Source organism: Taurulus bubalis (genome assembly GCF_910589615.1).
Source record: "Taurulus bubalis genome assembly, chromosome: 4".
In the NCBI taxonomy this organism is placed as follows: Eukaryota; Metazoa; Chordata; class Actinopteri; order Perciformes; family Cottidae; genus Taurulus; species Taurulus bubalis.
In genome coordinates this window covers 20275987-20559929 of record NC_136592.1, presented here as the reverse complement: position 1 = coordinate 20559929, position 283943 = coordinate 20275987, and the positions used below count along the sequence as shown (strand labels likewise).

The following is a 283943-nucleotide window of genomic DNA, read 5'->3' as shown; positions in this document are numbered from 1 at the left end:
TCCAAGTACAACTTGGTCACGCACATCCTGGGCCACAACGGCATCAAGCCACACGCCTGTACACATTGCGGGAAACTGTTCAAGCAGCCCAGTCATCTTCAAACCCACCTGCTGACCCACCAAGGCACGCGACCCCACAAGTGCACCGTCTGCAAGAAGGGCTTCACCCAGACCAGCCACCTGAAGCGGCACATGCTCCAACACACTGATGTGAAGCCCTACAGCTGCCGCTTCTGCCGCCGCGGCTTTGCCTATCCCAGCGAGCTACGAGCTCACGAGGTGAAGCACGAGCGCGGGCGTTGCCATGTCTGCTCGCAGTGCGGCATGGAGTTCCCCACCTATGCGCACCTCAAACGCCACCAGACCAGCCACCAGGGCCCCCACACCTTCCAGTGCACCGAGTGCAACAAGTCGTTCGCCTACCGCAGCCAGCTCCAAAACCACCTGCTGAAGCACCAGAGCCCAAGGCCTTACACCTGCTCCCAGTGCGGTCTGGAATTCGTGCAGCTCCACCACCTGCGTCAGCACTCGCTCACTCATAAGGTACTGACACTTCCGCTCCCACCCTGGACTTCCTGAATGCACTAGTTACAAACACACTATTGATATTTCCTGCATAAATTAGACCGTTAAGGGTTTTTCTTAGAGAGCAAAAGCAAATGCTATCGGCTCACCAGAGGGAAGCTTACCAGACCTCTGCTCATCTTCTGTCCTTCACCCACTGAGATCTGGTAGACGGGCAAGAGCACTTACCCTGGCAGGCATCCACACTCTGTACTCTTACTTTCCTTTTGTGGCTTTGTCTGACTTGACTTTGTGACTAAAACTTCTTTGGAACTTCTGAGGTCAGAATAGAAGCCAGTAGAAACAGAAAAATGGTTTTGAGACTTGAAAAGGCGATGTGCATGCAGTCACCCTGCGTACAGTTAATCAGCCATCTTCTATTCAATAGAGCTCGCTCCAGGACGTGTGTTCTCCAGAGAATTATGTTTCCCGCTTTGAAAACTTATTATTTATCATAACAACAAAAAGAGAGGACAGATCTGTAGCAGGATAATTATCCTATAAGTAAAATAAATCCCTTTCACTTAAAAATATGTTTTAATCAAGGAATTGAGAAGTAGAATAGATATGTCTCTCACACAGATTTAATTCTGAATATCCACAATACTGAGCGTCATCATGTAGTCCTCATTATAGTCTCCATCTAAATCAAATGTGTGTAATTGCTCAGTATGCACACACGCACGCACGCACACACACGCGGGGACACAGACAGATCACAATTAATTTGATATTACCACAAGACCGTCGTCTTCTCAATTCTCCCACCGCTTGAGGCCTTGATTATTAGTTGTTGTTCTAAAATACACCACATGTGAAACTAAAACTGCACTGTTTGCAAATTGCCAGACGTATACTTCATACATATAGCTGTAGCAGTGGATAGAGTTGAAATGCTGAATTCATGAGGATTTACCTACATTTTATTACTCTCAGGGGAACAATAACCCAAAGCCACACTCATGGAAATGAGAGACCAGTAGGTATTCTCAGTGGAGAGAATGTTCTCTTTTGTATTTGAGCCTGCTGTCTGTTCACTGCTCCCCCTGGTGGACAACACATGCATGACACATTTGTTGTGCAGACAGTGACAGCAGTGTTCCCTCTAAGCTGCGCGCGTGCGCGGCCGCGCAGGCCAGTCGGAGTGGCCGCGCAATAGATTTTTCAGACCGCACACATTTTTCTGTCTGCACATTTTTTTTTTTCAGGGGTTAAAAATCTTTTTTGCACCAGTGTTTCTGAGATAGGAGTGAGCCATCTGCGCAATAATACGATCTTTGATGTGACGTATCGAGTCTTCTTGGCCAATCAGCGTCCCGTTTCCCGACATGCGCTCTCTGTACCTCTGCTAGCGCTCTGCCTCCGTTAGCACCCCCCACCCCCCGCTGTCCTCCTCCGGGCGCCAGGAGTGAAGCTCGCCCAGAGCGCCGCATGAGCTCGGGCCGGTGCTGTTTAGGCTCCTCTTGGCGGGTCCTGCTCCAGCAGCTATAGGCTACCATGGCGAAAAGAAAGGCAGAGCAGGTGCCCCAGAAAAAGGTCTGCCTAACGTTCAAACATGAGGGGCTAGATGAAATAGTCCAAACTGACACAGGTAGGATGAAACTTTCAGACGTATTTAAATATCAAGAATATGAAGTTATTAAATTGTGTATATAGGCTATCTTTAGGAAAAATGACACCATGTCAATTTAATAGGCCTATACTTATTCTTACGCACTGCATTAGCATTTCTTTCAATGAAGTTCCACTTAAATGTTGTACCTGCTGAGAAATGACTAAACACCTTTGATACTTTTATTTTTTATATATATCATTATCAGTCATAACCAGTCATAACCTCCCCTTATAGAAGCAACAAAGATCCTTTAAGTTCAACTAAACTGACTGGTAAAACACCATCATTAAAATGTTCCCAATGTCCAGCCATTATAAAGGATATTGAATAAATATCAACCTTGTACACATATTGATGCATTTGCTGTCATCTCTTTGAATCCCCTATGGCTAACGCAGGCATGTGGTCATTTTTCGGCAGGTCCCGTGGTTGCGAATTGCTCACACTGCTAAAATGTGCGCTTATAAAAAAAAATTTTTGTTCAGTGCTGAAAAAAATTAGAGGAAACATTGAGTGACAGTCTGCCATATTTGTCTGCTTATACAAACACAGTCTCTCGAGCCGCTGGCAACCTTTATTACATATTAGTTCTTTTCAATAAACCAGAACACAGTGATTCAGGCCCACTTGTTTCTCTGCGGACATCGACTGCAGAGTGAAGTGTGTAATGCAGCAGCACATTCATCTAGACAAGCCTCAAGGCCTCGGGTGCTGTGAATTGTCTGCTCTTGTGACCTGCTTCTCGATGACTACACATTTCCTGTCGCATGTGGTTGAGAATATTACTGGAAAAGAAGAAAGACGGGCAGCAAGGGCTTTTCTCCCCCGTACTGTAGTAATCTCTTTTGGTACACCCAAAATGGCTGCCGAGGATTTTTATATGGTCAAACTAATGAGCAACATCTCACAGGCAGGACGTGGATGTCATTACGTTACCAAACTGACGTCCTAGACAAACCATCAGAGCCCTTTGCTCATACACCTCCCCTGCTATTTTGTGGATGACAGTATATATTAAGTTACAATAGCACAAATTAGTTTTGAAAGTTTGACATTGTGGGCTCCCCAACATTAAATAATATATACCCAAATTAGATAGATGAGTGTCATTGTTCCAGGTATATAAAAACCATGTTGATATGGATATTTTTAATCGTGTCAAGAAAAATCTATATCAGTGATACAATAGGGTTAGGATAATCATCTCTCCAATGTTTCGAACTACAGCTCCCATAATGCTGTGGGGGATGTAAAAAGGAACTACAATGCCATGAATTCAGCAAGTGACGCAGTAGGCTACAAATATTTGAGCCTACATTTGTTTACATTTTGGCAATTTGGCTCCATTAAACATTTGCTGAATCAGCCATCAGCAGTTCTTGTTTGCAAAAGGCTCATGGAGGCACAGAAGATTGATAATGAAAAACATGCTGGTTCTCAGGCAGGTTCTGGAGTTGTAATGAGCATACTTTTATGATTTGCAAGCGGATTAATCAGAGACAGAGATATTTTTGGAAAGTGTAAACTGCACTGAATCTGAAAATATGTATCATGTCTGTGTGTTCAGATTTGACTTTTGACTCAAACAAGGGGTGTGCTTTTTGACACTTATTGTGGTACTCTGCTCCTGAGGGTTTAAAAGTACCTAAAGTGAATGGCCTCCATGAGCTGGGGCAATGCTGCAGCTCCATGATGATCAACTGGCCAAATCGGCAGCCAACTAGCACCCCGTTGTTCTCCGACGACACCAGAAGGCACTTCTCCCTCTCACCTACGTTGCTTCAGTCTCTCGCTTAGCTTCCTCCTCTCAACTCTCTCGCACCTCCCGCTCACAGTATGAAATTCTTAAAAAGTGAATCCACTTCTGTCTCACTTTTTAAGTGATTAACCCATTCCTTCTGTTTGGACTCCGAAGGGAATGAAAGGCCACAAGTGTGAAGTGTGTTCGCGGGAGTTTACCCTGTCGGCCAACCTGAAGCGGCACATGCTCATCCACAACAGTGTCCGGCCCTTCCAGTGTCACGTCTGCTTCAAGAGCTTCATCCAGAAGCAGACCCTCAAGACCCACATGATCGTCCACTTGCCTGTAAAGCCATTCAAATGCAAGGCGAGTATTTTGAACTTGATTAATTTTATTCATAAAAAATATATATCCTGGGTGAAAGCAGCAAGTGGAAGATTTTTCTAATTAATTTCGGTGTGAAATGAGATTTGATGATGCATTTGAAGTTCAATTTAATGGGCAGGATTATATGAGGAGAAGAAATTTTCTTAAGGATAATACGCTTTGATATCACCGGGTTTGCTCCGATGAAATTCACATTCTTAGAAAAGCCCACGAAGCTTTGAGACAACCGTGGTCAGGCTCAGGATGTTGTCATCACTAACTTCCATGTACAAGTAGCTGCCTAGACGCAGAACCTTTAAATGAATTGTGTTAATCAATGTCTATTTTGTTGTGTTTTTGTTTCCAGGTATGTGGCAAGTCTTTCAACAGAATGTACAACCTGCTGGGCCACATGCATCTCCATGCAGGCAGTAAACCCTTCAAGTGTCCTTACTGCACCAGCAAGTTCAACCTGAAGGGAAACCTCAGCAGGCACATGAAGGTCAAGCATGGAATGGAAGTCTCACCAGAAGGACAAGGTGAAGCCACACATGTTGTCACACGTTTCCTTTAACTGGTATTTATCCACTGAAGGGTGATCGTATGCATGCGCTCTTCTTCAGTTCACAATTCTCAGTAGTGACCCTCTGAATATAAACCTGCTATCGACCTGGTCTGACACAATTTACACACATGCTCACAAATATAAGTAATTAACATTGTCTGTGATATGTATGTTTAATAGTAATGTTTGTTTTGCTTCAATAGTAACAGAATATTCAATATCCTTGGACCCTGTCATGCACATTATTTTTCCCAGATATAAACTAATTTCTATAAAAATGGTATTTGGCGGATAAATCACGGATTTTCTTGCTTTTTAATACAGGCAACACTAAGCTAGGCTCTTAATGTTGTTGTATTGTGTTGTCCACATCAGGCAAAGTTTCATTTATGGATGTAATAATATTTACATTTACTGCGACATTAAGTCTTAAAGGCCATGAAATCCTTGTTTTATTGATTGGCTTCTCATTTGTGCGATGTTATCCTACATGATCGCACATGATTCTACATGATTCTGCCAGACATGAGAGATTTCTGTATTCTGTATTTATTTTGTCATTTCACTAGTTTGAGGTGGAAGAAAGGGTGACTTATCAACTTTTGAATCAGAATCTGATGACAGTTTTGGGATTGCCTTCTTATGGTGCCAGGCCACTGTCAATCAAATCTGATCAATTCTCAGCCGCGCAGTTCTATTGAAGCAGGTTAGCTGAGTTTTTAAGTGTTAGACTAAGTTTATATGGCTAAGAATGACATGAGATTGTTGCTTTTGTTTCACATATACATATCATACATATCTAATGGTAAAGAGAATGGCTTAGGATATGAGATGACAATTTTAGAGGCTTTTTAAGTTGATGGGGAAAAAACATATTTAAAAGGCGAAGGTTTTTGTTTTGTAGTATAACAAGGAAATTAATATTTCCTTAATGTTTTTAATTCAGTGCAATTCAATCCATATATTTTAACAGTACAGTAATAGAACAGTGTGTAACCCTAATGAACAATGTTGTCCCAGGAATTTCTTCAGCATGGGGACACTGACTGTAGCTTTGGAAATGCACTTTATAATACTTTTGTTTTTTTCCAGATGTTCATCCAGAAATGAATAGCCAGGGGGAGTATGAAGGACAGAACTTCAGCTTTACATCACAAGACAATATGGACAATGGTGGCTCCCAAAACCTCACCAAACTCACTACAGCAAACATGGACGACATGGAGGAGTATTACAATTTCGGGAAGGATACAAGCAGCTACACTACACCTTGAGTGGTGATGAACCTGAGAACATGCTTTGTTTTTTGTTTTTTTTTAAAGCAGAAGTAAATTACAAAGTTGTTTTCAAAGCTTTGGGAGACACTGGGGACGGGGTTTTCTTTTAGGTTTTGGCCTCCTTCCAGAAGAGCCAGAACTGAACGGCCTCTGATGGGAGGCCAGGAAGGAGACGCACTTCAAAGGAGACGTTTCAACTCTGTTGCTAATCGCAGAGACGCTGAAACTGTGGACGCTGGTCTAGAGCTCCTTTTTTGGGATTACTACGCGAAGCGACTCAAAGACTCTCACTGGCGGACAGTCGAATCTGTATGTTGTGTGTATGTATCAGTTATTTGAAGAGGGGGGAAAAAAGAAAAAAAAAAGTTGCAGAGCCATCAGTTACATTTGATGTGATAGAAATCTGTTTACCATTTTGCCATTTTGGTCATTTACAACCAATGTATGCCCTTATATTTTTGTCTGAAAGTGCCAGCCAGATACATTTGCAACTAAGCTTCCACCGTGTCAGCTATTTACTCACTGTATATCGAACTTTTGATACATAGTCACAACTTATTCATAGGTTTGAATGCTCTTACTAAACGGTTCCTAATTGTAGTTACCCATTCCTTCCCTGGCCCTCAGTTTAAACAGATTGCTCTTTCAATGCGTGTGTATGTGCTTTTTGCACAGGACGTCTCAGCTTTTCTCTTCCGGGGCACTTCTTACTACCAAAGTTGCTACTGTCCCATGCAAGCTGATACCAGAAAAAACAATGTTAGCGACATGTAAAGCCCCGTCACTGTACAGATGATTCAATTCTGCAACAGACAGTGTGTTTACCCACCGTTTTTGTCTCACATGGTTTAGCTTAACATTAATAATCTATCCCGTGTAGTGAATATACTGCTCAAAGTTTTACTGAGTGAACAATACAAAGCACTTTTTCATTGAGACCTGTCATTTTTCTGTGAAGGCTTTTCTTCAGTATGCTCATTTGCCTTCAGGAGAAAGCTGGGGGAAATAAGATCGTAGAATCTTCCAAACCCCCATAGTGGCAATATTGTTAAACACAAACAGATATGCTTTCTCAGTAGTTTTTTTATTATTATTGTAAACTGCAGTTTCCTTGATATGGATATTTCACAGTTGTCAGTTTAAATGCGAATTGAAGAATGAGCAGTTTGGATGGAGAATCAGCAGTAAGGGTTTTGTGTTGTTCGTAGTATCAGCACTCTTTAATTCCGGGCTGTTTTCACTTCACTTTCAATTCACAAAGATATTTCTCCACTCAATGGGGAACAAAACACTGAGTGGATATCAAATCCAATCTGTAGATTTAAAAGAAGAAAAGAAAGATCTTTCAGATTACATTTTGTGGGATTGAATTGAAAGTGGATTGACGCTAGTTCTGTTATTCATAATTCTGTTTTGGGGAAGACGGTTAGCTCCCCCTGTCCTGCCATGCAGGTCAGCCTTGATATGCACACTAAACCAGAGCAACGGTCTGCAGCACTAGTTCTTCTTTGAGATGAGGAATATCAAACTGAGACCTCATGGAACTTGACCATGAATTATTTAATAAAGGTTCTCTAGTTTAAATGATGGAGACTGGTGTTTTAATCTGTCACTGTTTGGGGAGGTAATCCTCAGTCTGCTATATTTAGCCATGCTAGGGGCTCTCGGGATGGCAATTGGCCCAGGCTGAAATATCTCTATTAAAATATACTATTGAATGGATTGTCATACAATTTAGTACAGTCACTTTTTGTCACCTACTGTCTTTCGTGATCTTCTGACTTCCTTTAGCGCCACCATGAGGCTCGTATTTCTGGTTTTAGGTGATGTGCCTCAACAACTATTGGATGGATTGTCATACAATTTAGTACAGTCACTTTTTGTCACCTACTGTCTTTCGTGATCTTCTGACTTCCTTTAGCGCCACCATGAGGCTCGTATTTCTGGTTTTAGGTGATGTGCCTCAACAACTATTGGATGGATTGTCCAAACATTTGGTTCATACATTCGTGTTTCCCTTTGATCTCTTTGGGGATCCCCTGACTTTTCATCTAAAGCCATCATCAGAAAAAAAAGTGTTCAATCATTTTCTTTATGATTGAACACTTACAAAACTACTGACTAACAAAGAGTACCCGCAGAAGGAAATTAGGGATTTAAACTACATTGCAAGATGGCCAATGACATCCACATGAATGTGATCCCTCATTTCCATCCTGTGGATATATGAGTGCTGTAGTTGGTTCAAATGTTGCTAATACAATTAAAGGGAGCATTGATTCCAGTGTGTAGGTACTCTTAATGCAATTATACAGATTTTAGTATACAGCACCCATCTCACTGAGGTTTAGTGGACGTATCCACGACTACTAAACTAATAATAGCCTCGGCTGATGCTGTTGTTTGCTAATTAACAAATGATAGCCGGCTAACATGCTAAACAAGGATGGTAAACATTATGCTCAACGTCAACATGTCCGCATTGTCATTGTGTTAGTATACGGATAGCAAACGAGGAAAAGAAGTCAAATGAAACAAACAAATGTAAACCACTTGCTCAGATATAACTCTTTTTTGGCTGCAGATCATATTAAGTGGGAGGTTCTTTAGCACTTCATAGTTGCATAGGAATGTTCCTCCAGGAGGAAATTAAAACAGGAGGGGAAAAAGTTAATTTAAATGTTACTTTTTCTAAAGAGCCGCCGTGACTATTTTCTTTGACATTTTAGTGACTGGGAGAAAGAGACAGACAATGGTTCAGTTAGTTAACCTGTCAAGATGTTGGAGTACCATCAATCTGTAGATTGAGAATAACACAATATCAAACTAATGCTGTTCCGTCAGTACTTGTACCTGCATACGCCGGTGTCCTTTATTCACATGTCCTTCCTCATGGTATGTTGTGCTTAAGTCTGCTTTGGTTACTTGGTTGTTATGTGGTTTAACAGTGACAACCAGGTAATCTAGATGAACAGAAACATATCTTGAGGTACATTCAGGCGTAATGGGCTAATTACCTGACAATCTGTCAGGTAACTTTAAAGCCCCTTTGCATCTGTGAGGGTGGCACATGAAGCCTTCAGCACATGGCTGGCTGGTTAACTATGTCGACATCTGCTGGTGTTATACTGTAATTGTCACAACATCAAAAGGCGTTGCTAAAAACCACTCGCTGTCATGCACTGGAGCGTACATTCGACTAAAGGAGCACACAGCACTGTGTGAATATAGTCCTGGACAGAGGCTCACATGTGCAAGCGCATGAAATTAAAATGTAGAATGGGATTGCATGAAAATGAATTGTGAGGGGAACCTCTATAACGCCCTCTGGAGGAGTTATGGATTCAACACGAAAGCACAAATTCACATTCCTTAAGGTCTAATTAAATCATTCTTGAAGCTCTTTCAGAGGCTCAATACTAAAATATTTGGATAAACTGAAGCAAAAATGCTCTTGTCACCTTACATTTAGTTAAATCACTTTCATTTGCCTAACTAATTAAATTGGTCAGTATCATCGTAGTACAGAGGATTTGGAAAATTAATCTAATCACCCCCAACATAATTGTGTGTTTTCACGGCCGATGTTCAGGTTGAGAGCACTGAACAGTGTTGCTGTTGAAGACAAGAACAAAATGACAACAAAGCAGAATTAGCCAACTCCATACTCTGGAGGTTATTGAGTCACCATTTCTTTCTTTTATATTAATGCTAATGGTGCAAAACATGTCATTATGGTTATTTTTTGTAAACACTTCCCTGAAGATACCTTCTAATTAAATGGGAAGATGTCTTCAGGGAACATTGTGTTAGTGGCATTGATATTGATTCATACAGCAGAATCACTTAAATTGTGTAATGCACAACTGGACATTTGGCAACAGGAAAGGTATAGGACAGTTGTGTGTCAGTGAGCTATACAAATACAAACATGGCAAATAGCAAAATTGGATACAAATATGTCTACATACAAAGAAGAAAAAAAAAGTGCCTAAAAACTTCTTCTTTTTTCTACATTTGCAAGTTTGTCTTCCAATTGCTCTTCATTTGCTCAGAACTTTGTCCAAGTTGGTCCTTATAGCATCGAGGAAGTCCGTTGTGTTCACATAATGCTCATCCAGCTTGCAGCTGCAAGATAACAGTGCAGGGGTTACATGTTTAATGACTTGTAAAATCTGTCCTAAAACATTGGCAAAGGTTGCCTAAAAAACAGACCACACACACACTTATATAGCACACACACTGAGCATTACTGAGGGATCTAAAAATGTAAACTCACTTGGGCAAGCCATGGATGCAGCCTGCAAGGTCCTTGGTCATCACACCATTTTCCACAGTGGTCACACAGACGTGTTCTAACGTCTGACAGAACCTGGATAGCAAAAATGCAGAGTGACACATTATTTGCTGTACAATTGCGTAAACATATACTGCATGGGTAAATTACATCAGATAACGCACTTTATCAAGTCAGGATTTCCGTCCAATTTCCCTCTGTGCTCCAGCCCTCTGGTCCAAGCAAAGATGCTCGCGATGGGGTTGGTGCTGGTTGGTTTTCCCTGAAAAGCGAGGACACGGCGAGGACACGTCAACATGTCTTGTGGTCGCTTTTTGAAATTCAGGTTCATTGGTGTTAATATGGATAGGGATATTAATGTCATCGCCTCTCCCACCATACATTTATGGAACAGATTTCCTGAGTATATAAAGGGTTTAATATGGAGAGTCTCGTCAGTTTGATTCTAAAAGGACTTGCGACATAACCTGCACCAGCATTTACTATTAATGACATTCATCACTTTCAAACTCATCGTAGCTTTGATGAAAATACCACAAAATGACGTGGCCTGTTGTCTGTGAGAAAACACTCTACTCACCTGACAAAAATATCTAGAAATTTTGAAGCTGCAAAACTCCCATTTAATAGTTTCTACACAAACACCTGTAAACTGCATTCAGTATAGTTTGGTTCTGAAATTCAAAAATTATCTGGACTTCAGCAGAATTTATTATGAAACATACCGAATAAAACATTTAATCATGCTCCCTTTTACACTTAGCTCAACTGAGTGAAATTGCAATGACTCAATTAACACTTACAATTGAATACTGATAAAACAATTTAATAAAAAAAAGCCTTGGTCCTGGATTTTAGTGCACTATCCTTCCAAGAGCTCATTAGTATGAACAGTTTGTATGTTGTACAGTTGGAAAGTATATGTGGAGAATCACAACTTCAACTCCAACCTTTGTCCTGATTCTAACCTCAAACCTGACACCAGGTCCCAGCCCTGAATGAGTCCGAAAGCACATACCGCCCCAGCAGTGTGACCCGGTGGCTCTTACCCTCTGGTGTTCGCGGTAGTGCCTGGTCACAGTGCCGTGGGCGGCCTCGGCCTCGATAGTCTTTCCGTCAGGGCACATTAGCACTGATGTCATGAGACCTAGAGAACCAAAACCTGGACACAACACACAGACATTACCTTGCATCACAATTCACAAAAATAAGCCCACACACCTGCCAGATGAAAATAGCATATCATTGTGACTGTGTGGCCGTCACTGAGCAAAGCAGGGCAATACAACAACTACCATCCCATCTTCAAAGTGAAGGTGCACTAACCCTGAGCCAGAATGTCTGACTGCACATCTCCATCGTAGTTCTTGCAGGCCCAAACAAATCCTCCAGAGGACTTCAGGACCTGGGCCACCATGTCGTCAATAAGACGGTGCTCATACCAGATCTTCAGCTTGTCAAACTCAGGCTTGTAATCTCTGAAAAAGACAGAATAATACGTATGTATCGTTACAAGTGACAGTTCAATTCAGTGGCCTGACGTTTCCACATTAAAATTGGAGACCATACACTGTTTGATCACCACGTGAAATTTCGAAGAGTCACCTAAAGAGTCCATTCTTCGAGCAATGTAATTGAACAACCCAATACACTGAGTTTGAATTCTCAGACGTCCAGTATCTTACTTCTCAAAGATGTCCTGGAAGATGTCTTTGAAGCGGCCGTCGTAGGCCTTGAGGATTGTGTTCTTGGTGCTCATGTACAGAGGCCACCTCTTCTGGATGGCATACTGGAAGCAGCTGTGAGCAAATCCAGTGATGGACTGTGCAATGAAAATGTATAATACGGTCCAGATTTTAACCATAAGAAATCCCATCACCGAACTTTACATTAAAAAAAAACTAAAAATTGAGAATGCACTCCCCAAAATAATTTAACAAATTACCTTTAGCCATTTACAATATTGCATTGATTTCTTTGTACACTAATTCATGTAAATAAACATAACAGCAAGCCCTTTCTTACCTCATCAGTGTTGAACATGCCCAGCCCACAGCCCCCAGCGAGAAAATTATACACCTCCCACTCCTTCTGCTGGCTTCCATCGGCTGGGGCAAACACAATCTTGAATTTGCCAGGCTGGTCCACAACAAAGTCTGTGGCCCTGTACTGTGAGATCAAGCATCAAAGAAGAGCTGTGAGAAATTTCCTCGGTCAGTTTGAAGGCATCTTTGGAAAGAGCAAAACATGCGTTCACATCGCTTACCTGATCGCCGAACGCATGTCTGCCGATGGTTATGCCTTGTGACCAACCGGTAACGAGACGAGGGATGTTTTTACAGAGGATTGGCTCACGGAAAACGGTGCCACCCAAGATGTTCCGAATGGTTCCATTAGGACTCTTCCACATCTTCTTTAGCTTAAACTCTGGAGAAAATATGCATTGAACATTGTTACCATTATAAGACCTAAAGGATCCAGAACAGTTAAGAACTTTTCATGGACCAAAATGAAAAGTGTCAATACATGTATTCTTATTAACATACAACTGATTGCACTACTAATGCAGCTATTGGTTGAAAATTAACTATACTGCAATGCAAACTATTTCTCAAGGCTAGAAACTGTTGTAGAGCCAGTGTGTGTGTGTGTGTGTGTGTGTGTATAGTCAAAACAATATTATTGACACCTACAGGTGACCAAATTATAGGACTACAATTCCCACGCGTTCTAACCAATTACTAGAAACAGGTGTGAATAATTTGAAGCTGGAGATGCCAACGAGACAGTTCTCATCCGTGTAACGTAGAGGATTTAAGTTTGCTTATCATTTTTTTTTATCTTTGTAAGGCCTACTTTCTTTGAATGCGTGTTGGAGCAACCTTTATTGATTTTGATTCACCGTATGAGACGTTCAACATCAAGCCAGCCTGACAAGACAAGGAAATCCCCAAAAAAGTGAGTCGGGCATGTCAAAAATAATTTAATATTTAATATTGAGAATATAAATGTATAAATCTACAAAAATAGAAGTAGAAGGAATCCGCGACAACTGTTCTTCTACACAAAGTTGGAATAGGTAATTGGTATAGATGGCATATGTAGCATAAATAAGTAAAACTCACCCTCAACTCTGGCCTCGTCGGGGGTGATGGTGGCACACTTGATCGCCACATTGTATTTCTTAGTGGCCAGAGCGGAGTCGACGGTGACCTGGTCGTCTGTCTGGTCCCGGTATGGCAGACCCAGGTCAAAGTACTTCAGCTCAACATCGACATTGGGCAGGATGAGCTGCACATGTAGAGATGTTGATGTGTTATCAGGGCAACACACTGCACAGCAACCACACACGCAAACAAACATGCACATATGCAGTCTTTCTGATGATTAAAACCCATTTAAATTAGCGATTAGGCAACCTCCAGTTTCTTTATACTGTGAAAGTCTAAATCATTTGAGTTACCTTCTCTTTGATGAACTCCCATATGATGCGAGTCATCTCATCGCCGTCCATCTCCACCACCGGCTGGTCCACCTTGATGCGCTTTGTGGCATCTGAAAAGTGCAGTTATTCATGTTACATAATGTTAGCCAGAAGTAAATAAATAAATATATATATATATATATATATATATATATATATATATATAACATTTTTGTCTCTCTGTCGAAATTGCGACTTGGTTGTTTATCTACTTAACATTCACTTAGCTGGAGGGTTATTTTCAAATAGTCATAATTTGCATGTTTTCATTATTTTCACTGCCACGTATGCTTCTTGGTTCTTGAATTAACTGTGGCTTTTGCAATTTGGGATAGAGCCTTTAAACTCACATGCCTGTGGGAAAGATCATCAACAAGTCGAGAATATCTCGAACATGACCTGCACTCACCTCACCTGTGACACCGTCTGATCACAAGACAACACCTGCATTTTAGTTTCATATCCATTTTATTACTTTGGCTGCTGTAATTACGCCGGGTTCATTCTCACTGAGAACTCTGCCAGACATTGTGTCCTTCGGAGTATATGACTGCTTTAATAGCAGGCATTACCTGACAAGCCCTTTTTGTACCCAGACACTCACGTGGACTCACATGTCAAGATTAAATGATACAGCTTTTTATAAGTTTCTCATTAGACTATTGTGTCGTATTAACTTTCTGTTCTGCCTCGAGTTTTTCATACATTGCTATTTGGTGCCAAATGAAAAAACTGAGTCTGTTTTCAGGATCGTATGTGTGATTCAGTGATGGCACTTTGCCAATCAGCAAGATCAACTTTGTAGGCTACCGGTTTCCACTGATGCCTCCCAATTAGTCATGCTCATTCATAAAACACGCACTTGTTAAACATGCGCAAAGCTGTAAAAAAATGTACAATTTGAGTCAAATTGGTGTGAATTTTATCAAGGCTGACTTACAGTTTCTCTGTTGCAGCCGATGGTGACAGACGGCGGCCGGTGAGAGCGCAGCGGGAGTTTGCGACAGTGCAGCGGCTTTACTTCTCAGAGCTTTAAGATAACCCGCCATGTTTACTAGGAACTGATGACGGTCGAGGCCACTGGAACGGTACCCTCTTTCCTTATGAATGAACGAAAGACAGGTAGAGCCCGGTATTACCGGACGTAGGTGTTGGTGAACACTAACACGTCAGCGTGGATAGAGAACGCTTTACTCTGATTGGGCAACCAAATCGGCTCCGGGCCAATCACAATGAAGTATGCTCGTTGAAGGAGCCTACAGTGAATTCAAGTTCACTTCAACCCTTCTTCCCTTTTTCTCTTCCTCTTTTCCTAACCCTCACCGCAGCCTATCCAGGTAGAAGTGTAGTCTACTCTCTTTCTCACACTTTTCAGTGGTGGAAGAAGTAGCAACTTAAACATTGTACTTGGGTAAAACTAGTAATACCACAGGGGATAAATACCCCAAGTAAAAGCATTGCAAATGTTACTCAAGTAAAGTAGCCTACAAAAGGAATATCATTTAAATACTAGTGATTATAATTTGTAATATTAATTTTCAAAGTAATCAATTATGTTAAATGTAAACAAAAAAGTGAATGTAACATTGTACACCACAGCACTGTGAAATGTAGCCACTGCATTTAGCCTCCCAGAAGGGGCAGCTGGCAGCTATTATGCAGCGCTCTGGAAGCAGTTTTGATGTTTGCTCAAGAGCACTTCTGCAGTTCCCAGGAGGTGAACTGGCACCTCTCTAGCTACCAATCCACACGCTGTACCTTGTGTTCAGGGACTTGAACCACCAAACCTCCAGTTCTCAAAGGAGTGGAGTTGAAATGTATAGTAGCAGAAAATGGAAATACTAATATTAAGTACAAGTACCTAACATGTGTGCTCACATAAGGTACTTGAGTAAAAACTGTTGCATGAGATGTGTAATTTATGGGAAGAGAAAATATATATTTTTATCTAGGGACAAAAATCTTCTTTGCATGTTGGAAATAGATTATAAAATCCTCTAAAATGGGGTTCATCAGTACATTAGAAAACAGAGCCGACAAGGCTGCACAATTATGTGAGCTACTTATTTTAATAATGAAACATGTTTTCTGAAGAAAATGTTCCAAATTAAAAATACACATTACGTGCACCTGGATCTAAGTTGGCAGCTCCATACACATTGTCCCAGAAAATAACAAAATTGCTCAAAATACAAATCATAATATGGTAGTGTTAAGAAGCCAGATTTTCATCTTTAACATAAATGGCTTTCGTCCCTTTTTTTTAAATTTTTTATAATCCGTTTTACAGATAATTAAGAGACAAATAGGACTGCAAGCATAATTTAGTTGTTGAAAAATAAAAGCCATCACAATTTGGTCATTTAACCGTGTTCATTAAACATCTCTATAAAATAACATGGATTTATAAACCACAAGAGTGAAAACTGAGAATCCAATCAGCAACAGGATGGTACGTAACAGACCAATTAAAACAAAAAAACTTTCAACTTGGTAGGAAATTAAAAGCAAATGTCTGAAGGCACTTTGTATGGGACACACAAGGGGATGAGGGAGACAGAGCTCTTACACTTCATATTTTTCCCACATAAATTAAGGTAATAATAAACACAATATAAAACAAGACAACCTACATTCAGTGATTTGCCAAAACATCTTGTGTAATTAGTATCCAGATGAAAACCCATGACTGTCTTAATTATCAGATCAAACTAACCCTGCTTTGACTTACCCTGCTAAATAATATATAATAAATAATCTGTGCAAGGTTGAAAGGTGGAAAAAATCTAATTTCCCAAAATAAGTACAAGAGTTGTTTTCTTCTCGTTAAGAACAAATCGGCACAGCCATGATAAAGGCACTCACATGTTTGTATGAAACTTGGTGGGCAGAACAAAAATAGAGTGAATACTACAGGGTGTGTGATAATCTCCAGATGCATTTATGTGTTCACATTGACACGGTTCCACTCGTCTTTCTGAGGGAAAATCGAGCCTACAAGTTCTAAGTGGCGGCTGCCACAGAGCCTTTCCTCTCACTGAAGAAGCTCTTGAGCATCATGACTTGACCGACGCCGATAACAAACAGCAGGACGGTTTCTCCGATGGACCAGTAGGTCACCCGCTCCAGGAGATGTTCGGCTTTTGTGCGGTCGTGTGCCTCTCTAAGCCTGTACCATGTCTGTGAGTCATCCACCACCTTCAGCACCTCATGAATGGAGACGCAGGATGACTCCAACTGAAAGTAGAAAGATCAACACAAATTAATCCAGAGCACAGGAATGTCCTGGGGTGACGCGTACACAGCAGGAGGAGGGTCACATATATGCAAACACTATCCAAAACTGCTCCTGAAACTTCAACTTCCCACATCTTCCCCCGCATGTCTCCAGACTTGAAATGGACAAAATACAACATATACATAAAACAATCGTGTATGTAGTATCACATTAAATACACTATAACTAGGGATCTACAAATGTGGGCTGATATGGGGAATCTGAGGTTTATTCTGTGTTCAGATAAACTGTAATTAAGTCCAGCATAGAAACTGCAATGAAGATGTTTGACATTTCTGACATAAAATTGAAACAGACTGAACGGGGGTGTTAACAAACCGGTATTGTGGGTTAAGGAGTCATTTAAATACTCGCAAATACGATTCAGACTTGGTTAATACAATATTTGCTGTACACACACACACTGCAATACTTGTCATCTCGTACTTTTATATTTGCACTCTTCCGACTTTGTATTGCACTGCAAGCCGGCAATGTCCCTATGGCTAAATTCAGTTTGCTCTCAAGTTAGCTCTTACCTTATCAAGTTACCTAGCTCTGGCTCCACCTAGTGGACTTTTATAAACTGTCCCGCCTCTGAAACTAAACTAACAATGGAACTTGCAATCTCCACAACAGCTGTTTAGATTAGCACAACTTACAAAAGACAACATTATTGGCTAATAATATTTTTTGATAAAATGTCTCTTTAACCTGACTCATAACTCTAAATGTGCACATATGGATTGTAGTTGTCTGCTGCAGGTTTCCATTGCAGCAGACATATTTTGAGCCCCTTGTTCCTCAGACATACCTGAGTCAGTGCTGTAGCTCCAGTCATGCCCCGCATGAGAGGTTCCTCGTCTCCGTGGCGGAAATCCAGGTACACTGTTTTATGTGTAAAAGTGGAGAACTCATTGCTGAAGCAGACCTTGTAGACTCCCCCCATAGCTGTGGTGTGAGAGAAGCTGTCATACTGCTTCTTCTTCTCATTATACAAGACATTGTTTTGAGGATCGGTGACGAAGCTGTCCACATCATAGTTGCCTCCTGCGATGACCTAAAAGAAAGCAATAAACACTCTCATACACACGTAGATGACATGTATCTGCATGCCACAATAGTTGGACCATTGTTCAAACTAAAAAATGGCGAGGTTGAACCAGCTCATGGTTATGCAGCAAAGTGAGCAAACCAGTTAGGTGGGTGACTTCGGTTAAGAAAACCCACTTTTACCAAAACTATTTCTCCTCAGTTTAAGTGTGTGTGATAAACTGCAGGCAAAGGAAACAATGAAGGTTTAAATATAGTTGCCAAATGTGCACTCACGATGAACTGAGGAATTTAAGCTATAATAACTAACGATGCATGTTATTCTCTTTCCAAGAACGAGAGACAGAACAATTTACTAGCAAATTACTTTACTACGTTTTTTACAATATGCTGCAAAATGTATATGTAACTCGTGCAGCATCTTGCAAACGCACACATGTGGAAGTGATGAGGCTTTTAGAGTAACTTACTTGGAAGTCTATTTCAAACTTCACGTCTTTCTGCAGTTCCTCGTAAAAACATTGCTTTTCGTTGTCAGAGAGCTCAAACGTGAGCTCGGTGCCAAACACCACAGACACATGCAGCAGCAGACAGCTGAGTCCCAGGAAGAGCATCGCGAAAGCAAGAAGAAACAGTTGAAAGCGACAGACAGTAATGTAGCAAGGATGATAACAGTTGTGTAGCTCTGACGTGGCACGAGCACGAAGAACTTCCGGGGCAGGCAGGTTTGTTTATTTATGTAAAATAAAAATAAAAATTGAACTTACAATACTGTCAAACAAGACACACTGTGACTCTAAATGTAAGTCAATCAGTTTTTAAACAAGTTAAAGCCACGAGACTACACATTGTTGCGATACATCAACACAGCGTTCTAAAGCCGTTAAACTGATCCAATTAGGACGCCATGTCGTCATGAAGTTTGATTTTCAAAATAAATTACCTTTTTTTTTTTAATTCCAAGTAAGGCAAAACCCACATTATTTATGCTTTGAAAAAAACCGACACATTTCATGAAATAAAACTCGGAGTTTTAAAAAGTCCATTTATAAGCAATAGTATTTTCACGCATTCAGACACATTTATCCTACATTCAAAATGTAGTAAACTAAAAGTACAGAAATATGCGCAGTTACATTTGAACTTGCTGTTGGTTTGTTGAACCAAAATTGCATTATATTTTACAAACTGATCATGTTTTGCATGTAGTCTTAATTTAAAATATAAAGCAGTTCAATAATAGCAGTGAAAAGTATTTGCATCAGTAGGGGATTGGTACAAAGTAGCACAACATTGAAATACGTAAAATAAGTAAAGCACCTCAAAATTGTATTTAGGAACAGTACTTGAGTAAATGGTTACTTTCCACTACTTTCATCACCAATCGTATCAAATAAAGAACAATAATTATTCATTTATTTTATAAAATAAATGAAAATACAAAATATGTCCTCAATCCACATCACTGTAGAAGTGAACGCTGCTGCTTTGCTTTCCTTGGGCCTTTAATATATTTCAAACCTGTGGAAGAGAGTCTGACATTAAGATTATCATTTTCACGACAGTAAATTGTATTGTCATTGCAAAGCAGCAGCAGTTTATGCAATGAACCACTACAGTTGCCAAGACAGCAGAAGGTAAACAGTACACAATAGTCTTATTCTGATAATCCCAGCCGGTGCACACCACGCCTCCACTTCCGCACAGGGAGTCGTCTTTAGCAAAAACAAATTCGCCTTTTTATACACTTTGACAGCATTTTTTGTGGTTTCATCTGATGAGGAGCGTAGGGTTATTCTAAACAAGGCAGTGTTTACTATACATTGGTGATACTCTTTAGCTTACAGTTATTTAAGTTGGTTAATAATTAACAGGCTAAAATATGCAAAACTACACAGAGACAATCAAAGACTTATTAGAGAGGCACGCGACCGGTCTCGCTGTTGCTTGTGTTGCAGGTAAATACATTATTTTATCATATGGATATTGTGTATGTTAAGTTTCCTTAAATGTCAGTGCAATGTCAGGTGATCATTATTTGCTGATAATGTAAATAGTGGTATTTACTCTGTCACCCATCATTCAGGCAGATGAATACCAGTGTGTTCCATCATGACAGAGGGTATATTACACTGCGTTTGCGATGAAGGTTAACATTTTGTTCTCTGTCAGGGGTTGGCATACTGGCCTTGCGCAGGTGGCTGGCTGGGGGAGTGTGTCGGAGCAAGGTCAGGCTGGATGGAAAAACAGTCCTGATCACAGGAGCCAACACTGGCATTGGCAAGGAGACGGCCCTGGATATGGCCAAGCGGGGTAAGACCCTCACCTTCTATATATGTTGATAGTTGTTGTTTGTCGTTTTTGTGCAGCACTTTTCCCCTAGTTTTGGATTTTGCTAAATTCCCTGCTGCCTTGACTACTAATTATTTATTACTTACACTATTACTGTTTGACACTGACACTGTTTCTTATTTTGTCAAGGAGCCAGAGTGATCCTAGCCTGCAGAGACATTACCAGAGCCTGCATTGCAGCTGACGAGATCCGGCAGCAGAGTGGCAACGGTAACGTGGTGGTAAAGAAACTGGACCTCGCCTCCCTGCAGTCTGTCAGGGACCTGGCCAAAGATATCCAGGAGAATGAGAAACGTTTGGACATCCTCATCAACAACGCAGGTATTTTGAATTCACTACAGGGATACAATAATACAACACTAATACTACTACTAATAGGTGCAAATATAATTTCTTATAGGGGGGCAAAATAAGTGTGAACTTCATGAAATACTGTTTGATTTTGCACTTTTAACAAAACATGTCACAGCTTAACATCCTGTATCAAAAATAAGTGGAATAAAAAAAGCATCCTATATGTTTCATATGAGCTGTTGTTTTTTATGGCTGAAATTGAGCTACGCTTTATTTATTGATCTCAGTTTGTGGTCAATTGATGGTGGACCAAGATGTTGTATATTAACTTTTTATCTTATGTGTATCTGTTGACCTTTAGGTATCATGATGTGTCCTAAGTGGAAGACTGACGATGGCTTTGAAATGCAGTTTGGTGTCAACCACTTGGGACATTTTCTCCTCACCAACTGTCTTCTTGACCTGCTAAAGAAGTCAACTCCAAGTCGCATCGTCATCGTCTCCAGTCTGGCACACGAGAAAGGTAAAGATGATGTTATGTCATTTTTGTTCAACAAATCAACTTCATAGTTAGAACTGTATCTCTGACGTTTTATTACACTTAAAGTGGTATGACACATTGGTTGGTTATGACAGATACAACTTATATGATTGCTTCTGGATTTCAAAATGTAATTTCTGCTTGAGGACTACACTGGACTGTTTCGTGCAGGCAGCATCAACTTTGATGACATAAACCTTGATGCAGACTACCAGCGCGAGAAAAGCTACAGGCAAAGCAAGCTTGCCAATGTGCTCTTCTGCAAAGAACTGGCTTCCAGACTGAAAGGTAGGGTCCAATGCTTGCTACGTCTTTATGGCCCTCTGGTGTTTCATGCATTGTATTTGGTTTGATGGATCTCTCTCCCTCTCATTAGACACTGGTGTGACCGTGTACAGTCTTCACCCTGGTGTCATCCGCACCGAGTTAGGACGCCACTTTTTCCCCACTTTAGCCATGTGGCAGAGGATCATAATCACGCCAATCATCATGATGATCAAAAGTCCCTATGCTGGAGCTCAGACCAGCATCTACTGTGCTGTCGACGAAAGCCAGGCAAACGCCAGTGGCCTCTACTACAGGCAAGTGCAACAAACAATAAAACTCACCGGACTGTGAAGGTGAACTTTATTAACTGAGTTAATGTCTGAGTTAACACGGTGACTCTTAGTGAACTTCTCCCTCTATTTTTATTCCTCATGCAGTGACTGTGCCCCCAAAAAGCCGGCACCACAGGCCCTGGATGATGCTGCGGCCAAGAAGCTGTGGAACCTCAGTGCTTCCATGGTTGGTCTGGCGTAAACACAACAGCCTGCTCCTCCTGCTAGAGTCAGCTGCCCTGTTTACACGGGTGAATTTACCACAGCAAAGTATGTTATTATCTAATGGGTAGGGGCATTGCATTAATGATTTGACCTGTTCTGGGTCTGAAAGTTTTGCACCCAAAGATTTGCACTATTTTAATCTCAGACTCCAGTCAGTTGTGTGGATATTACATTTAGGCTTATTGCTTCACCTTTATATTATGCAAATTCTGAATGATTATTTTGAGCTTTATTGTATATCTGTGTTATATTGTTATGTTCTTATCAAATTTAGGCAATGCTTGCTTTTTAATTGACCATCTTGACTGATTGTTTGGTTGTATGCATTTGAGGGCGGCTGTGGCTCAGGAGAAAGAGAGGTTTTGTCCTTTCATCTCCAGGCTGATTGTTCGATCCCTGGCTCCTCCTGTTTGCATATCAAAGTGAGCAAGACACTGAAACCCAAGTGGCTCCTGATGAGCAGGCCAGCGCCTTGCATTGCAGCTCCATTATCATCAGTGTGCGAACGGGTCAATGAGCGGCACATGTTGAAGCGCTTTGTCCGGTAAAGTAGAAGGGAGCTATATAAATGCAGGCCATTTCAATGAGCAATTGCTTTTTTTGCATTCTTTTATTTTCATTTGGAATACTACAATGTCTACTTTTCCAAGATAATTTTAAGAATTCAAAATGCTTCTTTTATTCATTGCAATTGAAAACATACAGTAAATGATTGTATAGTTTTTTTGATTAATTCTGTATCAAAGTCATGACAGAAAACTCACAAAAAACATGTAAAGCAATACTACATTTTCCGAAGAACTACAAGGAAATGTGGATGACAGTGTACCAGTTCAACCTCTACACAAATAGGCTGTCGTCGGAGTAGTGATGAAGTGTTGCATGAAGGCTTGGAAGTGACCATATGTGTTGGCAGAGGTGAAAAGATTGTTGCACTTCAGAAGAGAGAGGATCCTCCACTGGGTGTAGAGAGGGAGAGGACACCTAAGGGGAGAGCAGTTAGGAAGCAGTCATAGCTCCAGAAGACTCGTCAGCTTTGCGCGCGTGTGTGTGAGTGTTTGTGTGTTGGTGGGTGTGTAGGTGTGTATATGCTGTTTGTATCAGGGTATGTTTGCTTTCATTCGCTGAGGTGAGAATTGAACTGTGTGCCTTCCTTATTCGAACAAATAAAAAAAGAGTACAACAGGGAACCATCAGCAATGTAATACTTTTTGCAATAAATGTCTGCTTTAAAAATGATACATTTTCTGGCATATAATTTAAATAGCAGATGCAATAACTTAAACTCTTAGATATATATTTATGGAAGATTGATGGCTGTAAATGAGGGGAAAAAATATCGACAACAATTGTAATGCAGTCTTAAGAGTCACATTGTGAGTTGCAGAAACAAATTGAGAATCCAGGCTTTTGCGACCAGCTTATCAGCACATTAAAGATGATGCTGTGTTCAAAAGAGTGAATGTGGCCGCATATTGTGTTTGAGAGCAGTTTATGCATCTTACGATATGGGGTACCAGTCTGAGCTACTTATTGGAAGCTTGGTTATTAAAAAGAGTTTTCCCATAGCTCTTTTTAAATGAAGCCAGATGAAAATATAAATTATATAAAATATAATTAGTTTTGAAAGCTTAGCTTAATAGCAGTTTGAAAAAATAAAGCATTTCTCATCTCTCGTAAACTTAAAAAATATATAGACATTACTATGAATCAACAACTTTGTGTGGATGCTATTTAATGTTTTATAAAATGATTTTCTTATCCCTACCCGAAACCTTTTCAAACTGTTTTCCAGCGGTCAATTGTTCTCTCTCAGTTTGATGTTGAGTTTCCATTCAGTGAGCTGTGCGTAAGAATAGAAATGTCAAAGCTGTATGTATGTAGGTGTGAACCTATGTCAGTTAGTTGGCATGCATCATACATTACTCACCGAAGTTTTGTATTCCAGTTCACCAGTTGCTTTGTCATGATTATGTCATGCTGTATCATGTCATGCTGTATCATGTCAGAGTCTCTGAGTTCACTTTTATCTCACTGGTTTCTAAATGTGATGTCAGGAGAACTGATTTGACATGCTACATACTTCTCCTGACATATAAACTGTCGATAAACTGAATTTATTTTATGGATCATACTGATATTGTCAAAGAATTTAAACAAACTTTTTTTTTGGGAGGAAAACATAGTATTGCCTGAAGCCACACCTGACAAAGATGGTTGCTTTCTGTCATATTTTGGAGAAATATGACTTCAAACCAGGTGTGCTCAGAGCTGCCTGAAGGGAATCTGTGTTAATATTCCACTGTCTCTCATTTGACGAGACAGAAGCGTAAAGTCAACTTTACTCTTTTCAGTCCATGGATGTAAAGTACGACCCAATGCATCCAGCACAAAATTATCTTCAAAATGACTACAGATCATTTCATTATTCACAACTCAAAAGATAACGATGCAACCTAATGTTAGTGTTAGTCACGTAAAACTTCACTTAACAACTCTTCAAAATGCAATAAATTCCCTCTAAAAAATTAATTGGTAGCAAAAGCAAACAACTAAAGCATAAAAACAAATACACACGATCAACAATTATACATTGAATGACTGAATCACCCCGAGGCTCTCTGACTCAGAGGTTGTCTCTGCAGTGTCTGTAGGTAATGTCATGCACATGCCCTTATCAGTTCTCCGTCCAACGGATACAGAATCTATAGCTGGGCTGGAAAAGTGATAAGGAGATGTGAGCGACCACAGTACCACAACAAGTGTGATCGTCTCCAGCAAACTGTGATGGAGGACCTATTGTTCAAGGACAAAAGTGAGATTCCTGAAAGGTTTAAAAATTCTCCATCCATGGACAACCTGAAATTGCCGTCCCTTCCCTCGAGGTCCTGGTCCTAAGAGAGGAGTTTCGAAGTCGAAGCAGATGAGATCTGTTCTTCACTCCATCATTCGGTCGCAGAAGAGGTAAACCCGTCTCTTTTTCTACCATCTCTACCCCCTGAAAACCGCTCAGATCCTCAGGCAGCGGGGAACCAGTTAAGCTTTAACCGGTCAGAGTGGGTTCCTGCAGCAGTGGCCCCTCACTGCTTGACTGCTGACAAACTTTTGAGACACACCCCATTGATGAGTTTTATTTCACTGCAGCCCCGCCTGGCTCGGAGGGATTTCTCTGCTGCCATTGGCTTACGCTCAGAACTCACCATACCTGCCCCCTGGCTCTTGTGGACTGGAGCCAAATAGTTCTTCCAGCTGTCAATCATGGTGGAGATCAACCAGTGGGATGAGAGAGGCCAGGCTTGGTTGGTGTGCTCCCCACAGGTGTGGCTGAGAAGCACATTCCAATATGTACATACCTGTCAGCTCCTCCGGTATTCAGCTGCTCCTAGAAGGTCCTCTGTTGACCACTCGCTTGCCCCTCTCCTCCTCATGGGGCCTATGCAGAGGGAGAAGGAAATAGCTCATTTTTCAGGCACAAACAAGCGATTATCCACCCATGCGGTGTGTATCTTCAATTCTTTCTTAAAGCGTACCACTTCATTTAAAGTTGTAATGTCCCATTATGGAGAAAACCCATTGTTTTACTACATCATTGCTCATGTGCAACATGTATGTCACCAATGACACAGTCTATGTATATGTAAAATAAAGGCTCCCTTTGTGCTTGGAGGCTGTTTGGAGTGTAAACTCATGGGAATCACCATAAGCAACTTGTGAACTATGTGAGCCGACATAGTAAATAAAGGCAGCACTATGTTTTTACATATTGCAGAGTATTTCAGGACCCACAGTCTAACATAGGCAGATCTCATTTCATGATCCACTCTAATATGTGGAGTCAGTTAGCGCACAGGTGCAGGCAGTGGCATGTGCTTCCCCCCCAGCAGAGAACATCAGATCATCTGTGCCTGTTTTCTCCCACAGGAGATCATAAAGCCTTAACGAGAATGTGTGAAGTGGAGGGTTGTGTTGTTTGCTCCCTCTGGTATGCAGGCCTCTATTTCTTTTTCTGTTCGAGCCATTTTATATATGTTCTCGGCCCTCTTTCTCTCTCACACCTTCTTCATCTTGCAGTGTCGCCCTCACTCTCTCAATTCTTCTCTTTCAGAGTGCCGGGACAAACAAACAGTGTACGCCTCAGGCAGGTGTGGGAATGCAGGCTTGCAGCATTCACATGCCTAAAGCCGAGCCGAGCAGTGCAGTGCAGCCCATGCCGTGATTACCTTTTGGACGAGTCTGTGCATGTGTTGAGCTGTATCAGAGCAGCCACAGTGACTAAGCTCCTCTGTGTCACCAAGCATAGTCTAGTTGGAGCTCGCGTCAGATGCTGCTTGTTTTATTTCAAAAGAATCCTTAACTCAGAAACAGGCCTGTAACCCATTTTGTGCCCTCAGATAACAAGAAACTATAATGAGTGGCTTTAATGTATTATACTAGTAGCATCAAGCTACTGAAATGAGACTGCTGCTACTACAACCAAAAATAACAATAATGATGATGTCACAATATAAATATACTATATATATATATATATATATATATATATATATATATATATATATATATATATATATATATAAATACTTCTGATAATTTTCATGGAATCCAGGAGTTTTGTAACAAAGCATTCTAAATGCAAAATGTGTATAGTATTATGAAAATTAGAAGCTATCACACCATGAAAATGTGCTTTAGTTTAACAAAGCAATAAACTTAAAGTAGGTAACTGACTTCATTTCAAGGGTAGATGTACGAACACAAACGCTGTTTTAAAATGCAATCCACTTTGATAGCCTTGCAATACATTTACAAAAGCAATGCGTAAATGTCTATCTTCAGAAAGGTTTGTTGATTTAACTCTACCGTAATGTTTAAGGCCCTAGTTCAGGGTGCATCAAATTATTATACGGTGTTTATTTTATTTTTACTATATTATTCTTTTAAAACATATTGTATGCTTGGGGCCCTTGAGACCCTGGGTCTATTTAACAGCTCAAAAGACATATTTAACATTGAACCGGCATTACTTTTTCTACGTTAACAAAATCGAACATTTTCGAGATCTGCTCTTTCATGATTCTGCTTGTTTGTGGGAATAGAGCGATGGCGGATCTGGATCAGGATCAGGGGTGTCTGTAAGAATTCCAGGGCCCGTGCTGGGAGGAGGATTTTTAGAGGGATGTGAGAGGCGTTCAGGGCCCTAAGGCTACATTCTGTCGCCAGGGATGAAGACATTGTCGAATGAGCACACAGACAACAGGGGAGGTGCTGAGTCAGCTGTCCTCCTGGTTTAGCACACGCTGCGCTGCTCCGGACTCTTCACAGCACGGTTCCCATCAGCTCCTCAAGTCAGGAGTCACAAATCCCATGTTCCTGTTCAACGAGACACATGTTTATATTCTGACTGCTTTATTTAAACAAACAAATAAAAATAAACAGCAGCACAAAATATATGATAGAAGACATTTACTGCCCAGTACAGGGACTAGTGCATAGATTGGCTGTTGGCTGTTGATGTTGGCTATTGTGAACTTTGATTACATGTATCTTTAAATAACGGTGTACACTCGGTACTTTAAATTATGATTTTAGATTTGAATATATTTCACATCTATAGGCACAAATGCTTTTAAAAATGACACAAATTAGGCTTTTGAAAAGTTGTGTTTCCTCTAAAATGCCATGGAGGGACAGTGTAGTTAAAAAAAAGACATTACTTTGTCCTGGAACAGCTTAAATATCTCATATTGCAAGATTTTTCAAATAAAAAATATTATTACTATTACTATTATTTAGTTTTGATTAAATCTTAGTTTGTCTTTACAAGTAAAGTTGTTAAATTTTTACTTTTTACCTAAAGTTTTCCTTCAACTGGCGCCATGCAGCTTGAATGTGCAGCCCTCTTCTGTTCCGCATGGTTTGACATTCTGCTCTTGATTTTTTGTGATGTCTTAGCATAGCATCCGGAGAGGAAGGGCTGTAGCCATCTCTGCTGGCATTGTTGTCGATTATTTAGTTGAGTTCCCCTCGTCAGTGGGAAAGTCTGGTGCTAAGCAAACAGGCGTCTGCCTCTCTTTATCCAGTTCCGGAGTTTGTAGGGAAATCCGACGGCGGGACCACTCATGTGGACCAGAGGAGATCTGCTAAAACATCTTCTGTCCCTCACTGGGATTAGTGCGGACACATTCCTGGGTCCTCTGCTTTGTGGCTCCCACCACTCTGCTTCACGCTGCTCACATGCGTGAATGTCCACGTGTGTGCATTCACACTTGAACACTGTGAGCATGCATTCAAAGACAATGATTGACGACAATTGATTCCAAATTCACATTCGGAATGGCCATGGGAGTATTACCAATGCAAATTGTAATAATGACAAAGTCAGACAAAATCCCTCGCTAATATGTACCTACATAACAAGTCAAACATCAAAGTGACACATTGTTCCAAATGACCATCAGAAAACACACTAATGTTTAGTTTAAAACACATCCTAAAGCGTGTTATAATAAACCATATGTCCATAGGCCACAATCAAAAAACAGTCAATCCAGATTTAAAATGCTTTATTTCATGGCGGCTGTACACTAAACTGATGTTGGGTTAAAACTTAGTAAATGATCAAAAACACCAATCAAGAGCACAGAACTGCAGTGCTGTAAACAATATTCATTCACATCATATTGTTTTCCTCAGCGTCAAGGTTCTGCCATAAAATGTCATCCACTCATCACACGCGATGTTCGGTTGGGCCAGGCAGCGGGGGAAGCACCCTTGGGCATGTCAAATCCTCCCCTGGATGGACTGCATGGAATGTCCCAGCACGCTTCCTCCAGCATTGTATAAGGTTTTCAAACTTGTAAGGAGTCCACCTTCAACAACCAGAAAAAAAACAATAACTATGTATTGATCCTGAAATTATATTTTGTTGTTTAGTGTTTGGACCTGGAGAATAGACTGTTAATTGAGCTCAGGTGTGATGGGTTAGGTTTATTGTCCTAGATGAACCCATCATGCTACAACCGGTGTTCATGAAGGTATCGGCTGGTTTCAGATAAGACAATTTGACATGTCACTGTTGGGAAAGCGCAAGTGTAATTATGTAAAAACCGGTCCGTCTAGCTTATACTTACTGATCCATGACTTACTGGGACAATTGAATAGAACAGGCACGGGGAAGTCAGGAGTCATGATTTAATCATTTATGTTATCAGTAGCTCATGTGCTTTTCGGACAAGTCAAAATGTCTGCAGTGACAAAAGGGTTGAGGTTCAGCACAAAAAATAAATACATCTGGATGTCAGCAGAAAAATCATACTTTGGGGAAATTACCATTCTTAATGATTGCTAAAATTATTTGAGAATTGAATGAAATCCATTTTAAAGGTGGTTTCTTTTTCCTAAATATTTGTTTCAGAATTTGGCTCATTGGGTCAAAACTGTACACACAAGCCAAATAAGACTTGGAGATAAACATCTCACTTCCATCTCAAAATGAAACTGCAATCAAAACCAAATCAAACCAAATCAAAAACCTGTTGTTTGCAACAAAATGATGCACCCATTCACAAAAGGGTGATTTGAATATCAAAGCAACAACTTTCTATACAAACACTGCTGTCTTTAGTACTTTGTATACCTTTTAACAATTTCTCATACAAGCTTCTGTTTAAAACTGGTCCAGTACATCAGTATCTACTCACATTTCAAAATAAAATAAAAAATATATACACACAGCTTATTTTATTTTTATGGAAATGCAGGTTTTTACAACAACAAAAAGCACACACAATCATTAACAAATACAATGTGTTACTGTAAACATAAAAAATGGCAAACAAAATAATGTTGTTTTGTATCCCGCCTTCTGTTCGGGTCTCATCTACATCACAAGCAGTGTCATCCCATGTGCCTTATTGTTCTCTTTTCTTCCTCTTCCTCGTCTTCCTTCTTATTCTCCTGCTCACTTCCTCCATGTTTGCAAGTTTTCACAAAAGAGGTGAGCTTCCTTGAGGTCTGTAGTGCTAAACACCAGACTGATTGGTGTTCAATATCTGTGTTTGTGCTTTCAGATGTGTTTGTGTAGGGGTGGGTGTTGCCAAATCAGGCATGTTTGCATTTAGAATACGTGTAGCGGTTTGTAAAAAGTGTGTTGCAAAATTGCAAGCAAAGAGCAAACAGAACATGTCTTTCTATTTGTTTAGGCATTTATAGACATAGGTTCAAAAGTTAAGGTTGTGATGCTCTTGTCTAAGCATTCACTTTCAGCAAAAAAAAGCTGTATTGATTAAAAGAATTGTGACAGATGACAACAGACATTTTCTTCTCCATGATCTCCTGTACACATTCGTATGGTCATTTTTGCATTGACCTAGTAGACTGTTTTCAAGGCAGACATTGTGACTTGTCATGGCAGAACATGCACAGGTGTCGCTGATGACTTTAATAATGATGATTCCAACTGAGTGTCCCTCGAAACTTTTAAGACTCGTGTGAGGGAAATTGGAGCGGCTTCATACCGCACTTGTTCTTGTTTTGGTATAAATCCGGAGTTTTAGTCCTGTTGCTTTATCTTTTAATGTCTTTTATCTGTTTTATGTGATTTCTGTGTGTCTTGTGTATGTTAACACTTTGTTTATGCTGCTATCTTGGCCAGGCTTCCCTTGGAAAAGAGATCATTGTATCTCAACGGGACCGACCTGGTAAAATAAAGGCTTATAAAATAAAAATGAGTGTCCGACTGTCCGTTATAGCAAATACACGCACAATGGCAGGCCTCTTAAACCAGAACAGATGTGCAATCAGTGTTATTAGTAACACATGTGCTTTTCCCGCTGCATGATTTACAACCAACCCTTCTATGATACAACACGATACAGTGTGATCCCATGATGCAACGGGACGCAATTAAAAATGATACAGGATGGAGCAGAAAAAAGCTCTGATGTTTGGTTTCAGCAGAAGAGAAAAGAGTCACACACAACACACACACATTCACCAGCTGAACCGCACACTTAGGTTTTCTGTTGACAGTCATCACAAACTTTACTTGTACAGAAGAGCACTTCACTTCCCCAGTGTTCCATTGCTTAAAGATTGAAGATTGAGATGAATTTAAATTCCATTGGCCTTTAACTTCATCCTTCATGTTTCGGCCATGCTCTCACATATTCATGCTTAAATTATCAGAAAATACATCCACATCAGTCTCACACAGATCAGCTGAGATCACTGAGCAGCACAGTGAGTTTTTCAATAAACATTTGTGACAATAAAACATGTCATTCTTGTGGTGAAATGAGTCAAAGTGTCTTTCCGGTATACAAAGCTTTTTTTTTTTCTTCATTTGGAAGGAGAAGGAGACATAAGGAAGGCAATGCCTCAAAATGAAATGTGGGCTGCTGGAATTATTTATGGTCCATCAATGAAAACGACAGAGTGCAGCTACATTTCCAACGCTCACCAGTGGCCTCTGTTGTGAGACATTTCCAACAAACTAAAAGTTAAGAGAGGCATCTGACTGAAGTTGATATTACATTAGTAAAATCAGTCTCCAGCGCCAAATCTGTGTGTTTTATATTTTTATAATTGAGAATCCTATTTTTGATGCATTAAATTTTAATGTTTTTTTTAACTTGTCCTGATGAAGCCTCATGTCATGATGAGATGTACAATTATTTCTTAAAAGAGAGTCTGGTTGTTTCTATAATGCATGTTTGAAACAAAACTACCGAGCACACACTCCATATTCTTGGTCCCAATTTTAACTCCTATAATAATAACAATTCTCTTATGTTGCCTTGTGGTTATATTTAGTGTCACATAGCTTGATATGTACATGACAAAACATAGGCTACTTTTACCTAGCTTTGACCTATTATTAAAAACATTATTATTATTAATTATTCAAAATATTCAAAAGACACAATGTTACTATCATAATCTTGTATCATTGAGTTTATTTTGGGGGATTTGTAGCATGTATTTTTGACGTACGATTACCAATTATAGCACCAATGTGGTTAAAAATGTGTAAATGTTTTTTTTTCAAGTGAACTCAGTATTATAAAGAGATAACGATTAAAAAGACATCACTTGAATCATCTTCAAGGGTGCAATGCCTTCTAGTGGGCAAAATTGCAAACTGACACAGAAGACTAAGATTTGACTTTTAAACATAATTTAAAAAGTGAAGAATCCGTATTGGTAATTATTGTTGGCATGTATACCCCATCACATTACCAAAAGTGTGTCACAGTCTGTAAGGCAATCGGACACAAGACATTTTTTGGCAATGCCATGGCCACTAGTAATGGCTGCTAAAGGGTTTGAGCTTTGAAAAAGTCTCCAAATCTTCCTTTGTGCCTGTTACTGAGAGGTGTAATTTAGATGATGGGTTGTTCTGCTCTGACAGATTGAGGCACGAGAGACTGCGAATGCTTTGACAAAGGACAGTGTTGGACTTCAGGCTCTCCCTCAACACATTCAATACCAGCACTGATGTTTGACTATCTGATGATCTGTGTGCAGTTAAGTATACATTACATTTGTTTTACTAAATGAATAAATATGCTCACTAGTTGTGAAGTAATGAAATAAAATTGGTTTACGAGACACATTGGGTCTCTTCATTTCGGTCTTACAGTTGGTACAGTTGGTGCTAATCTCGGTATAGATAAAACGTCTATGGTAATGTACTATATTGTTGTTTCTATGTAGGGGAAATGCATTTAATGACGCCTCAAACAAGCAGCAGTGTGAAAACTTTAGTCTATGTTCGGATATAACAATCACACATAATTAAGCATGCAGTGTATACAGGACATACATGTATATACTGATGACTTCACTTGAACCAGTGGAGTTGCACTTGATTTTTCAGCTGAAACATTGATTCCACACATGTTTTCACATATGATCCTTGAGTTTCTTATCACTTCCAGACCATCCTCGTTCCATTTTGACAGCACTCAGCACTCAGTTGCCATGGACACAGATCATGTGGTTTTGAAAGAATGTGTCCTTGAAAACCAACTACAGCTCTCTGTTTGTTTGTGTGTGAGTGTGTGCCTACTGTACCTGTGTGGAAGATGCACTATAGAGGTGTGTTGGTGCTTCTCAAGGCGCGTGCACTCATGTGACTCGATAACATGATTTACCCACAGGTGAGCATTGGACAGTGAAACACTTTGGGCTGAAATACTGTATGTTTTTATTTATTCAACCTTGACATTACAATCTACAAAAAGTGCAAAAGCTTTTAAATAAAGCAATAAAAAAAAAAACAAGGTGATTACAAATTGTGACAGACAACGGACAGCAGATACATAATACAAATCAAGATGAGAAAAATAGCAATTGCCCTCTTTAGATTCATTCACTAGAACACAAATACATACTTTGATTTTAACAATCATAAACCTTAGCAGTGCTAAAGCAGTTTGATTTCCAGTTAACTAAATTAATTATCATTATGTGACTGTGTGGGAGAAACAACGCAGTATCCAAGCTCCAGTTTTAAGCATGAGAGAAAGTGATCTGTAACTGATCAACCTCATGGAGACCTGAGCGGATGAGAAGCAACACTGTGGAGCTTCCAGAGCTGCTGCTGCTGCTGCTGCTATTGTTGTGCTGTGCTACACCCCTGCTGTTCACTGAAGGGTGAAATGTGATCATGGAGGGCTGCCAGCACACATCAGGACCTGGCAGTTAAAATGGCAAGGCCAGCAAACTGAGATTTAACGCTTCTCTCCTGTCGCTGTCAGCCTCTGAACACCAGAGGGCGAGCATGCCTCTACTTTGAAGATGGCTACGGTCTGTCGGCCCAACAGTGAAGATACAGCTTGTATAAAATGATAGGAGCTGAGCAAATCTACCAGTCATTTTCTGTTCTCAAAGCTTTTTAAATTAAGTGATAGAAAAAGTCATTACAGTCAACAAGAAGACAGACAGGTTGTCCAGCAGGAGAGACGCTCAACATGTTGTATTTGAATCTGGCACACAGTCTTTGTTCACTAGGTCTCCATGTCCCGCAGACGTGTCTACTTTTTTACAAGGTGATTTTGTACCACTGCCAAATGTACCCTCAAATGTACAATAACTAAGTATCCCAACTGACTAAAATATTCGTTTGAACAGCTTTATCGCCATCAGGTGACATTTAGAAAGTGGTACAGAACTGGGAAATAAAACGAAAGTTCGGGCAAAATGTTCACTTTAAACTCAATAGATTGTTCACATCTAATCGTCTAACATACATATCATGGATATGAAATATGTAATACCGGAATTATTTTAGAGGTTCTGCAGAATGTTAGTGTTGAACCCTTTTAAAGCTTGAGCTGGAGACACAGGCCAGTGGCCAACTAAACTGCTTTATTTTTGTTCATAAAACATTCAAATTAAACATTAAAACAGTAACACTTTGAAATGTAGAGTAATATTGCAAATCAATCTTTTTTTTATTTTACTGCTTGATCTTCTTGCGTTTTCTAAAATGTTCTTGAGCCTTTTAAATCTAAATTAGATCAAATTTTATATTAAAATGAAAAAAAGTCAATATCTGAGTAAATCTTTTCAAACTGTTCTTATTTTTAAACATTTTGCCTCATCCAAATTAAAAAGAAAACACATATTGGCCTCTCAGTGTTTCTACTTTTGGCACCTTCATATGGTTTGCTTTACTTTGCCAATATTTTAAGACATCTCTCTCTGAAATGTCTGACTCATCCTAATAAAGTGTGCATTAATGGCATTTTGTTTTGAGAGCCTTGTAGCATTGAAAAAATGCATTTCTGCAACAGAACATTCAGGACCAATATGTTTCATCAAAGAAACAATATCAGTATTATGAAAACAAATAAAATGTCATTCACCTCCATTTTTTCTTCCAATTATGATATACATTATATAGACAGTAGTTATGTCTATACTAAAATACCTTTACTTTATAATTTCCTAACGTATTTTAAATTATATTATTTAAAATACCGTGACTATTTTAATTATAATATAAACACTTTAATTCCTTTAACCCCAATTGTTCCTGTTTTGTTACTCATACTCTGGGTAATTTATTAAGTCCCCCTTAAATATAAAGTTGTTCACCTTGTATTCCTTAATCTCTAGTCTTCTTCCCTTGTACTGTATAAATGTGGAGAATGTGTCAGATCTTAAATATAGGCTACACCTTCAAAACACTGCATATACTGTATATATATATATATATATATATATATATATATATATATATATATATATATATATATATATATATATATATACGTATATATATATATATATATATATACGTATATATATATATATATACGTATATATATATATAAACATTGCATTTTTTATTTGAATATGATCTGGGCAGTTAACTCCACTTAGACGTATACTAAAACCTCCGTTCAACTGTGTGTTTAGTAAGTGTAACCTCAACCTTACAAACAGTGACCAGTAGTGTCAATACTAATGTTTAAAAGACACAACAGATGAGTTAAGGGTAAAACAGCTGCACATTGAGCTATAGCTTGAAGACACAGCAGTATATTAACTGGGACTAATTTCCCACAAGTTTTGAGCTATATTTTGTTATAATTTGTGCAGTTGTACCACAGCTGGCCGGTACAAAGTAAGCTGTTTCATGGCCTGGTTTTTCATCAGCCTGTTCCACTTGTTGGTCTGCTGGGACTGCTGCTTTGTGATGTGTATAAAGGTTAGCCCTCTTTTCTGGAGAAAAGTGACAATGTGAATTGTCAGCAACTTGCTGTCTTTATTTGTTTTAATTAGTTTGACAAGTCCTGTAAAAAGAAATTAAAGTCAAAAGGCTCACAATTCAAAAAAGGATTTAAAGTTAAAAGGTTCACAATTCATCTGCCAATGAATTATGTTCTTCCTCAGCAAAATGAAAAACGTGGAATATTATACATGCAGTGCTCTCTATAGCTTGTTAAATTCAGTTTCACAATAGAAAAAATGACCCTGAAGGAGAATGATATGAAAGATTACTTCAGCATGCCTCCAGAAGTAATCTAATTATAGACACAAATTAGTTACCGCATGCATTGTTAAAAACAAAAACTATTGTAGATACTACTCCTAAGCATATTAATAATGATATAGGTATATAGCCTTCAACTTGCTATGACACAGCAAGAAGGAGAGATTTGAACAAACTGCACAGATCAGACTAACAATTCGGCCCTCAGCACTGCTCCTATTCCAGTTTATCAGTGTGTTCATGCACTGTTGTGCACTGCAAGCGGTGAGTGCCAGTTCTGCTGCAGTTTTGAAACTAATAGAGGCATACTCTGGGAGGTTTATTAGTCGCCCTCTCTCTCTCTCTTTCTCTCCTCGGGGCATGGCAATGGCAACTGTGGAGAGACATTGCTACAAATAGACTCTCTAAATATGGAGGGCTTCAGTCAAGAGAGAATGCATGATCGAATTTTGGGCCTCTCCACCAAACAGCTTCTATAAAAGGAACAAGACAGAAGAGAGGCTGAACTGTTGATGACACTTTGTAATATGTGTATGTTTTGAGTGTTTGTAGCTGAGTCCTACTGTGGGCATGTGAGCTACTGTGTGTGTATCTACAGTAAATGTGCATCATCTGTGCTTGTGAGGCTATACAGCTGTGCCTGCAGATCTCAGATAAATGTTGTCTCATAATAATCATAATGCAGAGTGTAAAAGCTGTGATGTGTCCACCATGGCAGTACCTACCATCAGGGTGTTCTGGGTGTCACGCTTGCATGTTCAACAATAAAGTAAATATTAATGGGAAAGTCCCATGACTAATTTATCTAGATTTCAGCAACAAAACAATCACCCGTTTTTAATGTGATTGATTTATTGATCAATATAAGCTGTGAAACACAATTTTTAAGGAAGCAGTTGCTCATGTACACATTAAGTTGATAGGAAGCAACTTTACCATTTGTTTGGAGTCTTGTTTCTGTCAACGTGATAAATGTAAGTAAAATGTTCACTTTCTTTTTAGTGTCCCCCTCAACGCCTGTGGTGAATTGTTTTTTTGGCGACTAAATGCTCCTTGTGTCATTTGATTATGTTAACCAGCTAGTAGCTGATTTTATGTCTGCTGTTTGGTGCTGAACAGGTAGCGTAGGTGTTTAGAGCTAAAAAAAAGGCTGCTTTATCCAGACAAAAAACCTGAGAGGTGAGAGTGAACCAAAAGAGGAAAACCAAAACAATAAGATGGTAGCTCTGTAGAACTCCAGTCAGGTGGTAATTCACTGTGACTTGTTATGAGCTACCCTATTCACATCCAAGTAGTCATATAATGCAATGTTGATATAAGAATATTGATACTAGGCACTTTAAAGCTCCATGTTTAGCTACAGTCTCACAGCAGTGTATATACATTTCCTTAGAAGTGTTACAGATTTCAAGCAGTTGTGATTAAGGAACAGTTTCCCGAACGTGACCCTGGAGCAGAAGGAGGTTTAGTGACTCAATGACATTTTGTCTGCTGAACTGAGGACCCTCTTCCTGTTGGTTCCTCGCATGCCGTAGTGCTGCAATGCGCCACACTGACCTGGAGTTGACCCTTTGCTCTGACTTTCTGTTTCACACACTGTGAGCACTGAAGACGGTCGTGGAACAAGCACAAAACCCACTCAATTCTTTTGTCGACTGGTGAATCGATAACAGTGCAAACCAGACATCACATTTAAGAAACTGTGAGAGTCTGTAAAAAGTACATAATTCATCTGATCCAAATTATGATCACTTTGAGATGCTTCCACTGACTACATTATAATATTGAACACATGCCTTCATGAGTCAGCCTCCTTCATCCCACTGCTAAGACTGTGTGTGCATGTGATGGTGGATGGTGTCTGTACAAATGTGTACATGTTCACAGGCGGACTCGACCCCGCGCGTGTGTCCGTGCAGCCACGTGTTACAGCAGATGTTGCCTGAAGCCTCAGCAGTGTCTCCAGTGAAGTGCTGTCCGCTGACCTTCAGTAACATTTGAAGATGCGATGGCACGCTTGTGAAGGACAGTGCACTTCTCTGGCTGATGATCATGCTTTGCCTTTCATTAATATGCCTCACCTCCAGATCTGCTACATGGCATTTTGCTTAACATTAGCATATATCTTTGGGCCAGCCGTTTGACACTGCAGTGTGCAGAGCTTGTGGGAATGACACCTGTTAGACAGAGAGGCAGATGCCACTCAGGCAGGGTCACACAGGGGAGGTTTGGGTGAAGAGGGTGGAGGATCAGGGGAGTGTAGACAGTTCTTGGGGTGTAAGGGAACATGTCCAGCCATGATATAGGACTGTTGCAGTTCTATTTGTTACCATGGAGTTCACATTCCCATAGAAATAGTTTCACTGTTCATTTTTCTTTCTTTTTTTTCTTTTTCTGATCTCAAATCCTGAACAAAAATATTTCTAAATTGATGATCTGGATGGAGTTTTTTTTTTAAATAGTGACACATCCCATAAAACCATTAGTTATTTTTGAAGTTCAGACAATATATGAAATAGATGATTATCCAGATATTATGATGGGATACTGCTTTTCCCAGAACTTTAAACCAACCTACTGCAGCAGAAAGGAAGGCACAGGTATTTTGACCGCCATGCTAACACGCTCACTATGTCCATGGTGTTAATGGGTATAATGTTTGCCTTCTTAATTTAGCCTGTTACTATGCTTTAGCTAATTAGGCCTAAATGTAATATGCAATTTAAGATGGTGGGAATGTCTTTTTTTTCTACTGCTGATTGGTCATAAATTAAAGGATTAGACATATTCTACTTTTGACATGATGATGGTGGTGGATGGAAAGTTAAGGGATGACCAAAGTCAGTCAAATTCATCCTGAGAGGAAGCATATCTTTTTCAAATGAGGCTTGGCTGACATAATAAGACATCAGCATCAGAAGTGATGCTCTCTCAAAGAGAACACAATAATTGTTGCACATCTTTGGCCCATTGCTGTGAAGCCTTCTCTCGTTCAGTATGACATCTGAAATAATGACTCAGCAATGACAGGACACCAAGGCTTTAGCAAACGTTCTTCTTCTGTTTTTAAGATATGCTGAAAAATAAAAAATCAGTTCACCTCGGCACATGCTCTAACAATAACATGAGAGCAAGCGTGTGATGAATTCCTGTTCTGTAATTTCCAGGGTCTGAGTCATCTAACCCTCTTCTCCTTTCTTTTTGGTTTTGTATGAATTGGAACAGTTCAGGTAATATGTGGGTGAGATCTGTTGGTTGTGTTCATCCCTGTCTAAAGTGCAGGCTTTTGGTCAGTTCAGATGCTGCTGGTCCTGAGGATGCTGCAGCCAGGTGGTTACCCTGCATGCAGTACCTGGCACACAGCAGAGTGCGTGGAGCTGCAGCCAAATCCCTGACTCTAAGAGCTGCCCACACTGGCCAATCTGCCATCAGAGGAAATGAGCAGTAGACACAGTCACTTTGTTCAAACACTCTGGTACGACGATTGAAAGCTCATATGTTGATGCATGTTATTGTTTATATATACTTATTATAAAGCTTTTAGTTGTATTGTGAATAATTATGTTATAATTTCAAAGTTGTGCCATCAATTACTGATCAGGATGGCTTTAAAGACACATGTTGTCATCACATTGACAGTTAAAATCCACGTTTAAAGGTGCTAAAGTTGATATTCAGAGCATTGATACAGTGGTAAATAACAATGTTAAATGTCACCACCATATATAGTGCCGTAATGTCTACCATATATACCAAATGTCTTTCCCTCTTGTTGTGTTTTAATCTGAGCTTCTCCTTGCTTTGTTTACAGTCGGGCCGGCCGTGCATGCTTGTTCCTGCATGCCTGTGTGGCCCACTAGCTAGCTAGTGCCATTACTCTGCACTGGGCTCGTGATTACATCTGATGAAACTGTCCTGACTGACGGCATCACCAAAGAAAGTGAAGCATCCACCCTCTGGTGGCCCCCCCATTAATCTAATAATGTGAAAGGATTTGACTGTGATGCCATCTTATAAAAACATTTTTTGGAGAAACAAACGTAATTTTCTTTACACGGTACTAACTTCTGTGAGACATAGAAAGAGTACTTACTGGGCCTACTTACTAACTATTGGTCTCAGTCAGCAAAATATGGCCAATCTCAAAGGTTTCCTACATTCATTAATTGAACATGATTCAAACAGAAGCGACTGAATTCTTTTTCAGATGTCAAACCGCAAAAGAAATATGCATGTAGCTGGTCTTAACATGCATTTACTGTAAATTGGCATTTCATTGACAAATGTTTGTTGAGTGTCAAGGCTGCTTTCCTAATCCAGCAAGTCTTTGCATTACTTCAATGTTCCGTGAAGACTGACAGCGTCCCGAATGGGATGTGACTTCATACAATTACTGTGGTTGAATGGTTGCCAGGCATGAGAGGATTTGTGGTCTTCACAGTTTCGAAACTGACTTACTGACATATTAGGAGACATTAACAAAAAGCAAGTGCACACAGAAATTCAGAGTATTCATAGGACAGTTTACATTAAAAACTAACCTGAATAAACATTTCAAGATCCATAGGAATCATTTTTGGCTCAACATTGTTTTTGTACTGAAATAATGAAAATGATCAGTTGACACGAGAAAAGTAGCAATAATCCAGATACCAGTTACATAATTAATTCAGGAAACTAAAGCTGTATGTGGACATCCGCCATACAACTTTGCAGAGGCAATATACACAAAACAATCTATTATGAAACAGAGTCTGTTAAAAGCTGTGAAGCCCTATTAACAACAACAAAGCATAAATATATTAGCTGGCGAAGAAAGTCTAGCATCAAGCAGTTAAATAGCCTGACATTGTTTTCAGGCGTTGGTGGAGACCAAAACGAAGCGAAAAAAAGAGTGAATTTTGGACTTATTTGTTAAAGTTTCACAGGTTTGACTCCCCTTCATGACCTTTGTCAAATGTCATCACTGCTCTGTCTCTCCAATCTTCTGCGTCACTTTCCATTTTATCCCGTCTATAAAAAGAAGCCATAAAAATAATCTGTACTATCATTGCCAGTCAGAGAGGAAAATCACCACCTCATTACCACCCTTGTCTGAGGGGCTGATTATGGGATGGAAGGAACCCGCCAACAGAGCTGGGCCTGGGGCGTCCCGGTAGCTCAGTCTGCTAATGTCTGCATGGGGTTGAATTGCAGCGCATTCCACACTGTTGCATCTCTCTACCTTCACTTTCATGCCAATTTTCACTTGTCCTCGCTCCTCTTTAATAAAGAGACCAATATGTTGAATCCAGCAAAGAGAGCAGTCGAATCTCACTCAATTATGCTGTGTTACCTCCCTCGATCCTTTTAATGATCCCATCCCACACAGACAAAGCACTGTGATCCCACTGTGAGACACCCTGTGATGAAATAAACCATTGTGTGTGTCCTCGCCCCAATATGGTAATCCAGGATTAATTATGGGCCAACCCTAATGAGTATCTCTCTCGCCCTCTTAGATATGTTAATGTACCAGCAGTGGACAGCGTTGAGAGGCTTTTGTTAACTCTGTTCTATAAAAGAGGCCGGACAGGACAGAAAGAGACATGGACAAAGGTTTAGTGGCCATAGATTATTTCAAATAATATCAATGCTGGAATGAAACAAATCTATACTCACTGGGTCACTTGAATAAATGTGTAGTGATGCCTAGAAATCAGTGTATACTTACAGTACATGTTACTTGGGGGAATTCCACCTGTGGGAGTAGAGACAGCAATATGCCAAGAGCAGAGTTTATCAGGAATATTAAGACACACTGTACAAGTTATGATATACTCAATGTACAAACTGACCTGGACCCATTTCAAATGGCTCTTGACGGACTGTTCAGTTGCTACCTGAAAGGTAGGCCTACTTGAAAGGTGATGGAGAGAGAGAGAAAGAGAGAGAGAGAGAGAGAGACAGAGAGAGAGAGAGAGAGAGAAAGAGAGAGAGAGAGAGAGAGAGAGAGAGAGAGAGAGTGATGGCCGTGTGGGAAGATTCTCAGCTTTTTACTTTGCACAATCAGGACATACTGGCAAACAGTCAAAGGGGGCATTAGGGGAGTATTGTATTGCACTGTAACTGATGTAGAGCCAGTTACACAATATGCATCGATGGAGAATATATTTTAGATAATTGTCCTCACTTAAAATCAAAATGATTTGGTGTTAGGATGACACAATAATACTATAAACTGCACATGCAATCAAAAGCAACAACGCTTACAACAACAACAACAACAACAACAACAACAACAACAACAACAAAACTACAGGATTTATTGCAGGGTACAAAATGTATATTTTTATATTATTGTATGAACTCTCTTGTTGGTGTTCCTTTTGTTTGTCTTCTATATCAACTACACTGTTTGAAGTAATACCAATTAACCAAACAAAAAAACGTTCCCTATGGATAAGATATTACTTTATTTATTCCCAATGAAATCAATATGTTCCAGCAGTAAGTTATATGAGGTAGATAGCAGGTAACAAACTATCATAATAAAATGAATAAACCTAACATTAAATAATAACATGAAATGGTATACATCACAATAGTTTCAAAGATCAAGTTTATTTTATTGATAGAGCACATTTAAAACCAACAGAAGTTGACCAAAGTAAGTACAGTGGCAAAAGAACAATAACAAGTGGTGAAAAAAAATGTAGCGACAGAATATAAATACAACCAGAAAAGAAAAGAAATCATCATTGCATGAGCTTATCTTGATTCTCCCTCCCCAAATCACATGTGGATATAGTAGTTCAAACGTGGTTCAAATTCTGAGAAAGAAAACACTCCTCTCAGATGTGTGTGGTTGCGTGTGTGTTGTCGGTCTACAGGGCCTCCTAATAAGCATCATCTGCTTCGGGATTCTCCACATGAAGAAGCTGCGTCTCTCCTCTCTTCCGTGTTGTTCCTCTGAGTTTCTGTCCATGGTGCTGAAATTTGCTGCTCCGGGGAAGGGTCACGTGACTGCGCTTTTTTTGCTCTCTGTGAGAGCAGGATGCAGTGTACGCGCGCGCTCGCTTATGTGCGCGTGTGTAGGCTAAACACGGGGACACCTCAGTCCTCATCATGAGCGATTCTGGCTCACGAGGAAGGCTTTTCTCAGACGGCGTCGGCGGTATGCTGCACTGTAGCGTGCTCGCAGCGTGGAATTAGTGCAGTTGAATGCGTAACTTTGACTCTACGTGCATCCTTTTCTTCTTCTTTTTCTTTTTCCTTCGCCGTGCAGACACTAGTGTGGCAACTGTGGATGATGGGCACACGGGAGTGGGCTGCTGCCCACCAAGTCTGACTGGGTTTCGGAGGTGCTGAGAAGAAGAAGAACATGTAGGCATCCCCGCAGATCCTCTCGGATTCACAGCCAAAATGCAGAAAGGGTTGAGACTCAATGATGGCCATATCACCTATCTGGCTCTTTTGGCGAAGAAGGATGGGACGAGGCGAGGTTGCCTGAGTAAGAAAAGCTCAGACAACACAAAATGGCATTCAAAGTGGTTCGCTTTGTTGCAGAACATGCTGTTTTATTTCGAGAACGACTCCAGCTCACGCCCCTCCGGACTGTACCTGTTGGAGGGATGCGTGTGTGACAGGGCACCGTCGCCGAAACCATCCCTCTCAGCGAAGGAATGCTTAGAGAAGCAGGTGAGATATCGATCACACGGAGCTCACTTAGGTCCGACTGACTGCCGCTGTCAATGTAAATCGTCTCGCCGAGCGGGCTCACTCGTTAATGCTTGATGACACTTGACGTGCCTCCTGTTGGGAGAAACTTGCTCGCATCACCGTGGCGCTGGGAGAAAGCATCATTTGCGAGAGGAGGTTTCTGTGCACGCAGCACAATCGCAACCGACAGAGTTGTTGTTTTTATCCCAACATCTATTTATCACGCAAACAATGTCCCAGTGAAGCTCACTTGACGTTCGGTGTTACGTAATGGCGTCATTTTAACTGATTGATTGTCTCGATTCTGCACTAAAATAGCTTCGCAGCCAGCCTCAAAAGAAAGGCGGAGACACGCAGTGGTTAAAGTTGACAGGATAAATGCAATTCTCTGAGGAACTTTGCAAACACGCGAACTGGTTTACCTTCCTCCACTGTTTGTCTCCCCTTATCCCAACAACATGTGTTGCTGCACATTTATTTTTACATAAGAGGATGTATTTTTAGACTTCCCAAGTGCTCATGGATCGCAGCTCATGGGGAGTAAACTTAAACAGCATCAAAACTTTGCAGGTTGCCATCTTGCGGAGGAGAGCTGCCCCTTCCCTGTCGTTTTGACGTATTGATTTAATTCCTTGCCTTGATATTAATAGCATCCTACCTTGGCAACTGCGTCTCCCCGGTTCATAGCGGCTTGGTTCATTTGATAGCTCTGTCATAATCATAATGTTGATAACGACAGACATGAATGAAACCCAAACGATATGTCCAAGGCATACTTTTGTTTTTCATCCCCCATTCGTTTGCATTCCTCAGGCATTTAGTGCTATGGATTACCATGTGAGGGCTACACAATTTCCACTCTTTTTTATGCCAGTGTGACAGGGTCAGACATAATCTCAGGGAAAGCATGCTGCTTCTAGCAAAACCGTTTTGAAGGCGTAGGAAGGCTGCTGCTGGAAGGAATAAACCTTGTGGCATAAAAGCATTTAAGAGCCAGAGAAGTGGTCAAGCAGCTGTGAGCTATGACTGCAGTCACCTTTTGAAATCTGCTCTGCCAGATGCAGTCTCTTCTGCCTTCCCTGCAGCAGAGCCAATGAATAATTGAAGTCAAAAGTCATTCTATCTGGTCAGTCAACATAATCTTTGTTTGTATAAGGGGAAAAAAATTCTCACTGTTTTTCATCAATGGCATTATAATGTTTTCTTTGGCATTCATTTTCCTTTTGAGTGTATATGAAAACCTGGACTTTCTGCATCGCAGACATGTTGCACTTTGAGCATGTCTGTAGAACAAAAGTGAGACAAACAAGTGTCATTCTGAAAACCATAAACACATCACGTTTGTGGCATGCATTGGAGTGTTTTGTCTAACATTTCTATGCATGCAACAAATGAACCTGGCCGTGTTGAAACCGGGGACGTATGATGGGTTCATGATCGCCCTATGCTACCCCTTCATTAGAAAAACAATCTAATGAATGCCCACATTATTCTGGACTCAGGTGTTGAAAATAACTCCATTGCAAAAAAAATGGAAATGTTTTAGATAAGTAGAATTTAGGTTCTATCAAGTCCTACAAAAAAATAATCAAGTAATACCCCAAATCCCGTACAAATATTCAGCATTTCATATCTATTCCATATATGTTATCTGAATATGCACCATGTGTTGGGATTTCTTATTTAACATACATAGATAAATTATATATCTACCCAAAACAATGTTTGAAGATGTTTGCACATATTTTGTCAGGCTAAAATTTTACTTTTACAATTAATGTTTTTTTTTTCTTCTTTATTATGCTTATAAAAACAAATCTGTTGAATTATCCAACCTCCTTACTGTAGGTTGTCTGGTCAGGAACCCAATCCTGAGTTATGATAATTATATTTGTCTGTATGACAGATATGGACATAGCGTAAATTCATTATGAGAGACTATTGCACAGTGCCTCCGACCGTTTCTGTATGCGGCTGTTTTCATCAGCTGTACCTGGTGTTGCTGTCCATGGAGCTGAACTCTGCTGTCACGTCATTTTCTTCAAGCACTTGCCCTCTGCTCTTTATTGGCCGAGCTGTCAGGATTAGTATCAGTGTCACCAAAAGGGCGCCATACAGATGTGCCAGCAGAATTCAGACGATTCACAACAAGTAAATACATGTTTATTTTAGCAGAGAGCATTTTTTTTTCCTGTAACATATTCAAATGTAGGTTTTTGGGGTCACAGTCCTCAGCAGGAGAAAAAAAAAATCACTGGTTGTTTGTTTTTTTATGAACAAGCAAGATGTTGCAGTCATGTGAATTTTGACATTCATAGTTTCTTTTTTAACAAGTAGTCTTAGTTGCCTAAAATAAGCCAGAACTAAATGTAGCAGAGTAGAAATAACTTATATTTGTCAAATGGGTTGTTTTGCAAGGCACTGAAGAACAACCTATTTTGTCATTTAGCTATGAGAAAACTATTAAACTTTGCTCACCGTCAAGCCTATTTCCTTAAAACCCTGTCAGGACAAGAGCTCTATTCTTGGGATGAAATATGGACTGAGTGACATCTATGATGACAGCTGTTCACGCAGGCTGCACCAGTGAATTTATTTCAACGGTGAATTAAATTAATTTGAAAGCCTACAATTAGCATAACACAGTCTTCTGTTCAGCACGTGTCCCTTTACATAATATGTGTCAGGAATAAATTCTCTCAGTTTTATGTTATTTGTGTGGGGGTGTGAAATTGTGTGCACATATATATATAAATGTTATCTGTATTTGCACAAATGCATGCCTTTCGTGTGAGAACTGCACACTTTTGTAGTGGGCAATTAATCAAGTGTACATGTCTGCATGTGTCCACATCTGTACTTCTTGTGTGGTTTGAAGTCTGCATTTGCCCCACTGTGACCTCCTGGCATGTGCCGATGTCGATCTCTAAAAGGTGAAATGAGAACCGAAAGAGTAATCAATGCTCCAGGTGTCTGAGGGCATACAGATTTCCTTTTGACTTTCTCCACTCTGGAAAAACAAATAATGACACTTGAATCAATGAGCAGAGGTCATCTGAGGCAATGTGATTGTAGATTTCTGACATTAAACCTGGTCCATATGCAGATTACAACAGATTTCTGATGAGTGTCTTAATGTTGTGTCTGCATGTGTGTGGGTGTACGTGTGTGTGTGTGTGTGTGTGTGTGTGTGTGTGTGTGTGTGTGTGTGTGTGTGTGTGTGTGTGTGTGTGTGTGTGTGTGTGTGTGTGTCAGAGCTGCAGGAGGAATGGCCGGGCGAGTGCTGGATCTTATCTGTGTGTGACAGGGAGAGGGACAATGCAGCGAATAGATACCAAGCCAACTGCCACCTTGCAGGGCTACAGCGCTTTTTATAGCCCTCACTCCTCAGGAAGGCAAAAGATCTTTCTCTTCCTCCCTCTCCGTCTGTCTCTCACTTCTCATTGTATTCTTTGGAGTGTTCTACTTTTTAAATGTTCTTATTCCCCATTTAGAAGGTGAGCTACGTTTAAGCCCACAGTTACTATGGCAACCCCTATTTGCATCAGAAAAAGTGCATTTGAAGGGGCCAACGAAATGTGCAACAACATGCCTCGGCATTGTGCTTCACTTAGCAAGTGCAGCACATATGGGCATATAAGAAGTGTGAGGTGGTGAGGGGTAGAGGGCGGGCGAAGTGGAAGTGCTTGATATGTTTTAGTTTTTACCCTTTTCTTTGTACATAAACAAATTTACAAAAGATAAAATAAAAAAGGATCTAGTCTACCATCATGTTTCATAACTTTACTTTTGTTTGAAGGGATTTCTATGAGGATATGGTAGAACTTTTTTTTTCATTAAGTATAATCATGAAGTGCAGGTTTTACAGTAAACCATGTTATACTACAAACAGCATGGCTGGGGTCAGTGTTACATTATTGCTGTAATTCTCAACACTGTGTTTCCAAAGGTCAATACCAGAGCAAGTGGGTCAATGACTCGTATCGACTAAATGAATGCATCCATACATCAATAGTGGTCCATTATATCTTTTGCACCATGGTATCAATAGTCCAAATATAGTCCCACTTGTTTTGAAATGTGTCTGTTAATGCATTTTTTTCTCATTATATTTTTTAGAGTATTATTTTAGATTTTTTAGATCAGTAAACTAAGAATTTAACTTGTCTAATTGACAAGTTATATTATTAGTTTACTGCAGGTGGTTGAAATTACACAAGGAAAAAATATTACCATTTCGTATTCAACCAGAGTATTGCTTCCCCAATGTTAGCGGTGCCACAAACCCAACCACTCTATGTGTAATAATAACATCTTTATTAGTTAATAATATTTGTTTTCATATACAAAAGTATTGGCGTGATAACGCTTCCCTTTTCTTCAAACCCTATTTGCGTACAGAAGTAAGGAGTTGTTTGTGACATCTGTTCAAAATCATGTTTATAAGCAAATCTCCACAAATTTGAAAAACTCATGACATATCATGGTGATAAAACAATGTTAAGTAAGTAATTAATGACTTCAAACTATACATTAGGGAATAGCTATTTATACATGTATGATAGAAAAAAAGTAAAACCGAAAGATTTGAACAGAGTCCAGGCCTACTCGAAAAAAAGCATTTTTATTCAAAATGAAACTGTATAATCATTAGTGGTACAGTACGCGTGTTCACACTTTCTCTCAAATACATTTTGTCCATAGATTTTCAATAAGGATTTACTACATTGTCTCACTTGCCGAGAGATAGTGTCTCTGTGGCAAAAAGAAAGGCTTGACATAACAGCTCACAGGAAGCGAGAGATTGGAAGCACATTATTGACAAAAGGCCCATTCTGCTGCTCATCAGAAAATATGGAACATTACTCCCCTTCACAAATGATTTGCTCTTGGCATTTGGGAGGGATAAAGAAATCCAATATATTGAATTTGTGGGGATCTATTTACAATGCATTAGTGTTATATAATTTAATGTGTTTCTACTACAAATAGGCTGTGTGTACTATTAATGCAATGACCACCACTTTGTTGATTTGAGGATTTTACCTGATAAGCCTATTATAAAACAATTCCACATGCATTTGCCATAATTGCCATTTCTGAACCTTTAAGGCTGTAGGGTCACTGGGGATAATTGGCGAGGGAGTAAAAAACGGGCAAGCACACAGAGGTGTTTGTGTCACTAATATAAAGCCAAATCACTGGGACAAAGCAAAACAAAATGTGGCGTCAATAGAGAGGCTTCCACCAATTCAGAGGTGAGTTGCCACGTTACAGGCAGAATGCACATAGGCTTTATAATGAATCTCTCAAGACTTTCCCCCTAGGATCTCTCTCTCCCACTCATCCAAACACATGGGCATGCATGTGTGTAGACACAAGTTCAATTTTAACACAATATAGGTTTATGAAAAAGGTTTCCTGAAAATCTTTCACTAAAATCCATTAATGACACTAATTATCTAATTAAATGCTGAGCAAATATTTAACTCTTTCCATCTTTTCTATTTTCAGTACTACTTTACCGTCACGTTCAATCATGACAACCAGAAGGCTTTGGAGCTGCGCACAGAGGATGTCATGGACTGTGATGAGTGGGTGGCTGCCATCACACAGGCCAGGTACTTCTCACACATGACCTCTCACCTACATGCACACAGTCAGCTGTGTGTGTGTGTGTGTGTGTGTGTGTGTGTGTGTGTGTGTGTGTGTGTGTGTGTGTGTGTGTGTGTGTGTGTGTGCGTGCACCCTGTGATGTCGTACATTGAAAGGGTTTTCAGAGCCTATCGGGTTGTAAAACTGGATAAGCGGTTGAATTCATGATGGCGTCCCCTAGATTTGCATCATTTCAGCATTCTCTCTTATGCAGAACAGACGGTCACACTGAGCCAGACAGCAGCATAAGAACAAGAACCACAGGAAAGCAACTATTAGCTTTTCTGCTGAGTTGTCCTTTTTATCTAACTTGCAAACACACATCTTGTCCTGCACCGAAGCAATATAACAAACATTCACTGGGGAATCCTGCACTGCTAACATTAGTTTGCAGGCTAGCTAGCTAAGCAGCCACCCAGCTGCAGCACATCCAACTGCATGTAAATGTACCTGCAAATGTCAAAAGGAGGGATAAGTCAATGGAATTTCAGTTGGACCTTAAAATGAGATCTAGTTGTATCCTAACACAAATTGAATGTAGGGCTGTTCTAAGGCACAGCCGTGATTTAAGCTAAATGCTAACATGAATATGCTAATACACTGAACCAATTAATAAGACTAATGCAAATGTTACCTGACCCAAACATACTGGGGATTACTACAATGTATTCCCTTGGACTCATGAATGTTTGTATAACATCTCATGGTCATTTTCGTCAGGGTATTTTCTTATGCGGTGGACATTGCCATCCCTAGAAACCGCTGCTAGCATGGCCAAAAAAGCATTCGTCTTAGCTCCAAAAGTCTCTTTAAGCTGACTAAGATGCTAAGGACTACAACAGAATGTAACCAGAATTGTAACCAAAATATAAATGACAGTCACGCATTGAGCGTGACTGGATATGTCACTCTTACCTGTCTTAAAAACTTGGGAGCCCTGTCAATATATATTTTGCCTTCAGCTCAAAATGAATGCACATTAACTTTCCCACCATTCTTCTACACTGTAAAATTGTGAGCGAAATGCCCCTTTAAGATTTAGACACAAACGAGACAGCCAAGCGATACAATCACTGTAAATGTCAGCAGTGGGAATTTATAAGGCGAATTGATTGGACTTATTGAAGATCACATTGATTAGTTCTTAGTCAGGGCAGCAGCACTTACTGTATGTAGTAAGTTGGCCTGTAAGCATGTTATACACAGCAGGGCAATAAAGATGTATATTTGCATACTATTATATTGTCTTTATTGAGGTTTCTCAAGTCTAAAGCTTTGAATTTAGTTTTTACAACAATTTATTTCAGCGCATTTCTACTTTGACACACTGTTTTGTGATGTTGAATCAAATTAATCTAAAACCTTTTGTTGAATTGGGTAATGCTCAGAATAATTGCTCATGCAGAAGCAGGCTTTACACATGGTTTGCTAAGCTCACAAGTATTTGAAGAACTGCTTGCGTAAGTTCCTGGGCTCGGTGTGGACGCAAGGTCTTTGGTTCAAACATATGCTGATCAGAAGTCTGCTTTTGCTTTGATAAATCTATGGCGAGCCCATGAAACACGCGCTAATGAGGTCCTTACAATGTCTCTGTGCGTGTCTGTATAGTTACAGGAACCTGGCTACAGAGCATGAGACCCTCATGCAGAAGTATCTCCATCTACTCCAAATAGTGGAGACGGAGAAAATGGTTGCCAAGCAACTTCGACAACAGATAGAGGATGGGGAAATCGAGATAGAGCGGCTAAAATCAGAGGTAACTTGCCTTGTAATTTCATACTAGTAATACCTGTGTGTGTGTGTTTGTTTTTTGTTACTGTATGGTTTACAGAGACAGAGAGAGAAAAGATCAAAGTAAAATTTGTCAGTCACAGAGTATATAGACAGAAAGAGCAATGGACAAAGGTCAAGACCCGGATTCCAAACCAAAATGTTTTGAGTTCAAGGCAAGCGTCGCAGCTTACAGTGCCCCCGGGATGTCCTTGTTAGAGACTATGCAGCACTGTTACTGAGTGTTTTGTATCCTAATTATTCAGTCTAAAATGGATCAAATACATCTCTCTTTAATGTGCTAATGGCTAGCTCTATTTGAATTGAATGTTTTCAATATGCATGAATCAGCTTCTATTGTACCTGATACTGCCGCCTGCACCACAAAATGATAATCAACTGTTTCACTTTCCATGGCTAAAACGGGTAGTAGTAATGGTTTTGGGTTGTTTTGTTTAATTTCAGTCCTTTATTGAAAGCTGTTTGTCTCTGGCCTGTTCTTATTCATACGCTGTGTGAGTCTAAAGGGAGTAAATGAAAAAGGGTTGAATAAAATGAAATACATTTAGATGCAACTGGTACAGCTTCTTCATATATGAAATCTTTGAAACCAGCTAATGGACAGTGACAAAGTTGAATACAAACCAAGTAAATAAAACATTCAGAATCGTGACAAAAACAGTGAGTGCAGTGAGAGAATATGACATTACCAAGATCAAGAGTAGGATTATAGCTGCATACAGTATGAGGTACTCAGTCAATGCATTGTTTTATTTGTGTTGGATTTCAGATTGCTGGACTGCTGAAGGACAATGAAAAGATCCAGTCAAATCCAGAGGTGCCTCCCAGTGAAGACGACACAGAGATCAAGAAGATCAAAAAGGTGAGGTCTGACTGCTTTAGTGCTGCACCGTTTTAAAGGAGAAAGCCAGAATCACTCTTCTGTCTTTATCAAGAAAAACTAAAGTAATACAAAGAGAAAAGCTAAGTGGGAAGGGGGAAAGGACGGAGGTGAAGTTTGATCTGTTCTAGCAGGGATATACGAATGGTTTCTGAAACAGGTTTTATTTTTAACCTTCATTTATTCAAGGGAGCTCACTCTCGCATTCACAGCAGGGAGCTCCTCATCCACGACAACTACAGGCTTGTTCTTCAGTTCTACTGAAGCAGCTGCCTGCTCCTTAATGAAGCTGGAACGTTTTGGAAAGACAGTTACTTTAAAGCTGAGAAGGCAACGCACCTACAGATAATTATAACCCGATTCTGCTTTTCCCCTCAGCTCTCCAAAGCATTTTAGTGTCTTTGAGCTCAGTATTTAGATTTTTGCCACCTTCAAAGTTTCTGTTTGGGTTTACTCTTAGTTCTCTCAACTAAAATGGTTTCCAACCGCAGCTGTAATTACATCTATGATTCACATACACAGTTACACCCAGTAACGGTGCACAATTATCAAGTATTATTGGAGTTATTATAGGAGTTGGTCCAAAATGAAACATAAATGAGAATGAATATTGGATTTGTCAGATTAGCAGAAACACTACTCCAAATAAATGCTACTATCTGCAGGATGTGTAAACAGGCAACTGTTTGCGAGCATATTCTCTATATGGCACCTTTATATTGTCACAATACGTCTTATTGTGCTGCCCCTGAAGTGAGCACAAAAATCAATGAACGTTTGATTTTTGCAGGTTTTGGTGAAAACACAAGGAATTCTTTAGCTCCTCACACAGTGATGCCCTAAACATGAGCTAGCTAAGGTTCTCATCATAGCCTTTAGCTTTTGGATCTTAGTCTGACTTGGTGCATGTGTACATTCCTCTTCTCATTGTGAATTTGGAAATCTTTATATCTACTTCCAGGAGGGACTACTATCTACATTGTGGAGTGAAGAGTGACAGTTTGTCCCTATCAATCAACTGACAATGCTTCATGTTAACGATGATAATTGTCTTGAATAGTTAATGAAATACAAAAAAGTTATGTGACTCTATTGGAATACCCTTTCCCAGACCTAATTTTAAATGAAATATAGTTTATATCACTCTATATATCATAAAATGTCATGGCTGTCCAATGAAAATGACCTATCTCCAAATTGTTCCCAAAGTTGCAGGATACATTGGAGGACTAAATACACCTTTTTAGCCTACTGGCTACTTGTAAAACTCAAAACTCAAAACCCACTGGGTATAGTCAGTATAGTCACAAATCCCTGCATGCATACACAAATGCAAACAAAGGTAGCTTAACTTGTGCATGCTAACCTTTTTCATCACAGGTCCAGAGTTTCCTGCGAGGTTGGATTTGCCGCAGGAAGTGGAAAACCATCATCCAGGACTATATCCGTTCACCCCACGCTGAAAGCATGAGGAAGAGGAACCAGGTGGTGTTTAGCATGCTGGAGGCCGAGGCTGAATACGTCCAGCAACTCCACATCCTGGTCAACAACTTCCTCCGGCCACTGCGAATGGCCGCCAGCTCCAAGAAGCCACCCATCACTCACGATGACGTCAGCAGCATCTTCCTTAACAGGTGGCTGGTGCTGAGACTAGTTGTGTGGGACAGTGGGAGCTGCCAACCCTGTGCACAGGAGAGGGAGAAACAATAGTTCATGACCACTGTTTTGCTTTGATTTGTTTTATCAGTGAGACCATCATGTTCCTCCATCAGATCTTCTACCAGGGCCTGAAGGCCCGGATAGCCAGTTGGCCGACACTTGTGCTGGGTAAGAGGCTTGGAGACTACCCCCCAGTCACCCACACAGTTCAACATTTGGCTTGTTTTTGAGGTTGGTTAAAGGGTCAGTTCCCCCAAATCGTACATAATAATAAAAGATATTGCAGGTTTTTGAGATACCTACCTGAGTGAGCCACCAACCAGCTGATGCTGGCATGTGGCACTCATTCAATCCAAAAACCTTTTTCTCGAAACAATGCCTTTTTATCCTCACATGACTCACACTGCAAACAACATCACTCTCAGAATGATGTTGTACTTATGTTCCACTTTCTGAATTTAGGTGTTTGCAGAAAGTTTTACAAATAAAGAGCAACTGACTCTTTTTCATTGAGGATGATTTAAAAGAAATAGCCTGTTTTTAGCTTTTGATCTTGATGTAATGTAAGAATGAATATAACAAAACATATATATTCATGAAGATTTCTGTTTCTCTTTGCAGCGGACCTGTTTGATATTTTGCTGCCCATGCTCAACATCTACCAGGAGTTTGTGAGGAACCATCAGTACAGCCTGCAGATCCTGGCCCACTGCAAACAGAACCGAGACTTCGACAAGCTGCTGAAGCAGTACGAGGCCAAGCCCGACTGTGAGGAGAGGACACTGGAGACCTTCCTTACTTACCCCATGTTTCAGGTCAGACTTCGGGGCTACTGTGTTGATGACAGCAGTATTATTGCATAATCCGTATATAGTGTCATAAAGTATAAGCCTGTACACGTTGTTTAGAGCTTGCACATGAACTTTACTTCCTTCTAATAAAGGTCTTTGTGCTCCAACAACACTGTGGTGAAATATATTCAAACACGGTATTGTGTTTACTTTTCTGAAGTAATGGGCCCTATTTCTCGTACCTGGCTAAACAAAGTCAAGCAAATGTCCAAATCTCCACCTTAAATTAGCGAGATGATTGACATCAGGCTATCTGGGTTTCTTCACGGCTGATCCGCGCTGAAACGGTCTCGTTAATTCTAGCCAGACGTCAGTCATCTGGATAAATGTTCGCGCCCGCTCCTCTTCAGAAGGGATAATAATGGAGCACTGACACCACGATGTTCTAACAGTACAATGGCAAATAAACTCAGAGGAACCTCTTTTTATTTCTCTAATGAGAAGCAGGAGATGATCATGAAGACATATGAGGAAGTCAATACCGTAGTCATTCACAGCAAACGCGTTGCGAATATTCCAACGTTTTTGCAACATTGTTGTCGTGAACGCAACTTTAACATCGCCCCCGCTGTGAGACATAAGCGTCACAAATATATCAGACAAGTTAAATGCGTCAGTGTTGAGAAAATGTATCGGCAAATTTTAAGTGCTTCATCACCCAAATCAATCAGATTATATTTACGAATACATATATACTTATGAGGATATATGTACTGTATGCGCGTATGAATCATGTACTATATATGTGTATATGAGTTTGAATATGTGTATGGGCGGATCAGTATGTATGCATTATTCATAATCAGAAATTCAATCAATTGAAGCAGTGAAAATAAATTATGTGTGATTTTCTGTATTCTCATCACGATCACCTTAATCATGTTCTACAATAATGATATGTATGGTGTACTAATAGCACTGTCATATAATTATGAGTGCTTTCAACACATCCATAAGTTTCTTAAGAGCTAAATAAACTTAAGAACAGCGGCATGCAGCGGCTGATAGTCTGTGTCTGAGACGGGCGATCAGCTGCGCCTGTGGTGATCAATGTCCGCGGCTCGAGAAGTTCTCGTAAATAAATTATTTCTTGCCGGCAAAATCTATAGCGCCGCGTACAGGAAGTCATGATGATGTAAAGGATGGATCCTGGCGATCTGAAAGAACTCTTTCCCTATAAAACTAATATAACTAATATCGCTCCTTCATCAATGAGGAAGGGAGCAGTCTTTTTAGTCCGTGGGAGTGGTCAGCTTATCCAGTGAATTTCAGTAAGTCTGCCCGGGAGCAGGTTTAAATTTTTGAATGTGTTGCTATGGTGATTTATCTAAGCCTTCTTCGAGAAACCGAGAAAGCCTGACCTACGTCATCTTATCCTGACAATTAGCCCGCTAACTGAGTAAGCCAGGTACGAGAAATAGGGCCCAGATGTTTGACACTGCTTTCTGAAAAGCTTGAAATCTCTTTTAACACTAAAAGATTAAAGATACCCATTTAAATAACTCATTCAAACATCTTTCTCTCTCTCTTTCTCTCTTAGATCCCTCGTTACATCCTGACGCTGCATGAGTTGCTGGCTCACACCCCCCATGAGCACGTAGAGAGAAACAGTTTGGACTACGCCAAGTCAAAACTGGAGGAACTTTCCAGGTAGCTCATCAGTCAGTGAATCAAGCACTTGAAAATATATTGTTCATTGTGCTACAGTATATGTTAAAACTCCCTCAGTGCGAATGGATGGATACAGAGATGTCTGTCAGATTCATACAGTGATTTTGGGAAGGGATACTACATTCAATGAATTGAACAAACAACTTGGACAGTGAAGAGTTTCTGATTTTCATTCTCTACCTTCAGAATCATGCATGATGAGGTGAGCGAGACGGAGAACATCAGGAAGAACTTAGCTATTGAGCGGATGATTGTGGAGGGTTGCGAAGTGCTGCTGGACACCAGTCAGACATTCGTCAGGCAAGGTAAGTCAGACAAAATCATGAATGGGATTTTTGCATACTCAGCAAATTCACCAAAGATGATTGTAAACGTGTACGGTTTGTAGACTCATTTATTTATACAAATGTTTAGTTTTTTAATTAAGGAGGCCACATCTTAACCCACATTACCAAACGAAAGGTCACACAACCAGCATTGGACAATTGAAACTGTACTTGATTATTCATTACATATTAAACTCAATGAAATAGTTTTTACTAATGACTGTACTAAATACTTAAAGGCAAAAGTATTGTATGACATTACTAGTTAGTTTGCTTTGTCAAAGTTACTTTTCCTCAACAAACATCTGCATGTCATATCTTTTGTATTTCACATGTGGTAGAAATATAAAATGAGATGTTGTTGAACAAGGCCTACAATTTGGAGAGATTTACTGACCTTACCATCGGGGGCTGCACAACGCTTTCTAGAGGACCCAACCTCAAAAGCACTTTCACACGCCCTGATTTTAAACAAAACAAGAACTCCAGACCCCTTGAGTTCGCACTATAGGGGTGGAAATAAACAACTACTTTGATGATTCAAATCATATTGTCAGATCAGGTCAAAGATTAAATCACTGACTATGTAGTTTGTCTACTTTTTTTCTGAGCTCAGGGGCACATCAATGTGCAAATGCACTTCAGTTCATGTCAGTAAGTGAATGCATCACCATTCATACCGCTGTAACGTTCTTCAGTTGGTTCAGTCTGATTCTGGTCCAAGCTGTTATGGTCAGTTCATTACAAAACTAGCAGCACAGGCATTGCACAAACGGTTCACAGCTCAGCACCATTGAACCCAGATTTATCCGATTATGATTGTTTCTGTGGCTTTCACAGTCTTTTAATAGGCTTTTAAGGAGGAAGTAACATACAGTTTATCACAGCTTAGCTGACAACGGTGCTCTCAGTCCCCGGTGAGGGGAGTTCCACTGCTCCCAGCTATTATAGTCTCTTCAGTTTCAGGATTCATTGTGAAAAAATGATTTGTACATACACTGAAAACCTCCTTCGGATCAGTTTATTCACTGAACACGAAGAGACCCAACTGATAATTAACCCAGTATCTAAATTCTGGTCACACAGCAAACAAGCCGACCCGAGATGTCAAAGTAACAGAGAAACTGAAAATAGTAACTGTAATGTTATTACTGAATTTCAAACTTAGTAAGTAACTAACTATCAACTGAGTCACGCTATACTGACCGGCACAGCATGCTTTATTTGTTTACAGTTATATATCCATTCTTCAACATACATTTAACACCATCCTCACACATCTCTGCTGCAGCCTTTCTGTTGCGATGCATCACATATAATCTCACCCAGATGTTCAACACCTTCCTCCATCTCTGCAGACATGTGAATAAAATCATTGATTGCTTATGCACAAACACATGCCTGTTTTATACTTCACTGTAGCTGCAAACTACAAACAACAGAATTATGTATGTTTATACACACAATTTTACTCTTAAGATTTACAGCTACATTAGGAGCAAACATTTTGTGCATTTGTCTTTAACTGTTATAACACCTGCTATTACTAAGGTATGTGGACATTGTGGTACAGGAATAGCTGAGAGAGAGAGAGAGAGAGAGAGAGAGAGAGAGAGAGAGAGAGAGAGAGAGAGAGCCATTTGATTATTCCTATAAAAGGCTTTTGAAGCTTAAACACCAATTATAAGATCAAGGTCAAAGTCACATTTCATGTGTTTTCTCCTGTGTGTGTGTGTGTGTGTGTGTGTGTGTGTGTGTGTGTGTGTGTGTGTGTGTGTGTGTGTGTGTGTGTGTGTGTGTGTGTGTGTGATGGTGACTCTCCGCAGGTTCCCTGATCCAGGTGCCGATGAGCGAGAAAGGGAAGATCACGAGAGGCCGACTCGGCTCTCTGTCTCTGAAGAAAGAAGGCGAGAGACAGTGTTTCCTCTTCTCCAAACATCTCATCATCTGTACCCGCGGCTCCGGGGGAAAACTACACATCACTAAGGTACAGTAGGATTGTACTTAAGAGGACCGGATTTAAAAAAGATACAACGCAATTAATTGAGGTAAACTTTTGTCTTAAAGTATCCTATAAAACAGATGAAATATATCTAAACTGGTTGAAGCAAATTCAAGCAGTTTTGGATTTTGGAATTTCCACGACTGAGGTGTGAAAATTAAAAGTTTGACAAAGCTTTACATTTTTACCAACATATATATATATATATATATATATATATATATATATATATATATATATATATATATATATATGATAATAATAATAATAATAATAATAATAATAATAATAATAATAATAATAATAATTGAATTAATCTTCTTTTTCTCCAGAAAATATTTTCATCACATCCAATCAAATCATAGCATTGACCCAGATTTAAAATGGCCCTGAAGGAGACATTTACAATGTCTGTACCTTTTTCAGCAGCATTTGTTCAGATGCCCTAAAACTATGAAGAAACCTCCACTTAGCTCGTAGCAAACTGAATGTGACCTTGTTACCTTTCAACCCTGTCACAGAATGGAGTGATCTCTCTCATAGACTGCACACTGATGGAGGAGCCAGAGGGGACAGACGATGAGAGTAAGTGACAATTTATTCAAAAGTGTATATGTATGTAGCTCAGTTAAGTAGTGGACTTGAATAATTGCAAACCTTACCAAAGACAAACTGTAACAATCAGTGATCAAAATTGTTATTTTATTGTCTGTGCAAAATATTTCCGCAATGTTTACCCCGACTCCGAGCACTTTGCAAAATGTCCACCTTTCCGCCTTCGATCCCACAGAATATCAAAACGTGAGCAGTCACAACAATAAAAACTGCAGATAAACAATATGTTACATGTTTGCTATGCTGTATGTTAAGTAGTTTCTTTGAGCCTTTTGGATACAATTCTCCATAACAACCCTGATTGCATGACTGTGCAGAGAGAGTTGGAGACTATTCTTTCAAACAACCAAAACACTCCCATTCTTAATGGTAGAAACTGGTGAAATTGGTGTGGGTTGTACATTATTTAATCAAGCAAACCACAATGTATCATTGTTACTAATAGTGTTGTGCGTTCATGGCACTCTCTCTTAATTAGAAACTGCAGATGGAAAACACATATTTGCACTTTACACATATAGTGCTGACCTCCATACTGGTCTGGGAATGTCATGAATGAAAACATTTTCTTCGTGTACTTGGTGTGAAATGTTTCTGAATGTATAAATCAATATAAAACCCCAGTAGATTTATACATGACACAAATCTGATTTAAATAACTTTGAGCTACACTCACAATTAGAATCTAAAACTAATTTACACTTTACTTACACAAAGGTAAATCTTACTTTGACATTTCTGTTTTATTCTCAGTATATTTTATTTTACCCTGTCACAGAATTAATAAAAAATTAATATTGTTGAACATTCCAGCCAAGGTTGAGCGGAGTGGCCAGGACATAGAACACCTGGACTTTAAAGTGATGGTGGAGCCCAAAGACGTCCAGCCCTTCACAGTCATCCTGTTGCCTTCGTCCCGACAGGAGAAATCAGCGTGGACAAGCGACATCAGCCAGGTACGTGTCCTCACCTGCGTGAATAAAGACTCAATTTGTTCCAAACAAAGTGATGATTTGACTTAAGCATCATTAGATGAAGAGAGTTTACATTACAATTGAAGGAATACAATTAGAGCTAAGAGTATAGGCTGCAAACATCATTTTGGGATAGAACGTAACATTACAAGGAAAACAACAGAACAACTCTCATGGCCGTTCGGGATAGAACATTGTATCATCCACAGGTTTGTTAACTCCCTCTTGCTTTGTTATAATCACTAACAGCCTGTCTGCTTGCCTTACAGTGCATTGACAACATTCGCTGCAATGGTCTCATGATGAACGCTTTCGAGGAAAACAGTAAAGTCACCGTGCCACAGATGATTAAGTGAGCCTCTGACACCACGCAGAAAAGCACATACATTATACATGCACAAACAGAGATTGGCATTGGCATTACTTAAATACATGAAATATGCATGACCATGTGTGCCCAAACTCTCAAACGTTTTTAGTGCTATACTTGTGAGGACCCTTAATGGCATAACATATTCCCCATGCTTGGAAGTGAACACCAGACAACATGATTTTAATTTTCAAAAATCTCCTCACTTTCAAGGTCTGAAATTGGTCGTTATAAAGATTGCAAAAGCATACACTTATACACACCATTCTCGTACGTAAATGTAATGTATGTAAACACTAAATATTCACAGTAGAGTTAAAATGTCCAAATTAGTATTTTCTCAATATTGTATAGATTTAAGTATTTAAGTTTTTTTTTTTCTAGTTTGAAAACTATTCAACCCATAGCAATGGTAATGCTTTCCCCTCTGACCCACATGTGACCATACAAATGTACTGGAGGTGGCTTGCATAACTACTGCGAGCTAAATCCCTATAAGTCACATTCTTAACTTCAGTTAAACCCCAACGCAGGTCGGACACCAGCTTGTACTGCGACGATGTCGACATCCGCTTCAGTAAGATGATGAACTCCTGCAAGGTGCTGCAGATCCGCTATGCCAGCGTGGAGCGTTTGTTGGAGAGGCTGACTGACTTGCGCTTCCTCTCCATCGACTTCCTGAACACTTTCCTCCACTCCTACCGTGTCTTCAGCAGTGCTGATGTAGTGCTGGACAAGCTCATCACCATCTACAAGAAGCCCATCAGTGCCATCCCTGCACGGTGAGTGATCCCCTGAGTGAGGTGTTTCCAAGAGGTTTAAGGGATTTTATGAGCTCACTGGTATGAAATCGTACACACTAATCATTTTTTAGTTGCAGGCTAATAGAGACTGTTTGAAGATAACAACCCAACGTCTTGTTCTGCTTACTCTGTGTGTTTGTATGTGTTTGATCATTTACTAGCTTAAGTCAAGAGGAAATTTCTTCACGTCATATTTGCAGTATGCATGATTTTTATTCCACACCTGTGGATTGTGGGAAAGTCATTAGTTCATAAAATGCCTTTAACTTTGATGAAACAGTAGCTGGTAACAACTGAAAAAGGAACAAAGTTTGAAATGTATTTTTCTCCGAAGGATGCAGCAACAGTGCTGTCGTGGTGCAGTGAAAAGGTGGGACTTCCCCCGTGTCTGGATTTGTCTCACGTGGACTGTCTGTAAGCAGTCCTTCATGCTATCATACCCTGTCCAGGTGAGACGGGACTAGAGGAGAGGCAGCGAGAGGCCACACCAACACATCCATCCTCTCGTCTGCTGTCCACCATCACAGTTAATTGGGTCCTGCGTCCACCCACCTCTCCCTAGTCCGTCCTCTTCTTTCTCATTCCACTCTTTTACCCTTTTCCACTCTCTCACTTTTCCTTTTCTTTCCACGAGTCTGACCATTCCTCTCTCCGCTGCGCTGTCACCATGGCAACCCTTCACTCTGCTGCAGGACCCCACCCTCTCCCTCTCTCCTCATCTTTTCCCTCCCTCCCTCCCTTCCTCTTTCTCTCCCTTTCTCACATCATCTGCAGCGGCTCTACGATATTAAATATTGATGGTGGTGTTTTGCACCCAGACCGTGCTCTCCTCTCTTGCTCCTTCTTTCTTTTTGTTTCACTCCTGTCTTATCTCCTCTCCATTTTCCTCTTTCCTCTTTCCTGCTTGACTTGTGTCCTCTCTCAACTCTCTACTTTGCTTTTTGTGCTTTGCCTTTTTCTTTTTGAATCAACCTTCTTTCCCTCTCCCAGACTCCCCCAATTCACATCTTGTTGTCCTTTCTTTTGCAAATTTAGGCGAGGAGACACAACATGGCCGCAGCTAGCACCATACAGGGCTGGAGGCTTCCCATTCGCCCACTCCCAGCCAGCAGCCTTCGCTGTGGTGGAATCCATATCCACTATGTTGCTCCTTTCTCGTGCCCTCCCTCTCAGTCTCACTGTTCTTGCCCCTGCTTTTTTCTTTCTTTCACTGCACCTCTGTCTCTTTCTCCCTCTTTCCATCTCTCTTCCTCTATCTGGCTCCCCTTTTCTCTCTGTTTCTCTCTCCCCATGTCTCTGTGGGCCTCCCCTGGGCTGGTTGCTGTTGGCAGCAACCGTGCCTCCCACACTGTCACTTGACATGCTATTTATAGGCCTTCAGAGGGGGTGGCTCTCAGTGCAAGAAGGATGCTGTCTTAAACAATGTAGCTTAAATAAAAGAGGCAGGAGCTCCCGAAGAGCCCTGTGGTTAATGTGTTCCCTCTCTGCTTCTGTGTACTGACACCAAGTGCACCATGCACCCCCATTATCACAAATTCTTCCCTCTCTCTCTTATTCAGGTCACTGGGAATAATTAACCAAAATCCCCAAAGTGATGTTTGTATGAAAGATGCTCTTCTTAATGTTCACCTTTCTGTCTTTTCTTCTGCTTCTTCATTCTCTCCTCTTCTGCAGCTCTTTGGAGCTTTTCTTTGCCAGCAGCCAGAACAACAAACTCCTCTACGGCGAGCCACCCACGTCGCCACGTGCCAGCCGCAAGTTCTCCTCCCCTCCTCCGCTCTCCATCACCAAGACGTCCTCACCCAACCGCCGTCGCAAGCTTTCGCTCAACATCCCCATCATCACAGGGGGCAAAGCCCTTGACCTGGCTGCACTCAGCTCTTCTCCCAATGGCTATGCAAGCATGCACTCCACCATGTCGCCCTTCAGTAAGACCACCCTCGACATCAACAAGCTTCATGTTTCTAGCACCATGGCCAGCAAAATTCCCGATGAGGGAGAGACCAAAGCCGAAGGCAAGGCGGAGGAGTCTGTCCTCAACAAGCAAGGTCAGAATCACTGTCCATGGGATTTTGCTCAGTTTTAATGAGGTTCGTGTGTAGTGTGGAAGCTTTTTCAAAAGCCCACTGTCATGCTCATATCTTGTATGTATCCTCCACTCATGCGAGAGCAACTTTGACTGTCTATCTCATCAAAGTAAGAGTGGTACTGAATAGATTTTGCATTTGTAAGATGTGAAATAATTAAAGAATCTGCTTCTTTAAACAGTTTTCTTTGAGCTTGCACAGCAAAAGTATTTTTTCAAACATAGAATTCAGTTCAGATGTTTTGACACTCTGCCCCGTTGCCAGCTTCCACCAGGCTAAACTAGTTATGCCCAGACATTACTTTCATACACGTCTCCTCCTATGCTGCCTTTTTTTTCTTGATTGTGAAACTTTTTTCTGTCCAGATCTGTCTGTGAGAGAGGAATGTGATGAGGATCCAAGACAGAGTGACGAAGTTGAAGCAGAAATGTCTCCTCCCAAATCACCATCAACACCCAAGAACGTCAAGTCCAAAAACTCTGGTGCAGTATACTTTGTCTCTGCAACATTGTATTACGACACAGTGTTATGCTTAAGAGGTTCCATGTTCGCGACATCGTGTGATCTACTTACCAACCCACCAGTTTAAAAACAAACGAGTTGGCAAGATTGTCCAGGAGTAGTACTGAAAAGACCCATAGCAGAGGTAACACCAGTTGGTATTCATATACAGGTTAGGCAAGATATTTCCTGACAGTGTGTTCGCCTTCTTGCAGAGCAATAGATGAAAAGATTGATACCATTGTTGTGTCAATATATATTAGTAAATAAGAAGCCACTGCCGCCTACTGGTTAACTTAGCTTAGCATAAAGATGGGAAACAGAGGGCAACAGCTAGCCTGGCTCTGTCCAAAATCACCAGCATCTCTAAAGATCACAAATTAAACATAAACCCCCTGTAAAACCGCAACATGTTGTTGAGCTGTTTTCAACCTGTGGTGCCTGTGCACTAATCAAAGCTAACTGTTTGCTGGCAGTAGTTCTTATTTACTCTACAGACATGCGTTTGTTGACCACATCTATTTCTAGGCAAGACAAGGCAGGAGCATATTTCCCAAAATGTCAAACTATTGATTTAATACATTTGAAACATTCAGGAGTTTGACTTATTCTTAAAAGATGTCAGCAAAGCAGATGAAAAAGGTTTCAGAATAGAAGAAATGGGTACACGTTAGGTGGAAGTCAATAATATCAAAGGCAGCAAAGGGTGTTATTTCGATTTTTCAGTCAGATCCATTTTTACCATCCAGCAGAGTCAGATTGTACATGTGAGAAGTGAGGTTGAGATGAGAAGAGTAACTCATAGAGTTAAATAAACACTGCAGCAGTGGAGTGAATAGCAAACTTTTTTTTCTTCGGAAAATGACAAGCGTAACTATAACCAAATAAGGTCTTGTTAAAAAAAACACCCACAGCCTCCTGGCCCTCCCCATACCGCACAGAGAGGGAGCATCCACCCCGTAGGTAGTCAGGCACAATTCATCCCCAGCGTGTTCTCTTCCCACGGTGCTGGATACAAGGGAAGCCAGTGCCTTGTGTGAGTAGGTGGAAGGAAACCTTGTACCTTAGCAACGATGTGCATGTTCTTCTATACCGCCCCCGGCTAAACGGAGGAAGGCAGGGAGGAAGGGGGGGAGTGAAGGAGGGAGGCAGAGAGGCAGAAACAGTGGAGTGAACACTGTCACTGCCACCAACTGCAGGACACACTGTGCTGGGTTTGTTTTAGCTCTCTGTTGCCCTCCACTGGTCAACAACTTAGTTTGATAATCCACAATCAGGATTTCCACAGCACAATCCGGAAATAACATTGAATAGTTTACCTGATAAGCCACCCTCAATTCCCATTTCAGCCTAATGCTGAGGCTCGGAAATGTAAGAGTTGTAATATTGTTTTTGTAAATAAAAAATGCTTGAGTGGAAGTATCCTTTAACTGTTTGATGACAATAATGAAGAGTTTAGGGTTTTAACTGTATTATTTCCTGTTTTCTTCCCCTCCCTGTAGAGTTTTCCCTGTTTTCCTTCAACAATGGCATGGTGGTGTCCTCTTGCCGGGAGCTGGACAATAACCGCAGTGCCCTTTCTGCTGCCTCGGCCTTTGCCATCGCCACGGCTGGTGCCAATGAAGGCACGCCAACCAAGGAGAAGTATCGCCGCATGTCGCTTGCCAGCACAGGTCAGTCGCGTGAGGGGATGCTACTTCAATTTAAGACTATGATGGAATTTTTTTAACAGTCTCTTTAAAATCTAGTGGAATTACCCCCCCCAAAAAATTGGATTGGACAACAGATGACTTTGTAAAATAGTTCATTTCTGGTGGGACAAATTATCCACAGTGATAAGCGAAATTATACCCATTTGTATGCCTTAAGACCACCAGAGGGCCTTCCAACAAATTATAAATGTCATGACATCATTTATGTAAGCGCCTGTTTCAGTGATAGATGAAGAAAAAAAAATGATCATATATATATATATATATATATATATTTGTTTATAATATACTGATTTTTCTGTATCTGGAGGCAGGTTATAGAGTTACATCAGAGTGAGAATGAATTTTGACTGCAACTTTGTTAAACTGGGTTCCAGGTTTTCCAACAGACCAGAGGAACGGGGACAAAGAGTTTGTTATCAGGAGAGCGGCCACAAACAGAGTCCTGAATGTGCTGCGTCACTGGGTCTCCAAACACTCACAGGTATAGTGCACATTTCCCATTGTGTTCTTTGTTTCAATCTGTGTTTCTATGCGTTTGCAGAAAATAAAAACAACACTTCTGTCATGACTCTGCTGTTGTTCCCGTGTTGGTCCTCAGGACTTTGAGCTCAACACAGAGCTAAAGATGCGGGTAATTGGCTTCCTGGAGGAGGTGATGCATGACCCGGAGCTCCTGACACAAGAAAGAAAGGCAGCTGCCAACATCATCAGGTTGGTTTTCTGTTATCATGGCTTGATGGCACATACAGTCATACATGACACATCTGTTTTTCAGCTCCCTTTAGAAAACAAACGTCCGCAAAAATATTTCTAATGCGAGCAAATGGACGTCCAGTACATCCCAGGTCCCTGTCGGACCTCCAAAAAATGGACCTGAACACTGACAGTGAAGCTACATCAAATATAAACTTCATCTTTTCCTCTGAGCAGCAGTTTTACATTGTACACTCGTACAGCGTGGCAAAACTGGAGTGAACCCCCACTATGGTACCTGTCAGCACGCCCTACTGCTACCTACTAAACATTATCAACCCGTGGAGCTGAAACCAAAAGAGTCTGTAACCCAAACTGAACAAAGAGAAAAATGAATACCTAGTGTGCTGGGTCAAGTTGAGCACTTTTAGACAGGTTAAGTCCATTCATGTCTACTTAGGTCATGGCAATTGTGGACAAAATGATCAAATAATGACACTTGTATGTTTTTGCATGTAGGACTCTCACTCAGGAGGACCCTGGAGACAACCAGGTCACACTGGAAGAGATCACACAGATGGTGAGTGAAATAAACAACCTTTTCTCTATAAAATAACCCATGTACTTCGTAAAAGATGACTATAAATCCCGTAGAAATGATTTCTGCATTCATTGTGATAATGCTTTTACTTGCGTGTGTGTGTTTGTGTATGTGTCAGGCCCTGGAAGACAGTAAGACTGAGCCGTTTGAGAGCCACTCTGCCCTGGAGATAGCTGAGCAACTCACTCTGCTGGACCACCTGGTCTTCAAGGTCATCCCATATGAGTGAGTACACAGGCATGCATGTGCATGTGCACGCGCACATGCAACGCAAACGCACAAACACAGGCACTATACGATAAAAATGATAATGGCCAATTGGGGGAGTTAAGGGAAACGCGCACAGTACATGTTGGTGTGTTTTTCATTGTTGATTATTTTGAAAAAAAACATTTTCCTCTACAGGGAGTTCTTTGGTCAAGGCTGGATGAAGAACGACAAGAACGAGAGAACTCCCTATATTATGAAGACAACCAAGCATTTCAACGATGTATGTGTTTACTCTGGTATTGTGACTAAAATGTACATGTGTATTATAGATGATAGATAGATAGATAGATAGATAGATAGATAGATAGATAGATAGATAGATAGATAGATAGATAGATAGATTGATTGATTGATTGATTGACAGTCATTATTATCACCATGTATTTTTTCTCTTTTTTGTCAGATCAGCAACAAGATCGCCACAGAGATCCTGCAGTGGGATGATGTCAACATGCGAGTAGCGGTGATCGAGAAATGGGTGGCAGTGGCTGACATCTGTCGCTGCCTCCACAACTACAACGCCATGCTGGAAATCACGTCCTCTCTCAATCGCAGCTCCATCTTCCGCCTCAAGAAGACCTGGCTCAAAGTCTCCAAGCAGGTATCGTTGACATTGCTTCCCAGCAGTGAAGTTAACATGGGTGCAAGTTTTCAGGATTTAGCAAAGTAATTAGTAATAAAGTTTAGGTGGCCCTAAAGGAATAGTTTGCCATTCTGGGAAATACACTTATTTTCTCTCTTGCCAAGCATTATATGAGAAGATCAATAATGCTTTCATGTTTGAACACTAAATTTAAGGCTTTCTGGGGGGCAGTGACTTCCTGGAGTTTGTCATCGCTGTCGGGTTGCCAGACTCTAAGAAGTCACTGCTCCTGGCCAAGAAATCCTTCTCGTAGTTTTTACTCTTTGCTTTTTGTAAAACAAAGCAGTTATAACTTTTTAACCATTGAGCTTTTTTTGTTCAGTCATCCTGTAGTGAGCATTTCAAACTTCATTTAAAAAAAAAAATACTTTGTATAAAAAAGGAAATAAAATGAAAGGAAACCTCACATGTTCATTTTAAAGAGCATTGCCCTCAATTCATAAAACTCTGATAGAGATTTCAATTACCTTTTTAGCTGCTGGTAATAACAGTTTTGCTTTGATCTCTTTTCTAGACAAAGACTGTGATCGACAAATTACAAAAGCTGGTGTCATCAGAAGGGCGATTCAAAAACCTGAGAGAAGCTCTGAAGAAGTACGTATCTATAGCTCTTCACTCACACGGGAGGTTTATACATTCCTCTTTATGTTTGAGCGTTATATCTCTACTCCCGACCCTCCTCTTGTCCTCAGCTGTGACCCTCCCTGTGTTCCCTACCTGGGAATGTACCTGACTGACCTGGCCTTCATCGAGGAGGGAACACCCAACTACACCGAGGACAGCCTGGTTAACTTCTCCAAGATGAGAATGGTAAAGAACCCCAGTGTGCAGAATTACACACAATAACATGAACATTATGTTGTGTCTGTCTTAAGTCGTTTTTATTTAATTTGTCTCCAGATATCACACATTATCAGAGAAATACGGCAATTTCAGCAAACGGCTTACAAGATTGATTATCAACCGAAGGTGAGTTTTTCTTCTGTCTTTATTTATTATGTATTTTACACTTTTTCATGGCTTTGATTACTTGTGTGGATGTATTACTGTATTGCAATGCAATTTTCCTAATAGTCTGTATTGTTCAGTAAAAGTATATATTTGGTAAAAATAAGTTATTTTCATCATATTCCTTATTTATCAAGCTTACATTTCTGTTTTTTCCAGATATGCATGGCATCTTGGGACACTCATTTTAAATTGTGTTTGTGTTCATTATTGCTTTAGGTTGCAAAGTACTTGCTGGACAGCAGTACAGCGCTGGATGAGGAGAGCCTGTATGACGCGTCTCTGAGAATCGAGCCCAAAACTTTATCATGAAGAGGATCTCTATCTCTCAATCCTCATATGGATCCACATACAAGTTATTTATTATCATGTGCACAACAATTACAGAGAAGCAGTCGTTGGCAATGAAACTCTTAGATCTCAGGCCCACTCCAACAAACATTGAAATCTACAACATGAAATCGTTTGTAAAAATTAAAATATAGGGATCAAATTGAACATATATAACATCTCAAATGAAATAATATGTGGTAAAGAGTAATCGCAAAATGAATGAACTGAGATCAAGTTAATATATGTAAAAATAAATATCAAGAGATGTAAACAGATGTTTAAAATAGTAAATTAAGGTCTATAAAGGTAAAGTGGTCCCTGATAATCCTGTTGGCCTTCTTCCTGCACTGCTGGGTGTAGAGGTTTACGGCTGGCAGCTCCGTCCTGGTGATGTGCTGAGCAGTTTTCACCTCCCTCTGTAATGCCTTGCTGTAGAGGGCGGTGCGACTGCCATACCAGGCGGGGATGCAGCCAGTCAGCCAGTGTAGAGTGTACAAGAACAATATATCATAATGTACATACACTATTATTTGTATTGGACACAGTAGGCCGTGCCCTTCTAGTATGTGCTCCCCAATGGACTCGTTAGTGTATAATCGTTATTAGAGACTGAGTAGAAGCCCAGAGAGGTTTTATTTATATAGTTACAGAGTATTTATATGTTATTTCTCGTCTTGAATACCATTTTATGATACATTTATTTTTAACCGCAGAGCAAACAGGTGAGAGAGTATGATAAGCTATTTAGTCATATCCTATTGGGAATGTGCAGTCTGTAAAAAGGCTCTCATTCATGAGAAATGGTGGTCACATTTGACACATGATGATCAACGCCCACTTTTTTTGCTTTGATGTAAAAGTCGAAGAAAGAACTGCACACAAGTGCAACTGTCTCTAAACATGTCCCCAGACACACATTCTGCCTGATTACAACATCTATTACTTCAGCCTATTTGTCCGCAAGTGTACAGTAGATCTTAAATTTAAAAGTAATACAAATATCTGTTATTCCACTGGCTGCATGTACTTCAAAGTTGTGTAATCTTTCAGATGTCAGCTCTGGTTGATTTGGATACAGAGCGAGAATGGCACACTCAAAAACGGGATTTGACTTTAAAAAAAATACTATTTTGACACTTTTGAAAACTTTTCTTCTGAGAGAAATAAAGGGAGTGAAAAGTGGGACTGCTGTGGTGGCTTAAGTTGAATCATGTGCTCTGATGTTTTATGTAGCCGCTGAATGACAAAGATTAGGGATCTGGAAGTGCTGGGAGACGAACTGAAACAAGAATACCTGCTGATTTCTTCTTGAGCTGGGACACTGATTTCTGTTTGGAGAGATGGGTTTTTATGCTTTGCTTATTATCACCTTATTCCCCTGGTGGGCAACATGATGTATATACAGCATAAGCACCGGGCAGTGTATGTAGCAGACGTAACCAATATTGAGCCACTTCAGGAAGGTAAATTTCAAGCTTCACTTAAACAGCAAGAGCATAGTTTTTATGGTTAATCCTCTTTGGCCAGTGCATTATGGTTTTGCCTTAATCATGAAATGGATTATATACAAAAGTATGTAAACTATTTTGTTCTACAATTTGCCAATGAAGCAGAAATATTGCTGTGTACAATATTGTGTATAGGCAGTCTGATGCATTTCCTAATGTGTAATGTGTTAAAAACATATCCCTCGAAATGTGTTATCCTTATGATCGTTCAACTCTGTAATACCTTTTCTGTGTATGATACTTTGAAGCAAATGTTGAAAACAACTTATAAGTGTAACACATTCTGTATCCTGTCTACTCCAATGTGTTAGCAGGAACTATACAGTAGTAATATTGTGCTTATTCTCGGAATATTTATAGGTATTTTTTACAGGCTTTGTATAGAAAAACACCTATAGCTTAAGTGGCAGGCATGTACCACTTTCACGTGTTCAAATCAAGTCTATATCTAGAACAGTATGTGTACTGTATTTAATCCCCACCCTTGCACATGAATCTTTACCCTCTAACAGGCACATCACATGTTTGCAGTGAGCAATACCCAGTGGTATGAGAATTATCTTTCAGTCTATTTCAACAGCTTGAGTAGTATTTCCAGTTTTGTATAAAAGTGTATTCTTTCCTGATTACCTCTTGTTAATAAATCTATTCTTTCTCAGGGGGAGAAGTGTCTTCAAGACTGCCACATTTGTTCACGCTGCATGTAAACTGAGCTGGCTGCATGAGCACCAGATACTTTACTGGGGGCGATACAGAGGGGGGGGGGGGGGGGGGGGCAAGGAAAGGGGTGTTACCTTAAAAAGCAGCTGACTCATGTGATGCTCTCTCAGGCACAGCTTGTTGGAGTCAACAGGGGAAAGTAATGGCGCTCTGTGTTTTGTGGTTCGTCGCCACCGTTTTTAGTTTAGTTAATTTAACACCGATCATTTTACCCGAAGGTAAGTCAGAACTCACGGAGTTTAACGGTTGTTTGATTTTTGTTTATTTCAGTTTGTTGCAAAGTCGCTGTCGCTTACAGTAAACTAATATCTTGTTGAAACTAATTTGATGGCAGACAACTAAACAAGTGTGAACAGCCAGAATAGTAATGACTAGGGAACACAAATATATAGTTTTTCTGTCAGGAACAATGGTGGAGTAAGTATTCAGCAGCTCCTTTACTTTAATAAACATGACCCTTTGAGAACACTTGACTTTACTCTATTGATGGTTATTGTTTTTTATATATAAATATGTATATAATATATATGTAATCACAAACACCTATTTATTTATTTTTACTTGTAAATAACAGTCCTGTTATGTACAAGTAAAAATACATTTTTTACTTGTACTTTTACTCTATTTGTCCAGTTTTGTTGTTCTTCCTGTTATGCTATTTTATTTATATAAAAACATCAAGATAGATGCATAGCAACTGGTGTCACATTCCTTGTATGGCCACACGTACTTTCCAAATAAATCTCATTCTGATTCAATTCTGCTATGTAACAACATCCATTAGTCTATTATTAGATTATCATCAGGCTATTGATGCATTGATGTGTACGTATTATTTTACTTTTGTACGTTTATGTGAAGCTAATTTCAACTATTTAATGTAGCCTACTGTTTGTGCCGTGCATTATATTATATTAATTAGATTATCAAATGTATTGCAAATGTCCATATGCATTCTTAATCTGTAAAGTAGCTGTAGTTGCCAGATAAATCCTATGAAGTATAAATAATTTGTAATAAATGACAGATTCCTCCTGAAAAGTAGTTTAGTTGGCCTACTAATACCATAACGTAAAGCAATACAACCTAAAATGTGTGAGTGAAAATACTTCATTGCCCTCACTAATGACTTCAGGACTAAACTTGAACGTATAAAGTTATTAAAATTAGGTTGTTTTATTAACAGAAGGCTTCATTTTGTGTCCTATCAGAGGAATATCAATTCAAACAGTGGCTGTCACAGGTATGTAGCCTACATAATAACAATGTTACTGAAATGTATACTTCACAGTCTTATGAATCATTTGATTTTGATTGCTTCAGTAATAATGTTTTAACAAACTGAATTATTTATTTTCTATATGCTGTTACACTTCTCCTTTTAACTGCAGTACAACAACATTTATGACACCGAGGAGTATTACCACCGGCTTCGCATATTCACTGAGAATAAGAGGGGAATTGATCACCATAATGCTGAGAATCACTCGTTCACAAGTACAGTAGAGCTCCTCACCCTGTCTCATAATGTGGAATATATATATTATTACTGTTACTTACTGTTTACTGTATTACTGTTATGAAAGACATACATATCCTCACAATGTTTTTCATTTTCAAATCTAGTGGGCTTGAATCAGTTCTCAGACATGACATTTGAGGAATTCAGGAAATCATTTCTTTTGACACAGCCTCAGGTATGACACATTTTACAACACACTATATGCGGTTGGTGCTTTTAAACAACAACTTTTTTGGATGACAATCTTTTGGTTCTGGTCTTCTGTAGAACTGCTCAGCTACTAAAGGAGGTCATGTCAGAGGGGCGGGTCCTTATCCCGAGTCCGTAGACTGGAGGATGAAAGGCAACGTTGTGACTCCCGTGAAGAATCAGGTACCCTGATATGATGCTGAACCGCCAAAACAATAACACCACTGTCTAGAGGCAGAATCAGGATGACCGGAATTCGGACATGGACATTAATCCAAGCATTTGCATTAACTTCCCTGCTAATTTAGAGTGGAACATGAAACTGCAGCACATCCCTGAAGGCTTGTTCCTCATTTCACAGTGTTTTTGTCAAGCAATCACAATCAGTAGCCATCATAATTAGAGGAACACCCATTATTTCATCTTTAAACTACTTTGATTTAAATGTGAGCACTGAAAAAGAAAAAGAAACACGTTTCATTTACAAGCACAGTGGTTACATTAATCCAACATAAGTAGTTACACTATTTATGTATGTGGCTTGACTAATTTGTGGTGAAATGAGCATGATAAAGTGACAAAGACCGCAGACTTTACAAAGCTCCACCAGAGACACAGAACACAATATTCTTTTTTCACAAGCAATTGACCTTTATGCAAAAAAAAAAGTGAAAATCCTCTTTAACAAAGGTAAATTAACCTCATAAACATCTGTCTTTAACAAAGGTAAATTGTTTGAGTTGTTATGTGTTTGCGTCTTCAGGGTCACTGTGGAAGCTGTTGGACCTTCTCTACTACTGGCTGTTTGGAGTCAGTGAATGCTATCGCTACCGGGAAGTTAATATCTTTGGTGGGTTTTTTATTATTCAGGACTGTCAAATAGATTTCACATGAGGCACTTTCCCACAAGGATAATTTAGCCGATGTACTCACAGAAGAAATCTCAGTTTCACAGTTTGACCTGTGGTTTGTCCTCTTTGGTGATTAGAGTATGTAGTAGTAGTACAGAAGTATTGCTTTTGTATAAAAGCATAACACAGTTTGCTTTCTTTACCAGTCTGAGCAGCAGCTAATAGACTGTGACAAAGACTTCAACAATCACGGATGCATGGGGTAAGTACATGTTGACAGAATGTGTTAGTTTTTAAACAACATTATATGTTGTAGTAATCAGAAGAATAACCAACTAAACACTAGCTGGTTTGTTTCAGTGGCCTCCCCAGCCAGGCATTTGAGTACATCAAATACAACAACGGCCTTATGACAGAGGAGGACTATCCCTACAAAGGACATGTATGAGTTTTCTGGAGTAATGTATCATTGTTTTTTTATGTAAAATAATTTTACAATGTAAAAAGTTTCTGTTTCTTTTTTTAGGATGACACTTGCCATTTTGAGCCTGCCTTTGCAGCTGCTTTTGTCCTGGACGTTGTCAACATAACAAGTGTGAGTGTATACATGTTGAGTTGCATTGTGCAAGACGTTGTACAAGTGTCCTTTAAGAAATTACTGCTTGGTCACAAAGTCATATAAGATGAAGAGGAAGATAGGAGGAAGAGATAAAAGCAACTATTTTGGGAGACAAATAGACAACATTGTTTTTTTTTTTATAATTATGTGACTTTGTGCCATTTCTGTATGTTTGTCCATCCACAGTATGATGAAAAGGCCATGGTTGATGCTGTGGCCCGGCTTAACCCGGTGTCCTTTGGCTTTGAAGTCACGGCTGAATTCATGCACTACAAAGAAGGTGTTTACACTAGGTGAGCTAAGGACTTCAATAAGTCAACAACTATTTACTGTTCAGAAATAACGTGTGGTTAGGAATATTCAAAGGCCTGTGCGTGGCCATGTTGTTTCTGTCCCTGTTGCACTATGGAAATATGTATAATACAATAAAGGGATTTCTCTCTACTAATCCACCAGCACATAAGTTAATTAATCATGAAAGAGGATTATGGAATTAACAAGGCAACCAGTGAAATCTACAAAACCATAGTTGATGGCTATTGGCATGATGTGACAAAATCTGCTTGTGCCTACATAAGAGCGTAACATATATTTCAAACTTTTGTTGGATTTAGTGATGTTTTACCACTTTGCCTGCCTGTTTGCTTCAACATTGTAGTGACCAGAGTACTTTCATCACATAGCATACTGCCTGCAGGCTTGCAATATGTCCGTCCCTAATAGGGAGCTATTCATAAGCTGACCGCTGTGAAGATCTGATGGCTCATTTGTTACGGTGCCTACAGTTATGACTGCTTGTGATTGACTTCCCTCAACTTTCTGTCCTCTCTATCATAACAGTGCTAATATTAGCCTGTGTTTTTGTGTTTCGTGGCCCTGTCTTGAACAGGCATACAAATATCTACAGAAACAGCAAAAACACATCTTTGCATAGGCAGGATGCAGCCCACTCGCCCTACAAAAGACATGTACTCCATTGATCTGAAAGCATCAGTGTTGTCTGTTTAGCACCCAGTGCAAGAACACAACAGACATGGTGAATCATGCGGTCCTGGCGGTGGGTTACGGTGCTGAAGAGAGCGGGACGCCGCATTGGATTGTGAAGAACTCCTGGAGCACCGACTGGGGAATGGACGGGTAAATATAGTCTTTGTCTGTCTGTGTCTGTTTCAGTCTAATGACCTGCTACAGCTTCCAGTGGTCACAAGCACCTTTCTTTTCGATTCCAACAGATATTTCTTGATCGAGCGAGGAAACAACATGTGCGGACTGGCTGCATGCGCTTCCTACCCTCTACCTTTAGTTTGAGGATTAAAATGTATCCCAGAGACAACATACATGGAGGGAACCTAATGAAAAGTCAGTGCTTTCATGCTCCCTGAAGGGTTTTATGGAGAAGTTTGATTTCTCAACATTATGTAAATGTCATCAACAATCATAATGGTAAACACACTGTAAATTTCCCTGTGTGGTGCATTCACTTCTCCTTGTTTGGTTGGAAGTTTTCATCTATTATCTTTGTTTATTGTGTTTCCTAATGGGTTGTTAATGACTACACAAATAAAATGTATTTAATCGTATACAGTTTGCCTGTACTGACACTTTTACCATGCAGTACTTTCTTTTTAAGGATCAGCAGTGGGAAAAATACCAGGAGAAGCAGCCACTTTATGAACATTTCATATAATCAGTTATGTGACATGCATGGTGTTACGCTGAGCAATAGACATCTCTGTAGATCAAGGATATATGTTATGGCAGATCTTCCATGGCCATTGACTTTATTTTTTAGTGAAAGGCCGCTTTATGGCTCCGTAAAGACAACATCACGCGTGTAAAACTCTCTGAACGTATTCAAAGACAAGGACAGGCTGCTTCCTTGACCTCCACAGTTATCATCTTCTCTGACCCGATTAATAAACTTTAGAGATGGCCATGCACAAAAGGCACATTAAGGAGTCAGCTCAGATGTGAAGCAGTTGTTTGTTTCCATTTCCACATGTCTTGTAAATAAACAAATATGCTTTTGGGTCTTTCATCGTATTATTGCCTTTCATCATATTATTGCCTTTATTACTAATTACATCTTTCCCTGTGTGCGCAGGTGTTTTTGTCAACTGAGGACTACTTTCTATTTGAACTTGAAGTAGTTACGTTACTTTTGGGGCTGCTTTCGTGCATTAAAAAACAGAACTATCAATATTAACGACGTTGTCACGTTCCAGCCTGCTTTTGCCAACATCTGCCAAAAGGTAGAGACATTTATCTCTGGCTTTGTGGAAGTTGAAGCCGAAAGCCAGGGAGGAGATGTCGATCAAAGTATAAGGCAATTCATTGGCTGTTGGTCGAAGGACCAATGAGCTGCTGACATTCAGTTTCACAACACCGGGGGGCGGGGCCTTTTAAATAACATTTCCAGCGTGTGGCGCGAAGCGTTACAATTATCAGATACCAGCCGTGTAATTAAGTGTGTTTTTGTCATCTTGTTGCAGTTCTCTTGAATACATAGTTAACATGTACTACTAATAAGTGCACTAATATGGAGACTAGACGAACAAAACACGACGCTGTGGTGGAGTTACAGTCGTCGGTGAGTTAAATTACCGGTATTTTAACATATTTAATGTTATATGGGTTTTTAGCCTGTTTTTACTCGTCACGCTAAGTGTGTTGTGAGTTTCGAGAACACGTGTTCTTCTGTGGCAAAGTTGAATTGTGCTTTCCCCCCGGTCAATGTGAGTTATCTAATTACTTGTTATAAGGCACACCTTGTAGAAAATGACCCTTGTGACTCTCAAGGGACCAGTACGACGGTCTTTACGAAACGCTCCGGCACCCAAACGCTTCCAGTACTCACCGGAAAGATCCGGCGTTAAAAAACCCAACCAGAAAAAGGTAGGACACTTCAGAAATGCATTAAAATATTTATATTATATTCCATGTTTTCTATTTTGTTGAAAGAGGAAAAGAACAACGTACATTGGAAAAAAAGAGAAAGGATGTTGGAATTCGTGATGAGGAGGGTTCATCTTTAAGTATGAACAGCCCTGCACACACGTGCGTGTGAGATTCTCACCTCCTTCATGGCTGGTCATTGCATGTTTCTCCACACTGTCCGAGCTGTGTCTTTGTTTAACACAGGGTGGAAATGTTGGACTGTCGTCCTATGAACTGGAGCGTCTGGAAAACATCAGACAGAATCAAGCTTTTCTGTCATCTATCAACTTACTCCAGGTTGGTAAACGGATGGAGTTACAGTGCTCATTTATTGTCATTGTAGAACAGGGTGGTGCAAATAACTGCAGTTTGTAAACCCATTTTGTTGCATAAGAAAAAACAAAACCATATTTGTGTCAGTACAGCAGCTGATACGTCTGTATCTCTTGCCAGAAGGCAGCAGGGTGAACAGGCTGTGGCTGGGCCGGATATTGTCTTTTATTATCCTTTGAGCTCTTTGCAGAGACATCTTCTCACGATTATCACTGATGCTCGTTAGATGGTACCATTGATGTGCGGTTTTAATCACCCTAAGCAGACTGGGATGCTTTCTATCCTGACAGCCCCATGGGTTGACCATTCTCTACTTAATTTAGGGACACTAAGCTTTAGGGCTGGACAATATTTACTGACATTGTCAACTCTCGCAACCTTTTCTATTAACTTTTAAATAAATATACAGGTAAAAGCCAGTGAATTAGAATATTTTGAAAAACTTGATTTATTTCAGTAATTGCATTCAAAAGGTGTAACTTGTACATTATATTTATTCATTGCACACAGACTGATGCATTCAAATGTTTATTTCATTTAATTTTGATGATTTGAAGTGGCAACAAATGAAAATCCAAAATTCCGTGTGTCACAAAATTAGAATATTACTTAAGGCTGATACAAAAAAGGGATTTTTAGAAATGTTGGCCAACTGAAAAGTATGAAAATGAAAAATATGAGCATGTACAATACTCAATACTTGGTTGGAGCTCCTTTTGCCTCAATTACTGCGTTAATGCGGCGTGGCATGGAGTCCATGAGTTTCTGGCACTGCTCAGGTGTTATGAGAGCCCAGGTTGCTCTGATAGTGGCCTTCAACTCTTCTGCGTTTTTGGGTCTGGCATTCTGCATCTTCCTTTTCACAATACCCCACAGATTTTCTATGGGGCTAAGGTCAGGGGAGTTGGCTCCTGTCCTCCTCCAGACTCTGGGAGGCACAGGATCCACGTTGCCTGAAGTCTAGTGTAAAGTTTCCACCATCAGTGACGGTTTGGGGTGCCATGTCATCTGCTGGTGTCGGTCCACTCTGTTTCCTGAGATCCAGGGTCAACGCAGCCGTATACCAGCAAGTTTTAGAGCACTTCATGCTTCCTGCTGCTGACCTGCTCTATGGAGATGGAGATTTCAAGTTCCAACAGGACTTGGCGCCTGCACACAGCGCAAAATCTACCCGTGCCTGGTTTACGGACCATGGTATTTCTGTTCTAAATTGGCCAGCCAACTCCCCTGACCTTAGCCCCATAGAAAATCTGTGGGGTATTGTGAAAAGGAAGATGCAGAATGCCAGACCCAAAAACGCAGAAGAGTTGAAGGCCACTATCAGAGCAACCTGGACTCTCATAACACCTGAGCAGTGCCAGAAACTCATGGACTCCATGCCACGCCGCATTAACGCAGTAATTGAGGCAAAAGGAGCTCCAACCAAGTATTGAGTATTGTACATGCTCATATTTTTCATTTTCATACTTTTCAGTTGGCCAACATTTCTAAAAATCCCTTTTTTGTATCAGCCTTAAGTAATATTCTAATTTTGTGACACACGGAATTTTGGATTTTCATTTGTTGCCACTTCAAATCATCAAAATTAAATGAAATAAACATTTGAATGCATCAGTCTGTGTGCAATGAATAAATATAATGTACAAGTTACACCTTTTGAATGCAATTACTGAAATAAATCAAGTTTTTCAAAATATTCTAATTCACTGGCTTTTACGTGTATGTATGTATGTGTGTGTATATGTATGTATGTATGTATGTATGTATATATATATATATATATATATATATATATATATATATATATATATATATATATATATATATATATATATATATATATGAGAGTCTTAATATCATTGAAATAAACTAAGAATGGCTATAACAACCAGTAACATCTAGAAAGACAATCAACCAGAAGAGTATTTAACTGGTCTCGAACCTAATCTAAACAAATATACAAACATTTCACACCATTACTAAAAGTTATGCTTTTTAAAAGGGGCCTTGGATCGACACAGTATAAATAGTAGAATACTGTAAATAGGATGTTCTTTTATTTTCTCATCAAAGTGGAGTCAGTACTACACCCACTCAACAAAATACAAATGCACTCATTTCACCACGGCCATCTGGTTAGGGCAGGGGTCAGCAACCTTTTCTATCCAGAGAGCCATTTTGCCCTTTTTTTTCACCAAAAAAAAGTGTCTGGAGCCGCAAAAGCTATTTGATATCAAAGCTTATGAAGTTGTGTATATATAGTTGTATTATATGTACAACAAACTATAGTTTGTTGTATTTATGAAATTATAGAACAAGAATAAAGACAATTGTTGACATTGTATTGCTATTTTACCTGTTTATAACTATCAAACTCTTATGAAGAGGAGAAAAAAAATAGTCATGTGTCGGCTACATTAAGGTCCATTAAATACACAACTAAGCAGACCTTGAATCCTATTTATATATGTGGCTCATGTGGTAGAGTGTTCATCCTGTAACCACAAGGTAGCAGGTTTGATACCCGTCATCCTCACGTGAGGTTTACATTTTAAAACACATCTTTTGCTACGTTTACACTGAGCCTCCACACTACGGACTTTTAGAGCACCGCAAACAGAGGAGGACGGATCCGTTTTTACTAGCAGACGCCTCACTGTCTCATGAGCTGACGCAGAACCAGCAGCAGGAGTGGAGTTTGGAGACTTGATCCACTTCCTGAAAGTATATTTACTTTGCTCAGTTTGCTGCATCAGTTGATAAATCGCTCTTCTGCAGCTTGATACTTTTCATCAGATGCTGTGTGCTTGTTCTGGAACAGTCTTTCAACATTAATTGTTTTATTGTTTGCTAACTCCTCGCCACATATCAAGCATACAGGTCAGCAGCATCGTTGGCAGTGAAAGCTAATTAATACGTCCACGCAGAATTAAACTACCTTTCTCTGTTGATAGTTTAGCGAGGGCGGAGCTCTGTGAATCACGAGTAGCACCTGCAGGGGAAGCTGCTTGACAGCGACGTGACAGGATGTGACGCAAGAAATATTTAAACATTTATTTTTATTTTCAGTGACCCAATATCACCTCAAACGCCAAGATAAGAGGAATTCCCTTTGAAAGATATTCCACTGGGCAAAAAAAAGAAGAATAAAATAAAAACATTTTTTTTTTTTTTTGTCAAAGCCTCAGGGAGCCGCAACAGTCAGGCTAAAGAGCCGCATGCGGCTCCGGAGCCGCAGGTTGCCGACCCCTGGGTTAGGGTCAGAGTGACTGACGTAGTCAGTCCAAGAGGACCCTATTGTTATGATTTGTCTTACTTTCTTTGAACAGGTAAGATGAGTATTCATTGTTTTTCTTCTCAAAAGGCAACTGAGGAGTTGAAGCAGTTGACACGGCCAAAGCCATCGCAGAGGGGTCTCATGAGGTATGGTCGGGGGGAAAAGTGTGAATATTGAACTCTAGTAATTGACATCTGGTGTGTACATCATACTGGTAATTATTTTAAATGTGTTTGGGAGTATACTGTTTTCAAGTTGGGTTTAAACAAGTGTAGGAAATGTGTAGCAAGTATAAGTAATGTAATGCCTTTTAGTTGACTGGTTAAAAGAAACTTGAAAGTCAGTTTATTATATCCCGTCACATCTTTTCTTTTTTTTCTTCTTCTATTTCATACCACTGACAATTGATTACATAGGTTTATTTTACTGTTGGTCAGACAAAGAAGTTGCCTGTAGACCTACTTTATAGACTGTACCTTTTTTGTATTTAAGTATAAGCTTTCAGAAGTCCAACAAGCCAGTGTCTTCATGTAACTTCAACGCTCTTTTCTGTGGTGGCAGGCCAAAGGGCGCTGTAAGAGAAGTGCTGCCAGCTCGCAAATCCCGTCGTCTCCAAAATATAGAGCCAGAGCCGTTAACACTTTATCCTGAACCCTGGGCGACGTTGATCATGCAAAAGGTAGCTACATATAAATAGTCATATATATCTTGACACTACGGTGAATTTAGTTTTCTTGCTGCTCTTTTTACATTCTTTATTTTCAGTTTTTGTAACTCACTTGAGTAATTTGACTTGCTTTGAAGAAACCCAAGAAACCTCCTGGTCCTCTGCCCATGGTCACAGTCAATATGGAAGAGGGAAGCAAGCTGCCGTCACAACTTCTGGAGCTCTGGTCCGAGGTTGGACTCACCTTTCTTGGCTTTTACAATGTTTTGTGTTTGCATTACTTTGTATTAATTTTGTTCTTACCCAAACTGTAAATTAATGTTTAGCTGTTGACTGTTGTGCCACAAGAACACAATAACGTTTAAAGCCGAAACTATTTTGGAGATAAATACTGTTAAGATATGTGTCTTACATCTTTGCAAGGTGATAATTGTTTGCTTATGCTCCTGAATCAATTCATAGGGTTCAACAGAAGAAAGAAAAATGAGGCTTGATCTGAAAGAGTAAGATTTTAAGACTATTTTAGCCTACCACTTAGTGACTTATCCGTCTCTTAGGTCATGTTAGTCTCCCTTTGGCCAATTGCATTCATAGTCAAAATTCTTGCAAACAGTTGAAAATGTTCTCCAGGTGAACTCAAATCTTCACTGCTGTCTTTATGCAGGTACCGCTCAGTCCTTAAGAGCATGAGGATGACTGAGGGCAGATTGGCCAAAGGGGTGATGGAGCGCATCTTCTCTGCTGCCTTCCACCCCTGTACCAGCAGCCTGTTGCTGGCCACAGGAGACAGACTGGGCAAAGTTGGACTCTGGAAGTTTGTGCGTTTTTCTTCTTTTCACTGATGTTAATATTATTATAAATTGGTATGTGACCACTGGAGGGCACTGTGGGCTCAAACTAGCTAAAAACGGGACTTGATGTATTAGATCGATCAAAATCCTAGTTATTCAATTAGAAAACAGCAGATGTACCTGAAAATGCCTTTTGTTTTATTTGCACATTTTTGAAAGGACAGTTGGCATTATCTCACCTATTGTAAATGTGAGGCTAATATTCAGAAAGTGTTTTAAAACGGGATTCATGGAAGCAAAACATTAAGTTGACACATAAGTGCCCTTTTAAAGGCACATCTCTTTCATATCATATGAAATCTACAAAAAGAAAACAGTGTTTTTTTTCTTTTCTTCTTTCATTTGCATTTCCCCTCAGGGTGGGGACTGGGGTGACAATAGTGTGCTACTCTTCGAGCCCCACACTTGTCCAGTAAGCTGCATGGCATTCTCCAGGGCTCATCCCACCCAGCTGCTGAGCCTCAGCTATGACGGATCTTTACGCTGTATGGATGTAGAGAAGGCCGTCTTTCATGATGTGAGATGGCTTTTGTTTCACAAAATGTACTTAAAAAAAATCCTATTGTGAAGGTTCTAAGCTTAACTGCCTACATGCAAACGTTCTAAGAGCTTAACATATTGCTACCACCTCAATCAGTTCATACCAATTTGTTTGTGCATTGTTGTAGGTGTATGGCGCTGCCGAAGGCCTGAACACATTCGATTTCATGTCCCATGACTGTTTCACACTAGTAGTTGGGAACTGGTTTGGAGAAGTTGCCATTGTCGATAGGCGGACCCCAGGGTAATGAATAACAGTTGAGAATGAGTCGTTTTTAGTCTCTCTCCACTGTTGTAGAATAACAGTAGGGGTGAATAGTTTGAACTTGGTTGTCAAATAAGGGTCTTTTCATAAACATGGTCCTCTGGTATTTGATTTCTTTTAAGAAACACCCACGAGTCCCTCCACTCATTGGACCCCAAGACTCTGCGATGTGTTAGCGTCCACCCTTCACAGAAGCAGTACTTTGCTGTTGCAGAAAGCAAGTATGTCTGATTAGTGATGTAATATACTTTTGCAGAAAGATAATTTGATCCATATTTCTGTCTTTTTTTTTTATCAAACTAAAGAAATGTTTTGATCTTGTCTGCAGGGTCGTAAATATTTACGACAGCAGATATCTGACAAATACTAAAAGCCAGGCAGTCTCCGTGCTGCATGAACACTCTTCAAGCATATCAGGCGCTTATTTCTCCCCTCACACAGGCAACAGAGTTCTCACCACCTGCACGGATAACTACATAAGGTGAAGCTGACTCAGCACTTAGGATAATTGTGTGTTACTCTTTGTTGTTGATTTTTCAATTCCAGCTAAATTGTATCCTGAACTCGTTTGACAGGATATATGACACATCTGCAATGACTACGGAATCTCCCTTGCTGACGTCAATCAGGTAAATCCTGTTATTTATGCACCGATTTTGTGCTATCTTGTTATGTATTTCTGTTTTAGGTTGTGAGTAGGTTCAGCTCACAAAAGTCTCAAACAGTCTTATCAATCTTCAATTTCAGACACAACTTGTGCACAGTCCGATGTCTGACCAAACTACCAGCGATGTGGGATCCCAAACAGGAAGATTGCTTTGTGGTGGGCAGCATGTGTTGTCTCGGGAAGGTGGGGGTGATCCACGAAAGCGGCCAGATCCAGCACTCCTTCATCGATGCCAAGCACCGTCACACAATGCTGTCGGCCACTGCTTTCCACCCAACAAGGAATGCCTTCCTGGGTGGCAATGCGTCAGGGCGCCTGCAAGTCTTCTCTGACTGAGACGAAGACCAACATATCTGTCCAAGCCTTTTAGTTGCCTTTTGTTAAGGTGGGAAGAACAAGTTAGGAAATGTTGTTTACTGTCAAGTATGTATAATTTGCACAGTGTAGATGGTTATCTCAGCACTAGTCCAGAGCACTTTCTAAAACTTGTATTGATTGATCCCTGTTTTCGTATTCTTTTTGATTTTTTGTGACTACTGAAGCAAACGGAATAAAAATTGAATTTGTGACTTGTGAGTGCTAATTTGGCAGGGGTAGTACCGTTTTTAGCGTAGGATGGCAGCATTATGCAAAAGGGAGCGTTTGCCATCATTGACTACAGTCTCTAGTTTTCAAGCAGGGACATGCTGAAAAACCTCAAACGGTGCCGATTTGGGTTGACTGTTTCCTCTGTGAATTCATGATTGGACTTGTAGACGCACTAGCTGCCAGATGTCAAGAATAGATTATATTTATTCATAAATAAATTACACAAGTCTTAGGTCAGTGATTGGAAATAAGCAGTCTTGTTTGGAGGTAATAAATGCAGAACACATGCTTACAGAGACATTTCCATGTGCAGGCCATGGTACAGGAAAGAAGCTGACAGTAAGACCACATCAGGGGCCTCGTTCCTGTTTACATGATTCAGCAAAACCAACACCCCGAGTTGCCTGTCGAGGGAACTGTCACCCCTGTCATTACAAGTGATTTGAAACAGATTTTAACGATACAAACAAAACGACATTGCAAGAGGAGATGTTCAGGTTGAATATGCTACTTCTGCTGTTCTAAATTGGCTAAAAATACAAACCGCTCCACTTCCATTAAAACATGTTCAGAGTCGAGTGAAAATGGGTCTACTGATGAGTGTTCAGTTCAATTACAAGTACTTGCACAAGAAAACTTTCATTTACTCTGTTTCTATAAAATTAGTCAAAGAAGAGCAGTCTAGCTTGGGCAACAATATAACAGGACTTGCATGACAATGTTACCACTGTGTTGGCTCAGGATCAATGGGCACCATTCCTTTCACACATGCATCTACAGGTTGTTTCACCTGAAGGGACATTTTGAATGTTTAGCAGACATACAAACATTCCTTTGCTGTTTATGGTTATTATAATCATAACTTGTTATTTATTGCTCAAATTATGTTAAGTTTGTCATACACATGAACATAAAATGAGATTTTAATCACATATTTTCCTGGCCTTTCACCGAACAGTCAATCAGAAACCAGTGAGCATTGTCTGAATGAAAGCAAATGCATAAGTAATTTATCAAGTCTGAAAACCAACCACATAATGTTTTAAATATATTGGTCAATATGTCTGTCTTAGTCATCCAACTCACATCATTATTAATTCTTGTTATTTTACTATTTCTGAATCCTAAAATGGCATTACTGTACAAAAATCCAATCAACATTCAAAGATCAGGTATTTAATACTTCAGGGATAAACTTAAGTACTGTTTAGTGTTAACTTCCAACCTATGGATTTTTTTTGGAAAGATGTGAATATTAATATGGTAACTTTCCAAACTGACTATAGAAGCCTATACATCCACTTTATTTGAGGTATATTGATATATACCTGTCTATCATTACCACTGACAAACAGCATACCTACATATATCCCAATCTAACACTTGTAGGCTTGCTGAGAGGACCAATATTTAACTGCATGGTTTTCCATTATGCTGTTGATTGCTCTGAGCTGTAAAGACGCACTGCAGGCTAAACTGTGAAATAACATATCATAATAAGGCTAGAGAAGGAGAGCAGACTATCAGAGTTTCCATCTGTTGATGCAAACTGACAAACATCAGACAACAGAGGTTTCTTTGGTAATTGTGATGATGAAGGTTGCTGTGGGACGTAAACGTGACGTATGTCTGGCTTTCTTGGAAGCAGGTCTGAAAACTACACATCCACTGTAAAAAAGTATGCTTCAAGTCCATTAAAAGGAAACCACTGTGGAAATCTCCATGTGTAAATGAGACATCAGTTTGTACAAACAATGGAAACATGATTTAAATGTATCCAGACTTTACAGATGAATGCATAAATTTGAACACAACAGGGCTAAACAAAGTTCTACGACCTTCACTCAACATGACCTCAAATCAAGCTCTCTTATTCGTATAATGTAAGGAAAATATATCACTACTTTTTGCACTTTACAAAAGGTCAAACAAGGTCAAATTTCCCTTAATGGACAGGATCTAGTTTTTTATATTAACAGTATTGCACATCAAGATAAACTCCTTCTACAGAGTGTGGGAGTCAAAGAACTAACCAAACACTTCACTATCACTACAGCTCTAGCTCACATAGTCCCATCACCGTTACAACTACTGTCAAAGAAACTACGGCAAAGTGACTCCTTACACATTGAAGTTGATTGTAGCTATAATAATTATTTGGCTGCTATTTTATAAAACCAGTAAACCTACTACCTCCTTACTGCTATGTCATTGGACAATAAAACCTTATGGCTGGACAAAAATGGTAACGAGAGCACTCTAAATGGATGTCTGACCACTATCTAAGTCACACTTATTACAAAAATGATAATTCAAGCCATCTAACAGGCAGCACCAACATGAGTCCTGGGTCAAATAGCTACTGGAAGTAATTCTTAGCATTCGTTTAAATTAAATCTACCAGATGTTGAGTTGTATACCACATTATACCATAAACAACCATAAAGCAACATTAATTGTTCTACTCTTTCCCGTCACGTGCAACATGGCAAATCCATTTATGGCTTGAATAAAAATAATTATAATATTTGCAAGTATTATTTGACTCAGGACCAATCTACAGTCAGTAAATGCTGCTTGGTTTTCCATTTCACACATTCTCTAACCCCCAGACGCGAATACAACTCAAAGCAGCAGTTTTCAATCTCATAGCATTGACCATAATAACATTCATCATTCATCATGAATGTTGTTGTTGGTTTTGAAATATGAAAATTAGATGAGCCTCCCATCTTCTGTCAGTACTTAACTCAAACTCTCAGGTTACACAACACACACACCACAACACACCAGGTCATTCTGTCTGACAATAATATTGCAACATATAAATTAATACAAAAATAAAGGCAACTATTAACCGATTGACTTGCTCGTACCTTTTCAGTGTTTAAATCAAACTCTGTTACTGTGGCTTTGTGTAAAAATAAAATACCTTGAAATGACCTGAATTTCCAAAGTAAAATGTGATTTCCTTTCCTCGCAGTGATGGTCAAACTTAATAAACAAGGCAGGCAACCGTCTGTACTTTGGGACAGGAACCTCTTCCTGGGAGAAGCTGAGTTGATATCAGGAAAAGAGATGCCATCCTTTTCTCTCTTCCCATCGTCTGTTGTATGTGTCGCATCTCCTGTGTTGTGTCTCTGCCTTACTTACTGATGAGGAAACCTCCCATCCATCGTAACTTACAGGCGAACCAGCGCCGCAGAGGGCAGAAGTATTCAAAGTGGAACTGCTGGAATTCCGGTGTCTTGCGGATGTCTCTCAGGAAGGCAATGTCCAGGTCTGACTCGGTCAGCATGATGAGGAGCAGCAGCAGGGCGAACAACAGTCCGATGGTCACCAAGAACAGACGCAACACGCTCAGGATGAATTTGTTCAGCTCCTCTACGTCGCTCGGTGGTGATGACCTGCTCCTGACCATACGCAGCGCTCTCCTGCCGGAAGAAAACTCTGCCGCGTGGCCCTCCTTCGATGTGCCGGCCTCTGACTGTTGCTCATCGACGCTGCAGGGAGCACCGTTGAGGTGACGCGCCAAGGGCAAGTCCATCCCGTGTTCGGCCACGGGTGTGGGCAGCATGCTGTCTGAAGGGCTGTAGGCCTCGTCAGAGATAACTGCTGAGGTGCTGGCCTCGCTGCCGTCCACCAAATGGCCCCGAGAAGACATGAAGCAATCGCCATGGGAGACGGAGCGTACGGGCGTGGAGTGAGCGCTGTCTCGAAGGGACTCCAGACCTGGAAACACAGCACAGAGGAAGGCAGTTCATAAGGGAGACGTGTTTAAGAACTGGGAGAGGTATTGTTGACGTGTTCACATGTAAAGAAAGATTCTGACATGACTTTCTTTTACCTCCAACCTTATAAGAATCATGAGAAATGTAGCAAGTCATTGATGCAAACGTGTGCCTATAAAGAACCTGTACTTGTTTTTTAGGCAATTAAAAGAGGAGGGTTAATTCTGTTCAGTTTGAGTTTAATGCGTCCTCAAGTCACTTTGACCTTTAACCTGGCTTACTGGGAGTATTCAAGAGCACGCTGTTGAACACTGGCAACAGGTGGTCAGATTGTCATGACATATGCACAAGAGACTGATCCCATCCTCCTGTCATTTAATCTATTTCTAAATAAAAAAATGGCAACTTTAACCTTACAGTAAACATGACTCAATGGAGCAACTGTTACTCAGTTCTCCCCCGATCCTCATGTTCTCTGGAAGCTAGAAAACGTCATAATATCAACTTTTCAACTTTGACATCCATCGCATTGGATTCAACAAATTAGATAATTACATAAGTTGATGTGATATTCATTTGGGTTTTGTAATCAAAGAAACATACAGCATCACCCGGAAATATCTGTCTCATTGATCAGACACTCTTCAAGAGAAAGTTGTCCAATTTGAATCCACAATAATAACCACAAAAAGGCAGCACTCCATAATCCTGCATGAAAAAAACCAGCCCCGGGTTTTACCTGTACAGTTGGCTGGTGGGTAGCGGCCGTGGAGTTGTGGAGGGACAGCTAGTCTGCAAGGGGTCCTGGTGGAGCTCTGTCCCGAACCAGGACCAGAGCCTGAGCTGGAAGAACCCCCAGGGAGTGCGGGAAAGAGCGGTAGGATCCCCAGAGCCTTGCCCAAGAGCCTGGGTCCCAGAGACAGCACGCGCACATTCACATCTCGATAGCAATGATTAACCATGCGCAATTGAACATTCACCTTGGTCTGGATCCGGATCAGACACTTCACCATGGTTCAAGGAGAACAACAAGCACCTGTCTAACCCTAACTGTGTTCCGACACACGTTTGCTGCGCTCCTTCTTTTTCTTTATCTCTGTCTGTACTTGAAACTGCTGCTCCTCTCTCGTATCTTCCTGCTGTCCGTCTCAGTCTCTGACTGCGCCTGGCCAGCTAAGCAGCCCTCCCTCCTCCACAGAGCGCTCCCACGTACTGGCAGGCAGGCTGACAGCGGTGGAAAAATAGAAAGACGGACGGAGAGTGAAAGACAAGGCCCAGGAATGTGGCTCACTTGTGCCACAGTTTACCTCGTCCATTCCTGCGGTGGCACACATGGCGTGGCCCCTGAGAGCAGCAGCTATTTTCAGGCTGAGATATTATTACCAGTGGAAATGTCAGCGCAGACAGAGCACCAGGACAAAACACAGGGGGTTTGTTTCAGTGTTGCAACATTGGGTTGCAATGTCAGAGCCTTCTCTCGATGTCAATGACAAGAGGGTGGCTAGTTTTACAAAAGGCCGTCTTTGTTGAAAACACTATGCGATAGGTTTATTTATTTTTAGCGAGGCTTGTCAACGGAGAGCAAATTTACTCACAATGACAGCATTTCCAAAAGGTTAATAGCCTGTTGGAGAAAAGACGGGTCAGTAAGTGCCCTTTATAAAGTGACTTTCTTGTGTCAAAATACTGCTACAAGCCATTAGATCCAGGAGAGAGAGAGAGAGAGAGAGAGAGAGAGAGAGAGAGCGAAAGAGAGAGAGAGAGAGCATGTGTGTGTCAGTAAGAGCACACCGAGAGAGAAAGGGCGAGATGTCACACTAAGTGAAGAGAATGACTGACACTCACGAGAGGGATTGTTCACATGAAAAGGCCACATTCTCCAAACAGGATATATGTGTATTCAGATTGTGTGAAGGCCTTAAAAAGGACCGCAGATGAACTGATGAATGGGCGTGTAATTCATAACGGATCAAGTCAGATGAACTAAGAAAGTTATTCCCAACCGAATTGTACACAAGGGGGATGCAGTTGCCAGAGGGTTGTGGAGTAGCTAAAGTAATATAAAATTTAAAAAAGCCACATGTTGAGTCAAGCTGTGCCACCCAAACACGAGGTATAGCAAGTGAGAGAGCATTATCTAGAAGTAATGAATACACAATTATAGTTGAATAAAAGTAATTGATTGACACAGCTAAAGCAATTGATATGGTGAAAAGGTTTAACATAAGAAATGGTTAAAATAGTTGGGTAAAAGTAATAGTTGAATGATGAAACAGTGAATTGTAATGGATAAATAGCTACAAATCTAAATGTTTCCACTAGTGCAACACTTTGATTGTATAAATATCATTGTACAATATTTGCTTTAATGTAATAGTATTTAACAATACCTTTTAAATAAATGAAAATGACAGGATTTGTAATATATAAAGTAGGGTACTCAGTTCATGTGACAGGACTATGAGGGAGCCTCTGGATAAAAGGTTGGGAGCCACTGGACTAAGACTTGTGCAACATCTGCTTCACACTGATGGAGATGGTCTCTTTCTCATTCTCTCAGCTCAGAGAGTTTGAGGACCCCCAACTGTGACCTCTTGTCAGCCACATTTTTTTGTTTTGTTTTTGTTTTGACTGTACAGTATTTCTCTTTTTTGTGTGTGTGTGTGTGTGTGTGTGTGTTTTACCCTCCATGATGGAGATGTGCACAGCTCTACGTCGGGTCCTTGGCACACTGGTCAAACGAGGGCCATGGGTGATGGATGGACAACTCCTACTGGGCACCATGCCATGCCTGGACAAAAACATACAGCCATCGGCACACATTGCATATACATCTAATTATAAATCACATTTAGGGCTGCAGGCTATATCTTCTTCTTTATATCTTATATGTTTAAGGATTCTGACCTGTGTATCTCAGGTGGGTCTCTCTTAATTTTGGCACTTTGTTCCATCACCTCTTTTGCAACCTTTCCACTGAGAAAACATTTAAAAAAGGTATGTGATTTAAAAACTTGAGGACTAATTAAAGGACTATTACACCGAAGGGCACATGTATTATGTATAACTAACTTCATGTTTTTAATATGTAAATGTATACTTACTTATACTTTTGTGTACTTAATATTCTTACTTAATAAGTTACCTGTATCTAAAGCGACTACCCTTGAAGAAGAGATTACTGCTGGACACAGTGCGGACTTGACTCGACTTCTCCAACCTGTGAGAAAAATGGAAAGAGAAAACATGATTTACATACAAATGATACACATTACGTCCTTTCTGCAGTATTGTGTTGCAGGTCTTGTGACTCACTTAAAGAAGGACTGATTCTCGATTCCACACTTCCACAGATGCTTACAGGCATCAGGTGTAGGTGCAAAGTATGTCAATATGATCTTCTTATCCTGTAACATGTCCAGCACAGTGGCTCATTCATACATTATACTGTTTATATAACTCATACTTCAACGAATCTCCATGTTGTGATTGTCAGTACATTTTCATCATGTGAAGAGAAAATGCATCATGGTCTCTGTTTGTTTCACTGAGGTCTGATCAGACAATGCACACATTATATTCACCAACACTCAGCCAGTGGCTTTACTTGGTCTTTTGTCTGCTAAAACCCATGGCGAACACACATTTTTGTCCAATCATTTCCCATTTACATCACTATTAAGGACAGACTACATGGGCTACCCAGTGGCAGTGCCACATGCATAAAACAAAGCCACACTCATTTAACTTCCTGAGCTCCACAGGCTAAAAAAAGGGAATGTTTTAATAATGCATACGCTCATACCTCTGTCTGATTTGCATATATATGGAATGTCTTTGCTTCAAACTTGAGTTTGGTCACCTCCTCCCTGTGTTTCAGATACACAGACAGACAGAAGAAAGGACAGAAAGATAGATGGATTAATCAGTGGCATTGGACACACCTGGGCCCGGCGTGCCATTGCATAAAAGCTGGAGCAGCAGCATGATCTCCTCCCTGAACACACCTTTGTTCTGACATTTGGGTTTGGGTCAGTGCAACACCCATGCAGCATGTTTTCATGCATCCACTCCCTACTACTGACTTTACAGATTCCGCCTATCAATTTATTTCCCTTTCATTGTCCTACTTCTTAGTTTATAAATCACTTGATTTGTGTGTCTCCTGTTTTTGACACAGTTTCTGAGCCAGGCTGTGACGTAATTCATAAAAAAGACAAAATGTAGCATGCCGTAAAAAGGTATTCAAATTGTGTTTTTATGTATAAAAAAAGTGTCCGTATGCCTTCTGACTTTTTGTGGGGACTGGATTGAGTTTTGAAATGTTTTGGTATGATCTTTTAGATTGTCTGTATTTCTTAGTATGTCCTTGTTTATCTCTGATATTCTTGTGGATTTTTTTTTCTTCTCTTTCTTGTGTCATTCATTCAGTCATACATGTTTAGTGTTGTTTTACCTTCTGCCTTTGTGGATTTTCCCACCTGTGTGATTGCCTGCCCATCCTGATTAGTTTCACCTGTCCCTCCTTTGTGTGTTTAGTCTGTGTGTTTCTCCTGTTTCAAGAGAGGTTCAGCTTTCTACCTTGTGCTTTTACTTCCAGCCTGTCGTTCCTTGTGATTTTGTTTTTCTCATTTTAGTTTAGTACTCCCTGTGTTTTTGATTTACCTGCTATCTGCCAACTGCTTCCTGCTACCTGTCTGTCCTTGCCTGTCTTCCTGTGGAATCTCAGGTTGTAAACCATTCTCCACAATAAACCTAGTTTAGCATGTGATAAACAAGTGAGGAGTAAAAGAGTAAAACAAAAGAAGAATGTAATAAAAAGTCATATTATAGTATATCATTAAAAAAAGTCACAGTCATAGTATAGTCTGTCAATAAAAAGTCACAGTATAGTATGTAATGAAAACATTTAATATAAAAGAAATATATCAGAACAACGTTTTTAAACCATATAATCTGAAGCGCTTTTGATTTTTGGAATAAAAGTGAAGCAAATTTGTTTGAGATCACTCGCAGTGTGACTTGAACGTGAAGTGGTTTTCTTGAAGCTTTTGTATTAAGCTGTTAATTAAGGAAGGATGTATGTTAATATAAATTGTTTTTAAATGTTTTTATTTATGTCTGCTTAGCATCTTGTGCTGGTCTATATGGAGCTTTTGGAGTGTTTTCTTGACACAAACTGCTACAAAGTCTTGCTTTAAAATGTGAGCATGCACATGGCCTTTGATTTACATATGGTTATTATCTTGCATCATCCAGAGTTTTAACTGTTCATCGTAACTCACCATTTGAGGAAATGGACCCTCCTGTTTCCTTGCAGCACAGTGAATCCAAAAGGAGTAAAAGCCAGAAAAGCTGGTTTGCCAGACACATCCTGACAGGCACATAAACCCATGTTTTTGTTATTTTAGAATCATAATTTTAAATCACAGTTAGATTATATTTGTAAATATCCTACATTGTTAAATGACACTTCAAGACAGTAGTATAATAATTCCTTTTTATGATTGACTTTTTAGTTCATCTCACATTTAGTCAAAAAAGATGAACACATTACCCTTTGCATCCAATTGCACATTAAGCTAAGACAAAAGCTCATAATTACAGAATACATTTGTTTTGTAAAAAACACCTTGCATGGATGAGGGTCTACTCCATATGTCTCCAGACTCTGAGCCTTCTGGAGGAAGTTGAGCTCTGACGTTTCAGGACTCTGACCTCTGAAAGAAAAGAACAAAAAGTCAGTTAATTGGCTTCTGTCTAAAACATTAGTCAACTGTGTGTAACCTTTATTCTATTTCATCATCATTTGATTCAAGGTTTGTGCAATTTCTTTGATAAATGAGCTGAAGCCAAAGTGTTTACTCTCAAACAAAGGTACACTATTTCCCCATCACCCTCTCTAGTTTTGAAGTCAACCAGTACTGTGGTAATTTTTCCCTAAAATGGTTTCAGATACACACTTTTCCTGTGAAGACGCTAAAGTATGGGGAGATGCATCTTGGTTGTTAAAAAGTCTGTCAAACAAGATAGAAGAAATGAGCAATAGAGGGCAGTGTAGGCTCAAACCAGTGCATGTGTCCACCTGACTTGTAAATACTGTGGTATGTGTGCAAACCTGTGTTTGTGTGTGTGTGTGTGTGTGTGTGTGTGTGTGTGTGTGTGTGTGTGTGTGTGTGTGTGTGTGTGTGTGTGTGTGTGTGTGTGTAAAAGACTGCGATTAAAAAAAGAACAGCGAAAATGCAAATGTATTATTAACAAATAGGTTTTATTCAAGTGCATTATCAGCTAATAAATCAAACAAAGTTTGCACAGTACATCTTATTACTATTTCATATGAGCACAGGTTAAGCTAATTTGCATTGCATGTAGTAGTTCAGACAAATAAAACAGTCCTGCCAACCTCTTGTCGTGGGCTACACTGGCGATCATACCCTTCGACCATGAAGTCATCATCTGAAAGAGTAGCAGGATGCCAAGTTTCTGTGTCTGCTCCCGGTGCTAGGGTTACCGTGTGTGTACCTGCTGTGATGCGGGGCTGTGACCTTGGCACGCACTGTCTGGCACCCTTCCACTTGAAGGCCGAGCAAAGCGACGTTAACTGAACTTGACTGACCACTGCGAACCTGTCCCTGGGAATAGTACAAACACTGTTCCCAGACTCTTTGAACTATCTGCACCACCAAGGGCAACAAATCAAAATTCACCACACCATTAATGGTTGCTTGAGCACTGGCTTCTGGCCACTGTTTGCCTGAGGCAGGGGCTCTCAAAACTGGGAAATTGTAGGGAGTACTCTGCTGGACGTTGCAGACCGTTAAGTAGCAGTCAGTACACTCTGAACTGAATCTGGACATGCAAATGTCAGTGCCTTGTTTTGCAGAGCTGGGTTTGCAAGTCTATAGAGCCTGTATTAAGGAAAAGCTTGAAATGAGACATCACTTTCCGGTTACATACTGTTACCCGGATGATGCCAAAACATGTTATGTACAATCCTGGGTTTTTATATCACTTGTTTTACTGGCTGATTTGTAGATCTACCTGGCTCTTGCCTTCCGAGGCGAGGCGTGATTTTCAAATAATCTATTTACTTGTTTTTGTCAAAACAAGCTTCAATAAGCAAAATTAAAAGAAATGGTTAATGAATAAACCAGTTTTCGGGATCTGGCAGGACCGTGTTTAGTTATTATCAAGTATGACATTTAAATAATAATATAATTATTAATATCAATAGGATTAATAACATATTAACAATAACAGGGCACCACCCTGGGATCAGGGACCAATAACCAAACTGTGGAATAAGTCTCAAAAGTGGTTTTCACTCATAATGTCAATAATCAAAGTACTATTCCACATTCGGAGTGAAGGGTTGAATCTGAACACTGACTATACCAACCAGCTATCATCATAACACATATGCACAAAATAATCACAGAAAACTGTTCTTTAAAACTATAACAGAGTTTATTTATCTTCAACAGTACTGATCAAAAATCAATAATAAAAGTTAACATGTTTGTTAACTTTTTTTTGTATACAATTACAAGCGTGTGTGTAGGTGGGGGTGGAGAGAGAAAAAGAGAGAGCAAGATGGTGGACATGTAAGTGATTACGCCACGTGATATTTAACAATAGCGGAGAAGAGGAAAGAGAGAGGAGGAGCAGGATGGTGGAAGTAGTTGCGTAGTGGTTTCGTCATGCAATACGTAACGTTTTTTTAACCGGACAATAAGACACACAATGAAGGACGTGCGTATATTTCACGTGTGTGTGAAATAAGTGTAGATGTGTGTGTGAGTGTCTTTACATGTGTGTGGTTGAGTTGGAAAAGAAGAAGAAAAAGAAAAGGAAAGCACTCAATACTCCAGCAAGGCCGAGCTCAAGGAGTTGCTCAAAGGATGTATACAGAGAACGGGGGCTTAGTTGACTATAAAATCATAAATATGATTTACGGCAGCTGACCTGTCTTAACAACAATGGGTGTTCCAAGGAAATGTGGCTCCACCCACTCAGCTTGGTGGCTTCTTTTTTTTCTTCTTTTTCTTTATTCAACAATTCCACATGTACAATTTAATAAAGTGTCAATAAGAGACGGCAAAATACATTTAAACTAACAAACCAAGGGTGCTGAACGAGTGACATTCGCTTGACGCTGTCCTGGCACCTGACTGACGCCTGCCACAGACTTGCCACAAGTCTTGCCACAGACTTGCCACACTGTCATGGTCATATTCGCTGTCTCTCCAAAAGATGCTCACCACAGCAGTACAGTAACTGTAACTTTATCACATAGAAGCCCGACTGATAAACTAAATAACTAATAAAGTACAGTTTACCGACTTCAGTCGCAGTGGCTGATCTAAACACAACACTATTACAGCATCATGGAACAACACTATTACCGCAGCAGCAAGCACAACAGTTATAGTACACAGCACTGAATGGGACTCAGCTGTCCATAAACTACAAAATAACATGTTAACAGTGCATTTCAACTTAAAACAAAACAAACAAGGTTACAAACTCACTATGACCGATCTCTGCCCAGACAAAAGCCTCTTACTTGAGATTGCTTCAGAATCAGAATCAGAATCAGAATCAGAAACCGTTTATTGCCAGGAATGTTTGCACAGAAGAGGAATTTAGTTGGGCGGAAGGTGCATACATTAGAAATAAGACATTAGACGAGACAAACAACAATCAACGACAGCAACAGTGCAAAAAGTCTAAATAAGATAAGGATAAAGTGCTCAGACAACAGATAACATTAATGTAAGTGTATGTTAAAGTGACGTGTGTATTTAAGTTAAAGTTAAAGTTAAGTGTTTGTATTAAGTGTATTAAAGTTAAGTGTATGTGGCATGTTAAAGTGACGTGTGCATTTAAGTTAAAGTTAAAGTTAAGTGTTTGTATTAAGTGTATTAAAGTTAAGTGTATGTGGCATGTTAAAGTGACGTGTGCGTTTAAGTTATGGGTTTGTGTGTTTCTTCAGAGTTGTTTGGCAGAATTTCTCCTGCTGGACCGGGGACTGACCCGCAATGTGTTGGCGGGTTAAACGACATGCAAATGTTGACTTGAAGAATCCAGGAATTCCGTGATCTTCCTTCTGTAGGTTAAAGTGGCGGAGCACGGGGAAGTTATCCGTTTCTCCTTCAGGATCCTAGTGTGTTCTTGAACACAAAACAGTCTGTTGTTCGGCCAGCGAAGTTAGGACTATTACTCTGGGTTTTTTCTTTAAATGCACCAACGTTGTTTCACCCCCTCGTAGCAACATGAGTCGCACGGACAGTGCAGGGTAAAGGTATCCGCTGGTCTATATAGCCTGTGACATCATGGCTGTGTCACAAGGACTCCCTGGGGTTCCCTTGGCTCTCGTCCAATGAGGCACCAGTGTTGTGGTCTGCACTAAATCTCACACTTAGGTGAGATCTTGACGCCTGTTGGCGCAATTTCACAATCTACCCTTTCCAAATGACACGCAGGCCTCTCTCTTTGTTTCAACCACATGGTGAAGTCACATCACAGATGTGTATTATAGCGTATGCTTGTATTCCTCTGATTTCACGCGCTTTTATGAACCATTTTAAATCCTGAATGTTAATGTTTCTGTGTAAAGCTGAACACCCACGTGTTCACTCTTTGTTTTGTTTTTTTACGCCTCCAGGTTTCCCCTGGTGACCCTGTATTTAATGTCATAACGGTATGAATTGGGTGGGTAATTCCTCCAGACAAAGTCTGTAGAAATGCAGAAATACGGAAAGTGTGCATAAAAAACTAAAAATGTCCGGAAGAGTGCCAACAAGCACTCAAAGTCTGTGAGTCAGTGAGTGTGAACATTGGGATCGGGCCATGGACAAGTGTCACCTTACATCAGCTCAGCCTTGTGGATGTCAGCAATCCGCCGCTCCAACTTCTCCGAGTGCTTGGGGAAAAACTGGAACTTGGAGCTGTAGCCCTCTGAGTGTTTCCCGGGGTCGTGGTCACCAATTTCAGCTGTAAAATGAGAAAAAAAGAAAGGTTTACCTCCATGTTTGATGATGATTTTTTAATCCACTTATTTAAATTGCAATTAAATTGCCTTACCAAATTGTTTGTGTGACAAGCCAGGGTCATGTGTGAATCCTAAAGCCTACAGTAGGTCACACACATTATGAATAATATATGTAATATGTGCCATAGGGTCATTTATTTAGAGTTGTAGTTTGGGGTGTGATTCAGACATGATGACCATCAAAACAATGTTTGAGATATAACATTTAACTGTCTCAAATGCACCAGTCAGAAGACACCATTGGCTCTCTGGTCAAATTGCAAAGACTGCCTTGTGTGAGGAAATGTGCGATGTTAGGGAGTTTGGCTCTTCAATGACTTCTTTTTTTTTAGCGTATACCTTGTAATATGTGGGCAGCCAACAGAGCAGCGTCGGATGTCTTGCACAGGAGGCGACCATGGTAGAGATCCCTCTTAACCTGCAGGAAGACAAGATATCTGTGGAGTGGAACACAAAGAAACTGATCTGGGTCATTATTTAGATAAGCCCGATATCGACATTCCTCTTCCAAGGTGGATGTATACAATTTAAAAGTCCTTTGAAGCAAAATGGGTGTCAAAGAGATTGTTAGAAAAAGAAATCTTGAGAATTCTAAGTTAATTTAAACCTGAGGTTGATATTGTGAAATGTATGTTGTGTTAATGTGTGCTTTTATGTGTTTGTGTACCTGATGCTGAACCTGCAGTATATGTCTCAAAGTTTAACAGCATTAACTGAGACACATCCTATGCCTTCTTCTTTATATCATCATCGTGTACGTCGTGTACGTCGTGCTTATCTATGTGTGAATAATACCACTGGCATCAGTGTGTGTGTGACTGTGTGTGTTTGGGGGTGGGATCAACCACAGCCTCAGTGTTTTTGTGTCATACTCATAACATAATATAATGACAATTGAATCTTGTGATTATGACCGTGTCGTATATGCAATAATTCAAAGTGCTGTTCTTAGAAACAAAGAGACTTATATAATGACAGTTTATGAGGCCGATGCCCTGTGTTTTCTAGTCTCCTTTAGATGCGACAATAAAACGCACGTTTTATAAAAGTTATTTTAGATAAGCTGCAGTACCTGTCAGGTCTACACAATGAAATGTAAAATAAATGTAGCTAGCAACAACTCCATTACTCTGGGGCCCTTTCATAACCCATTTATAATTAAACTATAACCTAGAAGAAGAAAAAAGTATGAATCTAAGATTGGCAATCTAGTATGGATCATTAGACACGGGACATGAAGCCAACCTGCAGGCAGAACTGGAGTTAGGCACATCATTTGGAGAATTGACAATTATCTAAAACATGATTGCTCTTTTGCACTGAAGTCAACTGGGAGAAACAACATTTTCTGATCTTTTCCACAACATCCAGAGGTTCATTTTCCCGCTCAGCATTCTTTTTTAAACGCCTGTGATTCAGCTTCTCTCCAACCGACAAAGCAATGAATAGTATACCGATACTAAGCATTGCAGTGAACATTTGTATCACACATTTGGGGTATGTTATTGAGCCTTTTTTACATCCTGCCACCACCTTGTAAATTGTATACACTATAAAGACAGTTAAAAGTGTGCCTATGCGGATGCACCATGTATTTGTGTGTCTGTGAGAGCTTCCAGTCAGAGCAGAGGAGGATGGAGGAGCTGTCCCTTGCCGGCACTCCAGCTCAATCAAGAAGAGCTCGGTTGCAAATAAGAGATTTCACTGCTTGACAACCAGGCGAGGGATGTGATTTACAGGGATCTGTGCGCTCCGTAGCTTTCTGGCTCACTCCTCACAGCAGTTTGTTCAGCTGTCAAGAATGCCACACATAGTACAGTAGTGGTGAGGAGCTTCATGCCACTGCAGCTTACTGTATAAAAAAAGAAAAAACTAAAATCCCCCTGCACACAGACTCACTGTTGAGCTCTGGATATTGTGCTTTTACTGTTGTACCTTATTGCATTTACATTACATTGAAACTTAATAAAATAAAACATATTGTAGTTCACCAATTATGAAGAAGGCAAACTGAAAAGATATTTTCCATGAAAATCTATCATAAAATGATTTAATTTTTTAATCAATAATAAGAATGTATGATCCAATTCTCAGTTAAGACAAAGGCAAACATTATTCTTGTAAACCTCTATTAAGCTGCAGTTCTCTTATCCATATTTCAATTATCTAAAAGCTGGCTGCACAGGCATTATAACAGTGAGATATCAGAATACTTTTAATCGGATTTTATGAAATAAATTAATAGACAGACAGACGATAAAAACACTCGCTTTGGTTCAATAAAACCATTCAAAATTGTGTAATGTTACTGTATGAAGGTTTGCTCTTTGTCAGCATTTTACACCCTGGTTAATACTCCCAACAAAAAAGTTGTATGGTGTGATTGTCCCTCGTTGAATATAATAAGCCACCTGTGTTGTATTTCGGTTTTATAGGCATCACTTTTTTCTACATTATTGTTGATACCACCAGTGAGGTCAAACAGACCCAACAGGTAATTGTTATGAAAAAACAGATCTGTGATACCAAAGAAAAAACTATTTGAGAAGGGTTTCCAAGGATGTTCTGATTTTCTGTGGAAAGGTTTGTCAAAATATGTGTTTTCCCTTTCTGATTCGGAAAACTGTGCATACTAAACCCCTTAAAATACAGTTTCACCAAAGTGGCATCGTGCACTTTGTAGCATGAGATAATCTTGTCCTCTGTTATTTTGAGACAATTCACTAATTAAATAAGATGCCATACTGGAGATGCATGCATAAGTGCACAGAAGCCCTTTGGGACTTGCAAATTTAGTTGCGAGTCCAACGCTAAATCGGCGGAGTACGCTTTTAAGACGTCGCTCAATCCTACTGCCATTTGCTTTTATAATACATGATTAGTAGACATGTCGCAACTCTCACTTTTAAAATTCCATCAGTGGAAGACAAAAGGAGACATGAGAGGCAAATATTTAAATGTGTTTTCCATCCATCCCTCAACCCAACAACACCCTCTGCGGCCCATCAAGCAACCATGAAATCTTACCTGGTGATTTCCTCTTTTAGGGCAGCGGGATCAGGCGGGTAAAACTTGACACGCAAACACATGGTGAATGGAGGCTGGGCTGGGGAGAAAGACCAATATGTAAAATCTATTGGCATGTTTCTCATGTGTTTGGCATGTTTGGTGTGTTCTTCTTTTTCTTTTATAATTCACACATGTGAGGGTTTATTATTTAACCAACTAATTATGATCATTAAATACTTACATTTAATTTGTTTGGCAATTGACTTTGTAAACTCCAACCAATGCTGAAAGGGAGAGAAAGAGAAATAAACACTTGCACTTTGGACACTGAACATTTGGTGGCTAAAGTGTCTGATTGCTTAGCAGCGTGATGATGGAAGGCACAGTAGAATCACTCTCATCTTCTTGCCTTCATTTTATTTAGACCTCTTTAACACAGTCAGTGAGATGATGACACGCTGACAATAATGGCGCACTGCATTCACAATAGAGTAACTGTAAAACACATTGATGAATGTGAATGAACACATGCATTCACATTTTCTTCAAATGTCTCTCAGCTAAAATGCAGAGAGAAGGTACAGAGTGGATACCGTATTCCAGCCCTGAAAGCATGTGTACTCCCATCCACAGTTCAAAAGTAAGACGATTAACAAATATAATCAGTCCATCACTGCAAATTCAAGGACTATGTTAACGTCTGTGATTGATATTCATCTCAATTAAAGGTGGTTGGCCTTCTGTCAGTTTGCGTTATTTGACCAGCAGGTCTACCTAACTGTCCTGACTATTTATATAGGAGGAGAAAAAAAGACTCATTAGACCAGTAAGGGTTGGCACTCTTACCTAACAATAGTTACTAAAGCATCTGTCTCTCCATGTGAGACTTAATTGATCTACAGACTCTAAAAAACAGAGTAGAGATGGTCAAGACTGACTGGGAAGATGTGAGCACAGATTGTTACTTATCCTTGCACCAGCTTCACAGGCTTTCTTTGAACCTTTTAGGATTTACAATTGAAGTGTTATCAGCCTCAAATTCGAGTCTTGCCCGCTAAATACATTGCTGTATTACCTTTGACAACATAAAAGGTTGTTCTACGAGATAAGGGATTTGCTCTGCAATTTAAGGGGGGAAATTACTCAAAATCATTCCAGATATTTCAGATGAAAAGCCACGAAATGCCACGAATGAGAAGAGAGGAAGATAGAACAAAGGAACAAAGATGTGCAGACGAGAGAGAGAAGGAGATGAGACAGTGTCACACTTTTAACTGAATTTAATCCAACCGAAATGTAGTGTACTTACCCTCTGCTTGTCTGGGTCAACATATCTAATGCCAAAGTAGTCTTTCTCCAGCAGGTTGAGATGGTGACAGACGAGGTCGAACAGGTACTGTCCCTTGGCATCCCGCTGAAGAGAAATAAGATGGGATAAGTCATGTAATGAAGCCCCCTCAATGGCGCATAATGTTACTGTACGTTAACACTGCCCAGATGGAGCTGCAAATTACATCACACATTTAAAAACATATCAATAGTGTCACATATTTGGAGCCCCTGAGAAGTCAAAACAGCCACCAGAAAGTGTTTTAATATTTAACTACCCTCAGGAGACATATATGAGCGCTATCAAATATTCATATTGAGGCAGCAGCCACCTGTGAAAGCTTTGAGAGATTTCTGCTGCAGAAAAAGACCTGGAGAGAAACAGTGAGACAATGTGTGGGCAAAGGACAGGCTGAAAAGGAGAGGAAGCCCCTGTCCTGCAATGCAGTGTGGTAACCTGACCCTTCCAGAATATGTGTTGTATCTTTTGTCCTATTCAAGAACCTGGAAATGCAATGTTTATTTGAGAAAAACTAAAACAAATAGGCTGTTCAGCTCCCCAAGTTCAGAAGAACAGAATAGTCTTCATCAGTGCGTAGGAAAAGAAACAGAGACCTGCTATCCTGGCAGTGTGAGCAGCGCCATTGCATAAAGCTGCATCTGCCCCAAAAGCATTAAACACATATTTGAATCAAGTGTTTTATTAAGATTTAACTGCAACAATAAGGAGCAGGCAAAGAAGGCTGCCACTGAATGCATAACAAAACATAAGCCATTGGATCATTACAAATAAATTCAACTCTGCAGCCAAAACTGTGTCAAACAGATGAATGAGGGGATGAGGATGCTACATATTAAAGAAATAGATCGCATGATAATGGCATTACAGCAAATATCATCAACGGCATCTTATTGGAAGCAAAGGTTAAGATGCGATGGTATCTAGTTTATCTTGTCAGCCTTCTCCAAAACTATTGAAATGGTTTAAAGGAATAGTTCAAGGAATAATTTTGGGATAAATACTTATTAGCTTATGTGCCGAGAGTATACATAAGAGGAATGATACCGCACTCATTTGAGAAACTACTCTCAGACACTCTAATATGCACTGGGTAGTCCACCACAAGGTCACAGTAAACACAGTTCTAACAAAAACACGTTAGGTTGAGGAAAAACATCACGGTTGGGCCTAAAATATGTAACGTAACTTAGGTTTTGGCAACAAAACTAATGAAACAACCTACCATAAGTGAGAAAAACCTGTGACGAACATCACTAACGTAACTTTGGGATACGAACACCGGTCTAGAACGCCAGTGTCTTGGTTGAAAGTCCTGTATCCCTCTTTACCTCCTCACCTTCCTTCCCTCCCGGCGTGTGTGCCTTTTTTAGTCTTTATACCACGCCATCATACTCCCAGAGCACTTTCTCTGGGTGTCTAATAATGACTTGTGTGGGAATGAACACAGGCTGTGTTATCCTGCACAAGGGGCTCAGAGTAAATTTATGGTCAAGCTCAACCCCTTTTGAAGCTTTAAAGAGCCTGTTCAAACCAGAGTTATATTGACATGCAACATCCCCAACCATTTTATACACAATACAATCTTCTCTCTTTCACAATCTCAACATACATGTGTAGAAGCTAAAGACACGTATAACGACACAGACACAGATTTCTCCAACTGTGCTATGTCCACTTTAAATGTACGCTCTAGCTGTCCTTCCTTCAGTGGCAGAGGACGCTATACAATATCCTAGTGCCCTTCAAAGGAGACATTGCATTCACATAAGTGTCAGGAAGTCAACGGCAGATATGTGAGAACGGAAGAGGAAATGAGAAGAGAAAGACAAAACCAAATGAAGAGAGGGAGAAAACAGAGGAGGGAGAGAGCGAGAATAAGCCAGGCCGGTTGACAGTGATTAATCTGTCTCAATGCAGCATGCCACAGCACAGCAATCAAAAAGAGAGGACAGGAGAACATTGAAGGAGTCATGTATGAACCATTTACAATCCCTGATGAGACATATAATTTAGGACAATGTGAGAATCTCTCTGCTGAAGCCTGTTCACACTTCTGTTTGACTCAATATCAGATCAAATGGCAGAACAAACACCCTTCAGGTTGCATTTGGTTTAACCCTAGAACACTAACGTTACAAATAGTCACACCATCACTAACGACGGGTATATTTCACCCGATATAATGCACCTGACAAAAAATACTTCTCATTAAAATATATTAAAATACAACAATACAAGGCAAATTGTACTCTTCTTTTATTTTACCCTATAGAACTTCTCATAAAACGAAAAACAGGTATCACGGGGGCACCATACAAAAAGGCTCAAAATCGGGTGAAAAAAATTGGGAATTATCAATAAAACATGATTAAAAAGATATAATGGAGCTATGAACTTGTTGTTTGGTCAGGTCGTTCCTGGGACATGTGAGCTTTGTCCTGTGAAGGAAAAGTCTCCCTTCATTAGTAAAACCCATCCGAAATGTTTTTACCCTCTATCACTAACGTCGAGTGAAAATCACCCGAACACGTGCCTATTGAAAAAAATAGGGATTGGAGCAGAGAGACACGCCTACCTTCAATAACATCTGTGAGCAGCATGAGGAAAGCATTGATTGAAGCATTACATTGTGCTTATTATATTGACAGAGAAAGCTGAGTTCTCTTGCTCATGGAGCAATGCCATGCAGTACCTACATGTACAAGGTCTGCAATCATGTTATGCCATTTTCGCTGCTGGAAACATAGCTTGTTTGCAATATCAGAGAAATAGGAAGTTGTTTGTGAGAGGCACCTAGAAAACACTCCCTGGCTACCCAAAAGTGGAGACTAGGAATTCAAGCTGAAATAGCAGACAGATAGTTCTTCCTTGCCTCCAAATATGTCACTGTCACGTGAATTGACAGCGCTGGATTCAAGAAAAATAACAGATTTTGCAGCTGCAAAATTGCTTTTATTGACATTGCCATTTATTTGTGTTCAACTCAGCCACTGACTGAAGACTAAAGTTTATTAGGGAGATTCATAACATTCAAACATTTTTGTTCAGAGTGGTGAAACATTTTCCACAAGCACAAGCAAATGTGATTTACGTCTTTCCATTGCTGCCTCTAAAAGTTAGTTTTGTGTTCTGTCTGAACAAAGTCTTGTTGGCAACATCACATATATCACACTGTATCTGCTTGTGTCAGCACTTCATTGAACGCTACAGTACATCACCCATATTGAATAAAATTTTGAAGTCCAAGATGTGATTAAAATTACACAAACATATTTGTAGAAAATGTCATGTATAAATGATTTGATGATCCTGGAAGATCTGAACAAGGATTGAATAGATGTATATTACATTGCAGCATAAAGGAGGTATATGCATGACTTAAGTCAACCAACAACAAAGCACAACCCAATATGCAGGTCTACTTGTTTCAAGCTTAGCATTTGCCAGACCTTTCCCAGGATTCACCAGGCTGAGCCTCCATCTCCTCTGTCAGTGTGTCTGGATGTCACTGTCAACACTTACATCCTGACTCTCCCAGACAGGCCTGCTGACTTGCCCAGCAGCAAAAATAGAAACACACACTTAAATGTGCAGTCGCGCACAAGGAGTCTGCGTCTTTCTTGCTCTATAATAAATGTCTTTGGCACACCTGTGAAACCTCTAGCTCCACAACATTTTCAGAGCATGTACCTCCCACACCCTCCATCTGCTGTGCACCGTAGTGAAAACAACAGCAATGGCAAAAAAACGTCAAAATTAATCATGTTGTTACTGCCGGTTTCCTGTGCACCAGTGTGTTTGAAAACGCCATGCCTAAGTATGTGTGTATGTGCGTGTGTGTGTGTGCGTGTGTGTGTGTGTGTGTGTGTGTGTGTGCGTGTGTGCGTGTGCGTGCGTGTGAGGTTCCCGATGATCCACATCCAAGTTCGTAGTTATGAAACAACAACAGAGAAGCCGTGCGATTCATCTCAGTCCAACACTTCATCAGCAAATAGATGAAAAAATAATGAAGAATTCTCAACTCCTTGGCAAAAATGTCCTCACTCACAAAAACAGTGTAAGCACACACACCCTATACAATGGATGTATCAGCTGTTACTACTGATTTTAAATGGTCCGACTTAATAAAGAGCTTCTGATCTGGGGGGTATTCTTCGTACCTGGCTAAACAAAGTCAAGCAAATGTCCTAATCTCCATCTTAACTTAGCGAGATGATTGACATCAGGCTATCTGGGTTTCTTCACGGCTGATCCGCGCTGAAACGGTCTCGTTAATTCTAGCCAGACGTCAGTCATCTGGATAAATGCGCGCGCCCGCTCCTCTTCAGAAGGGATAATAATGGAGCACTGACACCACGATGTTCTAACAGTACAATGGCAAATAAACTCAGAGGAACCTCTTTTTATTTCTCTAATGAGAAGCAGGAGATGATCATCAAGACATATGAGGAAGTCAATACCGTAGTCATTCACAGCAAACGCGTTGCGAATATTCCAACTATTTTGCAACATTGTTGCCGTGAACGCAACTTTAACATCGCCCCCGCTGAGAGACATAAGCGTCACAAATATATCAGACAAGTTAAATGCGTCAGTGTTGAGAAAATGTATCGGCTAATTTGAAGTGATTCATCACCCAAATCAATCAGATTATATTTACGAATAAATATATACTTATGAGGATATATGTACTGTATGCACGTATGAATCATGTACTATATATGTGTATATGAGTTTGAATATGTGTATGGGCGTATCAGTATGTATGCATTATTCATAATCAGAAATTCAATCAATTGAAGCAGTGAAAATAAATTATGTGTGATTCTCTGTATTCTCATCACGATCACCTTAATCATGTTCTACAATAATGATATGTATGGTGTACTAATAACACTGTCATGTAATTATGAGTGCTTTCAACACATCCATAAGTTTCTTAAGAGCTAAATAAACTTAAGAACAGCGGCATGCAGCGGCTGATAGTCTGTGTCTGAGACGGGCGATCAGCTGCGCCTGTGGTGATCAATGTCCGCGGCTCGAGAAGCTCTCGTAAATAAATTATTTCTTGCCGGCAAAATCTATATCGCCGCGTACAGGAAGTCATGATGATGTAAAGGATGGATCCTGGCGATCTGAAAGAACTCTCTCCCTATAAAACTAATATAACTAATATCGCTCCTTCATCAATGAGGAAGGGACCTGCCTTTTTTGTCCGGTGGGAGTGTCCATCTTATCCAGTGACGTTCAGTAAGTCTGCCCGGGAGCAGGTTTAAATTTTTGGATGTGTTGCTATGGTGATTAATCTAAGCTTGCTTCGAGAAACCGAGAACGCCTGACCTACGTCATCTTATCCTGACAATTAGCCCGCTAACTCAGTAAGCCAGGTACGAGAAATAGGGCCCAGGAGTCTTCTTTTGCGCATTACAATGAGTGCAGGTAATCCTATTGTCGCTTGTAATTTACCTGACTCTGCACTCTGATGCAGTTTGTTACGATGAGATCGAAGCGCACTCTAACTTTGCGCCGTGCTCATTGTCTGGCTCGACTGAGCAGCGTTAGAATAAAGCAGCAGTCTCTCTTCTTGCCTATAGGCAGCTGACCAAACACTTCTAATGTACATGTGGTGTTGTGTTGCATACTGATGAGACACACTGAACTTCAGTGAGCTGACCGGAGCTCCACTGGGACACAAAGGCAGGCTCTGAGGCAGAAACATTATTGATCTGAAGTTAGGTGTTCTTCAACATCCTTATGAGATTTAAAGCCAGAGCCAAGCTACAATACACTGGTGGCTGCAGAGAGGAAATACAATATGATGCTAGTTAAAGTATTTTAGTAGTTGTATTGTTTTAGAGTAGATAAACTGCAGATCTTTTATGTGGCTTGTGGTCATGTGATTTCAGTGTGGGAATTGGTTTCCTCACAGTTTTGTCTCCCTTAGGTTGTTATTGCTGTGGTGGAAATAATGAGATCCACGCTATCCGAGGATTAAAACCCTTTTATTGCCAAAACATCAGGGAATAAAATATCCTGCTATTGAGGTAAATGACTATTCAGTGACAACTTATACAACAGACTATGCAGTGGGAGGGATGTTTGTTTCATACTCAACACATGGACTTTACACTATAGAATGCATAGTGAGAACATTATTTATGATGCACCCCATTGTGCAAATCTGTAAACTTTTGTCAATACACATTACATTACATGGCATTTAGCTGACAATATGAAAATAAAATAGGTGATGTGTAAGTGATGTTATCAGTGTATGCGGGACCGAGCTGGGGTCATGATTGTCCTGTCAACTTTCATCTAGTTCACGGGGAAGTCATTAAAGTCTGGTATTTGATTTCACTGGTCAAGACAAATTACTTTTTTCTAAGTTTTATGAATGTGTGCTTGGCCAGTTGTGTATGAAATTTGGCAGGCTTGGACATGTTTACATACTTACAGCAGACGACAGGCCATGGTCCAAATAAAGATCTGCAATACTTGGCACAAATACTTTAAAAGGGCCTGAGGCGAAGGGTAGTGGACGGCATCTACATTCCAGCCAGAGGGCTTCACCCACTCCTCATCAGGAGAGCATTGAGATCAGGTGTGGGAAGAGACACACCTGATCCTGATCTCCTCGTCAGTGAGGTGAACAAAAGCCGAGGGGGGAAACAGAACATAGAGACATGCGAGAGAAGAGAGGTGTTGCTGCTTCATGAAGGAGAGAAAGCAGGTAAATTGACTAGTGACCCAGCTGATACACTTTAGTTGGTGTAGTGAATTGATAGAGCTCTGGACTGAGCTACGTTTTCAGTTATTTTGTATTTGTTTAATTAAAAATAGTGATGGTGAGATGAAGCCTCATGAGGCATCGAACCACTTCAGCCAATTGGTTCGAGAACGGGTTTATTTCTTGAAGCTTCATGTGCACACGAAACCACCTACTGGCCAAGTGTATAATCACAGGCAGCTGTATCTGAACCACATAATGTGATGCATTGCATTTTTGTGTCTGTTATGGCTGTTGGGAATGACTATGAATTACAAAAATGTATGACCAAATAATTTATGTACATAAATTATCACATGTGTATAATCAAATATGTTTTGAATATATTCTGTGTGTAAGTTTTCCCAAAATGCTAGTATCATGATATGGCAGGTTGTGCAATGTTATTATGTCACTTTAGGAAAATGGCATGGGCATCCTCCTCTCTCTCTCTCTCTCTCTCCAAACTACATAAACGCTATCCAAACTCTCAACCAACAATCCACATTTTGAATGGAGCCTGAGGGGTTTATATTGCTGTCAAACCTCTCGGCAAAATCTGAACCACTTCCCGAAGCAGTCACGAGGTACAGCGAGGCTTCGGACGTCATCATTTTTGGCTCCTCCCCTAAATGAAGCAAGCCTCCATACGTGCTTCGAGGAAACGCCCCCTCCATTACTCGACACACGCTTCGGAGAGTCGGCACATCTCGTAACAACACTAATTAAAAACCTTTCAAACCTGCAGAACTGAGTCTGCCTGTTATTGCGGAGCTGCCCTAACGTATGTGTCCTCCGTACTGTCCTGTTACACCATCTTAAACTTCTGGATACAACTGAAGTTAAGGAAAATAAAATCATCTAAACACCTAATGGATATTGTTTTTTTTATTTGACAACAATCAAACATTGGGTCAAGTTAGGCGTATCAGCTTGCCAGAGGCGTTGAAGCTTTTGAGACTTGGCGTGGGAGAGGTTTGAGATCACAAAGCCAAACTTTCCGTTGGCCTCGAAGACACTCCAATGCCTCAAGAGGCAGGGCAGACCAGACCAGAGGTCTTAGAAGAAAGGACACTGGAAGGGTCAAACGAATTTGCTCATACAGGCTACACATGTGTTGTGGACTTAGTAAAGGTCACAAAGCAGGTATTATCCATTGTAGAGCCGTTATGGAAATATAAGGTGACTTGCACTACTATGAGCCATCGAGGTCTTGTAATTGGTTTGGAATCAGATTATCGTCAAATGCGTTCTTAGTGGCTGTTGCACCCCAAAATTGTTTGATTTTGAGGGACAGAATGTCAAGGTTCAGCCGAGTGGAAAGCAAACAAAATGAAAATGGGCACTTCAGAGTCAAGAGGCCATGATAGTCCTCCAGATAGCGATGAAATGTGTCTCATGGTCTTGTTCATGAGTGAGAATACAATGAAGTTTAAGACAAATGAAGAGAAATAGACATTCCAACTCCCACATACTCTCATTGGCTTTAGGTGGTGACTGAAATAATATGTGGATACAAGCAGCAAAAATGACTTTCCTTTGTAGGTTTCTTGAGCTCATCTTTAAAGTCCCAGTAAAACAGAAGTTGGAGCATCTTAAGCTTCTGTACTGTGATGTATTCCCCAGTGAAACATATTTGAGCCGTGTACAGGAAAGACAGGGATTTAATGCCTTTGTATTTGTTTGAACTGCTGAAAAGTGTGCGGGGTTAGAATACAGCGCTACAGAGGACTGTGTACACACGCACACCTGCATGGTTGCTAAAAGTTGCAGATTGATTACAAGAAGAAAAGATTGGTTGATTTTTGAAATGTAATATGAAGAAATGCATTTTTTTTTTTTAATATATTTTATTAAATAAGTGCACAATATGACCGGGATGTGATCTAAAAGGGTCAAAGAGGCAATTTGTACTTAATCTGGACTTTAACCAAAGGGGGAAGTTCAACAAGAAAAAGACCCAGATCGAGCACAGGAGACGCTGGAGAGATTATACACCCCATTTGGTTCAGGAGTGTCTCGGAATCCTACAGGAGAATTGAAGTATGTGGCTGTGGAGATGGACATCTGCCACTGCAACTCAGACTCTATAATACTAGTCCTGGCAAAATGAAGAAAAGTATAGACCCTGAAATAGTTGCTGTGGCAGTAGCAAAAATACTTGCTCGTTGTAACAACAGTTGTTCGGCATGTGCAGGTAGTAATAGTTATACCGGAGTCAGTATGAATGTGTGTGCATCTCCACATCAGCCACTGGACTAGAAATAACCAAGCTTTTAAAGGCAGTATCACCAACGTTGTGGAATGTTCTGTCTGCACCCTCACGGCTTACGGTCCGTGATTTTGTTTAGAAATCAACTCAAGCCATACCTGTTTACACTGCCGTTTGGGTACAATTCATGCTATATGGCCTGCTTTTAATCTGTTTTTTATTGTGTATTTACTGTGCCTTCTTAAATACTTGTCTTGTGTTAAAAACTTGTAATTTATTGGCAGTCATAGTGTTAATTTAGTTTTTCTACTCCTGTCAAGAACTTTGTGACTTCTGTCTGTAAAAAAGTGCTACATAAATACAGTTTACTTACTTACATGCCCATATCCATGTATTTAATATGTTTCTTTTGAGAAATGTGATGTTATAGTAATGATATTAGGGTGCAATGGCCTGCCGTGATATTAACCACAGTGACTCAGGGGTAAATGAGATCAGTGCAGGCCTGTCAGTGGGAGAGGAAAGTATTAAACAAGCAGAGGCCCGTAAGTGCTTTATGGAAGCACGCATAGCTTCTCATCACAGCTATAATAAAAGTGATAAACGGGGAGATGGAAATAACCTAGACTGGGGCCAAACGATCGCTATGGAGCGGCAGCACGCTGCTCTCTGGGCCTGGACAAGCCTTGCGTCAGATTAATTATTGAGAGGGGTTCCATATCAGCTTGGGAAACACCACATCAATAAATTATGGTGTCATTTTAAACTAGAGGATGGAAATTGCAACAACTAAGCAAAAGATCCTGAAATGCTTCTGCTCCTACGGTAGCGTCTAGTAACACCGCTGCTCAACAGTGTTTTCTTTTAGTTTAGTATTTGCATACAGCTCTGAGCTCCTGGCTAGTAGGTGATTAAGTTAATGCAATATTTTTGGTGGTCTTAAACAATGTCCGCTTCTTTGCGGCTCAATTGTAGTGTTGATAGTTGGCATATCTCAGCTCCTCACTGCATGATCTTTATGCTGATTTTCGCCAATCTCGAAGTTGCTGCCTCCGAAGCTGTGAGCAGCAAAGCTTGTAAATGGCTTACTATAATCTGATGATATGGTAATGTAGAGGCTACTTTCCATACACTGGAGAGCAGGCACAGACGTGGAAGACCGTAGCGGAGGCTCCTGTCAAGTCAGCCGCTGAATAGTGTTCGAGGATTTACACTCAAAATACCTTCCGAGACAATCTAATAGAAATAATAAATCAGTTATATTTGGCCACAACGCCATCTGCAGACAAGTCAATCATTATTCAGTGTTACGCAGGTATGTTGTGCACACATTTTGGTTTACTTCAATTTGTCTCTCAGTATTTACATAGGAGAGCTGCAATGAATGAACAAATTTGCAGAATGTGCAGACACATTCTCTTTATTAATGGGATGCTATTTTCTCTTAAATTTTATTCTAATAATAATTCAGTGACAACTTAGCAGGACAGTTTGTAATTTAGCCATTTCAATTTATTGTAGAGTTCTATTGTTTTGAAAAACATATAAATAAAACCCTTCCTACAGGTTATTCTCTGAGGATGACTCATACCGCATGTATGTAAATTCCCCAAACTGTAGGAGATTGGATCTTTTTTTGGCTGCACAGCCTCTACTTTACATTTGGCTGCATGTTGGTGATTCCTTCTTGCTGCATAGCACAGAGGCACTTATTTAAATTGCTCAGGGTATATTATTATTTAACCTCAACATAACTCAGGAAACAACTCTGCGAGTGAAATAAAACGGTGAGAATGCCTGTTTTATGTTCCTGGGCTTTTCACACTTTAATGCTTTAACATTTTATTTTACTTTCAAACATTTTAAAACATCAATACATCAAGCAATAATTACAGTCTTCATACTTCAGACTGTAATTATTGCAGTCACAGTTCACTGTCCAGCTCTGACAGTGAAAGTTGTGCATAAACTACTACTTTAAACCGTACTGTTTTCTAACATAACCATTCAGTGGTTCTTAAATGGGGGTATGTGAAAGCACTCCAGGGGGTACATGAGATTTGTAAAAAAAAGTATTTAAAATGAGCATCCATTAAAAATAGTTATTTAATAAATATTCAATAAAATATAAGTGAATGTTCAAAAACTGAATTGTATATATTCTATATTAAATCAGACACTGATGGCACAGCGCTGTGTATTAGATAGTTTTTTTCAACCAAAAATGCTTTGCGCTGGTTAGGGGGTACTTGGCTGAAAACATATTTCGCAGGGGGTACATCACTGAGAAACTATAGTGCATTGTCGACATAAGAGTCCCCTTCGGAAAAATAACTCTTCAAACAAAAGACTATCCAGTGTAAAACACCTCTACATAGCGCTCTTAAGTTCACTCACAAGCCCCCTAAAAACTCCCTTAGCTGCAAGACGGACAGACTGCGATCCGCTTAAAAACCTGTTCCCTGTCAGCAGGCTGCCACCTTACTGCCCTTGGTCTCAGCAATGCTGGGGCTGCGTTCACAATCAGTGCTCAGTTGTGTAAATCCTTTCCCATTTAGACAGCGATTCAGGCTCCCAGGGGCTCCATTAAAGAGATGCCACAGCAGAGAAGTGGCCCTGAGTGCAAGAGTTATAAGGGCAACCACACTTTTAGTGCTCACCACTGCTGTAATGCTATAACTGGCCAGGAAGGCTAGGAAAGATGAAGAGAAAGTGGCATTGTACTGGAAAAAAAGCAATAAAATGGAAAAGGACGGTAAGTGGAAGAAGAAAATGATAAAGGAAAGGGGAACAAATTATGAAGTAGAAGAGAGAGCAACAGTACAAAATAAAGACAGTCACAAAGTGTCTTGTTGTCCCAATTGAGAAGTCTCTCCGGCTTTTGTGCAGGACAAGGGCAGTGATGTGCATGACAAAAAGCCAACCCACTGAGCACTTGTTCTCTCCGTCCTTCCTTTAACCCTCCAGCTCCAGTGACTGAGCAGTGCACTGACAATAAGTCTTTGCAGAGTGTTAAAGCTTTAGGTATAACTCTGGCAATGGTCAATCTGGATCTCAATTTCTACCTATTTTTTAAACCTGGATTCTTTCACATTTTTTTCTCCATTTGCCAGATTTCTCTTGCTTTGGGTGCTTCATAGTGGATGTAAACAAAACATGAGCTCTTTCCAACATAAACAATTGCCAGTCATATCTAACTGTAGGCCATTGGGCAGCAAGAAGCTTAGTCGTGTGTACCGTTCCTGAACTAATCATCAGAGGTGTCAAGTAACGAAGTACAAATACTTCGTTACCTTACTTAAGTAGAAATTTTGGGTATCTATACTTTACTGGAGTATTTATTTTTCAGATGACTTTTTACTTCTACTCCTTACATTTTCACGCAAATATCTGTACTTTCTACTCCCTACATTTTAAAAATAGCCTCGTTACTATTTCATTTTGGTTTGTTTTCACTCCGGCTTGTCATCGTTCAAAAACACACACAAAAACCCTCTGCGCTCCGTTGCCCACAGATACGTGCGCGGGCACACAGGTGAGCACTGAGCACACACACCAGCGGACAGAGAGCGTCGAAAAATATGTTGCGTGAAAAGAAGACCGCTATATCTGCGTTTTAAACGCTCCCAAGGTGAAGATGCAACAGCAGCTCTCCTGTGAGGAGCAACCGGAGTTCTCCTCGCACCGGAGCAGCTCTCTGAACCCGCAGGAGCTCTCCTGCTCCAGGTGAAACGAGCCACGGTGCTCGTGTCTTCTACCAACAATGAGCCTGCTGGCTTCACATTGTTTCACATTACAAAAGTACAAAGTACACGGATATAAAACTAAGTCATTAATAAATACATGGACAAATGCCTGTACTTTCGGGTAAATGGTTACGGTACGCCGTTAACAGGTTACGCTTGCGCATGCGCATTTCGACGCAACGCCGTGAGCTCCGTGAGCTCGTCTTTTCCTGCTGTTGCGTTTCTCAAAATAAAAAAACAGATCTAAGCTCAATATTGAGCATGAATTGAGAGAGGCCGTATCAAATCTACAACCCCGTTTATAACATATGTGTCGAGGAAAGCAGGTCACTGCAGCCACTAATACTGATACAGCCTGATGGCTCACATATCTGCACTCATTCTGTTTTGTTTGACAAAAAAAATTAAAAGCTTATTGTTTTTCCACAATGAGCTATTTAGTAGTAACTAAATATGAGTTATTTTTTGCACAGATAGAACTTACACAAAACATTGTCTGATGGGGCAATCTGATTTACTTGAAAGTGATTGCAATTTTCTTTATTCTGTTATTTATAAAAGCACAGATGAGTCACACAATTATGTTATTTACAGAAAAAGTTTGAGAACCACAGCTTTAAGTGTTTGTGTCGGAGTCGCCGCCGCCTATTTTGCACTATTACAATACTTATAGGCAACTAGTTATCATGTCTTCCGCTCCATGAAACGCATGTTAATGCTCAGTACACATATGGTACTTTAATGTATTTGCATTGTAATAAAATGTGATAATTTTAAATGGGCATATATGCAGCTGAAACGGGTAGCCTAGTGCATCCCACATTTTTCAACATAACATTTTAAAACATTATAGTCATTATGACCTTTTATAAAAATGATTGTTTTTGGGGAGGTGGGGTAGTGCACTATAGGCCCCTGAGACGCGGCTTAAGAGTTTGTCCTTAATGGAAAAAAAACATTCCCCTTACATTACTTTTACTTTTATACTTTTAAGTAGTTTTTAAACCAGTACTTTTACTTAAGTAAAAAGCTTGAGTTGATACTTCAACTTTTACAGAAGTATTTTTAAACCCTAGTATCTATACTTCTACTTGAGTAATGAATGTGAATACTTTTGACACCTCTGCTAATCATCAATATCAGTATGTAAGCGAACGTAAAGTTTCAAGGTGCTTGCTCATGTAGCTGTTGGCAGACTAAGACTAAGCTACGATGCAGCGCCCTATTCCTCGTACATGGTTCAACAAAGTCGATCAAATGTCCTATTATCCAGCTTAAATAACCGAGATGATGTCGGTTCCTCAAACGCTGATCGCCCTCAAACAGTCTCGTCAATTCGAACAAGACGTCAGTCATCTGGATAATTGCGTGTGCACGCTCCTCTTCAAAAGAGAGCATAGTTGAGCACAGATTCCATGATCTTCTAACTCTACAATGGCAAATAAACTCAGAGGAACAGCCTCTTTTTTTCTCAGCTGAGGAGCAGGAGATGATCATGAACGCATATGAGGAAGTCAAGTCCATAATCACGGCAAAGTCTAATGCTGCAACGCGTTGCGAATATTCACAACGCATTGGCTGTGAATGCAGCTTAACACAAGCGAGACATAAGCGTCGCAAAATATCAGACAAGTTAAATGTGTCAGTGTTGGGAACATGTATCGGCTCATTTTAAGTGCCTCATCACCCAAATCAATCAGATTTATATTTATTTAAATGTGCCTGCTGGCAGTAGTATACAAATGAATACATAGTTATGAGGATATATGTACTCCACGTATGTATCATGTATTATATATGTGTATATACATGTATGTGTAGATTACCATATGACTAGGAGTTTGAATATGTGTATGGGCGGATCAGTATGTATGTATTATTCATATTTAAAAATTCAATCAATTGACCCAAGGCAAGGCAAGTTTATTTGTATAGCACATTTCAACAACAAGGCGACTCAAAGTGCTTCACATAAAACCATTAAAAGCATCAAAACATAATGCAGATCTAAAACAGTTAAGAAAACATTAAAACAGTCAAAAAGCAAAATAAAAGTTGAATAAAAGTTGCAGTGCAGTTTAAGAAATATGAATATATAAAAATGCAGTAGTGAGATGCAGTAATTGCATCTGGTTCAGTTAAAGGCAGCAGCAAACAGAAAAGTCTTCAATGTGGACTTAAAGGAGCTGAGGGTCTCAGCAGACCTGCAGCTTTCAGGGACCTTGTTCCAGATATGGAAGCCAGTGAAAATAAATTGTGTGTGATTCTCTGTATTCTTCTTCTTAATAGTCCACCTCAATCATTTTCTACAATAATAATATGTATGGTGTATTAATAACACTGTCATATAATTATGAGTGCTTTCATCCAGAAGTTTATTAAGCGCTAAATAAACGTTACGAACAGCACGCCATGCAGCGGTTTACCCGATGTTCTCTGCATCGCTGACACTGTACAAACATCTCAAACTCAAACTCTCTCCCTGTAAAACTAATATAACTAATATCGCTCCTTCATCAATGAGGAAGGGAGCTGCCTTTTTTGTCCGGTGGGAGTGGCCAACTTATCCAGTGAATTTCAGTTAGCCTGCGCTGGAGCAGGTTAAGGGATTTGAATGTGTTGCTACGGTGATTTTTCCAAACTTGCTTCGTGGAACCGAAAAGCCTGACCTACGTCATCTTATCCTGAAAAGTATCCGGCTAACTCAGTAAGCCAGGTACGAGGAATAGGGCCCAGGGCTCACTGTAAGGTAAACACAAAGAAAAAGCTTGTAGCCTACGTCAATGGCCATGAAATACCAAACAAACCATGAGAACGATTCAAAGTGAAATGATAGTGCAGCTGAATGCTTGCTCTCATAGACAAAGGTAAGAGCTGGTGTCTTGAATTTAAACAAACTCTGCAGCAATGCACATTTTCTCTGTAGGCTCTAACTTTAGTTATTTAAAAAGCACACGCAGCAAATAAAAAATGTCTTGCCGTTGCAAAATAATGTCTTATATCGAAGACAATAACTTGTCTTCGATAAATAAATTTTTTGAATATGTGAAACACAACTGAACACTGCATTTCTCTTTGTTTCAGGGGAACATCAGAGAAATAACTGCAGTGTTAAGAGTTTCTTTGAGGTTTTAAATGTATACACTGCACATGACCAGCTGGTTTCTGTAACAGATGCATTGTCAGCTGTTGCCTAAACCTCCTGCTATTGTTGATCAGTACAAAGTACAACATGACTGACATCAACAGATGCACCAAGGACAGAACATACAGAGTAAATGAAAATGGCATATATCAGTATACCAAAGCAGATGATTTTAAAAAAAATAGACAACTTTGAGAGAAATCTACAGAGGGTTTTTAACTACAATTTAAAAAAAAAAAAGTGTAATACATGTATATTTAAAACTATTTAGTTTAATTATTAGCATTTGAATATCTACCTAATGTTTGTAAATACAGTTAAAATATATTAACTTAAATATTTCTTATTGCATTCATCAGTCTTCTGGATTCAAGACCAGGAAAGGTTCTCGTTCTGGGAAATTGTATATTATAATTTCATGTATATCACAGATCAACAGTGATGTCATTGTCAATGGACTCAGGCCTCAAGAAATTACTGATGGATGATTTTTGTCACATTAAACTATTACTGTCCTTCTGACATGAACATTTTGAGAAATGAGGGGACACTCCAAATTGGATTCACTAAACTGTGCCAGAAATCTGGAACATTGCTCCTGATCACAGGAGACGTTCTGCAAATAGAAACGTATTGTTCTCTACGCTGTCATTTATTAGTGTGAGGGATTGTGCATAAAACCTTACTTTAGTCTTGGAGCTTAGTTAGACATACACTACCTGCCATTACAAACTCATCCAGCACTTCCTGTTGGCTGTGGATCCAATAGAATAACATCATACCATACCATATTTTGGTTTTGAGATAATCAGTGAGAAAACAACAAAAGAAAGAAAGAATATGCAACAAAAAGATTTGACCACAAGACACAGCTTTATACTGTAGTTTGTAAAAAGAAGTCCAGCCCATAGGGCTGGAATGTAACACAAGGCTCCGCACTCTGATACCGCAGACAGCAGTTCCTTCTGTAAAAGGTGCAAACAGCCGATACTGTTGCCCTGAGCGAACAGACAGCAGGTCAAACGTGTTACTGATCACGATCCATGATAGAAGGAGGCGCCCTGCTTCTGCTGCGCCAGCATCCAGACAAGGATTCGGAAGGACGTTGTTGTGTTTCAGAGCTCACACACACCAAGCACTTAGACTCAAGTAAGCTCAAGATTCAAGCTCACACACAAACACACACACACAAACTCAGCGAGTGGCAGTGATCAACACGTTTTATCATTATCTTATTTCATCAAAGTACCAGATGGTGTGCACAAGCAGACAGACAGACGTGCTCTCAGACAATGTAGAGGCAATGTATCCACAACACAAAGGGCTTTTTATTATCTTGCCTCATACTCCCCAGAATGCACCGAGCACCTTTGTGTATTGAATTAATTGGTGTATTTCCTTTGTGGACAATGTGACCGTCACAACAGTCAGGATGCTGCCAGAATGTTTTCATGAATAGAAAACTGAGCAGCAGTGAAACAGCTTCCCTACTGGACCGATTTGTTGATAAAGGGAGCTGGACATACCACTGAGGCGAGCAGGAATACCTGAGAAAAAGCAAAGTACTTATTTTATAGTAAGAGAAGAAAGGAGCACCTCAGCAAAGCACAGCTTATCTTAACATCCAGGATGCTATACCTAAAATAGAGCACAATAAGCTAGAGGATACCCCTTTGTTGTTGAAGCAACTTGACACCAGCTGAACTCCCGCTGAGCCGCCTGAGGCATCTCCCTTACAGTTAAGGTCCTTGTCGTGGGTGGATGTGATGAGCAAAAGGGCTGAGAATGGTGCATTATGTCTTGAACCCATCACTCTTCCTACAAAAAGACAAACTGTGTGAATTGTTAGCTGCTTAGATGAAAGTGTGTGTGTGTGTGTGTGTGTGTGTGTGTGTGTGTGTGTGTGTGTGTGTGTGTGTGTGTGCGCGTGTGCGTGCGTGCGTGCGTGCCTCAAAAGTGTGCATGCGTCTCACAGAGGCTCTGACCTCCACATTCACTCCTTAAGAGATCATGTGATTTATCAAGCCAAATGCCAAATACTGAAAACAGTTCAAACAAGCCCGGTCCAGAGGAAGATATAGTGGCTTTTATCTTCAACGAAAACGCTATGATTCTTGTCAGGTGTACATAGTTATGAATATTGTATTCCATTGCTGCCGATTAATCTCCCTAAATGTCACACAATGTTCAAAGTTTACTTTGATTTCCTTTTATTAATTGAATCTTAGGGGAAAGAAAATAATAACTTTATATGTTAACTATTTCCATTTACAAATTTGCATAAACTGTCCATTGTGGAGCAAAATAAACTGATATTCACCTGGTTGAATCTCAACTTCCTTTGATACTCATTCCCACAGAGTTACATCGATTATTTCTACAATCTAAATGCCTGCTGAGAGAAATGTTCTTAGATGCTTAATTGCCCACACACTTTAGTTCACTAACAAGGACCACGCTACTCCTAACTGGCGTTCTTGACTGATCAAGTACCCAGGTGCGAGGGAGACGAGCTGCGTACGGGGCGTGGTCCATGTTCCTGAACTACGTTTAATAGAAACATCATTTATTTTAACATTTTTAGATAAACCCTTTCTTTTTGAAAATCGAATACTTTGTTTGGAAAATGTCTCCATTTATAACTGCTCGGCTTACGATACAACTGTATTTTCCATTGTTTTACCTGCAGGCATGCACAGCCCTCTGCGGTATTCATCTCAGCTATATAACCTCAGCACATGAGATTAAACCACCCACACAAGACCTTTAACAGTAAATACCCACAAATGCAAAAACACAGCTTGGAAGTTATCAATCAATATGAAATTGTGAACCTCACGAAGCTGCTGAAATAAGAAAGTTGTTAGTCCACAGTGGAGAATAACAATAGTAGTAAATCATCAAATACAATTCTGCTACAGCCAACACAATAAGCAATTTGTGATAATTGTATGCACCTTTTAAGATGACATTAAAGATCTTGCTGTTAGAAATGAAATGTATATTTATGGGGTTATTGAAAGCCTGGTTATCATATTTACCCCATGTAAATATGGTAACATGTAAAATGTATCTAGCAAAGCAATGATCCACACATTAACCATCATTACAATAAAACATGCAGAAGCATGCTACATCATTTTGATTAATTGTTTTCAATGTGTTTTACTTAGTTACATTTACAAGCATTGGAAATATTTGAGTGAATGTGTAGTAATTTAAGATGCTATAATGATTGCATAATGTAACAATTATGTATAATAACCCCAAATACAGTAAGCATCCAGACCGAGATGTGGGCTTTAATTTACCTCTGTCAATTGTTACTCAATGCCCCGATGGTTTGCACGTTCAATCGGCATGAACATAATGCTTGGGGAACTCATCAGCTGAATTGTGCAGAAATTCATCTTGGTGCCTTGACATTTTATTGTCAAAAGACCCACTTTTCACCAAAATATCAACATGTCACCTTGCGCCAGCTTGTTTCATCTTATTGAACTTTCCCTCTCACCATCCCATCAGGCTCATGTCACATGGAGCAAAAATACTAAAAGTGCATTTCATGGTCATGAAAAATACCAATGTGTTGTAGCAATGCCTGTGACATAAAAGATGAATTTAATTTGAACTGCATGACTGAATAAATAGAGAGCAGGCTTTGGCACTAAGTCCCTTTGAAGAAATACACTTTGAGGCACACATTGGTGCTGAAGAGCTGAAGGCAGATGAGCAAAGAGGGGTTTAAAATTCTGAAAACAGCATGATTATCAGTTGTTATCTGGCGGTTTCAATGGAAACAGTAGAAATGATTAAATGGCAGCTAACAGCGAGGGAAGGTGACAGCGATAGAAAACCTCCTTTCTTTATTTCAAAGAAAAGTCTTCCTGATTGAAATGTAGATAATATTTCTTCAATAGCTGTTAACAATTAATGAGCTGGGAAATGGAAAATATTTTTTGGTAACTTTGTTTCAAAGTTGCAACCTGGTGGAGACACAAAGAGCATGTGGCCTAATGTCTATGTCAAAGCTGGAGCCAACAGGATAAAGAAGCCCCATAATTCCTCCTGCTGACCTGTTATCCAACCGATATCTGCCGAAGGGCAGCGCTCCTTAACTAGGCGGTCAAATGATCTTTTTTAAGATGAAACATGTACTTTCTTCTTTGCAAAATACCAGATTTATTCCCATCATTATCTATTTGAACACCACACAAACACTAGCAGGTATTTCTAAAGGTTTATGAAGTATTCAGCAGTGGAAAATGTTAACGTATGAAGGGAAGAAGAGCACACAAAGGACAGCGAGAGAAGAAGTTCTGTCTCTGATTCAAAGTAACAGGCCTGGGCCTTACCACAGAGAGCAGAGTCAATGCATACAGAGCACTGGGGGTTTAAAGTATGAAGTATAAAGCTTCTGCCAAACTGAAGACTGGAGAAAAATGGCATTTTATTTACTTTAGATGGATTGATGCTAATTTATTTCACATAATTCCAGCTAAACCAAATCACCCTAACAAGGACACAGCCAGCTGTCCTTATTCCAACGCCTCAAGGTATAATTACATCCTCCAGTTATATGGAACCTATCACATTAAAGCCTGTAGCGCCTAAGTGTTAGCAGGTGCAGGCACAGCTAATCTTTAGTACAACATCAACATTCACTGACTTGAACTGACTGCATAGCACATTCATTTCTCAGATTTGCACCAGGACCGTGAGATGAGTTCAGTCGTCTTTTATTGCCTTTCTTTGCCTTTCTTTGCCGCTCTAGTCATCATCCAGCTCTGTCACATTACATTTCTGGCATCAGAATCAAACATCTCTGCAAACCAGCTCATAAAACTAGAAGAAAGTCCGGTCACATCATGTCAATATATTCAGCCTGTTGGACTCCATTAGTGGGAGAGCTTTTGAGGAGCACTCACCATGTCTGCCTTGCAAAAGTATAAAATTAGCACTTGTTTAGAGTCAACTTTTTGAAAAATAAGTTTGTTTGCAGATCTGTGAACCCACAATGAGTTGAATCTGAAAGATAAATGCAATGCTGTTTTCTATGTATCCATCGCGATTAAAAAATGACATAACATAAAAATGCAGGACATTTTACAGAAATATGCATTCAAAGTACCAGATTGATTTTTAAAAAAGACATGAAAAACTAGATCAATATTTCAGACATTTGTCTGCATACTACAGACACATGGTAAGGAATTTCTTCAGCTACTAATTTGGGATATAATACTGATGTAAAGCTCCAGAGACAATGAACGAGGCCAAGCTATTATAATAATAATTCAAAAGGCCACAAGACATGCAGCAGAACAATAATGTTGATGTACACATGAAGCATATTAAGAGATTTACTGTTATATTGGCAATATTTTTTGCGCTATGATGTTATTTCAGTAAATTATTTCCTTTTCAGTGTTTAATTTGTCAAAGCTTGTATTGAGTGGTGTGCAGTTCTGCCTTTACCCTTGTCTTGGGAAGCTAAAGGCATCGCCCCTCTTCCTTCACTAAAACGATTGACAAATTTCACTGACTCATGGCAGCTTCCTATAGTCTGTCATGGACAGCGGACTGGGAAACACATCGCTGTAAATGACAATTTCAAAGATGGTCTTTGCTGGCTGTGTACACATTCACAGTTGCTCTGCAAAATACCAAGAGGGATGTCAAGGAAGCCAGGAAATTAGTTTTGCTGAGTCATTAAAATGCAATTTAGTTGCAGCACTGCAAGTGTGCCAGAAATAAACACCGATATATTCTGTAGCATTCAGCTGACTCACTGCAATGCACTGACGAATAAAGAAAAGCCTGCATATTACGCCTGTCAGTCACACCAAGTACTAGTGTTAGTGCAAATTACATTTTTTTTTTTATTATTATTTTTCTACAGCATATCTGCTTTGTCGCATTAGTTTTTCCCATAGACAATGCTACGTGACTCATGGTTGGAGCTCTTCTACTGCTTGGGGATGAAACTCTACCGGTTCCAGTGGTTCTCAAACTGTGGGGTGCGATCCTCTAGTGGGGCTTGGATGTATTACAGGTTAGGGGTGGAGATGCAGATAAAAAAAAAAAAGAAGATCCTTTTTATTTTTTATTAAATAATCCTTTATTAATCCCACAGTGGGGAAATTATTCTCTGCATTTTACCCATCCTTAGTAATTAAGGAGCAGTGTGCTGCTGTGAAGCACTGGGGCTTCAGAGTCTTGCTCAAGGACACTTCAACATGCAAACTATGGTGAGAACAGGGATCAAACCGGCTACACTGTGGTTTCAGGACGAACACTCTCCCCATGAAGATGATAACCGTGATGGCCGTATCAAATCTACGAACCCGTTTAAAAATATTTGTAGAGGAAAGCAGCTCACTGCAGCCACTAATACTGATAAAACGCAATGGCTCACACATCTGGACTCATTTTGTTTTGCACAGGTTGAACGTTATTGTTATTATCTTGAAAAGACATTTAGTGCAAAACAGGTTATTTGCAGCCACAATAGATAATTTTCTTGCCAAATATTAGTTATTATTTGCACAGATAGAACTTTATTTGCATTGCTCTAACAAAGTGATTGCACATGTTATTAGTTTTTGTCTGATGGAGCAATCTGGTTTACTTGAATGGGATTTCAATTTTCTTTATTATATTATTTGAAAAAGTACGGATAGAGGAGTCACAAAAAGTTGGACCATTTTGTTCCAATTTTGTCGGGGCGGTGGGGCGCGAACATTTTTCTTCCTCCAAAGTGGGGCGTGACAGAAAAAGTTTGAGAACCACTGAGTTAAACCATGAGTACAAAAGATTAATAACTGCAATAGAATATATCTGGTTGTCTGATAAGCCAAAGCTACATGCTTATTCCTATGTGCACATAAATACGTGACGGAAAATGCAAGATGCACTTCTGCAAAAAAACACCAAGCGTAATTGTTACATTTGCAGCTAATGGCAGGTAGGCATATGAAAGGTAGAGATGATGCTGTTGAGAAAACTGAAAACAATCTGAAGCTTAAATCACTTCCCTTTTAAATTGTGAATCAATTCAAAACAGCCACTGCCAGTTGAGCTCCAGTAAGAAATAACGTTGAATGTAACTTAAAGATTGCCTGTGGTGGATGTAGTGATACCAGGCCATATGTATTCCTCATAATTGTGGACTTGTGCCCAAGGTTTCAGACAAAACCTGAAATAGAGCAAACAACAAAATGGTCTGTCCAAATGAGGTGAATAAGAATATTTCCCCCTCTGTGTAGTTGTTTACACACAGCTTATCAATTTACTTCATTCAGAATCATATTTGGTTACCGTTCCATAATTGGTAACGGTCACACAGACAAATGGTGCAGTCAGACAGAAATCCAGGCTGATGAAATGTATTTGGCTGGTGTGGCCAAAAGCAGGGGGTAAAGGAAATAGCACAGTTTAGACTGTAAACTCAAACTGTTTGGGTTGTAAACTCAAACTGTGGTAGCTACAGGAGACCGCAACGTTGTTAGTTATACAGCATGAGAGGTCAATCACTCCCTTTCTCTCTAACTGGCTGGACATTGGAGAGCCTTGCTGTTTAGCATATTATCAGAATCAGAATCAGAAAACCGTTTATTGCCAGGAATGTTTGCACAAACGAGGAATTTAGTTAGGCGGAAGGTGCATACATTAGACATTAGACGAGACAAACAACAATCAACGACAGCAACAGTGCAATGATGTCTAAATCAGATAAGGATAAAGTGCTCAGACAACAGATAACATTAATGTAAGTGTATGTTATTACTTAGTTAAGTCAGATTTAGGTCAATTTGCATCAGAAGCAAATGTGTCTCTCCCCGTTAAACGTAGAAGTGGATGGGATGTGAATTTTGTCATTGACACATAACACCCAGACTTCTGATACACAACAATAGAGCCAGTCAGACTTTGAATGATCCATATTAGCTTTTTAAACATGAACACATCTTGTCCTGCACCATGGCTTGTTGAACAAGCAACCAAACAAACATTTTTCAATGAAAAGTGCAGTGCAAACTTACTGATGTTTTTCCTCCATATTTATTGCAGAAAGGAAAGTGTTGCAAACAATTCTTGACAAGCAGAGGTGATTGCTTGTTGAAGTGAAAACTAGGGCTGCAACAACGAATCGATAAAATCGATAAAAATCGATTATCAAAAGTGTTGGCAACGAATTTCATTATCGATCCGTTGTGTCGCGCGATTATTACGCCGGGCAATAAGTCGCGGAGAAGAAAAAAAAGAGCGGAGCAGAGCAACTGGCCGGCCAGCGTTTCTGAGATTGGAGTGAGACACGAGAAAAGCTGAGGTTGTGATGTTCTCAAAAATAGAAGATCTTTGACAAGTCGAGTCTTGGCCAATCAGCGTCTTCATGTTCCTCAAACTTGTTTTTAATGGAAGCTAGTCAGCTTGCTATCGCGTTAGCTAACGTGTTTGGGTTGTGTATTGTCGTTAAAGTTACGTTATGTTCCGTTACAGTTCAGTCTTGCTTGTAAAAAAGTCAATTTTGTTTTAATTAACAGCTCAGGGATGTTCAAGGAGCAACCTGTTTGTGCACTTTTTGAAGATGTTTTGCACTGTCACTTCTGTTTTTGAATAAAGGGTTGGAAATGAACGTTTTTTTGATAAAAAATTTTTTTTATCCGATTCATCGATTAATCGAAAAAAATAATCAACCGATTAATCGATTATTAAAATAATCGTTAGTTGCAGCCCTAGTGAAAACGTCTGTCCGGTCTTCACAAAAATTACTTGCTAGCTTGAAATATTGCTGAATCTCTTAGCTTTATCTTGTATCATAATTTAACGTAAAAGTTTTCCACTGTGGGCAAAGAACCAAATTAGGCCGGCAAGAAGTCTCACATGGACTGCAACACATTTATTTTACCACAATCGCCATGCTACTTTCTGGGGCCAGTCAATTCCGGGTTGCAAGGTTAATAAGGATAAACCTGTTCTCATATCATGACAGTGAGATTGACTGACATACACAAAGACATACAGATGCAAATGAGCGAATGCGTCAAGTACACTGACAAGTACTTGGATTAAAGAGTAAACCCTCTGATTCCTGACACTTTCTGCAAATTATTGGGAGGTCATAGAAATAAAGAAAAACGCTTGACGCAGACATTTAGGAAAAAGTTAATTTGTCAATTCTTGAAAAAAAAAGGCAGCTCCTTCTCCATTAATATAAGTGACAAACAGTAGACTGAGACAAGAGCAATGTTACTGCAGCATCCAGAATGCCGACACACAGCGGCGGAGGGACAATTAGCTGCAGAGCTGCAGATTCTCTGAGACCCTGAGAGGACAACCAGGAGTCGTTCTTATTCCTGTCACACAGCCCACCGCCCAGCAACACACTCCTCACACATAAACAACACTGCGGGGAAAGAAAAATAGCTTCTGTGTTTCAGATTGTATATGTTTGGGCCTGACATAATATATCCGACAAGACAGACAGGTCAAGGAGGCGATGCTGTCACAAAACTGCAGCAGCATACATCCCCAAGGTTTTCTGTCTGTTTGCTGATTTATGTTGTTTCTTGTCTTCCTAATGCTGTAGCTTAGCCTCATAACTTTGTAATGTTGTAATTTGCCATTCAACTAGCATTGACTGACTGACAATGTACTAGACTGCCAGAGTGAAGCTAGATGCTGGAGGTCAGTCTGATGAGAGCGGTGGGTCAGAAGGAGCTGGATATTTCATTTGGAGCAGCATTTAGACACAAAATCTCACACAGAGCCAAGCTCGCTGATTTCACAGGGCACTGCCCGTTGCCCCAGTGTGAGTAGAGCCTTCTCTGAGGGCACATGCCTGGCTAAACCCAGCAGCATCCATGCCAGCTTCCTCTCGTAAAGCATTGTACGCAGCGCCAACACAGGCAAACAGCACAGCACAGGAAACCTCAGCCAATATAATGTCCAACACAATGGAGGAGTGAGCAGTCCACTCTCTTGAGTATTTGTCTTTACTGAGGCGCGAGGAAAAACGAGAAGGATTTGAAGGGGACTTAATAGACACAGTGATGGTACGATAGGATTTAAATCTGTATTACAAATAGCCTGAATGTGGTTCAAGAGGCTTTGATCATTACCATGCACAATCTGTGCTTTATTGCAATAGATACCAACCTTTACAGTGAAGCAAAGATAGATTTTTTTTTTTATCTCCTCAGGTGGTTTTTATATGCAGTTGAGTTGACATTTAAGTATAAAATGGTGCTCAATGGTCATGAGATACCTTTCAAAGCTATACTCATATTGCACTGTAGAATATTTTATGTCAACTGATTACAAATTCACTTCAACTCAGTGGTGGTGGCATCTCTGTGGCATTCCCTGTGGTATAATCAATGTGCAAAACAATGTCATCGTGCAGATGACATATTTCAAAATCAGTTGACAAATCAGTTTGCTTGTAATGATGAGCAGACAGACGAAGATAGCTGTGTCCATAACATAGCATTGAGCTTAGCCTGCTATGAATCTCACACAGTGTCTCAACAGAAGGCGCAGAAAGGCATCACACAGGTCTCCATAGATGTGTTAGCCTGCTTCCTTTTCTTTTTTTATACGCCATGAGATATGCCAAAATGATCTCTTTCGTGCAAACTTTTCTACCCTGTTGAGTGTTCAATAAAAACCTTGAAGCCTAAACTGATTCCCATCCCTGTGCCTTAATGAGGAGAAGAGTTGAGCTCTGAGCTCATGTACCTGGCTACGGAGGAAGAGTAGAAATCCCATTGGGACGACAGAGATACTTCCAGTACAAGTCTTTCAATTAAAAGCTCCAGTACCTCCGACACTTGTGTCAGACTCACGGTGCACAAAAAAGGAGCGGAAGGAAGCCTTAAATAGCAGGTGACTTGGGAGAGTACTATCACGTATTACAGAGCCTCTCGTGCATAGTTCACATCACTCACGGAAGCATTGCAGACACATTCCAGATATCTCACATTCTAAATATCTGGACCAGTGGCGAAGTCTGTCAGGGAGCTGAAGTCAAAGTCAGTTGTCAGGTTGAGAGGAAATGTACTATACATGTTGCATTTTCAGCACAGACCAAAGTTGTTGTTGCACTAGAGGAAACAGGCTGTAAATGGTCCCCCATTTTCTGGGTCCGCCATGTGATGCCATGGGGCCCAAAAATACTTTTTCACATAGACTTATATCATGTAAATCCACTTCCCAGTACAAATACATGAATAGCCTTCATTTAAATCATTAGGTCCTACAAGTTGTAAAATGCACTAATAGTCTGATCCAGAGTTATTTTCCTTCCAGAACAAGGCTGGACCGAGGGCTGAGACGTGGGTTTAAGGAAAACACTGTGGGCCCCATTATCTGATGTGTTTCATCTCAATTGTTTACTCTGAAGTCAAATTGTTTTTGCTTTCTGCGCCAATGAGCAACTTTCATACTCTAAATCCAGTTCTCTTTATACATTCATGGTAACATGGAAACAAGCTATTTTGTGAACATGTGGGCCAGTGACAACATCCACAAGACTTACTACAAGTTCCACGGATTACTTTAACAATAAAAACTTAATCTTAATATTATGTGATTTACTTTGCCACTTCTCAAGTGTGTTTTTGTGACAAAACATAGTTTGGAGATCAGACAATACTCCTTACCTACAAGTAAAATATCTGTGTGACCCCCCCCTGTCACCGGTCATTCGCAGTGTGAAAACCTCAATAACTTTAAGAATCCTGATGAGACGAAAGCAAGTCGTGTTGTAAGAACAGTACAGCGATCTGGAAACTTTTTAAGTATTGTGAAAGTAGTGTGGACTTGTCTTAACACAGAAAGCATCATTTCTCTGCATTCACACTGCATCAGGGAGGATGACTGAAACATTAAGAAGCCTTGTTAGAGCCAAATGTCCATAGCATTAATGCCTGCCTAAGTATTCATGTTTAATCTATAGGAGAGCAGAGATTGAGCTGTCGAGCACATGCGTCCTGTAAACTGAGTGCACTCAAACCTCCTGTGAGATCCTAAAGCAGATATGTGTGCTGGTGATAGTCAGACTTGCTACACAGTCATCATTGCTCCACTGCTGCAATATTTAACAAGTGTCACATGAACAAATTACGTTTGGAGTAAAATAGCCCACCAGACTGGGAGCAAGTCTGTTCGTAAAAACAAAGATTCATTGAGAGAGAAAGTGGGTTTTGAGGTCCCGGTATCATTATTATACTCTATTTTCTGTAAAGAACAGAGCAATTATCGATCCTTTGAGTTGGTAATTGCATTCAGATGTATTGTAAATGTCTTTAGCCTGGCTGGCCGGTGAGGGGAGAGTGAGAATGACTGACACTCAGATTATCCTAATACAAAATAAACTTGTTAACGAGTGCCTTTGTAATGTATAAAGCCATTGAAAGACATTTCTGCTTGGTGGAAAAGTGGATTAATACTAGCTGCCGAAAAAAACAACCCACATCAACAGAAAAGTATTGTATTAGTGACATGGCTCTATGGATGGCAATGTCAGTCTGCCACTTTGGTCCAGACCTAAATGTCCTGTGACTTTTTATCCAACAACAGTTTTGAAATATCTACAAGATATGGCACCACATTTTATATATGAATCCTAATGACTTAGGTGGTCCTGTAACTTTTCTTATAGTACTACCAAGGGGTTGACATGTTTAGATTTTAATAAAATGAATAGCAAACCATTGGATGGATTGCCATATGGCTGCAGTCTCTTGATCATGTTTTCATCACTTCTGGGAATAATGAAGATTGACCTGATACTTAATAATTTGATTGGAATGTTTAATTAGCACTTTGTCAACTGCAAATCAAAACAATGATCACTGTATTTCCCCCCAGAAAACCTGCAGATAAAAAAAGAATTCCCAGCCATGACTACTACTTGCAGGTCTTCCTCTCAAGCAGGGGGGAACAAGTCACAGAAGTCCTCACTGCTGCACAGAATGCGTATAGTATGAATTTGAGCACATTGAGGCAACCTGGATGAACATTTATATAAACTCAGAGCTTCTCTCATCCGGCAAATTTCATCTCATGTTGCGGCAGGACAGTAAAAAAACCCTGAAAGATTTAAACAAGGAAATACAACTGAAACTGAACAAAGTAAATAACGCTCCTTAGATGGGAATAGTGTTGCAGGTTAATCACATACAGAACAACCAGTCTTGATCCAGAACTCATGATAAGCACTTTTTATGGTGGTTTATCCCCACAAGAGCTAATTAACGATCCTTCCAAGTGTCCAGGTAGGACTGCAGGAAACTGGGGTCAAACATTTCTGCTAAGTCAGAACTAACTGACTAATTAATAAGCACACCAGCTGAGCCCACCATACTATATTAATTATATATATATATATATATATATATATATATATATATATATATATATATATATATATATATATATATATATATATGAGATTGTTCAAGAGGATTACAGGGAAAATGCAAATGATATACAAGTCAGGGGCTCCAGTAGAAAGATTCTGTCAAGTAATCAGATGCATTTTGTCAGAAAACAAACTTTTAAATACATCACCTGCAGACATCAAATAGACTCTTCTATTAAACTATTACCCAGCCAAATTATCAAGTATGATGCATACCAGTTGAACTTACACAGCAAATATGTATTATTATATAACAGCTTTAATATTTTCTATTTCATATGATTTTACAGTGGTTTTCTGATCTTTCCATGCCAGCCTAAAAATAGGAACTCCAGTGTAAATATGAAGAAATTCAATGCATATTAATTTAAGCTCACTTTGGGGATGTGTTAACTTATAAACTAATTCAAGATTCTGACATCACTGCTTATTTATCAGTTTTAAAATGAATGTCTTTGCAAATGAATGTCAAATGGGCGATATTTCATTAACTGAATAGTAGCCACCTTAGTTAACACCCCTTGTATGTCCCTTCAGGCTATGCAGAAGTGTGAACAGTTTGCTAATTTTTCACTGCTGCAACAAATATATATATATATATATATATATATATATATATATATATAGTGAGTCATAAGTGAGTCAACATTAATAATGCAGTTTACTATCATTGCTTCATTATTTGGAAGGAATATGTTTTAGTAAATACAGTAAAGTAGATCTTATAGGACATAATATATCAAGGGCTAAACTTCACTCCAGATTTAGTTTTTGGCTTGTACAAATCCTTTTGGTTAGTATATTTCAGTAATACAGTGCTTGAATTGTGTTACCAGTGGGGGTTATTGTCATTCTTGGTGACATCATTGAGGCACTTGAAACATCAAATTAGCTGGAAAAACATGCCTAGAGTGCTTTTCACTAACAGAGATCTACAGCAGGCGAGCAGTGCTACTCTGGATTACCATGGTGGATTGTGACTAGTACGGTGGCCACTGAGGACAAAACACATACATGCACTCCAAATCAAGAAATTATTTCCAGACCAAATAACACAAATTGCACCAAATGGAAACTGTGAATATATTTGAGTACCTTAACACACATAACATTGTTCAGACCAATCCCAATTAATGATTCGTAAGATTTAGAACTTTTCTGATAAAAGCATTAGATTTAAGGTGAAGTTCAAGATTGTGAAGATTCAAGATATGTGCTGACATCATAATTCTTATTTTAGCTTTGCTCGAAAATGTAGGAGTATATCGTGTAACACCCATGAAGGAAGTGAAAGTAAAAACATAGTATTTAATATATATATATATATATATATATATATATATATATATATATATATATATATACATACATACATACATACATACATACATTATATATGATTCAGCTTCTTTAGACCCAGCTAGACTCCATTACAGCTGCTGCCAGCCAGGTGAGTCCCTCTTTTCACATCTGTCCTCAACGCTCTCCTCTTAGTGAGACCCCAGGGCTTACAGCACGCTGTGCACACATTCATGTTCAGTACCTGAAGGACCACAGACAGAGCGGAGAGAGTTCAGTCAGGCAGCAAGGTTACTCTGACCTCTGCCAAAACAGGAATTACACAAGGCCTTCTGGGATACACTGTCCTGTCATTGCCGGTAATAGCAACTTGATGAATGATTCAGGTGGATTTTTCACCCTTTTTGAAACGACGTCGCTGGCATAGACGGGGGTCAGTAAAAGAGAGCCTGCTGTGCTATAGACAGACCCGATGCTGTTGGACCTTTTTGTACCGATCACAACCTCATGACGTCCTCTGTATGAGCGCATCACATATGGCTGTAGGTAAGTTGCCTTTATGTGGCCATCTATCATAGGTATCCACAGGGACCCAGTCAACTGAAAATTGGGCTAACAGAGACTGTTAACCCCATTTAAACAGTGCCAAACGTTTGAGGAACTAACCTTCCCTAAGGCAAAAAACTAACTGGGTTAAAGAAGACTACAAGTGGGGAAGGCAGTTACAATCATCTGGTGTTTTTGTACCACTAATAGTTCCCTTAACAACATGCTTTTCATGATTTATTATTTATTTTGTATGATTATTGCGATCACCCTAGGGCTACAATATATATATATATATATATATATATATATATATATATATATATATATATATATATATATCTTTTTAATAAAATATCAGAAAATAGTGTGAAATAGGCCAAAATTGGCATTTTTTGTCAGACCAAAATCCAGATATATTCCATATTCTTTCATGTATGAAAAAAGAAAGGAAGCAAAGAGTCAAATTTGAGAAGCTGGAACCATTAAATGTTTTGCATTTTAGCTCCGGTTAATGCTGTTCAAAATGCATAACTCTTTTAGAATCTTACTGCAGTATAAAGGCTCAAACACACAAATACTGAACACTTGAGAGAGGTGACACACATCCTTTAAACGCACATCCTTTACAATTTAAGTTGGATTCTACACAAGAAATCCTAAATGGAAACAAGCTAGCTGCTATCAAAACATATGTTCATGCTCTTCTTGTTAGAGTTAATAGTGAGGATGTTGGCATGCGCAGCGGTGTGTGTGTGTGTGTGTGTGTGTGTGTGTGTGTGTGTGTGTGTGTGTGTGTGTGTGTGTGTGTGTGTGTGTGTGTGTGTGTGTGTGTGTGTGTGTGTGATGAGTGTGTGGAGTCACTGTTGGGCTGCCGCAGAGCTTGGCCAAACACCAGCTTGACGACAGCAGCTGGAGAGTAGTGATGTAATAATATTGTTGCCATGGAGACCTGTGGTGCCCCAGCATCTCCAAAAAATCCAAGGGCGGAGGAAAGTCAGCGGGCCGGCTGGCTGGGACGCGGTACTGCTGTGACAAGATGATGCACAGCTGCTATTGCCGTGACGACTGCCTTCACTCATGTGTTGCAGATTTTTTTCTTTTAAACAATAATAGAAGTATGAGAGAATATACATCATCATGATATTCTTACATATTGGGAAGATCAATACATTCAAAAACAGGCCTTTTGCTTCATGAAAATGGCAACAGAAGAATGGTTTTCAATTTTCAGATTCAGCCCTTTAAGCTAAATCTCCATGACCTTGACAGGTTTACTCATGTTTTTAAAGTAGCTGTGTTACTTGGGATTGGCCAAATCCTTAGCCAGAGTAGTGCATAAGTAAATCTCCCAATGAAACAGATGTTTGGAATTTGGTTAGGGAGAGTGGTCGGATAAAATAGAAAAACCTGGATTGTCAATGAGTCTCGGCAGTCTTTCATCACATTAGTCATGTAGCAAAAGTTTTCACAGTGAACTAATAGATTGTCTATTATGTGTTCCTCTTAGTCAGTTCTCATCTTCATTATTTTGATATAGAGTATTTGAGATCCAGATGAGGGTCTGGAAAGAGACAGAGAAATAAAGGATCGAAAAATGGGCTGAGATAGTGAGTGAAAGAAAGCGACGGGAAACAGAGAAAAGGGGAGAAGCTTGCATCTCATCATCAGTTAAAGCCTGACTGTTTTAAAATATGGAAATGAATAGTTGCCCTTGCCTTGATGTGCAAGGCCCAGAAAAATAGCTCGGGAATCTAATTAGATTCCTGTTTGTATAAGAAATAAGTAGCATGTGAAACCATTTCAGGTGAAAAAAAAAATGCTTTAAGGGAAGAATTGAAAATAAATAAATAACATTATAAAACTATACGCACGAGGGCTGAGAAACTCTTCGTCGACAAAACACTGGTATGATGTTGTTGACTAATCAATCAGTTGATTTAATAAACATGTCAATAAAACAACATCAAGAGTTTCTCCACAAAGAATCACACTTCTCGATGGTCTCGTGTTTACAGTGGCGGGCCGTGCATTTTGTACCTAGGCCTGCTGTCTGATATCGTACACATAAATATGCGCATGATGGGATGCTGTTCGGCACGCAAATAAGCTAATAGGGAAAATGTATTATAATACATGTAGTGTATTTGTGAAAAACAATTAAATTATAAAATAGCTATAACTTTGTGATTCTGTTTAGGCCAGCAGAGAAGGCTTAGCAGCCTCTGACGGGCCGCCACTGCATGTTTACCAGAGACATGCTTATGTTATTCAGCATGTATATACAGCATGAAAATGACTATATGCCTCAAGAAATCTTAGTCTGCTAAGACCAATTCATTCATCGATTAGTTGACTAATGAACCATGAGAGGGCAGTCCTAATACACATACTACAAAGGCGACTGCAAGTTATGCTGACTCATTCGAATCCACTTGGAAAAATCCCTTCAGTGTTCCAGCAGAAATAGGAAGCAGTGCGGTCAAGGCAACAGGTCAGCAAAGCAGGTTGAGTACATAATATACAGCACCAAGTGAGGTTGAACTGCTGCCCTTCAAGGTTTCCGGAGACTTTTGGGTGTTATTTCACTTGATTCCTCAACTGAAGAAGATTTAATATAGTCTTGTGTGGATGTAGAGGGCTGAGTATGTTTCTTCTCATCTGTTTGGACAGCCACAAAATCATAGAAGATGTGCCGTCAATTTTGAATTCATATTACATTCATTGATGGCAGAGAAATTTTAATTAATGTTTAATTTAATTGTATCACTAGGTTTTGTCTTGTCAAGGTTATATGTGTTTATGATGGGGCAACATTCTAAGAAGAACTTTGCTGTTGAATTTGACCACATGTGTATGTTGATTTCCTGATTTGTAAAATAAAAACATTCATACAGGAAAACCTAAATAAAGCTAAAAGCAATATTTTGTAACATAGATGTAATAATGTGTGTGACTTCACACAAGTGTATGTGTTTTTTTGTATATCTGAGCTGGACACAAAAAATAAGCATAAAATCAGTTTATTCGGCATCCATGTGTGCAGGAAATGTCATATAATGGTATCAATATCAACTATCTTGGTTTCATTGTACTTGACATATACCGTCTAAAGAGTTGAGTCACGGCACTTGGCATGCTTTGTTATGTCCACATGAACACATTTTAAATCAACTTGAATTCTACTTAACAGTACTGTTTCTGACTCACTGTCTGCCTGCATGACCACAAGCTCTTACATTAAATGGAAAATATTACTCAAACCTCTGAGCCTTAACGCACAACCACAAACAATTGCATTTCGAAAGAAAAGCTTACTGTTCCATTTATGTATCTAACATGGAACAGTATGTTGTACAAAATGTCAGCAGCTCTATATTTAGTAAATGCTGATATCTAAGAGTACATCAGGCCCGTGTGATCAATCCCTATCAGTGAGCCATTCATGCTGTCACCTCTCTGAGAGGAGGAAGAAGAAGACCCCTTATGGCATGCAGACTTGTGCTTCCTTCTTCTAGTTTTAAGTAACACACACACACACACACACACACACACACACACACACACACACACACACACACACACACACACACACACACACAGCGAGTGGCAGTGATGATCAGCGCCTGCGTAGTAGAACAGCAGCTCTCTCCAAAACGTCATCAGATTACTAAGCAGTTTGTTAGTCACCCTGCTCACTAATCTCACTCCTTAGCATTCCAGGAGACGGTGGAGAAAGTAAGATCAGAAAAGAGACAAAGAGAATATTAGAGAGGTGAATGAATGAATGAATATATACTTTATTAATCCCCAAGGGGAAATTTTTTTGTCATCATCATTAGCGCCTTACCACTTGAAATACAAACACACAAGATAAAAGATAAAATATATAAAGAAGCAACAATAAAAGATAAAATATATAAAGAAGCAACACAGGATGAGAGATATATACAAATTAAAATAAAGTAATATATATATATATATTTAAATATACACAATAGAATAGAATACAACTAACTGGAATGAAATATATTTATATTTACAGCTGAAGAGTGTGTTCATTAATTAAGTAAATAAGTAAACTAGATAAACAGATAAACAGATAGAGTGCACAGTGCAAAATATATATGGTACAGTGATGAACTAATCCACGGAGGAACTAGCAAGCGGTGACTTGTTGTAAAGCCGTATAGCTGTCGGCAGGAATGTTCTCCTGTAACGGTCCTTCTTGCAGCGGAGCGTAAGGAGTCTCTTGGAGAAAGTGCTCCTCTGGCCTTGCAGCAGGTGGTAGAGAGGGTGGTCCAGGTTGTCCAATATGGACAAAGGTTTCTTCAGCGTCCTCCTCTCCACCACCTGTCCCAGAAACTCCTGCTTACAGCCGATGATGGAGCCGGCCTTCTTAACTAGCTTGTTAAGTCTATTGGTGTCACCGGCTCCAATGCTGCTCCCCCAGCAGACAATAGCGAAGTACAGGGCGCTGGCCACAACCGACTGGTAGAACATCTCCAGCATCTTGCTGCACACATTGAAGGATCGAAGCTTCCTCAGGAAAAAGAGTCGACTCATCCCCTTCTTGTACACAGCGTTGACGTTGGCCCTCCAGTTCAGTTGGCTGTCGATGGCAACACCCAGGTACCTGTACTCCTCCACTGTGTCCACGTCCTCCCCCAGAACATTCAGAGGTCTAGGAGCTGTTGTCTTCCTCCTGAAGTCGACCACCATCTCTCTGGTCTTGGCCACGTTCAGAAGCAGGTGATTCGCACCGGCCCACTTCACAAAGTCACTCACCACTGCCCTGTACTCCTCCTCCCGTCCATCCGTAATACACCCGACCACTGCAGAGTCATCAGAGAACTTCTGCAGATGGCATGACTCCGTGTTGTACTGGAAGTCAGTGGTGTACAGGGTGAACAGGAAGGGAGACAGAACAGTTCCCTGTGGGGCTCCAACATCACTGACCACCATCCCAGACAGCACACAGCCCATTCTGACAAACTGTGGTCTGCCTGTGAGGTAGTCAGTGATCCAGGAGATGGTGGACGAGTCTACCCCCACCACCCGCAGCTTCTCACTCAGTAGCAGTGGTTGGATGGTGTTAAATGCACTGGAGAAGTCCAAGAAAGTGACTCTCACAGAGACACCGGTACCATCCAGGTGCGACTGAGCTCGTTGCAGCAGGTAGATGATGGCGTCGTCCACACCCACATGAGGCTGGTAAGCAAATTGTAGAGGGTCCAGCGACGATTTCACCTGTGGTCGGAGGTGAGCCAAGACCAGCCTCTCCAGCACCTTCATCACATGGGAGGTGAGGGCTATTGGTCGGTAGTCGTTGAGGACGGATGGAATCGACTTCTTCGGGACAGGGACCAGGCACGACGTCTTCCACAGCACCGGGACCTCCTCCTGCCTCAGGGAGAGGTTGTAGAGGTGCTGCAGGACACCAGACAGCTGGGTGGCGCAGGTCTTTAGAACCCTGGGGCTGATGCCATCAGGTCCTTCAGCTTTGCCTTGGTGGAGTTTCTCCAGCTGTCTTCTCACCTGGTCAGTCGTCACAGAGAGAGGGGGGAGGGTGGAGGAGCCTAATGTTGTTGAGGGCCCATTTGAAGAGCCATTGGGTGTTGAGGGCTCAGCGAAAGTGCAGCTCAACAGGGGGGCCAGAGGGGGAGGTGTGGAGGTGTGGTGAGAGGAGGAGACGGATGAGGGCTGTGAACTAAACCTATTGAAGAAACAGTTCAGCTCGTTGGCCCTCTCCAGGGAGCCCCTTGGTTGTCTCCCTCCCACCTTGAAGCCGGTAATCTGCTTCATCCCGTTCCACACCTCCCTTGTGTTGTTCTGCTGGAGTTTGGCCTCCAGCTTCCTCCTGTAGGAGTCCTTGCCCTCCCTGATCTTCACCTCCAGGTCGCGCTGGACTCTCCTGAGCTCATCCCTGTCCCCAGACCTGAAAGCAGCTTTCTTCTTATTAAGAAGAGCCTTCAGGTCCCTGGTGATCCAGAGCTTGTTGTTAGGGAAGCAGCGCACAGTTCGGGATGGTATGTTCACAGAACTTGATGTATTCAGTGATGCAGTCTGTCATGCTGTTGATGTCCTCCCCATGTGGTCCACACAGCACATCCCAGTCCGTCGACTCAAAGCAGTCCTGCAAGGCGTCGTTAGCCTCCTGAGACCACCTCCTAACAATCCTGGAGGTCGCAGAGGAACATACCTGGGTGTCAGCAGGACCAGGTCGTGATCAGACCTCAGACCTTTGAAGGGGTGGAAGGGCCACTGCCCTTCCCCCCCTTCAAAGGTGATCAAAGCCTGAAAGACAACAGACGGATTGTGTCTTTGTGTGTGCCGGGAAGAGTGCGAGAGGGTAAGCAAGAGAGCCAGGAAGAAAAGGCGAGGGCTCTTTGGCCGGCACTCGACTGAAGTGTATGACTGTTCTGCGTATGGAAGGGAGCCGATGATGACCACAGAGTTAGCCACAGTTAGAGAGGGGAAGAGCGAGAGCCAGTTAGAGAAGGAGTGCTTAATATTCCACGCACACACAGTTGCTCCACTATAGCGAGTTTAAAAATAGACGGCAGCAGACTTGTGGAGTGAGGAGCTGAGCTAAAAAAGAGTGTGCAGCCGCGTACAATGAGGGGGATCCAGACTGCTCCGAGTGATATGGAGGGGAGGGAGATGGAAGGCTTTAACCTTGGTAATGATACATATTGACTGAACCCCTCTTGTTTAACATAGTGCTTGAGAAACATGTGGTAAAATATCATCTGCTCTGATTCACTATTATTGTCCATGCATTCTTTTAGTTGCTGGTAGGAGTCCCAAAAATCAATGGACAAGGAAAATAAAGGATGAGAGCATATGAATGGATTTATTCTTTGTTTAGTTCATATCTGCTACAACATTACCTAACAAGTCACCGCTTGCCGGATCCTCTGTGGATTAAACACTGTACATGTTTATAGTTATCTACACTTAACATATCATATTACATACATTATTTGCATTTTTGCACTCTCCTATTGTTTGTTGTTGTTGTTGTTGTTATTTTTATTTATTTTCATTTACACCTCACACACTTAATATGCACATACATACTTGCACTCTTGCACTTCTACTGTTTAAGTTTAAGTTAATTTAATTTAATTCCTAAATTAATACTCTGTTATTCTTTCTTTCATCCAGCTATTTTATTGTTGTTGTTATTTTTATCTTTATTCTTTAAGTATTATTTTTGCATATATCTTATATATCTTTCATCCATGTTGTTTTTATATCTTATCTTATTTTCTGTGTAAATGGCTGCTACGCGACACAAAATTTCCCCTTGGGGATTAATAAAGTATATATTCATTCATTCATTCATCTCTCCAACTATGATTGTAAGATCCAATATATTATTCTGAACCATCTTTCATAATACAATTTCATTAGACTGGCATAGAGACATTGACTTATTTTAAGAATATGCAAATTGGTGTTCTTGCCTTGGTTAGATACTTGTTTGTCTCAAAGTGATATCAATCTTCTCAACAAATCTCAACAAGAAGGCAACAGAGTGTGTTTGCCAAACTGACAAACTATTCCTTTCACACTATATTCCTAATATACTGTAAACATAATTCATATTTGGCATTGCACAGATGCACATCAACTGCAGAGCAGACTGTGCCACATGCCAGTGCCAGAAGTTTGATTGCTTTCATTATATTTCTGAAGATATATACAGAGGCTTGATGCTTTAAAAGTCTTGAAACAGCATATACAGAATATTACATCACAACGAAGTTGAGACTATCACATCAAGATGGGGTAAATGCAACAGCAAATATACTACCAAAGCCACGTAATGTAATCCTAGAAATCTACATTTAAACAAGAATAAAATAATATACAAGTATTTCAAACTGCAGAAATATCTAGTGCACTTGCTAAATTAAGTTGCTCCTTCATAAAACACATGGCACTAACCTGCAAGATTTAACAAAAGCCGGCAAATCAACAGCGTCTCCTCCGAAGCCCTGTGAAAAATTGATAAGCCTAGACTAAATTTATATCAGTGCAAACTGCAGCCCCAGTTTTGCTCTTTCCAGGTCAAACTCTTGAATTAAATTTGATTCCAGATGTCTGAACTGTAGAGGTTTGTTTTATGTCCTATATTGTTTTCATTAAAAGACTACAGCACTGACATTCACAGTGCTTCAGCTACCACAAAAATGCTAACGTGCCCTGGCAGATGAGATGAAATTAAAAGGTTGTTGTCAGACTAGAGTCTGGTTCACACAGCAGGAGACGTACATTTTAATTTTGTGTCGGAGAAAACAATGAAATTAGGATATGTGTTTTTCCAGTGAAAGGACTTTACAGTATAGGAACGACTCTGTCTGCACTTTGGTCTACAGCAAGATTTGGCTGTTGCTGACCCTTTGATCTGGTGAAAAAGATCTAAAACGTATTATGTGGCCCAACAAGCTTCAACCAAATGATGACTTATTTAACATCTGTGACTTAAGAGCTTGCTGTGGCTGCTTCACAATAAAAGCCTTCAGGTGTTTCGCTAGGAAAAGGCTTTTATCATAATGTGAAGAGACAAATAAAATATGGAAAGTGAATATGGCCTCCAACTGTGATATAAAAGTAAAAACAGAACTATGGGCCTTTTCCCTTATCATTGATGGGGAATAGTGTGTGTGTGTGTGTGTGTGTGTGTGTGTGTGTGTGTGTGTGTGTGTGTGTGTGTGTGTGTGTGTGTGTGTGTGTGTGTGTATGTGTGTGTGTGTGTGTGTGTGTGTGTGAGAGAGCTCTTCTGGACTTGCGGACTGGTACAAAGTGCAATGATGTTTGTGCAGGGAAGGAGGGTTTCATCAATTCTGACTGTTTGTTTTACTGTAACCAATTTCATATCATAAACTGTGGGGGTTTCGTATTCATATTTATTCGTAACATTTGGGGTATTTAAAAAATACTATCAAAGAACAAGTATCGTTATCAAATTCAAATGTTTTCAAACGAAAATCAAATGAATCAAGCTCAAATGAAGAGTTTCCAAGTGCAGTTTGTGTGATTTGAACAATCACACTCAGATGATTAAAACCCTTTGTATGTCTTACCTTGAAGCTCTTAACCATTTCACTATCAGTGCAGAGTGTTTGAGCAATGAACACGGCTTTCACACCAGCTGTATTGAACTACTTAGCCAAATAATAGTTTTGCACATGGCTTTGCTTCTGTGGATCTAACAGGAAGAGCGCAGCTTCATCCACACATTAGAGCGCAAACAGCAGAGAGCCCACTCCCAGGAGACAACAAACAAGACGACTACAACGTAAACACCCACCCACCGCAGACCACAACACACGGCCTGGACGGACCGTACAGACGAAAGCACTCTTACATTAGTACATGGTGAGCCTAACAAACAGCAAAGACATTAGTGTAGCTGTGTCAGACACCACTGCACATCCCCAGGCATGTGCAAACTGCTCAAATAGCAAACACCAAATAATCCCAGCATTGCAGACTCTCATATCCTTCTAAGATTCATAAAAGTGATATTTGTGTGATAGAATTTACATATTTAAAATCAATGTTGTATTGCATCATCTCATCTCTACGCGTTCATGCATTTGCTCTCTGTCACTATGCTGCAGAGTAATCAGCAGACACAGTGTGTTACTATCGCGAGAGTCCAGGAGTCATGACACTCGTCTTTATGGTGTAATATCTCAATTTTCTCTTGTCCAATGTAAAACCTGCCTTCCCAAAGCACCTGCAGGCACACACACACACACACACACACACACACACACACACACACACACACACACACACTCCGAGGATACTGTTGTCTGTAATGTGCCGAGCCAGCAGGCAGCCCAACAGGACGTCAGCATCCGAGTGTAATTAAAGCTTTTTGCCTTTTCTTTACAAAGCACACCACACCCACCCCAGTGGACACAGAAAACGATTGTGCCATCCTTTATTTATGCATGACTGCACACAAATCAGATATGCAAGCGAACCCTCTTTTTTCTTTTAAATCACTGACACACAAATACCACCGGTAAGGAGAAGACATACACACTCTAACAATTAAGAGCAATTCTCTGAAAACATCATTAACGTATACCTGTGTCTAATGTCTAATATCAACTGCTGCAACCAGAAGGAATTGAACTATGAATAACACATGAGGCCCATGTCTGGGCAAACGAAATCACGCCAGAATGATTTCCAAGTTCAGTGAAACCGACATCAGTCTGCACAGAATCACCACTATGCCTGAACTCCTCCTCTCCGGTGACGTCCTCAACTCCACAGCAGGCTTTCTGCCTCCCCAAAATAAGCCCGGTCTCTCCTTTCAAGTTTGACATAAAAGAAGAGGAAGAGGAGCAGTGGCAAAGAGTTCAGTGAGAACAAGAAACCGCTTTCTTATTTCTGTAAAGCCTTAAAGATTTCCCTGCTGGAAAACCTGTGCTGAGGGAAGAAAGAGTTCTCTGCCAGTCTGACGTCAACCAGTGTTGAGAGGCTAATCTACATTCATTCTGCTAATCTGAAGAGCCTCTCTGAGGCGCTCTGAAGACGTGGTGTACCTCAAACACCTTACTGCAGCTGGGCTTAATGTTGTGGATGGAGTGACAGGATTTACTAATTGACAGATGTGTGAAAAGATGTTAGAAAAACAGACATAGAAAGAATTATAAACATGGCAACATCCATTTCCAGACCGTTTCCAGACCATCTCCCCAGTCCCCTGGTAGTCGTACTAAATAATCTCCGAGATGTAACTGCTCTCTGCATGCAGTGGGGTGATGCAGTTTGACTGGTTACAGTCTGGCTGCTGCTCAGTTCCCCATATTAAACCAGAATATCTTTATGCATCCCAAATATGACAGGGAAATTACTTAATAATGTTTCAGCTACAAAATGAAAACCCTCCATATTGGGGACTTTTACAAGACTGATTGTTACCATTTGAATTAACCTGATGCAGCTCAGTGTGACTCAATGTACTGTTGATCTACTCTTCTGCAGTCACTTCTTCATTTCCTCATGAGTTTGTTTGGACTCGAGCCCCCTGACGTGTCAGTAGGCTGTAGACAGACTCGTCGAGACAAATAGTTTCATTTTTATTTCTAAAAGAATCAAAGGCGACTGGAAAGACAATCAGCCTCCCTGAGAGATGTAATTCATCAGTGCAAAAAAGAGGCAAAGAATGCGTATTGTACATTACTTGTTGGCTTCCATTTATTTCCTGAAACTTTGGTTTGAGAGAAAAATGTGGTTGTTCTGCACAAAGAAGAGAAAGGCATTACTAGGGCCACACAGACTGTAACATATACGTGCATGTATAACTAACAGATTTCTATTAGTATAAGTACAAATGCTTAATATGCATCCTAATTGTTGCCAAAAGAGCAAAAGGCAGCATTACTTTGTGCAATTATATTATCATGGAAAGTAGGAAGAAGAAAAGAATAACATGGGGGCTCGGAGAGAAATTTTGACCTGATGACGGCACTAGATGAAAGTTGAGGGATCTTCAAAGTGGTGGACTGACCAACACTGTCATCTTTGGAGACCTGCCGCTAGCATGGCTAACAAGCAAGGACCCACTGTATATGTAAATAATGACTAAGTATACGTAAGCCTTTTACGTGGATAACAATGGTTGTGATGCCTACAGGCTTCAGCGAAAGGCCTCCAGCATCCTTATTGCTGTAATATGTATAGCATGTCTTTGCTGTGTCATTAAACAGTATCAGGATCAGTCAGGGCAACCTCATTAATCTGTTCAGCGGCAGTGGTACTGACTGAGAGAGGAGAGAGACAAAGACAGAGGGAAGAAGAGGTGAAATGAAAGGGAAAAGGAACAAAGTAGGGATTTTGTGGAATTTAGTGTCCAGCCAGGGTGAAAAAGCACAGAAAAATGAGAGGAAGCATAAAAAAGACATTGAATGAGAGAGAGAAAGAAAAAGAGAGAAAGAGAGTATGCAGAAAAAGCTTTGCTTCACTACTAACTGTGCCTCCTTCAGATGCTGTTATACAGTCAACACAGTGACATCACTGTGGAGCAACCAAACGCTCTACACATACTGGCGGGTTCTCATACTCCTGCTACTGCATCCCATAATCACATAGGCTGACCTCATCAAACACCTCATGTGCATCAGAGACTACCACCATTAAATATTCACTCATGTCACACACATTTAAAAAGCCAACAACCCAGCGAGCTCACCCTTAAATAGACAATTTCAGACGTCTCTGCTGCCATGATTTCAGAGTGAAAGCCTTCGATAGAACATGGAGGCACAAGAGCTCTGAGAATAAATCGCCCTAAACATTATTATCGGTAAATCAGCTTGTTAAATAAAGATAAAAGAACATGTCATTCAGATAGTGATAATCCATCCAAAATGTATCTTTTATATATGAAACATACAATAAGCTATATGGTTGAGGTGTATCGTCTATAAGGATACTTTGCTTTTGCATAGTAGTACATTATTATTAATATTAGTAGTAGTAGTATTTCATGGAAATCATGATTGAATCATCATTTGGGTTTGGATTTAATCAATTGGTTCAAATCTCATACCGATTAATCTGCACAGTATGTAGTAAAACAATCAGGCAGTGTTGTGAGCGGAGCCTGAACATCAACGCAGTCGTAGAGTTACTAGGGGTGGGAGGGTGGAATCGATACAGCACAGTATCGCGATAGCTTGCGTGGCGATATTGTATCGATACATGGAAGCCAAGTATCGATATTGTATGTAATCAATTATGGGGGGCATCGGAGAAATAATGCTGCGTTCACACCAAACCTCGTTTCACTCGCACGAGTAAACTGAAACGTTTCAGTTTACCGCGTTTCGTTTTTTGCGGAAAAAAAAGCTTTTCCGCAACCAATCGCGTCTGTGCATTGACTTTGCATGTAATCTGGTCGCGCGAATAATTTGCGCCACGTTTGGTGTGAACGCAGCATTATGGCCAACAGTCGCACGTCCTAATCTGAGAGCAAAACCTTGCGGGTTTAGCTCAACGTTTCTTCACATTATGAATTAACGGGTTATTTAGCCGGGCACCTTCACATCAGGAAGACATGTCTCTCTCAGGTTTCAGCAGGGCGGCATGTAGCTGGCAGCGAAGAGGATAAGCAGGAGCTAAAGCATATCCTACTTTGGTATCGTATTAAACCAGGTTTGAAAAAATGTACCAGCATTCCCAGTCTGTGGATTATTATTTGCTAAAATCTCTCCAATCCCATGCTTGTGAGCCACAGGCTGAATGTCTGGATGTCAGATTTGTCTATCCAATAACTATATGCTGAATACTTTATGATAAACCTTCATGAATAAAAGCTGACTGGATATGCAAGCACGCTTTTAACACCACTGTTCAGAGTTTAAGCTTTTTTAGCTGCAGTGTGAGAGCGAGGCTATCAACAGACTCAATAATAAACGAAGTATTTAGATGCCTAAAAATACAAACAGAACCCCTTTTTAATATTTCCCCTGTTGCTCCTTTAGCCAACATCTGGGAGCTTCCCAATCCAAGCAGATTTCTGTTATCAGCTGCTGAGCAGATCCACAGGAGCTGAGACCGAGAGCCCTGATCAAAGATAATTTAACAGCAGTTTCTGAGTGAAGTGTGTGCAATCCATGACTGCAGACAAGCATGTCCCAGCGTATCCAAGATTCAAACACCCAAATCACAGGTTGGTTGGTTGTCCAATGACTGCATAAAGTTTCAAAAGCTTGACAGTTAGGTTCCCAACATTGTTATATTGAGTACCCTATTGCTTATTTTATTTTTTACAGATTACACATTTACTGTAGTCAATAAAATGACATAAATATTGACAAATGCCCATCAGACGTTACCAGAGCCCAAAGTTATGACTTGAAATGATTTACTTTGTCTGACCACCAGTTAAAAAGCCCAAAGTATCTCATATTCAAAGATATAAAACTGAAAATGTGAGCACATCCTCACATTTGACAAGAGTAAAACGGCATATATTTTGTATTTTTATTAGCTATAGGCATGGCGTTATGGGTGGCTATTTTGGTCTGTCGGTCCAACACTATGGTCCAGACTCAAGTATCTCAGCAACCACTGCCCCGTTGGATTGCTGTGACATTTTACACGGATATTCGTGATTCCCAGAGGACCAACCCTAATGACTTTGGTAATCCCCTAAATCTTCTCCTGGAGCCACTAGAGGTTGACATTTTTGGTTTTGAGTGTAATGTCTGGACAACTTTGATGAATTGCCATACAATTTGACACAGACATTAATGTCCTCAGGATGAATTACTCACTTTGGTGACTTGTCACGTAGCACAATCATCCTATTTTATATTTGTGCATACTTTGGTTTATGAACAAATATCTGCAAAACTAATCCCCATCCGCCACAGCTGTTCTGTAGATTTTGAGCTAATTAGCAAATGTTAACATGCTAACAGGCTAAACGAAACATTATTATTTAAGTACAAGTGCCAATATGAATGTAATATTAAAGATTTTTGGCACATAAACTGTGTGGGCGTCTCCAACCGTACCTGCTAATTTAATTCATGTATGAGCAGCAAGGCAAATTGGAAAAAGGGGAATATAGATTGAGGGTGTGGTGATTAATAAACATGCTCTCAGTCAATGACATCACTGGTCTCATCACTCTGAAACAGCTGTGTCAATCACAGGTAGGTATAATAAAATGATACAAACATCAACATCCTCAATGTCGTATCGAAACCATTTCAGCATCCAAAATTGTCTCAGACATGAAGGTGAAGTGCTTTGTATTATATCAAGGATTGCAGTAGTGCAGTGTATTGGGACCACTCCAATACCTATCAGCCAAACGAAAGAACAAAACACTTTGTTATGTAGATCTAAATACTCCAGCAAAATAAAAGGCATCTGCATTAGTATTTGGCTGAAAACTGGTTTTGACCATTTTTTAAGACAAAACCTATAGTCTTTCAGGGTAAAATGCTCGCCATTAACATTATTTCAGTAAACGGAAGGCAACATTAGCAGAAGAATTACAACATCTCTTTCAATTTTAGCAGTGCATGCTAAAGAAAACAATATGAGTGCACAGAGACCACTTAAGAGACAACCTATTTCAATAATGCATTCGCAACGCAAAACGAGAGGAACTCCTTCCAAGTTCTGCATTTGGCTTCAAAAGAACGGCCCTAATTTCATTAGTGGACTTTACGGGATCTGACTTGGTGCCAGGTCACGTGACTGAACCACTCACTCACAGTGATACGGTACGTCTCTCTGGATCAATGATTTTCCATCATTCATCTTGATTTCGATCTTTGATGCACATCTTTTGGTTCACGGTAGGAATATTATTTTAGGGCAAATGTCCCACATTATCTGTCTCCAATCTTTACCCTGATGGTTAACCTCATTATGTTTACTCAATAAAACGTGAGATTAAGTGTGTGATATACATCTCATAGTTCATGCAATGGATTTGAATCACATAGCTTTGTATGTTCCTATAATAAACTCATGCAATGTAACTGTGTGGAATGTGGGGCATTAAAGTGTATATTCTACTCTTCTGTGTTATCTAATGAGCTACTGCTGATTAACACTGGTACACCGTAGCTGCTCAATTACAATCCATAATAATTCAAAGCCGTTCAGGATATAACTGCCGGGAAAAAAATATATGTCAAAATAATCCCTGTGTTTCTTTAATTGCAGTCACCATATATTGAATGGGGCTATGGCTTCATCTAAACAAGAGACACAGTAAATAGTGTCCAGGACAAAACAAACAACATAGACAGTAACTTAAAGCGATAGGACACAAATGTGGTAAACCCCCCGGACTATACACTGATAATCATTAATAATACCAGGAAGGTGTGTGTAGGGGTTGCCGTTTGTTCATCGTAATGAAGGAACATGCAGTTGGAAGATCACACACTTTTACTTTGAGAAAATGGCCAGTGTGCTACATGCCGCAGCACCTTCCACTGCACTGCCGCTGGTATCTTTAAAATCGTGGCTCAAAAAATTGCTTCTAGTCTTGGTGGACATTTTGCTGATGTGTATCACCAACATCATCTCGTAACTAAACATAGTACCACTCCTGATGATGTGTTTCCGTACTGCCTCCAAGTCCCTGTCTTGGGCTTCCCAAAGCTTCTATGGTGCCTTTGAGCACCCTTCTCAGCACTTTCCACATTTTTCCCAACCAATTAATCCTGTATTGAGGCTTTTAGAGAGTGTATTTTGACTGTGAGGAGCCTGTGAATACCCTGGTGGAAGGAATGGTTTTGAAATAACAGAAGAAATCAATAAAGACAAGTCTTCCCATGCTTCCACGGTAATGATGTAATCAGCAACAATATTCTCTCTAGGAGTAGGGGGCAGATGAATGGGTGGTGGTAGTGGAATCGGATGAGGCTGGCAGGTAAGCCTGGCTAACTGACGGGCAAAGGGAGTCTATCCTTCTCTTCTCTTCACACCCTTCCTTTTTCACTCCTTGCCGTCTTCGCAGTAATATTTCTTTCCCCATTTATGAAGGTCATATCGACCATCATTTCACTATGATGGGATTTCAGTATGACAGCAGCAGCTCGAGGTGTAGGCTAATTGAGCTAAATAGTGTGACTATTGTTGAGCCCCACGAGGGGCCTTCGTTCTGGGCCACATCTCCAAGGTGCGTAGGAAAGGACAGCAGCCATCCGCTCCCATTCTCAGCCAGTCAACAATGTTGCCATGTGACACGAAGGTCACTGAGATGTCCTTAATGCAGATGAACAACATGAGGGGTTCACCAGGGATTATTTAGCTTTCCAGACACTTTGTTTAGACCATAATTAATATAACTCCCTAAATGCTGTGTTCACATATTCTAATGCTAGCAAATAAATGGTGACGTTTTTGTAAAAAATAGACAATTGATTAAGCCGATGATCCTATTTATGTTTTCATTTTGACCCGCTGTGTTTCATCAAGAGCCCCATAGTGTGACATAATGACATATTTCATTATTTATCATGGTGGAAATAATGAAATATGCCAATAGGGAGCTCTCTCAATAGAAGCTCCACTAGAAATTAAGCATGTGGTCCCTGCTGTGTGCTTTCAGTTTCTAAAAGGGTGGGGTCAGCATATTTTGACAGCCAGACATTTCACAGAGAATCATGACTCATGAACAAAAGTGAAGAGGGAATAAGTGCAGGCTGTACTTTGGTAAACACATACAAAAAAATTCCAGACACACTGTCTTCCGCTGCAGTCAGAAGGTAAAACGTGACATAGTATTTTGCTTTTAAAACATTAACATTAAAACTGAAAGGTAAGTTGGAATGTTGCATCAACAGCAAAGCATTTATTTTCACTCAAATGGAATGAATACAAAGTTAACCTCAGGGCCTTTATTTAGTTATGGACAGGACGAGCACAAGCAGGGACCCCGAGACTGACGTAAAATCACCATTTCATCTGTCCCCCGAGGATTGCCACTTTAAGTTGTTAGACTTTGAAAGGCTTGCTTTGCCTTTGCCATCAGATCCTATAAACAAACAGGTGCTCTGATGGTCTTTGTTTGTTGTCATCTCCAATTCAGCAGCAATGGAAGCCCTTTGAGCAACAACCTTCAAACGCAGTTCCAGCAACTCCAATAACCAGGTTAGAGGACGCACACAGACTTCTGAATGATGCAGCTGCACTAAAGACATTGCAGGGATGCACACACACACACACACACACACACACACACACACACACACACACACACACACACACACACACACACACTTGATTTAAAAGGGAAGTAATGGACATTAATCACTTGCGCTTACTCCGCCGCTCTGTCGCTTATAAACACTGAGTGTGTTTACTGACTCGAGTCATGTCTCGCCTTCATTCATGTCAATACAATTGATTTTTGAGACAATTCAAGAATTACAAGAAATAAAGAGAAATGCATCACACAAATCTGCAAGGGACACACTGAGTGAGGGCCTGACTGACTAATCCATTGTGCAGATTTAGGTAATCTATATTACTGAAGAATATGCAGACCTATTAACAAACCTGCCCAAAGGAACAATAAACACTAAGCAACCACCTTAGTTCCTTCTATTTGACAGCAAGCCTCAGTCACCGGAGACTAGAATCAATGCTTCTCTGCCACGGTATCAACAATGAATAAAAAGCAATGATGAACTGAAACAAAAAATACAAAGTGAGAATAAGTTAAGTAGAACTGAAGTGGTGTAGTGGCGAGCACTGTTAGCTCAAGAGGGGCCTGGGTTCTGTGTGGAGTTTGCACATTCTCACCGTTACAGTGTGGGTTCCCTCTGGGTTCTCCGGCTTCCTCCCACAGTCCAAAGACATGCAGCTTAGGTTAATTGGAGGCTCTAACTTGCCCGTAGGTGTGAATGTACCCTGTAATAAACTGGCGACCTGAACCCTGCCTTCACCCAATGTCAGCTGTGATCAGCTCCCCCATCTTCATAAAATGCTGCTTTCCATGAGTTTACTTTATCGGTATAGGTTTTAGGAGACAAAACATGTCATGAATTGAATCTAAGCAAAGGCTATTGGGGTCCAAAGGTCATAGCAAAGTGACACTCCGTGGTCAAACACAGGGTCAGTCTGAAGGGCAAATTGACAACTCAGGGTATGGTACCTGCTTTGTTGAGGCAAATTAAGATGTGCCCACCCTCTATTTGGACTAATCAGAATATAAAATCTTTGTTATGGGACAAAAACCTCTGCCTGTATCACATAGCCAAATGATAAAGAAATCCTCTGCATTATAATCGTTCAAGATCAGATTAATCAGATTTGTTTCATACCAATGCATGCACGCATAAAGCAAATGACAGCTTCAACAGAGATGTATGTTTGTTTCATTTTGTCATCTGTCAACATCGTGCTAATTAATAACCCTTGACGCAATGCACATCATGATGACTACACAGGTAGTCTATATGGATTCTGACGAAAGCAGCATCTGCAGGCCATTGATGACAGACGTGTTGGACATAAGCACGTAGCATTCAAATATATTGTGTGTGACATTGCATGGGAGTTAAGCAAAAAATGGGAGTTAAGCAAAATAAGCTTTTCATTGTACAGAGTAACTGTCTGTTATCTGTGCATATGACAATACAAATATCTTGAATCTCTTGAGATGACACGTCCTTTGCAGCGGGTTGAGAGAGAGGGAGAGATGTGCTGGGGGAAAGTCGTTTTACCTGATCACTGCCCGTTACGTGTGAACGGCACGTCCTCCACAACAAGGTGATCTGACAAACAGGACATGTTGGTCCCCACTGACCTGAATGGTGCAGGTGTACTCCGAGTCGTCCAGCAGCCTCACAGTGCAGTTGCATTCCCGGTCCAGACTCCTGATGCTGCTGCTCATCAGTCGGCTCAGCATCTTCTCGGTCGTCTGTGTACGGGACCAGGGAGAAGGGCGCGCAGCACATACATAAGCGACAAGTTGTATCTTCTGACACGTTAAAGACGTTGTTAAGTCCAGCACCTGGTCAGCGGCGTTGACGGTGCGGTGCGCAGCGGCGGCGGTGGTGCATCGTTTTATCCGCGCGCGCGCGCGTGTGTGTGTGTGTGTGTGTGAGAGAGAGAGAGAGAGAGAGAGAGAGAGAGAGAGAGAGAGAGAGAGAGCTGACTGGCCGAGGTACTAACACGGTGAGGAGTGGGACTAGTGCTGCTGCTGCTGCACTCTCTCCCTCTCTCTCTCTCTTTCTCTCTCTCTCTCTCTCTCTCTCTCTTTCTCTCCCTCTCTCTCTCCCTCTCTCTCTCTTTCTCTCTCTCTCTCTCTCTCTCTCTCTCTGGTCCGGTAAGACGGTCTGTCCCCCCTCACCTCTCCTTCTCCTTGCCGTCTCCTCGCCGTTGCCATGCCGCGGTAATGCTGCTGGGCGGGCCGAGGCCGGTGAGTGGCGAGTCCGTCAGCCAAAGGCAGCCGCGACCGAGGCGCTGCCTTCACAGAATAAGTGACGACCGGAGACGGAATTCCGATAGGCTGGTGTTCATCGTGACTTCAGCCACATGGTGGGGAATAATAACACAGTTGGGAGGTGGAGGGGCCTTCAGTTTCACAAGTGAAAAATGGACAGGACAGGCGCTTAATGAATTGATAGATTGAAATTCAACATTTGATCACGAGGCACATACTGTGCTTTTTTAAACAATTTAAAACTAAAAGCAAATAGGCTAAAAACAACACATCAAAATTACATTTTAGATACATGAATGCCCTTCAAATTCTAATGACTTCAACGAAACATTTTAATAGCCAAGCACGAACCAGTTTCCTCATTTTACCAGTCATTGACTCGCCCTCTTTGTTTAATGGCGATATTTCCGACATATCATGAAGGCAGCAACACATTTAACATTGTTGGCTCCACAGGTTGATTACCTGTCTTTTCTCATGAAGTCGTCACGACTACGGTGTGATATGCAGTCATGTAAAGCAACGATAATCATTGTTTCTGTCTGATGATATTACTGTTGACTATTATTCTCATGTCTCATGTAAACAGATTAATTTTGATATAAAAGTAAAATCTGGGCACCAACATATATACTTTACTAAATGTAGTACTAAATAAAGAATAAATACACAAATAAGTAAATAAACAAGCAAATAAAGGTAGCATTCTCCTTCACATTCACGTGCGTATACCACTTAGCAGAATGCATTGATTGAGCTCTATTGAAACCAATGGGGATTCAAATGATGCTCAAAGGTTATTGTTAAATTTCTCAGATCTTTTTCTGAGAGCAGTTGCTGTCACGAGCAGGCAACCTTGAACAGCCACAGTTTGAGCTAAACTGTGCACAGTGTAGTTTCTGGTTTCTTTGACGGTGTCTCCCTCTGGTGGCGCTTGATGGTAAAGACAACGAAGTGTGGACAATTAGGAAAAACACAATTGTCGACCACTGAGTGGTGGAAGAAGTATTCAGGTCCTGTTTTCTGGTTAACAAAAAAAAATACTAAAAAGAGCTAGCCCAACTGGAGCGCATGCGCACTTAACATCTCATAATTTCGACTTTCTATCTCATAATTATGACTTTTTTTTATCTCATAATGTTTTTATTTTACTGGCGGAAATGGGCTATCATGAAAGTCCTGATTTGCTTTGCTCTTATTGTGTTTTTGGATTGGTATTACTTCGGCATTAATGTGCATATTGCTTTACTGCTGTATATGTTTAATGTTGCGCTGTTGGGTATGTTTGTGTCATCATTGTATGGTGAGAATCGCGTAGCGTTATCTTCACAATGTACACTTTTGTAACGATACAATTTTCAGCTATCTAAATGTTGTTGTTGTTTATAGGCCCAAATTGTGTATCTTAAGAAGGAGGAGGATGTCCACAACCCGTATAGGAACGTTTTGTATTATTATATATTAACATTAAACTAGGAGATTGCCTAAATGGTTTTCATTTACTCAAAGTACCTCGTAGCCAAACGTTACATAAGTAGATGTAGGTCTACTTATTTGACCAGAGGAAACCTTAACGTAAAATGGATTTCCATGCGAAAAAATAAGGCAGTTGTTTAAAGTAGTCGTGCCCCTAACATAAACTACAATGACAAAAATACAGCCCATCTGCCGTGACATTGTATCGCAATGCCGTGACCCGGATTCGAACCGGGGTTGCTGCGGCCACAACGCAGAGTACTAACCACTATACGATCACGGCGAGCTACGATGAGCTGGCGGATTTTCAGTGCAAGAAACTTCGTGTGTTGAATGGGACAAAACCTCGATTTGTCTATATAGCGGATTGAGAGAGCTGCTGCTGCTACTTGTAGTTTCTCTCACCGGAAGTCAACGTGAAGGGCACGTATCCTGCACCATTCCTTTCAAGAATCTTCCCAAAAGCACCTTTTATGATATATTTGTTTAACTATGTAAACTTGCAGCATAGCTTGTATTGTTTGCGCAGTAGGGACATCTGGTGTACACACGGACACACTGCAGGGGCTGCACGTGACACACACCTCCTTTCTGGTTGGCTGATTCTGCTGCAGACGTAGCAGAGCTTCCCGTTTTGTAACGCAAGTCAACATGCTGATTACCAAACTAAATACCTCAGCAAAGAACTGCATCGGCCAAGCGTAACTGTGTTGAGGTAAAGTTTCGCTTCGCAACTGTGCATCGTTTTGGGGGTTCTCTTGTAACTCCTTTGCGCTGCGACATGATGTTGTCATATTGTAGGTTCGTTGTTGTGGGTCTGTGTGGAGTCATTCCCGTATGCCTCCTCTAGGGCTCATTGTGGATGTGTTCACAGGTTCAGAGGCATGGCTCATACATGTGTTCACTGGTTCCGCAAGGGCCTCAGGCTGCATGACAACCCAGCACTGATGGCTGCTCTGAGGGACTGTAAGAAGCTGTACCCGGTGTTCATCCTGGACCCTCACCTCCACAACAACACCTGTGTGGGGATCAACCGCTGGAGGTTCCTGGTCGGAGCCCTCAAAGACTTGGACTGCAGCCTCAGGAAACTCAACTCCAGGTAGACAGAAGGACGACATTGAGAAATATTGAATATTAACAAAGTTTGAAACGCATATGATTATTATGATCATATTCTGATAGTGTGGTGTGTTTGGCACCTCCAGGCTGTTTGTTGTGAGGGGGAAGCCAGAGGAAGTGTTCCCCGAGCTGTTCGACGAGTGGAAAGTAACAAAGTTGACCTATGAGTACGACACAGAGCCCTACAGTCTGAGCCGGGACAAAGCAGTGAGCACATTGGCCAAAGAACACGAGGTCGAAGTCATCTACAAAATCTCGCACACTCTCTATGATATAGACAGGTATTATTTACTAATGCTGAACAAACCATTCACATATTGGGGTGTTGTTTCCTTACCTTACTTAAATTCTATGCAATTGTTACTTGTGAAATATTAGATTTTGGGGTTGCATCATATGTTGTTTTAATTGTCTTTCATGTCTCAGGATAATTGAAGAAAACAATGGGAAGGCTCCGCTTACTTATAATCGTTTGCAGGCGATAGTGAAGACTCTTGGTCCTCCTAAGAGACCCATTCCTGCTCCAACGATGGACGATATGAAAGGTAACTTCTGGATCATGGATTCCATGGAAATACAAACTAAAAACAATTAGTTTAAACGTTAATTAAAAGCTAGCCTATGAAAGTAAATGCTAAGAAGTGACTGATTTAAAATATGCCCTTTTTCTTCCGTCACAGATGTGATGACGCCTTGTTCAGAAAACCATGAGCAGAAATACGAGATCCCCACACTGGAAGAGCTCGGCCAGGACACTGCAGCTCTCGGAGAGGAGCAGTTCCCTGGAGGAGAACAGGAGTCTCTGAGGAGATTAGATGAACATATGAAAAGAACGGTATTTCACACTTGTGTATTCTTCATCTCTTCAACTCACTTTTGACATGGTAATGAATTAATGGCATACGTCTTCTCAGAGGAAAATCACAATAAGGTGAGACGGTGTGATTTCAGTGTTTAGACCTGCCTTTGCTCTCTTTCTACATACATGATTATGATCTATTCTCAGTTTTATATCTTACAGTTGATTCACAACCGTGGAACTATAAGGTTCATCTGACATCTTTTTTAAATACTAGTCCTTCACATTTTACAGATTTAAAGCACGACAATGTCACTGCTGTAAAACCACAAGCCTCAACAAAATGAGGAAAAACAGGAGCTGGAAGATCTCAACCAGCAGCTCTAGGCAGAAAAAGACTCAGGATCCAGGTGGAGACGGACTGGAGGCTGTGGACTCTTTACCTAAAAAACTGGACGACATGGAAAGGATGTGAGAGAAGCGTTCAGCTGAGAGTCAAGCCCAAATCTGAAAAGCACACACTTGATCATGAGATCCTGGAGCTGCAGCAAATGCTCTTCAAAGATCAGGACTTGAGGAACCAGATGGATATTGAAAACCTGACTTTGAGATCGAGGAGGCTGTTTGTAAAGAGTTTGACGGACGGCTCCAGAAAAAGATGAAACTGAAGGCAGAGGAAGTGAGGAGCAAACTGGAGGCAGTCAAAATCAGTGAGGTACTTCTCCAAAGACTGGAGGAGGCCTAAACAATCACAGAGAAGCTTTTAGCTGAAAGCCAGATGCTTATGAAGAAGCTGACGAAGGATTAATGCAAGCAGAAAGCTCTTGTTCGAGATATCGTGGATCTTCCACAGACTCTTCATCAAGAAACGGTTTTGAAGGTCCGGACAGATAAAATCGAACTGGAAGTCACTGAAATTGTGGAAGCTCTTCAAAAGAGAATTGAGCTGGAAGAGTTAATACATATTGGATTGTATATAATTACTAAGTATATGATATCAATGTATTTGTTAAACAGAAAAAGAAATACCCAGGAACAGAAAATGTACACATCTCATCTTTGATGGAAATGCTCCGTATGATTTACATCATGTCTTTTCTTCAGGGATGGGTGTGCGGCTTTGAGAAGCCACAGACTTCTCCAAACTCTCTGAGCCCCAGCACTACTGTCCTCAGTCCATACGTCACGTTTGGCTGCCTGTCTGCGCGCACCTTCTGGTGGAGGCTGACGGACGTCTATCAGGGGGTGAGTGTCACCATGCAGTGCAGGATGCTACACCAGGAATAAGGCTGCACAACTGATGGGCTGTAATAGAATTGTAGCTTAACTTTCCTCATTGTTAAATACATTTAATTACAAAAAACAGGTATGCTGTTGCTTTAAGCTTCATAGACACAGCAGGAAATGTGTTTATAGGTTTAACTATTTATGTATGGGTCTAACTTTGGACTTAGTCTGACTGCTGTGTTTGTGTGGCATTTGCAGAAGAAGCACTCGGATCCTCCAGTTTCCTTGCATGGCCAGCTACTGTGGAGAGAGTTCTTCTACACAGCTAGTGTGGGTATCCCCAATTTTAACAAGATGGAGGGCAACCCTGTATGTACCCAGGTGGATTGGGACACAAACCCTGAATATCTGGCTGCATGGAGAGAGGTACTGAATCCTTTAAAATTTTGAAATGGAGAGGAATGCAAATAACTGAACTACATAATTCTCACGGTAATTCAGCATTGCTATTTTTCTTCGATCATAAATATTTCCTGTCACCCTGAATGTGCTGATTATCCTTCAAGGCTCGGACTGGCTTCCCCTTCATTGATGCCATCATGACTCAGCTGAGGCAGGAGGGCTGGATCCACCACCTGGCCCGGCATGCTGTCGCTTGTTTTCTCACAAGGGGAGACCTGTGGATCAGCTGGGAAGAAGGGCAGAAGGTGTGTAAAATTAAATTGCATCTAGTGCTTCTGTAGATTGAGTACAAACCACATAACCAATCCAGGCCAACAGCGCTCGTTTCCATGCACAGTTTACAGTGTGTGGGAGGAAGCTGCAAAATAAAAAATACCTATTTATAAGTCATGATGAAATGGCAAAAGACAACCAGAATAACCCTAAATAAGTATATTTAGGTCATATATATATATATATATATATATATATATATATATATATATATATATATATATATATATATATATATATATATATATATATATATATATAAATAAATAAAAACCTGGCACTGCAACACACTAAAAAGTAAAGTAACATTCACTTAAAATCCTAAAAGTGAATTGAGTTATGTGGATCCCATTTACAGGATTTAAATATTATCAAAAGTTTTTCTTTTTTGCAGCCATTTTATTATTTCTCACATTAAAGTCGTTTTTTAGGTCTTCGGTGATACTACAGCATGTGTGTGTGTGTGTGTGTGTGTGTGTGTGTGTGTGTGTGTGTGTGTGGGGGTGGGGGGGGTCGTGTAAAAAGCCTCAAACTGTCGGCACTCAAGTTGCATTGTGGGAAATGTAGGTGCCAGGTTTTGAAAAGAATGAAAACAACATAATTCAACCGTATTCTGCTGAATCGTTTTTGATCCTTTTTCAACCAAGGGTTTGAGGTGTGCAATGCTAAATCTGTGGAGTACTCACTTTGCTAACTTCCCCTGAAGGTGTTTGAGGATCTTTTATTGGATGGGGACTGGGCTCTGAATGCTGGAAACTGGCAGTGGCTCTCGGCAAGTGCCTTCTTCCACCAGTTCTTCAGGGTCTACTCTCCTGTCGCATTTGGCAAGAAAACAGACAAAAATGGAGACTACATCAAGTAAGATCATACACCTAACAAATTATACACATATTGTATATACATGCAATATATGTATGTATCATAATAGGACCAACAAGTAATGGTAATAATTTTGCCTCCACTCTACTTTATAGAAAGTACCTTCCTCTTCTTAAGAAATTCCCGGCCCAGTACATCTATGAGCCTTGGAAAGCTCCACGCAGTGTCCAGCAGGCAGCAGGATGCATTGTGGGTAAAGACTACCCACATCCCATCGCACAGCATGAAGTGATCAGCAAGAAAAACATCCAGAGGATGAAGTTTGCTTATGCCAAGAAATCGGCAGACCCTGCTGGTCCACCCCGCAAAAAACAAGGTAGTGCAAGAAAAGTACATTTTTCTGAGAAGTTTATCTCATCTGATGTTTACAGAACATACTGCTTCATTAATACTTTCACTTTTCCGCCTATAGGTGTAAAGCGCAAGGCTCCATCTGTTGTTGACATGCTGATGAAGAAAGATAGAAGAAAGTAAGGTTGCATATATGAATGCATAGTAATAGAGGTTGTATATGTGCAGGTACTCTATTATGCCTACATCGTTCCTATTTTATATTTTGATTACTGTTTTTATATTGTATTTATATCAGTGTTTAATAGTGAGTGTTATACTTGTATAATGTTTCTTGCATAGAGATTACGTTAAAATGTATAAAGATTGATGGTTTCATCTTGTTGGAAGGCTACAGTTTATTTTTTCTTACTCTACTACAATCTATTCAGTTGTTAATATTCAATTATAGTTCATACAAAATATGTTCCAAATATTCACAAGTGAGGTGATGTTTTCAATTTTGTTAGCTAAATGCTGTCAATGTTTAGGGATTAATGTCCATTTTCAGTAGTTTATCCTGCATAAGAGTGATACATCAACAGACAAAAATATGTTGTATCTTTGAGCAGCAAATGGACAAACTCATTAGGCTTGTTCGAGATGAGCCCGTTCTGCGCAGAATCGATCGGCGGCGATCGGCGTGCAATGCATGCCGGTTAGATTTGTGTCCGACTTGGTCCCGACTTGCTCTGACGTCATGCACACGTGGTCAACGATACTCTCACGAGACCAAGCCGGCTGTCGATTCAGAGTCAGTCGCCGCAGTTGCTCTCAAACGACTGCTTGGCCCAGTGCATGATGGGAAACGCCTGGCTCTCGCCACATCAGAGAGCTGATTGGCTCTTAGATCTGACAGCAAACACCACGTGTTGTAGAAAATCCTTATTTTATGTGTAGTTGTAATACTTAACCCTCGATTATTGACTATTCGTCTCAATGGTTAATCTAAAAACACATCTTGTGTGGTTGATAATATAAAATCGTATTTTCATAACACATATCTAAACCAGTAGTAATGTATTTCACAGGCAGACATAAAAATACCAAAGGATGCAGCTACACAGTCATTTCTACATGAATATATTTATATTTATAAACACATATAATAAATCCAAACATGATCTGTAAACTACAAGTAAACAAAAGTTCGGAACTAACAGGAAGTACTTTTTTCCGTGACTTCCTGTGTATACTTTGAAGGCAGCTGACAACTGTCCGATTTGATTGCAGTTTATTGTCAACGCCTCCTGCTGCGGCCGCCTGCTCTCGTCTGGATTCCAGGCGAGGCGCAGCTCTAATGACAGCTTGTGCACTGGTTGTACTTTGAAGCTCTCACTATTTCCACAAGAGGACACTGTAAATCCACCTGCTGGGAAATTACTTTGTCGCAATACTACTGAAGGTCATATATTGGTTGAATTGGTCATGTTTAATATTTGGTCAAGAATATTTTTGACAAATAATTTTGAATACATATGGCGTTGGAAGATGTAGTACATTTAACCCTCAGCAGCTGTGGTCCACACTGAGCAGCGGCTATGTTCATATTGTGTGCAGAAAAGGATCAAAACATTTATATTGCATGCCTGTCAAACCGATTATATTTGGCATAATTGATATTATCTTGTTATAAATCGTGTGAGAGAGTGTGACCTTACACAAAACGGAAAAAGGCTACATTTATCCCATTCATCATAATGGCCATCGGCCCCTGTCTAATCTGTGTGCAGCAACATTAACTTTAGCCCATTAGTCAATATAGGCAACATGCTGTATGTTTACGGTCTGAGCATGTGATTGGCTGAGGGCAGTGTGAGCAGTCACTGTGTGTGTGTGTGTGTGTGTGTGTGTGTGTGTGTGTGTGTGTGTGTGTGTGTGTGTGTGTGTGTGTGTGTGTGTGTGTGTGTGTAGGGGGGGGGCACAGCTGTCACTGGAGGCAAAGTCTTCTTCTGTTTCGGCTTCCTTGGAGCTGACACTGGTGTGAATAACCAGAAGATGATGTCACAGCCTCAACAGCGGGCCAGGCGTCCGTACAAAGCCAAGCTCAGTTTCCACAGAGACCTCTCAAACATCAAAACAATCTGCTGTCATACTGTGCATGCGTGGTGGAGGGTGTTTGAGGGGTACATCTGGCACCGGGCCACCATGCCAGTAAACTCTCACGCCAGACCCATACAGGTCTGGATAAACTGATCAATCAATTATAACAGATTCATTTTGTTTTGCATTTGTGATCCGCTAAACATTTTAAGTTGGCCCTAGCCCCAAAAAGATTAATCTGATTAAATCCCATTTATAATGGCCTCCATCCGAGTTGGTCCACTGGTGCGCCCCTCTCCCCGTCTGTGTGTCGACACCTCGCCACTCACACCATCTTGGAGCTGGGTGCTTTAATATCCCAGTTGGATTAGGACAGCATGTTCCCATGCAGCTGGCGTTTCATGTTTCTTAAATAGTAGTGATTTATTTCAGGAGTTTATTTGCTCCAGGGGTAGCACCATCAAACAGTTAGTTCCCATTTTCTCCAATAACAAATTCACTAGTTCAAAGAATAGAAGACACTAACTTTATTTTTTTTATTTTTTTTACAAACCACTGACCACAATGGGCCCATAAGCCATGGGCTTTTTTAACATTAATTCAGAGCATAATTCATAAGAAATGTTTTTAATCAACTCACACTACTAAAGATTAGGAATGCCACTTGATTACCCAACAGAACCAAACAAGAGGAAACACTCAACACTGGCTGGTAGTCTGTATTTTAGACAGGAGCGGGATTCATTACCTCATACAATGTCGCCTCATAAATCATCAGTGGACGTGCCCATGTTAAGATTTCATGCGTCAGTGCCGGCAAATAATAGAGGCTTTTAGAGCCCCGTCAGTCATCACATGTACCTGTTGTCGGGCTAAACTTTACCTGCTGAGAAGTCACACACGGCACCTGTTCATAGCAAAAACGTTGCAACTGTTAAATTGCACAGAAACATTAAACGACACTGACATTCATTTTGGCTGACTGCGTAAGAGAAGAGCACAGAATGATTTGGTGGTGAATGCAGGTGTTCTACGAGGGCCAGTTTACACCCCAAAATGTGTTTTTCTCTTTTAGTCTTACTAATGACATTATAACCAGAGAAAGCACGAGGGACAAGAAGAAGTCATGTGAGGGAAAGGTTCATGACCACATGCTGAAAGGTCACTATTTATTGGAGTTCTATGGAGCTGGTAAATATATGCCACAGTGAAACAGCTGACAGTGGTCCAATTTGCTTCATACCTTTTGTTCAATCCCCAACTCCTCTGGCATCCAACAACAGTCCTCTAGACCTCCTCCATTACCACTCTGCCTCTAATGACTGATTATAACAATTTACATTTGGCCCGCAGTGACCTCTTTGTATTTCTGACACTGCACAATTATATTTGCAAAAGACAGATAGTGGTATCAATGAAGCCAGAGGTAGTGATCTCAGTGAGCATCATCTGTAGCCCCAACTATAAATCTGACAGACTTAAGCCACAACATGATTTTGAGAAGAAAAGCACAAGGCAATGGGCATGCAATGTCTAAATATTGCCCCCAAAACGCCAACAGAATTCAGATTTGAAGATCAATTGTAAAATAATATATGTAATAATTTGGCCAAAATAGGTAGGAAAAAAAAACTTAATTGAAAAGCAACATTTGGATGTCTATCAAAGTAACTAAAGAATTGTTCCTTTCCATTTTTTTTTAACAAGATTTTGGCAAATAACATAATTCCACAATTTTCCTTTATTGTGATATGATTCAACATTAGGAAATCCCTCTCCAGCCATCAGCAGTTGGGTAACATGCTTCAGGGTTTCACTGTCAAACAGAGTCACATGACATAGTCTCCCGTACCCTGCAGTGTTTCCACACCCTGCTGGGCTTTGATCTCTGTGTACACACCCCGTCCAGAGTATTCAGACCATGTGTGTGTTTTCCAGCCCCTACACAGAGGACTGGCAGCCAGTCACACTGTATGTCTATCACTGCAGTGTGTGTGTGTTTGTGTGTGTGTGTGTGTGTGTGTGTGTGTGTGTGTGTGTGTGTGTGTGTGTGTGTGTGTGTGTGTGTAATCTATTCTAAAATAACTATGACTGATGAAGTCTATATGTCCATTTTGGGGGGTTAACGTCCCTTTCTCATTGTTAAATCTGTCATGATTTCTCTTAAAATGTTCCTTTATTTTGAAATTAAATTCTTCAGTTAATCTTGGTCGTTAAATTAAGTCACCTACCTGGCAAGAAAAAATGGAAAGTGTGGGATATAGAGGAACATGATGAATGGAGCAACACAATGAAATAGACAGAAGGCTCAAAGGTGTGCGTAATATAAAGTGTGTATGTGGTAATTGGAAAATTCAGATTGATATATTTGAACTTGATTTAGGAAGAACACTCTCCAATAAACTGTAATTCACAGAGTAGTAGCATCAGTTGCAATCTGTTCAAAGAAGATTTTAAGGATTTACAGTTTGTTTGCCATGCAAAAAATAAATTCCAGGTGAAAATAAAACATGTATAAAGGTCATTCTGATAACATTTAGTTCTCCATCTTACAGGTTGATAAACTTTTCTCTTTAATTTTTAATTGTTTGATGAGACCAACCATTTTAACAGGGTACACTTTTCCATTCAAACATTTGTATGAATAATATTGAACCGAATCAACTCATCAAGGGAAAAAGAAAAAAATTATTAAATCGCGGATTAGTGTGTGTGAGAATACACGTGCGTGAGTGTGTTTGTGTGTGCATGCTTGTGTAAAGATAACAACCCATAGCTCGTTGGCAGTCAGTGGGATCTGCCTATATAAGGCAGTTCTATTGCTACTGCTTTTCCTCTGGGGGTCGGAAGCAATTGTCACTTGCTGGACAATGCATTCCAGAGAGCTCAGTAGGCTTCACCATCTTACATTGTATGATAGAAAAATGCTTTTATCTTTAAAAAAAATTAGAACATTCCAAAGAACAAATGGGGAAGAAAAGATGCCAATACAGATGTCAATGAAACTCCACACTTTTATGTTTGGAAAGTAAACCTTGTGAGACTGGATGGCAGAGAGAATGCACTGCTCATATCAATGGACTTAAGAGTGAAGGCATCATTCTCCTGATTGACATCCTCATATGATGCTTTGCTATAGTCTGTACACACAGCTTAAAGTTTAGGGAGAAAGGCAGCCAGCTACTAATCACACAACTGCTCTTCTCTGATTGCACGTAATCCATTGGAAACAAAATATTGAAAAAAACCTTTCCCTGTTCTTTTAAATCCTTTCCTTCAATTCAGGGAACCAACCCCATAATGACCTTGTGTCAAATGGACTTATTGTGGATGTTTCTTCAAAAGTATTTTTTTGTTTCTATACAGAACTTTTACTAAATGGCTTTTAGCTTGTTTCATAAAATGGTCCATAGATCAGTTTTGGAAATTGTGATGTGCTCTTGTGCCTATTTGCAGGCCAACTATAAATAGTCCAGCAGCCTACGCATGCTCATGTTTGATTGGAAATTGCAGTGCCTGAAGGCAGTGCCGAGGGGCGTTTGTCAAAGAGGGACAGAAGCTTGTGAATGGTGAGTTAAATGTATAACATAGTCTGCTGAATGTCTGCTGAATGTTTATGCAAATAATTAATAGGAAAGGATGTAAAATATATTTTTCCAGAGCATCTCTCTATTTTTGTTTATAATCTCAAACTTTTTAATCTTAAATTTCAGTCAAACTTGATGTAATATAACTTTATGTTGTTGTGTCTGTGATATCGTTATGAGTGTTAATGTGATTTCTTTCAGCTCTCTGGAAAGTCCCCAAAAAAAAATTTTTTTTTACAACACAAATCTTTTGCTCCTGGAGTCCCCAGAGTATTCCTTTATCTGGTGGAAAATGGATTCACGGAGAACGACGACACACTCCTCTCTTGGAAATGGTAGATCCAACAATGGGGATGATATAAGTGGGAGTAGGCGGCCTACTAGCTGCAGCTACCTCTCTAACGTGAGGCCGGAGAACAGGTACAGATTCAACACTAACCCAGTGTGCTGTGCAACCTGTGGTCAGTCCAACATCAATACGTCATCGTTTTCGTAGCCCTTTATTGTGCAAGTTGCCATATATGGTAATTTTCCTCACAAAGTATTTCAATGAGTGCCCCTAACCTGGAATGGATTTGTGTGGCATATTCTTATTTTATTTGTGGCCATGGTCACCATAGTTTAGATAAACTATTGATTAAGAATAGCATCTCAGTTATGCACCACGGGCCCCATTTCCTATCAAGCATTACACCAACAACAGCTTCTGCATTAAAAAATCTGTTCATGGAACAACCTATGTTGACCTTTAAGTTCACGATACAGAAATGTTCTAAATACTGCCCTGCATTTTCTTTTCTTATATCAAAACCCTCAAGTTATTTGATAAATGGCGATATGCAGCACTATTGGCTTCTGGGAATATAATTATAAGAAACTAGAATTTGGATTCTTTGTCATCTCCTGTTGGCCTTTAACAAGACTATTGCCAGTGTGATTCATTCTGGAAAAAATGTGCAGTGCGTCATCACTGCAAAATGATATGTGAAAATAATTTGAGGAGAATGGAGAGTAGTATTGTTTCCAGATGGAATTGGGATAAACTCTATAAAAACTATTGGGGAAAAATGTATCTGAAAGGATGAACAGGAAATGCTGTTTTTTTTAGCTTAAAAATGTACTCGTCATAGTTACATGCTGTAGTATTTTTATCGTCAACATTGAAATCTAACCAGATAAACAGCAGTATGTAGTGTATGCTCAGTAACTTAATTAAGTGAGACAACATTTAGTATTAGTGTCTGCTTTTGTTTGCTTAATCACAATTAACATGCAGTGAAGTGTAACTGACTGTGCACTGACCCAACAAATGGATGTCAACACCAGACATGCATCAACTGCACGTCATGTACACAATATGCATGCACGCCAACATTAATTTATGTTATTATATGTGTGGGCTGTTTTTCCACATTACTACATGCAATTATGGGTCAATATTCTTTAGCTATTACATTTATGGTGATGTGTTAATTTTTCTAATGAATATATCTGGACTAATTAGGCCTCTCTAAGGACACAACAAATAGCTATTCATTCTGAACTTCAAAAGCAAAGGATCAAAAGAAAACAAAAGCCATTTGTTTCCGTTGCGTCCTGTAAGAACTGCTCAACACTCAATAAGAACAAATCTTAGTCTAATCTTATGTTGTGTTATTGATGTGATTGAAGGCTAAATTTAGATTTGGCGTTCGTGACCAAATCAGCACATTGGAGAAATATAAGTCTCTTTTTTCTTTGAGTAATGCTTAATCATAACTAGAACCTGTTGCATCATAACTAGAACCTGTTGCTCCACACAGGCTCTTACCACAATTTGAAACAATTTAGGATTTACATTTTCCGACAGCCACCATGCAACAAGTTGGCTCACAACATTTGTGTACATCTTTTTTATGAGACTGTGGGTGATGCTACAGTCACTTTGTTTATGTTTTTTCACAATGGTCTTTCAGAGCTGCATTTGCTCCCATATTCAGTGCTATGTTGAGGTAATGGAGGCTCGGTCTTGAGTCGAATAACACATCTGGTATTTTTATTTAAAAAAATTGACTGTTCACAAACTTGATCTATTGAAGGCAGCACTTTTGAATTCAGTAATCTTTATAAATCATTCCTACCAATACTTTTTGCTCTTGAGTCTGAAAACTGTCCATCTATGCAAAACAATGATGCGGTATGTGCGGAATGCCCTCTCTTTCACAGGAGCACACTCTGCAGCGTGATTGCACAGTTAACAGAGGAAACCCAGCCCTCCTTCGAAACAACCCTCAAGTCAAAAGCTGTATCTGAGAATTCCTATGTGAAGTTCTCGTGTGTGGTTACAGGTAAACACAACTTCATTGCACCACTCTGCGAGGCTTTACACCAGATGTATGTGACCTAATGGAAATGTATTACTGGAATATACAATAATACAGTGGACTTGATGAAGGATCAGTTTGTAAAAATGTAAAGGAATAGAACGCACCAAAATAATGTCCGACCTCTGAACAAAAAGGCTCAATGTAAATCTGATTTCATGCATCTTTAGCATCTGAAAAATACAAGACAAGCTCTTTCTTTCTTTACACTTCAGGGAAGCAATTGATAGTTAAACGGCTACCTTTTTTAGTTAGTTTTAGTTAATACATACATTGTTTTATGACCATATATATATATATTTTTATTTTTATTTTTCAGGATACCCTATTCCACAAGTAACTTGGTACAAGGATGATGTGCAGTTAGACAGATTCTGTGGACTTCCTAAATATGAAATCTTCCGCAATGGACAAAACCATTCCCTGCACATCTACAAGTATGTATGTTTGGAAACACTGACATGACATCTGAATGGGCTTGTTCTACCAAAACAGTACAAACTTTCAACAACAACATGTAAATGACTACACAGCAACAGGTACTCTGATGGCGTTTTAATAAAGAGTTTATTTCCTGTTCAGCTAACACAGCACTTTCTCCTTTTCAGCACTGTTTACTTGTTTTTCTTAGGGATACATTTTGTTCAAAATAGTTTGAATTAAGGCAACTTAAATTGTCTTTTCTTTGCAGTTGCACTGTGGAGGACGCAGCTATATATCAGACCTCAGCCAGCAACAGTAAAGGCATTGTGTCCTGCTCTGGGGTTCTGGAGGTGGGCGAAATGAACGAGTTCAAGATCCACCAGCGCTACTTCGCCAAGCTCAAACAAAAGGCAGAGAACAGACGCAGGGAAGCGGAAGGTAAAGAAAACCAGGAACCGCTCCGAACCATTAGTCCGGACCGCACCATTAGTCCGGACCGCACCATTAGTCCGGACCGCACGCAGAGGAAGCGTCGCTCCACAATGGAGGCCTTTCTCAGCACTCCAAGCTCCATGGAGGATGAGGGCAACGAGGAGAGCATTCAGGCTGTCGCTGTGGAGACTGAAGCCAGGTTAAAGGAAGCAACTGTGGAAGAGGTGGAGAATAAGCCAATCCCCATCACCAAAGGAGCAGTGTCAGCCTTAACTAATGGACAGACTAGCGGTGACAACGGCAACAAGAACGGGACACGTATATATGACTCTGGCCAGAAGATTTTTACTACACATGAACCCAAAACTCCCTTTGTCAAAAAGAAGATTAAAATTTCCAACAGTACACCAGGAAAGCAGCCATCTGAGGAGAGAAGGGCAAAAGATGAGACCCTAACCTCTGTAGCTCTGGCCTGCACAGGGCCAGTTCAGTCTGAGGCGAATTCAGAAGAGTTTATGGAAGTAGAGAACATTGTTAGTTCATCATCTGTGGATTCAGACTCCCGGAACGGGACAGAGCGACATCAGAAATCAGAAACAGAGGAAGTATCGCGTGCTGAAAGGCCTTCAAAGGGTGAAAACATATGTGTTGAGGTAGCCGTTCCTTCACAGAAAGGACAGCTGCCTGCCTCAGTACCTGCCGCTGCTCTTACGTCTACAAGTCATACTGTTTCAAGAACTGAAGGGAAAAAAGCTGCAAAGCATGAGAAGAAAGCTGGGCGTAAAGATACTGAACAGAATTTGGAAATGCAGAAGCAAAGTCCTCACATGACCTCAACACAGCGACAGTCAAGTGCTGCTGCAGTATCCCGACCACCCCAAAGCACAGTAAAGGGTAACATCTCTAAAACAGAACATGTTGAAGTTATGGTTATGGACGAGAAGTCAAATACTCCCACTGCTGGATCTTTAGCACACAGAGACATTGAGTCAGTGAACACACCACGTGAAGGCAGAACCTCTTTGCTTCAGCGTCCATGTGAACAGACTGGAGGTCAGCCGTCTGCGAATAAAGCAAGCCCCACCCAAAGAAATGTGTCTGTGTCTCGGCCAGCGCTGCTGAACGAGGTGAGCGAGCCTTTTCGCATGAGCTCATGAGCGCTTTGTGCTGCCAACACAGGCCTCATCAGTAACACAAGCATCCTGGAGCTATTTATAGCTTTTACAAGTATGCCTTGCTGTGTGACAAGAATTAAATGACGCACATGTTGACAGATGCAACAGTAGATTCATGCGTTTGATATTCTTAGTTCAAAATTCTGAGAGTTGCAGTATTTTCTTATGATATAGATTTTGGATTGTATTTTGGCTCTCAAAAGATATTATGGTACATGGATTAAGCAGATTTTCCCCCCAAGCAAAACTTTGACATGTGGGGAAATACTTTTTTATCGCTTTCTCGCAGAGTTAGGTCAGAAGAAGATCGATACCCCGCTCATGTCTGTCTGTTAAATCTAAAGCAATAGCCAACAGCGGGTTAGCTTAGCAAAAAGACTGGAAACAGGGGGAAACCGCAAGCCTGGCTCTGTCAGAAGGTAATTTTTGTTTTTACATCTTTTTTCATATAGATTAAACAATGATATATATTATGTTAATTAGTTAACTTTAGAGGTGCTGGTAGATGGATTTTAATGTTGGACAGAGGCAAGCTAGCTGTTTACTCCTTAAGTGTGATGCTGAAGCTAGCAGCTGCTGACTGTGGCCTAAGAGCAAATATGTCGGCTATGCAGAAAAAAATTATTCAGATGGACTTAAAAAGACGCGAGAATAGATCTTTGAATAAGTGTATATCCCCAAACGTCCAACTAATTCTTTAACAAATGAAAGTAAATGGAGGATATTGTGATGGTGACCTGATTGATGATGTTAAGCCTCTATAACGACATTCAGCCTATGCATTTGGCAACAGCCTATATAAGCACTTGTTTCGCTATTTGGATTGCGTATCTTTATTGTCCACTGCTTATGCAATCCTCCTGACTCTAGGTGCATGGTTGAATACTGACGGCACCGAGTGCTGAGACAAAACACTGCACAGCTGAAGCACCTCTTAAAATTATTGCCATTCCTTTCTGGCCACACTTAAAAGTAAAATAGCCAGCTTACTTAGGAATAGGCCTCACTGTGTCAGCATTATATATAAGGGAAGGAGGGAATCAGAAATTAGCGAAACTGCTGATTTTTTATGTTGTTTATTATGACATTGAATATGACCTTTATGAGTTTGTTAAGTATTTTGATGTTTTGCAGTTGCTTTTTTAGGGAACCTACAGTATGGGCAAAATGAGAATGACCCTGAAGCTATATCATGGCTTATCTCATGACATATGACACAGGGAACCTCTCGTGCTAATTTGAAAAGGGATTCAGCTCACTTACAAACGTTATGAGGATTTAAAGCTCAACCAACATCCTTGTATGGCAGAGACGTATGGAAGAGAGTAGTGCATCATGCTTACATTTCGCTATATGCATGATATATCACACTACCGACTGTCTAAGCTTCTAACATGAATGCAAACACTAATGTGGCAGGTATTTCACTGAGAGCAATGTGAAAATTGCAAACTGTTGAAGGAAAGGTTTCTCGTTATCATCACGTTCTATATTGTCTCTGGTTCATAAATTCCTCTTTGCTCCAAGGTCTTTCCATTCCGTTCTCTGTTTGTTGCTGGTTACACTGTTGCTGTTTTAAAATTGCATGTGTTTGTCCATGTTCTGCATAGCCAAGGATAAGGGAATAAGTATTTACAGCATGGAAATCTCTGCTTGTATTTTGCCTCAAGGTTACGCAGGCCCATAAAAAGAGGAACAGGAATGATGCACCTGTCAGCCTTCAGCATCCACCTAACCAGATGGATGCACAACCACCACGAAAGACCGACTCAGAGAGAGAGACCACGGCAGATGACATCCAGACCCCGTCTTTGCGGTGTGGTCTTCAAGCAGCAATTGACAAAATGGCACAGGACACATGGGATCATTCCAAGGGATCAAAGGAAAGCCATAGGGCCCTTTTTACAGACATACAGAAGTCACGCCTCCAAAGCCCTGGTGGTGGTGAGACCTCCCAAGGGTGTAACGTTTCTTCCAGCACCCAGCAAAGCCAAATTAATACACCTATTAAATTTGTTGAAGGGACAGAAATACAAGTTTATGAGAAGGTAGAAGGCAACAAGGTAGGTAAGTTATTAGTGGAGTCTAACAGCGTGGCTCCAAATGAGAAGATTGTTGAGATGGAGACTGAATGTGCTGCTCTGCATATGATTGGACCCACTGAAACAGAAAAGACAAAAGATGCAGCAAATAAAGACACTGATGTTATCATTGTGAATGGATCGAATAAAGAAACTAAGAATGAGCATATATTAGATATGGAGGAGGAAACTAGTTCAGCATCACAGGTTCTACAGTCATCTATGTTGGAGCCTGCAATCCCACTCCTGACAAAAACTCCAGAAAACACAAACGTGTCTGAACTCCAGATTAAAGAGTCCCAGGAAATTCCAAAACCTGTCACAAAAGTAATATCTGTAGCTAAACTTTTGAGCTCACAAATAAAGGCTCTTGAATCCACACTAGTAAATTCAGTGACAGCCTTACCGGTTCATGCTGGCTTACTACAAGATCCAACTACAACTGTGACCGAAACATGTGAGGAAGATAACAGCAAACCGACAGTGAATAACACTGAGACGGGTATTACTCCCCCCAGAAACATAAAAGAAACCCTCATTGAGGTTTATAATCAACAAAATAAAACTGATCAGGAACAAATTCAGTCTCAAGGTGCAACTCCACCGCCTGTTCAGGCTTTACAAAACCCATCTGTAATCCCTCCTATCTCTGACATTGACACTGGCACCACTGCAGAGACTGCAGGACTTCATGGCAGTGACAACACATATCATAAAGGTGTCATGGACATTTGCCAGGAAACTGAAGTCTCAACTCAGTTTCCTCTGAAAGATTGCCCTGTTGTTTCCCCTTCTGGGAGTGAAAATGTCAAAGACGATCTTCCTCCTTCGACCTCTAAGGATGAACCGACCACACAACTTTCATCTATAACTGTCCCACGAGAACCTGGGACTCCAATTGCAGTGACAAATATTACAGTTCTGGAGCATGCCAAATGTGAACCTGCTCAAGGCAAACACATGGGAGTTACACAAAAGTTAACCCCAGAAAATAAACTCAACTTCCAAACTGAAATGGGGATTACTAAAATTAATTCTACAACACTAGATCAATACAACATGGAAGAACACAACACAAACACCAGTTCTTTGCAGAGTCCCTCTAAAGGTGAATTTGGAACAGATACACAAGGGAGTAATCTTCACATTATTCAGCAGGACAGCTCAATGGTGGAGGAATGTTCAAGGGCTGACTTTTTAGGCAAACCAACTCTTGGGGCTAGTCCATTGTTAAAGAGACGAGACTGTGTTTCTCCCATTCCTTCTGCTACTCCACAAGAGCTAGCCTCTGGGGCCCGACGCAAAATCCTAGTGCCCAAGGCCAAACCTGAAGAGGCCTCAGAGGCCACATCCCCGGTTGATAACCAAACTCAGAAAAAGGAAGTTCCTACGGAGAGCAGCACGCTTTCCGCAAGTCTCGTGACCCTCGCTAATTCTCCAAGCCTGTCGAGAAGGTCACCTCTACTCCAGCCCTCTGTTGAGCCAACCTGTCTTGCAGAAAAGCGTTCTCCGCTCTTGAACCGGAGGAAGACGGCATCTGAGACTCAAGCACCAAACCAGCCGCCCTCTGAGGAGATCCACACTCCAAAAATGGAGGGGAAACCTGCAGAGAAGGACAAGCATGACCCATTCAAAGGTACAATGGAATTGTACAGCAAATAAATGTTGCATATGGCAGACACACACAGTATACTGTATATCAGACTGGATGCATCCACGTTGACATTTTTAACATATAAGTTTATTCACCATGCTGTCTGTGTTGTGTCTCTTTCCCTCCAGCTCCCCAAGTTATACGTAAGATCAGGGGTGAAACCTTTGCAGATGCTTCGGGACACTTGAAACTGTGGTGCCAGTTCTTCAACGTACTTAGTGACTCGACAATCAGATGGTACAGAAATACAGAGGCGATTGCTCAGATTAAAAGAAAGTAAGTTTTCAGTGGGACTGCAAAGAAAATCTAAAGTTTCACAAGAAATATTGTGAAATATGTATAATGTAGTTCTGTGATGTTTTTTTAAATGTATTGTTTATAAATGACCAGAAAGCATGCAAAATAGGAAGGAAGACAAATAGCTTTTATTGTTTGTTTCTCAGTGCAGGGGATGAAACTCAGGTCAATCTTGCCATTGTTCAGGCAACATGCAAAGACTCTGGTGTTTACGGATGCACAATCACAAATGAATATGGGACCGACTCAACAGACTGTCTGCTTAGTGCAGATAGTATGTATTATTTTACTTTACATTTGGCATAAAACTAAAACTTTTCCTTGCATTACTAGACCGCAACAAACCTCATTCTGCTTTCTCTCTCACTGTGTTGCAGTCTTGACTGGAATGTCCCTACGTGAGGACCTTGGTGGTAAGATGAGACTTGTTTAGATCACAGTTTTTCCAGTGTCAGAGCCCAAATGCTTTTCTGACTGACATGTTTTACATTCTTCTGCACGCAGTTGGAGAAGAGATCGAAATGACACCCCTGCTATTTAACAAGGGTGTAGCTGATGCTGGCGTCTGGGGTAACAATCTTTTTGGCCGTATAATGATGCAGGAATCTCATATCGGTGATGGCTGTGCTCATAAAGTCTGGAGGGCCAAAGTTATTTATGGTCTGGAGCCTGTGTTTGAGTCTGGAAACACGTGTATCATTAAAGTATGCAACCCCATCGCCTATGGAGGCAAAGCAGAAAGCTGCCTTATAGAAAGGAACCTGGAAATTGTCAAGCAGGTATGTAAAAGGGTTTGATTCCTTCGAGTCTTCTGAGATGTAGATATATAATTCTATAAGCTTACAAACCCAGTGTTCAAGTGAATCAGTCAGTAGTCATTCTTGCCACCCACATAGGATTACTGAGGAACTAATCAAATGAAGAATATAAATATACTGATGTAAATTGAGCATATCTTTACTGGCCGTTCTCCAACGTGCTGCATACAGGAGTGTAAAATTCGGAACTTGGCGCGGGAATACTGCAAAATCTTCTCTGCAGAGGCAAGAGGGATTGAAAACTTTGGTCCCTCGCTTGAGTGAGTATGATCTCTTCGTTCACTCTTCCTCAAAGTTGAACATCCTCTTGAGCAGTGTTTTTCAACCTTTTTTGAGCCGCACATTTTCTACAATAAAAAAATCCCGCGGCACACCAACAACCGCGGCACAGTGGTTGACAATCACTGCTCTTGAGTATCATTTACAGTGCACGGACTATTAAGCCTCTCTAAAAGTCAATCACGTCATCTTTGCCACACAGGGTGATCCCAGTCTACCTGATGTACCGACCAGCAAACACTGTCCCTTATGCCACAGTTGAGGCTGATCTGTCAGGAGGCTATCAGAAATACTCTGTCCTCGATGATACAGGCAGAATAGACATGAGGTCTGGCTCTGAGGTGGAGCAGAAGTGCTGTGCCCTGCAGCACTGGATCTTTCAGTGGACTAATGGCAGTCTCCTACTCACTCGTCTAGAAGGTAGGCTGACACCTGAATTCAACAGGGCAATGGGAAATGTATGTTTTACCCGAATTTGTGGCAACGGTTTTTAATGATATGAAAACTGAGGCCACTTTCTTTTTTTACCTCGTGGTTCATTCCACAAAACAACAAGCGTTTTTCATGTTTGTGTTCAATTGAAGAGGCAGTGAGCGTGTGAGGCTCAAAATTGGTTGATGGATTACACACGTTGCCATAACTAATATGTTGCTTGCAATAAGGAGAAGTTTTTTAGTACAGTCACTGAAAATGTGACCTTCTCAACCCCTAAAATGAGGCATGTGTACCGTAAAATGCGGGTTATAAGGCGCACCCTTTTAAAAGCCGCATCTACTAAATTAAAAAAAAAGTCGTACTTAATCTTAAACAAGCCGCGGCAGTTTATAAGCCGCCGCTGCTGCTGCTGCTGCTACTGCCCGCATACCCGCTGCCCGAGTTGGGCGTCGAGCCGGGGCTGGTCCCGCTACCTTCAGTGGTTGTCCGGGAACTAGCTGTCGTATTTTTAAATACACATGAGACATGAGAACAAACTGCTGTTAACTGTAACTCTTTTATTCCTCGGGCCGCCATGCTCTGACCTCTCGATGCAGGTCACAGGTTGCAATTCCCACCTGAATCCTCCCCTGGGTCCTAAGTCCCTACATGTACTATTTGTTATGAACATCCATTAAACATACGCAGGGCTCTCAAGTGTCACGCATTGAGCGTGACTGTCACGCATTTCGGTCTTAAGTCACGCCCTCCTGCCACACATCGTATTTCTCACGCTGAAAAAAAACTCTAGGCTATTTAATGTGCCGCAGCGCACAAACATGACCTGGTCGCGCTGCCCTCACCATGGAAGAATCAAGCACGTCTCCCCCGAATCCCCTGGAGCTCTGCCGCGAGGTGCCACTCATCAGCCAATCAAAAAAAAAAAATGGGCTACACGAATAGCCAATCAGAAAAGCGTATCTGTTGTATCTGGGTGAAATATCCTGGGGGGGAGGAGGAGGATATGTCACTCTTACCTTTCTTAAAAACTTGAGAGCCCTGCATACGTGAAATCAATGTACCTACATACATTCATAGCAAATACCACACTAGCTGCTGCAGCTAACGCTGACAATACTTTGTATTTTTGTGCTGAATTTCCAGTGTTGTTTACTCAAACAGTGTGTAGCTCGTTAGCTCGTCGCACGCTAGCTCGTCGCTCGTTAGCTTGTGGAGGTGGTAGGAGAGGCAGGGATTCCCTCGCCGTCAGACCTGTTTTCTATCACCCACTCGGGTGAGTGTGGTGGCATCGTCGGTGGGTGCCAGCGGAGAGCCAAGCAGGGTGGCTGGGTGAGAGGCACCGGGGAGGACAGCAAGGAGTTTGACTGCTGCTGAGTAGGGTTGGGTACCGTTCCAACACGTCCGGTACCTACCGGACCGAAAAGCAACGCAGATTTCGGTGCTTCCTTCCGGTGCCTGAGCCGATTTAAATACTTTTTTTTTTACACTACTCTGTAAAGTTGCACGGTATATAGATGCTAAAAACGATTATTAAAATAGCGCGGATCAGTCAATCAGTGCTCTCTGTCTGCCTGCATGCAGAGCGGGGCTCGAGGGGGCGGGGCTTCCAGCGCTCACACACACACAGTGCGCGCACACAGAGATCGCTGGAGACACGAGCACGAGCTTTTGAGTTGAGATGTACTTATTTATTTATATCTATAGTATACTTTAAACAGTTAATAATATTGTTCAATTTGAAGAAAAAAAATTGCCTTGGCAATAAAAAAGTATCGGTTCAGGCACCGTTTAGGCACCGGTATCGTTTTAAAAGTATCGGTTTAGCACCGGTATCGGAAAAAACCCAAACGATACCCATCCCTACTGCTGAGAGGACCCTCTATTACAGTGAGATCACTCGTAGAGGGGATTTGGGAATATTTCATGTGAATGTTGTACCGTATGTCTCTGCAACTGCTGCTAAATTTAGAATCGGAAAAATCCTTAAATAATCCGCACCGATATTTAAGCCGCACGGGTCAAAGTTGAGGAAAAAAAGCGAAAAAAGTAGCGGCTTATGACCCGAATTTTACGGTAATCTTAAACACCCTCGGGTTAATAAAACATGATTTGTTATGCAGCGTTATATTCACAATAACAATGAGAAACAACTTGTATTTTTATTTTTCTCTCCCTCTTACATGTTTAGTGCTGAAGTTAATGTGGTGAATATTTACATTGCATGACTGTCACATTTGAATATGTTTTCTGAACAACAGAAAAATAAAGTAATTGCGTGGTGTTGTTTTGCAGGTGTTGACACCAAGATCACCAATGTTGGGATTTCAGTTAAATCGACGGGGTTAGTATAATTATGTAGTGAAAACCTAATTTTACAGCTAATTTACATTCATGCTGACCACAATCACGACTGTGATATTTGGCTTTGTTGTGTGTTGCTGCAGGCATCACGGTCTGTCTGTGGAAGGGAATCCCAAAGTTTTTGAGCAGTTTGTCTCCCAGCACCAGTGTAACTACTTCTGTGGTCTGCTCAGCCTGAGGTCACTAAAGGTCATGGACTCTTTATTGACGCCATCGAAGCCTAAGGGCTCCCGGAGTCCATTACTTCAACGCAAAATGGCGAATGACTCCTCCAGCCCTCAGGCCGGCCGGAGAGCTGCTGGCAGCCCCAAAGTGCCCAGGAAGAATGAGCAAGAGGGCAGAAACACCCCCACGAGTCAAAAAGCTGCGAATGCTCCCAAACTTGTTACGATGGAATTGAGTAAGATATGAGAGATCACATATTTTCTCAATAGTATAGAATTCTCATCAAATTCTATTGACTTTCTCCACGATGAAGTCCGAAAACCAGAAATGGTTCACTGCACAAAACAGGGCAGGGAGAAACAAAGCAGGCTGATTACACCGCTGTTTTTAAAAGAGGTGTAAAACCCTTCAGAGACCAGGAAAGAGAATAATAAATAACATTTTGACAGCCACCATTCCTTGCCATTATCATTCTTAGTGGATTGATGCCCTTACGTGTTGTGGTGATTATCTAAGGTTTCCTACAATCAACAAATCTTGGGGTTGAAATGACAGTTAAGTGCAGTGAGAAGTAGCTGTCCTGGGTTTGTGTTCTATCAATCCATGAACCAAAGGTCACAGATTGTGAATCCCAATCTCAGGTCAGTGTATTTGTACTAAATGAATTTGCAAGATAACACTTTTTGAAGTCAAGTCCTAACAGATACAAAGTACAGCACATTTTCAAGGCTATGAGTGAAAAAACTATATTTTTCGGTTATGTATCAAGCCAAATGTAGCTTCACGTAACACTGTTGTACGGTGGCAAATGGTGCAAAAGGCTGTAAAATAAAAGATGTGATTATGCCTTGTACGTTTGGAGAAAGTGCTGTAAAAGTGCATGACGTGCTTTTTGAATGTGGAGTGTCATTCTTAATAGAGATGATCATATTGAAGAGTGAGCTAAATCACAGCAATGAAAGCATCCCAATCAGTCTCTCTGACATCTGCAGTCACTCATTATCATATCGTCTTGGAAGATAAGTAACCGTTGTTATCTTCGTGACTCCTATTATCTGAGAGGACACTGTCACATTTATTTCTGTCATTCTAGTGACAAGAATAGCAATTATATAAAGGGGATTGCCATGTTTAGGCTGATTCCTACGACAATTTTTGTAAAGCAACACTTTATTTTTGACTTTCACTTTATTTATTTCATGTGGACATCACAGTGACATTAGAATTCATAACATACATCGATGCATAAAACACCAGATATACTGTGTTGAGTATCTATAGTGAAATGCTAATTTCCAACACCTGTCCACAGGAGGCTTTTTTCTATCATGAAATGTGATAAAATAGAATAAAAAAGAGAATACATCCACAGATGTATCAATATTCTTCGAGCTACACCAGAATTTGACAAAAGATGTAAAGCTGATCTGAGGGGAGCATGGATGTACAGCACATCCATCTTGAAACAAGGACTTTGTTATCAAAAAATGAAAGGCCTTAAGACTTATGGGCAAGACAGACATATACTCACAAAAGTGCACAAATACGTCAAAGAAAATCAGCAAAAATTAAAGCGAGATTAAGTAGTGCTGTATCTGTACTGTATGGGTAAAACAAAGCTTCGAGCTGATATGATAATAGGGCTAGCATATCATGTAGGTGTGATATGGTTTAGCAGGTTGCCATTCTAGTTTAGCATTGTGGCATGTTGTCCCTTGCTAATCAGCACTAAACACAAAGTACAGCTGACGGTCTGGGGAATGTCTTTAGTTTTGCTGTTATGTGCTCATAAACCAGAGCATTGGATACATTTAAATGTGACCTGGTGATGGCACTATCTTGGATCTATAAATGATTGTAAGAAAATGTAATGGCAATCCATTTTATAGTTGTTGAGGTATTTCAGTTTGGACTAAAGTGGCCAACTGACTGCTAGCATGGCTATTACATTGGTTCATTACAATAGATGCAGAATAATTTGTTTGATATGGTTTGGATTCAGAACAACATCTTTTGAATAGATGCAGTAAAGGATTCAATACTTTGTCCTGTAGGATTTTATTAATATCTGACATGAGAGAAGACACATTGTGGCGAGAGGAGAACATGTTCAAAAGGGATTCCTTCTTTCAGCTATCTCATGCTAAACAGCTCTACCACTTAGGGGCAAATCACCTTCACAGACATTAGAGAATGACATGTTGCTCGCAAACAGTGTGTTTTACAGGGTGAAAGGCCAACTTCATCATGATAATCATTTGTGATTCCCAGTCGTTAGTGAGTCATCGTTTATGTAAGCAGTGGCCTCATGCACAAGCGTGAGCAGTGCCGCGGACCAAAATGTACACTTCACAAATAAGTTCCCTGTCAATTCTGATGTTTTCCAGTAGCGTGAGAGCGTCTGACGCTGCCAACAGAAGGAAGAGTTGACAGACTTTAGTGTGAGGTAGCTGATGCTTCTGTTATTTAGTCTATATTTCTTACACGCAACTGTTTTGTTATAGTCTGTGACACATGTTGGCAGCCGGGTAAAATATTTTTTGTAAATAAAGTTTGGGCCTTATACCTGCTGCAGTGCACCTCGAAAGTGAACTGAAAACGCCTACCTTGTAGTCTGTCAGACTACACTACCAAACGATTTGTAACACAATGCACAATAGGCCAGCTGCATGTTAGTCACTTGAAAACCAGGTCATAACACTTTGATAATGGCTTTCACAGACGTTCAGGTGCAATAACGAAGGAAACAATCTTCTCTAACAATGAGAACAAACCTTTAATTTAAAATAAAGTAAATAGAACAAAACTGCATGACATCTGGATCACGGGTCTAATTAATTGATTTCCACCACGTGTCCACATGGTGCTGAACCTGGCACCCTCCATTCACTATTCAGACGACGTGCATTTACAGTATGTTTGGACCAGACACACGGGCGGTATCGCAGGTGGACAGGCTGGATGTAGTGTAATTGATGTGTGTAACAACATGGATGAGATTGGACCAATCATTAAAACAAGACACTCCTGCCACCTACTGTTTGTTCAATCACCGCACCATTGATGAAAATAAGACAAGTAAAACAACGTCAAGGCTCTCAAAGTTTCAAATGATGTCTGTTTTTAGTTGACTTTAGGTGAATGCTTGATTTATCATGGAAAGCATTCACCTATCACTTTCCATGTCACCTCTGACGGTGCTAGTATGTCTTCACATTTACATAGTATTTTTCAGTGCCAAAGAGACACCATTTTCCATGAAAGTTGAAGTTTTAACTCGGCCGTACATGATGGAATCTACTCCATATTTCTCATATGTCATGACCTCCTGACCCTGAAGACATTCATATGATCATTTTTAATCCTAGTCATAGCGCCACCTAAAGGCAACAGGAAGTTACATGTTTTGTACTTGTACACCGTGCTCCTCACAGATTATACAGATCCCTCTCAAAATGCGTCGGAAGAGATTTAAGACATTGGTAATGCATCACCTTGAAGATTGTAAGGATCCGTTGAACGGCATCGTGTGGGACTATCGCGGAAGTTCGATCCATCGCCATGACCGAATAAACTGATGTAACTCGACTCCACATGATAAGATCCTTTCCAGGTTTCACATGTTTGATCAGCCTCCAGGCCTGAAGACATGTGCAGTCTAATTTTTAATTAGAGTCATAGCGCCACCTATTGGCAACAGGAAGTAAATATTCTATACTTTGGCTTGCTTCTCTTAGTCGGTCAATCAGATCAACTTCCAATTACTTCTAGACAAACATAAGACTTTCATGATGCCAGCCCCTAAAGCTTTAGATTTTTTGTGTAACGCTGTTGCCGTGGCGACCCATCCTTCGCGGTCAACAACAAAGTCACTTGAGGGACTAGGCATGCTCGACACGTAACTAAACTTGGCACACACAATTAAAGGTAAAGATGTAGTTACCTGATGTGATTTGAACGACTCAAAATGGCACTTTGGCTCGATAGCGCCCCCTACAAATATTCAATTAAGCAGCCCCAGCGCTACGGTTGACCTACATGTATGAAACCTGGTAGCCATATGTAACACATGTAAACTTAAAAATAACTCTCTTGGGACCATGCTCTAAACCATACAGGAAGTCAGATAGCGCCCCCAAAAAAAACGTTTTTTTTTTTTTTGACAACCAGTGAGATGTGATAGCCCACAGTTTTTGCCCCCTATCACCAATTGACCTGAAATTTGGCACACATGTCCGGTTGTGTCTGCTCTACAAAAAAGTACGCGGTCGTATTATACTCCGCCGACTTAGAATTTCAACTATTTTTAATTTTGTGAAAAACAATTTTATTCCCAAATCTTCCTAAACGTTGGGTTCAATTTGTACAAAATTCTCTGTGGATCATTAATGGTTCAATTTCATGAAAATATATCAAAAGCTTGTTTGTATCTCATTGTGTTCAGAAGAAAAGGACCAATGGACTTCTCGGGAGAAAATTCAACTAAATTCAACAAAGCAGCCCTTGCAGTACGTTCAACATAGACATACAATATTTGATTGGCGAATGTACCACATATAAACTTAAAAATAACTGTCTTGGCACCATGCTCTAAACCGTACCGGAAGTCGGCAAATTTCATTTTCTTCGTTCATTTCTAGTTCAAATTGCATTACATTATTGCAATTACACATTTACATGTATAAAATATATATACATATATTCCATTTTCCAGAGGTCAACCTTTCTGCGAAAAAGAGGAAATAAGTGTCTGTCATCACATCAAATGACAGAACTCAGTCTGCGCTCCAAGGATCTTTCTGCCACTGAGAAGGAATTCAAGCTGTTCTCGACTCCCTTCCTGATGATGCAGAAGAAGTGAAGAGAGTCTGAACTAGAACTGATGGAGATGCAGTGATGAATCTCTGAAGAACCAGCTTCAGTTTCTCTCCCTACCGACTTCTACTGGAGCTTGGAAAAGGCCCAAAAGGCCAAATTTCCTCTGATGTGATTCTTTTATATATATATATATATATATATATATATATATATATATATATATATATATATATATATATATATATATAATAATGACAATGACAATGAGACATACCTTAATCTGAATGAATTTCCTACAATGCATTACAGAAATAATTATGAGCAAAGCGTAGAAATTATAGAGAAAAGATGCATTGGCACAGCTCTTCCTGCTGCACTGAGTAGCTCTGACCAAATGCTATGAAGAGCACTAATTCGTTCACAGTAATTTCAGCATTAATACCCATGATAAGACTTAGCAAATGAAAGAATTGTTAGTCCCCAACTGTAGAAATTGTGTGTACATTTAGGCCTAATTAAATGCCATTTTATTTAATAGGACATAATGTTGAGTTAATGTGAAGACCTCACACTCAGAGCCTGGGTCTTTAGCACATTAAACACATTTGTAGTATTCAGTCTCACATTCAGACTCAATATATGGCAACATGTAAAAAATATGCTCCTCCACACAAAGATCTTATTTTATTTTGATAGTTTTGACCGATATTATAGAATAACATCTTTACATTCTGCCAGACTTTATTTGTACAATATTAGAGCCACAATGTAAGATCTCATTAAATCCAATGGAAAAAGAGGAAAAACAGATACAGCGACAAGTGTTTCTGGCCTCTCTCACAAGGCAAGGTTGTTGTGCCCGACTGACCTTAATTACCATCGACAGGCCAGGTTGTGACCATTTAGGCAGATTATATGAAAATGATCACCGGTCCCTAAATGCCACAGACTAGTTGGCATTTGAAAAAAGTTTTATCTCCAGCCCACCATAAGTCCCAGGCTGCCAGTGGCCTCTGTGCCATCGCTAAATTGACTGTCAATGCTGAGGTAATCTAACATATCACAGCAAACTATTGCTGACTACAAAATAGTGACATTCTGATGCATATCTCATGTTATCTCCTCTCATGAGGGAACATAAAGGCTAAATCTGAATAAAATCATTGTTGTCTAAATGCTGTGTATGCATGGTTGATATGCACATGATGAAGTACTGTCCAAATAGTGCTGAGCAATCCTCCTTTCAAATACTGCAGAGGAAGAGGAGATGTGGTTACTAGATGAATATGCAACAATATGCTTCTAAGTCTTCTCAATTATGTTTTGCATAAAGCACGGAAAAGCACTTCTAACGCCTGGGTGTCAAGAGGTATCTGTAATATCTACAACAAAAACCACTGGGCTATCACTAACAATCCCGATTTAATCGGGCTATTCGTAATAAAGAGGCATTGGGGATAACCTCTGAACAGTTTGAATGCTTTTCAATATTGCTTTTGATGGGATGGGATAAATACAATTAATCAAAACCTGAGTTGGTATCACTTCAAGACCAACGTCCTCAATTGCTCAGAGAGGTTGCAGTAAAAGTGATTTTCAGATATAGTAACCACAGCATCCTCTGTATGGCACATGGAAAAGGAGATCATACAGTCTGGGAGTCAAAGCCCATAGCTGTGAATTTAAGTTATGCATTCATTTTTTTGTAAGTGTACTTACATTAAGTATATATGGAAGTGTGAATTCAGACACATTTGAGTTACATATTTGTCTTTCAGAAAAATGAAAGCCACACTTTTTTAAATTTTAAGTAGAATCCAAATATTACTTTTAGCTCAGAAACTGCCCAAGAGATGCAAACACATCAATGAATAACTGAACTCTGCAGTGTTTGGGAACTTGACAGCTGACGTTGTTCCATAAGTGCACTTGGATATTAATGCTCGCAGCACATTGCACAGAAGAAAGTTTTGTTATAAAGATAGATTTATATTTTTACTCAGTTTTTAATTGATAACAAAACGGTAAAGGATTTGAGGTTACCTTTCTTTTCTGTTTTGACAGATTGGATCATCTATATTTTACAAGTCTAGGGGGGGGATTAACATATTGTTTTTCAAGATACTCCTTTAACATTGATACTAATGATTATGATTTTGTTTTACACACCAACAATAATAGAAATACAGTATTTATAAGTCTATATGTTTTTCTTCCGTGGGGAAATATACAACTTTGTTTATAATTAAAAATCTTTGTGGTTTGAATTTTCCATTAGGCACATTTCCAAAACACCATCTCAGTGACATTAAGTACATGCGAGTCGAGTCACAGTGTTGCTGAAACACACTGCAACAAGAGGAAATGAAACACAATTCAGAAAAACACACAGGCGAGACAGTCTCAAAGAAATTATATGGATTTGACTCGTACACACTGAAGAAAAAAAAAAATTAAATATTAGTCATATGCCAACATAAAACCTGACTTTTTAATATTGGCTCAAACAAGTGTAACACATGTGTTGCTACTAATCTCTACAGGCTGAGGCAACAAACAAACATGGCAGGTGGGTTTCAGGTGTGTCACTAATTATGTTATCACTTACTCAGTCAAACGCATATCCTCTAGGAAATTAGATGTGGTCCATGATAAAAGAAAGCAGTTAATAATTAGTGGTGTTGAAATCTTCTCACTTGTTTGTAGTGTGTTTTAGATTATTTTGTTGTTGGTACAGGTGTTGATTATGATTGTAGTGGAAAGTAAACCCCCCTACATTCACTTTATGCACTGATTTATTTACAGAATAGAGTTTACCCACCTTTAAAGGTGTTAATTAATATGCCATAAATTGCTATTTCAGAGTGATTGTTTATATTGGTGCTTGTTTGGTTCATGAGTCATACTCATTTGTATCAAAAGAGAGGCTCATATAAGTAATCTGAAAGGACATCATATAGTGTCTATAGTATATACACTATATAAATAATAATATAGTGTATAACTATGAATTATATAGCTATTGTTTTCTTCGACTTTATATTTGCACTCTTCCCACTTTGTATTGCAACTGCTGCACAGGAATACCTACTGAATCCGCAGGGGATTATCACAAAACTCATCGCTATCCCAGTAATGTCCGAATTTTAATGTAATATTCCCTCTTGGCTGTCCATAAACTACTGTAAAACACTATTGAACAAACGTAGAGCTTGCGACACGTTTCATTTCATGTTCCTCCACCGCCTCGCTGCTCTCTCTCTCGTATCCTGAACTGACACCTCAACATAGCGCTCGCTCGCGGGCGGGACTTCCGGTTGCGCGCACCCGGAAGATTCGGATGCAAGTTTCGGTGCTGCACCGTGCATCCATATGCCAATTACCTTAAACGTCTTAATGTGATTTAGCTTTTTCTATCCCGTAGTATTCGCAACAATGTTGTCGTTAGACTTTCTCGACGATGTTCGGCGCATGAATAAGCGGCAGGTATGTAGCCGACCATGAGTTTCCTCTGATGTTACGAGCGCCTCTTTGTATGCTAAGATACCGCCGAGCTAATGTTAACTAGCCACCGCTGGAGCCTGTCTATCACCTGTTAGCAACATTGAAAGTGCACTGTTTCGTGCACGTGTGTCTCTTAAAGGTCCCCTTTGTACTACAGCATGAAATACACTTAGTAATCTTGTTCAAAGAATACTCCTGACTTCAGTGTAGCTAGCTATTTTCCTCTTTTTACCACACTAATGTCATGGCACCGCTAGCTAAAGTCTAACCTCAGATTAGCTCAACGTTACCAGTGAAGCCCCACTGAATTGAATGTTATCAAGCATATGGAGGCACAATTAAGAGTTAACTAAGTTAGGTCTTGAGATGGTTAATACCTGGATGTGTTATTTATAGCTTTACAGACGTATGTTTTGAGGGGTTATTGGAAACCTAATTGTAATATTCCTTTTTTTTTGTTGTAGCTCTATTACCAGGTGCTGAACTTTGGTATGATTGTTTCCTCTGCTCTGATGATCTGGAAGGGACTGATGGTTGTCACTGGTAGTGAGAGTCCAATTGTTGTGGTTCTCAGGTAAGTTTGTCGGGAATTAGGTTCCTGTTCTGCTTTAATTTTGCATTTGTTGCCCTTCTATAGCATCTCTCTATGTCTCTCTATTTTAAGACGTCAACAATATTGAACGATTGTGAATCTCTGTCGTACAGAATTGTATTTGGTTGTTTATCTTGTGAAAAACAAATGACAGGTATTTGATCAATCACACAAACATATCAGATTAGGAAAGCTTTATCTGACTGTCCAAAGTTCATTTATTTAGCTCCAGTTTTACCAAGCCATGCCAAACCTTTGAAAACAGAAATACTATTAAATACCAGTCACCTTTTAGCCATCATTAATGCTAAATACAGGAATATTTGTCCATGTGATCATTTTGAAACATACACAACATTTACAGAATTACTTTCTGATTTTGTGAAATTGTGTTTATGAACATGCGTTAGTTGCTTAAACTAAAGTTATGTTAAACTGTGTGCTAATTGGTCCTCATGCCTGCCTGTTGCTAGTCTACAGTAATCTGTAGTGAATAGTAACAATGTAGACACGCAGTTGATCAGCTGTTGACCTGTTGATCATACTGTTAGGACACGTAAGAATATAGACTGTGCTGTTCAGATGGTGGCATGGCTCGTAACTCCCTGTGATTTATGTTTCTTCTGCCCAGTTTCGTGATGCAGTCGTTTTTTTTTATTATCTTAATCTTGTGCCATGCAATGTTGAACAGTCATGTTGACAATCAGATATTAATGCCTCTTTGTAAACATTGCTTTTTACAAACTCAGCTCAATATCCTATTGAGCTGAGTTGGTTTCTTGTTTTTTCAATTTAAAACCATTCCACACTGTAAACATTTAGTTGTTTTTTAACTCTGAAAGTACTCGCTGCCACAAATTGTGGCTAATATCTGTTAATGGTTAAGATTGGCATTACATATTATTCAATACAAGTGAACATATTCTATATAGAATACATATAAAATATATTAACTAAGTACTTTGATGTGTATCTACCGTTAATTTCAGTGGGAGTATGGAGCCAGCTTTCCACAGAGGAGACCTGCTGTTTCTGACCAACCGAGTAGAGGATCCAATCAGAGTCGGAGAGATTGTTGTCTTCAGGATAGAAGGCAGAGAGATTCCAATAGTACACAGAGTACTAAAGATCCATGAAAAGTAGGAATACACATTGTATTAGTAGTGTTCTCCATGATTCATTTGTAGTTCATGTATCATTGAGTTCCATGCCTGTGTGTCAAACCTGAGAATATCATTCATAGTTATCTAAAGTTATCTACAAATTCTCAGAGAGGCCTCTGTGATATTTCACGCTCATCATGCATCCTCATCCAGACATGGATGTGTTGAAGAAGAGGACTTGGTGTTCGTTGTGGTCTAAAATCACATTGATACTTTGTTCACAGGGAAAATGGAGACATTAAGTTCTTGACCAAAGGGGACAACAATGCAGTGGACGACAGAGGACTGTACAAGCAGGGCCAACACTGGCTGGAGAAAAAAGATGTGGTGGGACGAGCTAGGGGGTAAGTACATTGTTTGAGGAAAAATCCATAATGATCACATAATATGATAACGTACACCTATTGTAGTATCATTAAGATATGTTTCTCACTCAAAACTGGAGGAAAATTGCAATCAATGCAAGTTTGAAAATTCAAGGAATATGTATTAAAGTCAGTAGTCTGTATTGGCAAGATAAAACAATATGTGTTGCCATGGCTTTTCTGCAGGGGTGGAGTAAATAAAAGCCACATTTACAATTAAATGGATCTAATCTAATTTGCATTGGTTAGTGACAAACAGAGAAGAAGGTCATATGCAAAAATAAGCAATTTCCCATCTTTGCTGTTTGAGATTTGGGGATTAGAGTTGTTCTATTATCTTTGCCAGTTAATTTATATTGAACAAGGTAGGACGGATGCAATTCATGCGCGTCATCAGTGCTCGTCGAGATGAATGAGAGAGATGGTGTAGTAGTGATTATCAAAGATTGCAATTTGGCACTGAGAGGGCTAAAGGGGGAGCTCTGTCTGACGTGCCATGTTCAAACAAATAGCATGACTCCATAACTGCGTTCTGGTTGTTTTTTGTACAAACAAAACAAAAACCCCACCAGATGTGGTGTGCATGATGCGATATTGCGGAAATACTGGACAATCGTCGTCTCTGTACTCCTCTTTATACAAACAAATCTAATTACAAGCGGTTGCGCAGGAAATACTAACTGCACCTTTACACACAGAGATTAAATACATCCCTTGCTCCTACGGATAGGAAGGGCATTAAAGACTGAAACTGGGTGTATGTTTGAGCAGATGTTCATCCCAGAATATGATTGTCACTGTCATTCAATTTGAGATAAATCAAACAATTATTAGCTATTTATGGTTTAATTGTCTTTTTAATTTTATGTCACTCAGCGCTGTTAAGTTTGGCTTTGCAACTAGACCTAAATCCATGTTGTACATTTTAATGGCTGCTCATCGAAATGATGTAGTCATTGGCAAAGGAGTGAATTAATCTTCAAATAGTTTGCTAAAACAGAGTTTAACCCCTCGCTCTGCTGCACATACACTTATTTTACATAGCTTGTTCTAAATCTGTTGTCGGCTGCCTGTAACAAAAGTAGCGAAAAAAGTGGTTCAAGACTTTCAATGACTGTAGAGGGAGGCTTGAAAAGTTAATATGCAAGAGAGATTAACCGTTCCAGCTTCAGACTAACCCGCTTCACTTTACCCAGCAGAAAGCAAAACACGGGAACTTGAGTCTTGAGGAGCTGCAGTGTATATCAGAGACAAACTATTATGAATCAGGAGACCCGTAAGACAACTCTCTATCATCATCATCTTGCTGATGAAATGCATCTATTACACTTTTTATTTATTGCCACTTTTGTCATTTCACGTGATTGTGGAATCCAACAATTACGCAAAATGATTGCGGTCGGCTCAAATGATACAAACTTAAAAAAATTATTGAAGCAGACCCATACCCGAAAGGTGTTCTCCGATTATTAAAGTTATTATTACATGTTTTGCCATTATTCCAAGAAGCATCAATGATTTCTGCTCTCTGACATCTGATTACATCCCTTATGCTAGCAAAAGTCATAAAAGTGTTTCATTCAGTGACTTAAATTGTAGACCTTTTGTTTACTGTGGGAAATGTTATAAGTAAAATATTTGACATATTTGATGCATCAATGCAATCTCTTGACTGTAAGCATTTTCACCATCTCAGGTTTGTGCCATACATTGGAATTGTCACCATTCTCATGAATGATTACCCCAAGTTCAAAGTAAGTTGGTGGACCCCATCGCACTAGTTCCTTTGACAAGAATTGCTTAGTTTTTAAGCTTGAAAGTTTTCGGCATTGTTAAATCTTCTGTTTTCATTCTGCAGTATGCTGTTCTCTTCCTGCTGGGTCTCTTTGTGTTGGTCCATCGAGAGTGAGATACCCAAACGCCACAACTCAAAAAAGACAAACTACGTCCAGGAAACCTCAGTCATGCCTTTCAAAACCGAATTAAGTTAGATTTTGTCAAACCAACTGTCTTTTTTTGTACCATTTGTTTGAACATTTTGTAGAAATGTGGGTAGGGTGTTTCCTTTGGAAAAATTCAAGCTTTAAAAATATATTTGTGAGGGGAACTAGGCTAGATTTAGTTTGAAATTTATCTTTATTTGTAATCCTCAGAATGTGAAATTGCATTCATCAAGATAAATTAATTTGTTTATTTTCTGTTCATTCATTGTCTTTGAAAAAGATATGTGAAGTATTTTATGAAAACTCAATATGAATGATATTAAATATGAAATCTGGTTACCATTCACTATAGATTATGTTAACTCTTTGTTTAATTTTCTCTTGGCCCCTGTGTTACATTAAAAGCCACTGTCCACCCTGCCACCTGTTTTTAATTAATAAAGCTTAATACCCGATGAAACTAGAAGTACGCTCTGTCAAATTAGGGTGAATTTGCCAAACTACCAGAAATAGTTTGTTTTCACATTTGTGTGGAAATGAAATGATGTAATGGGTTGTTTGATAACTTTCTTATCTAAAGGTCACTGGAGTGGGGCGCATACTGTCTCTTTTTAAGTGGGCTTAGCTTTTCATTAGACATGCGTTGAGTGTTAACCTTGTTTCTCTTTTATACATTGGGAGCAAACTGAAAGTGTGCTTGCAATCAAGATGAAATTGACTGAGGCTTTCCAACGCAGCCATGTAATCATACATATAACTATAATATTGATCCCCTTGAAATTGTTGTGGTACTTTGACTGGGATTGTATTTGGTTGTCGTCGTGTCCCCAAAGACCTTGATCTTGTTGCCTGTTTTGTGGGGCTTTTATTTTTATTGTCGCTGCCATGTTTGGACACAACATTATTCTTGAGTGGTCACAAATAGATATGATACATCACACATGGATTAAGAAAGTCAAATATGAAGCAATCTCTTTTAACACTGCTTTTTTTTATCTATCAACGTTCTATAGTCCTGTTAGTCAGGTATCAGTTGAATGATGAGCTTCTACACTGTCATTCTCATTTCGGTGTGTCCTTGAGTAAATAAAGCAACAATATGTGTGATAAATCCATCACGCCTTTTAAGGAAAATGCAATGTTGCACAAAACCACAGCTGTCTCAGTTAATCCAATCTGTGAACTTTGTAAGACTGATGCAGTGATGGTCAGACAATCTTCTAATTAGACTGACATTCAGTGCAGAATATCTGAAATCACAAGTGTGTGTGTGTGTGTGTGTGTTTGTGTGTTGTGTGTGTGTGTGTGTGTGTGTGTGTGTGTGTGTGTGTGTGTGTGAATGCCAAAGGTTGTGAAAAGAGCAAGATGCAAACTGCGACCCTTCCACTAAACGTGCATCTTTAGCACCCCGAAGTGTCAAAGAGGCTGGCTGTCTGTCTTATCAGCTCTAAATTAGCAGTGAGAATCAGCAGGTTCTCCTGTCCTCAGAGGACTGATGATGATCACAGCAGCATGCTGCAACTGGCCAAATGCCATGTTGCTCATTGTTGGGGGCCAGGCCTGGCCCTGAGTGCGGGTGGGAGGTTGGGGGACCTGGGCAGGAAATCACTCAATGTGTTGCTCCAGAGGAAAGCACTATTGCCTCTTCCATTTTGTGGATTACACAATTTACACCAACAGTGCACAACCATAAGAAGTGATGTATGTGTGTATGAAGCGTGTATGAATGGTGGCAATGTATTGTTTGTTATTGCATATCATTGTTGATGGTTTTCATGTGATTTGTAAGAGCTTGATGAAAAGCAGCCATACTCATCCTTAATAAAAACATCTGAAAACCATTCAACCTTTAACAGGAGAAAGTAAAATCCAACCGTAGTTAATGAACCCCCACTAAACATTTGCGCAATTGTTTATTGCTGTTTGTGTAATTCGGTGGCCGAGAAGACAGTTTTTCATTAAACATTCGCATCTGCCCCGAGTTAAAGATGAATCGTGTTGTGCGTAAATACGCACAGGCAAAGGCTCGGTCCAACAAAACAATGTCAATGACTCGACTGAGTAGGCTACATTTTGATTTCGATTTATGCAGCTGGCTGAATCAAAAGTGAACTACACGCAACATAAGCAGAGCCCACCCCCACTGGAGAGCCTATAAAAGCAGGATGCGTCTGAGCAATCCATGACCGAGAGGAGACACTTGAACATTTGCATCCTGGAGGACAGTGCGCCACTCCACGCTGAGATGAGAGGGTTTACGCTGAATAGAGTTTGCCACTGTGGCTTATTTGCTGGTCTTGTACTCTTTTCTTTCATGTCTTTCACCACTGCAGTCCGTTTCGACCTGACTGAGCTTAGGAATAAAGTTGCAAAAATTAAAGTGAATCCAAGAGGCAATCTTTGGGCGACAGGTAAGAATCATCGTCTGATTTTAAAAGCGTGTGGAGTCGGCCATATTTGCATCGAATGGAATTAAATTGATCAAAGTCATATATTTATCACATGTAATAGTCTACATTTCGTTTGACATGCTAACATGTTCTGCCTCGAACGATATTGCTTTTGTGATGTCCCTAAAAGGTTTGTTCTCCCCTTAGTTTGAGTACATATTCACGCGCGTTGTCTTTGATTTGGCAGGACATTTCATGGGCAAGAAGAGCGTGATGGATGCCCCCCTGCCTCCTCCAGCTCAGGGGCAGGGCGTCGATGCGCTGAAAGTCAGCCTCCCCGTGGAGCAGAGCGCCCTCGTGGAGCTGTTTCACGACTTCCTGCGGGTGGCGTTGCAAGCGCAGGTGGATACACAAGAGAGCCGCACGAAAGATCAGGTGATTACCATAAGTGTGCAGACGTTGTTTTCGCGCCGACAATTGAACTGAAATTACTTTTTTTTTGTTGAAAATTATGTTATGGGCTCTCTGTTTCAGGAGGCGGACACGTTGATGAAGATTTTAGAGAGCTACATCCAAAGCCGAAAGTGATACAGAGGATTTATGTCACGCATGAACACGGATTCCAGGTCATCGGACCTGATGGGTTAAAATAAATACATGATTGTAATTTACTGTAACTGTAAACACACGTAAAGGGGTTTTTTTCAATTTATTTTGATGATGATATTTCACATTGTCTTGTAGTTGAAAATTATTTATATTAAATAAAATAATTATTTGCACTGCTTTGACTTTATTCTACGGCAGCTACATTATAAGGTATTAATAGATCACGTTTTGATTCACTGTAATTCTGTCGGCACACAGACATGCTTCTTTATGCCTACTTATCCTTCCTCTTGTGTTAGGGTCGGCACCGACCTGCTTTAGGTGTTAAATAAATGTGCATAAAAGGACCACCTAAAATGTGCATATTGCATCAAGGCTTTTTGGCTTTGTCAGGAACCTCTATTTCAACAAAATAAAACAAATTACAAAATGTTCACTAAATTATAAACTGCTCTGGTTGAAATCATGACCTTTGTGTTGTTAGGGTCGGTTTCGACCCAGTTATAAAAATAAGATTTGCTTGATTGGTTGTTGTTTTTGACCTTCATTTTGTGTTTGTATTCAAGTTCTATTGCTGAAAAAAACCTTTTTAGCCTTTTTCTTGAAGTAAATAGACGTGGGTCGAAATTGACCCGTAACACCATAGATGTTACTATAGTTAATAATATTAAAATAAAATGTATTTAAGAGATGTGTTCTAATACCGCTCAGTATTAGTCAGGTAACACAACAACCTTTTATTTATTGATATGATTCTCTTGAGGTTCATTTTACCATTTTTTTCAATTTAAATTGAGGGGTATACTGACAAAGAAAAGGCCCAGAGGCACACATCAGAAATACTAAAACATACAATACACACTTCATGGATAAGGAAGCCTAACAAGGTAACCATAAGATGAGAAACAAATTGGATGATAGATACTTGTTTTTAGTGTATTTTACAGCTGATTTAAGACATGGGTCAAAACTGACCCGTTAACACAAGAGATGGTAACAGAAAGCTAACACAAGAGGAAGGTTGTTTGTTTCTTAATAGAGAATATAGCATATCGAAGTCCTGTTGTGAAAAACACATGATTCATTGGGGCATCAACAATGCACGTGATGCTTAAACTTCTAAAATAACACAGAACAGTTTCTATAATTGTGTTAATCTTGGCTTACAAACTTTAACATTGTGTTTGCCTCTGCAAGGGTCTGATACATTTGACCTGCACAGTCCTTATTTATAGGCCCAACACTAACAACTGACTGCTGAGCATGAGTAAGAATGCTTTTCACTTTTGTAATAAAGGCATTTCCAAAATAACACTTATATAAATCAAAATATAGGCATCTTATATAAATCACACAATATAGTTGTCTGGATATGTTGACATTAAATCAATATTATCTTTTGTACTTTTCCTTGTCCTTGTATAAAGGGATGATTCTCTCGATCAATAGTGGTGAGGTGAGATGGCCCATTCTTTGCCGTGGGCTATCCATCGTAGATAAAGGGAAGGCTATTTCAATATCTCTCCCACAATGCCTTGACTGTTTCTTCCGTATTCAGAGTAGCATGTGGTGAGAGGAAACAACTTTAATCCACTATTCAGATGAGAGTTGTGTAATCTAGATTTCTGGTTAACTCAACAGTAAGAAACTGAGAATAAAGAGTTACTGTCAACAGTTAATTAGGTCCACAAAAATGTCAAACAGCCTTAAAAACTGTAACATTCAGGCGTAGAACGTTATACAGAAGTAGGTTAGGCTAGACAATTGGGTACAATTTGATAAAATGAGCCTTTTTAGTAGGCAACATGAAATTTGAGTCTGAAACATTCAAATGTGCATTCAGCTTCAATGAGAAAATTGAGTAACTTAAAAACACATTTTCTCGTTTTGGTTCAAATGTTCTTTTTTGTTTCCTGAAGTGCAAACTGTTCCTCAGTCTAGCATAGCTTATTGCTTTTACTGATAGCACGTGTACACAAGATGTTCTCGTCTGCATTTCAATTTTGAGAGAGATTTCATCTTCAAATGCAAATATTGTGTCTTTTATTAATTAACCTGAAATGTTAGGCAACTGCATGTTATTAATCAGTCGCACAGAGCTGCTCAATATGTTGAGTACAATAATAATTCAATTGTGTGCGTGGGAATGAGTAAATACAACTGTCCTCTCAGGACTTAAAAGTGCAGATCCAAACAGGTTGCAGGATGGTGTTAACTGTAGAGGAAGGCAATCTCTCCACTCATTTTAAAGGTGTCACTCCTGGGGGAATGACAGATTACATTTAGCATATGCTCTCTGTTTACTTTGAAATTGCTGCATTGCTTAAGTAAATGTTTTGTTCTTTTACACGCTCAGATGTATCCAATAATCCCTCTTTCTGTCGACCTACACAATAGCTGAATAGCTACGTTAATCCAAATAAAATGAGTCTGGGAGCAACTTCAATATTTAATTAAGCAATTGAGTTGTGGATTGCACACAATGTCATTGAAAAAAGATGGCCCTAATATGTTGTATATTCACTATTGAATTGTATCCATCAACAATATTTATTTTCATCCAAGAGGACACTAAATTCTCTGCTGTGATTATGATAATTCAAATAAAAAGTGAATGTGGTTTAAATAATCCATAGTTTAGCCGTGTATAATAGCTAATAAAAAGATTATGACTATTGCATTATTCCAATCAGCATATAACAACACAGCAGAAGACCAGAAGAACTATACTGAGGCTATTCAGCATATGGGATCGGTTACATCGAATGCTGATGCTCAATGAAGGCAATCTGCAGCCACCACAGACATTGACCAACATATCCTCATCTTGAATAGGTTACGTGGGAATTTTAATACTGATATTTTCATTTTCTGATAGTCAAATCTGTTTTTGTTTTTTTAAATGCAGTGCTGCAATGTCATCCAAATCATGCCCTGGTATCCGAAATCGCTGCTGTGTGACAAATTCATATTTTTTTCAGGAAGGGATCAGTAATCCCTTTATTTGCTTCTGTTTTAAGGAAAGAAAACAGCAACATGATTTAGAGTCAACACATTCTCATTTTACCTTGTCACATACTGACACTTTATTATTATTTATTTTTTTGGACAGTTTTGTATAAATGTGTTTCTGTCATGTGTGAGAGCATTTACACTTCAACAAACACAACAGACAGTAGAGGACATCACTCTGTTCACCATACAATATAGTGATACCTCTCGAGGCAGCTCAATTTGCTTTCGCGCACAAGCAATTTATGATGATTTATCATTTTTGTCACTACATTGAAATGAATAAATATGTTTTCATCTGACATGTAGAAGTAGAACGTGTAAACCCAACCGAGGCCTTTTGCTTTTTCAGTAAGAGAAGCCACACTCTGAATTTAACCAAGGTGATTTCCCACAACATTAACCAAACAGCCATTATTGTCCATAGTGAAAAGGTCTGTGATGTATATAAATCAGTCACATATTCCTTGGCGGTTAGTTGTAAGAAAATATCACCCAAATTCAAAGGAATACTTTGGAACTTTTTACACCCTGCCTTTGACTTCCTGTTTATCTGCTTGTTTCTATGTTTTATATTGTTCTCTCAATTCTTAGCCAACAGGTAAAGTTGATGCATAATTCACTCAGCAGATGTATGTTGTGTCAACAGAAGTATAGCCTTGGCTTGTACTTGAATTTGTAAGTGCTCAGTTTGAACAACCAAAAGCGTACAAAGACAAATGTGACGAGCTTTAACTCAATACAAAAACGAAAAGGCTTCAGGCACCAGTCCAAGTCATTATGGATTGAATGCCCCAAAGATACAAATATTCAATTGAGTAATCCATCTTGCCCTCAGAGGAGATTCATCGGTTTTAGTAAAGAAAGCATATCAAGTTCATTCATTTCTACTACGGGACTGTATTGTGTTTTATTATTTTATTCAGACTGAACATCTGAAAAATGTATGTAGTCATCCTCAGATTTGTCATATGGTTGTAGGGTGTTTCTACCAACCGCTTACACTTGATATATCTTCCTCTCATTTGAAACCAGTGTAAAACCAGCGATGCTACACTGCCACCATGTGGCAGAAAACCCAATGAAATAAACCCCCAAAGCAATGTATATGCTGATGCTGACTGTCAGTGTTTTTCAAGAGGCTTACAGTAAACCTTTATGTTCGTAAGAGGGGAGCTGTTTGTTCAGAAAAACACCCTCAAACAAACCATTTCACCAGCATCAGTTAAAGCGGAGTCATTGCCGGCCTACGACCTACATTGATTTCATGCCATTGTGAAGTCAGCACACACTGCATTTATAAAGTCATTATTTTCTCTCAACTACTAATCAGGCAGACCCAGACAGGTGAAAAATGATTGATGGTGACAGAAATGGATGACATTCAATCTTCTTCTTAAAATTATTCGTATTGCTTATGACACCTTACATCCCACTGAATTAACTTAAATCCATTATTTGGTGAACAAATTAAGCTAAATGACATAAATATATGATGGCTGTGTAAGAAAGTGTGCAACGAAAATGTACAGTATATTGAATGCACACGCCGCACTGTTTACATAGGATGCAATGCACATTGTTGCAAAGCTCAACGTTCAAGTATAGTCCATCACTATTTGTTTTTTGAATGGTGACGTCATTGGAGCATCTGACCTTTTTTTTCTTCTTGCGGCGTTTTCATTGGTCGAGCCCAGAAGAATCTGCACTTTGGGGCAGGACCATCGAAGCCATTTTATTATCATAACAGCAAAGGTGCAGGTGCATCAATATATATTTTTATAGTCACAGTTTTAATTTTGCAGCTCAAGTTACCATGGGACAGTGTGGAATTACATCATCCAAAACCGTGTTGGTTTTTCTCAATCTCATATTTTGGGTAAGAAAAACGAAGGATGTTTGAACAATGTGCAGCATCCCAGAGATCGAGGCCAGGGATGGAGAGCGTTAGCAAGCTAGCGAACTGCGCCAGAGATGCACTGCAGTCTGGAGATGGCGATGCACGAGCTGCTTTTTTAAGGCAGGATATTCACGGCCACAAAGTCCCACGTTAGCATTCACTGTGAGGCGGCACTGGACAGGCTACAGTGTGTCGGTAGCTGCAGCCCACAAGTTGTAGCAATGACGTTATTCAGCAGCTGTTCGGTCCTCTGGCGGCTGCTATCTGAGCTATTGAATCATGGAATTAACAGTGTTGGATTAAGAGATACATGAATATTGAATATTGCTCTGTTCGGTTTATAAAAAAAGAAGAAGTATCATCTCCCAGGATGGATGAAAACAAATGGCCTCTCAAATGTGTTGTGATTGTTTGTCAGCTTGAGCTAAATCTTTTTTTAATGTCTGGAATTAAGTATAATCTTAAAATATTTGTTTTAACCAAGTTATGTATCTCTTGCCTAGTTCCTTTATTCAGTCTTGAATTCAATTTAGCTTTATTGACATGGCCATAATTAAATCCAGTATTGTCAAAGGAATACTAATTCTTAATATGGGGAGGCACATTAATTTATTTACTGTACTGCATAGCACTGCATATTATAATTTAAGATAAACAAATCATCCCTAATTACAAACAGAAAAAAAGAAAATGCATTATAAGATGTAGTTTAACAATTCAATATACAATAATAAAAAAAGTCTTCAATGTAACTTTGTCTGTGCTTTGTGTTTCTCTCTGCAGGCTGCAGCTGGGATTTTATGCTACATCGGAGCCTATGTGTTTATCACATATGACGACTATGACCACTTCTTTGAAGATGTGTACACTTTGATTCCTGCTATCATAATAATAGCAGTCGGGACTCTTCTCTTCATCATCGGCTTGATTGGCTGCTGTGCAACAATACGTGAAAGCTCCTGTGGTTTGGCAACTGTGAGTGTGGACTACTTTGCTAATTAAATGGCTGTGCAAAATCATGAGCAATGTCAAGTAATCATTTTATTTCTAACTCACCTTACTAATAAGCCTCTGAACAGTGTGTCTTTGTTGCCATTTCAGTTTGCTGCCATTCTCCTGCTGGTGTTTGTTACAGAATGTGTGGTGGTGGTGCTTGGCTACACATACAGGGCAAAGGTAAACAGTCTCATTGGACTACAATTGTATTTCACAAGTAAAGTTAAATGGAAATGGGACTAAATTTGCAGCATTTCGACAGAATCTCAAACTTTCCATCTATATATGTGATATTGTATTTTGTGTGACTGTCGGATTTTTATAGAGGATTAATTCATGTTGATTTGCTTAGCCGCTCTCAAGTACTACAAATCCCATTGGGTAAGAGTGTTACCTCAGGGCCCATATTGTAAATTAGCTTTATAATAATGTGAAAAACTGTTCTTTTAGAGATTACGTGCAATTTGCAGTCACTGAGCAGGGACAGTAACTGCTGCTGTGCTTTTGTTTCAGGTGGAAGATGAGGTGAATCACTCCATTCAGAAGGTTTATGACAAGTACAATGGCACTAACACCGATGCCCCCAGCCGTGCCATCGACTATGTGCAGAGGCAGGTAAGAAGACAACATTTTACTTTTGACGGATACATTCTCATGTGAACAGACATTCAAATTTTAATGAATTTACTTTTTATAAATTTCAAATTGTGTTCTGAACTTCAGACTCTGATTATTTTCCCTCTCTATTCTTTTCTTTTGTCCTGTTAGCTTCACTGCTGCGGCATCCACAACTACTCTGACTGGAGGAACACACGCTGGTTTAAAGAATCTAAAAACAACAGTGTCCCAGTTAGCTGCTGCCAGCCCAGCATCACTAACTGTTCTGGCACTCTCACTCGACCTGTAGATCTCTACCAAGAGGTACAAACAAGATGCTAAACCCACAGTACAAAGTCAAAGTTATGGATGGCATTTCCTTTGTTCCATGGCACAAACAGAAGTACGATGTAAAAGGTTTGCTGGTGTTATTCCTGTTTTGTTTTGTGAGAAATGTTGTTCTGCCTGTGAAACTATTTTAATGTAATTCCTTTTCTGTTGTAGGGCTGTGAAGCTCTTGTAGTGAAAAAGTTGAAGGAGATCATGATGTATGTCATCTGGGCTGCACTCACTTTTGCATCTATACAGGTAAGGAGGACAACTTTAATGCCACCTAAAAATTATCAGGGAAAATCAATGCAAGCAGCCAGACAGGTTTAAAACACATCTTAATTGGCAATAGCCTCTCAGCCACTTATTTGGAAGTGAATACAACAGTGAATGTTGGAAAACCCATGCCAATTATTAGTTATTAGGATTTATTTGGTTTAACTCAGTTGAACCACAGATGTTTATAAAGCTGCCTGACTCTCGGACCGCTGATGTTGTTGATGTTGCTAAAATGGATATTGTTGTAAAGCCAATCACGGAGGGTATCCTATAAGGAAAATTTGTAGAATAATCCTAAATCTATGAAAGGACTACAGTCAGTAGGTTAATTAATTCACAAAATATTGCTGCCTCACTGTAGAAAACACACAAAATGCATCTTATTCCATGACTGTTTCAATCAAGTCATTGTGAGAATAATTAAAGCTGCAGTCGACTCTGTCAATACAAACTGAGCGAACAGCAGCTCTGACCTAATTGTGTCAACTAATTCTTATTGTGTTTAAAAGCTCAGCATGGTGGCTGCTGACCAGGAAACCACTGCTCCCAAAGCAGCGACTGACAGCATGCCCAATCACTTAGTATTACACTCAAACATTCTCATTATAACACAGCATGTGTTAAAAAAATATGCTTTTCGGTTTAACATGATTTGCTTACACATTGTGATTTCAATAGCAAAGTGGTAAAAAATAAAAGTAATCCACAAGATCAGGTTGTTTTAATATAAGAACTATAAAATAACGGATCATTAGCGTGTTGTTTTCCTTCCAAGTTTGCTGAAGAGCATAAGGACTTGTATAACAGTTTTTCTTTTGTTCACTTGCTGTCTGCCTACAGATGCTGGGCATGCTCTGTGCCTGCGTGGTGTTGTGCAGGAGAGGTCATGACCCTGCGTACGAGCTGCTGGTCACAACCAACAGCTATGCATGAAGGAGGCAGCCAACCAACGAAGCACTCAATAAATCAAAAGGAACATCACAGGACATGTCCACAGTAGATTTCAGCTGTAGTTATATAAGCCCAAGCACACCTTGCACAATTAATGATAAAATAGTGAACACTGGTGACGTGGTTTGGGTGGGTAGGTGCTTCAAGGGGAAACCAGTTATTTATTGACATGCTTTGTAAGTTACTGTTACTTTTAAATGTTCTTTTTTTCTCCTTACAAATACTGAAATATTTACAGTAGCCAAAGTTGTATATGGCTAATTGACATTATTGATGTTGATGCTGAATTTTATTTCTTTTAATATGACTTGATCAAACTCCCCAGTGAGGATCATAAGAAGTAATTTGGAGCGTAATGCGTATAAAATTGTATTTCCTTGTGTGCTATTTTGCACTACGGCTGGAGCTCTGGAAATATTTCTTGGTTGTAAATTAAAATCAATGCTAAAAAGAGCATGTACAATATTCCTAAGAACTTGGTTGGTAAGAACCAGATTTTGTGAAAATGGAAAAAACTACTTTTTAACCATAGACATAACAGATTCAGTGATTTTTGTCTTTCAATTTCGTTTGTGGAGCAGTGCAAAGTTGTATCTCTCAAAGCCATGTTTGGAAGAAGGAGTTTTTCATATTCACAAATATTCAGGTTGTGAATAATGTATGTTCTGTTTTGGTGTGGATGTTCTCAGAATCAGGCTTCATTAGCGAGGCATTGCCAATGCATACATTGTGAATGAACCTTTTATTCTCCAGTGCTATTGGTAGGAGTATTATCAGTGTTACCTGAAGACCCGTGTACGTGTAGGTTCAGTTTGTTAGTTACAGAAATCCCTCTGTTTAGATTGCTAGCTATATCCTTGCTATCAAATTTATGACACTTTATTTTATAATTTTTTTGTGAAATTGTGCACCATTTTAATATTTTTTAGCTGTTAAGTTGACCCCTAGATATTTAGCTTGTGACGCTGCAAAAAACATGACAAACAATATGGTGTTTAGACTGGAGAACAGGCAGAAGACAAATAAAGTCATACATTTCAACTTGACTGTTTAATTGCCATTTCATCCGCATGACTTTACATGAAATTACATTTTTATTATTTGCTATTTCATCAGTTGTATGACAAATGTGAGAATGTTTAAATACATAGCTACGTTTTCACTTGACATGTGTGAAAATAGTTTCCTCATGGACTGCAGACATATTATTACAGTGCTGGAACCTTCAATCTTCCCCAGCTCAAAAACATTGGAAAAAATGCCACATATAGTATGCAAGAAACCAGGTGCAAAGCCCCAGCTGCTGGCAGCCATAACTGTGATTGTGGTGAGTAATTTAGAAATTCATAAAATTCTGGGGAAAGCATGTTATAAAACATCAACTGCTGTTTATTATTATGCTGCAATTCAGTTAGTGGCTAGATAGAAGAGAATATTTAAAATGGTGTTTTAAATGGCTTTGCTTTGCTCATGCAGGTCATCTCAGCTAAATATGCTCTATAATATAACAAGTTATCTGGAATGCAATGTCAAATGTCCCTATTGTGGGAAAACTGCAACAGGCATGGCCAACTGTTGTTATTCTGCTGCAATTTGATTGGCTGTTTTGCCAAGTATGGTTGTTGTCATTGCAGCTGGCAGAAGTTAGAAACTGATCAACACCAATTATGTGGATTATCTTTTACAGCACACATTTAAAATTCTGCCTTTTGAAGAAAAACTGTAGATTGAACACCTCATTGTCCACCAGGCGCAGGATATTGTAATAAACCAAACTGCTGGTAAGAGTAATACTATTTAATGTGAAGTGGCGAACGTTAACTAAGCTAACTGTTAGCTTGCCAGAGGAGACATTGAGAGAGCAAACTACCCAAATGGACAATGCAACAGGGAATGGAGGAGAACAGGTACGTGCCCAGCTGAATTAACACTAGCATATATGTGTTAAACTGTGAGGTAAATGTGAAATGAAGTTGGTGCATTACATGTCAAATTGTGTAATTTGCGCTGCCAAAAATAGCGTCATTGACATCCCACCACTTGATCCACCCTTAACCGCCATATGCACTGAACTTCATCTCATGTTTACTCGTGATTCATTACATCGAGCTTAATTGTCATTATATTGGACATACTCTTTAATCAGTTACCATGATCTCTGACAATACGACATAGTGGCTTATTGTTCAGATTTGGGCCAGATAGTTTCCTGGCACCAGTCCAGTAAGCCCGTTCCTCTCCGCTATCCACCAGCAGTCTTCTCCTCGTTCCAACACTTGGACCACGTCCCCTCTACTGACAGACAGTTCATCCTCCTCCTGACCAGTCCATGTGAACAAACGTTACAAATGTTGGTTACACTAAGGAGCCTTCATCACTGACATCTCGTCCCTGATCACGTCCTACATACTGAACATTTGGAGAAATGGTACTGTAATGGTACAGTAATTGACAAACTTCGTTTTAATGTTCAGTAAAGTCTTAGTATTGCAAATAGTACAAAATCATAAGTCTTTGTAATTACCTGGGCAATGTATTCATAAAGTACAATGTAGCTGTCTTCATCGGCTGAAACTGTGGCCGACGCTGCTGCCTGCTGGAGGTCTGGGATGTCATGTCCTCCATCTGAAATCTCAACTGAAGCCAGAGTGAAAGTTGAGAAATCAAACTTCATGTATACAATACATTGCATACAGCACATTGATATTTAATTCAATTAAGATGTGCAATTAAGTGATGCTTTTTTTATTTACACGTTTATGTTTTGTTACAAATCATTTTTTTTATATCAAATTGGGTTTAAAGTACCGGTAGGCCACAATTTTTAGAACAATATGAACATTCAGGTTTTTTTAGACCTTTATTATATCTCCTGTGACCCATCTCTGGGAAAGACTGACATAGATGATATGGTGTTTTTGCAAGCATATGCCAAGTCATCAAGTTCAATCTGAATTACGAATGAATTGCATAAAATCGACTTTGTATCATGATTTATTTCAACACATCTGGACTTTCTTTTTAAATCTTTTGGTAGCTATCGTGGTTGTTTCAAGGTCAAATTTAAGATTATGCAAGCACAATCAAAATGTCAATCCATATTCAAATAGATCCAGTCCACTATATGAGCACAAATAGGCTGCAATCTTCATTACTCCCCTCAATACTATGGTCTAAGAGAGATCTAACAAGTGAATGCAATACTTACACTCGCCAAAAGGTGTCATTGCTGCTTGTGAGTTTTGAAGATTGTCGACACTGATGTTCACAGAACTTGCGAGAAGGGGATCAGAGCACCTGGATGATCCAGGTCAGGGTCGATATTTAGGATACACAGAAATGTTCTGATCAACAGACAATTTTGATCTAAATAACAGCTGCATTTGATTCTTTCACATTGTCAGAAAGAAGATTTTATTTTTCTAGTGTTTAAAATGGAGAAAGGCACTGAAGAAAGATGAACTAAGAGGAGACGGCATATTCTTACTGCCACAACGATCTGGCATTATTTACATGTTATACCCTTCACCCTATCGGTTAAACAGTAACAATGCTGTCTCCTCTTTGTTCCTCCTCCAATGTGGATTGTGTCAGACGATCAGACCTCATCGTCACGTCTTCTTCTCCTACTGCAAAATGAGCTTGGCCATTGCTGTCCCGGGATGTCTGCGTCTGGTAATAGTTCTCAAACAATATGGGCTCTGTGTGAGGAAAAGAGAAACGGCTTCTTTGAGAAGTGAGCTCAAGTGTTGCTTTCTGTCCACCGAAAGAGAGAGTTAGAAGAATCCAGTTATTTTGTGATGGCCCCTTCTTTCACTTCTCTCCTTCGGTTTGTAGTTTTCTCTGAAAAGTAAAGGACAATCTACACGTTGATTAGTCTCTTACCTGCAGGACTCGTTCCTGTACTTTTCATCCCTATAAAATAGTTGTTGTCTGTGGTGATGTCACACTGTTCCAGTAGCTTCCTCACCTCCTCGATAAACTGAAAAACAAGAGGCAATTCCTTCAAATTGTCCACTTCCTGTATGACATTATTGTAGGGAGAGCCTTTCAATTCAAATGCAGTTATCCATGTAAAAACAAAGAAACTAAGCATGTATGAAAAATCCTTTGGCAAAATCCTCGGCCAAAAGTGTGACATGTGCTGTTGGTTCTTGCTTTCAAGAAAGAGTCTACATATCTACAGCCACACTGGCATTGGGGCTGTACTAATCTGCATGCTAACAATGACAAAGCTGTTAAGAAGATATAATGTAAACCCTGTTCTCCATATTTGTTTTACGTGTTAGTATGTCAAGATTTGTGAATAAGCGCATCCTCTTGGGACCATGAAGGTCATCTGAAGTTCTCATAAAAACCAAGCGTTCAGGCCTCAGGGAGACACTCACACCAAGCTCAACCCAGAGGGTTAAAGGGCAGTTCACCCCAAAATCAAAAATATATTATTTTCCTCTTCCCTGTTTATCAATCTGCATTTCTTTGCAGCGAATTGCCTAATTTGAGAGATATCTGCCATTCAGATATCAGCCTTTTCTTGAATATATTAGGACTATATGGCACTTGGTTGTGTTTAAAGAGACAAAAAAATACATTTGAAAACCACATTTTCTCTTTCCAGAAATCGCGACCCTGTTACTCAAGATAATTTACAGACCTTGAGCAATTTTAAATAGGAACTACATCCTTAAAACCATAGTTCCTTTATGAAACTGCGATATAGTCCAATTATGTTGCAGAGAAGGCAGAAATCTCTATGACTGATATCTCCAAAAATATGTATTTTTGATTTTGGGATGAACTGTCCTCTTTAGGTTTGGTTTATCAATATAAATATATTTAACTAGAGAAAGTTAAGCTCACCTCATCATCTTTGACACACTGTGAGGAGAAATGGTTGCAGTGGTCCCAGAGAGAACACCTAAGTATGCTGATGCGATCCCCCTCCAGTTGCTGGAACACCTGAGAAACACACAATACTGCTTTCTACTGTACCAAAGTTATTTTCAGTTACTTAGAGATACTTGATTCTTTTCTATTTTTTTGATCTTGTTATTCTGCATTGCTGCACACTGGCAGTATCATCTAACTGTATTAGGAATGGCTGATGTGCCAATTGTGTACATTTACATTGAAAAAGCATAACAGATTTCCACTTTGAAGAAGTTGCTTTGTGGTTGTGTGTTTGTTTTTCCTGCTCAAGGCAAGATCTGTATTTCCTCATTGGTCAGCACAGCAGTAGCAAGGTGCTGTGAGAGGAATCATACTTGCAGATAAAGAGGACTTGATGTGAGGTCTAGTCTTCGTGGTTAGAAGCCCTCGTTCTGGTTTATGACAGCAGAGCATGTAATAGTCCACAGTACCTCGCAGGTGCTTTTGTGCGTCTCTTCCCAGTCCTGGCGAACACTCTCCAGCTGAACAATGTTGGTAAAGTACAGCTTCTCTGTGAGAGATTGCGGTATCATTATAGATGTTTATAGGTCAAATTTAAACATCGTACCAAACACAAATGTATTTGAAAAAACATGTACAGTGCAAGTATATAGTGCAGTACAGTGCAAATATATATATATATATATATATATATATATTGTATTGAAAAAAATGTGTGTCACAAATAGAGACATACACTGAGGTGTGCAGGTTAAATATAGACATTCTAGAGAAATATGATTCTGGGTCATACCGGCTTCATGGGCTGCCTCTCTGCATTGCTTGGCCCTGTGACGCATCTGTGAAAAAGGATCACACAGGAACATGCATGACCAGTGTGACAAGTTCTCATCACAAACTGGACTGAATTCATCGCTTTAAAACATCGTCATCAGAACATCATGAGGCCAAAACATGTTAGACTTGTGCAACTTTGTTGAATGTGCAAAAGTCTAAATATAAAAGTAAATTGGGAATATACGAAAGATTGATTGTACTTTCAAGGAGATGACAGATGTAACTGCAGCTCATGAACATACTTTAGCTTCTCCTTGTTAGATGTTGCATCACTGTGCACGATTGCAGCAAAGTCCCAGCACTAAACTTGCAGTTTGAGGTGCAAAGCCAAATGTCTAAAAGGAAGTCTGTATTTAAATTCCTTAAAACCACAAACTGGTCTGACGGTACTTTTATAGTGAGGTAGCCAGTTTAGTTAATATACTTTTTCTGAGTTTTTGGATGGAACAGTTGTCTTCTCGGCTCCTTGTTCTGCCTCGTCCGCCTCTCTGCATTTCAGCTCATAATATTTCTTCGACTGCAAGAGACAGAAACAGAAACCAGTGTTCCAAGAGCTGTGTAATGCTTGGTCTTTGTGCCAATGATGATCATATATACAGCATGCCTTCAAATACGTTTCTCAACAAAGACAAAAAAAGTCATGTTTGATTTCTGGATTAAATGCAAAGTGTACTAATTGAAATTATATGAGCTGTGGCTATTTACTTACGTCCACGGTCCTCTTGTACGAAGAACATTTTTTCTTCTGAACCTTCTCCATGATGCTTTGGAACTATAAGGGGAAGCAGAATGGTCAAACTTAAAATGTGTATTATATTCATCTACTATATATCTTTTTGATACCCACAGTTACTAACATAACGTAGAAACTTAAAAAGAAGAGGAAAAAAAAGAAAACGTAAATAACCTTCTGGAAGGTTTAATAATGACTGATTGTGTTATCATTGTAGGAAACTTGGCGATTACTTGGCTTTGTCAATATGAATACATATGTATTACTTATAAGGGATATACATTATTTCAGGGATACATACAATCTGCACACAGAGAAGAATAAATTATATATGCCTCAAGCTGGAGAAAGCCATCAAACCTCACATTATGTTCATAAGGGCAATGCAACCTCCCCTTTATTTATGTACATTAAGTCAGTTGTTAAGCAACACAAATTGTCCAGTACCTTCTTCCTCTGCTCTTTCTGCCGTTCTCTGAATGTCTCAATCTTTTTCACCTCCTCTTTCAATATATCGGAGAGCTGGATGTGAAAGTTACCAATGTTCTCGATTTCTGTAGCCAAAAACAGCAAACTGAATCAATTATACACATTATAGACACATTAAAACAACAGCAAGAGTATTTTGTGCTTTGGTTTGATTTGTCCTTGGTTAGATACACTTACGTGTTTTTAATAGTTCAAAGGATGCTCTCAAGGTGCTGGAAAAACAAAGCACATTAAGGATCAGAAATAAATGAGAGAAAGCTCGGTACAACTTAAATGTCTGACTGCTTGTGACAGGACAGGAACAGGAAATCTGGCAACACATAATGACCCACTGTTGCTGCAGTAGGTTGCAGACACAGAAACACGACCACTCCTTTTTTTCCCTCTTTCTGTCTCACAGACATATAAATGCGTTTCCTTTCAAAATAAATTATGACTCATAGACGCCTGACTGATGTTTCATATGTTGAGGGTCATTTTTCAATAAACTCATCACATTGTCCTTTCAACTAAATTAATACGTGACCCTTTTTCTAACATCAGACAGAATGCCAGTCGATTACTTACCTGATCTCTGTGTGCCCTCCGGCCTTGCGAGCAATAGTCACTAGTTCCTTTCCATACTTCTCCTCTGCTAGTGCCCTGTGAAGTATGACCACAGATGCATCACACTGCAGCCCATAATTAGTTTTTTCGTATTTACTTATAAAACTGAACTGTGTTTTTCTTTTCCTGACAAAAGAGACACATTTTGCATCACTGTATTTTGTTGTATGTTTGTAACTACATATGAATCAGGTAGTAATAATATAGTGAAATAATATATATTTTTTGGTAATATAATGTCCATAATTGGCCCGACTCATCTTTTGCTATATTAGATTACATCTTAAAGGGTTACCACATATGTCTCTAGTACTCTATTATCATTTACAATGTCCAGTGTTTGTGGCGGGGCGGGATATCTTTGCTTCACAGAGAAAAATGTATTAACGCACTGAACCTTTATTTTTTTTAATCTACTAAATTGTTAATCTTGGGATACAAAGCAGCGGTGAGACGAACTGAACACCAGTGTGACTGATTACATGTTCTGTTGTCTCATGATAATAAATACTCCAGTCACCTCAATTGTTTGCAGTAATCCAGTTGTTTTTTCTTTCTATGATGAACTGGCCCTTGCTGGAAAAAGCTACATTTACTTGGAGTTCTATCTATGTTATGTTAACATAATTACACAACAATCCAAAAAATTGGAATTTCCCAAAAGTTTTGGTTTCAGTTAATGAAAAACAGACTGACTCTACCTCATCTTTAAAAGCTCCTCCACATCTTTGCACATTTGCCTTCCATCTTGCAACCTTTGGATAACAGCGTCATACCCTGCATGGCAGGTGAAATTGGACCCCTGTATTTAGAAGACATAGAAAAAGCTTAGACAAATATTAAAATGAACAGTATTGCTCAACAACTGTTGCAACATGTTATTGAGTCAATCCTGAACTCACTATGTGGTAAAAATGCAGAACTATCATTTAGCAAAAATAGAATATATGACAAGGCAACATTCTCAGTACTTCATCAAACTGCCCGTCAAAGAGCAGCAGGTTGACAGTCAGTAGTTCGACACATTGCAAGTGATACAACATTGCCAGAACTTAAGAATATAGGAAAGACCATTTTGTAAATATTTGTAAAATGGTAACTTTGACCTTTACGCAAAAAATGCTGGCTAGTTTGGATCTGCAGATTACTGGTCAATCAAAGGGTTTTGTTTTGTAGGTACTTTTGATGATCTGCTATATTAAATTGTAGTTTACTCAACATGTGAATTCTCCATAAATACATGAACATAAAAGATTGCATGACTGCGAAAACACCGTTGCACTTTCAGTTTTCAAGGACAAGGAAACCACAGCAAAGCACGAGAGCACAGAAACAGACTTACCCAGAACGCATCTTTGAACATCAAAAGTGTCATCTCAGTTGTTACTTCCATGAACTGAACACAGTTGACCCCCTCAGTGTGAACTTCTTTCACTGCTTTCTCTCTAGAGTTAATTGCTCACCAACAACTTCAATATAGTTGTTGAAGGCCGAGTAGACTGCATGAGGTTCAACGGTGAGTGGCCTAAACGTCAGTGAGTCCTGATGAATGAGGAAGAGCTTCTGTCCCATGATGTCACGGACCACAGTCGGCTCAGCCCATATGTGAGACAGCATCTCTTTCACTATCTGTTGGTGTATAACACTGAATGTCTAGTTTAAAGGTTTACAGTGACAAACTCACACATGCAGTGTGGTTTCAGTTTCAGGTTCAGATGGCTGGATTTTCGCCAGTGGCGAGCTAGTACCTAGAGTGGCTGAGTTGTATAATATATACGACATGATTTGTATCTTATAATAGTGAAATTATTATAATACATTATTAGTATGTTAGCACGTCAATATAATATAAATATCACCAACACATTTTCATCCCATCGCTGTTCTGCACTTTCCTGTGATGAACACAAGGGGGAGACACAGACCTTTCCTTAAAAAATATAAAACCGATCTCTAAGTATTACATTGGATCAAACCCTCCCTTCACAGAGTCAGTATCGTTCTCACATCTCCACGGGGGTCAGAGATAAAATCCCAAATCTCTCAATCTAGTTGAGATGGAAAAAAATCTGTGCCTCAGGCATCTTTCCGGGAAGATATGGAGACATGTGAATGTGAACCTAGAAGCTTATTATTGATTTTCAAAGTGAGGAGGACAGACTGTGGTGTCTCTCACCCGTCACTCAATGAGATGTGTGAAAATCTTTGGCTCTCTCACAAAGCTGGGGGATCATTCACACACCTAACGACATGTTCAAGGGACAGTACTAATCAATACAGCCAACTGAGAATAATGGAGCGTCGTCTTTTACTGTTATTTGTTTCATATTTATGTGTTTCAAAAAAAATTATGACGCACTTTGAGATGCAATTCTACATATATTGCACCGGCCAGAGATATGTTTGATTTATTGATTGATTGGACAGACGGACCTTATTTTGAGTTATCCAAGCGCAACAATGCTGTGAAAAACATTTTTCATCAATTAATAAAAAGCACATGTCTACCTTGTGACAATACATATTTTTAATTATGGTTTTTGGCTTTTACCGCAGGAAGTTTGATACTTTTCTCGCCAGCTATAGCATCCTTCTTGAGTGTCAATTTTTGGGTGTATTTATTTATTTTTATTTATTTAAGTTAGAATAATGCTCCCAGACCAAGGCTCCCAACAAGTTTTCAAGTCGAGATGACTGAGTCTGTGGTGCTTGGCCTTTGCTGTGACCCCGTTTGAGGCCTCTAATGGAGGGACAAGCACTGGGAATCAGCTGTGCAGCCAAGGTCTAGGCACACTATCACACACCAGGGTTTCAGCGCGCACTCACACACAAATACACTTAAGTTTCATACCCCTCTCTCACTCGTTTTCTCTCTCTCTCTCCCTCGCACTCCCTGGAGTGGCAGTTATTGAACTGTGACAAACGAGCCGTGTCAGACCAGCCCCCCTACCTGAGGGGATTGGCTAAATGACCTTTCCATTACCCAACCACTGCTGTATTCCCCCTCTACAGATAGAGTTACATACACAGCCACAAAGCCCATTTGCTATAGGACCAGTGTCAATGTTGCTGCCATTAGCCACTACATTGTTCTGTGCTTTTTGGTATACACAGTGTCTATCTATCCATCTATATATTACCTTTATATTTTGTGTGCCTTTATTCCTCTCAAAAGCAAGGCTCTGGACCATGTGCGCATTCAAAGTGATACACGTGATGCCAGAAGCAGCTTTTGTCCGGTTGCTTTGCTTTGTGCTTGTGTGTGGGTTATCTCTGCGCGCATGTGTAGGTGTGTGTGACTGAGAGAGCCACTATCCCACAGAGTGTTTGGCTTAACTGTTTTTCACACATTCTCCAACCTCCATACTTGCTAATCCTCTATTGACCATTGGCGCTAGCCTTAAATATCGCCACATACTTTAAGGAACAAGTCGGAAGAGAAGAACAAGGAGGGGGATGAGAGAGAGAGAGAGAGAGAGAGAGAGAGAGAGAGAGAGAGAGAGAGAGAGAGAGATGCAGGATATGCAGGATCAGGGGGAATGTAAAGGAGAGAGGAGTAAAAGTCAAAGAAAAGAAACAACCGGACAGAGCGTAGTCTGCTGACTGCTGCTGCCTGTTGGATAGGAATGCAATGAAGTGAGTCCTTGGGAATTAGTGGGAACCTGTTAGGAAGCTGACAGATGGAGAGCTAATGATGTGTAGGCACAAGGGCAGGGCCTTTAGTTGCTAGTGAGACAATCTGTAGTGGCTGTCATAATACAGCTGAAAACCAACAGCTGAGGTAGGAGGAGGAGGAGGAGGAGGAGGAGAGGAAAGAGCAGAATCACGCTGACCCCAGAGAGCGAGCCGCAAGCCTTTCTAACGTTTGATCCTGTTTGGCTTTGAATGAAACATTTATTAGCTTTCTTAATCCTCAGCATTACTGCTAAGAAGTCCGAAGTCAATCTATTTGATCCTCATGTGTCCGTTATTCTGTTACTCTGTTGTTGTGCTTCTCTGGACACTGGGATGAAGGCAGTATGGTCATGTATACACACATGTCTAGCATGCATGATTGTGTTTTTTGTCCGCACCGATGTCACATAATACATTCAATTCATGGCCATGTTTCTTTTTATTTGATGACCTTGAAATTACCTCAGATGACTGCATGTAGGTGCACTTAAACAAGTTTGGTAGAAAGAGTGTGTGTGGGCATGTGTATGTAAGTGTGTGTCTCTACATTTGAGTCAATGTGTACTGGTGGTGACCCCTGTAAAAACTGATGCGTGCCACAGGCAATTCCCCCTCCATCCTGCTTCTCTCTCCTTCCCCCGCATGGTCCCTTCAACAGACTGGCTTTTGGTGTTACACTAATTTGCCCAGCGGCCATTCTCTCCACTGGGATGCACCCTGTCCTCCTCACCTGCCCCCATGCCCTCCCTTTTCCCTTGCTCTCTTTCCTTACACCTCCTGACCATCCACCTTCTTTTTTCACTTCCATACTCCCCTTCTCACTGTGTCACTCCACTGTCCTCTCACCTTCCTCATACTCTCCTCTTCTTCTCATTCCCTCTTTTCCTCGCACTCTTCTTCTTTCCAGCCTCTGCATGTTTCAAGTCCTGCTAGTCTCTCATGACCTGGCCTTCAACCATCACATGCTGCTTGTTTGTGTGTGCACATGTGTGTACTTGTGCACCTTTATGTGTGCTTTTGCAGTTTACACTTGCATTGTTTGTCCATGTGTATGTGTGCGTGGTCAAAGAATGAATGGAACGACTGCTAATTTGCTAAGTGGTTTCATCCATCTGAAAGAGGATGGAGATTCTGCTTGGCTTCACTCCTCTGATCCAGGCCATAAGGGGAGTTGAAGCCACCCCAGATGCAGGCCAACACCCGGCCACTTCGTCTGGCCCAGAGCCATTCTTTGCTTTGTAGTTTTTCTCCAGAGTACAAATGGATTTTTTTTAAGAGCGTGTCTATACGTGTGTACAGGTTTAGTTTACATTTGCTCAGTGGAAGATAATGGATTGTGTGTGTGTGTGTGTGTGTGTGTGTGTGTGTGTGTGTGTGTGTGTGTGTGTGTGTGTGTGTGTGTGTGTGCATACTGACCTTTTTGTGTATCTTTGTTTGCTATGTTCAAAGGGCTTTAAAGTGAAAAGTGGCCTGTGATTTGACATACTGATAAAAGGTATCAGGTTTGATTCTGTGATTCCGATAGTATATGTTCCACCCTTTTCTGAATGAAACCACACCAGAAATAATCATCTTTGATATGCAACTTGATAGTTTATTTCATCTGACCCTTTCTGCCCGTTTTAATGCCCATTTATTTTCAAATCACACACCTCCAGTTAGTGATAAAGGCTCTTTGTCAAAAAAAAATTGACGTCTCAAGCCGTTGCAGAGAAAGCTCTGATGTCATCATCAGGTGAAACTTGGGAAAGGTCCCTCCAGAGCCCCAACAATTATGCATATGTTTTCATAGTATAATTGATGTGTAAAAATGGCCCATAGACTGTTTTCTTTCTGTTTTAACACTTAATAATAATCCTGTGTCAGTTTTTTTTTTATGATTTAAAAGTCCCCCTCTACTGTACACTTTACTACTGTGAGAGTGACATGGGTACATTTGAACCCTGAGGACAATGCACATATGGACAGCAGGTGGGGCTGTCGAGTTTCTAAGTTTGAGTTTGTTGCCTCTCAAGTCTCTCCATCCACATTCTTTGTTTATTGTTCAGTTTCACAGTGAAAGGTAAGGCCTTCTGAGGAAATGATCACTGAATGCACCGCTGCTCACAGAGTTGTCAAAACACTGTGATAAAGCCAACAAAGGATACAGACCATTTTTTAACCTTTATCTGACTGATCTCAGCAAAGCTCTGCATCACTGTTTAATTCACACCTGGAAGTTTCCCATTCAAAATAAATTGTCTCTCCACTGCTTTCAACAGTGTCTTACAACATTTACCAAAAACCTTGAAAGTTGTTTGTGAACTGCATGAGGAAATCACATACTACATATACTTTTTTTACCAATTAGTAATTTGGTGCATAGATGTAGACTTGCATGAGGAGCTTTATGTGACGGTTTATATTTGATGTTGTGTTGCTGTGTGCAGTACAAAGTTGGTTGTTGGTGATTCATCAGACATTTTATTGCCATGGTAAAACTGAGGACAGCACATGCTGCATTTTACAGAATTAGAGTTGCCTCAGTTATCTAGCTGTTCTTTTCTTTACCTCTATCATAGGCTTATTGCCTTCTTTTATCCAGCTTGTTACGCTAGCAGAATATATCTATGTATATCACTCAACAGCTAATTAATAATGAATGCTGTGTGTAACAGTGATAGTATACAAATTTGTGTATTGAGGGAATTAGAAAGAGGAAGAAGCTAATATTATCCTGTAGCCTACTACTGACTGAAATACACTTCACATGGCTTCAACAGCTCACATGTGGCTGAGGTGGCGTTTCTCACCACACAGTCACAGTTTAGTATATGGTCACAGTATAGTATAGCTCTATGGGCCAGTATATTAGAGAGTAACAAACTTTCTTTGTATTAATTCCCCACAACCTCAGTGTGTCGTCAAATATTCAATACGTTTTAAAACAATCTCCAAATGCTGTATTACTGTTAGTGTGAGCATGGCTTTATCCAGGCGCGTTTGTTTATGCAGACAGGCAGGCGGGCAGCCGGTCGGCCAGCCCAGGTATTGCAGTTACAGTGGTGTTGTGCTATGCGGTGATGTGCATGATTATCGACCAGCGTGTCATGCAGGATAAGGCCCAGTGTGCCTCTGTTGACTGCTTTGCGGTCAGCACTGCAGGGAGCGGGATTGTGGTTAGCCTACAGACAGCCAAGGATGTGTAAGAAGAGCAGCTGTGTGTGTGTGTGTGTGTGTGTGTGTGTGTGTGTGTGTGTGTGTGTGTGTGTGTGTGTGTGTGTGTGTGTGTGTGTGTGTGTGTGTGTGTGTGTGTGTGTGTGTGTGTGTGCAAGGTTTGTCTTCTACCGCTGTGCCCTTTGTGTTTTCTTCATGCTTTATATTTATGACTGTACATAATTTCTATCTTAATAATTATACCTTCTGCCTTTATTTTATTTATCTGATCCTTCTTCAGCTATTGTTGTCTTCCCCGCCAATTACACACACACACACACACACACACACACACACACACACACACACACACACACACACACACACACACACACACACACACACACTAACACATATATGTTTTTACCGATGAGCAGTACCTCTGCCATAGCGCATACTTGATATGCAGCTAAATGTTTTTAACCAGTCACCTTACTGCTTGACTACATTTAGTCTTTGAAGACCTCGTCATAGTGTATTATACTTCATCTTGTTTGTCTAACTTATTTCCTTATTGGTTTTGCTTAATTTCTCTTGCTTGCATCTTGTGATAACCACACACAGACGCACCCTTTCACCGCAGTGACCGTGGATGCGAGTTGGGCCCTGTGGCGGGAGCTAATGGATGGCTCTCATAAATGGCGGGGACTTTACACAGTGGAAACATAGACACAATTTTTGCCATGCTCTGATTCTTCCCTGCCTGATGATAGCACCATTACATAGAGCTTCATACATTTTTCATGGAGCCCAGCGCTAAACACAAACAATATCTGACGGAGGTTTGCCACAGGCATGCTCTGAGCACACCTCCATTTTCTCTGTCCCCTCTCAGTATGTTTTGCAAGCTTCAACAGTTCCAGTACAGTCGTGTTGGAATGGGGACATCTCATTCGACATCAAGTCGATTGTTTGATGTGATGTATTTAACCGTGGCTATGCCTGGTTCTTGTCGTAACACACTGAAACTATTGATTGTGGTTATGTTAGTGTTATTACACTTTTGTATGTTTTCAGCATGCATGGAAGTAGAAGCTCAGCCAACCTGCTGAAACAAATGTTGGCTGAGCTGCTTGCACTCATCTCCGGTATGCAGATGCTGAACCACATCGTATCATGCACTTAATCCTAACTTAACCTAACTAAAACATGCCCACTGACGAAGCGAACAAATGAACATTTTAATTGAGCAAACACCTTGTATGCACACATTTCATTGGACTGATATTCATCCATGAGTGATCACATTTCCAAACTGATAGCCAAATGGTAGTCTAGTCTGCTGGGCTAAAAGCTAGAGCAATACATCCTACTGTTTCATCTGCTATTCGGAATAAATCATAAATTCATTATTTGAATGGTTTAAAATTCTATTAACATCATTAACTTGATGATACAAACAATCAGATGTCCTCTGTGTTTTAGTAACATCAGCAAAATCTGCAATATCAGCAATATCTTCTTCCTGATATTCAGGTCATGATGAATGAATGAATAACACCACGACCCCTTTAACCCAGAGCATAACTACCTAATTAGTATATATCAAACACTGTCTCCTACCGTGTCTTTATTCATGTCACTTTATACACTATAATACACGATGCACGGACACTGTCTTGCAAACAAACATTATTTGCGTAATTTGTTGCCTGAATGGAACACAACTCATCCATATTCTCAGAATATGGGGACATGTGTGTGCTCCCTTGTTCTGATGGAATGAATTATTTTATAAAGAACATAGTTCTTACTTTCTCTTGTAACAGACAGCATCATGCCAGCAGTTGTGTCATTGTGAAAAAAAGCCTCCATATTGATTTCAACTCATCTGTGGTTATTTCACTCATCTGTCTCTGTGTGCGGTGAGATCAGATGTGTTGGTAAATAAATGTTCTCGCATTTACTCAGTTGATTTGAGGGCTCTTGGTTTTCAGGCAACACTGTTCTTTTCAGCAGAGTTCAATAGGACATCATCATTTACATTTAAAATAGTTTTGTCTAGTGTTGCAGGGAACTGTGAACAACATAGTATAAATATTGCTGTTGTACACTAACCCTTTTTTTTTAACAATTTCTGTTCTCTTCACCAGCCAACCTTATCAAACAATGTTTGGCAGCCTCCTTACACATACTGGCTTAATGACCCATGAAGGAACGTTGCTTGAGTAAAGAAAATGGCATACTATCTGGTCTTGTGCTCTGTAGCTGCCACAGCCACAGTGGTGGCGAGAGTACTTGAATGTTGAACTCAATTAAAAAAAAAGTGTGAACTTGAATAAAAGCAACAAATAGGTAATTTAGTTAATGTTATTGTGTTACGTAAAAAAAAAAGGGGGACGGATTATATGATATGCTTAAATTAATGAACATCGTTAGGCTACAAAATAGCATTAAATGTCAATTTATACACAATTGGAACAGCATCAGAATAAGCGGCTGCAGCCACAAGCACACATATTACAGCAAAAGAAGAGACTACAGGTTGTACAACCCGCGTAAGCACACAAGTGTTACATTTCGAGGCAACACGGTAATTGTTGACATTCTCATCTGGAAAAGTCAGAATTCAAAATTCCGGATTGTGCTGTACTCAGCTGTCTGAATGTCACCCTGCGAGTCCTGAGCCCTGCAAAAGTCCTTCATAGTTTGATCCAGGTTAAACTCTGCTGGTTCATTTTCACAACATCATATAACCAGTCCAAGTAGCCTCTCTGTCTCATAGATGGTCCACTCTGGCTCTCATGGTCGTGGTGTGCTCCTCACATTTGAATGAGGCTCTTCTGCCACAGCAGAAAGTCCTCACACACTTCACTCAAGGTTAAAGTTGATCTTGCATTCTCCATGAATGAAAGATCCACCATTAGCATCTGAACATGTAGCATGTAAACCAGACCCAGCGTGCCCTTATTGTACAGGCCATACACATTGTGGGTGTGTCACGTATCGTGCTCGTGCGGTGGTGCATTAAATCATTAATAAAGCTAGATGTACATTTTGTATTTGTTTTACTATATACTGGGGTGCAATAATGCTCCTTAATTTGTTTCCATTGTACATTTTTGCACAAGTGTTAGACCTCGGCCTGTGAAGGCAAATATTTTTTAAATATTCAATACCTGATGGCTGCTCACCGACACTGCCATCTTCCCACTGTTAACCAGCATCCATGATAAGGAGCTGTGGTGGCTCGGACATCTTTCACTAGTCGACTTGTCATTAACTAAAAGCACTGTGGAGCTTTACTCCCAATTACCACTCCCCTCCTTGCTCACATAAATCACACGTTGTCGTCTTTCATGAGCTGCACTTTTGTCTAATTTTCTCTCTCTCTCTCTCTCTCTCTCTCTCCATCATTGCCCATTCACCCACTACACTGTCTTTCTTTGCCCCACAGAGTTTGTTTTTTTTTGACCAGCATGCGCTCTTGATGTCGGTGTACTGCCATTAAGAGAAGTAGTTACTTTACCTCCCAACCTGTCCTGCTATATATTGAGTGCAAACGGTGGTTTGATTGCTGGAGGTTTAGGCCAGAGCAACAATAGAGACCTCATCGTTTAAGCTGTTATGATCTTTTAATGGTCTTCCATTACTGTATCGTTGTCCTAAAAGCCAGCAGTCACTGCGGCGAGGCTCTCACTTTGATATCACTTTCATTAAAAGGATGCTAGGATCATTTGTAGTGGAATTTAAGTCATTGGTTGAGGGTGTGTGAATATGTTGTCTGTGTGTTTTATAAAGGAGACTAGCTGAGGTGCAGTGTATTTTTATCTGGATCATCGATCTGTTTCAACCTCCTCTCCTCTGCTCCTGGGTGTAGAAGCCTTGACCTTCAGTGTGGGAGGTATCAATGAGCCATGTGACCTCCGCACTGGGCCGCTGCTACACCATTCTCGCACACTCACTACTACATGCAAACAAAAATCTACTTTTATAGTGAATCATGGATAACAGAAACTGGAGAAAAAAAATGCAGGAAGGTTTGATTTAAAGATGTAAAGTTCCAGCTCCACTCGAATTGTCTGACCACTCCGGATTCCAATTGCTGCACATGCAGATCAGCCTGTATTTTTCTCTCTTTTTCTTTATCCCCAAAGGGTCAGGGTCAGGGTCTCGAAACACAAGATTTCTGTTGTCTTTGTTTGTCGTCAGCACCTTCTCAGGCGGTTGAGGTTTCGTCTTCTCCGGAATCAGTCGAGCGCTGCAAGGGGGTCTGCCTGTGTTGTGTATCAGAGAGTGAGTGCGGGTAAGGTTGTGTGTGTGTGTGTGTGTGTGTGTGTGTGTGTGTGTGTGTGTGTGTGTGTGTGTGTGTGTGTGTGTGTGTGTGTCTCTCTGTTTCTGTGTGTGTGTTGAGGAGGAGGTGGAGGACTCAGTAGCTGCAGGGCCCTGTATTGATGTCCGCTGCTTCCCCCCCGAGGCACAGCTCTGTGGGATAGTGTGTCAGTAGGACAAAGGCATGGCGCCATCCGTCCTGCTCTACGGGCCAGTAACTAGAATTAATTACAACCAATCGAATCCGCTGCAGCCAATTGGTAAACTAATTGGTAATTTCAGCTGCCCATCTCGTCATGGACGGGCATCTAGCTGTGGCCACTTGTGCTGGCGTTCTAGGTGGGAGCCTAGACTGACTTGTGTTCACTGTAGCTCTGCCAAAACACAGTAAACCCTTTGGCAGAGCTGTTTTGTTCCAGGGTTGCTGAAATTACTGTAAAACTGCCCCAGTGGTCCCAGTGTTTCACAACTTTAACAAGCAACCAAAATCATTTTGGCAATTCGTTCAACCAAATACTTCATTTAGGAATTGTGCCACTGACAATATTGATTGCCAGTGATTTAAAACAATTAATATGGGATATGCATGAAACTAGTAACTAGTTCATACAACGTGTTTGTAGTTGGTTCAAATCTCCACACCCAAGGATGGGACAAAGGATGCCATTAGAGAGATGGGCCGAGATGCTGTAGTAGTTTAAACAGTCATAATTACATTTTTCTTTTTGCAGTCTTTCTTGGAAGGCATTCATAGTGTTGCACTTGTTTGTACCAATAAAACGTGACAGAAGTGTTTGTGTAAAGGACCCAGAGGTTGAGAGAGAAGTTTGAAACCCTGTTTATATCTCACCACACACTTGTCTAATTGTTGCATTACGTGGGTTTGAATGTCAGCTTGTCTGCATGTTTGGAAAAGATAGAACAACACATTCTCACACACTATCTTCATCACTTCAGAGATAGTTAATGACAACGTTTTGGTACATAGACATCCAGCAAGTTACTTCATTACCTGCACCTATTGATGTGCAAACTATTAAACTAAACTAAACTTTTAAAAGTGTTCCAGATTCATTGCAGTCACATCTGATTTCAACAGAAAACACTGGTCAGGACATGCCCCATCAGCCCCTGTCTGCCCCAGCTGCTTGTTGCTTGCGTTGTAGAAGTGGTGAATGGGCGGTTCAGGTTACGTGGCGCTCTGACGTGGCCTGGTGATAGGGAACACGGTAGAGCCACTGACCCCACTATTCTCCAGCAGACATTCCCCACAAATAGGCCCATTAGCTGGGGCCGATGCTCCTATTCTTCCAGCCCATTCAAGGATGCTCTCTTCCTCTCTGCATTGCTATAGCCCCAGTAATAGATAAGACCACTGCTATGGAATCATGGGAGATCAGGTGGTTAGCACAGGCAGTCATTTCTTGAGTGACCGTTTTGCCCGCTTGTGGTTCCCCCCCCGATGATGCTGCTATCACTCCAGTGTCATCCTTGCCTTTTATTGGCTCTGAAAAGTCCTCAAAAAGGACAGTTGTCTGTGTTTCAGCGAGCCGTCAACATGTCTGGCTCCTGCCGTTTGGGAGGAAGTGCACGAGGGAGGATGAAAGGCATGTCAAGGTGCCAGGTTTCTGAAGGAACATCAATCTCCCAATTAGGCCTAAAATAACCTGGGCTGACCTGACACTTCCTGTCGGCCTGAGTGCGAGAGAGAGAAAGAGAGAGGAGAGGGAGGACAGGAGGGCAGAGGGAAAGTGTGAGAGATTGAAAATGAAACCGAATGAGAATTAAACAGAGGCACAGGACAGTGGATAGGTGTCATACATACACGTGTCGTGTACGGTCAGCGCCCATATGTCTCAGAAGGAATGTCTCATGTCATTTGTTGCTTACACAGTGACATTTTGACATGTGAGTATCAGTAGCTGTGGAAGTCACACAATATTCCATGCAGGTCATCAAGAGCAGCAGTAGGTCACAGTGCTTCTTCCCCTCTGGAATGAGATCACCTGTCATCAAAGGCAGTAGTACCCGTAAGAGGCACTACATGTGTGATGCTGTCTGCCTCATGGCACGCTCAGGTGTTTTAGTTAATTGGGACAGATTGTGGATGGCTTGTTGGCATTGTCAGCAACATTGGGCGAAGGCATGGTTAAACCTAGACCAGTGGTTCTCAAACGGTGGTACTAGTACCCCTGGGGGTACTTGAAGGCACCCCAAGGGCTAAAATTAGCATAAAAATCTATTCAAAATAGTTATTTAATAAATATTCAATAATATAAGTGTAAGTTCTTAAACTGAATTGTATATATTCTATATTAAATCAGACACTGTGCTGTGTATTACATTACAAAAATGCTTTGCCAGGTCGCCAGGCTATTGCAGGGCAGTTTTAATCATGTTATATATTAGATTAAGCTGCTTAGAGCAAGCAATATGAAGTTAAACAGGTCATAATTCCCTTACTAATATCTATTTTATATTCAATTCAATAAATTTTGCATAGCCCAAATCACAAATTACAAATTTCCCTCAGAGGGCTTTATATCTGTTTTCTGTAAACACATCTCCATCAAACACTTATCAAAAAACTACATTTTACAAAATTACATTAGAACACATTGTGATGATTTTATAATTTGCTTTCAACAGACCATGAACACATCATAATGTAACTGAATGGAACCTCCGTACATTAGCTGTTAGCATTGGTGTTGACAACTTTACTTGCTCTCCTCGACACAGATTTGTTGTCCACAATGTAGCATTATCAGGGATAGAAGACAAGAAAGCATGAATGTGAATCCCCCATTAATATATTTTTTACTGAGTATTGACTGATAGGGATCGGCAGTAACATTATGATGGTTAAACTTCGTAATCTTTGTAAGACGCGTTTCACATGCGTGCCGAACTGTGAGGGGGGATGTATACAGATCACGGATCAACGACGGCCTGTTACACCACAGAGACAAACACACACACACGCACGCGCGCACGCACACACACACACACACACACACACACACACACACACACACACACACACACACACACACACACACACACACACACACACGCACACAAACCTCTGTAACTTGTATCTTAAAAATAGATGGCCAATGGGCTAAGCAGTATTTCAAGGTAATCCACCAGTTTATTGTCTTAAACAGAATGACCAGTACACCCATAAATTGATTAAGGCATCAAAGTGCAGGCTGTTCACTAGGTTCCCCCCCCCAACCCCAATTTGTGCGTTTAGCACAGACTGTACATTGATTGGCTAACTAGTGCTTTGCATGGGTCCTGGCCTTTGCGTTTCCCATAAGGGTGATAAATCAGTTTACTGATTTAGAAATATATTTTACATGAGCTGGATTTTAGTACTACACAGATTACCATTGGGGAGAGGTAGTAACGGGGAGGTCCACCTAACATCCCAGTAGTTCTGCCTCTCAGGAAAACCTTCCATTAACAAAGTTTAATTCTCAACTGTCCTTCAAAGGGAAAATCCACCTTTGAACAAAACATTTTTTTCTCTCTTTGATCTTGGGGTGTCAATCTTGAGTTGTGGACTTCACTCTTTCCCACAGTTAGAAACAAAGTAGCCAAAATCAGCCTGATCATGAACCCCTTCTTGATTTAGAGTGCTCAGCAATGCAAAACGGTGACCTGACCTACAGTAAATTTCATGAAATTAGTGTCCACAGAAATGTCAAGGAGGTTTTCACTCAGATCACAGGTTACAGTTTCTTTGTTTCTAGAGAGTTTTCTTCACAAATCAAAACCTTCTATCCCCAGCTTAACGCATTCATTTAGTTTTAGGGTGGATTTTCTTGAGCCCCGAGTAGCAGTGAGATCAAGAGTTTCCACCTATTAAGTTAACACTGCTGATCTTTGCAGGATAAACAGGAATTGCAAACCAGATTAGAGGCACATTCCCTTCTCAGATGCCCAGTCTGTGCTGTTAGGATCTCCCAGTTAGGCCAGTGGAGAAGGATGGATGATCAATGGCTTGCCTGAAAATCATTTGTTTAATCTGATTTGTAGGGATTTTCTCTCCTTCAGCAACGGAAATGGTGAACGGCTGAGAGAGAAAAGCTGTGGTGGGAGTCGACGCAAACATTGGTTCAATATGGACATTATCCTGAAACCTGACACCACAGGAAATAGATATTGATCATGATGACCATTTACTCACTCTGTGACTGCGCGTGAGGCAAAGCAAGACCAAGAAGATTCTTTGTCCCGAAAAGGCAGAGCTGCCTTTTAGGCTTGTTGCAGTTGTGTGTGTGTTCTTTATATGATAAACCGGTGATATTTCTAGTTTATAACAACACTCAAGAAAACACCATAAACCAGCAATGAATTGATTCTACTAACAAGTAGTGTATTTAAAGTCTGACTTATCATATTCCACATTTCCTTTGAGCTCCGTGGTTGTCCAAACTAAAAACACATAAATAAGCCACACTTTTGCACTGGTATTATGATGAACAAGTGCACTGTAGTTCATTTTGATTTGACCCCACATACAGTCCTAATGCCATAAATATTCATGGACTAAATTGGAGGCTGAAAACAAATGCCCATTCACGTTTTGGTTTGCTAAAAGCGCAGCTGTTTTAGGAAATGTGACCTTTTTTAATGATGAACGAATATAACTGTAACTTGTTTTTTATATATTTAAATTGACCCTTTAAAATGATAGTGTGCCATTCATGATTAATGTAAAAGTGGACAGTGACAAACAGACAGACAAATTTAGCAAACATCAACAGCCATTTCCAAACTCATCATTTTAGGACAAGACCCTTTGTTCCAAGGCCCATCTACCAGGACTGCACATATCTTTCTTCCACATGTCATCAGCAGGAGATAAAGCCATTTCCTCTTCTTCTCTGAGCTACTTGCGTATCTCCTCTCCGCTGGTTTTTACATAATTCATATCCTAGAAATCGGTTTGCCCAGACACTAAAGCCTGGGCTTTCAACTTCTGTTAGTGTCTGCATTTTTCTATATCAGGCTACTGAAGCTACCTGTGATGCTGAAAAATTAATTGGATGGGCCAAATGCACAAACTAGTTGTGCGTGAGGAAAGTAGAGGCGAATGCATTTCTCAACAGTCAAATTAGCCAATATAATAACCGCCAAAACTGTCTTCTTGGGTAATATTTCATACGGCCTCTGCTCTCAACTCCATCATACATCTGCCTCTATGAATCCATCATATTCTCACTCTGTATTGTAGCTGTGTCACTCTGTGTGTTTTTCCTCCAATTCTTTCAATTCAATTTTGCATTTGTGCAGATCTTAGTGTGACAAGACCCAGAGCAGGTGTAAAATAACACATAATCAAGACGACACGGTCATAATCGCAAGATTCAATTGTCATTATAGTATGTTATGAGCATGACACAAAAACACTGAGACTGTGGTTGATCCCACCCCCAAACACACACAGTCACACACACGCTGATGCCAGTGGTATTGTTCACACATAGATAAACACGACGTACACAATGATGATATAAATAAGAAGGCATAGGATGTGTCTCAGTTAATGTTGTTAAACTTTGAGACATATAGAGTTGAAAAGTGTGTGTGTGTGTGTGTGTGTGTGTGTGTGTGTGTGTGTGTGTGTGTGTGTGTGTGTGTGTGTGTGTGTGTGTGTGTGTGAGAGAGATATATCAACAGAATAAATCAATACAGAATGAGGAAGGAGAAAAAGTGTGTGTTGTCCTGTTTGGGTTGTTCATTAGGCTCATGTCTCCTATTGAAAGCTGAGAGTATCACAGTGTGTTGTGCAGAATGTGTGGTCTGAAAGATCGTATGGAACTCGAGAAATCTGGGTAGGGGTTTCCCAGGACATTTAAATGTAAAAATGATCTTTTGCTCCATTGTAGACAAATAAAACAGGATTTGTGCTGAGATTGAAACTAGACTAAGAGTCTATAGCTATGCTAGTTGATTTGATTTTTGATTTAAAAAAAAAAGAAATGTAAGAAGTTAATCAAGATATTTCCCTGAATCACACATAACAATCTCATTGAGGAGCTAGATGAATGGTTGGGGATCACCAACACCAGAAGGATTAATCATCTGGGGACCACACATTTTTTTATAATATAATATATGTATTTTTATTTTTTTATACCTGAAATAATGGAAATGATGAAATATTATTTCACTGATAAATTAACCCTGCCTAATATCATTTGTTTAAACAGTTCTGGGAAATGTAATTGGATTATGTTCAGAGGCAAGTTTATTCGAGTAAAGGATACTTTGATACAACATTTGGGGATTTGCGACCAAAGTCCTGCTTGTGGTTATAGTTAGACAACAACAACAAAAGTTTGATAATGCTGAAGTTGCTATGAGCAGATATTTTAGGGAGAATAGCTGAAATATGTTATTGATGAAGATTTTTTAGATCTGCTCAGGATCAACATGTTGTTACTAACGCTGACACAAACGACCAATTATAGAAAAAAATATAGACTATTTTACTGTTGAGTACATTTTATTTTGACAAACAGTAGGTTATGTCACTATATAATACAGAACAAAATTAAAATATTCTACCCCTGAAATGTTCTACACGGATAGCCTATTATAATTATAATTATTATAAGCATTGAAATATGCTTCCCGTAGCCTTACAATAAACTTACCTCTGTTTCTAATCAAAATCAATAAACTGGTCATAACATCAGCTCTGTGTTACTGCACCGCCTTGTTCATGCAGATGTCTCTCTCCGTGCCACAGCGCACGGAGCTGTCCCCCCTCAGAACACACCGGAAAAGGACTTTACAAAAGTGTGGATATGTCACTTGAGAATTGTATGTGGTTGAAATTGCTAAAATAATTGTATGTACATTATACATTTTATATATTCTTCAATTTAAATCCCCTAACATAATTTCACTGGGTGCCAATTCTCTAAATGGGCACTTTATTCTGTTCTTAAAGGTAACAAGGTTGTTTTCAGTCCCTTCACATTCATTCTTCTGACGGATTTTGACTTACTATAATTTCATGTTTCAGTTAATATAAATGCATCTCTATTACTGCTTTTTCTGCCCCCAAACTCCTCTCTGGCTTTGCTCTCACTGTGACAACATTAACACTTTTTTTGTTGTATTGTTTAAAGAGTAGAATTGTTTGGAATTTATCTGCCACGTGAAAAAAAGGAAGGGCTACCAAACACTTATATGGTGAATGTTTTAATGAGGTTGAATTTAAATTGCTTTCAATACAGTCACTATTGCCAGATTTAGCAGTGAAACTTAACACACTCTAATGACACTGCTTTAGTCCAAACTGTTTCCTATGGCTAATTACAGAGTAAATGATAACATCTCTTTAACTCTATATTAAATGGACTCTTACAGTGTCATGAAACATACAGTCTATAAGCAAGCACTCAAGCTGCTACACAGCAGACCCTTTAACACTGGCCTGTTGAGATATTTTAGACTGAGCGGGGTGAGAGATGAGGGTTGAGGTAGTGGTGTATGGGGGTTGAGCTGCCTCCCTCAGGAGACTGTGACGCCGAAACAAATTCGATAACCTAACCTTGTTACCCTCAAGTCGCTTGGCACTGGCCTCCATAATTACCCTCTTCCATTCAAAACAATAGCTTAAGCAGACAGGCAAGACAGGTTGTGCATAATATAGACACTGATGTGCACACATGTTCACACACTGAAAGCCACAAGTGCACACACACACACACTCACACACACACACACACTCATGCATGGGTAGTATAATAAATGAGTGGTTGTGAATGGACGGCTGTGTGCACTTAGCTCCGGGTGCAGCCAGCCTCGGCCATAAAATGATGAATTGACAGCAGCTTGTAGCAGAGCCTGACAGGCCCTGGATCACAGGAAAGGAGAATAGTACTGTGCGGTGCAGAAGAGCTGAGGAGAGAAGATGGTTGTGGGGAGCGATTTAGAAGAGAGGAGAGAGGGAGGACTCTGTGGGGAAGGTGATGAAGCATGCAGCTCAGGTTTCCTGTCTCTGATGTAAGGCCAGCCTGGATCGATGACTCCACTGGGGCCCGGCCAGCACAATCCAACCTGCCTGCTCTCTACAACTCTCCGCTCACCCTCCCTTTGTCTCTATCCTTATCTCTTTTTCTTTTTCTCTCGCTGCTGTCATCTGTCATCCTCTCTACTACTCTTCTACTACTGTCTCAGTCATGATGAAGGCCAAGCAGTTCAATGGCAACGACTGTACTGCGCCATGTTAGCAATAAACCATATATTGTTGCCTTATTCACTTTTGTAAATTCACTGCAACACATTCATGTCTTTATGCTTAAAATATCTGACTTCACTGTCTTCACTAACATTCTGGGCAGGAAGTAGAGGTCACAAGCTCAGTGTAGGTGAGTAAATTAGAGGTAGACTGATCTAGTAAAGTCTGTGCAAATATCGTAAGTAAGTAAAATTGCATTGAAATTACACACAACATTTAATTTGTGTGTCACATTTAATTAAATGTAGTGAATGAATAACATAATTGCATATCAGGTAACTGCTTTGTTTTTATTGTGCAGTTCTCTCTTAAAGTCCTTGTAATACTAATATACATATAAATACTTCAAATAGTCACGATCTCATGACCCACCAATGCCAACAATAGCTAATTTGCTGTCTATCTAAGCAAACATTTTCCACAATTGAGATTTCTTTTTGGCAAATATCCTGCAGTGCAGCCACAGAATTTTGAAGCTCATACTGGCTAATTTAGATTGCTTTGTTTTATGCTGGTGGAAAGGTACAACATTCAAGCGTAAGTTTAATTGCCATTGTATCTGTATAATTAGGTATGAATTAATTTTAAAGCTTACAGCAAACACATACACAATGACTCATGTTTGTAAATAGTTTATCTAGGGATGGTGACATTAATATAAACATTGTTTAATTGAAAAAGATTTAGAGTTTACGATACAGTTCGATAATTATTTACTCGGAATCCAACTAGCGGATGGTTTAAAATCCATCCAATGTCAGTTAAACATTTTGCTCAGAATAATCAGTTTTAACATTGTTAATATTTTTTGTTTGTATTTTCCTGTAGCTCTTTTCTATCTGAGCAGTGTTTCTCTGATGTCATTGTATAAATTAACAACTAAATAACCAGTTGGTAGCTTCTCTGGGATGAGTGAATTCAGATCACCTACTATTCTTTTTTTAACCGGACGCTCTTTTGTAACACAAGCAGCATTATGGCAGACAGAGGAGAATCTACACGGTTAAAATAAAAGTAGCAACACTTGGGCTGCGTGTGACTGGCTGCCATTTGTATTGAGACAAATGGCTTTTTAATAGCCTTCAGGGATTGATACTAATCTAAGGAGGCTGGTCTGGCTCTTTCTCTCAGTGTGGGCTAAAACACCAGATTGGGTGGCAACTGGTGCAGGCAGCCCACCAATGTCTTCAAAATGCCACCCAAACAGAATCCACAAAGTAGCACAAATTAGGTAGAACAAAGTGTGTTTATTCAGTGTTGTAGAATCATACAGTAATTTTCAGCAGGGGTCAAAGCCTTTCAAACTACTGTCCTACATTATTCCTGTGAAAAAATGAATTCCATATTTAAATGTGCACTACACTATATGAATGCTGTAAATATAATTCTTCATATAATTCGGACAGAGGGTTGTGCACGTTCTACTGAAAACCATAACAAAAGATTCCGTTTCAGTGTAGATTGTCTCTGTATAGCGGCAACAGCCATGGTGCTGAAGGAGCCCCGTCCCTCCTTGTCCTCATTAAGTCCTGTTGTAGCCCGTTAGCAGACATGAGACTGAGGAAGCTATTGTTAGGTGGACGGAGTCTGGAGTTGTCATGGAAAAACTCTAGTCTCATCTGTCAACACGAGGATAAGTGTTTCAAAACTAAACACACGCTGCTCAGACAGCTAGCCTCCACAACACCTTTAACATATACATGCTTGTCTCAAATGTTGTTTAAATGGTTGCAAGATGAAACACAAATGCACTTGAACCTTTAATATTTGCTTGTTATAAATGGGTATGGACAGCAAGCTTTAGCTAATCTGAGAGTCAGTATTGTCTCACTGTTTCTTCACAAATGGACAATAAAACGATCAAGTTATTTAGTGTGATATCTCCCCACTTGGCTTTATTTATTGCTCTTTACTGTGTCTTCAATTTGAGGTTAGTGATAAATTGCAGGCTAATGAGCTATAACAATGGTAAATTAGTGGCCTGTAAATTGATACGATACTGGAAAATGAAGACAGACAATATCTGAGCAGAAGAATGAGCATCGTGGTTTTGGCAGAGGATACGGTCTTTAAACACGATATCTATTAGTGTAAATATGAACATGATAGGATAAGGAAGCATAGTTTTGACTGCAAAGGTTTAAATTCAGTTATAGTATTTAAGATGTAACATATTGACAATTAATTAAAAAGATTCCCAAATAGAGCATTAATGTAGCATATTTGGATCAGTCTAACAAGAAAAACAGTCACAATGGATATGATCAGATATTTTGTAATTAATAAATATAATTAACAGTAATTTATGTGTTTTAAAGTTTTTGCTAGAGTCGCATATAAAAATATTTTATACAGAGCCATTACAATGATTCAAAACATGTTCTATTGTTGCTCAAATTCAAAGCAGTTTGCGAGAAAGTAAAAATTCTCTAATCTCTTTGAAACGGCGCTTATGGAGATGCGATGTGTAGATATGAGTTTTCCTCCCGCAGCAGAGATGACATGAGCCTTGGCAAACGGCAGCACGACGAGATGGCCTATCTCTTACCATTTGTGTGGGTGGAGGGCTTCTTGTGATGGCCTTATCTAAACCTATCTGACACTTAACATAACCATAGCCGACACGTCAGTGCTGATTGCACATGAGAGAGCGGTCAGAACTCATCTTGCACAGAGATCCACTCCCTTGTGTTTGTGGTCTGCCTTCATTTCCTCACAAATACACAGTGAGGTGCCCGTCTGCGCCGGCTTGCATTGGCTCCATAAATATTTCACCTCAAAAAAACCAAGATGTCAAGACGCCTCGAATGAAACTCCAGCAAATAATTCATAACATCTGCTGTCGAACACATCCTGGATCCAAGAAGATAGGGTGGGTTGGTATCTGCAAGAAGAGTCACTGGAAGGACAGGAACAGAGGGATATATTGTGTGGTCTGTGTTGGTCTGCGTGTGCTGCCTGATGTGCTCACATGCGGTTACGCTGTGGATACAAACCAAAGGCTGGAGGCGATTTACAAAAACCAAGGAGCTGTGTGAAGGAACTTAAGTAGACAAAAAGACGAATGTGGACTTCACCTTAGGCAACAGGTTTCTTGGCAATCTGTTGACAGACCCGTGGCAGCCCAAGGCCTCAGAGAGAGACCGTGCCATGCATTTAACACTGTAGGAGTCTATAGAGTGGAGGCAGTTGATGGGAGGAGAGAAAAGGGTGACGACTAGTGTTGGCATCAGCAGAAAGCCGAGCAACGGCCACGATAAGAGGCGTGAAAACGGTGAAGTGAAGGCCAGTGAGAACACATTGACTGGGATGGAATTGGCTGCAGAAGCTAACACAGCGCTTATTCACAGTGAGTTGGCCAACGTGGCTGCTGGCCTCGGATTACACAGCGACCAATATCAACCGGTCTATTACCTTTCTTTTCATCCTTTATCCTTACCAATTGCTTTCTCTTCCCTTTTTTATCTTTCCCTCTCACATTTCAATCTCTTTATTGCTATCCCTCCTAAGCCCCTCCCCCACATGCGCACTAAATCTAAATTTCTAAATTTTCAAGAAAGAGCAGCAACACTTCTTTGTAAAGCACACGCAGAGTTACAATTCTCTTATAGTGTACATCAGTGATTCTCAACTGGTGGGTCACGGACCCGTTTTCAGTGGGCCTGGGCAAAAAAAATAAATATATATATATATATATATATATATATATATATATATATATATATATATATATATATATATATATATATATAATATATATTTTTCATCCTGTAGTTTTATTTTGAAGGGACTTTTTATGCATCAGAGTGTTGTTTTTTTTGCAGGCTCTGGTTTCAACTTGTTTTGTACTTGTCCCTCCATGTTTTCTGCAGCATGTGGTTGGGTCAAATCATCCTGATATTAGGATAATTAAATTAAACAGCCTACTGAATGTACAATTCACAACTGATGACGATGCTTGCATGACAGGAAACAACTTGTGAGGAGAATTGAGTGCTGCTTAATTTTCTGTAAAGCACAATGTTTTTACAGTAACAACCAGGTAATCACAAGAAAAGTTAATTGTGTGAATATGAGTCCTTTTAAATTGCACTTTTTGTTTACTTTATTTTGAATTTGTGGAAAAGCTGCTCCTCAACACAGTGACTTTTTCCATAATAAAGTGTTTGTCATAGATTCAGTGAGTGTGTTGAGTCTGTTTAAAAATGGCTGAAGATTCTGAATTGTTAGGTATGTTGTAATACCTCGTTATTGATGCACTTTTTGTTTTTTAATTACACTGCAGCTAATTGAGTGAAAGGGAATAGTTCCCTCTCTCGCATCGCCACTAGCTGGTTGTTTTGGTTTATCATTAAACTTGTTTTTGTGTTTGCAATCATAATCTGTACTCAGATTCAAACTGCACCATCTTTTCATTAAATAAATATGAGAAGTTGAGAATGTTCCTCAATTTGGGTCGCGGCTTGTCATTTGAGGGGGGATGGTTGATCCCGTAGCCAGACCAGTTGAGAACCTCTGGTGTACATGACAGCTTCATATCTGAGCCTCCACAGTAAATGTCTGAAATGTTGTTATTCTCAAGGTACAATATGTTCTCTGAAAAATCCCACCTTGAGGACAAAATGCTGATAAACTGCTGTGTTGTCATGGTAAATCATCTTTTCAAAAGATGGACGTGAGCATCATTGTGTGCAATATGCAGTAGTGTAATGTGCTTATTATTTGAGAGGAGATTTAAAACAATGTGATTATTGTGTTTCACTTGTGGTATTTTAATTATTAAAAAAAAAGACAAAATATCATAAAGAAACATATTCAGCCTATACTACAATTTGGTGAGGGGCTTTGACAGCAGAATAGATCTTGAATACATCTGAAAATGATCTGAGTGATATAAATTAATGATGTCTGATATGCAAGTAATATGTCAAGGAAAATCTTAGACAATTGTAAAGTAACACTGCAGAAACATAAACATTACTGCAAGGATTTATTTCATCAATCACAATGGGCATGAAAATACGTCGAAATGCACAATATAATTAATTGTTGATATTCTAATTGCCTCCAAAACATTTACAATACAGACTCATTACATGAACTGTTCAAAATGTCTTCTGAAAAAAATCTGATTTTCACCAGCAGAAGCCAATTCTAACAAGATTTTCCCGACACATATTTCAACATCGATGGTTGCATTAAGAACCACTATTCTTCGCGCCGAGGCAGCCTTCATCATATTTTTAGGAGGGTATGCATGTTTAGTGAGCTTCAGCTGAGATATTCACACTCGTGTTGGCTTCAGTGAAGCATGCAGGTGTGTTAAAGGCTGTTTGTACAGCGCTGCTGCGTCTGGGAGGGAGCCTCTGGTGGGCCAGCAGAGAGCTCTGGTGGATCTCAGCCATTACGTCTGACTGAGCTCCGTCTCATCTCACTGCCTCGCCGACTGAGAGGATGTTGCTGCGGTTGCTTTGTCCACAGGGGGCCGTCTCATAGGCACTGCATACATGCATACAAATAAACATACTGTACCCATTTGTAGTACTGATGCGTGAGGACCTTCAGTTGATATCTCTCTGTCACTACATCATAATCCATCATGCCATGCCCAAAGTGAATGGTGACCTAAGGGCATCTCCTCACCCAGAGATTAAATAACCTTTTCTTTTCACAAGGTCTACAAATAAAACAAGTTCTCACTGGGGTATAAAAATCCGCACCGTCACATAAAAGACTCCACTCTGTTATGTGACATATTCTCCCTCTACGCTGTAAAAATGGACCAACGTGGAGCATTGGCCCTGGCTCTGCCAGGCAGAAACATCCTGGTTGCTAATGTGTTCTAGCCAGCCAACCAGCTAGGAGACAGTGGCCAGTGGAGCAGATAATCGCATCATCTGAGTGAGACCTGCAAAGCCCCGACGATGCCTCTAATGCTGCTGCTGATGATGGAGATAATACTGATGCTGCTTTCCCCCCCACTGTCCAACAAAAGACTGTGTGTGTGTGTGTGTGTGTGTGTGTGTGTGTGTGTGTGTGTGTGTGTGTGTGTGTGTGTGTGTGTGTGTGTGTGGATATTGTAAGTAGAAGCAAACACATTTCCTTATAAAGCAGTGGTCTGACAAACAGGCAGGCATATGTGGAAACCCTTACAGACACACACGTGCACTTACAAACACACACTTTCATTGTGGCAACACTTTCGCATGTGGCCATTTGTCATATATATATATATGCCATTTTTCATATGTCTTTTCTAATATTGATTGTGTGTATCATTCAGCTTTAAGGGTTTGCATTAAACTAGTAAACAGAGGCAGTTCGACAAATGGACAGATATGAAGTGCTGCCTCAATGAATGTGTGTGTGTGTGTGTGTGTGTGTGTGTGTGTGTGTGTGTGTGTGTGTGTGTGTGTGTTTGTAAGGGGTTCCACATATGTCTGCCTGTTTGTCAGACCATGGCTTTATAAGGAAATGTGTTTGTTTTTACTTACAATTAAAATGTCTTCATTGAGCTGAGTAATCATTTTCCCTGAGCCTGAGTGATGATCTCAGCATCACTTACCAGAGATGGATTTAGTATGTATGACTGATGACAATCAATGTGTTTCCTGGTGGTGGATCAGTGGCTGCAGGTACTGACTATTGCGATTCACTGAAACACCAACAGTGGTACGGAAAAAGCCTTGCTAAGGTTGAACACTGAGAACTAATGTCTCAGCTAATAATAATGAGCCGGCACTGAGTCCAAAGCACTAGATGATAGGGGGAACACAATTGTTTAAGGAAGTTACTTTTAAAATATAGTCCATTATAATTGCCTTAACTGTAACAAGATTTCTTTAAGAGAAAAAATATATATCAAATCAATGTCCTTTTTTCACAATAGACATTTTTGACTTATCATAGCAGGAAACACCGCATGTCTGTGTTCCATTTAAGTGCATCAGTAAGCCGTATTGATTAGTCTGCACTCACAGTGGCAGGGCCTTAAAACTACTAAAACTAAATAGAGTGCAACCCTCATTAACATTATTAATGATTCATGTTGTTTTCCTCCGATGTCATGTAACGATATTAATACAGAATAACAGAGTGAATGTAGGTATGTTTGTATTTATGTATTGTACATGTTTGTTTTGCTTTTGTAAACGATAAATACACTTGTCATGGTTGATGGGTCCACTAGAAATCATTTAATTTTCCAACAGTACATTTTATTTTGAGAAAGAATAGACACATTATGTTGTTCTTGCAATAATTTTGGTGAAACTGTTAATAATGATCGTAAATAAAAACTAACACTGGTGTGTTGAATCATGCAATGCGATTTTGAATCCTTCTCAACAGAAGCATTTCACAACATTTGTCTTGTGCTTTTAATATTTCCTTGAATGTGATCTGCCATCATAACAACACTATGGGATGTTTCATTTACATTGTATTTTGGCACACGCACTGACACAGGGGTTGGCCCCTGTACTCTTGTTGTTGCGGAGAACATATTTAAATGAGTATTTAACTGCATTCATTGAACATGAAGTGGCCAGTGTGATACATTTAATTTTATGGTTATGCTTATGGGGAGGGACAGCAAGCCACAAATCAAAACATGCTCCATTTATCTGCAAGGGAACAAAATGGAACGGGTGAGACAATGAATGTCACCCGGCATCTTGTTGATTAAAATGATCCCGTAGACGAAGAAGGGAGAGGGGGGGGAGACAAAGAGAAATGCAAAGAGACAAAGTGAATAGTAAAAACCAAGAGCAACTAAAACCTGACAGTGAAATATCGTTACGAGAGACGGGACGCACAGAAAGAATGAACAGGGAGACGCAGGGAAAGTGCAACGGAGAGCTCAGAGGATCAAATCTTGTTAACATTGTGGCATGACCTTGGCCAGCAGCTGACACCAGCGATCATCTTTAGGTCACAGTCACTAAGCCACTCTGGCTAATTGACATTAGCCACGGCTGCACCACCCGGCTTGGGAGAGAAGTCGCACCTTTCATGCTTCTTTTGCGACAATGCAGGCCACAATTTTGACCAGTTTTTCCAGAAAATTGTCACGGAGAGGACAACAGGCTGGCTTTCAAATCAATCATTTGTATTGTACATAATTATATTATTTGTACAAGCAAGATATCAAATGATCTTGTGCTAGAGTGTTTGTACTGTGCCATTATTTGTATTTCAGTCACAAAGCCCCACTTGGCCCAGACACATGGCCCATTGGCATAATCAGATTGGACAATGACACATGTTTTTTTCTCTTCTTTTTTCTTCTGCCTTTCCCCTTTGTTTAGAAAACCTTCCTTTCACAAGTTATCTGTCATGGAGGCTGAATTGTAAGTGTAAGTAAGAGCCAGCATCTGTTTCACTGGATTTTTTCATACCTCAGAAAATAAATAAAAAATAATTATTTAGGTAACCAAAGAAGAAGGTCTTTAAAGGCCATAAATGACATCTTTAGCTGCTCCAAACTTTTACAGCGTATTAATATAGTAAAATACTATTTTAAATGTTTGTTTAAGATGAGCTTAAGTTTCCATTCCACAGACACCCAGGTAGACATCACAAGACTTCATTTTCAATAAAGAAAATACTTTAAAAAAATGTTAGAAAATGATGCATCTAGTGATTAACAGTAAAAACACCATCATAGAAACATAATGTTATTGTAATTGCAGCAGGAAGTGACATCAAAACAAGCCTCGGCGACCTCTGAAGGTTACTCAGATTCCCACTGCTGGGGCCGTTTATTCTTTTACGACTTTGTCAGATGACTGTACTCTGTGTAATGTTTCACTGCAAGAATAACAAGACGATGTGTCACAAGAACCCCGTGCAAGAAGCTGGACAGTCAGGAAGGAGTTTGTTATTGACAGTCTGTGTGAGTCAGGACGCCCCGCGCTCCTGACCCCTCGGTCTCTCAGATCAGAGTCTGTGGTTACGATGGCTGGAAGCCGAATTTCTTTGATGACCACAGATTTACGGGGATGCTTCACTTATCACACCTATGGGGGCAGGCAGGCAGGGAGAATGGGGTTTTTCTCACGGAGTATTGCACAATTTATACCTCGTCAGGATCCTGAGAGTGCTTCTTTACATTCTAAAGGGGAAGGATCAGATCCACAAAGCAATGAATCTCACATTTATTTAGTTTTAAAGGAGGCATTATAGCTGTATATATACACATGAGAAAGACTACTACACCTTACAATATAGTGTAGTTGCAATACAGAGTGTCTTCTTGTGGAATATTTGGTTAAGTGTAAAATGTCAAATTTGAATAGGGACGGGCAACATATGGATAATGTGATATAAGACAATATTTCATCTTAGATTTTTGATATCGTCTTCCTGGTTTTAAGGCTGCCTTACAGTACAGTGATGTACTTTTCTAAAGTTACCAGACTGTTAGCTGTTCTATGGTTTGGCATTATTTCTACATTACCTATGACGTGTAAATATTTTGTTGGAGATATGAAAAAATCAAAGGCAGACTTTTTCTATTGTCATCTTTTTGTAAAAGGATAAATAATGTGTACTTCAAATATTCACGAGTCATTTATCTTCATACACTTGGTCACTTTTATTAAGTATATATTTTAAAGTTAGCATCAAATAGCAATAATGTATGTGTCCAGAAATTGTCCAATAATTGGCACAATATACTGTACATGCCAAACTGCATGCAAAAACTAAATTTGCACCTACACACCCTTTTACCTTTGCAGTAGAAATCAGTTAATTCATTCCCTTTTCCATTCCACTATAAGCAGATATCTGCTTAATAAACATGCTGAGGTTGTCTGACAACTGTTGGTGGTATATGCCTAACCTTTGGCCTTGCAGTCGTTCCTCAGTGGAGCCCTCTCTTCTGCCTAATCTCTAATGCCTTCCAAGCTCCACTCTAATTCATTACTTCCCCTTCCACTGGCCTGCCAGGGTCACATAAATGACATACGCCGCACTGGACCCTATTATGACCGAGGCCTGTGTTTGGTCTTCGGTGCATCCCTCTGATGTCTGGCTGTTTGTGTGAAGGCAATAATGACAAAGTATGTTAGTGTTGGAGGCCTGAGCTGGTACAGAAGTGAGGACTTGCAATTAAAACTAAAACAAGTGCATGACAGATTGTTTGACTCCTCGGCGCTGCTGCAGAAGGTGAAAAGTCTTGGTACGGTGATAAAGGAAAGAGAACAATAGCCTCAGCACAGACGTGTGAGTGAGTTATGGTGTCACTGAGAGGACCTCAGTCTATTAAGGAGCAGCAGGGAGTGTGATTGAGGTCTTGGGAGAGTGAACTTGAAGATGACAGGCCGTAACAGTTTGGTTGTGGAAGGTAACATCTGTTTTGCATAATAAAAATCTGGTAATTACCAACAATAAAAAAGTACTATATAGTCCCATGCACAACAGACATATTTTGAAATATGTTTCCCTCTCTCTGGTTGAAGGAGATGATGTTATCTGAGGTAAGGTGTAATTGTTGGCGAGGTCAGTCAGTTATATCTCATTCATTGGTATTTAAAATGATTTGCAAATATGGCCCCACATACATAGTCATTAAACACAGGTGCCTCGAATTATCGCCACGGCACGTTTATTGTAGATATCACATAATGTCTTTTATATTCATTGGCTCGCACAGACATGACATAATAAGCAATGAGATCAGAACTAATATGACAATTAATTTTCTGATGAACAACCTCATGTGTGGAACCCTCGTTTTGCCCAGTGTCAATGTTATGCAGATGATTGTGCATGTAACGGGAGCTCATTTGTCTAGTTCTGCTGTCTGCTTTTTTCTAAAAATAATACATAGAAAGGAGCAATCGGACATAAGCCCAACATGAAGAATTACATTTTTTACATTACATTTTTGTATGTATTTATTGATAATTCGTGGAACTACAGAGTTTAAAGTGTAGCATGATGTTTGGAAGTCAACAGCTGAATAACATTTAATTTTGTTAATGTACTGTACAGTTGTACAGCAAATGAATACAGACGTTTGAATCCTCATTACACAGTGTCAGTTCACAGTATTACATTAAAGGGATTGCTACTTGTTTGGTTTGTGATAGAAAAATGAACTCGACACCTTGAGGTAAAATCATTAAATCAGTAACATTTATTCTTCGAAGAAGGAGCAGAGTCAGAATCACAACATGATATACAGATTGCACTTGCTAGACTGCTCAAAGAATGAGAGAAGGACTACCTTCTTAAACACATATGTTTATCAATACACAGAGGGCCACATGACGTCTTCATGGCTCCATCCTGAGCCATTGCCTGTCTTTCGATAGATTGGTTGGTCAGGGCCAAAGTCACAAGGCTACAAGTATCCTTACGTTCCTAAACAAAGACATACTGATACTTGAGTCTCCCGACTCTATTATGATGGATGACCAGCCAAGGATGTGTGTAAGTATTTAACATGACAGTGAAAGTTCAATCAGAAGTCACTGGCTTCATTAATAATACAACTAACTAATTAACCTTTTAAAAATGATTCCGAAGGTAACATTAGAACAGTACTAATCAAGAGTAAATGTTTTTCTTCTAACAGTTTGTTAAGCTGACCAAAAGAAGAGCTTTAAGGATCAAACTTAATCACAGAAATCTATATGATTCACTACAGGTAAATGGGTAAGTAAGCTTCAAAAGCAGTAGTTAAATCAAATTCCAACCAATCTGCTCTGTATGTATACAAACTAATATCTACAAGTATCTACATGCAGTATGATACAACAGTTCACAACCTTTTAGAGGCAGCACCAAAGTTATATTTCTATTGGATGTCATATTTTAAATAGATGTTTGACAGCATGTTTCAGGTTGATTAAAAGTCAAGATATGAAACACACATCTATAATAGTCCTGCCAAAGTCAAACAGCACTGCAATAAAGTTATTGGTAATGCGATGAACTCAGGTTAATTACAACAGGTCCCATAATATCATATACAGTTTCATAGTTTCAATAAAGTTCTCCGGCATTACTGTGCATTGGCTGACTCAGTATGCCCCCATTTTGGGAAATCATATCCTCCGTCACATCCGATTGATGTAGCTGTTGCTTACTCTGTTCGCACACACAATTTGTTATGTGGTATTTCATTCAGACCGCTGCCAGAAGCCCTCGCTGTACCTTCCATAACTCTTACAGCTGTGAAAGATTTTTAATTAAAATGAAGACAGCTGGCTGAACTGTGGAGATGTCACAAATAGTTTTTGCCTCCAAAGAAGCCCATCAAGGTCTCCGGGCGTCAGATTGCAGGCAATTCTAGCTTTTTTGAAGAACTTGTTAATCACGTCTCCTTCTTAATTCAATTATCAACAGCTGCAGATTGATGCATCCAGAGATACCGAGATAGGGAGAAACAGAGAATTGAATCGCTTTCTATCGGCTTATGGCTTGTCATCTGTCCCCTTTCTGTATTATATATTGATATGCTGGTGACCCCGTGCATTTACTGTATTGGATTTTTTTATTACTCACCTTTGAGCCTGTGTTGAAGAATAACCGCTGACCCCTCAATGTGAACGCAGGGGACCCGATCTTGTGTGTGAGTGCGTGTGCGCAATTGGGCCCGTATGAGTACATACATAATACACATATGCTTTTGCATGTGTGACATTACGTTTGTCTTGTCGAGATAGGGTATGCGTTGTGGGTCAGAGGGTCAGGGGGGTACTGGGTGTTGGTTTGATGTAGTTGGGGGGTGGGAGAGGTTGGCTCCCAGGGCTGAGTGCGGGAGCTGGAGAGTTGGAAGGTCACATTCATAAATTGTCACCAGTATGCTGGGGCTTAATTGAAAAGGCTGGAGAAGGAACGGGACCCCTGATCTGTTGCCCCACGCCCCTCCGTTGTGACCCTTAGGTCTTCACTCATTCAACTGTGCATCTGTCTCTCTGTCTGTCACAGTAAAGACAGATTTTAAATATGATTTAAAATACATGAATTACTGACGAATACCAGGAGTGTTCAGCTAAAGTGTGTTCAGCCACTGTATTTAGATATGCTATTGTTCTTGTCATTCTTCTGGCATGAAGACATCATGAAGTAGCCTAATACTGTATATTATGTCTTTTTTGGCCTGTGATCGACTCGGAATAGACGGTATGTTATTTTTTCAAACTAATTATAATCAGCCATTGGGATCTGGCAGGAACATGTTATTTGCAAGTATGAAAACTAAGTCATTGATATCAATATGTTTTAATATAATTAGGATTATTAACATATTTTAACAATAACATGGCACCATCCTGGGATCAGGGACCAATAACCAAACTGGTGTTAACTCAAAATGTCAATAGTGAAAGTACGAGTCCACATTCAGAGTGAACTGTGAAGGTTTGAATTTGTGTGCTGACTATAACATCCAGCTATTATCACAACACATATGCAACAAATAATCATAGAAACTGCTCCTTAAAATATAATATAGTTAAACACTACTGATTTCGTAAGAGAGCGGGCGTCAAAGTTATCCATCTCTTCCTCTGAAGAATACAGGGATTCCATGATCTTCCTTCTGCAGCTTAAAGTGGCGGAGCACGGGGCAAGTTATCTGTTTTCTATCCGTTTTCTATTGTTTGACCAGTGAAGTTTGGACTGTCCCCTAGGGTTTTTACTTAAAGGCACCAATGTTGTTTCACCCTCCTTCAGCAACCTGAGTCAGATGGAGGGCACAGAATCAAGGTGAGCCCTGGTATATATAGCCTTGGTGACGTCATGGCCGTGTCACAGGGACTTCCTCTGGCATCAGTGTTTTGTTTGACCCAGATCTCACATAGGTGAATTTAGGCTCGTTTGTTAGAGCTGCGCCTCGCCTGGAATCCAGACGAGAGCAGGCGGCCACAGCAGGAGGCGTTATCAATAGACTGCAATCAAGTCGGACAGTTTTCAGCTGACTTCAAAGTATAAACAGAAAGTCACAGAAAAAAGGACTTCCTGTTAGTTTCGAACTTTTGTCTACTTGTAGTTTAAGGATCACGTTTGGATTCATTCATGTGTTTGTAAATATATATTTATGTAGAAATGTGTGTGTAGCTGCATCCTTTGTTCTTTTTATGTCTGCCTGTGAAATACATTACTACTCATTTTGTTATGTGATATATAAATACGATTTTGTATTATCAACCACACAAGATATGTTTTAAGATTAAACATGAGACGAATAGTTAACAATCCAGCATTAAGTATTACAACTACACATAAAATAAGGATTTTCTCCAACACGTGGTGTTTGCTGTCAGATCTAAGAGCCAATCAGCTCTCTGATGTGGCGACAGCCAGGCGTTTCCCATCATGCACTGGGCCACGCAGTCCGTGGAGATCTACTGCGGCGCCTGACTCTGAAATCGTTGGCCGGCTTGATCTTGTGAGAGTATTGTTGATCACGTGTGCATGACGTCAGAGCAAGTCGGGAGCAAGTCGGACACAAATCTAACCGGCATGCATTGCATGCCGATCACCGCCAATCGATTCTGCGCAGAACTGGCTCATCTCGAACAAGCCTTTTCTTATGCCTGATGGGGGGGTTGGGGCAGGTAAACCAGCCCAGGTTTTTGAAATCCCAGGTAGGCATCTTTCTTTGTTTTAGCCACAAGGTGAAGTCCCAACACAAGATTAAGACTGATCTGTTGAAGAGGTAATGCTTTTTATTCCAAATTCCAATTGCTGTTTGACTGTGGGGGGGGGGGGAAACTACATATTTAATCTGTAATTAAATTTAAACTTCACATTGGGGCTATGGCGCCGGCCATGTTTGCAAAGTCACCGATTTGTGTCTAGCCAGTAAGCTTTGCTGCATGTCATTCTCCATCTCTCTCTCTCCAAACATGTGCTTTCATATCTCAATTGGATTTATCAAATAAAGGAATAACAATGTCAAAGAACAAATATAAAACATTGCAGCACATGCATTGTATAAGCACTACAGTTTGTGTTATGTACTTAGTGGGAGGTGTTTTTAAAACATACTTTCACATGCATTGACTAATCATGACTAAGTAATGTGTGGAAAGATTTTGGATGAATGGGGGTCAAAACATTGATACAAGGAAGGCTATTTGCTGCCTTCTCAAAATGCAACTGCCCGCAATAACATTACTACGACTACAAATCTAAAAACACCCGTTAGCTTGTCACTCAGTGTGGCAGCAGAGGCACCACAAAGTGTCAACACTAATCTGTTGTATTCTTAATGTGTTCACTCTTCTGTAGGTACAGTATCTCTGTGGCCCGATCACCATACTGTGGTGTCACTGATAATCATCTCGGTCCATTAATCTTTAAGCTGCTGCTTGAGATAACCCCACTCCCGTGTTGACAAAGCAGCAGCTCATTTATAAAGCAGAGGTCCCACCTTCCCATCCCCTATGGACACTGGAATCTGTCCACCAAACAAAGCAATCATAAGCATGAATAGAAGTCTGCTGTGAAACTCTATCTAACGTGTCTATACATTCTACACAGGTGACACATAGTCGCAGCCTTTTGAAGAGGAGCGTTGAGCCGCGTGGACACTCAGGGGCAAAAAGAAGGAAAATCTGTCATTTTTCACTGGGAGGAAATCCATCCATGGTGGCCATTGTTCTGGAGGGTGTCAAACATATCATTTTGACACGCTGGGCGTTATGACACGGACAGTTTTACTGCTGCCATTGGTAAGGAAGGAAACTCCTTCTCATGTTACTTGGAGAGGGGGAAGATAAAGATGCTGTCGTCCTTTTCTGTCTTTCTCTTCTGTATCTTTCCCTCTTGCTGTCTTTGTGTGTGGGTTAATGTCTCTAATGTCACCCTCTCTGTCTCAGGTTGGCTGTCTTGGTGAGGAGAGGACTGGTTTTGAAGGAATAGCTCAACATTTTGAGAAATAAGCTTATTCGCTTACTTTCCCAGAGTTAGATGAGAAGATCGATACCACTCTGTTTGTACAGTAACTATGAAGCGTCCACTGGTAGTTGTTAGCTTCGCACACATTTGGGAAGCAGGGGGATACAGGTTGCCTGGCTCTGTCCAAAAGAAGCAAAATCTGCTGAAGCTCATTTATTGACACTTCGCTAAGTCCTGCCCCAAGAACACAGACTGACCAATCCTAACATAGCTTTGGCTAGTTCTGACCTGAGTCCAATAACTATTCGGTTGTGATCCATAGACTCTCATGTAATCACATCGGATGTTCCTCATTTTCAGGCTGAGTTTGTGGAGCTACTCTTGGTTAAAGTAAGTTATAGTAATACTCATTACTTGGAGAGGTTGGAAGGAAAACGTTACGTTTCTGTGTAAAAACCTGTGGAGCTAACATTAACAAAGGACGTTAGCATATCTTTTAACTTGCGTTAGCACTCTTATGCTACACTTGCTATATACTAAATACTACACCTACCCAGCTTTACAGGAACAGTGTTGCCGTTTAATTTAATTACCAGGTCGTCAAGTGATGTGGTAATTCACGTTACACTGTGTTCTGTAGGCTTTAGCTTTTCTGTATCACGTGAACCTGTTTTTGTGGTTGAATCAGTTTGACATTCTGGATATATCCTTAGAATTCATATTGTAGACCCTTCTGTCTGCTTCTCTCTGAAATTGCTATTTTGTTTTTGACAAAACTTCTTATTTATTCAGGAAATTGCTTTATTGACAGTGTGGACTCAATGCTAGCTCTGACAGTTTGACAGAGTAGCAGCAGGGGCTGGGGCACAGCAACAGGTAAATTAACAGATTGTATCTTGTTTGTTTAACTTAATTAACAGACTGTTCTCTGGAATAAATCTTTTAAAGGCACAAAATACGACATTTTGAACATTTCTATTGTCTCTCAACGGCTCTCAGCATGGCGACGGCTGCAAACTACGGAAAAAGTGCTGATTGGGCTTACCGTATTTACCTGACGGAGAACCAGAGGTTGGGTGTGACTCGTCAGTGACAACTCCATCTGTTGGGCCAGCGCTCTCAGCTATAACCGCCATATGAGCAGAGGCGCAGCCGTGGGCTAGCCAGTGGGGCATGCCCACATGGCGGCATGCACTAAAAGCATGCACTGCCAGCTCATGTAAACAAAGCAAGTACAATATTTATATCTTGACGAAGTAAAAAGTTGTTCGCTGCTAAAGTAATGCTCTGAATCCTGTATATTGCATGTTTAACTTCTAGCAATAATGCAAGTTTTATTTCCCAAAATGTCAACAAATTCTTTAGATTGCATATATCTACAACCAAACTAGAGACTAACAAAGAATTTTGACAAATTACAGGTTTTTACATACTTTTAATAAATTATTCTTTTTTGATTTGATGACATTGTTGTGTCAAGGACCTACAAGTGTCCAGTTGATGCCAAACCTATTTCCTGAAAACACCAGACAAACTTTTTCCATTTTGGGTCTAGTCTTATCAGATACCTGTTTGACAGCACCTCAAAAACATATCCATTAACTGTGGCAATCAGGCTTCCATATGTTCAAGTGGTTTCACACTTTTCAACCATATGATCTCTCTGTTCCTTGTCAATATGTCAGCCATCTGTTTTAAGACAATGCACTCTGCAGGGAGGGGAGCTCTGCACCGTTTTATGATTCCGAGGTGTGAAGCCCTCTGACACGCATGTGGTGTTTCTTCATCCGCTATGTCCACCTGAGGTCCCAGGACAGCAGTTATGGTAGATGACTGCTCAGCTCTGGTCTGATGGCTGCCTCTTCTTTAAGGTGTAACAGAAACAATCCCATTAAGTGGTGGATCGCCTTTCACAAAGATTACTGAGCATCTGTCACTCCTGCTGGAGGGGGCAGGGACAAGGTCGCAGCTTTATCGCTGGCACACACATGTGCTCACACCAGGATACAGGGCAGCACACACACACATTTTACAGACTTATTATGGGAAACTAATAATGTTATAAAGTTTACAAGAAGCATAGAAGTTACTGTGATGAGGTCAAAAATCCCAGGTGATGTTTTAGTTGACCAGACAGAAAATGGGCTAAGATATAAACTCATGTCGCTGATCTGCTTAAGACACAACAATTGACAAATGAACATCATCCAAAATATTAAAAGTAGAGTTGACTTGTGATGTACCGCATTTTTTGGGCGAGACTTACAAATCAAATCAGTCTTTGATGTATTTTTTATGTCAAAGCTCTGATCTACCAATGAAAAGACAGGATTTATTTTTGGAAACCTTCCATGGTTGTACAGCAGGAAGACTTTGCATGCCAACCATAAATTATTGGATCTTTTATAGTATATATACACACACACACACACACACACTCACACACGCTCACATGCACGCACGCACACGCACACGCACACACACACACACACACAGAAATATATAAACCACAATTTACATAGTAGGTCCTCATTGACATTGATTTTGGAGGGATCTGTATATGAGACAATAACACTGACACTTGCTGCCTGAATAAGACGCCTAAACTCTTTTGATGTCTCCATGTCATCGCTGTGTCTCTGCGATGATGTTCTACCTGGTTTCTTCTCCAAGCTTGTGTCTTTCAGCGTGCCACTGACTCTCCATAGTACAGCTCGACTCGTCAGGTTGGTGTTGTGTTCTGGTCTCCGCAGTTCTCGGGGGGGCCGAGTGATGCCGCCTCACGTTCACCCCGGGTGAAAGGTGAGAACTCTGAGAACAGAGCGTTCTGGTCTGCTAGAGAAGACCAGCCTGCTCTGTTCTGCATGCTTGAGTTTGGGCAAGGGCTGACACAGGGGGGTGGGGAGGTGGGAGAGAATGAGAGCAAAATTAATAATAACAGATTTGCATGCCTATAGAGAGGGAGAAAAACCGAGCGAGAAATAGAGTATCCAGTACATCCAAAGATTCATGTTGTGCATTATTAGCTCTCTGGCTTTCTAACTTTAGTCAGTGATAAGCCTACATTTAGATATAGCCAGGATTGTGTTCAGAGTTGGAGGGAGTGTGAACGCCACATTCATTGTGAGGACAGGATACTGTAGTGCTGTTGAGTGTGTGCAACCATTGGAGATAATACAGATAGTTGTTGACGATCAGTAAATACCTCCAAAACATAGTATTTATCTAGTAATATGTGATGATTAATTTATAAACGTTTTCAATTAAGTTTCCCAACTCTGTTTATTGCTTAACTTGACTATAATTTTGATGATCAATTTATTGTTGTAGTCAATTATCAAGTAAACATACATACAAAAGATTAGAAATTAGAAGAAAAAAAAATTAGATTGCTTATTCAACTTGGACACTTTAAAGACTAAATAGATGTATTATTCAAAAACGTATAAATAACCAGTTGCTCTCTTCTCTTGTGTACAGAAGAAATACACTTTTCAAATCCATGATAGGAAGAAGCTGTCATATTTTATGTTTTGTCAGGGAGAAAAGTGAAGAATTGAGATCCGCCTCTCAGCATAGGTCAAGTTTGTGTGTCACTGCAGAAGGCAGATGTCAAGTGAACCTCAACTGCGTCCAACAATTGAATGCATTTCAGTTTTGTTGCTTGCAAGCCGTCACTCCCTTTCATCTTTATTGCTCCTCTATGTTGTTTAATAAAATTGAAATTGCACATAGTGCTACAAGTATTAATGTTACTACCAATAAAAATAACAATCCTAAAATATGTCCGTGACTTTCAGTGAAGACTTACGGGCAAGTTGCTACTCTCGTTTTATGGAAAAAACACAGAAGCCTCGTACATAATAACTATGGAGCAATACAACTAGAGTGGCTGATCTGAGGAGTAGAATAACATAACTTACTGTAAATTACTTCACACTCCCATTGTAAATTCAAATGTAGTGGGACAGGTCAAATTTCACTGATATATCATGCTGTAGGCACGCTGTTTGCCTGTTATTTGACACTTGTCCTTTCTGTCTGTCATGTAATGATGGAGAATGAAGCAGTTATTTCATAAGTGGGGGCTATATATAAGAAGTAAAGGATAGCAAGAAAAGAAAAAAAAGTTGCAGCCGTGCTTCATGGCTGTCTTCAAAACAAAACAGATGCGCTTTAATTTATGGCCACTTTCTGTGATTGGACAAGAAAGCTTAGAATCGATCAGGGGCCTCTCTCTTTCACCTGTTAAGAGCTTTCCTGGTAATTGGCTGCTACTGCCAAAACTGCGGCCTTCTCTTGCACAATAGTATGTTAAAGTATGTGTAAACTGCACCTATTTTTCTTCTGCTCTGGCTATTGATTTTTAAATGAAGTATCAAAGAAAATCAATAGTAATCAACAAATAGAAGGCAACACGCTGTAGTGTCAGATCCTGGGGCACAGCTTAATCAATTTAGATGCCTGTCACAACATGGGGACGAAGAGGAGACGTAAAAAAAGTTGAGAACCTGGTTTGTATGGAGAATGCATTGTGGGAGGAGCCGTTTGTCATTAGAGAAGAAGAGAGATAAGGATATTTCCTCTCCTCCTTGCTCTTCCGTCTCTCTCCTGTGACAGAGCGCTCACCAATACTTTGGGGCGATTCATGTAAAAACATTACAGTATCCCTCAGGCCAGGGATCAGGTTACACCATAGCAGGGCCTTTCCAAAGAAGCCTGTCCAAAATGCTTAATGAATCTCCAAGTGAACTGTGAAACAGGTAGTCTACCTGCCACTCATTGTCAACACCTAGCCATCTGTCAACGTCACATGTCTCCTCTCTCGCTGCATACCTGAATGTTGAGCCAATGTTGGACCCATGTTGGCTGGTTGCACAGCCCCACAGTGAAAGAAGTGAGTAACCAAACCCTGAGTGAGCGATTCATATTTTTAACAGATGAAGGCAGTCATAGATGGGGGCCAAACAATAGACCAGTATCTAACTGAAACTGTTTTTCGTTAATGCTGATAGCTGTCTTGGCAACATTTTTTTTTCAAGAGTTTAAATGTATCTGACTTCTTTTTATCTTTGACAGTCATCTCGATGTCAATAAATCAAATGACCAAAATGCCTCAATGACAGGTCTGGTTGAGGTGCCCCGCGACTTAGTGGTTACAAGGCATATACTATAACTTAAATTCCCCACCGTTAATTAGTGTAATTTCTCTTTTTCTATATTTTCTGCGGAATCTCTACTGTGACTATCACATAGAGGCAAAATGCAAAAAATCAATCTTGTGTTATATGTCCCTTTTCCAAACCACTGTGAAGCTGTGGTTTGAGTTAAGGTTTAACATACGGCAATGTTTAGAGCTAGAGGGAAGATTACACAACTGGAATGTGGGATTAAACCCAATTCTGGAGTCAATGTAGCACATAGTTGATAAAGGTATTCTTGTTGTCTCCTAGTATTTACCTGAGAATCAATTTAAATGTGCAACTGACTTGCTGCCAGGCATTCAAAGCAACTGGCACTCAGAAGTAAGTTCAGGTTGCAAACTCGATCTTAACGTTTTGTACAGAACCTAAGAATCAATCGAACAACCTCTGGACAATTATATTCCACTGAGCTTGTTACCATTGGTTTCCCATTAACCTCTACTTATTTCTGGCCAAATGTCAATCAACCCAGGCAAATCTCTGTTCACTTCCATTAATTCTGAATACAAAAGGACAGGAAGCTGTGCCAGGCCTCCCTTCAGGCTACACTTTCTGACTAAATTTGAAGCCAAGTTTATATTTGTGCCCTTGCAGGTCCGTGGTGGACTGCCCACCCCCCTCCTCTCTTCCACAGTCCTCCCCTCACACCACCCACTCCGCCACCACGACCAGACTGCTGTGCCAGGCCTCCCTCCAGGCCACAGTGCTAAGGAAGTGACAACATAAGGTCCATTCTGTTCCCTGTCACTCACAGCCCCAGGCCCACTGTTAAATAGAAAGGGCTTTTAGAGGCTGTAAAAGGGGAATGGAAGGAGAGAGGGAGGTGGGTCACAGTGGACATTTCAGTGTGCGTGTGTGCATGCGTTTGTATGTGCCCAGCCCACCAAAAGAGAGTGCAGCAGGGAGTTGTGTATACTAGTGAGACTGAATTCACCCTATAAATGCCATGTTACCTGTGACACAATGACTGCGTCCACATGCCTATTGTTGTCACTTCCTGTGTTACTTTTGTCTCATATCTTTATTTTCATCACTATTTTCAGGACCTGCTTTGTTTGCAGCAAGTAAGAGTCACCACTCTTCACTCTGTTTGTGTCTACAATATATGTATATTGTGATAACACATTACATTACATTCAACATGGTGTTTTTTCAAAAGCCATTTGAATAAATGGCCTGTTTTGTCATTTGGAGTCATGACAGTGGCTGACTTGTATTTTACGAGCAGACTCATATGACTACACATATTAATTTCTACATGACAACAAACCATGCCATTTAAACTAAAGATTTCTCATAGCATGACTGGGTCACTACATGTAATGCAGTATGCATGTAATGCATACATTTACACACAATGGCTTTCAAACAGATATATGTGTTCTGTCAGTGCCTGGTAAGCAGCATTAAAACCAAATTCCTCAGTGATCTCTTTTTATGACAGGGGCTGTCTGCATCAATCCCAGTAAGGGGTGAATGTAGGGGCATTTTTGATTAATTGATTATTAGTTCAGCTTTGAAGCCATGTGTTTTCCCCCTCTTTGCCCTGGCTGATTACTAATATTTATAACCGTCAGCCCATTTAACTGGGACCGGTCTCAATGTAATATATTGCTTCGCAATTGGTCCTCATTTAACCTTGAGGATTGTAAAGCTGTCGTGGCGGAACACTGTAATTTTCACCTTCATGATGGGGCAAACTGGGCAAGCCTAAAACTATTGATATTCATAGTATATGGAGCTTAACTTTTACACGTCTCTCTATTTATTTAAATTTTAAAATCTAGATGATAAGTCTCCTCTATAAGTAAAAAAGAGAAAAAAGAACAGTTTTTACACTGTTAGGGGATTGTACATTTTAATTAATGTGTTTGTCCTTATGCAGTGAGTGTGTGTGAGAGAGAGGTATTAGTATATAGAGAATGTTTTCTTTTCTTGCTGTGCAACATAGATTGTACTTGAACATATTGTAATAATGAGGAGAGAGTAAAAAGGAGGAGCTCTGCTGATTTACTTGGAGTTCATCAGCATAATTCATGAAAGTATATAAATGCAGTAATCAGTAAACACATTAATACTTAAACTAAACATTTCCTTTCTTACTGTATCACAGTATCCATTAAGTCTCGGATAACTCTTGAGACATGAGCTGAAACCTTGTTTAGTTCTCCTCTCCCGAGTAGAATTGTGCACTTAAAACAGGAGCTTTCCTGGTAAAACTGAATTTACTTTAAAAATCAGTTACTTACTCAAGTTTGTTCTCACAAAATGTCTTCTTTCTTTGTTTCCTAATGTTTTCTTTTGTTTAAACGTTGTGTGGTCACGGCTTCGTACCGCTTGACCCTTGTGTAATTACCTTCTAATTCCCCAAAACGAAAGGAAAAGTTAGAAAACAAGTGAGAAAATACTATTCCTCCTTACTTCCTTAACACTGCTTTGGAAATAGATGCCTTCTGTGTGACAGTAGTGATGGATTGACTGCACCGTGTCGCTGGGTTGTCAGCGGTGAGTGTGATGATAGTCAGCTGAAGGCTTTCACCTGTCACTGCTGAGGCGAAGTGAGGGGACGACTGGCGCCGTCTCAGTCTAAACAGGAGTCGGCCCTCACTGTCTGAACAGGTCTGCTTCACACTAAAGCATGTTGCAAGGAGACGGAGGCAAAGAGAGAAAGGCCGGGAAGAAGAAATCCAGCCAACACCACCCACTGTGCATATCTCTCCTGCTGCATCCACTCATTCTGTCCATTTGTTTGTTAGCAGCTAATTAACACACTGTCCCTCCTTCCCGTCCATGGTGAATGCAGTGACTTTAAGACACTTAACTAAAACATTATTTGAGTTTACACAGAAGAAGCAAGAGCAAGGATGTGTGTTATTATTGTATCCATCTGTGGTCACATGTGTTTATTTCAAATTGCACAACATGTGGACTTAATGTGGGCACATAGAGGGTTGAACTGTCGGATTTCATCTTGATTTTTCAAACTCACATTCTACGACACACACTCCCGGTCGGCAGCTTGCCACTCCCAGGCTCGGCGTATCGTGTGTGGGAGCAAGTGTGAGTGTGTCTCTGAGCAGGGTATGTGTGTGTAAGAGTGACGCCGGAGACAAACCATCTGTTTGGCTGAATCTGGGTGTGCTTGATATCCCCTCTGCCTTGGCCTGGCTGCCCTGCAGATGTTTTGGTTGTTTTTAGCGCTGCTTTGTTTTTGATTTCCCCTCGTCTGTTTAGAACTGAAGGGATTACATCCCATCCAATATGGGACATCTGAAGAATTGAAGAAGTGTATGTGTTGTGCCCCTTCGACATTACTCTTATCTTGGAACCATTCGAACACAGATTTGAAATATGAAGAAGCCTAGGTTGTCTTCTGTTTTTCTCATTTCTTGGAGCACAGGCTGGAATTAAGAACTTAGCAAAGTGTAATGCTTTGCTAAAATTAACTTGTAGTTCATGGTGCCGTTGAGCTTGGTACTGCACTCCCAGCTTCTCTGTGGTGTCGGTTCAATTTCATGATTTGTTTGCAGCTGCCTATACAGTTTACTTTCCTGGCTCGGTTGGAGTTATGTAGGCTGTTTTTCTTGTAAAATTATGCAAATAACAAAATGTTTGTCTGTGTGTTTATACAGCAGTTGTAGAATGCACGTATGATACTATATTGATGCCTTTGGGAAGGATTTATGTTTGCTTGAAGGGTCAGGTCAGTGAACGGTCAGCTGCAGAACAAAAATCTGGAAATTGCCACAATGCCTTGCAGAAGGACATGTAGCCTTCAGTGTCTTGATACAGATGCACAAGGCCCCCTTTAGCATCTATTTGAGACACATCAGGCTTTCAAATAACTACAAAATAAACTTATACCCGTGTAATTATCATAACAATGGACGCGGTATTAAGATCTAGAAAGCTTGCTAAGGGTGGGAGGGATTGGTGGGTCAAACAAATGCAGGACTTTCACCCAGGTACTGACGTTGGTGTTCCGCTTGAAACCAAAAGTTGAGTTACTTATTTATGTATAGTGACCACTTAATGCCACTGATGCTGAGCCACTGAGCACGGTGCCATTTCCTTCGTAGCTTAGGTTATGTAACAGACTTATTTTAACACAAACCATGATCTTGAAACCATGACAGAGTAGTTTTGTTGCCAAAATCTAACCGCAACTGTTTCAAAACTAAACCACGTGCAAACCTTCTGCATCAAGGTACTACGTAAACGGCTGCCCCAGCATCATTATAGTGACTCCCCAAACTGCGTAGGGATGAGATCACATTGGAAGATCTCAGATTGCAAAATGTAGGGATTTTCAGCTTGTATCATGTGGGATTCTGACCACTGACCTCATCGTTCTAGTATGTTAGCGGCAGTTTCTTTAAATAATTACACACAAGCACGACCATTGAAGTTATGAGACTAAATAGAAGTAACAAAACAATCCTCTCAATGGGTCTGGCATGGATACAACTCTGACTTAGGTGACAAAATCAGGAAATTTGAGTTGTGTATGCTGAAAAACTGTTTGTGATTTGGGTGCCTAACTTCAACCATCTGTTTTTAGCATCTGTCATTAAAGGAAATGCCGACTGAGAGAATCTCCTGGAATCTGTTAGATCCAGTTTATCTTCCTTTTGCCTACAGAGCCTCTATAGCTCAGTGTTAGTGGGATCTCACTGAATGCTCTTATCTGTTGCTGCCCGGGCGGGGTTATCAGCTCTGGCCTACCTCAGGAATAAGGACCTCAGACCTCACACAGACTTAGAGAAAGAGGGAAAGCTGAAATTTAGCCTGGTATTAAAGTTGTATTCCTCGGAGATGGCTCTTTTTCCTGCAATAACCAAACACAATTTCAAGACTATAAATACATTTAATAATTACATGGTAACATGTCAGCAGTTTTTTAAAATCCGTTTCCGTCGCTTTTATCTGATATGTTTATTTGCTATTGGTGTCAGCCATGTTTGTTTTGGTTGAAATCCCCCCTACAGTATCTTAACGCTGCTAAAATGTGAGTACAAATTAGTCAATTGTTATTCTTGTCGGAGAAGGGTAATACGCCCACACTTGCCCCATGTGTTTTGAGTTGGCCTGAGTGGTGAGTGGGGTGGGTAGTGTTGACTCTCTGGTGAAAAGTGGCCTTGATCCATCTCTGCATGGTCACTTCCAGGTCAGGCTGTAGGCAGAGTCAGCGAGGGGAGTGGAGGGGGAAAGCAGGATATCAGAGACAGCCCAAATAAACAAACCTGTCAGCCGTAGCATGGCCCTCTGACCTTCCCTGTCCCATCTGTTTTCTTATCTACTCTACTGCTAATACTAAGAACAAGTGACACCTCTCTCTGGCAAGCACTCACTGTTTTCCTTCCACTTAGCCACGGCAGAGCAAGATATGCACATGGTGAGGATGATGATATCTTATGGCTTATAGCTCTGCTATGCTGAAAAAAATCTCCCCCAACATCTGGAATGATGAACATATTACTTAACACTCATAATTGTAAAAAAAAAATACAAATATACTTAATGGCTAAAAGGTTTTCCTTATGTTTTTTAGGACTTAAAGTTTAGTGAAACACTTGTATTCATGACGTCATAGAAAGATCCTATCAGCTGGAGAGGAACCAGATTTTTGGAGCAGTGGGCGTTGATGAGCACCCAGCGACACCTAAACCATGTTACTACTGTAGTTGTGTTACTCTTGTCCCTCTCTTTGTATTGAATTAGTAAACGCAGACAAGATGGATTACACAAGTTGCTATTGTGTTTATAACCAGAGACATACACTGACCTTCTTTCTCCTCCCTCTCTCCAGCTGCCTCTAACCATTCTCCAAGAAAGCAGTTGACCCATCATCCATGCAGAGGGGCGGAGTGGATAGGTGGTTGATGGTGCCAGTCATTGGTGAGGGAGGATCTGGGGCCTGTTAATGAATCTCCCCAGAGATGAGAGATTGTGGGGTTGGAGTGAAGAGGAGGCGCTGCAACAGGAGAGGAGGCACCAGAGGCGGAGTTTGCGTGTCCGGGTCTGTGTGAGTGCGAGTAGGGGAGGAGCAGGGGGGCAAAGGGGGTAACAAGCTGTCACACTGCAGGAAAGTCTGCTCCAGTAAGTCACATCTGCCAACGTGCACAAGGGCCATGCCTGAGGGCTGCAGGGTCAAAGGGCAAGACGTCCCCCTGCAGAGCGCTCAGATCACGTATCCACTCCAGTCAATAAACTGGCTGCTGTCCCTGTTACAGACACTGGCAATGCTGTTCCTTTTTCTATTGACTCAACTGTGGAATTGCATCACATTGATTTACAGTATATTTGGTTCTCCTTTATCCGTTTTATCACAGGATCCTTGGGATTGAAAGATGAGATTGATAAAGGTCTGTGCCGATAAGGTCATTGTACTAAATACATGTTCCCTTTTTTCATGACCTAATGTTCCTTTTTAGCCAACAATCTGTGAAGGAAAGAATATCTCCTGGCTTTGTTATAACTGGAAGTCCTTCAATGAATCTTACACATTTAGAGTGAAATATAATCATAACATATACTGCAAAGCTCCAGTAGAGAGGACAGATATAGAAGGCTGACAAGAGAAGGCTCAAGAGCTCCTGAATGAATACAACCTCCTGCTGTGCAAACCTAACTTCTGACAAATCAGCAAAAAGGCATCCCCTTTTTTTTCCTTTGACCTAATTGCCATCTCCCATGTCCTGAAGCCACCTATACCTAAAGTTTGTTTTCTCTGGATAATCTGATCGTGTGCCCTATTTCTGCTCAAAAGCATTGGGAGTGGAGACTGCAGCCAGCACCCCTCCTTTCCAACCCCACCCCACTGTTGCCCCTCCACTGTCTGCCCCTCCCTTTCTTCTACCCGTCTACTAGTTTGGCAAAGCCCATGACCTCCCAGTGCAGCTCCCTCAGTGACCAGTAATCGTTTTTTTTGTGTCAAAGTGCATTTTGGTTCCACTCTGCTCAAATTTTCAGGACAAATTCAGCAGTTGTGCAACTCTAACCAGTCATGAGCTCACATGTTTACAATGCAGGGCTGCCGTTGTTTGTCACACCTTTCAAATAAAAGGTAGCCAAGATGGACAGTGTTTACAGGATGCTGGAAGCTGTCGGGCGCTGCGGCTGGCAGCTCTGTCCACTGGGATGGTGTTTGGAGGCTAATTTGATGGTTGCTGAGCCCTCCCAAGCTTCCCCACTGCAGCCTCATGGTGCTTGCTTTGATGCTTTATTGCCATGTTGTGGCTTATCCATTATTTTGTTTTAAACAATGGTTTTGACCTACAATGAATAATGCGCTTGCGTGTTGTCCGCCATAGTGCTGCTGCTCCTTTGAGCAAGGAAGGTGTGATTAAACCAAACTTGCGAGAAGTTGTTCAGTCACTTTTGCCTTAATTGTGTTGTCATAACTTCATCGTGGTTTCATTATGTGCTGATTTCAGTGGCACATTTATTTTCAAAGCGTGAGTGGTGAATAATGTCATTACAAATGTGGAAATTGTTCAGGTGCAGGCAATCAATCCTGCCCAAGGTCCTGAAAAGGCATGGAGCAGCTCTGGGTCCCCACGAGTTTGTCAAGAAAAAGCTTGTAGTTGACTCAAAACCTTTTTTTTTTTTTTTTTTATCATTCTCAAAGTGCATCAAGGTCACATTTAATCAGGATACATCACCCCAATGGTTTGTCACTATTGTTGCCCGCATTTATTTGGGTGTTTAGTGTCAGCAATGCTCGTAAAACAAGCTTTTTGAATCTCCACGCATTAGCTAGATTATTAGCTAGAACAAATGAGCTACAAAAGTGTCTGCACACTGAAAATGAAAGTACAGAGGAGGGTTTTTAGATTAAAAAAGAATCAATGTATTACACTTGAGAAATGTTGTCACTTGAAGAGCCTCCTCAAATGTTTGCATCAATACTATGATATTGAATATAATTGTATAAGTATTTCATGCTATATAAAGTACAATCTACTCTTGACATACTACAAACCAGACAAAGAGTCTACTGCCATGTTATCAACTCTGTGAAGCACAGTAAGGCACAGCAGCATTCAAAGAGTTATTTAACACCAAGATGCTGGATAAGATCCAGTTTATTCAAGTCATCACAGTTCGACTGACACTAACATAATTCAAACAGGACCACATTCACTGCTCATGCACCCATTAACCTTTCCACTGCACTGAACTGTTTGTGTAAACATTTTGATGTAGTCATGATGGCTGCTGGTACATTTATAATTCAAGTTATTGTGAATTAAACAGTGGGACTGGTGCAGCTCAAAAGAACACCTGAGGGCGTTCAGCAGCTTGACTAGGCATTTGTTTAGTTATGTTGAAATGCGTGTGACGGTGTGTCAGTTTCCATCAAACTGTGTGTATCGTGTCAGATGTGCTATAACAGTAGCAGACCTGACCGCCCCGCACCACTCCCACTGCTCTCCGAACGAATCCCTCCCGTTGGTCTCCATCTGTTGCCTGAGACCTGCAGGACTATCATCTTCTCGACCTCCTCCTCCATCTTCTCTCCACAGTTCTACGCTTTCTTCTGTTGTCCTCCTCCTCTTGTTCCCTTCTTCCCCTTTATTTCTCTATCCTCTATATCCCCTCCTTCCTCCTCCCGCAATGTCAACTAATTAAGGGGGAGGGCAGTACAAAGACCTTGTCTGGCCCACCCACTGACCCTGTTCCACCCCTTTCTGAGCCATCATTTCTAGCCATTATCCCTCCCTTAGTCGTTTGATTAGAGCCAAGAACGCCTAGACACAAAGGGCTAATCATGGGATACAACTAGCTGGGCTGTGTCGCTCATCTTTGGGATAGTCCCCTTCCCGTCCCACCCTGCCCACCTCTCTTGTTTGTCTTTGGTCTGTTGCTCAAGAACTGAGCCTCTAATCTAGTCGCTGGTCAGCGAGGCAAACAGTCTGTGTCTCTCTCCTTAGCCTGTCATTAAAAGAGATATTGTCTTTCTGACCAGCTATATGCTCATATGACCTCATTGGGTTCACCTCTGTGTGTGTGTGTGTGTGTGTGTGTATATATATATATATATATATATATATATATATATATATATATATATATATATATATATATATATATATATATATATATATACACAATTATGTCTGTACAGATCATGGTTGCTGTTATTGCAGATACTTTCTTGGTGACTGTTGATTGGTCAGTTGGACAGACTGTATTCTGGTACGACAGGGACTTCCCTCTGTGGGTCTGCTATTGAGGTAGCTCTCTCACACACACACACACACACACACACACACACACGCACACACACACACACACACACACACACACACACACACACACCCTTTAGTTAAGTAAACACTTCCACGATTGTTCTCATACACAAAGAAACACGTCTCATCATGAAATCACCGGCACACAGTTCAATCAGTAGTCGATCGCATGGGTGGACTCCAGCCAATTGAAACCAAAGTATGTTGCCGCATGCCAAAATGCCATTATTCTGGCTTCCGCAGCATGATGAAACCTCTGGGCGCTTGAGGTGATGGACAGAAAGCTGCTTAAACGCAATTGAGGGGAAAGTTTCCTATTTTTCCATCTGAATGCGTTGAGACTCGCAGGAGGTTGGAACAAAGCACCCACACTGCTCGACTGTCATACTGTCTGCTTGAAGTTGGCAGACCAGGATAGAGTTATAATGTACATCTTTGAACTTTCAGATCGGTTTAGCTTGTTCATCATTGTCAACCCCGCCAGAGTCCAGGTGTTTTGAAGCATTACTGGCACAGAATGTCAAGGAGAAATATGAGACTTTTGGACTTTGATAAGCAATGTGCACTGTAAGTTCTTTTATCTGTCTTCTCATAAACCTGATTTACAGTTTATTTCAGATTACTGTCGGTTTCATGTATTCATTCAACTGTATTTCATCTATAAATCATATCAGTGCAGTTCTGCTTATTTTCAATCATGTATCAGTTCATTAATTAATGTAATGAATGTGAAATATAAAAAAATCATTAAATATAATCATCTGTTTTCCAAAACCAGCCGAAGCATCTGGGCCTCATTACATCTCTGCAAAACCATCTGTGAGTTCTAACAGAGCCTTCAGGGTGCATGTCCTGGAAGCAGGTAAGCATGTCAGCAATGCAAACAGATCTTAAAGGCCTTGAGTGAAAAGTCCTGCACATAGCAACTACCACTAATCCCCTAAAAGTGGGTGGTGTTTAACTCACACATTACAGTTTTGGCGGCTAGTCTTTTAATTCCAGGAGTTAGGTATGTCATCTCACAAGGCTGCAGCAAGAACGTGTTTTTTCTTTTGTTGTTGTAGTGATTTATTGTTATAATCCTTTGTAAATATTTATGTTAAAACTAACTAAGTATGCACAGGAGTTTGCTGGGTGATATGATGATGTATAGACTTCTCAGGAAATAGTTGACAGATTGCTCTACAAAAGATAAGGCATTACTTCTACATCGAATTGGAGAAGGCTGTGGAGGCGTGTGCTGTGGATGAATGTGTTCTCCATCTCCTATTTCTGTTGCCCAAAGAAACATTGTCAATTAAGATCGCTGTTCAACAAAAAGGAAATAACTAAATGGCAAGTCTGATAAAGATGTTTCTTTGTTTTTTTTTGTCGAGTTTTCTTTGCAGGTTTCATCTGAGTCTGATTAACGTCTGTGATTACAAACGTTAACCAACTTTATTGGATAAACTGAGTTCAGATATTCACTGCAGACACACACATATAGAAACATAGTGTATATCTGTGGTTGCACCCATGTCTGTTTTCCTTATTTTACTTAATTTTTTTTCTCCCCTCACTATTAACATATACAAAAAATAATGCCGCGGATGTATTTTTGTCACGAAGGTGTCTGACTGATGTCCATCTTCCGATTCTCTCCTGCTGCTCCTCCTCCTGCTCCTCCTCCTGGATGCCCTGGATTAGAGCAGACCTCCCTGCTGCCGCTCACACACAGACCTGCTTTTTCTCAACTTCTCAATCTCACTTCTCACCCGTGTGTGTGTGTGTGCGCGTGTGTGTGTGTGTGTGTGTGTGTGTGTGTGTGTGTGTGTGTGTGTGTGTGTGTGTGTGTGTGTGTGTGTGTGTGCGCGCATGAGTTTTGTATGGGCATGTTTAAGCGCGTATGCAAGTGTGTGTGTGTGTTGGAATGTGTTTTTGTGTTTGTGCGTACACATTTGTGTGTGTGGGGGGGGGGGACAGAGAGGCACATGCATTGGCTTTTGAGATTTAGCAGGAATGTTTTGGGGATCACTCTGTTTCAAATTTCACCTCAGTTTTAGTGGTAGCAGAGGAAGGAGGGGGGATTGAGCGAGAGAGAGAGAGAGAGAGAGAGAGAGAGGAGAATGTGGGTGGGAGAGGAGGGCAGGGCGGGTGTTCAGGGTAAATCTTTTTTCCTCTCTGAGAATAATTTGATCCCCCAGCTTAGCTAGCTGTTCTTGACTGTGTCTTGTTCTGTCCGTCACTGAACAATGCAGATGGAGTAATGTTTCAGGTCGGAGGGGAACACTGACTTTTCAGACAGGTAGTCACTGGACCCCACCACCACCATACCCCATTTATTTCTCCCTCACACAGATTCACACGCACACACCGACGATACACCAGCTTCATCTCTTTTTCTCACATGCTTGCTCTCACCCCTGCCTGGTCTCTCTTCCCCATTCTCTCCCCTGGTTCTTACGTTCTCATTGTATTTTTCTGTCTCTCTCTCCATCTCCTGTTGATTCAGTAGACAGGTAGTTCACTCTGATCCCTCCACCTCCACCCGTCCCCTCTTTTTACACAGCACCATGAGCATTCCTTTGACTCAGTATTAAGCACGCGCAGCCTGACCCCCCTTAAACACACTATTCATTACACACTGTTCACTCTGTTTCATTGTTTAATGCTCTGACCTTTGTCAGACCTTTTCACAGGAAGGATCTTCATCCAACAATACAAGGTGGATTTAATTGATTCCCAAAAGGCCCTGTTGCATGTTTTTACCATCATATTTTCACTAAAGGTCGAGACCTAAAACTGTGAACAAAGCCAATACTTAACTGATGGAAAACAAAGCTGAGATACTATTTTACTGTATCATAGCAGCAATGGCGGTACACATGCCCTTTAGATGCAGATACCTGGATAAACTTGACAGAAGTCACTCATAATGATTGTTGATAAAAAAAAAAGAAAAGATTTTGTTTTTGTCTTGTGGCTCAATTTACTAGTTTGATTGACTTGAATAGTCAGTATCAGCCGTATGCAATGCATCATCACATTGCTCTTTATTCAAAGTCCCCTTGCCCCCTGTGTCAGTGCACATCTCTTTGACTTCTTGATATGACCACTTACATGACACAATACATATCAAATAAAGTGAATCTCATTACAACTTTTTAAAAGGCATGACGTAACACCAGAATTACTTTTTGGAGCTCCATAAAACTCCTTCCCTTTCATGTCAAGCTTAGGAAAATCAAATTAGATTCTCAAATGAATTGACTCAAGTTTACAGCAACAAATACATTTTCTCATTTTCCAATCTCCTATTTTGTCTCCCCTCACATGTACAGAAAGTCCATTAGTACGATTTATCATTAACTTCCCTGTGTGCAAGTTGTGGGTCCACACGGCCGTGTTAGTTTTTCTCTCTGCGAAAACACAATCATTTCCCAGCGCTAAGAGCCCTTAATGGACTGGAATGGGCACTCTGAGGCTCATTAGCATTAGCCAGCTTCCTACTCTCCGTTAATGGAGAAGTGCTCTTTATATTTATAAGGCTTTTATAGAGCGGGACGATCAATATCATAATCTACATTATTGTGGAATATGAAGTAAGGTTTTTTTGTGCGCATTAGGGAGAAATTATTGGTTTGAGTTGCAAAACAAGACAACACTTTGATAAGGGTGCGGTTGCTGTCCAGAGCGGATATATTAATCCTGGTGCAATAGGTAGGGCAGTAAAGACTTTATGTTTATGTAACTGAAAACATAGTCATGACTCAGAAAGTTTGCTGTATTGAATCTTGTAACTTTTGAGCCCTCTTTACTTTTTCTAATCTTTTTATCTTCAGAGCAGAAACTGCATAGCACCCAAAATTACTGCAAACCACTTAAACCAAGATCAAATAAATATATGGCAGTTTGATGCACAATGCATAAATGCTATATAGTTTGTAGAGTGTTACAAAAGGCAATGCATTGAGTTGCATCCCATTTATTGGAGGTTTGTTTGGCTTTGAAGAATGTGTGTGTGTGTGTGTGTGTGTGTGTGTGTGTGTGTGTGTGTGTGTGTGTGTGTGTGTGTGTGTGTGTGTGTGTGTGTGTGTGTGTGTGTGTGTGTGTGTGTGTCCTGGTTGAACTATCACAGCTACAGCTCTAGTCTACATTATCTGTATAAGCAATAGTAATGGGATTCCTCACAGGTGGCACAATCCTCCCTGGTTCACACTTCTCAACACCAGCGATAACACAAGAGGAGAAACCTCTCACACTCACACACCAGACTAGCACACAAATCTCCCACACAGGCACGCAGGCACACACACACACACACACACACACACACACACACACACACACACACACACACACAGGATGCAGAGGAGTTGGAGAAGCCCCCTTCAGACAAAGAACAGTGCCCACTTGCTTATCTCTCTCTCTCTCTCTCTCTCTCTCTCACTCACACACACACACACACACACTCACACTCACACTCACACACACACACACACACACACTCACTCACACACTCACACACATATAAAGTATGCGCCAATTGTCATTTAATACAGGTAACTCTTGAACAACTATAGACGAAACAATGATCATGTATTTCAACAAGTATTTTCCATGGATAGAATTTAAATGGAGAACAACACATACTCAGAAACACCAGGAAGCTGTAAAAACCCACAACCGCCATGGTGGTCCACTGGGATCTATCTCCTTCAGGGCCTGGCTTTACAGTAATGGACCACAGGAAGGACACAAAAGCCACATCGTTCTCACAACTCGTCACACACATAATTTAAGAAAACATTTTGTATTTCTTCTTCTTTGCGTGCACATTACATGTAACCTCACAACACACGTCATGTGCTCTCTGTTTTATTTGAGTTACCTTCAATTAATCCCTTTGCAAAGTTTGTTTTTTTAGCTACTATCTCAGATTTGTCTGTTTCAGTCTCTCTCGCTTGCTCTCTGTTTTTCAACACCTCCCCTTTCCATCTCTCCACCTCTCCACAAAATGCACCATTCAAGACTGATGTCTAGATTACTTGTTCTCCATCACCAAGGTCAGACTCCTATGTATCATGGATAATACATATAGATCAAGCCATTCTCTCCTGTCAGACTTGTTTCTTTACTTCATGCTGGTGTGAGGTGTGCTGATACCAGGGCAGACGGTAACTTTAGCAAGTTTACCTCCGGTGCATATTGATCAGAATCCCTTAAGTAAGTCAAGGTATTAACCAAAAGGACTACGATGGCAAAAAAAAAAGGCTCCTGGAGGTCTTTCAGGAGATCTCTGGGGGTTTTTAATCTGGTTATTCTCTGGAAAGATGCAACCTGGAATTTTTTTGTATTAATGTAAGACTGATGTTAGGTGGAATGATATACATAATTGACTAAGCCCCACATTATCTATTTGTCTTTTTATTCATGCTATTTAATCTCTATCTCTAAAAAGTCAAGATTATAGCAACAAAAAGACAATATAACATGTTAGCTTTCTTCAGTTTTAATGAACTCGCACCTCTTTTTCTCTGTAACAAGAGAATGAGGCTTGTGGTCCTGAAAGGGAGAAGGAGATAAATAACCATCTCCTGAGCATGCACTAGAAATATGCATGTAATGTGCATGGACAGTCTCCAAGACATTGACCCTCAACGTCCCTAATAAACAAAGACAGGACAACACACAACACATTAGAAGCATTCGCCATCTCTTTGGCTGTCACCCATTCAGAGTCTCACACAAACACACACACAATATATCGCCTCTTCCTCACTGTCCATAACCTTCAAATGGATGATGATTGTTTGTTGTTTTGGTAATGTTCCTCCCAATTCACATAATGAGTGAAAGAGGTATATGTCATATATATACACTATATATTTGACTGAAGAAAAATATGAAATGATGCCATTACTGTGGCTGGACCCTTAAACTACTATAACAGCAGTTGTATCATTACCATATAACCTTGCATATTAAGGATACAAATACATTTTAAAATTAAATTGCTAATTTGCATGTAATTTAAATGAATGGTTTAATTATATTCTATGTTGTGTTGTGTTTCAACATTATGCGTGGAGTGGTGATTCTTCATGTGAATGTTAAAACACAGCTGGAGCACAGTTTATACAGCTCAAGTATCCACTCTGCACAATAATCCTCACTCTTCCAACCTGCAACAGCAGCCTCTCTCTCTTTTTCTTTGTCCAGGGTCTCCCACACACTGAATACCCCCGCTCTATCCTTTCAATTCTTTTCACACACCTAGGCAAATAACAGATTAAAAAGACGTATGTATAGGTGCCCACGTGAGTTATATGTATGTTATGTAAATGTCAGTTAATCAACCCTTTAGACTCATATATATATATGTATAATACAATATGTGTTTGAGATGTTCTGACTCTGTCTGTAGGTTCAGGCAGACTCCAGTAGGTGCTGCTGGAGAGCAGCAGAGTAGATGTTGATGTTTGAGAGTCTGTCCCCACAATCTGGGCTCGCCACCAACCTCCTGTCAGCGTACAAGACCACGACTCACCACATCTCCAGGGAGACGCTGATAGAAAAAGCCACAGCAACACTTAGTGCCAATTCACACCTGAGACAGTACAGTATCTGCTGTTACTTTATTACTTGATACATGTGGGGTTTGTGCTGCATTAGGACAATTCAGACAGCTGGGAATTACAGAGAACATAATTACTTCTGTGTGTTTAATACTTTCATTGATCGCCTTATATGAGGCGCAGTTAGTATGTTGCAACAAATGTGAAAATAAGTCTTCTAACCCTTCTAAAACATTTACAGTTCATAATATAGTGAACAAGGATGTGACACTACAGTCAAACCAATCCAACTAACTGGTAAGACTGGTCACATAGTCAGGTTTAGATAGCATTGCAAATTACCTTTCACAATTTGTGCTGCTCAGTTTGCTGAAGAAATCAGGATAAGTCTGCGTCACCTCATAGGAAAATGAAAAACAAACTAAATAAAGTCTGACATGCTTGTTTGTTTTCAAGTATGACATCTGACCAAATTGTCCCTTTTTAATTGAATGAAATGTCATTCATTTTATATATTTAAATTTTATTTGACTTTACATATGCAATATAAATTCTTCAGATAGCATCTCCTATGACCTATGTCATTATGCCAGACTGTGTTTCTGTTACCTATTCTCTTGGAATATTTGTACACTAAAACATCTGTTTTACTTGTTTGAGCTACCTCAGTTTTAAAAAAGGATGACACGTTGTGTCATCTGACTCTCCTGATCTTTTTATTTTCAGTTATCGTAGGGGGGTCCAGTTCGAACTCTGGGATCTGAACTCCTGAGTTAGCTAATCCCTATTGATCCTTTGCCATATAAGGGGTTTTATTTTTTAAACCTTTTTACTTGAACTCCAATTTTACTGCTTGAATGGACAGTAACTTTTGCCAGTTTGATATCAGTTTTCACATTCACTGAAGCCATTAGTCATGTCTGAGGATGCTTTAAAACATTGTGCGACTGAATAAATACCAAATGAGCATCTTCAGGGAAGTACGGGCAATGTCTAAGGTAAAAATTATAATTTGTAGCTGCCCTAATCCTCTTTTCTCTCTCCCAGATAAACCATCTGTTCTGGAATTCAGATGGGACTTCATACAGGGTTAGGAAAGCTCAACTAAGTAGACACATTCCCAGCATCTTACCCTGAAATCCTTTATGTATATGTTGGTATGTTTGCTCATGTATTTGTACGTTTAAAATCCCAGACTAAAATGGTTTGTAGTGTTATAATGAAATTAATTGGATTATATTAGTTCTGAATATGAGCTAAGTGCACCAACTTTGTCCGACATGAGAACTACAATTTGACACATACCTTAAGACTGGGTTGCATACAGTAGATATTAACCCTATGTTATCCCTTGCCAGGGTGCCACTGGGCCAGCAGCCACTGACAAGGTTAAGCTGTTTAGAGTAGGTGAGGAGATTACACAGTTTATTATCCACATCTCTCTCTCTCTCTCTCTCTCTCTCTCTCTCTCTCTCTCTGTCTCTCTCTTTCTCCCTCTCCCTCTCTCCATCCCTCCCTCACTCCGTCACCCCCACACACCCCCTCCCCCAGACCGGCCGCATGGGGCCACTCCGAAATTTAATACCATGTCTACAACAAGATAAGGCTTTCTTATGGACAGATTAACAATATGCCCATTGTTTGTTGCCCCCGTGCAGTCGTGCAAGCAGGCAGACAGAGGCAGCCCAGGCATTAAAGCCAGGGAGTCTGGTTGTCCATTGTAAACTCTAGCAGAAAGAGAAAGAAATATTGAGAAGGATGCAGTGCAGAAGCAAAAGGTAAGGAAGAACCATTGTAGAAGAGGGAGAGAGACATTGAAAGAATAGAGATGGACAAACAGGGATGGAAATAGGGAATAGAAAGAGAGCGAGAGAGAGAGAGAAAGAGAGAGAGAGAGAATAATTCAGCAACCTCAGATAGTCAGGCATTACTGGGTCAAGAGCAGCATACTTCCCCAGTAACAGGAGACTGGGGAAGGCATGTCAGCAGCCAAATTGCCCCTCAAACCCACTGACAAGGATTGTCAGCAGAGAGGAGAGAGAGACTCTTGCTGGCCCTACTCTCATGCCAGGGTTAATCACTGGCAATTACAGAGAGGAGGAACAATCAAAAGGCCGTGGTGGCGCAGCACTGGAGTTTGTGGGCTGTGGTACTCGGGTGTCATAAGCCACTGCGACTCAAACCAGCCATTTCTGAAATGCTGGAAAAGTGTACGTTCTAATCCTGGAGGACTGGTTCTTTATGCATCTGCTTGAAAGTTGAATTAAATGTTGAAGGAGGGCTGAAGACTGCGGTTCCATCCATATGGGAGCAGCAAGATTAGGTGGGTGGGGATTCAGAGGTGATGAGGCTCTAAACCGGAGGAGTCCCCAACAGACCCTGGGGTCCTGAGCACCTGGTATCAGACCGTGTCAAAGGGCAGGGGGCCAAAAATTTCACGTTTGAGCTGTGAACGTTAGTGAGTGATGGCGGTGAAAAGGTACATATGGCTCCTGTAAAAATAATGAAAATAATATTATAATAATACGATTTATATACTTAAGATTTTAGAGCTGTACATTATATTATATTAGATTGTTACATATTTAAATCACGAGTACAAATATATAATTTTACACTTTCTACTTATTTCTTCATATTTTGACAGAATAATTTGCTGTAAATTAATTTGCAACAGTTTAAAGAAATATTAGTTTTTATCATCGATTAGATCAAAAGCTAACTTTAAGTAGATTTGTTTTTCCTGTATTCATTTATAGTTAGTTGTGTCACAATTATGCACAAAATAGACCAAGATGTTTATGTTTACGATGCCTTATATAGTTTTTTATAATATACAAAATTAAATAATTTGTTGGTGATGAATAGGCGGTGCCACACTGAATCCCACCGACATGGCAGTCGCAGACCGTTTGTATTCACATGGTGACAGTTGACAGCTGTTTTTCCCTTTAATAAGATTAGGCTAAAGAAATTAGTTGTGCACTCTTTAATCTGCCATTTAACAGAGGGGGCCACCTGGGGCCCGCCTTATCCCATCCGCTCTGAATGGCTAATCAGAGAGGGTTTGATTCACACAGGGATGAGCGCAGCACTCAGAACCTGCATCTCTACAAGCCAATAAATGGATGATTCCCCAGTCAAAAGAAGAAGAAAAACAAGAGCCTCAGGTCATTTTCAGTTTGCCAGTTTAATTTAATATTTCCAGATAATGTTGGTTTGAAAATGTGTAAATGTACAATGTAAAATGTCTAACATCCCTCCGTTCTGCACATAGATGCTCCCAAGTTCACATTATGTATGCTCACAGTGCTTTTATGACATAGACAGAAAGTTTCAATGTTCAACAAATGGGACAATACATGTCTTATCTTGGTGTAGATTTCTGGGACAAGTTTTTTTATTATGATTTGAAACTGGTCATGATGGTGTTAAACATGTTCATTTCAATTCAAATGTTCACCATACACACGGTTAACAAAACATTTTGAAAACTTTGGCAGAGATTATTTTGAGAATATTTTATCCTGTGATAAATGCAACCTGTTATTAGTCAAATACTAAGTAACAAATCATATTTTGTCTGATGATATATATATATATATATATATATATATATATATATATATATATATATATATATATATATATATATATATATATATATATATTCCTACATGTAAATAAGGTCAGTGACCGGATTTTGCTGATTTCACTCATATGTCATGTTTCATGATAAAAGAGATAAAATATGTGTAAAAACAGGTTAAACATAGTATGTGTCATATCTATCCACTATATTCTAGACAGTTGAACATTAATGCATACACTGCCAGTGTAGGAAAGTGCTGTCACCCTCATTTGCTCTCCGAAGGGGTCTCTACGTGTTGGTTAATGTGGTTTCTCCGCAGTGGGAGCTATGGGCTGGTTGGGAGAAATCAGCTTTGGCACAGCTGCACAAACGGGCCTTTTACTGGGCAAGTCAATCAGGCAGCCCCGGGCTTGGGCCACTGCCCAGAAAGCACAGTTTGGCGGGCGTCTCACCTTACCCCTCTGCACTGGCTGAAAGGAGCCAGTATTATCACTGTACAGCACTCACCCTGTCACCTCCGCTTTCTTTTACTCTGCCTCTTCCAGCTGCTCTTTCTCCTCCTGTCATCTCTGTCCTGTTCTCCACTTCTACCATTAACGTTCATCTTTTCTCCTCCTGGCGATATTCTTCTCTAGTCCTCCTCCTTCTCCTCCTCTCATGCTCTGCTACTCCTTACACACTCTCCAACTTAACAGATTGCCATCAGGAGGCTGTGATCTGAGAAGAAATGTCATATTGTCTCCTGCTATTGGCTGTGCGCCCGTCAAATCACTTGTGACAGTTTCCTATTACATTGTTTACCTGCCTGAAGGCGGAGGCAGCCGTACTTTAACCATATTCAAATCTGCTCGATCTGGAGCGACCACAAGTCCATGCACGGCTTCTTTAGGCAGATACGTTATGCGGTTTATAATGTCTACTGTTATTCCAGTGAGGATTGGTTTGAGAATGAAGACCAGATGGAGACACTTATCATGGATGTTGAGATGTTTATGACAAGGAATAAACAGGGACTTGCTTTAAAATATCACAAATCTGAGTCACTCATTTTTTTGTTAGACGCTTTTTGTTGCGATCGCGGCTGGAGCCATAGTTACAGAAAAACAGATGAAGACAGTCAGCATTCTGACAAAACAACCTGTTTCTTCAGTTCGTCTGATTGTTTATCAACCTACCAGCCTTACGAGTGATTTTGTCAAGGAAAATACATTAATCATATATCTGAAATCCTCACTCAGGTTTTTAGCAGCTTAAGTTTTGGGGGTTTTCAAATTAAATTGCTCATGAGGCTTATTTTTGCATTGGTGATGTTTCATATAGATTATTGAAAATACTTTGAATATGAATTGCAGATGCATACATCTCTGCATTGTGGTAAATTCAGCAAAACCACAACAGAAGTAGCAATACTGAGCATGCATAAGCTCTCAGTCTAGCACCACTGTCTCGCCTGCTTCTTATCTCCGTGGAAAGGTCATCAGGTCAGACAGATAAGATTGTCAGAAACATGGCGGAATCTAGCAAGTAAGTTAAACAAGTTCCTTCCAGCTGTCTGCTGATCACTTCCTCACCCATCACAGTCCATTCTCGCTCTGCAAGTTTACACTTTAGACATTTAACTCCTGTTCACCACAGGATTTCATTACAAGAACGTATATTGTCAGCATAAGCATCCAAACAACAGAGGGAGCACATATTCAAATATCATTTGTAATTATAATTGTAAAGTTTTACATGAGAATCTTTAAGATAAAGATAAGCAAGAGCCGGTGCACATAGACACCCCACTTGCTAAGGAAATAGTTGTTTTCCTCCCGTATATCCCGTTAAGCAACCAGCCGTGTTCAGCTAGAGGAATGTGTTTTTATATCCCACTGTTTGGTTTCATCTGCAAGGATTCCTTCTTTGAACTTTAAAAGACATCTGCATGTTTGATGGTGCAATGATGCATTTAAACACGAGAACAGACGAACACGCAAAGTACACTGACTGATTCTTCTTAAACACAACGAAATTAGAGAATAGGTTACCATTTTTTCAAGTCTGTCTGAAGACGGTACTGACATGCCCATATGCACATTGAAAAGGTCACTGGTTGTTGTAATTGTTCCTCCATTCCATACTGGTTGTAAATAAATGAAGATGGTGGAGTTTGTCCCCTTTCTCTTATACTGAAATTGCCTAAAAAAGCTTTTCTTAGCAGCCACTAATACAGGAGGAATAATTGCAGTTATGGGCATGTGAGTATTGTATAACGATGCTCTTCAAAGAAATGTGAACCCGCCCTTTAATGTCTCTAGCTATGTCATAGCTAAAAGGCCATGAATGATAAAAGTGCTGGTCCTTTAGTCTGTAGATGTATTATTCTAAAAGCTCATTTTGTTCTCTTAAATATTTACTAAATTATGTTCCCGTTAAGTCACTGTGTATTAAGAATACAGCTGAAGGAATCCCCTCCATGGCTGCTGGTGACCTGCCGGCGGCACAGTGTTTGCAGAAATCTCCAGAGCCTGGCAATTAGTTAATTGAAAAGTTATGTACTTAGCATGAATAATTAAAAACAGGGTCTCTGGAATTAGCAAAGCATGCAGAGCCATACATGCATTCTACACAGTAATTTGAGTAGAAGATCAAGGCATAATGTGAGGCTAAAGACACATTTTTCAGATAATTTCTTGATTTCTTGAATTGCTTTGTGAGCTGCAGAAAAATATCTACCAGGCCATGCAAATCATTGTACTGGTAGAGTTTGTCTGCAGCTTTTATAGGTAAAACATGGCACACATTAGTACCTCAAAAAAGCATTGAGCTTTCACCTCTTTACAGATGTTAATGATGACTGCAGAAATGCTCTGTTTTCTATGATAACTTAATTTGTTACACATTGCAATAATGTGTTATTTCTAAAGCCTATCTTTTGATCGAAAGACAGCAGTGATGTTGAATTTGTCACATTTTCATGTAAACGGAACCATGCAGACTAAACATTGTAGACTTGTCCGAATCATTCTCAAGCATACAACACATATGGTTTGAATTAGAAAAACTTAAATCAGACGGCTTTGACCGTTTCACTTCTAGTCTGTGCAACCACTGACTATAAGAACTTCACAGTAAAGTTAAATAAGTGTATACTTATTCCAGACACCTATAAAATACTGCCATTGTACTGTATAATTTGTACTAACAGAAAATGATGACGGCTTGTCAATCAACCTTCGACTATATTTCAACTTTAGAAATGTAAGTAACAATGAAGAACGCATTTCAGTCTTTTATCTAAAGCTGTTGCACTACAATCCTGAATTTAATTTTTTTAATTGTCCTGCAGTTCTTCCTTTGGCTTGTGAGACAAAAGCATTCATCAAAACCACAATCAAAAGCTAATCCGGCTAACCAAACTACTTGGAACCCTTCACAATTATTTTGCAAAATAAACTTTAGTCCATCCTCTCTTGCTCTATATTCTCCATTTTCCTCTTCCACAATCTCACTTATTTTGCTTCAGTATTTTTCTATTCATCCCTCTTATGTCTGTCCTTCCCTCACACAGTTTCATATCTAACTAACATAGCTGCTACCGCACACTACAACATTGTCCTGCTGAGACACTGCAGGTTATTCCTGGTGGTTTCTCATTGTAAAGCTTTCCTAGTTAGTTCTGATGTTTATCCGTGGTTATCTGAACAGGGCTAACATGACCTGCAGGGCTCCTTTACACCCCGCTGCAAACACTTCCGAGACTTCTCACTTGCCTACGTTTGGCACCCGACCAGAGCATCTGTCACCGTAACTTCTAGTGACCAACTTTAGCCCAGAGCTGATGAATAATATAGAGACATGTGCTATTATTCATGGAACAATGCTGCCGGATTCTCTCTGAGACTAATCATCTTCGAGAATGTACAAAATGCTCTTGATATTTATGTCATTCAAATTTAACCGACTTAAAGCCTGGTTTTAAAAATAGATTGCTTTTCTTATATTCTAAAACTAAGCATTAAAGAGTGTACTTTGCAGTTGTGAAACACCAAACACCTCAGTGTCTTATTATTCTCTACAAGCCTTCTGTGTCTTTCCACAGGCCTCCTTCCCTTTAATGACAGATGAATCCGCCCTGTGCAGGGTTCTCCCTGCTCTGACCAAACTCATCACTTACCATGGGAGCAAGAGCCAAACATTAGTAGGCCTACTGCCGCCTTTCTGTTGCTCGTATGGCGAAGTGCTGAGCTGGCCCCAAGCCCATTTAACACTGGACGGCTCTGGAATTACAGCAGAGCAAGGATTCCATGACTGAGCTGTATTTACAGAAGACATGTTGATAGTCTACAAGCAGATACATCATTTATATGAATAACTTGCTGATAGATAGTGTTTAATATTTATAAGGCTTTTAATTGAGCCCACTTTTCACTGGGTGCTGGCAGGGGCAAAGACTTCTGGTCGTGCCCTGTGGTGGAAATGATCATGGACCAGTCACTAAGACGCTATTAGGTAACACAAAGATAGAGCTATTGTCCCTCTTTAAAAAGCTACAATTAAGTAATTGTCTGCTCTTTGTTCATTAAAATTTATTCAGAGATCGAATTATATTCAATTTAATGGACTTAGCAAAGGTCAGGCATCCATTATTTGAGAGGCTAAAAAAGATAATTTCCCATTCTCCGCTAATGCACAATAAACAAAATGCAGTGGCTCTGCAAGGCTGGATTCAGAGCAGATGTGACTCATCGCTCAGTCAGTGAAGTCATAAAAGAGACTGTGGGGCAATTGCTATTTGTAATCATTTGATCAAACATAACAGCAGTGGTTGTTGCAGACACACCTTGCTGAGGTCTGCACTCTTTTCAGTGTAGATAGTCTATTCAGTGAATATTGATATATGAGTGGATATGAGTAAGAATGTTTTGGTAATACGTTTCCAATTTTTTTTTATACTTTTTTATTTTAATATCATTTGGTTGTTTGGTCTAGGTGTCCTATCTATCGTCATCGTCTTGTGTTTTGTGTGTACCCCAGAAAAGTACCTGATGTTTTGCATCAGCTAATGAGGATCCTAATAAAATCCCAATCCTTATCCTAAAAAGTGGGCTGGAAAATTGTAGAATGCATCAATGGTCTTTGTGCAATGGCTCTAGGATGTTGATGAAATTCTTGTTTTACAATTATGCAGTGGAATTTTTCAAAAGGGAACCAAACCAAATGACCCAACACATAAAATGTGTGATATTTAGCGCTATGACCATAATCTAAACCTGTCAAAATGCTTAAAAATGTGAGCAACTGTGTATTTTGAAATAAGAGAGCTCTTTAAAACTGATGTCCTGATGTATGCAAAGCAAAGTGCTCTTGGACCCGTAGTCCTTAAGGTCTAGTATGACTGCAGGTAAAGGCACCCTGTTCTGTTGAGCCCAGAGTCAAAGACTGACAAATTGACAATAGATGCCTTAGTGGATCCATTTAGTGGAAGAATGTCATAACAACAAGCTTAAGTCCAAGTGACATGTGACACACTAGGGAGGTTGTGAGCGGTTTAATTGTAATTACTGGTATATGTAAAGTCTGCACTGACTGACAGCTCCAACAAAGACGTGAAAGAGGAGTGGGCTTGTTTTAGGATAGGGAAAGACGGAGAAAGGCTGTTTTAAATGCTCTTAGCGGCGGAAATCGAATGCCGCTCGGGCTTCCAGAGCTGACTGGCAGAATTTTGTCACACTGGGGGGTCTGTGTGATGGACAGCTTTCTCTTCGGGACATCCTTTAGGAGAAGTGGGCTGCAGTCCCTCTGGAATAGACATACCTGAGCCACTCAGACAAGGTGAGACGGATCCCTGCACCAGTTCCTCCCGGGGCTCAACGAGCTCTACAGAAGCAAACCTGGTGACAGAGTAATAGGCCAATTACCAGTGATTTGTACTGCAGTGGGCGGAGAGGGAATGTTCTCTGGACCTGTCACTGTGCCAGACAAATTTGTGATATCACAATAATGCATTGTCGTGGTGGGCTTCTCCCTTAAAGCTCAGTGTATTGAATTTCAACAGCTATTGTGGGCGGATTTTACTTTTCTTTTTTAGAGAAGGTCTTGGCACTCTATGTTCTCCTCTGTTCTTTGCTTTTATGTTCAAAGTACATTATTCAACTTTTTTGTAAATTATAAAATATCTCTTAAATCTTAACAGGTCTTTCCAAAGGCTTTTCTCTCTTTCCCCCCGCTTCATTCTTGTCTCTTTCCAGTACGGCTTGCTGGCATCACTTCAAACCCAATCAGAACTTCCTCCGCTTCCTCTCGTACTATCAAGTTTGCCTTTGTCACTCTCCTCGTCTTCAGTCAAACACTCTGTGTCACTTGGTGAATTTATTTTTTCATTGGCACAATGAATGGTGTAAGCTGTGGCTTTTGCACTCAGGTGGTGACATCTTCTCGACCACTCAACATGAACTTACTTTCAGACAGGTGAGTGTGCCTGAAAATTAAGATCTGAGATCTTTTTCTTAACAGAGAGCAGAAATACTGCAACTTAAGTCAAAGTAGATACATAACATCAGCTAAATATACTTAAAATAATAGTTTGATATTTTGAGAGATACGTTTTCTTGCATTTAGTTAGATGAAAAGTGTAAAACCGCTCTCAGGTCTGTATTATAAACATAAAGCTACAGCTGCATTGTTAGCTAACCTGAGCTCAATTAACAGAGAGAAACTGGGTGAAACAGCTAGTCTGAGAATTCACAACCAAGAAATATAACCCCCGTTAAAATAATATGGCATTTTTACTTTTTACACTTTTTGTAGGGGTTAAACCAGCATGAAATATGTATTTAATCACCACTGAGGATAATATGCAAGCTTAGAGGTGCTGGACAAGCTAGCTGATTCTCCATATCTCACTTTTATGCTAAGCTAAGGTAACCGGCTGCTGACTGTAGCTTTATATTTATTTTGAAGACATGAGATTGGTATCAAACATTGAAGGAGGAGTGAGCAAATATTAAATTAAACCGCAATGATATTTTGTTTTAATTACAACCTTTGTTAATAACTAACTTTCAGGCATACTACATGTATGCTTGAAATTTGGCAGTGAGAAGTAGTTATTGAGAAATACAAAGACATGACATTACCACAAAAAAACTCTGATTAGTGTCACTTAGTATGTCTGGTCAATAGCATGTAATTTAGTAAATCCCTGTATATTACTGATCAACATAACAGAAACTGTACCAGCAGCTTTTCATATCTCATATCTATGTGACTGATTCCGTCTGTATCAGGGTCCTCTCTGACTGTGGCTGCAGCCAGTGTCAACCCCAGCTGTTGTGCTCTAATGACAGCCAGCTGTTTGATCGGCTGCGGTGCTTGTCACTGAATATGTGTGAGAAACCTGCCTTGTTCCCTCATTTCACAAAACCGCAGTTTGCACAGTAGCCAGTAAATGTAACCTATAGTCGTGGATAATATTAGAGTTTAATGTCTGGGAAAGCTTAAGGAGAAGAAAGGCTGCACTTTGTTGGACATTTACTCAAGATTGAGTCCCCTTGCCCTTGTCTGTATTCCTTAAAACATTACCTTTTGCACAGAGGCACACTTGTCTTTAGCGCTGTCTCAGACGAGTACATCAAGAAGTAACACATGACCTCAAGGAGACCTAATGGTGTCTCTCTAGTGCCATTTGACAGCCCTGACCCTCTGGTGTCCAAGAGATGCATTGATTTTAGAAGGAGATGGGATTGAGCCTACCTTCCTCCTTCCTCCCTTGGTTTTCAGAGGACAGGAAAGCCATGGAGCAGCGTTGGCTGATGCACAATAGCCGTCCTCCATGCTCAGGTGTCTCAGTGCAGCATTAAGTGTGACCAGGCAACCCCACACACAATCAGTCCCTTACACCGTGGAGGTATTGGCATACAGGTCTTCATCCTGTGCTAAGCATGCCACTGAGTAAGAGATACCTGCTCATGGTATTTATGAGAGGAAGTGCGGCTCTCTCATTTAGGGTGGAAAGTGGTGCAAATGTGTAATGAAAATGTTTGCTGACTCATTATGAATCCTGAAAGGGGTTTAAATTGCAGAACTCTGAGGGATCAGACGGATTTGTGTTTGTTTGTGTAACTGCTGTGAACAACTTTAACATGTATTGGGTTGAACTGGGGTTTGGAAATTACATAATTACTTTATTAGAGATAATTGTGTTAAATCAAATCATAATTTTCCCAGGTTGAATTCCTTACTTTCATCTGGGAACAAGGATTTCTTGTCAGTATGCAAACTTGGATAGCTAGATCTCGGATATTCAACATCTCACATCTTTTTCTTGCTTGGCTGACATGCTGTCCGTCACTTTGGTACTATTACACACCGTAGAGTCAGTTTGACAATGATGATTTGCAGAAGTAACTTTCTCACAGAGGGAATACCCATGTCATTTACAAAGCCAATACAGTATATTAGTAATACATATGATGTGTTGTCTCTTTCCTGTAGAGGCTCTTCCATAAGCAGATGCAGCTATAAGTTAAATGTTGAGGTAAGTAAAAATGCAAGCTTATCACTTGTTGGTTTTTGGCTTTTTGCACAGCAGATCTCACAGTGATGCCAGCATGTTACATTCTACAATAACAATAAAATCCCAGTCACAATATGGGACAACGGCTTGTTTTTCAGAAGCTACAAATGTTACCTAGTGCCACAAAGATTTAGAGACACATGATTGAGGTTAAATAAGGCATTGACAGTTAATAGAGCAAGTTCATAATAAAGCAAACAATACCATGATTACGCAAAATCAAATTTCTAAATATGTTTTAAAGTCTTCAAAACAAATAGACACAGAAAAGAAGAATTAATCAATGTTGAATACCAACACTATTGTCACTCAAAATCGTCATTAACACTATTGTTGATAGTGACAGCAGTTAATTCATCAAAGCATTTTCAATAACTTGCTTTTCAATAACTCAGGCAGTTCTTCACCTCGCGGTACATCCTGATGTGCTAGTAATCGGGAAAAGCATTCTTATTGTAGCGCTAAACTTTCATTAGGAAAGGATGTTTCCTCTGCGAGAATAAACGGGTGTGACCTTTGACCCATACTAATCCATCGTAGGGACAGACAAGGAAGGGCCGAGAGATTGCGTTGTTAAGGCACCAGCCAAGCCGAGTCAACCTGCTTGCTTTCATGTCTTGAGTCGAGATGTTCTTTTTTTTGTGAGTATGTATAGTCTTTCATGTGCTTTGAGTACTTCAGGAGAAGCCTTTTAAAAAACAACTAAACAAGCTATGTCATGAAAAGTTCCCTTTTTGAAGATCATGGTACAAATCCGAAAGATAGGCACTAAACCAGAAACAAACAAACAGGAGATATATGAGCTGGGAAGTAACTCATACATCAGTGTTTTAGTGTGATTATATCTGAGATAATCGACTGTGATTTCCTCCTCGCTGTAACTCAGACTCTCTGGTACAAAGCTCAAAGAGGTGACACAAAGGTAGACTGTGCAGTCAGTAGAATTTGGGTTAGAAGTTCCCTGAATCACTGACGATAATATATACAACTCCTCTGACTAATGCTGAATACTGAAATGGTCATGTTGACAAAGATAAACACATCTGAGTTTGTTGAACACTAAATTAGGTGACAGATAAGAATGGACTGACTCAGGAAGGATTTCTTAATACTTTGTTGTCTGAATATGAACATGTGTGACGTATTAGTCCAAATTGCTTGAAATAGTTAAGTAAGTCGCTTTGTAAGCAAACTGTTTATAGGCACTGCATATCTGCAAAAAACAACAAAACATTAACTCTTGAAAAAGTAATTCTGTATCATTACTGTATTTCCAAGTGTATTGATTGAATGAAAGTTGAGGGGGTTGCAGTCAAGCATCTCCACTGCCACAACATGTTAATTTGTAAAGCTTAAAATTGAAAATTATAGCTGTTGTAATTTAGTACAACATCTCTGCTCCTCAAGAAAATGAAAAAAGTATAACACTTAACAACACGCAAGATAGGAATAATTTAATCACTGGAGAAATTGAACAGAACTGATTGACTGTCACTATGACTTTGTGTTAATATTGCATTGAAGTTGTACACATTCAGGCTATATACATCACGTACTACAAAAACGATGCACAATGTAAACAATGGCCTTTCTCCCATATGCACATTCACAGTAGATGTATTAGAAGAGGAAGAGATAGAGGACAGGCTATCATGCTGTGTGCTGTGTCATGTGTCAGCTTACATGTCTCTACATCCTCGCTCAAACTTACTCCCGCTTTAATCTACAGTGCTCCCGACCTACTGCTGTTCTGTCACCCTGACATGTTTAACAAATACTGTCAGATACAGCAGAGGTGTTGTTGTCTGTCCGCACAGAAGTTGATGGATTATATGTGATTCAAGCTTTCTTATCAATATATTCAAACTTCAAACACCCCTGCACATTTCTTCTGTCTAAGAAAAAACATAAATACAAAGACAGAAATTCAGGGAGAAAAGTATTATTTCTAAAGAAATTAAAGAAAGATTTTTCTTTTTTATTGTAATTATCACTGTTTTCCTTTTTGTTTTCTTCTTTCCAGTGACTTCCGCTTTAACCAAGGGGCCAGATAGACTGTCAGCGGGGAAGGAGCCCGCCTCAGAGGTCTCCCCCTTCAATCAATCGCCACAAAAGCAACAAAACACGCCTCTGTAAATATTTCAGTGGCTTCAGCAACTCGTCCAGGGTCCTGCTGCTCGCTGTCTGCTGAGTCCTGTGAGTGAGCCATTGTGTGTCCCACAGCAGACTGTTTTGAGTTGTGCTGCTGGACATGGCTGGTCTGTTGTGGGGAGGCAGCGGTGCCTGCATGCATGCAGTAGCAGAGCAGAGGATTAGAGTTGATGTTTCTCTGTGTCTAACTGGCTGCCAGGCATGCTCTGCCGCCTTGGCACAGCACACCCAATTTACATCATTTATTTCTGCTCACCACGGAGTGAAAATGTAGTGATTTTAAATAGAGTTGAGGTTATTCAATAGGTTTGGGAAAACGTTGTATTTCTGACCACTAACTGCTCAATCTCGAACCACGGAAAATAGTGCAAAGAGTGTTTATCTGAGATGTTACATTTAATGAACTTCATTTGGTCATACTCGCAGTTATACAAAACAAAATTGTTACCATTGGCTTCTCAGTCTGTGTCTTTAGGATATTATGGTTTTCAGTTTTTTGAGCAAAGTTGTTCACAGTCCAGGAAGATTGCCGTAATAAATGGGAATCTGGATTTGCCCTTGATATGAGCCACATCCCTCGGTGCTTCCCCGAGCCAGTCTTCAGGGAGCGCTTTCCAATAAGAGTAATGTCCCCCCTGTGCATGGCCACCATTCAACAATTTACGGGCAGATTACAGATTCGAATAAAAAATTTGCAGCCTTAATTAAAGAATCTGCTCCCCATTTTATGATAGTTCAGTCCCCCTCCACCACTTCTATCCAATTTAATTATTGTGATGTACATAATTAGCATGAGCTGGCCATTGTTCACCTCATTTGCATATTATATTGGATAATTGAATGAGAGTGGCTGATGATTAAATTAGGGTGAATGACAGATGATTCAGCTTGCCGTGTGGAAGAGTTAACAGAATGAGCAGACTGGGAATACGACATGTGCCTTTTGAATATTTATATGTTCCACCATGGTCACCCCCAGCAGACGCACTCTGCTAATTTAAAAAATGTGCGGCGGCTAAACCTGGGTGCTTGCAAGTCACAGGATGCTGTTTCTTCGCCGCTCTGGCTGCTCCTCAGTGGTTACTACTGTGCGTCAAAGTGGAATGGGGGCAATGTTGAGCATGTGAGAAACACTTTTTTCAATGTTTTAAATGTGTTCCTCCATCATCGAGGCAAAACTTTTACAGACTGATAAGACAAATGAGACTAGTGTGGGGAAGTTCATTTCCAGGCACTTCTAATGTAAACACAGACTGCTGGTGCCTGCCTGCCTGCCACATTATGGACAGGCTCGACTTGGCTGATGAAGGCTGTCTTGGCAGAAGACGTGTGGAACGTAATATAAATCCATTTGAAGATTGCAAATCTGGAAATAAAATGCAAACATGTAAACTACTGTCAAATGCAAAACTTTTTACTTTCAAAAATGTTGTTTTTTTCTTTCATTCTTATGGCAAAATTAGAAAATCCTTATTTCTATAAGTTAAAAATGTATTTCATCATCGTGTTAATTGATTTATCAAGACAAAATGTTATGGGCAGTTCAACTTCTGTCGTTGCTCCCTAGATTCATCCCGCTCCCTGGAATTTTTCCATGTGAGGTTCGGTCAGGCTAAATGTTTAGAGGGAATATTTGGAACAGCTTTAGCCTTTCACATGCTAATGTAAGCACTGGCGGCACAAGAAAGCTGGCCTGACCTAGGGGCCACACAGTGACATAGTCTGCTGATTCAGTGCCGGCAGCCCTGGCTTTGTTTATGTATGTGCACGAGAAATAATGCACGTCATAAAAAGGAGAACTTTGAAGGGGAACCACTACCCCGGATGATAAATGCCCCCTGCTCTTCGGATATAAATAACTCTTCCCAATAGTACAAAAGCCATCTTGGGAGTGACTTATACACCGTCATTTCTACAATAACATTGGGCCGTGTTACTAACTCTGGTGTTCCTCACATAGAGGATCATCCTCAAGGAATCTTGCATCACTTTTTAATTGGGATATTTCAATGTAAAATGTGATACTTGTTTCTATGAATTTAAAAATAAAATGAAAGCAAAGTTGTTGAGCAATGCATCAAATGCATGACATGTTGATGTCTCCTGTAGGATGAATCATAGAACTGGCTCATAGAGGGCATGAAGCATGCTTCATTGGTTTACACAGTTTGCAACACGTCAAGCTTGTGTTTGTCTTTGTCTCCCGCATACCTTATAAAATGTTCTCTGTTCTCTTTGTTATATGACACATCAGTACACAAAGTGTCGTCACATTGTCTACCCGGAGTCATTTCAGGGGACAGAGGAATTTACACAGTCTCGGTGTCTGTCGGTAGGTGGTATAGGAAACTGTAAAGATAAGTCCCTACAGCAGCTTAAGTCTCGCTTCCTTTTCACAAGAGGCTTCGGCATCTCTCTGATCTCCCAGATACATGCTTCCCTCTTATCACAAACCTGACGGTGGCCACTTCCAGTTTGGGGAGAAAGATGGAGATCTGTGTGTTGGGGAAAACTTACCAGGGCTGATATTTGTCAAGGTGTCCGTTGCTCAACACATCTCAGATCTCAGTGTAAAAGATGTGCAAGGTGTCTAGACAAGGAACTGAAGCCATTCAATTATGTCTTTCCTACCTGTGATGCGTCATAACTTCCAGGTCATCGCTGTCAGTGATAACCATTTATCTCCAAATGATTACATTATTAAATGTTCCTTCATGGGGTTTATTCTCCTTCTTAAACTGTTTTGATAGAGATCTTCACGATGGAAATAAACACCTGTTGAAAACAGCCCCATCACATCGGATGACAGGAAACATTTCTCGTTAAGAGTTTGTAAAAGACGCTGCAATATATTAGATGTTGAATATGCTGGACCATTTATATCTGGAATTGTATCACAACTCATATTGTGTTAGCCATCTTAGCTTAGTTAGGTTTTGCAGGTGTTAAAAATGAGCCTCAGGGCACCATGGATATACGTCCCAAATGCCATGGTAATCCATCCAAGGGTTTATTTGAGATATTACAGGAGCATTGCCATACTGCCACACTGCTAGCAATGCTAAACAAAACTGTAAGTCTATAAAAGTGACCTTTCTAGTAGCTTGCTGCATTGCGTCTTTAATATCTACCTCAAAAGGGAATTGTTTGTAAAATTCTCTCTAAACAACTGCAGGGGTTTACTTCATCCAACTCCAATAAACCAATGTATCAAGTGACTCTTCAGTGCCTCTGCTATCCCTGAAATCTCTTTCACAAAAAGTTGCAAAGACCAGTTATAATGCAGGCTGACAATCTGAGAGCAGCCAAGACATTATCATCCTGTTTCTTGGAGCAACACAGAGGCTGCCACCGCTCCTGATCCAATCCTCCTGGCCCTGCCCAGCTATCTGCTTTTGCTTTATGTCTTTTCCTGCAGCGAGCACTTGACGAAGGACAATTTGTTTGGATGTTTAATGCTGCGGCACTGGCTGGTGGAG

At 40.2% G+C, this 283943-nt stretch overlaps 13 protein-coding genes across 17 annotated transcripts in view; 9 read left to right on the top strand and 4 right to left on the bottom strand.

The window, feature by feature from the left end:
• znf710b (zinc finger protein 710b) overlaps positions 1–6743 on the top strand; it is a gene marked incomplete at its 5' end in the record, with an annotated part of 9395 nt that extends 2652 nt beyond the window's left edge. The window contains 4 exons of the mRNA XM_079216786.1: positions 1–543; positions 4095–4286; positions 4654–4825; positions 5944–6743. The exon at positions 1–543 is cut by the window's left edge and continues 1029 nt beyond it. Of these exons, the coding sequence (XP_079072912.1) occupies positions 1–543; positions 4095–4286; positions 4654–4825; positions 5944–6125 (1089 nt within the window). The 3' untranslated portion in view covers positions 6126–6743. The remainder of the gene's footprint in view (positions 544–4094; positions 4287–4653; positions 4826–5943) is intronic.
• Positions 6744–9780: 3037 nt separating this feature from the next.
• Positions 9781–14968, bottom strand: LOC306735444 (isocitrate dehydrogenase [NADP], mitochondrial-like). The gene is made up of 11 exons (XM_079216912.1): positions 14850–14968; positions 13889–13980; positions 13551–13716; positions 12692–12852; positions 12451–12594; positions 12111–12247; positions 11752–11903; positions 11475–11587; positions 10590–10687; positions 10408–10500; positions 9781–10256 (listed from the first exon to the last, which is right to left on the bottom strand). The coding sequence occupies exons 1-11, from the start codon at positions 14956–14958 to the stop codon at positions 10172–10174; spliced, it is 1350 nt and encodes a 449-aa protein (XP_079073038.1). The 5' UTR covers positions 14959–14968; the 3' UTR covers positions 9781–10171.
• A 991-nt stretch (positions 14969–15959) lies between these two features.
• On the bottom strand, positions 15960–18861 carry tmed3 (transmembrane p24 trafficking protein 3). The gene is made up of 3 exons (XM_079216519.1): positions 18710–18861; positions 18001–18246; positions 15960–17146 (listed from the first exon to the last, which is right to left on the bottom strand). Exons 1-3 carry the CDS (start codon positions 18851–18853, stop codon positions 16913–16915), a joined length of 624 nt encoding a protein of 207 aa, XP_079072645.1. The 5' UTR covers positions 18854–18861; the 3' UTR covers positions 15960–16912.
• Positions 18862–20121: 1260 nt separating this feature from the next.
• On the top strand, positions 20122–23471 carry LOC306735035 (retinol dehydrogenase 13-like; the record flags this gene model as incomplete). Its single annotated transcript, XM_079216463.1, has 7 exons — positions 20122–20197; positions 20412–20552; positions 20721–20912; positions 21247–21408; positions 21598–21714; positions 21803–22007; positions 22131–23471. The coding sequence occupies 7 exons, from the start codon at positions 20122–20124 to the stop codon at positions 22225–22227; spliced, it is 990 nt and encodes a 329-aa protein (XP_079072589.1). The 3' UTR covers positions 22228–23471.
• A 20188-nt stretch (positions 23472–43659) lies between these two features.
• LOC306735458 (ras-specific guanine nucleotide-releasing factor 1-like) lies at positions 43660–69383 on the top strand (the record flags this gene model as incomplete). Of its 2 annotated transcripts, none has more annotated exons than XM_079216928.1 (27): positions 43660–43935; positions 49471–49577; positions 51220–51367; positions 52172–52264; positions 53663–53916; positions 54030–54109; positions 54563–54756; positions 56333–56442; positions 56650–56768; positions 58616–58776; positions 59313–59376; positions 60220–60362; positions 60650–60732; positions 61284–61532; positions 63228–63601; positions 64006–64127; positions 65646–65814; positions 66231–66337; positions 66455–66567; positions 67069–67129; positions 67269–67375; positions 67556–67640; positions 67824–68021; positions 68578–68657; positions 68756–68873; positions 68964–69032; positions 69291–69383. In XM_079216928.1, the coding sequence occupies 27 exons, from the start codon at positions 43660–43662 to the stop codon at positions 69381–69383; spliced, it is 3777 nt and encodes a 1258-aa protein (XP_079073054.1). The 2 variants fall into 2 exon arrangements, with proteins under 2 accessions (XP_079073054.1, XP_079073053.1); XM_079216927.1 differs by having other exon boundaries at positions 63228–63613.
• A 3687-nt stretch (positions 69384–73070) lies between these two features.
• LOC306735323 (WD repeat-containing protein 76-like) lies at positions 73071–84686 on the top strand (the record flags this gene model as incomplete). Its single annotated transcript, XM_079216785.1, has 23 exons — positions 73071–73129; positions 73259–73329; positions 73422–73526; positions 74107–74193; positions 74401–74456; positions 74555–74636; positions 74721–74789; positions 75000–75106; positions 75822–75950; positions 76046–76115; positions 77613–77708; positions 77955–78047; positions 81448–81506; positions 81922–82039; positions 82165–82260; positions 82490–82530; positions 82692–82845; positions 83237–83395; positions 83547–83662; positions 83806–83904; positions 84012–84164; positions 84259–84312; positions 84431–84686. Coding segments are annotated over exons 1-23 (2271 nt in total). The 5' UTR covers positions 73071–73128.
• A 3397-nt stretch (positions 84687–88083) lies between these two features.
• On the bottom strand, positions 88084–153655 carry LOC306735847 (FERM domain-containing protein 5-like; the record flags this gene model as incomplete). Of its 2 annotated transcripts, XM_079217407.1 has the most annotated exons (14): positions 88084–88670; positions 91354–91460; positions 91577–91645; positions 91815–91889; positions 91985–92076; positions 92475–92538; positions 93955–94043; positions 94302–94389; positions 98542–98665; positions 99063–99160; positions 101751–101829; positions 101974–102016; positions 103042–103146; positions 153554–153655. In XM_079217407.1, 14 exons carry the CDS (start codon positions 153653–153655, stop codon positions 88084–88086), a joined length of 1722 nt encoding a protein of 573 aa, XP_079073533.1. The 2 variants fall into 2 exon arrangements, with proteins under 2 accessions (XP_079073533.1, XP_079073534.1); XM_079217408.1 differs by lacking the exon at positions 103042–103146.
• A 2671-nt stretch (positions 153656–156326) lies between these two features.
• On the top strand, positions 156327–161101 carry cry5 (cryptochrome circadian regulator 5). Its single transcript, XM_079217464.1, has 11 exons — positions 156327–156383; positions 156543–156767; positions 156874–157068; positions 157214–157332; positions 157468–157622; positions 158691–158831; positions 159072–159239; positions 159380–159520; positions 160255–160406; positions 160523–160743; positions 160840–161101. Exons 2-11 carry the CDS (start codon positions 156553–156555, stop codon positions 160899–160901), a joined length of 1569 nt encoding a protein of 522 aa, XP_079073590.1. The 5' UTR covers positions 156327–156383; positions 156543–156552; the 3' UTR covers positions 160902–161101.
• Positions 161102–166679: 5578 nt separating this feature from the next.
• On the top strand, positions 166680–179716 carry LOC306735798 (alpha-protein kinase 3-like; the record flags this gene model as incomplete). Its single annotated transcript, XM_079217356.1, has 13 exons — positions 166680–166807; positions 168593–168714; positions 169070–169187; positions 169442–170732; positions 172451–174497; positions 174644–174791; positions 174959–175086; positions 175190–175225; positions 175317–175591; positions 175802–175890; positions 176112–176329; positions 178637–178685; positions 178789–179716. 13 exons carry the CDS (start codon positions 166680–166682, stop codon positions 179114–179116), a joined length of 4977 nt encoding a protein of 1658 aa, XP_079073482.1. The 3' UTR covers positions 179117–179716.
• Positions 179717–187017: 7301 nt separating this feature from the next.
• On the top strand, positions 187018–191676 carry sec11a (SEC11 homolog A, signal peptidase complex subunit). Its single transcript, XM_079216945.1, has 6 exons — positions 187018–187174; positions 187657–187766; positions 188774–188923; positions 189172–189291; positions 191009–191066; positions 191171–191676. The coding sequence occupies exons 1-6, from the start codon at positions 187124–187126 to the stop codon at positions 191219–191221; spliced, it is 540 nt and encodes a 179-aa protein (XP_079073071.1). The 5' UTR covers positions 187018–187123; the 3' UTR covers positions 191222–191676.
• Positions 191677–193500: 1824 nt separating this feature from the next.
• nmbb (neuromedin Bb) lies at positions 193501–194233 on the top strand (the record flags this gene model as incomplete). The annotated part of the gene is made up of 3 exons (XM_079216512.1): positions 193501–193666; positions 193893–194080; positions 194180–194233. The coding sequence occupies 3 exons, from the start codon at positions 193501–193503 to the stop codon at positions 194231–194233; spliced, it is 408 nt and encodes a 135-aa protein (XP_079072638.1).
• Positions 194234–199082: 4849 nt separating this feature from the next.
• On the top strand, positions 199083–202345 carry LOC306735181 (tetraspanin-3-like; the record flags this gene model as incomplete). Of its 3 annotated transcripts, XM_079216629.1 has the most annotated exons (7): positions 199083–199145; positions 199950–200141; positions 200268–200342; positions 200676–200777; positions 200931–201083; positions 201264–201347; positions 202209–202345. In XM_079216629.1, the coding sequence occupies 7 exons, from the start codon at positions 199083–199085 to the stop codon at positions 202299–202301; spliced, it is 762 nt and encodes a 253-aa protein (XP_079072755.1). In that variant the 3' UTR covers positions 202302–202345. The 3 variants fall into 3 exon arrangements, with proteins under 3 accessions (XP_079072755.1, XP_079072757.1, XP_079072756.1); XM_079216631.1 differs by lacking the exon at positions 199950–200141; XM_079216630.1 differs by lacking the exon at positions 200268–200342.
• Positions 202346–203562: 1217 nt separating this feature from the next.
• On the bottom strand, positions 203563–211249 carry LOC306735322 (proline-serine-threonine phosphatase-interacting protein 1-like; the record flags this gene model as incomplete). The annotated part of the gene is made up of 15 exons (XM_079216784.1): positions 203563–204637; positions 204844–204956; positions 205528–205616; positions 205924–206020; positions 206205–206301; positions 207180–207278; positions 207680–207759; positions 208003–208048; positions 208471–208563; positions 208756–208818; positions 209227–209333; positions 209446–209480; positions 209836–209910; positions 210576–210676; positions 211217–211249. The coding sequence occupies 15 exons, from the start codon at positions 211247–211249 to the stop codon at positions 204506–204508; spliced, it is 1260 nt and encodes a 419-aa protein (XP_079072910.1). The 3' UTR covers positions 203563–204505.
• Positions 211250–283943: the final 72694 nt, after the last annotated feature.

Coding starts and splice junctions, on each gene's coding strand:
- LOC306735444 (XM_079216912.1), bottom strand. CDS start 14,958: ATGGCGGGTTATCTTAAAGCTCTGAGAAGTAAAGCCGCTGCACTGTCG. Junction 12,248..12,450: donor GCATGTTCAACACTGATGAG/GTAAGAAAGGGC, acceptor TTCATTGCACAG/TCCATCACTGGATTTGCTCA. Junction 11,588..11,751: donor GTCAGACATTCTGGCTCAGG/GTTAGTGCACCT, acceptor TGTTGTGTCCAG/GTTTTGGTTCTCTAGGTCTC.
- sec11a (XM_079216945.1), top strand. CDS start 187,124: ATGTTGTCGTTAGACTTTCTCGACGATGTTCGGCGCATGAATAAGCGG. Junction 187,767..188,773: donor CCAATTGTTGTGGTTCTCAG/GTAAGTTTGTCG, acceptor CGTTAATTTCAG/TGGGAGTATGGAGCCAGCTT. Junction 188,924..189,171: donor GTACTAAAGATCCATGAAAA/GTAGGAATACAC, acceptor CTTTGTTCACAG/GGAAAATGGAGACATTAAGT.
- tmed3 (XM_079216519.1), bottom strand. CDS start 18,853: ATGCTCTTCCTGGGACTCAGCTGTCTGCTGCTGCATGTGTCTGTGGTG. Junction 18,247..18,709: donor AGTTTGAAATAGACTTCCAA/GTAAGTTACTCT, acceptor GCTTTCTTTTAG/GTCATCGCAGGAGGCAACTA. Junction 17,147..18,000: donor GAGCTACAGCACTGACTCAG/GTATGTCTGAGG, acceptor TTCTACTTTCAG/TTGGAGTCATCCTGCGTCTC.
- cry5 (XM_079217464.1), top strand. CDS start 156,553: ATGGCTCATACATGTGTTCACTGGTTCCGCAAGGGCCTCAGGCTGCAT. Junction 157,069..157,213: donor ACTCTCTATGATATAGACAG/GTATTATTTACT, acceptor TTCATGTCTCAG/GATAATTGAAGAAAACAATG. Junction 157,623..158,690: donor ATGAACATATGAAAAGAACG/GTATTTCACACT, acceptor TCTTTTCTTCAG/GGATGGGTGTGCGGCTTTGA.